This window comes from Leopardus geoffroyi, chromosome C1 (assembly GCF_018350155.1).
Source record: "Leopardus geoffroyi isolate Oge1 chromosome C1, O.geoffroyi_Oge1_pat1.0, whole genome shotgun sequence".
Classification (NCBI taxonomy): Eukaryota; Metazoa; Chordata; class Mammalia; order Carnivora; family Felidae; genus Leopardus; species Leopardus geoffroyi.
The window spans coordinates 55026773-55288719 of record NC_059328.1 but is presented as its reverse complement, the minus strand read 5'-3'; the positions used below and the strand labels follow the sequence as shown (position 1 = coordinate 55288719).

The 261947-nt window shown below is 38.9% G+C and overlaps 3 protein-coding genes across 38 annotated transcripts; 1 reads left to right on the top strand and 2 right to left on the bottom strand.

Moving 5' to 3' along the window:
- Window positions 1-9884: 9884 nt before the first annotated feature.
- INSL5 (insulin like 5) lies at window positions 9885-10970 on the top strand (the record flags this gene model as incomplete). Its single annotated transcript, XM_045475104.1, is given in 2 exon segments — window positions 9885-10072; window positions 10074-10970. Coding segments are annotated over 2 exon segments (300 nt in total), but the record flags the coding sequence as incomplete, so codon positions are not given.
- An 11483-nt stretch (window positions 10971-22453) lies between these two features.
- On the bottom strand, window positions 22454-53717 carry DYNLT5 (dynein light chain Tctex-type family member 5). The gene is made up of 5 exons (XM_045477766.1): window positions 52378-53717; window positions 50264-50385; window positions 32209-32300; window positions 24436-24560; window positions 22454-23554 (listed from the first exon to the last, which is right to left on the bottom strand). The coding sequence occupies exons 2-5, from the start codon at window positions 50380-50382 to the stop codon at window positions 23351-23353; spliced, it is 540 nt and encodes a 179-aa protein (XP_045333722.1). The 5' UTR covers window positions 50383-50385; window positions 52378-53717; the 3' UTR covers window positions 22454-23350.
- A 97-nt stretch (window positions 53718-53814) lies between these two features.
- On the bottom strand, window positions 53815-260152 carry SGIP1 (SH3GL interacting endocytic adaptor 1). 36 transcript variants are annotated; one of them, XM_045477730.1, is made up of 27 exons: window positions 259969-260152; window positions 259002-259128; window positions 174267-174330; window positions 169759-169783; window positions 168664-168747; window positions 166763-166834; window positions 163084-163140; window positions 157915-157969; window positions 157007-157182; window positions 143720-143731; window positions 138611-138622; window positions 135420-135444; window positions 134427-134478; window positions 133036-133121; window positions 129650-129742; window positions 126151-126225; window positions 123592-124092; window positions 116849-116976; window positions 115748-115874; window positions 110445-110510; window positions 81995-82106; window positions 73559-73714; window positions 69097-69229; window positions 64742-64944; window positions 63493-63557; window positions 62751-62915; window positions 53815-61719 (listed from the first exon to the last, which is right to left on the bottom strand). In XM_045477730.1, exons 2-27 carry the CDS (start codon window positions 259009-259011, stop codon window positions 61697-61699), a joined length of 2577 nt encoding a protein of 858 aa, XP_045333686.1. In that variant the 5' UTR covers window positions 259012-259128; window positions 259969-260152; the 3' UTR covers window positions 53815-61696. The 36 variants fall into 36 exon arrangements, with proteins under 36 accessions (XP_045333686.1, XP_045333685.1, XP_045333692.1 ...); XM_045477729.1 differs by lacking the exon at window positions 259969-260152 and adding an exon at window positions 259431-259551; XM_045477736.1 differs by lacking the exon at window positions 259969-260152 and having other exon boundaries at window positions 123610-124092; window positions 259002-259348.
- Window positions 260153-261947: the final 1795 nt, after the last annotated feature.

Genomic DNA, 261947 nt, shown 5'->3' with positions numbered 1-261947 from the left:
AGTATCCACTTCTTCGCACCTTCTATTTCTTTGGAGCCATCCTTTACATAAAAGCAAGGTAATTATTGGGTGGAGTGAGAGCTTAGGTCAGGTAATAACAATAATAAGTTTCCTGCTGATGTAAACCATTGTGGTTCTTCTCTTTGTCCTTCTGAAAAGTTGGACTTCCCATAACACAAAATAAAAACTTGATTCAACTGAAAAAATATGTTTCTTTGTGTTATGTATTTTTGACCTTTCAAACATTTTCGCATATTCTACCTTTGTTGCTCATCAAGCCTAAAAGAAAACTACTTTATTATCCTTAGACCCTGGGGAGCCAATCCGAAGCACTGAACCTATTTCATTCTACCCTTCTCATTCCTGAGCTTATAGACTCCCCCATACTTTTAGATTAGCAACCCAATTGACAGAGACTGATAATAACTTTATGTGTGTGTTGTTTGTTTCTGCCAGCTGGGTGGAATGATGACTTAGAGCTAGAAACTGAATTTCAGAATATACATTTCTTGGTCACTGAGTTTCTGAATTGAGTTTCAGACCTGCTGTGCTAAATATTGGTGTGATTATTTGCTTGGTCTCTGCCCACCCCCCGCCCCCCAGACTGTGAGCTCTTTGATGGTAGGGACTATGTGCTTTGTTCACCCCTGTATCTTGAACACCTTGAACACTACCTTCACAGAGGAGTTACTGCAACAAATATTTGCTGAGTGAATAAGTGATCAAGTTAATGGGAGAAATGTTGGCTTCATGCATACCCCATATTAAAACATGATCTAATATTTTAAGTGTGATTTCCTTAGTATCCTGCAAAATTATCTTAACATCACCAAGGGTAAAGTATTTTTAACAGTGGAAAACATAGAACACACAATCAAATGGAACATACAATCAGCTTCGCAAATCAGCTAAACATAGGTCATCATTTTCTTTGTTCTCTAACAATATAAAATCAATTTCCTCCCTCATGACAAAAAGTAAAAACAAATTTACGATCACTTTCTTTAAGTGAACATTGCTGCTGCTTTTGAGATTCTGTTCCACTGACTGGTGGAGTTTACCTCCGACGTAAAGCACTTAACACGATGCCTGGCACAAAGTAGGTAGTTCTCATTCTGATTATCCCAAACACATCCCTACTTCTTGGTCTGAGAACTTCTTTGCCCTTTGCAGCTGGCTAAGTCCTTGCCAAGGCCCCACTCCTCCAAAAGCTACACACTGCTAATGACCTCATTTGTTCCTTTATACATTTGGGCTTTGTGTCTGGTTTGTTCATGATTTACTACAATGTTCAAGTCTACCCTCAAATCCACAGAACATTTACTAGGCTATTAGCCTTCATTTGCTTAGGTTGGCATACTCAGTGGGTGATAAAACTAAAAGGCTAACAGTTTACATGAAACTAATTCCTGGGTTAAATAGAAAGCAGAACATGTCCATCACGTGGAACATATAAAACATGGTTATGAATCATCAAAATAAGCACTGCCTTTTCTAAAGTGATGAAATATTTGTGTAGCATCCAGAACAACTCATGAAAAAATGTACTCTCACCATGTCTGTATTTCTCTGAATACTCAACTATTGACAGAGTCCTATTATACCAGAAAGGAAAAAGTATTCCGGGATATTTTAGGGATCTTACATCATACCTCAGTGACAACTTTATTGAATTTTTCAAGTTGTTATATATATTTAAATTATTTATTGAGTTTTTAAAGTTTATTTATTTGTTTTGAAAGAGAGAGAAAGAGACAGAGTGCGCAAGCAGGGGAAGGGCAGAGAGAGAGTGAGAGAGAAAATCCTAAGCAAGCTCCGTGCTGCCAGCGTGGAGCCCAATGCGGGGCTGAAACTCATGAGCTGTGACATCATGACCTGAGCCGAGATCAAGAGTCAAACACTTAATTGACTGAGACACCCAGGCACCCCTATTTATTGAGTTTTTAAGTAAATTTCTAAAAGCTCCAAGTAACGACAAAAATATAAAAATAGCTTCTTTGTCCAAATAAAATTAAGCCTCAAATATCAATGTTTTCTAAGATTATTAAAAACATTTTTAGCTGCTCCTTTAAATTCCTACTGATAGAACACTTAAAAATTACTAAAGTGAGTAGTAAAGTTTTATCCATAAAGTTATGCAAAAATGTATCTAGATGAATGATATTTTAATACCCATTCTACAGATATTTGTGAGTAGAAATTAACTGGTTTTAAAGAGGGGGGAAAGGGGTTTCAGGTGAAGAAAACAGCAGATGCAAAGGCCTGGAGAGACAGAGCATGGACTTTCCACAAACGGTAAGGTTTTCAGTAGAACTGGACCTTTGAGGGATTGAGGGCCTGTAAAGGTAGACACTGGCCACCTCATAAAAGGCCTTGTAGGCTATGTTAAGAAAATTTGGACTTTTTAAAAAAAAAATTTTTTTTTAACATTTATTTATTTTTGAGACAGAGAGCATGAACAGGGGAGGGTCCGAGAAAGAGGGAGACACAGAATCTGAAACAGGCTCCAGGCTCTGAGCTGTCAGCACAGAGCCCGACGCGGGGCTCGAACCCACCGACCGCGAGATCATGACCTGAGCCGAAGTCGGACGCCCAACCAACTGAGCCACCCAGGCGCCCCAGAAAATTTGGATTTCTTTTTGAGGAAAATGGAAAGCCATTGAAGAGTTTTCAAAGTGGGTAAGAAAATAAGCACGTTTAGAAAGATCATTTTGGCAGCAGTGTAAACCATGGCTTGATGAAAGATACAGAGCCAATGGAAGACTGTTGCAGTCTCTAAATCAAAGTTGAGATCACGGCAGAGGGGATAAAGAGGAATCAGTGGATCACAGAGAAAGTCAGAAGTAGAATCTGTGAGACTTGATGACTTAATGGATGTGTATGCACAAAAGAGGTTTTAGGCAAGGAAGAGAGGGAGAATGAGGAGTTAGGAATGACTCCCAAGAATAGCTGGATAAACGTGGTGCCTCACAATGAAAACACCCTCTAGAAGCAAGAAGTATGAATAAAAATCAATCAGCATTTGCTAACAAATTTGTAGAGTGATTTTATAATCATCATTATCATAAAATAACTGTGTGTTACACTTTATAATTTATCAGTGCTATAATTAACATTGCTTCATTCGATCCTGTGATATTTTTCCATGTTACAAATTAGAAAATCAAATTACAGTTTAAATTACCTTCTCAAGCTCTCTTAGCTGGAAGCTACAGTGCCAGTATTAAAACTCTAGTATTCTAACATCAAGGCCACTATGACACAGTATAACATTTGGTAGAATTATGGTTCTTGTCATTACTATGAATGATCAATCTATTGAAAGTTCCTTTTGTGCTAGAGACTCTGACAGTACTCTGCATAATTTAATCCTGACAACCACCCTAATAAAGTCAGCATTATTATCTCTATTTTACAAGTGAAGAAACAGATTCAGAGACATTGAGTATTTAAGGTCACATAGATATTAAATGGCAGAACTGAAATCTGATTTTCCAAATCTGAATGCCACAGACAGTACTTACAACTCATGCCAACCTGCTCTAACACCATGTATTAGATGTTCTTGTGACCATAGTTCCTCGATAAGCAATTTATAGATGAAACATACGTTTACTCAATCCATTGGTTGTTAATTTGGATTTTTGGTTCATGTTAATTGTGGATCTTCATATTATCAATCATATTGAACACATGGTAATTAATTCCAGCTGTTAAGTCCAGATAACTGATCTTACTTTGCTTTGGTCTAAAAACTTGGATCATATAAACATTCTCTACATCTATAAGAATGTAAATAACTTTAAGATAATTATACCAGTGAGAATAAATCAGATTACGTTGCCACAGCCAATAATTGCCAAATCTCAGCGGCTTTAAATGGTGAGAATTTACTTCTCGTGTACATTACATGTTCATTACAGGTGAGCAGGTGGTCTCATTTTATATTTTTTTGACCAGAGACCAGGTTCCATCAAGAATGATGTCGGTCATCAAGGTGGAAGAGAGGGAGGACTGGGGAATCATGCACAAATCCTTAAATGCCAGGTAAAAGTGGCATATGTTACTTCCAATCACCTTTTATTTGCCAAAGTATGTCACATGGCCACATGCAACTTTAAAGAACAGGGAAATAGAATCCCACCATGTGCCTGAGAGGAAGAGAACTGGAAATATATCTCCCCTAGAAATTCACAACTATTCCAAATATTAGTCAACTTCATGGTGAAAGATGTTCTGGGGTTGAATAAGTTTGGGAAATATTGAATTCAACAAATTAAAGAAGTTTCCTAACTATAAGTCTTCCCTGAGCCCGTATATATAACATGCATCATTAATCTACAAAAAAAGGGACCATTACTATAGGATTTTTTTTTCCAAAGACCATCTTCAAAGACTCATGTCCTAAAGACAATACTTTCAGAAATAGTACTCTAAGGTTCTGCTTTTAGAATGTATTTGTGGAAAGAGGAGAGGAATGAAGAAGGAGAGGAAAGAATGAAGGAAGGAAAGAAAAAGACCAGAGCAGTGCAAATTTTTGGATAGTTTTGAGATTAAGAGTTATACATAAAAGCCTTCCTTAGTAGCTAGTTACAGCCAAAAAATGCATTTCTAATCTCTTGCATCATTTATTGAGCATCTGTTAAACATCATTTATTATCCTACATAAAGCATGTAATATAATGCAGATTAGTATCTCCTCACAGATGAAGAAACTAAACTCAGAGAAGACAATTACATATTTAAAGCCACACAGATAGTAAACTGAGCTGCAGACTAGATGAGAAGGAAAAGTCATGTCAACCTCCAAATAGAAAGGATTAAATGCTCTAGTCAGAGGTACAAGAAACAAACTCTTTTTGGTCAAAAGATGGAAAGATTCATTTTCATTTTGGTTATCTTCTCTGGTTGTACCTTGAGCTATGTGCAAGGAGTGATATTTGAAGGCCTGAATGAAGAGCTTTGAATGCCAGGCTGTTTGGATTTTATTCTCCAGGTAATGCTGAGCCATAGAAAGGTTTTGGGTCAGGAGTAAAGGAATCAGATAATCATAAGAAGACTTAGCATTTCAAGTTCAAGGGAGCCCTAGGTAATTCAGTCCAACTCTCTCGATTCACAAATCGCAAAAGTAAAGCCCTCAAAATGGAAACGCCACAACTAGGGCTTTCATTATTGGCATTAGCTTTTTATCTGGGAACGCGACCTGATTAGTTTGCCTCCCTTTGGTCTCAGGCTGAGCTCAGGTCCCACTGGCCTTGCATTTGCATCCCAAATTAACGTAAACCCTGATGAGGTCTTAACAGCTGGCAGAAGAGACTATTTTGAGCCCAGGGGGATAAAGTGGGAATGGTAGCAGAATTCAGAGGTACCTGAGTGCATCTGACATCCAGGATAGGGATCATCCCTTGGCTGAATATTTCTCTCCTGGGTTGTACAGAAGCCCAGCCCATAGCTACTGATCACAAGTTTATTGCAGAGCTATGTTACACCTGGCATTATCAAGATGGGCAGTATAAGTCTCCAAAGAAGGGAAGAAGTTGGTAATAAATGGCTAAATAATTGCTGATGTTGTGGGTGTGCTAGACTTGGTCATGCAGATGCCCCTCTGGAGTTGATAAATGGCAGATTCACCTGCCATATTGACCTATGAAAAGATAAGGTAGCTCTGATGTCAAAACCATTCCTGCACATTATGTGCCTTTCTTAGCAAAATGACTCTCCTCCTACCTCCCAGTTGTGTGAGCCAGAGACCTAAGTACCATTTTTGGCCTCCTTATCCCTGATATCTAATTTGTACCAAGCCCTCCTATTTTTTGAATACTGCCATCTGCCCCATCCTTTCCGCAATGACTTTAGTTGAGAGCACATCATATCTCATCTAAATTATTGCCAAAGCCTTTTTTGTTTGTTTCTCCTCCCTCAAATCTTGCTCCCCTTAATCCACTCTCCCTACTGCAGCCAGAGAGGTTGAGAATGCAACAATTCTTTGAAGTAATATATTTATTTTTCAGAGTCAGAAATGCTTTCAATCAGAGCATTGATTTTCTTATTCTGTTTTCTGGCTTCCCTGAAGAAAAATGGCAATGCCACAAGAAGTATGGGTGATATGATCTTGATCACTGGCTGAACGGATTTTTTTTCCAACCAGAGATCACACAAGAGGAATCAATTTAAAAGATTAGTTTTCAATTTGCTAAAAAGTGAGTCAACAACTCTTTAAGATCTCAAACGTCAGCTTTTCTAGTTTAGGTAAGAGCTTTGCCAGAATTAGCACTTTCAGAAAGTTTACAAGAGAAATTTCATTATTTAGCTCATTGGGAGTTTATGTATTCAGGTTTCTGTTATAAAAAATATGTATTGATTAATGCATGCCTAAGTCATGGGGTGAAGGATAACAAAGAAGATTCTAGTCAGAGAACTTCCCCTGTATTCTAAAGGAAAGTTATGTTTTCTAGTCCATCCCAACGGTGAGAGAAGAAGATAAATGTTTATATTGTCAAGCAGGACACGCGTTATCTCATTAGTTTTAAGAAGCAGTTATTGGGGCACCTGGGTGGCTCAGTAGATTAAGCGTCTGACTTCAGCTCAGGTCATGATCTCACAGTCCTTGAGTTCAAGCCCTGTGTTGGGCTCTGTGCTGACAGCTCAGAGCCTGGAGCCTGTTTCAGATTCTGTGTCTCCTTCTCTCTGACCCTCCCCTGTTCATGCTCTGTCTCTCTGTGTCTCAAAAATAAATAAATGTTAAAAAAAAGAAATTAAAAAAAAGAAGCAGTTACTATCACAATTTTACAGATTAGAATTCTTGGAGAGGTTAAATATTTTGGTTAAGATTCTAGATCATCTAAGTGGGATATGAAGATTCAAATTCAAAACACAAGAATGCAAATTTTTTTTTAATTTTTTTAAATGTTTATTTTTGAGAGACAGAGTGAGAGCGGAAGAGGGGCAGAGAGAGAGAGGGAGACAGAATCTGAATCAGGCTTCAGGTTCAGAGCTGTCAGCACGGAGCCCAATGCAGGGCTCGAACTCAGGAACTGTGAGATCATGACCTGAGCCAAAGTCAGAAGCTTACCTGGCTGACCCATCCAGGTGCCCCAAACACAAATTTTTAAGTTAGTTTTCTCATGGCTTTGAGAAAGTATTGCTTTCGATACTGAAAAACTCTTAACAAGATAGGTTTTCACACTCTAAAGATATGCTTATCAAAGTTTAAAGGGTTTAAAACTTGCCCCATGTCAGTAAGTGACAAGGCTGACATTGAAAGTCCTACTTGGCTACTTCCAAAGCTTGTGTTTTTCCAGATGTCTTCCAAGAGAGCATCCTGTTTATTGTCTCATGGATGCCGCTAATGGTAAGTGATGGTGTTCAGAAGTGACTGAATAACTAGCAATAATCATAAAGGCACATTATCAAAACTTCACGGTGTAACCTATGTGCTTTGCAAATATTGTTAAAACGAGATTCTGACCAATAAAATGTCAGGAAAGCTAGTATAAATTGGACAAGTGTGAAGGTAAGTTCAAAACTTGATTTGGCAATATTCACCACGTCAGATTCTTATTCAGCAAGACAAAGGGTTCCATTTTGACTTTTGTTTCTATTTTCTGTCCTTCTTGCCATCTCAGAAGTGAGGCTTGAGGAGTCTATAGAAGCTCTGTGGACTAGAGCACATAAAAGCAGTCATCTATACCTGTGCTGGCCCCAGGTAGAGAAGGCACCCGGAAGGAATCCCTCAAAGTCAAGGTAACATTAACTCATGTGACTTCTTCATTTATTTTTTTCCCCAGGCTTGTTTTAGTACGTCTCTACTGCTAAGCCACTTCTACATCAGTTTCAGGGGTTAATTATCAAAATAAATTGAATTTGGCTTGGGAAAGACGTGAGCTTGCTACCTTTCAGACAGTAAAGACCTTGTTTTCTTTAGTCTCCAGCTTGAAGTCATTTGATTGCATAACTACTTTGATGATCTCAACATCTATGGCAGGTGCTATGGGGAATAGAAGCATGTGATGCTAAGGGACAGGTTGAAGTAGCAGGGATAATTTCATACATGGACAATTACAGAATATAATAAGTTGGAATTAAGGCAGGTGCTAAATAAGGATGCAAGGAAGGAATCTGTTATTGAGCACTTACTAAGTGCCAGATAGTTTCATGTACAACATTTCATTCAGTCTGACGATAAGCATCCTGTGAAGTAATATTGCCACAATTTACCATTTTACTGGGAACAAAGTTGTTCACCCAGCTGGTAGGTAGTGTGGCTAGGGAGCAAACCAAGTCTATCTGGCTTCAAGAGCTGAGGTCTTTGTTTATACTGTGTCTCAGATGCGAAAAAGAAGATGGTGAACTGCTGTAATAAATGATAGAGGCAGTGGTGTTTGATGGAGGCCCTAAAGGATGTATAGGATTTGGGGAGTTATGGCAAGTGGGGTGAAGTGAAATTCTAGTGGGAATTCTAGTAGGAATTGTTTGCTTAGAATGTTGAGGTGGGAATGAACCTAACATGTTTCAGGAATACTGAGGGGACTGATTTCACTGCTTTTCTTCATTAAAAAAAATGTTTATTCATTTACTTTGAGAGAGAGAGAGCGCGCATCCATGCGCGCCCGTGCGAGTCGGAGAGGGGCTGAGATTGGGAGAGAGAGAATCCCAAGCAGGCTCTGCATTGTCAATGCAGAGCCCATGGTGAGGCTTGATCTCACCAACTGTGAGATTACGACCTGGGCTGAAATCCAGAGTCAGAAACTTAACGGATCAAGCCACCTAGGCACCCCTCTTTATTTTTCAATTCAAGATGTTTAACTGGAATTCTTTTTGCTAATCCCATATTAAAGTATGAGGTAGAATTTATTTAAGGTTCTATTTTAATAATTAACTGTGTTGGTTATGTCTTACAATAAAAAGTTAAAACAGGAAAATGTGATCACATAATAAATGTCATAACCACCTATATGAATGTAAAAGTTTCAATGCAGTTGCAAATAACTTTGGTAAACGAAAATATTTTAGAAAATATTTTTATATTTTGTTGGGCTAATTTCTTGAAAAATTATGAACTCATCACTCCCACATTGAGTGGGAGTTACATAGTTACTAGATGTTAGCAGATATAATAAGTGCTTTTAATCTCAAGAGAGTAAGCCTAATTGACCAGACTTAGCATAATTTATCCATCTCTGAATTAGCAAGCCAAAATGCACTAGAAAGAATGCATTTAGAATATCTATGAAACACATCGGGCAATTGAACGGATGTTTGTGCAAGGCTCTGTTTTAACACCGCTGACATCTGACATCAGAATACAGTTTATTTAATCTTTCACAGAGTACTTTTCAGAGTATTTTCTCATATATTATTTATTCAATCCATTACTGGCTTATTAATCAGCATTCATTCATGTAAGTTTTCTTGGAGCTTGCCAGTGTGCTAAGGTGCTGATAAATAAATTGGAATGTAGTTAAATTGAGGGAGGACTTTGGGAACAACACCCTAATAACAGTGGGAACCACTTTTGGTTTTCAGACATAGAGGTTTAAATCTCTCCACTTCCTTCCTTACTGATCAACTTTGCAGGGCATACACAAGGGTTATTTTTGTTTGTGTGTTTTTTATTTATAGCATGTAACGAATACCTTGGAGGCTGCTGGTCATGGAGCAGTGGTAGCCAGTACAACAGAAGGTGAACTTGGACTTGGCTCCTCATTGGCTGCAGGACACAGGTTGTTGCCACTCCTTCTCTCCGCTCTGATGTTTCCTCTCCTGCAGATCCAGGAAGGTGGAGATGACTAAATTCTCCCCAGAATGTCTAATCTTTCTGAAGCCAGACCAACATTAAAAGAAAATGATGTGCAGGACTCAATTTCCTTTAAAAACACCTCCAATGCACGTCTCCAAGTGCAGAACTTGGCTACAACCTTCCTTCTTTGTCGAGACTCTCTTCCGTACAGCTGAGAGAAGAAACTACTTCTAACTTCCAGATGAGCACGAATGAAGTTTTGGAGGAAAGCCTGGTGCAACACTTTCCGCAGGTGGATTCCTCAGGAGAGAAGAGACTTCAGGATGAACAGCTGGCCAAGGGCTTTGGGGCTCAAAGAAGCTTTGGGGCTCTTGTCAGGACAAGACTTACAGACATTGTGCTGCACTGATGGCTTTTCCGTGACTGATTTACGCGCTCTTTGTTAAGAGCAGATGCCCAATGAAGGTAGAGCTTTGAGCATGCGCTTAATCGTGGTGTTTTACTGCTCAGTACAACACTTGCATTGTGTTATGAAAATAATGGCTTTGGGCTAGGCAATCTTTCTTTCCTAAAAGTTGTGGATCAATAGTTAAAACCACAATGAAGTGTATTTTCTCTCTTTGCCAAAGTGAATGCACTGCTCTTTTCAAATTTTAACTAATCTTTTGAAATTTTAAATGCTGTGCAAAATTGCAGTTAAAATGCCATAAACCAAGCTCACTGTGATTTTCTTCTTGTAAAAAATTTTAAAATAACTTTAAAACAGTAAGCAGATTATGCTGATGGTAGGAAAATGTTAAAAAATAAGCATAAAAAGAAAATAAAAATCAACTCTTACCTCATCATCCAGAAATAACTATCCACTCTTAACTTTTGGGTTGCTGTATATTATTAACTGAGAATTTAAACATTGTTTCGTGGTCAAGTATAAGAATCTAAACAAAGTACTTCTTCTCAAAACATCTTTAAGTGCTCAATAAATGTTTCCTAATATGCAGCCCTTCTACTTGAGGATAGCTGGAGACATGTGTATCAGTTAGATCTCCCTAAAACCCAGAGAATATTTGAGTAATGAGCTCCTTCCTATAGTCTGGGCTGCTTTGGTTTTGCCTTCCTACTGCTGAGATAAAAGGACATTGTGTTGGGGCACCTGGGTGGCTCAGTCGGTTGAACCTGCGACTTCCGCCCAGGTCATCAGGTCATGATCTGACAGTCGGTGAGTTGGAGCCTTGCATCAGGCTCGCTGCTGTCAGCTCACAGCCTTGAACCTGCTTAGGATTCTGTGTGTGTCTCTCTCTCTGCCCCCCTCCTTGTGTTCTCTCTCTCTCTCTCTCAAAAGATAAATAAAAATAAACATTTTTTTTTAAAAAAGGACATTGCATTCTCCTTCTAGAAATTAAGAAACTGAGACCTGTATAGCCAAATCTCGTGACACAATTGGATGTTTTTACAGACAGACAAAGTAAGGAAATCACAAAACTATGTTTTCATTTCTAACTCTGACATTCAACTCCCCAGTGGTTTGTAACAATACACTCTCTGTTCATCTGTGGTGCTGGTCTTATTACTACTACAGTCTGTATTTGAAATCCATCTACTACATTCTGGGCACTTAAACTGTGTCAAAGCCTTGTGCATGGCATTTAAACATTTTAACACATTTGTTGCAGGAAACCTATGAGTGTGGACAGTACACTTCATCACCATTTTGCAGATAAAGAAACCAAAGCTCAGTGGAATCAGGTAAACATGTCCTAAGTCACAGACAGCTAAGGAGGGTGGTGTTACTGGATTCAAACTTAGGCTGCTTAGCATGAAGGCAGTCACATCAAACTGTACTGGTAGTCAATGTATTCTTCACCACCAGGAACTCCCCGGGTATTTTTGTTCGTTTGGTTTTTGGGTTTGCGATCTGTGCGTGTTTGTGTGCGTGCGTGTGTGTGTGTGTGTGTGTGTGTGTGTGTGTGTCACTGGAAGAATGTCCATTGATGAAGTGGTGAAAATCGTATTAAGTCTCAGTCTTTGAATACATGCCTTTTCAATACGGGTGGGTGTGAAATGGGGAGACTGCATGAAGTGCTTTTGCAGCATACTGGAGTGTGATGGTGATCTCACGGTAAAGCACTTACCTGATTGAATTGTGAACTTAAACTAGCTGCTATTCCCATGAAGCATCTTTTTTTTTTTTTTTTTAAGAAAGACTGAAAAACTGTAGTTATTCAGATATGGTATTTGAAATTAAACGAAAAAATGTGAAAATGAACAAAATGAGCCTCACTTCAAGAAAAACAATTGACAATATTTGTTGCTGATGATAAAATTCAAGCTTCCAAGCAATTTTAAAAACTTTTATCCTCTACCATGGGCACCAGTGGTGATATTAATGAATTTTACTTTTTGATATCGTGTAGTGAAATGCGTTAACATTTGGGAGATCTGCATAACTCAGTGAACCAATATATTCCAAATGATGGATGCATGATATTACAAAATCATGAGTAGGGAAAAGACCCATTTAATGTGCAAAATAAAGATTTTAATCTAACAGTACAAAAATTCATTGATGTGATTTCAGATTCTACATTGCAACTAACCTTTAATAAACAGCTACTTGTCAAGTTTTGGTATAATATTAAAAAAGAATATCAAAATGATCTAAAAAGATAATTTCATTAATTAAAATTGAAATAATCTTAAATTAATGAAACAAAATAGTCTTTTAAAATAACCTTCCCTTTTTCAACTAAATATCTGGATTTTCTGTGAGGCTGGACTTTTCTTTTCATATATTCAGTCAACATAACACACAGTAACAGACTGAATGCAGAAGCTGATAATGAGAATTGTGCTGTATTTTATAAAGGCAGTCCTTAGAGACTTGTAAAAATATAAAACAGGGTTATTCTTCAACATATGTATTTTGTTTTGTGAAAATAGATATTTTTCATAAAATGTTATTGTGTTAATATGTGGTAGGTTTATTATTTTTAAATGAGTTAATAAATATTTTTAAGTTTCTGTTTTAAATGCCAGTATGATAAACCTGGATAAATTCAACCCACATAAACAAAAGCCCTTTGAAGTTCTTAATAATTAAGAGTATAAAGAGTTCTGAGACCAAAAAGTTTGAGAGTTCCTATTCTAGAACATGTATGTTTTTAGATTTCATCAATAGATATTCAAGTTGTTTGCAGTAGTTGCCATTATAAATAAAGATGAAGTAAACAGCCTTGTTTATGTACCCTTACATATTGACACTTTTACTTTAATGGGATAGCTTATCAAGTTGCTAAGAAAAAAGGCATGTTTGTTTTTTCAGTATATTTGTAGTAGTTACTATTTGATATATACTTATAGTTATTTAAAATGTATCTATATAATTTAAGTACATGGAGAAACAAAAAAGAAAAATGAGACCTACTCTCTTCACTTAAATAAATCCCATAGTCAGGATGGGTGAAAAATATATGTATCAAGTTAGGAAATGCAAATAATCCAGAGAAGTGTGAAATAAAACAAAACTTCATTGTCTTCCATTTGGTTCTAAAGTAATAGTATAACCCTTATTAAGAGTTTCTTATAATTTCTGCCAGAAAAGAAATGTTTATATTGAATTTATATAGTATAGCTACAAATATAGTTAGATAGCTTGCTCTGTATCTGTGTCTATCTGTCATCTATCTACCTACCTATCTGCCTATTAATCTATCTATAGCAGAGATTTTTAGCTGTCCTCCAAAATTTCTCCTTTTCCTTTTGGTCACACAGCTAGACTACATCTCGGTCTCCTTTGCAGGTATATGTGGTCACGTGACTAATTTTGGCCAATTAAATGTGAGTAGTAGTGATATGTGCCACTCCAAGACTAGCCCTTAAAATCATTCATACTATTCCTCAACTTAGCAAGTAATAGCCTTGAGTTATTTTATGTATTTACATTTTAAAAAGTTTTCGTTTTATTTTTCATTTTTTTGAGAAAGTGTGCAAGCAGGGGAGAGGGAGAGAGAGAATCCACCCAGCATGGAGCCCCACATGGGGCCAATCTTGTAATCATGATCATGAGATCATGACCTAAGCTGAAATCAAGAGTCAGGTGCTTAACCAAATGAACCACCCAGGCACCCAGTTGTTTGATGTTTCTTTTTTTTTACAGGAATTAACCTACTCTAATACAATACCTATTGAGCTTATACTATTTAAAAAAGTTTTTTTAATGTTTATTTACTTTTGAGAGAGACACAGAGCGCAAGCAGGGGAGGGGCAGAGAGAGAGAGGGAGACACAGAATCTGAAGCAGGCTCCAGGCTCTGGGCTGTCAGCACAGAGCCCGACACAGAGCTAGAACCCACAAACCGTGAGATCATGACCTGACCCTTAACTAAGCCACCCAGGTGCCCCTATCATACTATTTTACACAGAAAGTGACTACCATACTACTTGCATCCTGTTGTTGTATGTAATATATCTTGGAGATATTTCAGTAACATTTTGGTATGTGTATTTTAAATTTAAAAACATATATGAAGAGGGCCACGTGGGTGGTTCAGTCAGTTAAGCGTCCAACTTTGGCTCAGGTCATGATCTCGCAGTTTGTGGGTTCCAGCCCCGCATCAGGCTCTGTGCTGACAGTTCAGAGCCTGGAGCCTACTTTGGATTCTGTGTCTCCCTCTCTCTCTCTCTGTTCCTCCCCCGCTCACACTCTGTCTCTATCTCTATTTCTCAAAAATAAATAAATATTAAAAAAATTAAAAAAAAACATATACCAAGAGATTACCATTTAAAAAGTTTGTATTAATCCATATTCCTACAAGAAATTCGTGTGAGTACATATTTCTCTATATCCTCACCTATTCATAGTGTTATTGCACTTGCTAAAAATTTGCAATTCTTAAAGGTGAAATACTGAATATAATTTTTTACTTTATTGGCATTATCATGGCTATGGTCACCTTTGGATTTATTAGACATTTGTATTTTCTCTTCTGTAAATTAGTCTGTTTCTGTGCTTTGCCCATTTTTAAATGTATTTATAATAGTTTTCTTGTTACTTTTCTAAGTTCTTTAATATTAAGGATATTTTCTGAATGTCATCTGAGAAAAATACGTTCCCCCTCTTTGGTATGTCTGGACTTCAGTTAGTCTTTTGTCAATATCTGTCTTTTATAGTTTCTGTATTTTTTGCTTTGCTTAGGAATATCCCCCTTAGTGCGAGGTTGTGAAAGAATTCTACTACGTTTTATTCTGATAATTTTGTTTTATATCTTTTGCATTTAAATTTAACCCACATTAGGGGTGCCTGGGTGGCTCAGTTGGTTAGGCGTCCTGCTTGTTGTAGGCTCAGGTCATGATCTCATGGTTGGTGAGTTTGAGCCCCTGGTTGGCTCCATGCTAATAGCACAGAGCTTGCTTGGGATTCTCTCTCTCTCTCTCTCTCTCTCTCTCTCTCTCTGCGCCCCTCCCTCGCAAACGCACAAGTGCTCTCTCTCTCAAAATAAATAAATACGTTTTAAAAAAGTAAATTTTACCCACATTACACTTGTTTTTGTATAGAGTGAAGTGTTTAATTTTCATTTTCTTCCAAAGGGACAGAACATTTTTCCTGCATTATTTATTAAATGAACCATCTTTTGCCCATGGAAATTTCATGTCACTTTAGTCATATGTTTTTTTCATTACATTTGGAACTATTATAGGGCCTTTATTGTGTTCACTTCTCTATTTATTGTGAACTAGCCACATACTACTTTGATTTCAGTAATTTTATGGGAAATTTTAATATCTTTTAAGAAAAGCCGTCCATCATTATAGATTCGGTTTCTGGGGGGAATTTTTATGGCTATTATGAAACATAGATTCTTCCATATGGATTGTATAATTATGTTATTTTGTTCCCCAAAAACTTTATTGGAATTACAATTTGAATTGCATTGCATTTATACTAATGAAGGAAATATCATATTCTATGATATTAAGAATTCCTATCCAAAATGTTTCTATAATAATATAGCATTTTATTCCTTTTAATAACTTTTTGTAATGTTAATTATGTACATCTTGCACCTTTTTATATTACCTTTTTATTTGCCACTTTTATTTGCCACTGTGAATGAAAAATTTCCCCCATGTTCGTTTCTAAATCTTACTGTGGTACAAAGAAAAATCTTGATTTTTGTACATTCATCTTTTCTCCAGAGCCTTGTCCAGTTATTTTATTAAATTTAATGGCTGCTTTGCTAGTTTATCTTGGGCTTTCTAGGTATACAATATTATCATCTGGTAATAAAAAGGTAATTTTATCTCTTCCAATATTTATTGCTTCATATTCTTCATGCAGCAATGCTTTATTGAGATTAATGCCAGGCATTGTTGTGGATTCTATGGATACAACTGTGAATAAAACGGATGAATAAAGTGTATATTCTAGTGGAAGGCAGACGTAAACAATAGAAATATTAAATAATGACTGATGCTGAGGAGAAAAGAAAGTATGGGAGGGGAATAGGAAGGTTTGGTGGTGGAGTGGATTTGAGACAAGGTGGCTAGGGAGAGCCTTACAGGGAGGGGAACCACTCAAGAATTCTCAACAACAGTGATGATAGTAAGCATCTCTTTCATGTTCCTAATTTTAATGGAAATGGCTTTAACATTTCAGTACTCAGTATGATGTTTGCTGTTTAAAATATTTTTAAAAATAAATAGTAAAATAAATAGTAAAGCAATATATACATTATATATGTATATATATTATTGGCCATCTTAAGAGTGTTATTCTATTATATATTGCTTAAGAATTTATTTTGTTATAAGCAGCTTCTCGATTTTATCAAATACCTATTTAACTTCATCATATATTTTTCTCTTTTGTTAAAATGAAGAATTACTTTGATAGCCTTCCTTATGTTGAGATTTCTCTGCATCCTCAGAATAAATCTGATTATGGTGTAATATTCTTTACTTTGATATGTTGTATATCAGAAGAACTGAATGTGTTTTTTTTTATTTATTTGTGGCTTTTATTTGTTAATTCAATCTGATAAGAAAATGAAGCAAATTCATGTTTAATGAGTGACATGATATACTTGATTATATTCTATATAATCTAGTATTTATTTTAATATTTTTGTTTGCATTTCTCACTTATTAATTTAGAAATGTTATTGTCTTTTTCTATGTCATTGCTGGTTACTTTCCACTTTCTGCTAGATATATTAAAATTTCAACTTCCTTATTATGATTCTAATTCTCTTCCTCCACTAAGATTAACCCTTTAGAACAAAGGTGGTCAAACTATGGCCCATGGGCCAAATATGCCCTATCATCTGATTTTGTATGGCTTACGTACTAGGAGGGTTTTTACTTTGAAAGTAGTTGGAAAAAAGTCAAGAGTAACTTCATGATACATGAGAAATATAGAAAATTAAACTTTCAGTTACACAAATAAAGTTTTATTGGAACACAGCACACTTACATGGTTATTTACTGTCCATGGCTGCGTTTGTGTTTCCATGGCAGAGTTAAGTAGTCAACTGGGAGACCATATGGTCTACAAAGCTTAAAATATTTACTATCTGGCCCCTTATTGTTTTCTGACCTATGCTTAAGGACATTTCCTAATTGTCTAATTTTCTCAGGTTGACCCAGCTCTCTAGAGTGACTCCTTAGAAGACTTTTATTTATGTTTATGAACAAGGATGCAAGTAAGCAATTTAGCTGTATTTTTAATTTTTTAGCTCTCCTACCAAAGTAAAGTTCTTGTTACAGAATAAATTTTCTTTAAAAAATATAAAGATAATGTATTTTTATAATTAACTACGAACATACAGTTTATTTTCTCTGAAATGAAATAACGGCTAAGCTTAATATTTCTCATATGAACTTTAAAAATGATTTCCAGCACCCCTTGCACAAATCAGGCTGGATATTCTGTTCTTTTGGTATTTAGATGATCCACCCTCATGGTTTGTGGGAAGCAACAATTTTCCTTTTATGACTACAAATGTAAAGTGAAACTTAGTGTTTCCCATACTGGTTATACTGGTTCCTTGCCTTGCTAAGTAGGGAAATAGCCTAGTGGGTGGGTGGAGAACCACAAGTTTCAAGTTGTGTCCTGCACTAGGGGGAAGAAAAAGTTGTGTACTGTAGTTAAACTGTGATGAAAGCTACCGAGGAGAAATTACAGGAAACTTTAATCAGATACTTAACATATTTAAGCCTCAATAAACCTTATAGTCGTGTTCTAGTATGTGTTCACGTATGTGTAGAAGGGAAGAGAACATATGAGATCAAATGGACATTAAGACAGGAAAAAACAAGTAGCAATAAGCAAAAACATTAAAAGAACCCAAGTAAGTACTGAAGTGGAGGCAAGACATCTGACTGGAAGCAGTATAAAAATAGGCAGAGATTAGCAAAAAGAGATTAATTTGGAGATAGAGTTTCATAATAAATGTGGACTTGAGGAAAAATTACTTGTCAAAGATCTAGCAGTAGATGATTAAAACTTTGAACAGAAAGAAAAAACATCAGGTAATCTACGGTATGACATTATGGGGTGAGCCGAAATTGCTAAAACATATGCGCAATTCTTTAGGAAAACAGGATCTGTAGGAAGAAATTGGATGTCCACAATAAAGGTCTATGATAGGCCAGACATTTTATGGATACTTTTCTTCTAAGTCTTCAAGGCAAGAACGTGAGCAGTGGTCATTGGCCACAAATCAATAATAAGTAGTGATCATTATTATAATCATTTCTACCTTTGAAAAAACTGAGGCTCAGGGCACTGGCCACTTTGCCCAAAGTCACACAAGCTAAAAAAGGCTGGAAGCAAAAATGACTATTTGTCAAGTCTGTGCTTAAATAACAAAATAACAAAAAAAAAAAAAAACCCCCAAGCCTCCAAACAAAAACAACTATACCACATTGCTGCTGAAAAGAAATGAATTCAGAACAGAGCTGAGGTGGAATGTGGCCAGAGTAATGTGTGGCCAATTTGGCCTGGAGAACTAGTTCCGCTGTTAGTGAAAGCATCATGGCGGTGAGGATGGGAACAGACTGCAGGAGGGAAAAGCGGAGTAGCAGAGAAAATCAGAAGTGGTGGGAGTATGCCACTTCCTTAAGAACTGAGAGAGCAAAAAAGCATAGTAAATTATCCGTAACTATTTAATATTGAGTTTTCTTAATGTGTTTTTTGATAATATCTAGAAAGACAGGGCAAGTAATGGTCCCAACAAGGCAAGTGTTCATTTTCTAAAATGCTAGATTTAAAAGTTCTAATTTCTCAACTGTTGTTTTTTAAATAACCCTCTATACTGGATAATTCCCAACAGTTTTAAAAAATCAGTGAGCTGGGTAGTGCTTAATTTCCCAGCACGTTATCTATTGGACTCTGTTGCAAGGGCCTCCTATTATATTTTCTTTAAAGTCATCCTATTAATGACAACAGACAACAGCACTGACACTTCCATTCAATATGCTGATGTATTTTTGAGAGAACCTTTTATTTTTTATGATGTCTGACAACAGAGATGGATCATTTAGATTTTTTTAAAAGTAGAAAAAGAAAGAAAGGCATCATTTAATTTTGGTGTTGGGGGAAATTTTCCCTGCTGATTCTGGGGGGAGGGTTTCCTGCTGACATTCCCAGAGTTAACTGAATTTTCAGTAATTTGCTATTAGTACTCACTATACTTGCTGCTGCTAATGAATATTTCATAAAGCAGGAGGAAGATGTTAGGTTTCAATCTGGATGACTGCCAAGTCTAAACCTCTCACCTTGATGTAGCTCAGCCCCGGTCCCACTTTTTCAGCTGCCTCAGGCTTTTTCCATCCGAACGTCCCATTATTAACTTAAATTCAACAAGTACAAAATCAAGGTTAGCATTTTAGTTCTCAAATTCTTCCTTGCTGACTTCTTTATTTTTGCTCACAGGACCATCGGTTTAGTTGCCCAGATTCAAACTTTCAACTCCAATCATCGGAGTTACTATTGATTGAGGACTTCCCATCTGTTACGCACTTAGCAAACATGTATTTTCGCTCGTTTTTAGCAAGCTAAAACAAGCTCGTTTTAGGCTGCACCTCCAAGCTTTTCCCTTAGAGTCAATGTTCAGCCTCCTGGGGCCGGCTCTTAGGCTGTCAGCTCCCCACCGCCTGCCTCACTCCAAACTCTGTGAGGCAGATCCTGACTGGTGTTATCACTGCTTTGCTTTAAGATGGGGAAGTTTCAGCTTAAGTCAGGTTAGTCATTTATTCAAGGTTACTTAACTAGTGACTAGAACAGCAGGACTCTGACCTGAGACTGCAAACGGCTAGAGCTGTTTTATTGTGTTGCCTTAGAACCACTTCTGACTCCTCTTTCCCCTTTGCCTGGTCATGAAGACTTTGCCCTCTGCCCCTCTGCCCTTTGTCCTTAAAAGGTTCCGGACAACTGTCCTCTCCTTTCCATTTCACCCTGTTCAGCCTCTCACTACCTCTCCCTTCTTCTAAGTAGTCTTCCTGCTCTTTACTGACACATTCGTCTTCCTAAAGAATCACTCCATATACACCATGAGCTGAATGAAAAGCCTTCGATGACTACCCATGGCCTGAGTGTGGCTTTCTTGCCCAGACATTAATGTTACTATCCATGGACCCTTCCAGTGTTAGTTATAACCACTTATCTTCATCAATACTGTGGGGTTTTTTTTTTTGTTTTGTTTTGTTTTTATCCAGTCTAGACTTCTTCCTGTATTCTGAACTCCTGTCTATTGAACTTCTACTTAGCAACTTCATAATCTAGGTAAGTGCTACTTCCTTTATGAAGCCTTCCCTGATACCCTTAAACAAAGATATTCTGGACTTTTCTTATGAAAACATATTCTAGCCTGTTCTGTGGTCACTTCCCAGTTCCTCTAGAGTCGAATTGTGTGTTACTATTATCTCTGTTGTTGGTGGTTAGGTGGCACAGTGCAATCAGTGCATGTGATTCCTGCTTGAAAAGTTAAGATGTGTTCAATTTTATTGATAGGTGCTGTCAGGATATGTGGTCCATAGACTCAAGATGTTTTCAGTCTAGTAAGGAAAACAAAACTATTATTCACAAATTAGCTAGAGAATAATCAGGAGCCCAACTATGAGAGATAAAAGAAGAGAGAGAACAGGAAGGAAGGAATGGATGGAGAAGGATTTAGAGAAAAGCCAAGACCCAAGTCTGATGCTGAAAAGTAAAGAGAGTTGCTTTAAGTGGGGGACAGGGCATTCTGGGTAGGGAAAAGCAGGAGTGAAGACTCCACGGTAGGGGTGGAGATCTGGGAAGAAGGATGTGACTTTCAGAACACCTATAGGAAAGGCAAAATACTAGGAAAGTTCAGGGTGTTTCAAAGTGAAACAATTTCCTCAAATTTACAGTGTCATTTCTTTAAAATAAAGTTTTAGGGGTGCCTGAATGGTTCAGTCAGCTGAACATCCCACTCTTGATTCAGCTCAGGCCATGATCCCAGGGTTCTGGGATGGAGCCCCATGTCAGGCTCCATTTTGAGCATGGAGCCTGCTTAAGATTCTCTCTCTCTGCCCCTCTCCCTGGCTCGTGCTGTCTCTCTCTCTAAAAAAAAAAAAAAAAAAAAAAAGGGTAAGGTATACAATGTGTTGACCTGATACATTTATATTTCACAATATGATTACCACCACGGTGTTAGCTAATACCTCCCTCAAAACTTTCTATCATAAAGCTTTCTATGATAACAAGTATTCCTCCAAGTTAGTTGCAATTAGCGAGTTTTTACTGTATATTCTTATGCTACCATATAATTGCTAGAATTCATCATTGACTGTCTGAATTACAGTACATGGCAGTATGCGGGTAAACTGCTTCCTTTTTTGCTTTTTAACTACCATCATGTTTTAAGGTTTTGATTCCTAACACAGCCTAGGACAGATGGTAAGAAATTATCTCATGGATGAGACTTCAGAACTCTAAAAAAAAATAAAGCCATTTTTGTAATGGACTTTCTATGTCCTAAAGAATTTTCTTCATTCCAATTTACTCATGCAAAATTGCAATATGATTGCCCCTGCTATCATTCCAAGAGGGGAGATGTTCACAAATGTGTAATGAAAATATTCAGTCCATTTACTTACTGTACTTATGATCTAATCCATATTCAAAACTGGCCTAGGGAGGTTGACAAATATTGGTTGTAGTGAATTATTACATAGTCCTATTCCCACTAAGGCCCTAACAGAAAAAATAATGAAAATTCACCAATTCATAATGAAAAGTTACCTTAAAAGCCAGAACAAGCAGAAGGAAAGGGGTTTCAAAAGTTACATTTTTTTCTTTTTTTTAGTACAGGTTGTTTTTGAGAAAAATAAGACATCAATACATTTTAAAAGTATAAAGCATTAACTGTTTTCTCATCTGTTAAATTCTTTTTGATATGAATTATACATCATTTTTTCCTTAGAACTACAGCGTTGCTAATTTTCTCCACATGTGTACAATTTGTCTTTGACCTTTAACAAATGTCCTCTGGGCAGTTCACTTACCATCCAGGAACAACGCCTCAGCATCATTTCATATGCACACAAAGGGTTGAAAGCTCCGTAAAAATAAATGATCCATGATACAAGCCACATTAACCAGCAGAATAATAAGCTATTTCAGCCCTGTAAATTTTAATACCATCCATTCAAACCTGCACTGGGTCACTTTAGCATTAAATTCATAGGAACAAAATAGTAAATACACATGTTTTATTTGTTAAGCTACCAGCTATATATTTTGTGTAAAAGTTTGTTAGTCCAGGAAAATCAATTCAAAGGCACATCAGGCAGTGTATATTTAAAAGCAGTGTCTCTTTCCAATACATGATTTTAAGTGTTACAGATACATTTACTATTAAACATCATGTATATTTAATACGACGAGGTCTACTTCAGTACCCTAAAAAGCCTTTGTTCACTTTACAGTTTCCATTATTGAAGAGCCAACATTCAGCTCTCCCACAATTTTGTAAAGTGCAGGCAACCCACAAGAGCTTCCAATTTTAGCGAGCAGCCCTGTGGGACAACAGTAATTGTTATGAAATCATTAATTCTACCTCAGCAGTTTCAACTGTCAGGTACATGTAACAATAATTGCAGTTAATGAATGCTGCTCAATTTATTAAGTACAAAATGAAAACCAGTATTCTTTTACATGCAGCATTGAGACACATTAACATTTATCATTTGTGTATACCATGTTGAATATTCTTCTGTCGTTTATTGGTCAGGGTATACAGCCATATTTTTTAGACTTGTCTTCATTAAAAAACAATGCAGGAAATTTTAACTGTCTATTTAAAGAGTAATTAAAGTAATTAGTACCAAAGTAATATTAAAAAAGAATCCACGTCTATGAAAAATGATCCAGTGGAACCAAAACTTAGTTCTTCTTTTGGATAAACAAGAGTTTTTCTTGCACCACACTTCCCTCCCTCAGTTCTTAGCAGAGCATGAAAAAGTCCAAAAATGCCAGTTGTTTGAAATATTACTGTTGTTTCTCAAACTTTTGAGCAGTGAAGCTTTTGTGTACATAGATACAGCTTATTTTGTGATTTAAAAAAGTAAGAACTACATTTCGTATTTTCAATCACTCAAAGTAAACAGCATAGACACTTGCAAGCGCAAAGAGAGAAGAATTTCTGAAAACATAAGATGAAAAGGTATCACTTTTAGGATCCCAGAGGCATCTGCTTCCAATAAAAATGTTCTGACTATTCAGTTGTCCAATGTGAACAATCACAATTAGCTTATACCGTGGAATCATCAGGTCCTTGACCTGGGCTTTAATAACCTAGAAATTAAAAGAACAACAACAAAAAAAAAGGTCCTCCCTTAGCCACATTGAAACTTAGAAGTCTTAATCTTTGTCAAAAATCTGGTGGATTTAAGAAAGTCACATGATGTATTGTAGATATTTTCAGTAATTGTTGTGGAAACTTAACTATGATTTTCTTCAAGCACTGTTCTCATGAGATAGGACATTTAGAGACAAAATTATAGCACCAGCAATATATCTACATTTTCTAAGTCTCATGGAAAAATTGTAATTCAGGGAACAGGATTTAAAGGATTTATTACATTCTTTGAAAATCTATGTTAAGATGGCTTCCTTTCAAAGAATATTGGCATTAGAGTTCTACCACCGTGTTTATGTCCAATTAAGGGATCATACATCTGGAGTCTCCTGTAATATGACTATTCATGGATGTTTATTAAAGAGTTTTTTTTAAAGAAGAAACTAAAGAAAACCTAATGGAGGGCAACCACTTTAGCTGATAAAAACAGAAATGTATTTAAAGGTTGCAGCATCTGTATTTGACGGCACTCAAAACAATTACCTTGAAGAAGAGTGAATGATCATTAAAATATTGTATCTTTGAAAAAAATGGTATCTTTGACAATAAAAATTTTAATAAATGGGGCAGCTGTATCCATTTTTTAAACAAAATACATGCAAAAATGATACACATAATGGTTGTTTTAAGGCAAAGGCTTTTTACACACAGATACACACACACACACATGGAATATAACCTAAGAAATATTTTCATAAGATATACATAAGCATTTTTACTGCTACTGCAAATTAATTGCCTTCATCAAAAAGTAGGGCGTTGTCCTTTTAGCAATATTCTAATTAAAGTTAACACTTCAGGCAAATCACATATATACCTCAGAAATTGTTTTAGTCATCTGTCTACAGAGCTCTGGCTCATACTGTTCTTCTTGTAGATACTTAGTTAACACATCTTTCAAAATGTGATTGACAATGACCACAGGAAAATGTTTGGTAGGACCTGAAAATACAGATGAAATTTCTTGAGTAATTTCAAATGACATCGTCCCCCCCCGCGCCCCCCGCCCCCAGTAGGCTAATCAAAAGAGTACTGGATCATGAGGAGACCTTTAATCTTCTGAGTGGCCTCTATTTAAGGAAAAAAGTGGTCCTAATTAGGTTTCCAGTCAGGTTCTCTGGCAGAGGACCAGAAGACAACACACTCTTACCAGAGTGTGTGCCACACATTTACCAGACTACCTGAAGAGTGTACTCAATACCACTGAGGTTTGATATTGAAACTATCCTCCTCGCCAGTGCCAGCTCCCACAATTAATGACTTATTTTAAAGTCTCAACATCTTTCTAACTGACCCCCACCCCCCAGCTCTTATATCTCCCCCTCCAATCTATGTATACCACACTACAACTGGAGGGGTCACTCTAAAACCCAGATCTGGCCATGATATTTCCCTTAGCAAAGTCTAAGGTCTAGCACCTACAGCCCCTTCATCCTCCATCACAGCTCTCTATGTCGATGCCTCCAGCCTCAAGGACTTCATCTGTCTTGTACGGGATGCTTGTGTACATTCTTAAAAAGAAGAGCATCTTCCTCATCTTGTTCATCTGAGAAATACCCACTCATGCTTCAAGGCCAGCTCAAGTGGTTTTCTTCTCCAGAAAGCCTTCCTCCCCTCCTCAGGTAAAAAAAATCATCCCTTTCTTCTCTGTACTCCCAATGCTCTGGGTCCCCACTGATCCTAATCTATCTGATAATAGCTCAAGCATTTCTGCCTTTCTCACCAGTGAAACGGTAAGCTAGATCATATGTTATCCTCCTCAGAGTCTAATACAATGCTAAAGGCATACAAAATGTTTAATGTATGATTTCTGAATTTAACTACAAGTAAACATTGTATAGGTAATAATCATAGTACAGATAATAACTACTTTCATTGAACTTTTTCTACATGTCATGTACTGTGATAATATATATTTATTACCTTATATAATCTTCCAATAAATCATTGAGGTGACCCCTACTGTTATCTCCATTTCACAGATGGTAATGCAGAGGTTTAAATACATTGAGTAACTTGCCCAGAATCACACAGTGGCAGAGCTGGGATGTACTTATTTTATCTGACTCGAGAGCTTATATTCTTTTGTTTAAGTTTCTTTTATTCATTTTGAGAGAGAGAGGGAATGGAGGAAGGGGAGAGAGAGAGGGAGAGAGAGGGAGAGAGAGAGAATCCCAAGCAAGCTCTGCACTGTCAGAGCACTGTCAGAGCAGAGCCCGACGCAGAGCTCAAACTCAGAAACTGCAAGATCATGACCTGAGCCGAAATTAAGAGTCAGACGCTTAACTGACTGAGCCACCCAGCCGCCCCTAGAGAGCTTATATTCTTTTTTTCTTTTTTTTTTTCAACGTTTATTTATTTTTGGGACAGAGAGAGACAGAGCATGAACGGGGGAGGGGCAGAGAGAGAGGGAGACACAGAATCGGAAACAGGCTCCAGGCTCTGAGCCATCAGCCCAGAGCCTGACGCGGGGCTCGAACTCACGGACCGCGAGATCGTGACCTGGCTGAAGTCGGACGCTTAACCGACTGCGCCACCCAGGCGCCCCGAGAGCTTATATTCTTAATGACATTTAGTCCACATTCAAAGCAAAGGCCTCGGACAGACTTTCTTTATCCTGTATCTCAGGAATCTTCCCTGTACGTCCTGGGAATATTAACCTCATCACCCCTCTGTCATTGTACAACATGTACATGTGCCCAGAGCTTGGTGTAGAGTGGCTCAATCATTATCTGCTGTACTGATATGGATAAAGGAATGAGGTCAATAATTAAATTCAGTTGTATTTTAACAGTCATCAATATGTCTTAAGTGTATTTATTTATTTATTTGGCTCCCACTTGGGGCCTGAACTCATGACCCTGAGATCAAGACCTGAGCTGAAATCAAGCATTGGATGCTTAACTGACTGAGCCACCGAGGTGCCCTGTAAGTGTTTATTTTTAATGACGTCATCAGGGTCTAAAGAAATATATAGCACACTAAAATAAGGACAATTCCAGGAGTATTTAATGAAGAGACTCCTTAGGAAATTCTGAGCAGGATGTCAGAACAAAGGACAGTGCAGTATCCCTTGCTAGTGAAACTGAGGGTATTATCCTCAACCCACCCCAGTCTTAGGAATCTGAGAAGGGAACTCTTGATCCCAGAAGAGGCACATGGAGAGGGCTCCCTGGAGAGCAGCTATGCCCTTCCATTGGTGGATACAAACAGCCTGAGATGAACTCACAGTAGGCCATGGGGAATTAAACATTCTAGCTCACACTCCTCCCTCCCTCCTACTTCCTGCTGAAGTTTCCCATTGGCCAAACTTAACTGGAAGGTTACAGCCCATGCCTATTGTTGAGTTAGGTCAGCCTCCTGGGGCTCAATAAGTTGTATTTTTATTCTGATGATTATATAGGAATTGTTCAATTAAATCAGCATGGAGAATGGATCTGGATAGGTAAAAGGGAGACACATCTGATATAATGAGTATAATTAACCCCAATATTTAGTCAGCAGGAATCTATCTTCTACAGGACAGAGACAAGCAGTTGTAAACACAGAGGCATATAAGTTTGTAACTTCAGGTTGGTCCTGAGTGTTCCTACTTCATGGGGTCAGAGATAGGGCACCAACCCCGGTAGGTAAGTTCCTAAATACCTACAAGCCTCTGGGTTGTCTTCCTGTGGATCTCTTTTTTTTTTTTAATTTAAAAAAAATTTTAATGTTTATTTACTTTTGAGAGAGAGAGAGAGAGACAGAGAGAACATGAGCAGGGGAGGGGCAGAGAGAGAGGGAGACACAGAATCTGAAGCAGGTTCCAGGCTCTGAGCTGTCAGCACAGAGCCCGATGCAGGTCTTGAACTCACAAATGGCGAGATCATGACCTGAGCCAAAGTCAGAGGCTTAACAACTGAGCCACCCAGGTGCCCCCTTCCTGTGGATCTTTTAGATTTCCACTTGCATTCTATAGAGAAATGAGTCTAAATTTGAGGGTAATTTCCCCTTTCTATTTAAGAAATTTTAAAAAATGATACTACTGGCTTGGACTAAATTAAATAGATTATGTACATTTGAGATATACCTTTCTGTTTTTCACTCCCTCCTACCAAGCACACCTATTGTATGTACCTTAACCTACATAATTCACACAGAACTTAATTTGGCTGCATATTACAGTAACTTGTACACATCGTTCCCTTCAGCAAATAGTAAATTCCCTCAATGCAGATATTTGTCTGTCTAGTACTCCTCCCTGTCATTTGGGAACAGCATCTCCCCTCCTGGGAAGATGAGAGCTTTCCAATTCTAACCAAGATGTTTCTTTAGGATCTACCATGACCTCCTTTGAGCTGAAGTTCAGGTTATGGTTGATTGGCTCAGGAGTGGCACTTGTCCTAAGCCAGGCCAATTAGAATCCTTTCTCAGAATTTTGATTTTAAACTTGAAATAGGGGGTAAAAAGTCAGCCTCTTTCTGGTGATAAAAGTTATGACATGTGATCCTTAGGTACTGTGGAAGGCCATGATTCTCATCATGGAGAAGAAGCCAGGCCATAGTGAGAGGAGGAGGCCCACACCTAGTTAGTTCTGGGAAGACAGAATCCTGGTAGCACTTGAGTCTCTGTTTCCGGCTCTTACTGTCCAACTGTACCAATGTCCCTTCTGCACTTGGCTTTGTTTTCCTTGTTTTAAAATCTCATTAACCAGATTCTATTTTGAAAATATTTGGAGATATCATCATGTACTTTTTTTCTCACTTGTTCTGTGACCTCTTCCTTCCTGTGCAGCCAGAATCATCTTTTGCCTTGCTTAGGCTGGGATGCTGAGATGCAAAGAGAGAAAGAGTGGATGTTTAATTTTTGACTTCCCAAATAAGCTCCTGAATCTACTTTCAGAGTCAACTAATGGGAATGGCAAAGCTTTTATTCTTTTTCTTTACTTTACTTTATTTTTCTTTCTTTTTTTTTGAGTGATTATTTTTTTAGGAGGAAAAAGCAAATGTTTTAATGTTTTTAAAAATAAAAAAGCAAAGACCTGAAGAAGGGTTGGGATGAAAAAAAAAGAAAGGAAAGGAAAAGGAAGAGGAAAAAGAAAAGGAAGAAAGGAAAGGAAGGAAGGAAAGAAAGAAAGAAAAAGAAAGAAAGAAAGAAAGAAAAAGAAAAAGAGAAAAAGAAAAAAAAAGACGTCACAAAAATAGAATTAAGATAGAATAGATACAAATTTGGTTATTTAATATGTGTGTCAGCTTCTCCAAGTTGAGATAATAAGAAGAATCACCACATACTGTTTTTTGTTATGATTAAATGAAGTAAAATATTTAAAATGCTTAGAAAAGTGCCTGCCATGCACAACCCCCCTCCCCACTATGTATTTATTATTGTTAGTGTGGTTGTTATGGTTGCTACCTCATTTTGAGGGAGGAGATGGGGATTGTTCTTGCTGAGAAGGCACCAAGATCAGCGAGGGTACAAGTAGGGAGGCAGTAAGACCTCCACAGTTAGGAAGGACCCTAAGGGGTGGAGTGAAGTCAGGGTGGAGAGCTTGACAGTTTCTGTCCATGAGAGCATCTGATTGATGACAGGGCCTGATTACCCCATGGATGCTCGGCTCCAGTGATGTCTCCCTCTCTCTCCATCTTCAGGTTCTACTTTTCATTATGTTAACTACCTTCTCAGGCAGGCTGTCTCAGTGTGGCAGCAAAGATAGCCACCCATAGGTCTTGTCTGACCTGCTTACAGTCAGTGTTTTTAATTTCTTTTTTAATGTTTATTTATTTTTGAGAGAGAGAGAGAGAGAGAGCTGGGGAGGGGCAGAGAGAGAGGGAGACACAGAATCCAAAGCAAGGTCCAGGCTCTGAGCTGTCAACACAGAGCCCAAATGCGGGGCTCGAATCCATGAGCTGTGAGATCGTGACCTGAGCGGAAGTTGGATGCTCAACTGACTGAGCCACCCAGGCACCCCTACAGTCAGTGTTTTTAAAGTATCAGATACTTCTTTAACCATTGCTCCAGAAAAAAGTCCTGTGAAGAACTCATTCCATAATTAATATGCAATTAGACTACAGGTCACAGAAGGCCTTTCTTCTTAGTGACTTAAGTAAAGCCCTAGGCTCAGTTGCTTTGAGAAACAAGAACACAATGAATAAAGAAGCAATTTAAATGCGTTCCTCCACTTAATTCTCACAACATCCCCATAAGGTGTGGACTATTATCCTTTTTTACAGGTAAAGAAACTAAGATTTTGAGGATGGTGAATTCCTTGCTCAAACATCATTTAGGAATTGGCAAGATTAGTATTCAAATTCAGACACAGTGGATCCACATCTTGTATTTTTTTCTATACTCATGTTTTATCAATTAATTAATGAGAAAATGTAAATGGTGTTTTATTACAAGAAATATATTTTGATTTTTCCATTCCCTTTTTGCTTTCATTAATTATACTTACATTTCATCTCATTCTGGCTATAATTACTCCCTCAAGGGAAGATAAACACACTAAACATTTAAAATATGTTTAGATAAGGGGCGCCTGGGTGGCTCAGTTGATTAAGCCTCTGACTTTAGCTCAGGTCATGATCTCACAGTTTGTGAGTTCAAGCCCTACATTGGGCTCTGTGCTGACAGCTCAGAGCTTGGAGTCTGCTTTGGATTCTGTTTCTGTCTCTCTGCCTCTCCCCCACTCACGTGTGTGTGCTCTCTCTTTCTCTCTAATATATAAATAAATATTTTTTAAAACTTATAAAAAAATAAAATAGATGATACAAATATTGTTGGATGGAATGAGAAAAATTAGATACAACAATGCTGGTGATTGACAGTTCCCCCCCACACACACACACTCTTTTGGGAAGTATTGCATTGTAGATATGAGGAAATCTTTACCAGAGGTCCAAAGAGTACCTTTCAGATGCAAAATAAACCCAGAAACAAGTAGAAGTGGAAATACATTTTTGTTTGAATATGAACAAGATGGTTAGTTGAATGCTTAAGAAATAGATTGTCAAACATAAAAGACTTTAATCACAAAGGAATAATTCACATGACTTTTTGTAAGAAAATATGGGAAATACTTTATACTAAGATATTTCTTTTCTTTTTCTTTTTTTAAATATACTAAGGTGTTTCTAATATTACTTTTCTAACTTGGTTCAACACTCAGTACATCTAAAATACATAAGATTATTTACTCTGTTTATTTGAGGATATAAGTTATGAAAACATATCCTTATGAAGAAGAAACAAAGGGCTTCATATTTTACCTCCTTTATCTTGTCAAAATCTGATTCAAAACCCTTTCAACATGCAGAACCCAAAGTGCTAGGCATTGAACAGTTAAGATCTCTTAGTTATAAGTGGAGGAAAGCCTGACCCAAACATAGTTCATTTAATGAAAAGTCTAAGAGCAGATAGCTGGATTTAGGACTCTAGTAATGACATTGGGATTTGATTCTCTCACGCTCTCAGGAGTCATATGTTGGAGACAAGATGGCCAAAGCTGCCATACCCCTACCTCTTTCGGGTTTCAGAATCTAATCTGCTTCTTCAACAGCCCAAACAATACTTTCTGAGCTGAATCCCAAAGGCTTAGATTGGCTTGACCAATCAAAGGGTCATATGCTATCTCAGAATCAGCCACTATTGTATCTCTAAAGCTAGTGTCAGCTTCAGCAGAATGTTACGGACCCAAAGTGTAATGATGGCAGTGGTAAGGCTTCCCCAAAGGAAACTGGGTAAGGTTACCAGAAGGGATGGCAGGAATATTAGTTGTCTACCCCAGGCACTGTGAAAATACCAGTAGACTGACTAATTATGGAGCCTTGTAATCCACGTAGTCTTGGGGATTACCCTAGAACACTGGCTACAAGGCCTAATGAAATGCACTGATGGTCTGTAATTTTCCTGAAGTTAACTGGCTGCAGATAGAACCGCTCTGGCCCAGAGAGTCCTTCTTTTGGTCATTGGTAAGTCTCTATGGAATCTCTATATAGCAGTAATTATATAAAGTGGGCAGATAATAGTGGGCAGGTACACATTTAGAGAAAACAAGCTGGTCTATGAGAAAACATGAATGAGAAAATGTATTCACTGTGGACTGCGTCTGGGAGTATGGGGGCAGGTGCAAAGATCTTTGTTTTCAAAGACCCAAAACCTCAGTGGAAAGGGATAAACACCTCTGTCAATGGGGGACCAGGAATCATTTGCTTCTGTTTTGAAGGCTTTTTTCTCCACTTATCAACAACATTGGTTGGGTTGCTGGATAAAACTTGAATGCATACCTCTTTCACTTAACTCAAGTATACATAAAATAACTCCACAGGATAACCCAGAAACGCCCAGAAATGAACTTCTTAATTCAGTAATACACAAGACACATCAGCGCTGCCCAGTGAATTGCTTGGTATTTAGGAAACACTGATAAAGAAAATTAAGCAATGGGTGTTGGTCCCATTTTGCAGAGGAAGAAATTACAACACATCAAATCACTTAATTAAGACCCCTTATATTGTGCTAATAATGAAGATGATGCCATGTTATCAGATATTATTTTAAGTAAATAATGAGATTATAAGTTTAAAATAGGAATGAGTGTAAAATAACACACCTAGTTGATAGGTGTTTTCCATCTGAACTGTAAGGCGAGAAGCATCATCCCGCTGGCTAGGTTCATCCATATAAGACACAGTACTCATGGAGCTAAAAGCAAGGAAGAAACCAAATTTCAATAGTTAATAATAATAATAATAACAACAACAAAACACATTGTTGCTTTCAGCAAAAATGTTACCAAGGTAAAGCTTCCCTAAGAACATTTCAAGCAAGTCACAGGCAAATATCCTGGTGACACATTTAAAGTCAAAAACATTTCAGAGATGGAAACATCAACGCATAGAGAAGTTACTTGGAGCAGGTCTCAATATAGCGGTTGAAGCCCAGTGCAGTCCAGTGAAGCCCAAGGCATCTGACTAATCACAAAGTATTCATGGATTGGTCTGTCTGTGTGGTAATGGAGTACCTGTTTCAAAAGCCATTTCAATGGCATGTCTACCACAATGCAGAGACTCTCTCCTCAAAGTGGCCAAAATTAACAAAAGGGACTGAGGAATACAGGAGGAAGCTTAAAATGTTGGGAAACAACTATATATATACATGGGATAATATACTTTATAAAAGTTTAGTAATACGTACCACACAAAATCCCTTTAGTAGAAAAAAGAAAAACAAGAAACTCACCCACATGGTGAGAGAAACCACAGTTCACCCAAACTATTGTAAATCATAAGCATCAACCACCCTTTTCAACATTAAGAAAGGGTTTTGGCTTGGTTACCAAGGCAATATAAGCTTATCCAGGTGCTGAACTGGAGACCCAAGCAAAGAGGAGTCCCTAATGTCCCTCCAGCACCACTTAATTCAGCTTAGTTCAGAGAAAATCCAGTTGTCACTAATGGCAGTCTCAGATCTACCCTCAATTCTCTCCACCTGTGAAAATGGAATTTAAAACAGATGTCTCTTCAAAGGAGATACTACAATAGTGTGTGTGTGTGTGTGTGTGTGTGTGTGTGTGTGTGCACGGTTATGTGTGTTTTCAGGGTGACCAGTTTTCTAAGCAGACTATGTTTTTGCCTTAATTAAATGACAGATATTTGTTTTTAATCTTTTGGGTTTTTTTTTTTTTCTCTGCAAGAAGACTAAAATACTTAGTTCTCAGCTGTTTGGAATTAGTAAACTCTTTGCAAATGGTATTTAAAAAATGTTTTTAATGTTTTTATTATTTATTTTTGAGACAGAGAGAGACAGAGCATGAGCAGGGGAGGGGCAGAGAGAGAGGGAGACACAGAATCCAAAGTAGGCTCCAGGCTCTGAGCCGTGAGCATGGACTGTGAGATCATGACCTGAGCTGAAGTCGGACACTCAACCGACTGAGCCACCCAGGCGCCCCCTTTTAAAAAAATTTTTTTAAATGTTTTTGTTATTTATTTTTGAGTCAGAGTACAAATGATATTTTAAGAAAATCACAGATAATCTATTTAAAAATCCTTTAATACAATTTATGCAATAAATTAAGGTTTACTCTCCCATCCCGAGAAAACAATGCAAGTAATTATGGCTGTGTTTTCATGATAGATTTCTGGATTAGCGATTTAGTCCTCATTCTTGTAACACCTGCTTTCCTCAGTTTTGTGCTGCCCTTTGAAGTAGCAACCAACCTGCTTGGCCACATTGTCTGCAGGTGTTGTGGGCAGTACCCACAGAAGCTGATTGCTTCTGCTCAGAAAACCCCATGTTGCAAAAGCCCCCTGATTCTAAGATAAAGCAGCCTGTCCCATTATTATATGTGCTAGTTTTCACTTTGCAAATCATTTTCCATCAATTATCTTGTTTTACCTTCACAACTGCCTTTAAGTTAGTCAAAGAGTTCTTATTCTACCCGTTTCAGAGATAAAGGGAACAAGGCAAAGGGCTTAATGCCATAGATACAGAAAAGGCAGACTTAGGTTTCAAATATCCTATTTGAGTCCCAGTGACAAAGTCTCACATATGATCATATCAGACAGAATGAAAATAGGGGGAGGGACTACTTGAAATAATTAATGACTGCATTTGAAACTTGCATAAATATACAGCAAGTGTTAATAAAAACCCAATTTCTTTTCTACTAACACCATATTAAAAACTCATAGAAAGAGAGGTAGTGTTGGTTCAAAATTTAAATTCACGTGTTAGAAGTCTCAGACAAAAAAAGCAAATAAGGATTTTTACAAAGAGTCTTCACTATTGCTTTGTTCCTAGTTATGGAAAAATTGACAATCAGTGCAATACTATTTATCAGTATGAAATTGGAAAGTGTCGTAAGGGCAGTTTAAAAAACCCACTGGCTGAAGATAGGTGTGCAAGCAGAAGGTTTTGGAGACTGGCTTTTTAAATCTTACCAAAGGTGATTTCATTTCGTGCCTTCTTCATTTCCACAGTAATCATGTAAATGGTAAAAAGTTCAAAACATAAAAAAGTATAAAGATTAAAGTAAAATTACACAAAAAATTACTAACCTCAGTGGTTCTCTAACAACTGTTAACATTACAAAAATCTCTTCCGACATGACTTTGCATATGGGAGCATATAATAGATGCTTGGCTTTTTTCTTTTTCCGCTCAAAATGTATCATGGATAACTTTCTATGCTGACAAATAGTAATATACATCAATATTTTAAATATCATGACAGTACTTAATATATGAACATGCTGCATCTTATTTACCCATTTGTTCTCCTGGCCATCTAGGCTGTTTCTACAAACATATTTGTTTTCTTTAAACCACTATTCTTTTGAAAAATTATTATTATAAGAAGCATTAGATATACTGATACAAATTGTTAAAAATTTTTTTAATGTTTATTCATTTTTGAGAGAGAGAGAGAGAGAGAGAGAGACAGAGCATAAGTGGGGGAGAGGCAGAGAGAGAGGGAGACACAGAATCTGAAGCAGGCTCCAGGCTCTGAGCTGTCAGCACAGAGCCCAACACACAGCTCGAACCCATGAACCGTGAGATCATGGCCAGAGCCGAAGTCTGATGCTTAATCAACTGAGCCACCCAGGAGCCCCTATACTGATATAAATTCTAACTGATATAGAGTTTGCTCCTTAAAAGTAGGATGTTGCAAGTACTGGAGGACCAAACTTGGAGTTAGTTTTGGGGAGGAGATAGGACTTTGGGGAGTGAGGTTTCAAATATTTTATTGTAACCTGGCATTCTTTCTCATGCAGAAGGAAAATATTTGGTTTGTTGGTTGCTTTTTGTACCTTGGAAGGTTGACCATGTATCCACTAAAATTGTAACTTCATGGAAAATTACAGAAAAATTTTACTTGTTACTTAAAAGAAGCCTCTGTATATGGTATTTTTTGAAACCGAGATCTGCTTGTTCCTACATTAAAATGAGATGAGTTGGAAAAAGGAAGAGAGAAAAGAAAAGAAGGAGCTGAACAGAAAAAAAAAACACTTATTCCTTGAAAAAAGACAGAAGGAAGAGATAAAATATATAAAATTCTTGCAATAGGGGTAACTAACACTAAACCAGAATGTGGGTTTAGTAAATTTTTGGAAATAAAAGAGATTCTATATTTGAGAATGGCAAATGACAAGTATCAGTTCAGAATACTGACTTGGAAAATATGTAGTACATATTTTCTATTGATAAACAGCTTTACTCAAGCCCTTTGAAATTTTTAAAGACAAAAATGTGAGGTGCTAAAAATTTTTTTAGAATTTTAATTGCCAGTGCTGTATACACAGCACATGACATTTATTTGGGTATATGTCACAATATTACAATCAGATGTGTTTCTGTTCTCCATGACCAGACTTTCCCTACTTTGTAATAATAATCCTTCCAGATAGATACATGATCTCATTGCAAAGGGAAGACTATAGTTGATTTTATTTTGTGAATGTGAAAAATGCTTTTGCTGTCTATGTGTTTCATCAGTTTGTTGCCATTTATGGAGGAAAAGGACTCAATTGGCAAAATGTATCCAATAGAGTTGTCAAGTTATAGGAAGGAAGGTAGATTAAAAGTAAATGCAGGAAAACTGAAAGTCTGGCAGAAACTACTGGTGAAAACATGGAACAAATCAAGTAATGTTATTCTAGGAGAAGAGTAACAATTTGTAAAGTTTCAGTAATACTTGGAATCATATATACTACTGCTGAGGACAGATGTGGCATTAACCTGGATGCAGAAATAGCTGCATGAAATTGGTCCACAAAAACAAAAGGAACCCTCCTATATTGTACTTGACTGACATTGGAAACATCCATGCCAAGCCAACAGTCTGTGTTCTGATTATGCAGAAAAGAGGCAAAAAGAAAATTAGCTAAGAAGTTGGAATATATTTACTGTTTCATGAAATTCAGTTTTCCTGAAAACATCTTACAAAGGTACTTGCTACTCACTCCTTGAATTACACAGAATAAATACAAAGCATGTATTGAAGAGACTGAAGTAATTTCAATTAAGTCTCATCAAAATCAATACTATGTAATTATTATTAAGAATTCATTTCCAGACATTTTCACTGCCATTGTTACTTAGATGTTTTGAAGCTGCAGGAAGAGATAATATGTGAATGTATAACTGGTCTTGGAGCCATTAATTTAGTAGATTAAAAATGTCAGAATATCATCTCTCTCTTCTATTTGTAACCGTGAAATAGCTGGAACTTCCATATTTTGAATGGTATTGTTTAGGCATGATTTTGTTTTTGTTGTTTTTCTCCCCCTAAACCTGTTATTAAAGTTATGTGCTGCCTCCCAGTGGAGATATTTCAGAACGCACAGAGAAAAAGAAGGCTTCCGGTATACATTATTTCAGGGTATACAATTTGGACATTTGTTCTTTTGTTTGTTTTTTTTTTTCCTCATTCTTTCAACAAATATTTATTACTCACAGTGGGCAGGCTGGCAACACAAAGAAAAATCCTATTCCCTGTGCTCAAGAAACAAGATATTGAAAACAAGATGAAATATGCATAAAGGCTCACTTGGTTGGGAACTTTCTGCCTCAAAATGTCTAAAGGATGTTTTTATGAATGTTATGTTTAAGAGAAAAAGCATACCAACTCTTCCCCTATCAGTAGAAGGTGGAAGTTGTCTGGTAAGGTAATTTAATTTTGTGGTCAGTTTATAGCAAGTTTGCTGGATTTTTATGTACCTTTGAGATATTTTATTCACATTGTTGGCCCCATCTTACTAGTGAAAGGAAGGTTATAATAGAAAGAAAGGTCAAGATTTTCATAATTTTGAAATTTTGAAATTTCATAATTTTCATACATTTTAATAAGTGAAAGAGGAGAGAAATGGTATGTGTTCTTGTAGGATACATTTTTTTAAGAGTAGGAATGATCCTGAAGGACAAAAAATAAACCACACAACCTGTGAAACGTCAAGCTCTGATGTGATTGAAGATAATCCGGAAAAGGTGTCTGACAAAATAGAATAATTTTGAGTGTGTGGACAGAAAATCAGAGTGTCTGAGGCCCACTAAACTAATGCTGACTCAAGAGAAGGTGAGGTTAAAGTCAAAGACAGCTGATGAAAATTCTGTTGCAGCTCCTGGATGAATGGATAGATTCAAAGTCACATTACCCTTGGCAATCATCACTCAGGTGAGGCTGAGGGTTTGGGTGCCATGGTTACTGCTACAGTACTATGGAGATCATGAAGGAGGACTGTGGTCTATCTCAACAGATTTTCAACACAAATTAAAGTATTATTTCTTTATTTTTCTCTTAAGGTTTGTTTGATTATTTATTTAGAGAGCATGAGTGGGAGTGGCAGAGAGTGAGGCAGACAGAGGATCTGAAGCGGGCTCCACACTGACAGCGGTGAGCACCATGTGGGGCTTGAACTCATGAACCTGTGAAATCATGACCTGAGCCAAAGTCAGCTGCTCAATCGACTAAGCCAACTAGGCACCCCTTTTCCTTCCTTCCTTCCTTCCTTCCTTCCTTCCTTCCTTCCTTCCTTCCTTCCTTCCTTCCTTCTTTCTTTTCTTTTCTTTTCTTTCTTTCTTTCTTTCTTTCTTTCTTTCTTTCTTTCTTTCTTTCTTTCTTTTTTTCTACAAATGCACAATGGAATGTTTCAGTAAGGAGGTAAATGCATGACTTGTTTTAAAATTTTGAAAATTTAAGAATTTTTATTTGCTGTAAATGTATCTTATGTCTACAAGATGAAAGTCCTTAGTCACCTAAACACATATGTGGATCTGTGAGCCTAACCTATCTGTGAGCAAAAGAACCTGCTTGTTCAGGAATGAGTATACTGCAACAATTGTTCATTCAAATGTTAAAAAAAATATTTATTGAGTTGGTGTTATGTTCCAGGCACTATTCTAGGTTCTTAGGATACAAAAATGAAACACATGAACAAGATCTCTGCCCTCATGGAACTTAGTGAGAAGGGACAGAGAGTAGACAATAAAATACAAAACTAGTAAATGATGGATTATGTTAGAAAGTGATAAAAGCTACAGGGGAACGAAAAAAAAAAATGCTTAGTTAAGGGGCCTTGAAAGTAGACGGAAGAGAGGGTGCTGTTTGCAATTTTAAATAGAACAGTCAAGATAGGCTTCCATTAGCAAAGGACTGAAGGAGGTGAGGAAAGGAGCCGGGTGGATATCTGGGGGAAGTGTGTCAGGGAGAGAGAAAAGTATATGCACAGGGTTTGAGACAGGAGGCTGCCTGGTATTTCTGAAGAAGTGCATAAAGGTCAGAGTAGCTGAAGTGGAGGGAGCAAGCAGGAGGGCAGAAAACGAGGTTACAAAGGTTTAGGCAGCTAGATCATGTAGAGCTTTGTGCATCATTGTAAAACCATGGCTTTTACTCTGATCAAGCGGGAGCCTATAGAGAGTTTTGAGCAGAGGAACAGCAAGATCCACTTTATATTTTACAATGATCACTCCAACTGCTATTTTGAGAATAGGCTGTAGGCTGGCACGTGTAAAAACAGGGAGGCCAGTCAGGAAGCTTGTATAGTAATCCAAGTGAGAGATGACTGTAATTTCTATGGACTAAACTGTGTCTCTCCAAAATTCATATGTGGAAGACTTAATAGCCCCCCGCCTCCCCATGTGCCTGTATTGGAGATACTGTCTTTAAGGAGGTTATTAAGGTTAAGTGAGGTCATAAGGGCTCTGGGTCAAAAATATTGGAGTTCTTACATAAGAGGAAGAGACACCAGGGTTCTCTCTCCACCATGTGAAGAAGCAGAGAAAAGGTATCCCTCTACTAGCCAGGAAGAGGTCAGTCACAAGAACCTGACCATGCTAGCATCCCAAGTTCAGACTTGCAGGCTCCAGAACTGTGAAAAAAAATCCTATTGTTTAAGCTGCCTGATCCATGGTATTTTGTTATGGCAGCTTGAGCCGACTAACACAGTGACTCAGACTGAGATGGTAGTGGTGGGGGGTAGTGGTCAGTAGTTGGGTTCTGTATATATCTTCAAAGTTGATTCAACAGAATTTCCTGTGAATGGGAAGGGGGACATTTAGATAAAGAATTAAGTTGTGAGGATGCTGAGTTTGAGGCGGTTACCATGTACTAACGTGAAAGGTCAATAGGCAGTTAGATATATGAGCCTGGGGTTTGGGAGACACGTTAAGGGCTGGAGATACAAATTCGGGCATATAGCACCATGTCTCAGTGACTATCCTGGAGGAGATTCCTGGGGGGATAACTGCAGAATAAGAGAAGAGGGCAAAGGACTGCTCTCTGAGGCATCCAACATTAAGAAACTTAGGAGAAGTGCAGGGAGCAGGAAGACTGACAAGGTGGCCCCATCAGGTAGAAAGAAAACAGGAGAGTGTGTGTTCTGAAGCCAAGTGAAGAAATTTTTCCAGGGGAAAGGAATGATCAGTGGACAGCCTCAAATACTGAGAGGTCAAGTAAGATGAGGACTGACCACTGACTGGATCAGTAATGTGAGAGTCATTATGATCTTGACAAAAGCACTACCACAAGCCCAGGGACAGCCTGTTTTGTTCACCGTGGTGTCTTTAGCACCTAGCACAATGCCATGACCCAGGTAACAAGAATGTGTTTAATGAATACACGAAATGACTCTGTGGTCATTATTATTCTCATTTTATAGGTGATATATCAAGACTCAAAGAATATTAAATAGTAGCTGGTTAAGCAGATCTGGGACTCAAACACAGGCCTCATTTGATTCCAAAGTTCTATGTGATAATAATAGTTAATACTCTCTCTGTTTTTAGATGTGCCAAGAACCATTCTAGGTGTTTCCATATATTGTTTTAAATTCTCACCACACCCCAAAGCAACAATTACCATTTTTAACCCATTTTATAGAAGAAGAAGCTGATGAAAAGAGGGTTTAATAACTTATGCAAGACCAGCACCTTAAGTGTTCAAGCTGGAACTTGACCCCAGCCAGTCTGTGTAGAACAGATCTCTGAGCCACTCCATTTTCCTCCGTGGTTATGCTGCTACTATTCCATTCACTCCTTTAGAAATACTGCACTAGTTAGCCAGGGATGCCATGACAAAGCCTCACAGAGTAGGTGCTTGAACCACAGGAATTTATCATCTCAGTTCTGGAGACTGGAGGTCTGAGAACAAGGCGTTAGCTGGACTGGTTCCTTCTACAGGCCATGGAAGGAAGGGTCTATTCCAGGCTTCTGTCCTTGGCTTGTAGATAGCCGTCTTCACATCCTCTCCCCCTACATGTATCTGTGTCCAAATTTTCTTTTCGTAGAAGGATACCAGTCATATTGGATTACAACATATCCTAATGAACACATTTAAATTTAACTACCTCTTTTGGGGCGTCTGGGTGGCTCAGTCAGTTAAGCATCCAACTTTGGTTCAGGTCATGATCTTGTGATTCATGAGTTTGAGCCCCGCATCGGGTTCTGCGCTGACAGCTCGGAGCCTGGAGCCTGCTTCAGATTCTGTGTCTCCCTCTCTCTCTGCCCCTCCCCTATTTGTGCTCCATCTCTCTCTCTCTCTCTCTCTCTCTCTCTCTCTCTCTCTCTCTCTCAAAAATAAACATTAAAAAAATAAATTTAACTACTTCTTTAAAGACGCAGTTACCAAATAAGGTCACATTTGAAGCACTGGAGATGAGGACTTCAACATATGTGTTCGGCAGGGATCGGGCAGTTGGTGTGGGGAGCACACAATTCAGCCCGTATAACAAATACAAACACTGTCATGTTGTCTCTAAATTCTAAGGTCACAGAACTACAGATTCTTTGCCCTGTCATCTGGGAGTTGTGATAATTTGGCAAGTCACTTTACCATGCCAAGTGTCGGTCTCCTCAAAGTATGGGAGAATAAGGTATGCACATACTTATTTTTTCTCAATACTGTTAGTTTCATTTGCTGAACGGATATTTGTTTTTATTCTTATTTGTCCAGCAAATACCAACATTTGGTTATCAGTCTCCCTTCTTATATTTTGCGATTCAGATGGATGCAAATGGTATCTTGTTTTAATTTGCATTTTTCTCATGCTAAGGGAGTTCGAGCATCTCTTTATATTCTGTTTTTTGAGTGTCTCTTCATATTCTGCTTAGCCATTTGGGCTTAGCTTCTGCAAACTGCTATTTATCTCCTCTATTTTTTTATTGTCAATGTGCATGATTTAAAAAAAAAAACACGTATCTTCTGCTGGCCTATTAACTATGTCTATTATATTTTTTATTGAACAGATATACTAAGTTTGATTGTAGTTATGTTTATCAAGTTGGTTTTTATAGTTTTGTTTTTTCATTTTGGAATCTTATTTAAGAAATCTTTTCCTACCCACAGAACACAAAGATATTCTCCTATACTTTCTTCTTTTCACTTTCTAGATTTCCACATTTCAGTCTTCCATGTAGAATCCACTATGTAAATGGTATAAGGGAAGAATCCACCTCATTTTCCTTCCTCTACTGAGCCAGTTTTCTCCCAACACAATCTATCAAAAAATCCATAATTTCCTCACTGCTCATACATGATGCTTCCATATATTCATGGGTCTATTTCTGAATTCTCTATGTGTTCCATTGGTCTGTTTCTCTGTTCATGCACCTATCTCTCTATTCCTGCATTTATTATCATTTTTACTTACTACAACTTTGTGGTGTATCTTAATACTGGATCACATTCCCAGGGCAGTTTTGACAAAGGTGCCAGTGAAGGATTATGTACAAAGATGTTCCACATGGCATGTGAAAGCCAACCTGGACGCTCATCCATAGAGGAATGGGTACAAACATATGTGATGGATACATATTAAGAACTACTATGCTGCAGTAAGAAGCAAAGAGCTACCACAGTTACATGAGTAAATTTAAAAAATAAAAGGTTGAATGACATATATGAAATTTAGAAAACAAAATGAGGCTTATAGCGCAACACCATTTATGTAAGTCAAAATCTTTGGTAAGTGCTTGTTTTGTATTCTTTTATAAGGTGGTCAGTCAGGTGTGGCACAAAAGGAGACAGAGGAAAACACAGTTTACTATACTCACAGGTCCTAGAGATCAGAGACATGCCGTGCCGTGCCACCAGAGTGTCAAGATGCAGAGGACAGAAGCAGGGAAGAGACAGGGCTAGAGCCTTTATTGGGGTTTCAGAGGCAAAGGCAAAACTGGGCATGGAAAGCAGTTCAAGACTGGCTAGTCTGAATAATTTCGATGGGCTCTAAGCTACAGAAGGATCCCTAGTTGCCTGGTACTTGGCTCTGGGCTGATTAAGGCAGAGGAATACTGAATGCTGGATGTCAGGGGTCAGATAGAGGGGAGCTGGCTCTGGGTTGAATAGTTTGCATGTATGTCTAAGGCATGTTCCCTGCTGAGACCTTGGCTATCTTTAAGAATTGGTTAGATCTGAGAAGGGCAGTGTCTCCCCAGTCAGAAAGGTTTTTTAAAATGTCAAAACATCATGGGGTGCCTGGGTGGCTCAGTCTGTTAAGCGTCCAACTCTTGATTTCTGCTCAGGTCATGATCTCACGGTTCGTGGGTTCAAGCCACTTGTTGGGCTCTAAACTGACAGTGCGAGCCTTCTTGGAGTTCTCTCTGTCTCCTTTCTCTCTCTCTGCCCTTTCCCTGCTCTCTCTCTCTTTCTCTCTCTCAAAATAAATATTTAAATGTCAAAACATCATAATACACAGAAATTAAATACATATATATATATAATACAATACTTAGATATGTATATTTTTGTAGCATATGTAGTGATGTGTGTACTATGGGTGCCTTTTGAGAGTTGAGAATGAAGTGTGGATGGGGAAGAAGGGGGACAATCAGGTAAACACCAAGGGTCTCGCCCACATTGGTGATGACAATGTGCTATGAAATGAGGAATATTTTCATCTCAACTCTGCTCCTGAGAGAAATAAGATAATAAATGAGATAACTGGAGATCATAAAAGTATCTTCTCTAGTTAACCCACAGGATTTTCATGAGAATCATATGGGTATTGTATATGAAGCAGTTTAATAATCTATCAAGTACAACGTAATATTAGTTTTTATTGTGGTTTAATTTAGGAATATGAACACTTCTGTTTTCTCAAGCTTCTCTCTCTTTGGAGGGGGAGAGCTATATCTCATCCAGGTCTTTTGGGGGGCTTTAACTTTATTTAGATGGCAACAGCATTTACCAAAATCAGGAAACAGGTCGGGCAACATCATTTTTAACTGCACATAAGCAACTCACAGTAGTATAGGTGGAAATTGTAGAATAAATTCATCACACTTAAAATTACTTGTTCACCACCTATCCCACCAGATTATAAACTCCACGAGAGCCAGGATTATTGCTGGCTCCAGGATTATTGGGCTCACTATGCTGGGTTCACCACCCAGCATAGGGCCTAGAATGTACTCATTTGTCAATAAATATTCATTTCCAGTGAAGTAATCAATGCAGTATTTTCCATTTTTTTCAGAAAAACAAATTACCTGGTGGCCTTTCAGTTTACTTGAAAAATGACCTTCTCCAGAGTAGAACCCTACAGTTGGTTACCGTTATATGCCTAACATGTGCCACAATAATTGGCACGGAGTAGAAGCCCAGTAAACCTTGAATAAATGAATAAGTGGAAGGACACAGTGTGGCTTAACCAGGGTGTTAGATGCCACCAGTGGGTTTAATCAGAGAGCTGTGAGAGCCATACTCAAAGTCCTTGTAACATGACATCACTGTAATTTTGGTTTGAGACAAAAGAAAGACTTTTTAGTCCCCAGCTTTAGGCTGACCTACTAGTCCAACTACCGGCCTCAGAGAAAATAATCCTGGCTATCATGTCACATTATCCTGGGAAAGTAACTTAACCTCAGGCTTCTGTTTCCATTTTAAGAACATGAGAGTTGCCCATCTGTTCAAATACTGTTTGAAGACTGCCAAAGGCTGAACTTCTAACAAGAAAGATGTCATTGTCAATACCTGCTCTTAACCACGGATGGGAAACAGAAGGTTCAGGTGAATGAATAGAAGAGTTTCATTAATGTAAGTTACACATAGATAGCCAATTTTCAGAGAATGAGAATACTTGCTTGTACACAAAAGCCCATTTTGCCACTTGCTAATTCCGTAGCTTTGGAACCTCAACCTTCCTAAGCACCTGTTGCTTCATTTGTAAAATGGCGATGATAATAACATTTATCTTATGAAGCAGGGTTGGCTAACAGTCCCGTAAAATGCCATTTAACAAATATTTTGGCTCCGTGGGTCTGAATGGTATCTATCACAACTACTCCACTCTATAGTGTGAAAGCAGCCAGAGACAACACCTACATGGAGAGGCATGGCTGCGTTCCAATAAAAGTTTATTTGCGGATACTGAAATTTGCACTTTTAATAATTTTCACATGATAAAAAATATTACTAATTTTTTTCAATCATGTAAAAACCATACTTCGCTGGGGAACCATACAAAACCAAGTGGTAGATTGGACCTGGTGCTTGGGTCATAGTTTGTCACCTACTGCTACAGAGCTTCTGTGAGACTTAAACATTAGCTATTTATCAGCCTCATTACTATTTATTATTTAAGTGAAAAAACAAACAAGATTCAAAATTACAGGTGCAGTATGTCAACTATATAGGTATACAAAGAAGTTGTGCCAACATGCTAGCTGTTATGATGTTGGGAGAGTAAGAGTCAGCTTAAGATGTTTCTTCTTTTAAAAATAAAACAGGGATGTTTGGGTGGCTCAGTTAGCTAAGCATCTATTGATTTAGGCTCAGGTCATGGTCTCGTGGTTCATGGGATTGAGGCCTGCACTGGGCTCTGTGCTGACAGTGCGAGGCCTGCTTGGAATTCTCTCCCTCTCTCTCTCTCTTTGCTCCTCCCCGGCTCTCTCTCGCTCTCTCTCTCTCAAAAATAAATAAACATTAGAAGAATAAAAATAAAACATAAAAATTGCATTACAAAGAAACATAATTTAAGTAAAAAGATCCAGCCCTAAAAACAGTTAACAATCCCCAAAGGCAAAGGAATTAAAAGCAAAAATGAACTACTGGGACCTTATGAAGATAAAAAGCTTCTGCACAGCAAAGGAAACAACCAACAAAACTAAAAGGCAACCAATGGAATGGGAAAAGATATTTGTAAATGACGTATCAGACAAAGGGCTAGTATCCAAAATCTATAAAGAGCTCACCAAACTCCACACCCAAAAAACAAATAACCCAGTGAAGAAATGGGCAGAAAACATGAATAGACACTTCTCTAAAGAAGACATCCGGATGGCCAACAGGCATATGAAAAGATGCTCAACGTCGCTCCTCATCAGGGAAATACATATCAAAACCACACTCAGATATCACCTCACGCCAGTCAGAGTGGCCAAAATGAACAAATCAGGAGACTATAGATGCTGGAGAGGATGCGGAGAAACAGGAACCCTCTTGCACTGTTGGTGGGAATGCAAACTGGTGCAGCCACTCTGGAAAACAGTGTGGAGGTTCCTCAAAAAATTAAAAATAGACCTACCCTATGACCCAGCATAGCACTGCTAGGAATTTACCCAAGGGATACAGGAGTACTGATGCATAGGGGCACTTGTACCCAATGTTTATAGCAGCACTTTCAACAATAGCCAAATTATGGAAAGAGCCTAAATGTCCATCAACTGATGAATGGATAAAGAAATTGTGGTTTATATACACAATGGAGTACTACGTGGTAATGAGAAAGAATGAAATATGGCGCTTTGTAGCAATGTGGATGGAACTGGAGAGTGTTATGCTAAGTGAAATAAGCCATACAGAGAAAGACAGATACCATATGTTTTCACTCTTATGTGGATTCTGAGAAACTTAACAGAAACCCATGGGGGAGGGGAAGGAAAAAAAAAAAAAAGAGGTTTGAGTGGGAGAGAGCCAAAGCATAAGAGACTGTTAAAAACTGAGAACAAACTGAGGGTTGATGGGGGGTGGGAGGGAGGGGAGGGTGGGTGATGGGTATTGAGGAGGGCACCTTTTGGGATGAGCACTGGGTGTTGTATGGAAACCAATTTGACAATAAATTTCATATATTGAAAAAAAAATAAAATAAATGGATTAAAAAAACCAAAAAACAATAATTATAGTGAATATAAATTCAATCTTCCTTTCACAATTCAGAAGGCACTTCAGATATCCATTATGCCCAAAGATCAATGGTAAGAATTAGTTACTACTGTAAAAGACTGTAGACAGAGAAACCAAGAATGGGAGGCTGAATCTATGCTGATCTTACATCACACCCAAGAAGCAGCTTTCCAAGTAGGTCTACTTCCTACTCTTCTTTGCCCTCCTTATCAGTGTGTTTACTGCTATAAAGGCAAATAAGTCCATAATCTAACAAGAGCAACAGACAAGAAAACAGCCAAATCCAGTAGCATGTAGAAGAGAAAAGCAACAGGAGCAGAAAGGAAGAACATCCAACTCAACCCAATCACTGGAAGTGGAAGTGGTTGTAGTTGAGGAGTTAGAGAGAGCTTCCTGGAAAGATGAAGGTGGAGCTAACTCCTCGAGGAGGAGGAGAAGGAAGCCAGAGTGTAAGAAGAGCATTTCAGACAAGGGCACCCCATAGGAAAGCAACATGTGGCAATGGCTGGAGGCAAGACAGAGCACTGAAGGATTATAAATGTGGAAGTTGAGTATGACTGGAGAGTAGGATGCAAGCAGGATAGTGGAGAACACAGTGCTAGACAAGCAGGCAAGGGTCTGTGGATCCTATATAACTTACTCATGATTTAGGACTGTACCCTAGTCATTAAATCATTTCTTGACCTGTAAGCCTCAGTTATTTGATGGTAAAATGGTGAGAATAAGATCTACCTGGGGGGATTAATGCTGGGGAGATTAAATGAGGTAATGTACATAAAAAATGAGCATATTTCAGGATAGGCTTTATACTATTGAAATCAGTTTAATCAAAAATTGTTTTTATTTTTTATTTTTTTTCAACATTTATTTATTTTTGGGACAGAGAGAGACAGAGCATGAACGGGGGAGGGGCAGAGAGAGAGAGGGAGACACAGAATCGGAAACAGGCTCCAGGCTCTGAGCCATCAGCCCAGAGCCTGACGCGGGGCTCGAACTCACGGACCGCGAGATCGTGACCTGGCTGAAGTCGGACGCTTAACCGACTGCGCCACCCAGGTGCCCCCAAAAATTGTTTTTAAATAACTTTCAAATGAAAGGTATGTGCTTTCCCATAAAACTGCAAATTCAAAACAATGTCTTCATTTGATAGCCACTGAGCTTTCGAATTTTTCTAGTTCGTGAAGACTCATTTTGTAAAGGAAAATCACTTGCAGTCTGGTCTCAGTGAGTAAATAGGAGTTAGAGCACAGGATGCAGCCTCCCAAATGGCCTCTGCATTTGCAAAGGTATTTGGAAGCTGGTCATTTGACTTTTAAGGAAAAAGTATTAAAGTAGAGGATCCTTCCTGAATGTTTTGAGGGTTTAAATTTCTAACTTTGAAATACATCAATAAAATTATCAATTAAATGATAACTAGTGAAAAATCTACCCTAATGTGTTGGTAATATGATTTTTGTATTTTTGTTACTTTTGATTTGTATTTATATTTCATCAATTAAAAAAGAATGCTCTCTCTCTAGGGGCACCTGGGTGGCTTGGTCAGTTAAGCAACGGGCTCTTGATTTTGACTCAGGTCATGATCTCAGTGTTTGTGAGCTCCAGCCCTTTGTGGGGCTCTGTGCTGACAGCTCGGAGTCTGGAGCCTGCTTGGAATTCTCTCACCTTCTCTCTCTCCCCCTCCCTCACTCATGTGCAGGTTTTTTTTCCCCCCTCTCTAAATAAATAAATAAACTTAGAAAAGAGCGCTCCCTAATTATTTAAATTTGGCCATGTTCTGATTGTATATGACTTTCTAATTTTCCTTGAAAGGGAAGATGTAAATGAAAAAGATGCAAATAGGAATGACAGTTTAGTCTTCAGATAAGAGCAGGTTTTTTTTTTAATTGCAGAAACATGATTTATGTTAGACTATTATAAATATTTTCTTTTTTTTAAAGGCTTATTTATTTTTGAGAGTGAGAGAGTGGGGTTGGAGCAGAGAGAGAGAGGGAGACACAGAATCCGAAGCGGGCTCCAGACTCTGAGCTGTCAGCACAGAGCCCGACGCAGGGCTTGACCTCACAAGCCATGAGATCATGACCTGAGCCAAAGTTGAATGTTCAACTGACTGAGCCACCCAGGTGCCCTATATTATAAATATTTTCTTGAAAAAAGTTGAATTTAAGCTAACAGTTATTTTAAAATAATTTTATAAAGAACTCTTACACTAACCATAAGAGATTCTTAAAGATAGAGAACAAACTGAGGGCTATGAAGGGAAGCGGGTGGGGGATGGGCTAGATGGGTGATGGCTAGATGGCATTAAGGAGGGCACTTGTTTATGATGAGCCCTGGGTGTTGTATGTAAGTGATGAATCACTGAATTCTATTTCTCAAACCAATATTGCACTCTATAGTAACTAACTAGAACGTAAATACAAATTTGAAAAGAACAAAACCTCTTACACTTAAATTGGGACTAGCAGCCAAAAGGGCTTAGGGTCAGAAGCAAAAGTTGTTGAAGTTAATTTTTCCCCTAGCTTTACTTCTGACATTAGGTGAGATTGCTACTCCATTACATCTCCTATCTGTGAAAAAGGCTGTATTTGTAATCCACAAACATCAGGGTTGGAAAGCGGACTTTTAAATAAGTACATTAATACACTTTGAAAGTGGAAAGATTTGATTTCAGAATTATAATGCAAATCTATTCCAGGTTTTCTGGTTTCTGCTCCACAGAACACACCAGCTCTTGCTGCCCAACCATGGGGATTTCTATACCACATCCTCCAATCCCACAGAAATCGTTAAGAAAGTCTATTATATAAATTCATTGACCTCTGCGTCATATAATTTGCTTTGTTTTCTTCCCAATGGCAGTCAAAAAGAAATGCCATGCAAGTATTAAAAATTAATTAATCTTTTTAAGAGAGCAAATGCAATATGCATCAAGAGCCAAAAAAATGTACTTATTACCCTTTGACCCACTAATCATACTTCTGGAAAGAAAACAAGCAGAAACTTATTATATAGTGAAAAAGAAAAAAAAGTGGAAACAGACTTAAAATGCCCAAGAATTGGGGCATGGCTAACTAGCCCAGAATTATAAACAAAGTATTATGCAGCCATTTAAAGGGAAACTATTGAAAATACATCACGAAATTTGTATAAAATAATGATAAATGCATTATATATATGTATATATACCCTATATAGAGAGAGATTGTAAAATGCAAAATCTATTCATTGATATGATATTGAGGAGAAGAATTTAAGAGACATGTAAGATGCAGCTTATCCACATCGCTTATGGCATTTCTTTTGAGTAGATGATTTTTTGGGGGTGCTCCTTGAAATAGTAAAAAGATGCTGCTGGAATCAACATATCACTTAGATTTTCTCACTCTTGTTTTCTTTCTTTTGTAAAATATAGCCCCAAAAGGTGACCCGAATGTTGTACTTGCCCATTTTCTCTCTTTTTATGTCCCAAAGGAATTTGTTTCTTCTGATAAGCATTATGAATCGGTTTACTCAATAATCAAATTTAGGTTATTAGACATTCAGTTACTCACTTTTTGGTGCACCTGTGAAGTTCTTTCTGCCAGAATTCTCGACCACTTAGAGAAGACATACTTCCCCTTTTCTTCACAGAATGAGCCATTCTGTCTTTAGCAATGTCTGACATCATCATAGCCTATGGAAAGCAACCTTTGTAAAATAGCAGATGGAAGATCTGAAAACATTTTAGTATAACACAGAGACTCATTCTAGATTAAAAAACACAGAATAGGGGCGCCTTGGTGGCTCAGTTGGTTAAGCATCCGACTTCGGCTCAGGTCATGATCTCGCGGTCCGTGAGTTCGAGCCCCGCGTCAGGCTCTGTGCTGACAGCTCAGAGCCCGGAACCTGTTTCAGATTCTGTGTCTCCCTCTCTCTCTGACCTTCCCCCATTCATGCTGTCTCTCCCTGTCTCAAAAATAAATAAACATTAAAAAAAATAAAAAAAAAACTACAAAAAACACAGAATAGTCTTCTACAATTTTTGAATGGGGATGTGCACTTTCCTTGAGAGTAATGAGTACATGTTGTTATTCTGATCAGTATAATTGGAAATATGATAACTCCTCTAACTTTTATCTATGCAATAGTATAATTCACATAAGCAGATATTAAGCTTCAGCTAAATGTTTAATAGCAGAAGAGGTTAAGTCACTGAGAAATGATAGCCTTGTGTGGAAGAAAGATATTCCACGTCAGAAAGCAATATTTTTTATTGCCTCCCCCCCAAATTAATCCTGATAAAAGTTGGCTAATTAATATGTGTTGCTGTTGCTAGTACTTTAAAAATTAAAATTGTCTTCCCCAAAGGGTATTTTTTTCAAGCCAAAGAGATTTACTTTGTAAACAGCACACAGAACTTAACCTTAAGCAAAGTATTTTATTAGAAAACCTACTTCCTTTTCTCAAATGCTTGTCAAAAAGCTGCCAGTAGGAATGAATTCCCAGAATTTAGACTGTAGGTCTACTGTTCTACTGCCTACATAGAAATTTAGATAGTCATTTAAATTATTTTATAATCTGTAAATCTGAGAGCCCTAATAAGGAGACACTGTCCTAGACACTAAAAAGAACTAAAACAGAATCCCTGCTTTCAAGGAGCTGGCAGTTGAGTGGGTAGGGCAGACAAGTATACAATCTAAAAACCTCAGTGTGATCAGTGGCAGAGTAGAGAGGCAAAGGGCACACAGATTTGGCAGAGGTATTGTGTGCTGGAAGGGAGGCAGTGAGGGGTGTGTGTGTGATTGTGTGCCTGTGTGAGTGTGTGCATGAGCGTGAGCATCCCTCTGTGAGTGTGTGCCTGTGCATGTGTCTGTGGGTATGTGCCTGTGTGGGCATGAGTGTGTGAGGCTGTGTGTATGAGTATCAGTGTACATGGGTGTAAGTGTGTGCCTGTGTGTACCCGTGTGTGCCCCCGTGTGTACCCGTGTGTGCCCCTGTGTGTATGAGCTATTGATTATCTGTGCACCCAAGTGAGTGTGTGCCTGTGTGTCTGTGTGTGAGCCTTTGTGTGCTCTGTGTCTGTGTACTGACTGTGGGTGTGCGTCTTGTGTGTGTGTGGTGTGTGAGTGTGGGCATCTGTGTATGCTTGTGTGTATAAGTGTCTGTGTGTATGTCTGTGTATATGAGTATGAGTGCCTACACGTGTCTATGCGTGTGGTAGGGCACACTCAACCTCATTAAGCGGGTCATTCAGGTTCTGATCCAAAGTGACACAGATAGACCTTGGTCTGCTCACTCGTTTCCAGAGTTGGGATCTAGAGGTCCCCAGAGGTGTGGCCGCCCAGTGTTGCCGGGCCTCAGGAAGACTGCAGAGGACTCATCGCTCTCAAGGAGCAGACCAAGCTGGCCAGCTCTGTACTAGTCATCACCCTAAAGCTCAGACATGCAGGAGGTCCGAAGGGGGAGGGGGGTGGATGGGGTGGGGACGAAAGGCCAAGACTTACTTCCAGTGATTTGGGGCCACTTTCTCCCATTTGTCGTGGGGAGGAGGGGTAGGCTTCAGGGAGGCCAAGGCCAGCGCAGACAGGCCATTTCTTACCACAGGGCCCTCCCTCCTCGGCAACCCTCCCACCTGCTGTATCTTCTCCTCTCCCACCCCCAGGCGCCGCGGAGAATGAGCGCTTACCCACAGCAGCGCTGGAGCCGCGGCTCCGCCAGGGGCCTCCTGGACCTCCCTCTCCTCCACTGCGGGAGCCTGCGGCGCACGGCGAGGCTGCCGCCGCCCGCGTCTCCCTCCGCCTGCGGCCGCCCGCGCACTCCCCGTGTGCTCCGCGCCTGGTCTCCAGGGTGACTTCCTCAAACAGATTCCTCTGCCCGCCCGGGGAGGGTCATAGTAGCTGCGTGGTCCTCTGAGCTGCCCTAAGGATTAAGGATCTCATCGTCTCTGCCCAGCGGAGGACGCCCTGAGCCCGTTTGTGTCCCGGGGTGGCTGTGAGCTGGAGGGAACCGGTTCATCCTACGGCGAGGTCCTCTGGGACCCAAGCAGCAGCCCACGGAGCCCTCATCCAGGTCCCTTTTCCCTGAACGCCAGGGGCAGGAGTGCGGTTTCCTGGGGCAGGAAATCTGAGGCACAGAGAGAAAGTAGAGCCCCCCCTTCGCTTTCCCAGATCCCTGAGGCTCCAAGGTACAGATATGCCATCAGAGGGATAATTTGTTGAGAGCTAATATTTACCAGATACTTGGAAAACAACTTCCGTTTTATTTAGTTGTCCCAACAACTCTGTCAAGGGAAGATTGTTAACCTTTTACAGATAGAGAAAATTGAGATTCTGAGATCTTAAATAACATGGTCAGGGCCGTGCAGCGTATGGATTTATCTCCTGTGCCTTGTAAATACGGCTCCTTCACTTTCCTTAACAGTTCTCTTCCCAACCTCTTAAAGTTTAAGAAGCTTTGAAATGGAGGCTGTTTGGGCTTGAGGACCCACCTGCCGTATCTAATAGGCCCTTCGTCCTTAATTTCCTTAATAATTAACTCCAAGCTCCTTCTCTCAACCCAAAGCAAACAAACCAAACCCTTGAAAGAACCTTACATAGTGCACAATCACTGGAGAGAGAAATAAAATAATGCCTCTAAGTCACTAGCTTGGCACATGTCCCTTGATTGAGTGCTCAGTGCAGTCAGCATTAGCTTACAATAGCAATACACTGGGATAACCGTAGAGCCAGAGAAAGATCAGTAAAGTGTTCTGGTTCCATCCCAATCCCTATTCATAGACAAATAAGAACAGGAAAGGATTGTTTATTGAGTGTCTACTATGTAGTAGGCAGGAACTATTAGGTGACTGATAAAGATTATCTCATTTAAACTGTTCGTTAGCCCCATGATAAAGGGACATTAACTCCATTTTTTTTTTTTTTTTTTTTTAAGATAAGAATGAAGAATCATTGAGTAGCATGCTCAAGCCTGTAGTTAAATCACGGAGCTGGATTTGTCCAACTCTAAAACTTTTGCACTGTGCCAAACCTTTCGCCCGCTTTGCCCACCCTAAACATGTGACAGCACTTTCCAGAAATATGATAAAATTTTAAGCGGCTGCTGATAAAAGAGGTTCACAACTCAATTTATTTTTAGAGTTTTCATTTATTTTTCAGAAAAAAAAATCACATGTAAATAACAACTTACTCAGATATTTCATCTTGATCTCATGTATAATTAAACTTTGTTCTGAAACGGGAACCCTTGTTGCAGTAATGTGTCATGATAAATAATTGCATATTCAGGATTTGTGAAATGGGTGATCGGGAAAATTATGACAGAAAAAACATTTGTAAAAATCATTATTTACAAAAAAAATGATATCCACACCTTTTCTAACTCATAAGGCAAGTAACGTTAAAATGTTCTCATGATTATCTTCAAGAAATCAGTACTACACATTCACGTCACCATTGCTCAACAGCGAGCTTTGCTGCAGCCAGCCCTTGCTTCTTTTGCTGTTTCTCTTCTTGAGCACAGCGCAGAAGCAGTAAAGCTTTCATCATAGACAAAGCAGTAACTGCTATGGGAATAAAAGTACTCTCTGTTGAATTACAACACGTAGGAAAAAGAGCCAGGCATCAACTTTTTAACAAGATTTTAAAAATATACTTGAGTATTTTAATCCACAATGTCTTTTATAAATATTTTATGCTCAAGGAATTTTGTGAAATTATATACTCCGTACAGGTCATAAAGAAATTCAGCTTACTGTTGCTATAAAGCTCATGGGGGGAATTCTAAATAAAGGCTACCACCAGCTGAAATTCAAGTATATACGAACAGCATTTTCCTTAAGAAAGACAACTGACTGAATTTTATTACATTTAGAAACACAGGAAAATTTCTCTGACATTCTTTTCCTAATCTCTCTTATTGTTAAAGTAAAAAAAAAATGGATGACACTTAGTAGACATGAACATTAAAATCTGATCATTTCATTCATAGATTTTTTTTTCCTACGGAAAGTGAAAAATTAAAAAAAATTGTATATTGAAACCCAACAATATTCAAACAGTTAAAAAAAAGCCAGCTCTATAAATGACTGCTTAGCCTGTAGTGAAGCTCTACTCATAGATAAGATTAGCATATCATCATACCAACACTTGGCTTTTTCCAGAAAATGTATTCAACAACAATTTTCCAACTCTCTTAAATTGAGAGAGAAACAGACAGATCAGACAGGAGCCAATCTCTTTCATGCACATCCATTTAACAAAGCAAGAATTCAATACTGACCTGCAAAACCAACACAGCTATAAGAATTATCATCCTATCACCTCTCACAAGGAAAAGAAAACAATCTGGCTTTGGACCTTGGGACAGTGATCCCAGCGATAGTTATTTGGTGTATTATTTAAAATAGTTTAAAGTAATGATGTATGTATGAATAACACTAAGCATTAGTTTTGCCAAAAAAAAGACAAAAGGTGGAGAAAATGTCAATGAAGTAATATACAGCTGAACAAATGAGATGGAATTAACATTCACATGATACACTCATTCGATGGAATATTTTAAAATGATAAATGGCTGGTCATCTATCAAGCTGATTCACAAACTCTGAATGAATTAAAAATTGAGCTATATTTAGAGAAGTGTAAAGTGATTTCAGCTCTATTCTGAATCAGTTTGTCCAGGAATTTTTTTAAAGGAATTTTGCTGATTTTGAGTAAAAACAATTGATTTGCAAAATAAAGCATAGCAAAAAAAGAACTGTAAAATGCTTATTAATAGAGTGTCCAGTTCTGCAAAATCCTTGCTAAATAATGTATCCCTCTCATTTAAAAAAATGTTTTTACATAGTTTCTAACAAGATTATGTAAAAATGCTGTCAGTGTTGAGATATCATGATTCAATTTCTTAAAGCTGTTTAATAAAATATTATCAAAGGTTGTCCATTAGCAGTAATTCCACTCTGTAAAGAATTTGGATTGTTTTCAACAGATGGCAGCCTGATGTGCTGGTCATTAGTACAGACCTTAAACATGATACTTAAAAAATTAATATACTAAAACAACTTCATTGTTTTATTTTGAATATTTTAGGGGATAAAGTTAAATTCACTAAGATATACTAATGAAACTTAAAATAAATACTAATTGATTTGAAATGGTAGGGATTTTTCAAAGACCCAGAAGCATCCTTTCAAAACATTCCTGGTTGTATTATTTGCAGTCCTTGAAGGATATGTTAGCTGGTGTTAAAAAGAAAACTTTTCTCAAGTTTCTTCAAGGTGTGTTTGGGAAAAAAAAAAGTGTTTTTGTGATTTAATAACTTTCTTAAGCTTCATTAAAACACTGACCTTTATTATCAATGTCCGAGGGGTGGGGACTATGGCATAGGATCATGTATTCGCAGGCCACTGTGAACATTTGTCAGAACCAGTAGACCGGGACACAATTTGGAAAATACTGGAATATAGGTGAATGCAGTAGAAGTTTCCATTACTTATTTTTCTTTCAGTTTCAAGTGACACATAAAAATATATTTGCTTCTCATTGAAACATCTGTTCTTATAAGCTTAAAGATGTATTTAGAACAAGCAATCTACTATCCTAGGGATAGAAGGAGACAATCGAAAATACTATAAGTCAAAGGAAAAATAACTTTAGAAGTTATACGTGGAGAATAAATTATTATACTTATGGTGAATGTCAATAAGGAGGTGCCTTTCTCTCACAAGAATACTCGTTGAAGATAGAAATCAGATATTAAACATGAGGGATAATGAAGAGGTATGACCATGATCACCTTAATAGACCCGAAAATTTGACATTCCTTCAAGAAGAATATTTCAGTTTGAATTAGATATTAAAATTGCAACTCTAGCCTACAGAAGACGACAGAACATCAAAGCAATGACATAAAGAAAAGCTAGTGGGTTTTCGTTTGTTGTTTGTTTTTTAATATTTGGAGATTTAAATATAGGACTCCTACCTCATTTTTCCTCCATACACTCCATGCACAAAATATAATGTAATGGCGTCCATGTTTAATTCATGAGTGAGGGAATGGCATTTAGATGCTGTTTGCTAAATGGGAAAAAAAAAAACCCCACAAAAGAAGCAGGAAAATCTAATAAAGCCTCAAGACAGAAGTGCACATAGTAAAAGGTAGTGGGGGGGGGGATCATCGGAACACTCTTTAATCAATGTAACATAGATTAATTTGTCCATTTGTATCAACAATTTAATTTGACTTATTTCAAGGAAACATCATTTTTACTTATATTAACTTTTGAAGCAATATTTAGAGATCACCCACCTTTTGATATCATAACAAAATTATACTTGCATTGAAAAAAATTGCTGGTCAAAAAACCATGTAGCAAAATGAATATATTTAAACTGAATGGGATTTTGCTGAATGCACAATCTAAGGAAAAAGAAGGCTTAAAAAAATAGCAAACTCCACAACTCGTCTTCTTAGTAGATATCTGCACATTTTACTGTGTCATTCAAATTTAATTGACAGCGTGGTTATTTCGGAAAAAAAAATAAAGGAAAAATAAAAATGACTGGTGCAACTCCTATAGAATGACACCAGTCCATGCTTATACAGCATCCAGTTCAAAGACCTACAAAATAAATAGGGTCAACTCACAAGTTACATATCTGTCTGAATGTCTCTTGCAAGGAGGAAGACATTTATTAGGACTCTGTATTTGCAATGAGTGAGAACTTGCAGTCTCCCTACAGTTTCTCTTACTCTTTTAAGACATTGATGAAAAGGACAGAAATATGAAAATGAGAGAATGAATTTCAAGCCACTTTGACACAGAGATAGCATAACAGGAGAACTCTAAGCAACTCTAGAAAAAGCCCTGAATCTTTTTTTTTTTTTTTAAGATTGGAGAAAGTTAAATGGACTGAGTGAAAAAATAAGCTCACTAGAAAAGTGATATTTGACTTACAGTTAATGCCTAAAATCTGATAAAATGTCATAACTAAGAAGGACCTCAGACATCTATTAGGGCAGTGATTCTCAAAATTTGGGTGCTTGTCAAAATACATATTACTAAATAGTATCCCTAGAGATTTATTCATTCAATGTAAACTTATTGATGTGCTACTATCTTCTAAGCTCTGGGGATGTGGTGGTGACTGAGCCCAAATCATTGTCCTTTAAATGAATGTTAATGCAAACAGTCCAAAAGTCATAATTTGAGAAACATACTCTTTTCCAACAATTTTGCTATTAGAATTACCCATATTTTGATACTAATTTTTCATAGCACCTTTTAACCTTGGGATTCAAATGGAATATGTAGAATTTATTTCCCAGAATGAACAAGCAAAACTGGCCAGCGGCTCCCTCTGCAGTCAAGATAACTGGGTTACTTCCAGCTTCTGTGTCACTTTGGGCAAATTAATTAATCTAAGCCTCAATGTCATCATTTGTAAAATAGGAATTAAAAAGAGTACTTACAACATTTGGGTTGATATAAGGATTAAATGAGCTAATATCTATATTGATTGGTATATGGTAAGCACTCCAGTAAGTATAAATTTTTATTATACATCAGTCAATCACTGTGATTGTACAAGTTTTCTTATGAACCCCCCCCAAGTGGATCCATCTGAGTCTAGTAGAATCATGGAACTTCAGAGGCGGGAAAAATTTTATAGATTGTTGATACGTTATGATGGTGTTTAAATAGTGTTGGTTGGGGGGGGGGCACAGATTTAAACTGCTGAAGGAACTCATTCATGGCTTTGAACTGTTTTGTCTAACAGAATTCCATGTGCAACTTTAGTAGAAAAAAGTCCTGCTGTTAAGAAAAGCTTGAAAATCACTGGCAATCCCAATCCTTCATTCTAAGGATGAGAAACTGAGAAGGGTAGTGATTTGTCCAACATCACACAGCAGGAGTTAGTGGTAGAGTTAATGTAGTTACCAGGCTTCTTTAAAGAAGATTTAGAAATGACAATGTGTAAAATTATTGCCTCAAACGCTTTGCAGATTAAGATTGAGTACAAATACATAAAAACAAAAATAAAGCATCTCTATTTACTGAAAACCATTTGAAATGTCGACATTCTTTCTCTATAGGTTAAATATGTTCCCAAATACCATACAGTGACTTTTCAGTTTGGCTGTAAGTGTAGAGAAGAACAGAGCTCTAAAAATAATTAAAAATTTAATTCTTAGGAATTATAAATTCCAACTATGGTAAAATTCAGACTAATTCTTAATAAGAATTTATTTTAAAAATATCAAGAAAATATGGAATTTATTTTAAAAAGAAAAACATACTTTCCATGTTGTCAAAATAAAGCAATATCATTCATACTTTCTATCTTGTTAGAACAGAAACTTTTAAAATCATAAATCTCAGGAAATGGTGTTCTGGTTATTGAGAACTCTTGCTTTTTATTTTAACCCCTGGTATTGAAAATATTACTATATACTTGCCCATTTTGTTTAATTTTAGGAATTGATAATGAACCTGACTTAATGTTGTTGTTGTTTTTTTTTCAATAGCAGAGACTCTTGCATTGTCTAGGATTATTTTTCCTAATGTGAATTCCTATTGTACAGTACTATAGACACAGGTATAACAGGTATAAATTATAAGTTTGAAAAAAAGCCCACCAGAATCTAAATCCCTGATATGAGTTTGTTGTGTTATTCTTTGACCTATTTTCTGAAAGGAGAAGGATGTATTCTCTAATGAGGTTCTGGTTATTGAAAGTTTAATAATTATGAAGCCAATGACTTCCATTCTGTTTCACAAAGCCTAATTAAGGGATCATAAGAGATCTCCATAGTTTCAAATTTAGTTCCTGGAAACATTTGAATAATGTTAGAAATTATTGTAATCTATGTTTTAAATTATATTTTTTACAATATCAACAAAATTACTCTGAAAAAAAACCCCTTGTGCTTAATTACTAATTCACGCTAGAACTATATAAAATAAAATATAAAGAGCAAGACATAAGAACCAGTAATATTTACACATTTTTAATATGCTTTGTACTAATAATATTCAATATGTTTTCTCATGAATTACTTAAAAACGCATTTTTATATTTGTATGTTGGATAATTCTCAATTATCTTACCTACAACTATCTGCTTATTCTCCATTGGTTTCAGTGTTCAAAGTTTTCCCTATGTTTTATGGGAGTGAAAAGTTTGCATTTTCTATTTTGGTTTCAAAATCAAATTGAGTATCTTTACTTAAAATGAGTATATTAATAATTTGTTCAAAAAACTTCAATACCAGACTATTTGGGGAGCCAACTGAGAGTGTTTGGATAGTAGGAATTCTTCTGAGGTGAAACAGACCTTTTTGAACATTCTCTTGGTAGCAAGCACTGATTGAGAAGTACAAATATTAATTTAAAAAGTTCCACTATAAACAATTGCCAGTCACAATCTCTTTTTAAAAGTAAGACTTACAAAATTTAATTTGATTCTAAAATTTAAAGGGCTAACGATTCTTTGTCAAATATAAGTGAATGTAAAACTTAACAACTAATGATAAATATAACAGCTTAATAATTAGTTATTTAACAGTGTAACTTAGAATAAGAATTGGTTCATGTGTAAAGAAAGCTCTATGACTTAAAGGGAGTTTTATATTTTCAGATGGTAGAGGAGGGAGGTTTTACAACTGTGACCCACCCCTGAGGAAGTGCTTCTCCATTCTGAATCCCCCCAGTGTGAGGACAGACTGAGTAATTACAGTTTTAATCACACCTTGCAACAATGAAATCATGACATAAATTTTTGATAACTTTCTTCCTGGTTCCCTAAGAGCGGCAACGATTTATAGTTAGTTACATATGATGAATCTTAGCCAAAAGGAAATTTATTGTACAATAATGTGGATAGAATCTCATAATCTCATTTATAAAGCTTGTTTTTTTTTCCTTCCCAAATGATATAAATGATGATGATTAAAATTTTCCTTCTGGACTTAAATAGGGAACTAAATTTTTTTTTTTTATGAGATTTCAATCTTAGTGTTTTGATTCCTGAAAGAGAAAGATATGTGACCATTCTCCATGCTAGATGGGAGAGACTCTGTTCATAGTAATTGTGCAAAAGCTGTTAACCAGTTCACCTATGGAAAGTTTTGAAATTTTAAAATCACAATTTTGGCTTTAGTCTGATATTATTCAGCAAATCTCCACATTTGCTAAACTGTAGAGAGAGGGGGGCAAGGTTAAGACTTGAACATCTTCTCTACTCTTGGTTAGAATTTCATACACTTAAACTTTAAATATGAATTGCTTTCCCTTTTTACACAAGTTATAAAAATAAGAGGTCCTGTTTACACAGTTTGCATTTTTATGAAATTTGCAGTTTGAAAAAAAAGCTTTTTAAAAAGTGGTAATTAATGCTTTTCTTGAATATGCTGTAACTTTAGAATTTTTTTTTCTGAAATAGTTTCTGAATTTAACCCACTAAATATTTGAAGATAGAATTTTTATTTAGCACTAGAGTAAAACATACTAAGGATTGAAGAAAAGAAGTTTTTTTTTTCCTGGTTCCACTTAATTTTCTTTGTATGTGGCACCCCCTTTATGACAGCTATCAATATTATATGTAAATTTTATATATTGACAAAATGCAATCTACCTCTGTAAGCATTGTGCCATTCAACAGTACTACTATTAAATTTACATACCACAGTTGAAATTACATCCATTTCAGGAATGGTAAAATGCTAAAACTCAAGTGTCTAACTGCCTTACTGGAATGAGTACAATTTACAAATACAATAATTACATTTTAAAACCATTAACAATATTACACCTAGAAGTAAATACTGTAAGACTGGTCACCATGGTATTGTGTGAGGGAAATCATTGCTGAAAGTCACTGACATTTCCAGCAGATATATCCCGAGTGCAGATTTTGGTTTGTTTTCATCAAACCAAAATTAAAACCTGTTTCTCATACAACAGTTCTCCATTATATGAATCCTCCAAATCCTTGCATATGATTTTATTAGTTATCTGCCAAGTATTTTCCTGCAAAACAAAACAACATATCAGCAGGTTACCTTCCATAATGTGATTATTATATGGGGGCAACATTTTTATTCTTCCTGCCCTACCACTAGAAGCTAATCGCTGCATCTTGAGGAGAGCAATACTAGTATCAAATATGTGCAATTTTTTAAGTTTTCAATTTCCCAGCCCAGCAAGTTGTCTTTTCACATTTCCGTGAATGAATCCTTTGCAGAGGTTTAGGTTTTAGGATAGGGTGGAGGATTTGTTCCCGGATGTGGGAACCCAACTTGTTACAGGAATAGTAACCATATAACCTGGGTCATTTTTGACAGTGAAAGGGCTATAACTGATAATTACACGAGTATAGCAGGCATAAAAACCAGCAAGTCATTGATATCTTGTTATCCCAGCAAGTCATTGATAAGTATAATCACCCTAGTATTGGGGACTCCTTTGCCAACCAACTATTATATATGCAAAAACCTGTCTCACGGCCATTGCAGCTCATGGGCAACCATTGCTGATACCTGGCCTAGATTCTTTAAGGGTACTTATATTAAAGTGAAAGATAGATCTTCTCAGATCTCAGCTATGCCTAACAAGTCTAAAACCTATGAAGTCCTGTTGGAGAAAAAGTTTTCAGTTAAGAGGTAAATTCAAAGGCAAATAGCATTTATTTTGTTTGCCTATATATATATATATATATATATATATATATATGTATATATATATGTAAAAGTAGGATTTACTCCATTAACCGTAGTGTATACATGTATATAATGGGAATGACTGGTCATCCCTGCATAAGAAACAGAACCAGAGGCATGATAAATAGTCAGGGCCTTTCTAATTTCTGATTTCCAGTTTATCATCCCATTTTTACCTCATTCTATAATTGGTTTGCTTTCTAACTGGGATGAGAAATGGGGATTGGGAGTGGGGAAGAGGAAAAGAAAGAAGATAAGCAAATCAGACACTATTCCTTCTTAAGAAAGAGTAGCTACAGCAACACTATTTTTGCAAATGAAACTCACAGGATACCCACTTACCTGCAGCAAATCTTTTCTTGATAAGTGAAAACCGATACCCTGCTCCAACAAGTTCAATGTCACAACCAGAAAGGGTGCTTCCTTCACTTGTGAACTGCACAACCAATGGGGAAGGTTTGCTTGGGCCTTCAGATAACTGAAATCTTGCCAATAAAGAACCCACCCCTAAGAAAAGAGTATCATTACAAGATAACAGTCAATACAACATGATGGATATAGTTTGGGAAATTGTATTCAAAAGTTAACATACACAATCTAACTTACTAGACAATAGTATATGTTTCAGTGACAAAATGGTAATGAATGAAATTTATCATGAAATATTATGAGGAACTCCTTTTTGCACACTGATGAAAGTGTAACTCAGCCAAACGGTACTCCAAAATTTGGGAGCATGATACTTGGAAGGCAATGTATTTTCCAAGCTATGATTAATATCACAAGAAAGTAAGAAATACCTAAACTAGCAGAGAGTTGAGATCTGATACAAAATGAAAACATGTCTCATGAAAAGCTCTTCTCTGAAGAATAGTCTGTTTGATGTGGGGGTGGACAGAAAAGGGGAAGTAGAGGATTCATGCAGGAATTATTTGCTTTTATTGGTTGAAATAAGTATATACCAAAGTGAAGTGAAATATTTTGCTTGTTTTCAATCTAAGTGTATTTTTGCTAATAGTTTGCTAACACCTGAAAGTTATTTCAGCCTTAAATATTAATTAAAATAAGCCTACAATGACATTACCTCCATTTTCTGACTTCTGAGAAATATCAGGAATCTTCCACAATATTCTCTGTTGTTCAGCATTCCTATAAATAAAATAGGTAAAAGGCTTTTGCATAGGCAAAGGTTTTTGTCTAATGGATGCCATATTTTTTCTAGATAGTGCTAACTTAAAAAAATGAATCTTGAAAATGTTAACTACAATTTATGCTTTATCTATCTACCTACGTACCTATCTATGCATCCATCCATCCATCCATGCATCCATCTATCCATCCATCTATAATTCTCTCTTTTTTCTGTTCCTTATTGTAACTAGCCACAACACTGTCAGATAGGAAAACATGTAGAAGACAGGCAGTTATTTGACACAGCTACTGAAAACACAGATGAGAAATGTTAACCAATTAATCCAGATAACTTAAGTTGGAGCTATCATATGGCTGACTTTCTTTTTAATGTTCTCCTTTTTGCTTCTAAGAATCACATGGAAAAACTAGAGTAATTTTTTTCTAAGAGAACAAGTTCTTTTTAACAACTGCTATCGGTACACAGTGTCTATTCAGTATCTGTTCCCATACCTTCTCTAGTGGTGTCTTTTTATAGCTCAGAAGGCTATAAAACAAAACCCTACATTTCTTCGACACCCCTGTAGTTAGGGTCCTAGATGCATGTTAGGGTCTACCAATTACATGCACTGCTTGAGATTTGGAGGATAGAAGGGAGGCAGAGGCCATTCTCCTGCCACTTTCGTGGCTGTTTTCTGCTGACCAGTAACCCAACTGAGATGTGGGGATCTTCTAACAAAGTGTTCCATACAGCCCAGGCTCCAGTTCTGTGAGTGTTGAGAAGTAGTTAAGGCAGTGCCGGTAGGAACTTTCTTATCCTTGGATCAACATGGCAGCAGTGAGTTCTTGAATTCAATGGCTCCATGGGCAGCTTCCTGGTATTTATGCTTCTTGGTTGTGGCCGAGGTAGCAGCTTCCCTAGCAGGCCAGTTCTGCAGTGTTCTGGGAAACATTCTTGGAGATCCAGCCTAAAGCTTATTCCTCTAGCACTTCCACCATCGTGTGAGCATCTGAATCCCTGTGTTAAATCATTTTCTGCTTAAAATAACAGAACAGAATGGTTGCTGTTTCCTGCTCTGAACCCTGACACATAGGCCTGCTGTGATCTCCTCCTGTAGGAAACACAAATGCTAAGAAGTCTGTGATCCCTTTGCCCAGAAAGAGCCCATTGATAAAGAGGAAGGGGACTGGGGTCTCCTTACCAGACTGCTGGTGGGAGAACGGCCTGGAGCTTGGTTACCCCTCCATCTATGGGGACCAGGAACTGCACGTTGTTGAGGGCCACCGCAGTTGTCATTGCATCCGTATTGTATTTGTAATCTATGCGCAGGTCAGTGCTTGCTGGCTCACACCGCCAGTTCACTGCCAGGTTCAGGGGTGTGGACTGAATGCCCTGGGCAGACACCTTGCCAAACGATAGCAAAGAGAATATTTAAGACTCGACCACTAATCTGAGACAAAGCTAGAAGCTCTGACTATCTCCCATGGGAATACTCTTAACTATAAAATGTCACAATGTTGTCAGTGCTGTTTACAAATGAGCCCTCAATAAATTATCACTGTGAAGGGTGCCCTGTGAAAGAGAGATGGGTGCTACAGGTAAATTGTTATAGGTTAAAAACATAAAATCTCCATAGCACTTTAGAGTTTACAATCACTTTAGGTCAGTTAGGGAGGTGTTTAGGAGCTGGTTAGGAGCTGAGGCCAAGGAGTCAAGTCTTGGATCTGAGTTCTGACTGTTACTTACAAGCAGATCTTGGACCAGTCACTAAACCTCTCTGAGCCTTAGTTATTTCTTCATCTGCCAAAGGGGAATTATAATAATAATATCCACCCCTAGAGTTGTCAGGAAAATCGAAGACATTTTACGTGAAACAGTCAGCATAGTGCCTAGCACTTAGTAAAAGCATTAGTGTTTTCACACAGATTACCTGCTGATACTCTCGTACTTTCTCTTCACAACATACCAGCGAGTTAGACAAAGCAGATTATTATTACTCCTTTGGGATCTGCCAGAGTGAGGACTTGAACCCAGGTCCTCTAATTAGAATGGGTACATTGTACCGTCTCCTGTCAATTCTAGCTAGAATCAACGATGAATTTGACCAAGGAAAAGCCACATTTGCAGAATCAAAAATATTGTCTTATCTAAAGACAAAAATACCAACTTGATTTCTGGGTCCACAGTGAGTTCACAATGTTACTACGTCTCGATTGTTCACTGTGATGGTACTCTAGGAGACTTCTTTAACCAGCACACATACATATACTGCAGGGTCTGTGTGCGTGACGTCTATGCCCTTGCAGTCATTTTTGTTTTTAAGTTTATTTAGAGAGAGAGAGTGTGCGTGTGTGAGCTGGTGTGGGGCAGAGAGAGGGAGGCAGAGAATCCCAAGCAGAGCCCAACATGGGGCTGTCTCACTAACAGTGAGATCATGACCTGAACCTAAATCAAAAATTGGACGCTAAACCAACTGAGCCACCCAGGCGTTCCATGCCCTTCCAGTTTTTTTGTGTGGAGTATGAGTTTTGCCAATTTTAAAGACTATAAACAGCTGGCTATTGGCCTAGCATTGCTCACACATAGGGACACCATGGGGAAGGGGCCTGAGGGCAGGTTGAGCTCAGAAGGCAGCAGTGGTTGCTACAGAAACAAGCCCAGATATGGGTTCTTTTATAGAATGACAGACATGGTTTTCAATGACAAATTTAGTTAGATAACTATTATAAGTTTTTATACTTGAAATATTTTTAGCGGCACAAGCCTCTGCAAATGAACTATGCTTTGAAAATGTGTTATATAAGGTAAATCAAAAGCACAGCAGACTGACCCTTCCCTGCCTGTTTCTGCCCTCTATCTCAGTGGTAGTTCTTGACTTCACAGTGGCTCTTCTACCCAGTGACAAGTGCTTTTTGAATTTGTACAGGTGTGTTTTTGATTGGATGCTCCTGGTGGCCAAAAAATAAACATGCTGAGATTTTAAGGCAATCCCACAACATGCTTGCTGTGATTCCCACCCAATTCCTTGGATGGTTGGAAAACAGTATGACCACAACTAAACAACAAATGGGATTCCTCAGAGCTCACTTTAAAACAAAACGGCAGGCCTAGGGCTACTTATATTTTACAAATACTTTGAAATATATTAGGCTATTAATCCCTCTCAACAACCTATAAAACATCTAGGTAGGACTGTTATTCAGCATAGTGTTGGAAGTCCTCAGAAATCAGACAACACAAAGAAATAAAAGGCATCCAAATCAGCAAGGAGGAAGTCAAATTCTCACTCTTCACAGATGACATGATACTCTATGTGGAAAACTCAAAGAGTCCATGAATAGCCTGCTAGAACTGATCCATGAATTCAGCAAAGTCGCAGAATATAAGATCAACATACAGAAACTGCATTTCTATACGCCAGTAATGAAGCAGCAGAAAGAAATCAATTTACAATTGCACCAAAAACCATAAAATACCTAGGAATACACCTAACCAAAGAGGTGAAAAGTCTATACACTGAAAACTATAGAAAGCTTATGAAAGAAAATGAAGAAGATGCACAAAAAAAGTGGAAAAACATTCCATGCTCATGGATTGGAAGAACAAATATTGTTAAAATGTCTACACCATCCAAAGCAATCTACATATTCAGTGAAATTCCTATCAAAATAACACTAGCATTCTTCACAGAAAAAACAACCCTAAAATTTGTATGGCACCAGAAAAGACCCCAAACAGCCAAAGCAATCCTGAAAAAGAAAACCAAAGCTGGAAGCATCACAGTTCTGGACCTCAAGCTGTATTACAAAGCTGTAATCATCAAGACAGTATGGTACTGGCACAAAAAACAGACACTCAGATCAATGGATCAGAATAGAGAACCCAGAAATGGACCCACAAACGTATGGCCAACTAATCTTTGACAAATCAGGAAAGAATATCCAATGGAATAAAGACAGTCCTCAGACTGGGACCTCATCAAAATAAAAAGCTTCTGCACAGCAAAGGAAACAATCAGCAAAACTAAAAGGCAACCGAGAGAATGGGAGAAGATATTTGCAAACGACATATCAGATAAAGGGTTAGTATCCAAAATCTTTAAAGAACTTACCAAACTCAACACCCAAAAAACAAATAATCCAGTGAAGAAATAGGCAAAAGACATGAATAGACACTTTTCCAAAGAAGACATCCAGATGACTAACAGACACATGAAAAGATGCTCAACATCACTCATCAGGGAAATACAAATCAAAACCACAATGAGATACCCCCTCACACCTGTCAAAATGACTAAAAGTAACAACTCAGGCAACAACAGATGTTGGCAAGGATGCAGAGAAAGAGGAACCCTTTTGCATTGCTGGTGGGAATGCAAACTGGTACAGCCACTCTGGAAAACAGTATGGAGGTTCCTCAAAAAATTAAACATAGAACTACCCTATGACCCAGCAATTGCACTACTAGGTATTACCCAAAAGATATAAGAGTGCTGTTTCAAAGGGGCACATGCACCCAGTGTTTATAACAGCGCTATCGGCAATAGCCAAATTATGGAAAGAGCCCAAATGTCCATTGATGGATGAATGGGTAAAGAAGATGTGGTATATATATATATATATATATATATATATATATATATATATATAATGGAATATTACTTGGTGATCAAAAAGAATGAAATCTTACCATTTGCAACAACGTGGATGGAACTAGAGGGTATTATGCTAAGCGAAATTAGTCAGTCAGAGAAAGACAAATATCATATGACTTCATTCATATGTGGAATTTAAGATACGAAACAGAGGAACATAAGGGAAGGGAAGGAAAAATAATATAAAAACAGGAAAGGAGATTAACCATAAAAGACTCTTAAATACAGAGAACAAACTGAGGTTTGCTGGAGGGGTTTTGGGTGGGGGGGATGGGTTAAATGGGTAAGGGGCATTTAATGACGACACTTGTTGGGATGAGCACTGGGTGTTAAGTGTAAGTGGTGAATCACTAAATTCTCCTCTTGAAATCATTGTCGCACCATATTTTAGCTAACTTAGATGTAAATAAAAATAAATAAATAAATTAATTAATTAATTAAAAAAAACATCTAGGTAGGAATCATTATTATCCTTATTTGCAGATGAGGAAACAGGGGTTCAGGGAGATTAAGTGTCTAAAGTCAGTGGCCAGTAGGAAGCTGACTTAATTCCAGAATTCAGTTTCTTGCCTACACTTTAATACTTTACACCCACCTCATGTTGCAGTAGGTGAATTCTGTCTGCTTTCTAGGTTCACTTAATGACAAATGGGATGGAGACTTAAAAGAAAAATCCCACAGGCTTTAAAATTCATAGGATTCAATCTCAATTATTGAAATTTCTTGCAACTTCATTTTTATAATCTCCAAGTAGCCTTTTAAGCTTCTATTTTCTTATAAATTATAGCTTTTAAGTTAGATTAAAAGGAATGTTATTTTCTTTTCTTTTATTTAATGTTAGGCATATTAGAATACACAATTATAATGTGGAAGAGACACCCTGACTGTATGAATAGGCTTACCTGATACTTGAGCATGTCCACGTTATAATATGTAGCCTGGGGTTTTTGTTCCGACACTTTCTTTAAGTGAGTCATCAAATTTGGCATGTTTACCCAGAATTCCTTGGTATTGGCATCATTTTGAGTGTTATCACTATTCAGTTGGGAAAAAAAATTGTTGAGTCGCATCTCGTGACAAATATTAACTACTCAAAGAAGCATCTTAGCAAAGTGTCATCTGATTTCTATATCCATCTATGACAATCTATAGAGATCATATTACTAACAGTACTATAGCTTTAGTACAACTGCAGTTCTGAATGGTATTATGTTAAGAGATTAATACACATAAGGAAGTATGATTGTATTGCTATGAATTTCAGTGAGTGCCCAATAATATCAACCAATCCTGTTGATAACTGGTTGCTTTAAAGAGTGAATTATTTATTAACCCAAACTTAATAGCTCTTTCTACATGACCACAGTTTCCTCTGAATTAGTCAGTTAATGCAATCAAGGAGCTGGGTACATTGATTTTTTTTTTAATTGACGTGAACAGTAGTTTCTCAGAAGTTACTGAGTTAAATATTTGGCCAAATGTAAACACAGTCTTTATCTCCAGCTGAGGAGAAAAGGGTGATCCTAAAACTACCATGGTATTTTATCTGAGAGCATCCAGATCAGAAAATAGTCACTGCACTTACAAGATGGTCTTGGAATTTAAATAATAATCATGGTAGTTACAACAAAGAAATGTAGTCGTGATGAATTCAGGAATTTGGTATTCTTTTTTTTTTTTTTTTTTAATGTTTATTCAGTTTTGAGAGACAGAGAGCAAGAAAGGGTGGGGCAGAGAGAGAGGGAGACACAGAATCCAAAGCAGGCTCCAGGCTCCGAGTTGTCAGCACAGAGCCCAACGCGGGGCCCGAACTCACAAGCTGTGAGATCATTACCTGAGCCAAAGTCAGTTGCCCGACTGACTGAGCCACCCAGGTGCCCCAGGAATTTGGTATTCTTAAAGATTTGTTAGCTTTGCTCAGGTGTCTCTCCATATGTCAGTCACCCAATGTATCTTGAAAATGCTTGTCTCAATGACAAATGGAATCAGTCAAGAGTATGAGCAGCCTCTGTTCACTTTCACATAATAAGGAAATGGAGGGCCCAAGTAATTCAGTAACCTGACATACAACTCACTTACTGAATGGAAATTAGAGGTTAAGAAGACAGAAGGATGACAGTAATAAAGTGATGAAGGCAGGCCAGAAGTAAGTTGGTATGATCCAGCCTCCAAAAGTCAAACAAATTAAGAGAATGAGTCAAAAACAAATCAGGGCTTTAAAACTGCTACTGATTTGTTAGGAGGGAGTGGCTGTGGGGGGCTCAGTCTCAGCATGACCCATGTGAATTCTGCTGGGCCCTGGTATAGGTTGTTGAGGACAAAACAAAGCTCTACAACTGTGGGCATGTGGGCATGTAGGATGTGGATGGAAAAGATTCCCGGCCCCTGAGACATTGCCCCTGGGTAAGCTGAGCTAAGGATGCTGATGAGGGCTGTCTAAACTTGTATTACCTAAGAGCATCCAAGTTACCCAGAGGCTGGAGATAAGAGTGATAGAGAGTCAGTGAAATTAAGTGATTTGCTTATGGGTAACAGCTAATAAGAACAGTCAGGATTCCAGCCCAGGTCAGTATACTGTAGGTCATACTTTCCCACTGTACCAAAATAGAGGTACAGAATGAATATCCAGTAACATGTCATTAATTTGTACTAAGCAGATCTGAATAGTTGGGAAAATTCCAATGACACTATTTTTTACAGAAATGTATTTTCTAAGTTTAATAACAAATTAAGCTAAGTCATATATCTACGATAATTCCTCAGAGAACTTGCTTTAATAAATATTCAAGAAAGCTTTATCAATCAGATAGAGATGCCAGTTACTTGGAGAGGCAATTCTTGAATGCTCAAGAAGTCTTGAGAATTCTTTAGTCTCATGACTGGCTTCACGATTGTTCCCGAATACTCTTTACAAGCAAACCCCTTTCATAATGGGAAAGTAGAAGTAAACTTCAATTTGGTCCCTGTCAATGGGTTGCAAACCCAAAGGTGTTCAGGTGCCGAGCTGCGAACCTAAATGAAGTCTTTCAGAACACATAAATGAGAGAATTGGCTGGTCTAAGGCAATAGATGTTAAAAGGCTTGTACTGTGATCGAGAAAAATACTCGCTAATGCTGCCTTTTAAAAACTAGGGCTGGTAGTAGTGATGTTAGAGCAGTCCCGCATAACAAACCCACATAAGCTACATGGCCATGAGTTACCAATCACAGCCCTGACACAATAATCAAATATTTAGAATTTATAAGGTCCAAATGAGTATTTTTTATTCTTGTTTTAGCAGATAATAATAGTAAGGTAAGGGTCTATATAATATTGTGCCAGGCAAAAACATACTCAGGGTGTTATTTAATTCAATTCCTAGGACTGATATATTAACATAAGTATAAAACTCTTGCATATATGATTAAAAACCTGGCCACATAATGGCCTAAAAATGCAACGAAAACTGTAACACCCACACTCGTCTTATTAACAAACAAACCAGTGAGATGATGGCACCTAACTCCTAATTTCAGACGGAGGAACCTTGACAAATAAAATTAACTGGCTCAATGTGAACGTCAAAAACAGAGAGGGAGAGTGAAATAACAAGCTTCTGATTCCCAGTCTTGATTGCTTTACGTTTATTTTTCATTTAATGCGTGACCATATATTTCCACACTTTTAAACCTGGAATCAAGTTTGCCAGTTAAACCATCACAAGGACCAAAGAGGAGGAGGTGATCTTGGTAGTCACCTGACAGATCTGTGACTGTTTTGTCACCACTGAGTGAACAAGTCTCAGTGAAGAAAGCAACGATGTTGGTCCTTAAATTCCAAATACCGACAACCTTTAGCTATTTCTACATAAATACCCAGCTTGACTAAATTCTTTAAATGATAGTTGAGTTGTTCATTCATTGAACAAATGTTAGTTAAGTCCTTACTAGATGCCATGTGTAGTGGAAGGTACTGACGATGTGGTGGTGAACTAAGAGATGTGTTCCGTTCTCTCATGGATTTTACAGTCTAGTGGGGGAGATGGATGAATGAAGAAACACAAACAGATATATAATTATTAATTCTAGCAAGAGAAACAAGGGAAAGAAAAGGATACCTTGAGAGGGAATAACAAGAGGGCATATTTGGTTTAAGAATGGGGGTTGGGGGTGGAAGAGGAGTGGAATGGTCCAGGGAGACAAGGCAGAGCTGAAATCTGAAGAGTGAGTCAGGGTCAGGTGAAGAGGGACAGAAATAGTATCAGAGGCGGAGGAAACAAGCACACAAATCCCAGCCTGTTCTTAAGCCTGGCAAGCCTGGCTGGAGCTACCAGGATTCTGAGGCAGGACGGTGGGAAATGGTAACAGAGAGGCAGGCAAGGGTAGACGACTCTAGGTCTCAAAGGCAGTGGTAACAAGTTTGCATTCAGGTACAGATGCAATGCAAAGCCACTTGAGGATTATACGTGAGGATGGCCTGGTTCACCTCACAGAAAGTGACTCAGCTGTTGTGTAAAAAATGCAGTAAGGGGGCAAGCTTGGATGCAGGAAGAGAAGAAGGAAAGCATTTTCAGTGGTCTAGGAAAATGACAGTGGTCACTTGGACAGGGAGGTCACAGTAAAGAGAAAAAAATGGCCACTTTAGAGAGAGATTTTTGAGTAAAATATCAGGACTTAATGATAAGAAGCTGTCAAGAATGACAGTTTTTTGTCTCATTCATTGCCAGTAATTAACTCGTATAGTTGATCATTTTTAATAGCTCCATACACATGTATGTTTGTGTGAATCCACATGCATGGAGGTATGATAGGTCCATGTTCAGATTTAACAGTTAGAAAATGTGAATAGTATATTTATATAAACAAATTCACATTAGCTTCTTTGAATACATGTACAGTTCCATTAAAACAATTACCATTACTGCAAAATTATGTATTTCACGAAAAAGACTTCAAGCTCATGTGAAGACGAGCTCACAGTTCAAATATCATTTGACTTTAAAAGATGCTAAGACAACAAATGGATTTTATTCCTTTTATTGGGCTTATTTCCCACTCTCCTCATCCATTGTTTACTGATGGCAAGTAAACAGGCAATGAATAAACAAACTGTCACTGATACAGATTTTACTACTCTAAATGTCTCTTCAGCCCCTTGAGATGGTTGGCCGTTAGAATACATATCTACACACGATTAAAGCATCTACACACGATTATACACAAAAGATTTTGACAGGTAGCAAACTTCTGGGTTGAATCTACAAACATATCTGAGTAGCGGTAATTTCTCTACCATGCTATTTTCTTGCTAAGGTATATCCTTCATCTAAGTATCCAGTGCTAAGCGACACACATCTCTAAAAAATTTGTGCAAAATATATTTACCAGCAGAGAAGTTGGGGATTTGGCAGGACGTGTTCTAACCTGCTGAAATTTATCACCCGAAAAGTCAGAGCAGCTGGCGATGGATTGTTGGCAAAGTGTCTGGTGATGCCGGCAGGAAAAGACAACACCATCTCTCCAGTAATCTTCACGATACATCTGGCATATCAAAACACATGAGAGGAAAGAGAGAGAGGAAGCCCAGGTCAATAAGCTGTGAATCAAAACAGTTGGGAAAAAGAAATGATTTATGTAACAATAGTACAATAGCAGGAGAGACACAAGGTAAGCTCTTAAACAATTCCGCTGTCAACTAGTAAATCATTTCCAAGACCTGAGAATGCAAGGTTTGTGTTAACACGTATCCCAAAAAGTCGCCATCTGTTGAATGTGCTTTTGAACTGTAAGAAAAATGCAGCTTTTCTCTTTCTGTAGAAATGTCTATCTGTTCACCTCACAATAGAATCACCTATTTTGGTGGTTATTTTGGTCTCTGATTTCTGAATCTTTGGCAACATATTTGAAGATAACAAAATCAAACGCACAACATTATCACACTATTGACTGGGTCTTATTTTAGTTCTCGGTAACATGATTGATGTCTTGAATATGTTCTTTTCTGTACTGAAGAGGTAAACTCCTTGCTTCCATTTAACTATATATTTATCCCATGTCTATTCAGTTGAAACTGTAAAAATCAGTCATACAAGTTAGCACCATAAGATAATAATTTGAAAGGAAGATTAACTGTTTTTTTTTAAAGTGCTTTGCTGAGGCACAATTGACATACAATAAATGGCACTCGTTTATAGTGTAAACTTCCATAATTTTTTATATATTTTATACCTGTGAAGCCCTCATGCAATCCAGTTAAGGAAAATACCCAGTACCCCTAAGAGTTGCCTCACACATTTCTGTGATCCCTCTCTGCTGCTTTTCTCCTTATCCCTAAGCAATTGCTAACATAGCTTTCTGACACTGCTATTAGTTTGCACATTCTAGAATTTCATGTAAACAGAATCATAAAGTATGTAATTTTTTCATCTGGCTTCTTCCACTCTGTAATTAGAGATTCATCTATGTAGTGTATGCATCAATAGTTCATGACTTTTTATTGCTGTGTAGCATATGGCTAGCCCACAGGGGTTTTGTTTTTTTTTTTAATCCATTAATTTGTTGAAAAACATTTGGACTCTTTCCAGTTTTTAAGTATTACAAATAAAGCTGTGGTGAATATGTTTGTACAAGTCTTTGTATGGGTATATGCTCTCATACCTCTTGGCAAATAAATGTAGGAGGAGAATCACTGGATCACACTGAAATCAAATAGCATTAATCCACCAACTTTGTTCTTTTTCAAAATTGTTTTCACTTCTGTAGTCCCTTTGCACTTCAATATGAAATTTAAAATCATGGTGTCAATTTCCATATGAAATCAATGTAGTTCCAATTCACCCTTTATTGCCTGCACTGAGAAAATTATTGAGCCCTTTGTATATACTTTTTCTTTGCCAGCAGGCACTATGTTAAATTTTGTCAGTAGAGGGCGCTAAAAAGACATTGCAGGAAAAAGAGATTTTTTCCTTCCCCGTTCCCGGGTACTTGCTAGGCTGGCTTCCACAGTACTTAGGGCATACCTGGTGCCAGGCTCTTGCGGTGCCGGAAGCTTGTGTGTGGGACCTCTGCAGAGCATGTGGCATCCCCAGTGTGTGGGTACTGCAGCCCATGTGGCTTTGATAGTGCCTGGTGGTACAGGCAGCTTCCCCAGCATCTGGCCCCTGTAGTGCATGTGTCTGGGCTGCCCCAATGCCCAGATCCTGCAATGTAGGTGGGTTCTCTGGCTCCGGTCTCCTGTCACGTGCACATCTTCCTTCTCCACAGCCAGCTTCTGCAGTGCATGGTGACCTGCAGTACCCACCACGTGGCCATTAGCTTCCTCTGCCACCCCCAGGTCAGTTTGCTGTGGAGTATGCCTCGGTGAGACACCTCCTCGTAAACAGCTGGGAGTGTGCTGGGCTTCCCCCGTATCATGTCTGAAAACACTTAAGGAAGAAAGCTAGGCATTCATATGGCACACCTCACCTCTCAGGGGTCACTGTCCTTTACCCCAGATCCAGGGTCTGGCAAATCATTGTTCACATGTTTTGTCCACTTTCAAGGCGTTTTGTCCACTTTCAAGAGATAAATCGGTCCCTGTTACGACACTTTGGCCAGAAGCAGAAACCTCAAAAGGATTATTCTTCTTTAGGAAACAGTAAATATTTAAAATGAGTGAACTTCTTTACGACTTCCCTTTACATCTGGATAACTTACCCTTGTACTAGTTCTATAACTTTAAGTTCAGGACTGTACTTTCTCGGGAAATTGAGATTAATAGATGGAAACTCTGCTCAACATCTGAGCACAGGGAACGCCATTTGCCCCGTAGTCATTTTGTATGCTGTGTAATTGTGATTGTTGAGACACATGTGTCTCAGGGGAGATGGCCTTTGGTGCATAGTTAAAATAGCTTATGGGAAGAACTGCTACAGACTCTTATGTATAAGGCCAGGTTGAGGTCAAGGGTGGAGGGCAGGAAAGCTTCCTAAGGTAGCCATGTTCCCCTTCTCTCCCCTCATTCAGATGTGGTCATCCATAACCCTGCATTGCTCTGGATGAAAATTTTGATTTCTGGCAGTTTGCACGTCCATCTCTTCTGGAGAGTACTGTCGATTCCCCACTTTGGATGCCAGTTCTGCTGTCTTCCTTTTCTGCATTTCAGCTACATAAACCTTGCATTAATTACTGGGGCTGAGCCCAGACTTCCCCTTAAGCTGAGTCTATTCTCAATGCTTTTCAACATGTGGATGTGCAGAATACTATTTCATGACTTCAGAAGAAAACAATAATTAGAGCATTTGTTAAATCAGAGTTCAGTACCTACTGTCCCTCAGTACATTGTTGTCAGCAGCAGTGGCTGAAATGTTTTTCAGTTGGTAAGGGATCTGCTCAGTGACTTTTCCAGGTCGCTCAAATGAGGTGTAAGTGGTGTCTTGGTGAGGGATAAAGTTTCTCTTTTGAAAGCCAGTCAGCGAGGGGAGGCAGTGGCATTATTTAGTCAATAAACATTTATTGACTCCTAATCATGTAATGTTTGTTTGTTTGTTTGTTTTGAGTGGGGAGGCCTTTTAAAAATCAGCAAAACAGCCCCGTCTTCAAAGGGCTCATGGTGTCGCGTGGCTGATGAAGGAAGTAGCGAATATAAACCAGTGTAAGAAGCACCAAGCTTCAAGGGGCGCCTGGGTGACTCAGTCGGTTGAGACCGACTTTGGCTCTTGTCATCATCTCGCAGTTCCTGAGCTTGAGCCCAGTGTTGGGTTCTGTGCTGACAGCTCAGAGCCTGGAGCCTGCTTGGGATTCTGTGTCTCCCTCTCTCTCTGACCCTTCCCCACTCATGCTCTGTCTCTCTCTCTCTGTCAAAAATAAATAAACATTAAAAAAAAAATTAAAAAAAAAAGAAGCACCAAGCTTCTTCATGTATATTACATTTCTGTACTGCATGTCAACTGTCACAGATTTATAATTTATTTGCTGATTTAGTGATTCATCCATTCAGAACTTTACTGACTTATTAATTCATCCAGTATCTATTTCCAGATCTGAAATTTTCTACACAAAATGAATATTTTCAACCCATACTCACTAAAGGAAAATATTTGTTTAACTTTAACGACTGTTCTTATCAGTATGCAATGTGGCAACATTGCACGTGAGCTTGAATTATGGAAATCGAAAATACTGCAATATGGAAATATTAACAAACTCATGTTATGAACAAAATTCGAAATCATAAGAATCCCCACAAATGAAACATTTGTCAAGAATGGCAAAATTTCAAGGTCACCTGGCTAAGTGACTTCTAAACTGGGTTCTCCCTATTGCCACAGGCAGTACCGTGTTAGCCATCCAAGAGAAATGCTGGCCAATTTTGGTTAGGAAGTGTGTGAGTTTGACATATGTGAGGTCATAAGAAGTACAAGGCTCACATAAACATGACTTTCATGCACTGCTTTGATAACCAAGCCCACAGTCTCCTCTGTGCATGTGCAGCTGTCCGCCCTTTCATTGGTTTGGGTACTAGGCAAACTCCTTTCCATGTTTCAAGACTCGGTTCAAAGGCAGACCTTTCTGAAGCCTTCCTTAATAGTTTGTTTATTCGGCCTTCCTTAGTTTTTCCTGTATAGGTTCCTTGGATAGATGTACGGATTTTTTTTTAAAACAGTTTTGTAGGTTTTTTTGCACATATCTTACCCATGATTATAAAGCGAGCGCTATGTCTTGGGGGCAAATTACACGGAATCTAGTGCAGAGTAAGAACTCAATAAAATGTTAAAATAAATTCATACACTTAACATTATCCATTATATAGAGAGTGTCTATGCAGTGTACCAGCTATTATGTAGTGCCCTAGAATGGGCAGGGAGAAACAGGACAGACGTGGTCTTCACCCAAACTTCCAGTTTAAGTGGGGAGGCAGACACTTAGATAAATAATTGAAATATGATGGTAAGAGAAGGAGAGCACATAACACAGAAACATGTTTATTTCCAAGGGAATAAAGACTTAACCCCTTGTGCCTGGGTTGTTCAAATAGGAGTGGATAATGGGAGATGTATTTCCCCAGCCAACAGCAGAAGTCAGGGAGTTCTCTGCCTGTGAGCAACCGAGAAAGACCCGGGTATCAAAATGCCTATTACAGGTGTTCTGAATACTCCAAGAAAGAGTATAACTATACTCAAATGGATCATATATCATACTATATAATAATTAAAGTGGTAGATTTCTGTTTCCAATATATGGTCTGAAAGCAAATGGGGAAGGCTTTGGGTCCAGGATGAGAAGGAACCACAGGCAAAAGCAAGTCCACATGCCTTTTCTGTATCATTTCTCTATGTGGTGCTGTGTTTGACTTCCTCCTCCTCCTCCCCTGCTCACCCCAGGATAGAAATTTTGAACTTGGGTTGTTTCTTTGAAAGTGAATAACAAAGGAGCAGCAATTAAAATGATTCACTGCCTGGAGCTGAAATTAAATTTAGAAGGATGTCACTTCATGATCTGTTCATAAATTTCGGATCTCATAATTTCAATGAAATTATTGAATCTCCCATCTATCAATAATGCAATATATACAGCAACTACTTATGGCAATATAATTGAAAACAGACTCAGTATATGCAATTGTTTAAGAGTCAAAGACTCAGTTAATTTGGAAGGACATAAGAAAAACACTAATATTGCTTTGGCTCAAGCGCCACATCACTGGAATGCCAAGGTCATGGATACCAGCATCACAGGTGCATACCTGCCCACATACGTGCTCTAGCGTGCTGGGCAAATTGAAACAGGATGAAGAATCCAGCTGGTATAGGCACAGACCTACAAAGTGACTGGTGGGTTACTACACCACTCCTTAGGATTTAAGGAAGATTATTAAAAGCTTCTTAGCCCCCCTTGCACCATAACTACACTTCTTCTACAGTGGACTTTGTATTATACGTATGCACAAGTCTTATTTTCCAAATCAACTGTCTTCATCACCAATATAACCCCTGTCTAGCACAATGGCAGGCACATAGCAGCCATTCTGTAAGTACTAGGGGAGTCATTCAACTCAACTTATTCAACAATTGTGCCAGATCCTGCTTTAGGTGTTGAGGATATAAGAATGAAGAAAATGCTCAAAGTCCCAGTTCTCATTCTGGTGGGGGAAGAGACAGACAGTGGACACTGAAAACATGCAGCACGTTAATTAGAGAGAAGGACAATGGGGGACGGGGGGAAGAAAGTGAGGTTGGTTGGGAGAAAGAGCTGACAGTGGAAGGTAGGAAGAAATGTTGCTATTTGCATAGGGTGGACAGAGAAGGGCTCTGATAAATCTGCTGAAGAATCCTGAAAGAGGTGTGGGGGCAATCACCCAGGTAGCTGGAGAAGATTTCACCCAGGCTGAAAGGGCAACAAATGCTGAGACCCTTAGATGCAGATGAGGTTGGCCAAATGGCAGAGAACAGCCATAAACCCAGTGTGATTGAGTGGAGTGAGTAAGAACGCCAGTGATGGAGACAAGATCAAAGAGGTGGTTGCTGAAATGGGGGAAGGGTCCCAAAGGACAGATAATGTAGAGCCTCATAGACTATTCTAAAGCATTAGGGTTTTGCTTTGAACAAGACAGGAGGGGTTTGAGCAGAGGAGTGATATTTTGACAACAGATTTTAGGGGGCAAAAATGGAAGTTCTCCTGCCACCAATTAGGTCTCTCTGAATAAATTAATGAATGAAAGCCAATGAATAAGCAGACAAAAGAGAATTCATTCTTGGGTGATTCCCAGTGTTTTTCATGCTGGTATAGACATCTCTCCTGACTACTTTTTACTCTTTCTTATTCTTTTAAAGGTATGTTTTTCCCACTCTTCTCAAGTCTGATGAGCCTGAGCTTTCTAAGGTATAGGTAGGTCAGTCAATAATAAGTATAATCCTTAGAACTGGTATTACAGAAAGTTATACAAATTGTTCAAAGAAGAGTCTACAGAAATACAAGTATGTGTATATGAAGTATGTATACAACTTAAGCACATGGCGCTTAAGTGCTCTAACAGTTCAAATGCATACTCTGTAAGAGTAGTTTTTAATTCCTATTGATATGTGGATGTGGCAAATTACCATCCTGCTTTGAAGATGAAGGAGAGAAGACATGGGGGAAACCAGAGTGCTACAGGCTGAATATTTGTGTTCTTCCAAAATGTATATACTGAAATCTGATCTCCAATATGACGGTGCTTGTTGGGAGGTGATTAGGTCACGAGGGTAGAGCCCTCATAAATGAGATCAGTGCCTTTATAAAAGCGACCCTGAAGAGCTCCCTAGCTTCCCTCCCCCACCCCCATTTAAGGTTACTATGAACCAGGACGCCGCTGGCTCTGGTCAGATACTGAATCTGTTAGAGCCTTGATCTTGGGAAGTCTTGGGGACTTCCCAGCCCCAAGAACTATGAGAAATAGGCTTCTGTGGTTCAGAAGCCGCTCAGTCCATGGTATTCTGTTATAGCATCCCAAATGGACTAAAACACCAGAGTCCATAGTGTTTGTTTTTCTACAATAGTCTGGGCCTAGAAGAAAATCTAAATGTTGTTGAAAAGGACATAACATTTAGGGAAGTTGATAGATCCCGCTGGCTAGATAGAACACCTAAGGTAGAGTCACTAATCATGTTGCCCAGCATCATATTGTTAGATTTAGACTTAAAAAAACTAGTGTTTCTGAAGTGTAAAGAGGAATCACAATTACTCATATAAATTCCCACTTAAAATATATGTGGAGATCCAAGTTTTCATTATACTTAATTATCGCTGTTTCAAAATTTTTCATAAATAGTCTAGGGTCCTGTGTTAACATTTATTATTTTTCTAATTCTTATTTCCGTGGATACTAAGGTTTTGTAAGTCCTGGTCCTTATAAGTAAAAAATAAAAAGCAATTCTTTCCTCACTTAGATTTATTTGCCCTTTGTTTACCCATCACATTCAGACCTGGAATTGTGTTAGTGATACATTTGAAAGCCAGTTTGACTTTGGTCTTTTGTTTTCAGTATAGACTAATAATCACTCTTAATTTTTTTTTTGGATCATAAACGTTTTTGTGAAATTGATGGATGCTGTAGATCCTCTCTATGAACAAACGCACTATGTACACACATAAGATAAATGGTTTAATTTTCAGGGAATCCATAAACTTCCTGAACTCTATCTATGGAACTCCTTATAGAAAGGCAAAATATTTAACCATATTATATATGCATTCGGGTCAAGTCCATCTTCAATATGTACTGAAATAAGTGAAATCAGGCTCATGGAATTACAGAGTAGAGTGCTGCATTTTTCTCAAGAGTTTACTTTGCCGTGATTATAATTTTTTTGGCCATTTTCTCCTTACTTCGTATAGATAACATATAACCTATCTTCTTACTAATCTCTGTGTTATGAATACAGCCATGTGTTTTGTTCCAGGTTCTCATTCCAATGCACCATGTTTCAGCTTATATGTGAATGATTCAGATCCATTACAAACTAAGACAATAAAGACATGATCTAGACATTTACTTTTGTGAGATAACAAGTGTTTTCACTGTCTACGTGGTTGGGTTAGGATGGTCTATAACTTGCATTCAAAACTGAACCAGAGATTTCTGGATAGTAAGATAATGGATTATTGGTCTTTTGGCACGTTTTTAAAAAAGCAATGAATTAATATTTCTAATTAAATTTTCTCCTCCATTCTAGGTATGCTGTTATTGTTAACCAATTTTTTTTTCTTGGTTTTAGGACAAGGAATGAAATAGTTATAACTAGGGTGTCCCCCACTGAATGGGATAGAGTTTGGAGAATCTAGTGGACCAAGCCCCAGGCTTACTTGCTTGGATCTGCTCCTTTGAAGTAGGCATTGACTGTTTCTGTAAATGCCGCTGCAACAGGGAGGGTGTCCTGGGCTCCCATGGTCAGGGGGCTGGGTCCCCTGGAAGAACCTGCATGAAATGGAAAACTTTCATTTATTATGGACATAGGAGACATATTAATACGTGTGGAACTAAAAGTCCATTAAAGGATAAAAGGATGAAATTTATTACTGAAAACACATAACGTGCTAAGAACCATGTGTGTATATTTAACACAGAGCTCAAGTATTTAAAAGGAAATATTTGGCTGGTTTACAAACAAACACACTTGAAATTAATTCAATTGTGAATTTTTCTACAGAAAAAAATCCAAGCAGAAAATAAAGTCAGAGGGGTTTTTCAGTGTTTTAAATAAAGCGTAAGGCAGTATTTGAATGACAGTTTGTACAGCAGGTTAGTTACTAAAGAAAACTTACTAGCTTCTTATTTGAGCATTTACCCTACACAAATGCCCACACACTCAAAACTTCTTGCGTTTCTTTATTTTAAAGAGACAAACGGCCATGGAGTATCATGTTACACATTGCCCTTTCCTGGGTTATTTCTGTTTTGAAATGCCCAATTAACTTCAGATCAAGTAGGCTCAAGTTTACATGTCCAAAAACATACATGCCATAAGGTACACCTTGACTTAACACAGACACACAAATGCATCAATTTGCACTATAAACAGTCACAGTGCTGCTCATGTTTATTGAGGACCTGCTATATACCATGTGCTGTGCTAGATACCTTACAAGAATCCCACAAAAGCCCTTTAGGATAACCATTATGATTTCCATTGTATAGAAGAGAAAACTAAAGCTCAAAGCGATAAGGGACTTGCCCAAGGTAACAGTTAAGTGGCAAAACTAAAATTCAAACCTAGATTTGCTGTCCTATAAAGCTCATGTTTTCCCCATTATACCATATAGTTTGTCTAAAGGAAGCATTTTCTTTTATGGTTTTGCTAGAACTTGAGGTTTCTGAAAGGAGCAAAATTTAACATTGTTGTTTTTGCTATTTGCTGTCTAGGCATGGTACTGAACAGTAAAGTTTTCGTAATGACAAAGTATTTAATTGTGTTGGCGATCATTGCTTCTCCTTCTTATCAAACAAAACACATTTATTCTTCCCCACCCTAAAGCAGATAACATAGTATGCTTTTTTTCTTTTACCTTCAGTAACTTCTGTAATCTTCTCTGGCTATTAAAAAATCTACCCTTTGGGGCACGTGGTTGAGCATCGGACTTCAGCTCAGGTCATGATCTCACAGTTCTTGAGTTCAAGCTCCACATCGGGCTGGCTGCTGTCCGTGCAGAGGCCACTTTGGATCCTCTGTCCCCTCTCTCTCTCTCCCCACCCCCTCTCATGCTGTCTCTAAAAAATAAATAAACGTTAAAAAAAACCCTACCCTTTGTGTATCTTCCTCCTCAATAAAGTTTTCTCTGGCAATTCTCATTCATGCAAGTCTCTTCTTGTGCTATCTTCCCTTGGCTTTCAGTATCTTGGACTTGGTAATCAATCAACAAACATGTGCGTACTATTTAGTATGTATGTAAATACATATGGTAGGTTCTGGGGATTCAAAGTCAAATTACATATAATCTTTGCCCTCAAGGAGTTACAGTTCAGTGGGCTAATATCATCAACAACATTCACTACCGGCATTACCTCCATCACCATTATTTGTTGCATACTTACAATGTGTTTTACATATATTCTCTAGGTAAATGTACAAAGCAAGTGGAAAGGTCAGGGAGGGTTTCATTGAAAAAGTGATGCTGGAACTGAAGTTTGACAGTGAATACGATCTCACGAGGGTGAGAAGGAAGAAGGCCCAGCATATACATATGTGTGGAACTGAGCAAACATATGGCATTTTGAGAAACCACAGGAAGTATGGCACTGTTTGCATGTGAGTGGGTGTGAATGCAGTGGGTATTGAAAGGGGAGACAAGGGAGGAAATGAGGTTTGGGCAGAGGTTAGAAATTAGGTCATGAAAAGCTTTGTTTATTTAGGAAAATTTGTTGATTTTATAGCTGATTTATAGGCATTGAAATCATAATCACTTTTTGAGAATTTAATACAAAACTATGGATGCTTCTCAAAGCAGAGTGCACCCATATACAGCATTTATATAATTTGAAATAGTCCTTAGGAGTCCTGAAATGGATGTTAAGAACACTGTCTCTAAAAGATGGGAGGCCTCTGAAGTATTTGAACTAGGAAAAAAAAAAAAAAGAAATAGGGGGGCTATGATGGGGCTTGAGTGTCCATTGCTCCAGTGATAGAGAGGCAGATAATTCAGGGACAGAAGCAAAAATGTAGGTGAAGAGACCTCTTAGAAAGAAAACGATAAAATTGGCAAGCAATGCAGATGTTAGCAGATAAAGGGAATGTCATAGACATAATGTTTTTCAGTTTTGCAAGGCATTTAATAGTTTTCCATGCTATTCTTGTGAATAAAATTGTGAAAGTTGGGTGGATAATACTCTTGCCAAGTGAACTGGTTAGTGGATGAGTCACAATATTCAGTGAGCATGAATCAGTGGTTTTATACCTGTTGCAAAGGAAATCTCTAGTGGAATATCCCAGAGTTCTCTCCTTAGTCTGGGCTCTTCAGTGCCTCTGATAAAACTGGGAGATGCTCAGAAATGACACAGTATAGTGCCTAAGAGCATGAGATTTGGCAATAGACATACTTGGGATTGAGTCTTATTTCTCATACTTGTTATTTATATGACCTTTGACAGGGATAATATAATGACACCCACTTTGTAAGCCCATCAGAGGATAAAATGAGGTAAAACATTTAACACAGTGCTTGGTACATAGTAAGCCCTCAAGAATGATTAGCAATTTTTATGATTATTAAAATTTAAGATAATACAGAGGTTGTCTTGAATAATGACAGTTGTTGAAGGTGCTAAAAATTATCTTTTGGAATATTGGGCTGAAACTGAGAAGAAAACTATCAGCAAAAACAAATGTGGAATTCTTATATATCAAGGTTAAAATTAATCAAACAATTATGGTTTGTGGAAAGACGATGTGAAAAAAATATTTGGGGGATGGAGTTGATCATCAATTGTCTATTGCTGGCTGGGCTCTAAACAGGTCACCGACTGGACTACATCAGTGGATGGGTTACAGATGGATCCCTAGAAAGGATGGCTTTACTGCTTTTTGTTTGAGTGCCTAGTTTTAAAGCTCACCAGATGGTAATCAGGTCACTTATCCACAAGCTGAAGACCAAGCTCTTCAGCATAATGGTGTACAATGCCATCTGGGGTACTATGGTCTGAATGTTTGCGTCCCGCCCCCCCCCCCCCCCCAAATTCATAAGTTGAAAATCTAATGTCCAACGTGATGGTATTAGGAGGTGGGGCAGGTGCTACAGTCATGAGGGCGGAGCACTAGTGATTGGGATTCATGCCCTTATAAAAGAGGCGCCAGAGTGCTAGCTTCTCCCTTCCACCACATGAGGACACAGCGAGACTGGAAATCTGCAACCCGGAAGAGGGCTCTCTAGAGGACCCAGCCACTGACACCCTGATCTTGAGCTTATAAACTTCCAGAATGCTGAGAAATAAATATATATTGTTTATAAGCCACCTGGTCTGTGATAATTTGTTACAGCAGTCAAAATATACTAAGACATGCAGTTTGACCCATGCCTATCCTTCATGACCCACCTACCCCCATTCCCTCTGGAAATCCTATATTCAAGCTATGTTTCCTATGGGCACTATAGCCCCTATTTATATTTAATCTATAAGGACATAAGAAAACATCAAAACTTTACAAAGAACCCTTTTACCTCAAAGGATCCACAGTTTATAATTCTAGGTTTTTCGCATCCTGACACATTGCGATTAATGCCATTTTTTGTTACTTTTTCCATTTATTTCATAATTTTTCCTTATTGCTATCTGTTCTCCACACCATTTTTGACAAGTTTGTATTATTCTATGGTCTCCAAATGTTGGGCCATTTCTAGGTAGCAGTTATTCTAAATCCATCTTTGTGTAAATTGGTCTTCTTTTCCTTTTTAATTATTTCCATAAGATATACAAGTTTTATTACCACAAGCTGGATGACCAAAACATAAGGCAGATAAATTTTTTATTCCTAACAATGTCAGATTATTGCACATAAAGTTTATACTCAATGAAAATGCTATTAATAAAGAACAAAAGTTTCTGTTCCCCTTCAGTAACTGTGACAGTATCTGTTAACATGATTATTGGAAAACTGGACTAAAGCAAGGAGAGTCTAAGATGGTGAGAAATTTAAGCCTCATGGCTTAAGAGGACTAAGACAGGCCTAGAAACTATTTTCAAAGATCTCACATAATATAATCAGACAGTGACTCAAGGGACCAGTGTTCATGGCCATGGTTCTACAACTTAACAGCTTTGTGGTCTTGGGCAAGTCAATTTACTTTTGGTTTTCTCAATCATAAAATGAAGGCAATAGACCAAAGAGTCTCTGTTTTCGGATTCTGTGATTTTAGGTTGTTTGTAGGCACTTAATTTTTTTAAACTGTAGGAACAATTTTTTAACACAAAGATAAGCTTCTTTGAAAACAGTATACCTTCACTGAAGGTTTGAACGGATCTGTGAAACATTTACCGACCCTCCACTACGTGCAAAATAGTGGTGGGAACGCAAATACGGAAACTTTCAGGAAATAAGATAAACATTTGGAAAATCGAATAACAGTAACATATGCAAGTGAGAGCTTAATAGTTCAGGTGATGGTACTATGAGATTACTTCACTGTGAAATTAATTGCTAAGTGAGCAGTACAGGGAGGCTGTTCTGCGATTTAACAAGAGGAAACTTCAGCTCTGGGGTCATGTACACTTGGGTGTGAATTCTGGCTGCTTCACTTACAATCTGTATGACTAGGGGCAAGCTATTTAATCTGTAACTCTGTTTCTCCTCTTTAAAAAAGAACAGATAATAGTAGTATCTATGTTGAAGGCTCATGGTGAACATCAAATGGAATATTTGTGGAGTCCTTAGCATAGCGTGCACTTGAAAAACATGCTATTGTTGTTATTGTTGTTTTTGTTGTTGTTATTTTGTCTGGGTGAACTTTCCAATGTTGTTGAATTAGAGTTGGTTCTTTGAAGCTGAGTAGTTATTTAGGCAGAAAACAGAGAAAGATGATATCACAAATGGTATTCTTCACTGAGCATGGAGATAGACTAGTAATTTTAGGTTTCTTCTATCACTAAGATTCTGTTTTCATAAGAACAATGAATTCTGGGCATGCATACTTAGTTTTCTTGCAGATCACACAGGTGGCTATTATATATGTGAAAGTTGCTTGATATGATGCTTGGACCATTAGGACATAAAAGCTGGTTGAATGCATGTTTTCTTTCATTCATTCAAATGTGAATCCCTGTAATAATTAAGCACCCTGCTAAGTGCTGAGTGTTATGACCCTCCCTTCATGGAGCTTATAGTATGGACATAAGTGAAAGATAAAAGGCACTATATGAAGTTAGAGAACAGTTTAATATTATAATTATTATGCTACTGTTAATGATTATTTTTAAAGAATTCAAGGTAAAAACAGTATTTATTATGTATATCTTTCAACATAATAAAATATCCAACACTAAGATGGCTTTTTTTTCTTCATACACTGAAGAGATGAACAAGTTCCATATAATTATCTCTGTTTCACTAGCTCAAGTCACCCTGCTAGAAGGCAGTACAGCTAAAATTCAATTCTAGGTCCTGACTCTAACAAAACCAGTCGTAGTAACAAAGAAAACGTCTGTACTTATTGCATACCAAGAACTATTCAAGGAGCTTTACTTATATTAACTCTTTATTTTGATAACATCCCCATAAGGCAACCATCATCATTGCCCTCGTTTTACAGAGGAGAATTTTGAGATTCTGAGCCACGCAGTAGCCTTGTCCACAGTTACCCAGTTAGTAAGCAGTATGAACAAAAGAGATGCAAACCTAGGATTGACTGACTCTGGATCCCACACTCTTACCTACTCTGTTCTGACAGCACAGAAGTCAGAACAAAATTATGTTAGGCACTTGATGGCGAATCTGTGGTTGTCCCCACTAGCTGTCCCACTAGCTGTGGACTTCTGACAGGATAGAAATTCTAGAGTCTCGGAAAGCAATTGGCATGCACACTTGGGGAGTTATGAGAACTGGAAAAAGGCACATAAGGGTCAGTATGTGGTAATATTTTCTCAAAGACAGTCTTCTATGACTCTCATTACCAAGCAACATCACACACACACACACACACACACACACACACAAAACCTAAGGCTAAAAAAGAATTAAATCCTCACAACAATATGATATCTTTAAAAGGTCATTAATTTGGGGAAGCATTTCCTGAACAGTCAATTGCAATATGAGTGTAAGTGTGGAGTACAGATTGTGTATGTAAACATATGAAAGGAGGAAGGGGGAGAGAGAGAGACAGATTTTTATGAAAGATACAAAAAAAAAAAAAGCGAGGAAAAGAGGAAGCAAACTACTCAGGTATAGAAATTGAGCACAAGAAGGCAAACTTTACAAATAAATGAATGCTTGCGTGCCGGGTTGACAGCTGTCTGGTCCCACACTGCCACCAGTCAGTCATTGGCGTGGAGGTGAGGCATGTATGTAATCAAGGTATGCCCAAAGCAAACCTGAGCAGGGGCTCACCTCCCTTTTCTGTACCCTCTTCTTCATTTTGTGTACAGTGTTTTCCACTTTGCAATATTGAACGAAGTTTTTTTCACATCAAAACCTGCTCATGGAGAGGACTTTATTTTCAGTTGTTTTAAATGTAATGTGAATTTATGTCAAAGTAGTGCTTCCCTGAGTGGTGTTTGTAGCATTTGTCTCTATGTGCTCAATAAATGGTAGTAACTACTGTTTACTGTGTCCTCACTTTGTGCCAAACTTGTGTGATGCTTCACTTGGACTATCTCCTTTCATTCACACAACTGCCTCAGCAGGTAGGGGCTATCTTTAACAACCCTTTCTTACCAAGGAAGAGTTGGGAGCTTAAGTAACTAGCTCAAATTCAGAGAGCAAGTAACCTATACTTTCAGTCCTGCTGCTTTGCTGTTACAGTGAACAATCTAGGACTGTCAGAGGGTGTGGCATTCAGTCCTGACTGTGCTGCTTAGTTCATATCTGACCTTGGGCAGGTCAGTTATTCCAGCTGAATCTCCATTAAACCAGGACACTGATATCGGTGCTAGCAACCTCATCCGACTGTAGAGAGGGCTTGCACTCGTAAAAGCCCAGGCATCAGAAGAACAACAAGCTTTACCTTCTGTTCATCTGGGGTAGGAAACAGTCACTCTGAAGGCACAACTTGAAGCATCAATAGCAGGAGAGGGCGGTCTTGTTTGTTTGAAGACCCTTCTACCCTTGCAGTCTAGCAACCCAAATAACTGCTCATTCCTCCAGGCCTGCTGTAGGCAGGAGGGAAATGAGCCTTATGTATGTCCACGAGCAGGAATGCTGGAGATGGAACCAACAGATGGAAGGAACAGAAAGTCTCAGAATGCATAAATGAAGATGGAAGAAATTCCAAGAGTTCTATAAAGTAGTGGGAGCTGGGTTAGCTTTTTTTTTTAAGTGGTTCATATTAATTAGCATTAATAAAAAGATAATTATATTTAATTCTATGATAATTTAATAAAAAGACAATTATATTCAATTCTATGATAATTTACAGATGATATCCAATGTGGTGTAGTCATAGAGACAAAGAATGTTGGAATCAGATTGAAATACATTTGAATCCCGACTTTACTGTGTGACCTTGAGCAAATTCCTTAACCTTTCTGACATCCAGCTTCATCATTTTGTGAAACGGAGATGGTACCTCCTACAGATGTTGCGATAATTTAATATGATGATATAGAATGTCCTTCTTATCTAAGGATAGTCAGTATCAGAAAAAAATCACTTAAAAATGAATGTATTTATGCGGTTCCTAAAATTTCATAGGGTGTAGTGATAAAAGGCTTGATTGGGACTCAAACTGTCATAGAGTAAATTTGTGAAAAAAATCTCTTAACACAGTACAATCAAATAATTACTGAGTTCTTAAAATGAACAAAAATTATTTGTTTTGGTATTTTAAGAAAACGGTTCACTTTTCTGATAAAATTGCATGAGAGATTTACATACCAATCTAGGTTCAGATTCAGCTTTGATTCACGATCATAAAGCGAGTTATTATTGCAGAGGTAATTGAGAGTTTTATAAAATTTCTAAGGGCCTCTCCATGTCTTGATTTTTTTTGAAGTGCGTATGATGTAAGCTTTCTTTTCTTCTTTACTTATTAATAGTTTTATTTTTGCTAAACCCTCAACTGACAATGACTTTGAGTATAACCTAAAGATCTTTACACCATTGCTTTCATTGACTTTATAGAATCCTGTATTTATCCTACGATCGGCAATCCCACTTTTCAACAAATGTGCACTGTATTTGCACTGGATGTCTACTGTTTGTAAGATCAGACATTTATGGAGAAACTGATTGACTGCATTTATGTAGTGAATAGGGATACATGCTATAGATGCTAGTGTTCATTTATGAAAAATGATGTTAGAATTTGGACTAATGTTATAAATAAATACTTTCATGTCATATTGGTCTTCACTTTCCTACAAAATCCAATAACTGCAAAGATGCCAATAATCACACTTTGGTGAAGAGTTTTCTGCACATAATGAATGCTCAGTAAATGATAGCCATTACCATGAACAACAAGGAACAATCTGCCTGGCAGTCACAATATATAATACATTGTTTCAGGCTCTCCTCAACACTGCATGCATGTAACACACCAGAGGTGATAAAGAGATTACAACTTCTTAGTCAGTAGAAAGAGTTGTATCCAGAGAGCTTAACTTGAGAAGGTAACTTGTGCTCTTGTGACCTTGTGAATCTTAGCTGAAGTGATGATTAACAAAGCAATGTTACTTTTTCAAAAAAATTTAGGATGGGTTTGTAAGAAAAGGAGTCAAAAGAAAGTTATTACATAAAAAATGTTCTAGTTTTTTCTTCTCTACATCTTTGAGTGTTACAATTTTACATAAAGTAGTTGGTTTAAATTATATGAAATAAATATGTGTATATTGTACATATGCATATATACATATACAAATATGCAAGTATATGCAAATAAATATTTGTATGTTGGTTTAAAGTATATGAACTATATATATGTATGTTATATATGTTTGTGTGTATGCTGCACTCTATACACTAATTATTTTGTATATTTTCGGTATATTTGTATGTTTTTGTCTATTTTAGAATTTTTGGTAGTCTAATAAATGCTCTAGCCTAATCTAATAAATAATAATGCTGGTCGGGGCACCTGGGTGGCGCAGTCGGTTAAGCGTCCGACTTCAGCCAGGTCACGATCTCGCGGTCCGTGAGTTCGAGCCCCGCGTCGGGCTCTGGGCTGATGGCTCAGAGCCTGGAGCCTGTTTCCGATTCTGTGTCTCCCTCTCTCTCTGCTCCTCCCCCATTCATGCTCTGTCTGTCTCTGTCCCCCAAAAAAATAAACGTTGAAAAAAAAAATTTTTAATAATAATGCTGGCATGAGAGCTAAACTGAGCATACACTTTTGTTCTAGGGACTTTGCTAAATGTTTTACATGTATTACCTTACACGAACCCTCACACCTTTAAGGGAAAAAAACACAGATTATTATCACTATTTTATAGATGATAAAACCAGAGGCTTCTAAAAGTTGTTTCCCCAGTTGCTACTTGGGTTTCTCATATCCCGAGATAAATAGCATCAACTTACTTGCTGCGTGCCAATAAAAACGAAAAAGGGCAAATCTTATAAAAAAGGCATCAGTATTACTGAGTACCTGCCCTGAGCTAAACATTGTCTTTTATGCTTTACACATAGCACATCATTTAATTACCACCAGAATCCTGTGCCAAATAGACATTACCACCTATTACAGATCAAGAAAGCGAGTCTGAAAAAAGAGTCATTTGCCCATATTCTCAGACAGTAGATGGGGGAGTCAGGATACAAGTGTAAGTCCACTTAACTTCATGCTTCTTCCATAGAAGGAGCCTCAGAGGCCTAGTCTTGCTTCACAGTGGCATTGTGTGAATTATATCTGTTACATGCTTTTCAGTGTGCAAGACATTTCCTTTATGAAAATGAGGAACACACTTAAGAAAGTCAGCTTGCACAGAGAAGTATTAAGGATACTGAATTCTGGGTGTGTAAATGGGATTAGAGTTATTTTCAGTCTTTCCCCTTGTAGGTCCCTGTTCACCTGCCCAGATATATAAATCAATGCTGAGGTGTATTTCCTACTTTTCAAATTCTACTCAGTCCAGAAACATGATCAGTTGACATTTTTGTCATGTTTTATAGAGAATGTTCTTCAAATTGGGTCTTTGCTTACAGTTCCCAAACCGTCATCCAACATTAATGCCGTCTTTCATTAACTTCCTAAAATAATATTTTTTACTCAGAAAATAAAAATATTATACTTTGTATTCATCATCAAAGTTACATCAACCATATTCAACACAAGGACTGTTGTTAAATATGGACATAAGGTGGGAGACAAAGCCATAATGAAAATGTTTTCAGTATGAGGACTCGCCTGACCAAATTCTAGACAATTCCATACAGACATTACTAAGATTTTGTTTGACCCCACATCTAAGGCTGAGCCAGCTACAGCATGGTATACAAAGAACATGAATAATGATATCAAGAGCTAATTTATATAGAGCACTTAAGTGTGATGGCCACTGTGCTGGATACTTTATATGCATTTTGTCTTCTAGCCTCAAACAGTTTTTTGAGGTACAATCCATCATTATGTACATTTTACCATTGAGGGAATCGAATCTCAGTAAAATTACATAATCTGCTCAAGGAACTTGCTCTACAGTAAGTAGAAGTGCTGGGACTGAAAATCAGATCTAACTTCAATTGCATTCTTTTTTTTCCCTAATTTTATTTTAGAGAGAGAGAGAAAGAGACAGAGAGAGAGAGCAGGGGAGAGGGGCAGAGGGAAAGAAAGAGAGAGAGAATCCTAAGCAGACTCTACGCTCAGCATGGTGCCTGACGTGGAGCTCAATCCCGCAACCTTGAGATCATGACCTGAGCCAAAATCAAGAGTCCGATGCTTAACCGATTGAGCCCCCCAGATGCCCCCAATTGCATTCTTAAACCCTACCTGATATTATCAATGTTTGCCCATTCATGTTAGTGAACTTTGCTCCAAGATCCAGCTGGGTGCACAGCATGCATCCTCAGTGGGGTAGTACCACCCCAAAGGGTATGGAAATTGGCTTTTAGGGGAGGACAAAAGAATCTTAACTTTTTATGTATAAAGCACATGGACATACATAGGGTACACATCCAGATGTATAGTACATCTGTGATATTAAAATTCTACTGAGGAGCAATTAGGGGAAAACAAAAACCTAACATGACTCCCTGGGTAAGAGGAGGGGATAATGAAAAGAAGCTTGAGCTCCACTGGTTTCCAGTTTTAAAAGAGCCATGGACGTGAATGTCCTTGTATACCTCATCATCTCTCTTGGGAAAAACTTAAAGCACCAGTTTTGCTAAACGATAATAGTTTCTTTCTTCAAACTTATGCTGAGTAAATAATATCTGCAGTGCCAGAATGATCGTGATTTAGTCAAGATACTTGGAAAAATATCTAGAAAGAACCATACATACAAAGGAAGAGTATACAGGAAAGAAAGGCTGGAGAGCTCGGTCAAGCCCGGAGAGGTATTCTTCCATGAACAACATGAGCAGTCCCTGAGCTGAGGCAGGGAGGAGGTGAATATAGTCAGCGGATTTGATATAGTCAGAGACGATGGAGCGAGCCTGGCTCAGGCTTCAAACCAAACAGGAGCAAGGCGAGAATACGATGGTAGGGGATGGCGACACAGGTCCAAGACACCAAGAGAATGAGCAAGGAGTCTATTAAGGAATGGGAAGAGTTAGAGGTTCCAAAAAAGACATTCGAGCACGTTTGGGTAGAGGGAGTACATTTTCCTGTGCAAAGTCCAGTGTGTCTTTTTAGAGAAGTGGTGGCTAGTGTATGGCTTGGGAGTTGACAACATGAGCGTTTAGCCTGCGAGAGTCTTTCTCAAGTACAAGCGGGAAACATGAAGATTTTTAAACAGGAACAGGACATTCATCAAAAAACCATAAGTGGCTAAAAAAAATACAAAAAGCTCAGCCTCACTAGTTACCAAAGAAATGCAACAGGAAGAGAGAAATTTTTACCCTTTCAGATTAGAAAAGATCTAAACCAACACTTGGTGAGATAGGCACTGCAAAATCATGTTAATGGAAGTAAAAATTGGCATAACCTTTCTAGAAAGCCACTTGGCAATATGTACCACGAGCTTTTAAAAGCTGCACAATTTTGGGGTGCCTGGGTAGCTCAGTCAGTTAAGTGTCCAACTTCAGCTCAGGTCACGATCTCATGGCTCATGAGTTTGGGCCCTGTGTCGGGCTCTGTGCTGACAGCTCAAAGCCTGGAGCCTGCTCCGGATTCTGCGTTGTGTGTCTCTCTCTCTGCCCTTTCCCTGCTCATGCTCTGTCTCTGTGTCTCAAAAATAAATAAACATTAAAAAAAAAAAGTTTAAAAGCTGAAAAATTTTAGCCCAAAATTCCAATTTTAAGAATCTATTCTAGGGGCGCCTGGGTGGCGCAGTGGGTTAAGCGTCCGACTTCAGCCAGGTCACGATCTCGCGGTCCGTGAGTTCGAGCCCCGCGTCGGGCTCTGGGCTGATGGCTCAGAGCCTGGAGCCTGTTTCCGATTCTGTGTCTCCCTCTCTCTCTGCCCCTCCCCCGTTCATGCTCTGTCTCTCTCTGTCCCAAAAATAAATAAACGTTGAAAAAAAAAAAAAAAAAAAAAAAAAAAAAAAGAATCTATACTAGAAGCGCCTGGGTAGCTCAGTTAGTTGGGCATCTGACTTCAGCTCAGGTCATGATCTCACAGTTGGTGAGTTTGAGCCCCGTGTCGGGCTCTGTGCTGACAGCTCGGAGCCTGGAGCCTGCTTCGGATTCTGTGCCTCCTCTCTCTGCCCCTCTCCTGTTCATGCTCTGTATCTCTCTGTCTCTCAATAATATATAAACGTTACAAAAAAAAAAAAAAAAAAAAGAATCTATCCTAAGAAAATATCTTCAGGCCAAAGAATTATATGCAAAGATGTCATTGCATATGGGAAAACTTGGAGCAATTTAAACGCCTAATAATTGAAGTGTAATAAATCGTGATTCATGACAATGAAATGTTACGCAGATGTTAACAAGTTTTCAGTAATTAAAATGGAGCGGAAAACAGTCACATATCACATTTTCCCAATTAGGCTGGAAAAAGGGAAAATATTGATATAACTGTGTTGATAAGGGCATGGAAAAATTGTTAATCATAATGGTGGTATGAATTTTTGGAGACACATTTGGCAGTAATGTAGTAAATATGTTTAAAATGTGCATACCCTTTAACATAGCAATTCCATTTTTAGCAATTTATCTTTAGGATAAATTAAGACAAGTAATGAGGATATAGGTTTAAGGCGGCTCATTGCACCATTTTACATAATAGCAATAAAAAGGTAAAAATCTAAATATCCCTTCACAGAAGATAAGTACACGTATATAATACTATGGAACAATTAGCATGGTTATACAGATGTATATGTACATATACATGTATATATATGCGCACATGCATGTATATACACACACACACACATTCTGCATATGGTAAAACGCAACTGAAATGGCTACCATTGAGGCGCCTGGGTGGCTCGGTCGGTTAAGTGTCTTGACTTTGGCTCAGGTCACCATCTTGCGGTTCATGATTTTTATAGTTCTAGGATCTTTTTTCCCCTTCAGCTTTATTGAAGTATAATTGAGAAATAAAATTATAATAAATTTAAAGTGTGCATCATGATGATTTGATACACATATATATTGTGAAGGGATTCCTTCCATCTGGTTAATTAACACATCCATTGCCTTACATTTTTGTGTGTGTGAGAACATTTAAGTTCTTTTATAAAATTTTTTTTTAAATATTTATTTTTGAGAGAGAGAAAGAGAAAGAGAGAGAATGAGCAGGGGAGGGGCAGAGAGAGAGGGAAACACAGAATCCGAAGCAGGCTCCAGGCTCTGAGCTGTCAGCACGGAACCTAATGCAGGGCTCAAACCCACCTGCTGCGAGATCAGGACTCGAGCCAAAGTCAGACACGTAACTGAGTGGCCCAGCTGCCCCACTATGAGCTGTTTTAAAATACATATTAAGAGGAGCTCCTGGGTGGGTCAGTCAGTTAAATGTCTGACTTTGGCTCTCTCAGGTCATGATCTCATGGTTCGTGAGTTCAAACTCCACATCAGATTCTTTGCTGTCAGAGCAGAGTCTGCTTTGGATCCTCTGCTTGCTGTCTCTCAAAAATAAACATTAAAATAATAAAATACATTTTAATAGCATGGTGGACATTATCATATACTAAAATAAAAGGATGCATAATTATGAAAATATACACTATACATGCAGACACACACACACACACACACAGTCACATCACATGAAAAACTTTGGAAATGAAATACACCAATGGTAACAAGGATTACCTATGATTATTAGACTTATTTTCTTTATATTTTTCTGATTTTCTAAATTTTCTAAAAAGAGGCTGCATTACTTTGATATTGTGGCAAAAAATATGAACAGAAATTGGAAGTTAGATCTCAAATATCACTGGGGTTTCTACATTTCTCCGTTATTTATTTCTTGAATAGTTCTTGTTCTTACACTCTGAAAATGGATGCTGGTAATTTTGAACACTACTAAAAGTTATTCCCCTAGAAGGCTGATATTTATGAATGGAGAGGCATGAAAAATATTATTGTAATCTGACTGTCTGAAAGCCTGTAATTTGAACTGCCAGTATCATGGGGAATGGGCCGTGAGCAGAGTCCAAAAAAGGCAAAATCTAAGGAAAGGAGTAATCAACATTAAATAACTCATGATTCCTCTTCCCAGGCTCATGCTTAACAATGACAATGGCAGCTCTTGAAAGTCACCAACACATCCTTGAAAAATTAATGTCACCCTTGCTCCTTTGTGACACTTCTCTAGAATAACCTTTTGTGTTCTCAGAGGCATATTTCAAGCCTCTAAATCAGATTGTACGAGAAGGCATGCAGTAATTATTTTGAATATGAAACCAAGAAACACAATTGTAAATAGCACACACTGTGTGAATGTGTGCCAGCAGGAAAAGAAACCCAAGGCCAAATTTACTCATGTCCTGGTGACTTAATACAGCATAGCCAGAACAAGTGGAACAAGTCCATGAAAACTCCTGTCTGCTAACAGTGCATGCTCTAGCAGAAATTATTACCACATGCATGTTGCAAAATAGCTGAAGACAAAAAAGGGTGGAAATCTTAAGGGCAACAGCTTCTCTTAAAGCTTTGCCTTAAATGCCTTATCTTGATGAGTCCAAATCAATCTCTGAGTTAATAAACGCAGTAATGAGTGCAAAATTCTTAGCACATGTTAAATATTCATTAATGCCAATTATTATCTTAGGAAATGATTACATATGTATAGTACTTTATAGTTTACAAAGGCCTTTCACAAATAACTAAAATCTCTTATGGCTATTTGTGGTGCTTATTAAATATATTCATTCCACACACATGAAATAGCTTAGAAATAGGAGATTCTCTTGGGGCACCTGGGTGACTCATTTAGTTGGGTGTCCGACTCTTGATCTGGGCTCAGGTCATGATCCCAGGAATGTGGGATTGAGCCCCGCGTTGGGCTCCATGCTAAGCATGGGGCCTGCTTGAGATTCTCTCTCTCTCTCTCTCTCTCTCTCTCTCTTTCTCTCTCCACCACCCCCCGCCCCCCACCTTTTGCCCCTCTCCCCGCTTGTACTTGCTCTCCTAAAAAAAAAAAAAGAAAAAGAAGAAATGGGAGATTCTCTGGAGTCTTGACATGACCTCTTTGAACCACTTCTTCATTCAATATGCCAGCTTTCCTCTCTGAAAGGGTGGTCAGGGGTTATCCTCTGTCTGGGGTAGCCAGAGTCCAGAGTACAATGGTATGGGCAGCCTTAATTTATGGATAGCTCTTCTTATAGGACACATAATAATGAAAAGAAAGCTCTGCAACTCTGCAAAGGTAAAGCAGTCCCCCTGGCGATTCTTAGCTTCTCCATTCTCTTCTCAGGGAATTTGAAATTCCTTGTCAAATATGCTGAAATGCCATGATTTACAAATCCTTTAATAAAAGAGACGGTAACAGATTTTCTTCCCGCATCTCCCATCAGCATTAACATAGCACCCTGAGGAGTGTATCACCAGGCAGATCATTAGTCTCAACAAGTCAGCTTTAATGATAGGCTCTGGAGGAAGCAGGGGGTGTATAGCAGGGAGGATGATGCATTCTGCTTCCAAATCATTCTCTTCCTCCATAAGCAGTGGGGGAAAGATTGCTCCTTGTCCCTGCTGACAAGGAGGGAGGCCATGTCAAGTTGCCACATGTTTTGTGTGGAAGAAGACTGGAGTGCTACAACCCAATCTTCTCCAAAGCAGACAAAAACTAAACAAAACACATCCATGTTACAAGCAAGGGAAGTATGAAGTTGGAGAATAGTGCTAATAGCTAATGGTTATTGAGTGCTTCGCATGCACTGACCTCAGTACTTGACAATTTAATCTTGACAACAACCTTATGCACTAGATGCCATTGTTACTCCAATTTCCATAGGAGGAAACTTGAGACTTAGAGGGGTTAAGTAAGTTACCTATAGCTGAGGCTAATGCCAGAGCCAATGTGGGGATGTGCATATGTGCACACACACATTTGCCTCTCTCTCCATATATATGTGTATATACATTCTCTCTCTCTCTCTTTATATATATATATATATATATATATATATATATACATATATATACATGTATATGTATATATACATATACATGTATATATATACATATACATGTATATATGTACATATATATATATAACATATTTTCTTTATTTGTGTGCGTGTGTGTGTACGTGTGTGTGTGTACATGTGTATGTGCTGAAAGCAAATGGATATAAGTCAATTGGAGACTTTTTTACTATTCTCAATATCTAGAATAATACCCAATATACCTTTAGGTTAACATTTTTACATTACCTAAGATTTTATATCAGAACTCTAACTCAGCAACATTTTATATCTCTTCAAAGCAGACTCTATGTAGACTTTCATCTTTTCTTTTGGAAGCTCTCCCTAACTTCTAGGCCAGGTTAGGTCTCCATCGGGTGCCTCCAAAATACCTATCTCCCAGATATAACAATCTCTGCACATTATTGTAGCTACTTGTTTAATGTCTGACTTCCATGCTCCATGAAGATAGAAACCTGTCTTTCTTGTTCACTACTGTAAACCTAATGCCTTTCATGGTACCACGTACATAGTAGGGACTCAGTAAACACTTGCTGATTGAATAAACATAGTCATAACAATATCTGTTCCTCTAGCAATATTATCAAGGCCTTATTCCACAAATCTGTTCACTTTTTTCCCTATCACATACCTACCTATTGCAGAATTAGTACATAGAGAAAACCATAGCATTTTGCTCTCCATCCATCATGGTCAATTTTGTATATATAGGTGTATGTAAACATCTGAAGACAGTCCTGACTCTGCTAAAGAGTATTAACTATGAGCACATCTAGGCATGTACATATTGGAGCTACCATGAAGAGTATTTCGAGTCAAACTCACATGACAGACATGTCTACATGTGTATTATGGGCATAGGTAGGGAACATTACACTATTTTGCAAGAGTTCCTACTATAGAGTTCCTACTATATGGAAGAAGAAAAATGAAGTATCCTACAAAAAAAATTCTCTTTCTATTCAAAAACAAAGAAATTCAAAATTTATTATTCAATTATTTTTAAGGCTTATACAAGTCATTACATTGTTTTTGATGTATACAACAAATACTGAAAGTATCCTTCATCTCATATTATGTTCACTTTTGAGTGTTCACATCTGTGTGTCAGAAGGAAGAAAAAGGATGTAAGATAAAAGATTGTAAGACAGATGAGAAGGAGACACACCCAAAGAGGACAAAGGCTTTGAAGGGAAGCAGTTAGGGAAAGGAGGCAGTGCATCAGCTCTATGTTGACTTGTATTTGCAACAACAGCTATCTGAAAGTTGGTATTTTCCCTCTAGGCTTGATGTCTGCAATTTTCCTATCTGATACTTAGGTTAACAGTCATGAGTGCAACTGGGTCAGCCAGTTAGGCATTCTCTTGAGCGTGAACAACTGAGAGACAAAAGATAAGCAAAAGATCTAGGCATGTAATATATTCTACAAAAATATATCCACTGAATACCATGCATTAAAAATTAATGGAGCACCTGGGTGGCTCAGTCAGCTAACCACATGACTTCAGCTCAGGTCATGATCTCACAGTCTGTGAGTTCGAGCCCCATGTTGGGCTCTGTGCTGACAGCTTGGAGCCTGGAGCCTGCTTTGGATTCTGTGTCTTCCTCTCTCTCTACCCCTCCCCTGCTCACACTCCTTCTCTCTCTCTCTCTCTCTCAAAAATAGATATTATAAAAAATTAAAATATAGGGTTTGAGTGGCTATTTAAAGAAAGAATACAACAGAGAAAGTTCTAAATCACTATGCATTCTTTTTCCAATATGGCTTCTGAATGCAGGCGTGCCCCAAGGTTAAACCCTTACCTCCATGGATTCAGCCCTTATCTCTAAGCAAATGACTCCCAAAGTTCCACAGTCTGTTTACTCCTTAACTCATCTACATGGAACATGTGGGCCTTAAAGTTGAGAAGTCCCAAAAGCAACTCATTTTTTTTAACCAAATCCTAGTACTCTTGGAGACCCCTTTCTCCTGGCTTACAATAGCACCCCTCTCTCCGTGTCTCAGGATGGAAGTTTTCACTCCTTTCCACAACCTAGTAGATTTCAAATGATTTACTTTAATTGAAGTAATTCAATTGACAGACAGTTCTGTCTGTCCCTACTACTTCTCTTGAACTACTTCAGTAAATCCCCAAATTTCTCCCTGCCTCTAATCCTAAAAGTCAAAGATGATCATACCACGTCCTCTCCCATAAAATTCTCAAAAGTTTCACCTTGCATAGGGATTGTATTCAAATTTTTCTCAGTATATAAAGTCTTTTAGAATATGATCTCTACCTATTTTTCAAGATATTTTTAAAAACATTCCTCTCCTCTCCCAGTGTTTACCAGTTCTGAATATAATCTAGACATCACTCACCCGAATGTCTTTGCTCAAATCACTTCTTCAAGTTGGGACACTCTTAGCTGTCTGAAGCTCTTTCCCTTAACATCAGCCAGCTCAAGTCTCTCTGCTTCCAGAAGTTATCCCAGATTCTTCCTGATTAGAAGTCTATCCATTATTCATACATTTCCAGCACTTTTTTACATACTATTACAGCATTTGCTGTAGTATGCCTTTTATAAAGAAGTGCCTTGTTCCTCTATTTCTTGTGAATTTCTAGAAGGCAGAAACCATATAGCTTTACCTCCATCACTCCTGCATAGGGGTTTGGAGTTATGAGGAACTCATGGAAAGCTCATTAACCACTGAAGGAGGAATGCATGAGTGAATATTCTTTACCTTTTCTATTCTATTCGTCGTTGACCTTAGTTCCTTTTTCGTGCTCAAGGGAACAATTTAACTTATGCTTTAGGTTTGAAAATTGTCTACATAGGGCAACTCTTCTTTCTGCAGCTTTGTGCTGACCTCATTAGTTCTCTATTTGGTAACCCCAGTCAGATGGGAAATGCCATCATACAATCTACTTCTGTGCCCAGGCATGTGTAATTCAAACTCTGGGTTCATCTCCTTTGCTGGGGAGTAAAAAATCTTCAGGCTTGAGCAAATCAAGGCAATCTAACATTTACGCATTTTAAAGTTATTGAATTATCCATTTTCTTTTGGGTGAGGGACATTTTCAGAAACATCTATGTATTTAGGACTGTTATGGCCATAAGAGAAGAAAATACACCATCAGTGAGTCTGATGGAGATACAAGAGAAACCTCCCAGACTTGGTCACACCACACACCCACAGGGTTACTTTGGAGAGCGGAAGAATAGTAGACACAAGAAACGAAGTCATCCTGGGTACAGAACTTTTTTGGCCACTTTCCTTAATTCTCCTCATTCAGTTTGAATGCAAACTCAAAGTATGAATAATAAGAACTTTACAGAGCTATCAAACCATAAGAAGATATGGAGGAACCTTACATACATACTACTAAGTGAAAGAAGTCAATCTGAAAAGGCTACATATCATATAATTCCAATTATATAGCATTCTGGAAAAGCAAAAACTGTAGAGACAGCAAAAAGATCAGTGGTTGCCAAGGGTTGAGGGCCAGGGGAGAGATGAACAGAGGATTTTTAGGGTAGTGAAAATACTCTGAATGATATTATAATGGTGGATATATCATTATACAATTGTCCAAATCCATAGGACATAAAATACCAAGAATGAATCCTAATGTAAACTATGGTCTTTGAATGATTATGATGTATGATGTATGGAATGTAGGTTCATCAGGTGTAAAAAATGAACCACTTTGGTGGAGGATGTTGATAATGGGAAGCTGTGCATGATGGGGGCAGGGTGCATATGGAAAATTTCTATACTTTCCTCTAAATTTTACTGTGAATCTAAAACTGCTCTAAAACATAAACTCTTAATAAAAACAAAATAAACCAAAAACCTTTCACATTATATAGTACATTCAAACAAAAAAAATCTATCTTACTTGATTTTCCTGTCTTGCAAAGTGGTTATTATAAAACAGAGGCTCAGAGACATTAAATTCTCAAGGTTACATGGTTATTGGTCAGTCAAGATTTGAAAATTATAGTAGTTGGGAACATTGGTTTTGTAACTCAATACTTAACTCGCTCTGAACCAATTCACTCACTTACTAGCTGTGTTATCTTGTGAAAGTGACCTAAAATCTTAGAGGCTCTGTTTACTCATCTGTAAAGTGTGAGTACAATGGTGCCCACATCACACAGTTACTGTGTGGGTTTACATGAGTGTATGGATACTGAGTAATTAGCACAAGATGTGGTCCATGATAAGGCCTTATCAGTGATACAGCATCAGAAGTATTGGCATCAGCAACAGCACCCTGGATATGCTGAATCCAAATAAAATGATCTTTTCACTAGCTAGGTACCCCTTGCTTGGTGACTCAAAATAGAAGATACCACCTACTCTTATGCTGTCTCACAACTATTTAAATGGATGGAATTCTGATATAATTCTGTACATTCATGTCCTCCCTAACAACCTGTTCAATTTGGCCTAGACATCAGGGCAAAAACAGGGAACATTTCACTGACCACGATATTAAGAAATACATATTTGGTCTTTTGTTCCAGTTCCTGGCAATAGAGCTCCTAAACTCCCCGTAATTTCTTGAGTAATAAGGGTGAGAGGGGGAGTCTTTTGTTATTCCAAATAAGCCTCCTTCACCCATACTTGAGTTTATACTAATGAGGAGACTCTTGGAGGATGGGGCTCCTTGCCAGAGAGGAACAATCACGTAATTAGATGATTGGAACTTTCTGTCCCATCCCCCAACCTCTGGAGAGAGGAGAGAGCCTGGAGATAGACTTACTCACCAATGATCAATCATGCCTATGCAAACAGCCTCCATCAAACTCCTAAACAATGAGGTTTGGAGATCTTCCAGTTGGATAAACACATCAAGGTACTAGAAGGATGGCATACTCAGAGAGGGCCTGGAAGCTCCATGCCCCTTCCCAAACCTTGCCTTATCTATGTCTTTCATCTGGCTGTTCCTGAGTCGCATCCTTTATAATAAACTGGTAATAGAATGTAAAGCTCAGCTCTGTGAGCTGTTCTGACAAATTACTAAACCCAAGTTGGAGGTTTGTAAGAGCCTTCAATTTATAGCTGGGCAGTCAGAAGCACAGGTGACAACCTGGGACTTGAGATTGGCATCTGAAGTCAGAAGCGGGCAACTCATTTTTTATGAAGAAGCAACGTGAATTCTGAAACCCTCAGCAGATCTGCCGGGTGGAACATTTTTATGGTTCAGCTTTACTTGGATGTTAACAAGTTAGGCTATTTAAAAAAGCTCTCTGTGTCCTTCAGTTATTAATTGAAAGGATTTCACATTTTTTATTTACCATAGAGTTTACATACAGACATTAAGAATAGCTAGGAAGTGTGATTGTAATATTTTTCATGAAGATGGTCTTGCATCACTGCTTCTCGTGTTTCTATGTATTTTCTCTTAACCTGGTTGTACTTAACACTGTGGTTTGCAGAATTGGATGTTCAATAACTTCACCACGTTGTTGACTGAAAAGGGCCTACACGGAGGTAGGGACAATTAGTGGCCACTTCCCACTTGGAGAATATTGTAAATTTAGCAAAACAGTTGCTTCCCAGAAAACTGGTCACACCTTCCAATTTTCCTTTCCCTAGTGACTCTCAGATGAATAAATTAATATCCTTCTGGCCACACGTGAAACATGTGGCATGTTTGCTTCTTGTAGGATGTTACTTCCTTACCTATGTCAGGGTAAGGAAAGTTTGAGTGGTCCATCTCTATGACTGCATCATAGCAATGATCAAGTAGGGATATTTAAGACCCTACTGAAGGAAGTCAGAAGTTTAAAATGTCCAAAAGTTTATTCTTTTCACATAGACAACATAATTCCAAAGAGGGAGGTGTAGCTGCTGTTGGATTATTGGAACCATTCCAGAAACTTATTTTTCCTCCATGGGGTCTAGAAAAGAACTTCAATGTAGGCTAGTGCTAGTGCACTATGAATGGGGTGGACACGAGACCAGGAGTCTCAGTGAAGTCAAAGATAAGGTATAGTCAGGAGACTGGAGAGCTGGAAGGTTAGGAGATTTGGGGAAACCCACCAGAACCACTGACCTCAAGGGACTGTTGTTTATAAGACTGAATGAAGTCATGTGTGCAGAGCATCATCCTAGGTCTCCAGCTAGGCCACCTGGGTTTAAATTCCTACTGTGCCTCTTTCTGGCTGAGTGATCCTGTGAAAGTTATTTATATTCTCTGAATCTTAATTTCTTCATCAGTGAAGGGTACAGATGAAGTCACATAATAGTGGGACATACTTTGCACATGGTGAGCACTGAGATATTATTTATTATTACTCATTACTTTTATTACTTCAGGTTCCCCTATTTTATTTTTCTCCGTAGAACTTACTACCATCTCCGTGGTACATATTTTCCTTGCTTATCTTTTTATTTTGGACTCTCCACATCAGAATGTAAGCTCCATGGTGACAGGGATATTTTTCTGTTTTGCTTCCTACTGGGGAGTGCTTACACAGTACTAGCACACAGCACTACTCAATACATATTTGTCAAATGAAAAAAAAATCACTGCCTCCGTGCAGTACTTGGTGTACAGAAAGGGTGACTAACTGTTGGTAATTATGAGGTATACAACGTGATACTTGCCAGTGGGGACCATTGACAAGATGTAGCCAGAGGTGTGGATTACTGAGTGGTGTGAAGAGAAAGTCTGTTGGAGCTGCAGAAGTCAAAGAGACCCTAAAGCCAGGGTCTTGGATGGGTCACACACATCAATCTTTGTCACAGGATAAAGTTAGTGAGCAAGGTGAAGAAGAGGGTGAAAAGGAGCTCCAGCATCTCTAAGCCTGCAGTTAAGGAATATTCTGCAGCTAGTGGACAGCAGTAAGGAGCAGTAGGAGGTGGAATTATCAGGTGGCTCTGGAAGTGGCAAGAAGGTATTGAGACAATTGAAACACCGCCTCTAGTCCCATGACATATGGCCCACAGAAGACTGGAGTACTTTCTGTGAAGAGTGCTACAGAAGTGATGGTCCCTGGAGAGAGCTGGGATTCAGTTAAGGAAACAGGTGGGCGAAGTTGGCAGACAGCCTGCGAATGTAGAGGAGGGTGTTGCTAAGGATGTGACATTCCCGAAGGCGTGATAGGGGTAAGAGCAATAATGGGAGAACAGAACTTTCTAGAGATGAGTGTGCAAGAGCCTCCATGCACAGAGGATGGAGATGATATTCAGACACAAGGACACTTGAGAATGGTTGCAAGGGTTTTTTGTTTCTTTTTTTTTTCATGACCAGATACAAGATGATTTTGTAGTTAAGTAAACTAATCAAGGAAAGGGACAGCACATTTCTGGAAACATCTTGATGTTAAAATGCTCTAGGGAATTGTTCAAATACCTAATAGTCACATCTTCTACTTGTCATGAAAATATCTTTCCCTTCCTTCCGTCTCAGAAGAATACTTGAAAACTTCAATAGGATATACTCTTGGATGAATTAATTTAAAAAGTCACTACCTTTTGTATGCTTTACTTTTTTTTTAAAGCCCAACTTTAATAGGTTAAGATTTTAGTGAAATTGTTTGTAAAAGTGAAACACTAAGAAAAGCTTTGGAACTCTTGTGAGTTAGAACCATTGTTTTAACACTTTTCTATATTTCTTGTTAAATCAAATTTGGAAGTATGAAGCATAGCATGTTTACCCCCAAATAAATTCATAAGCCAATGCTCATTAGTTGGTTGGTTGGTCAGTGGCTCAAACACTTACTAAGTACAATGCCTAGAGCACTATAAGAACAAATTAATGAATGAGACCAGCTAAGGTTTTGAACACTATAAAAACACTATTTAGATGCCAATAAATAATAATTTGAAAGCTAATTAGAACAGATGGATATTTTGAGCTGGGAATCTTTTTTCTTCTTCTGTATTCCCTGAATGAAGAATTGAAGAAAATGATAATATGAATAAAAAAATATGGGTAAAAATCAGGGTGCCCTAGAAGAAAATGCTAGAAGTGCTACTCAATAAAACATGTTGAATGACAGTCCGTTGGGGTAGGGGCACTATTCTCAATGCAATTTAACATGTCATCATTTCTGTGTTATTTATCATCACAGCGGAAAATTTAAAAAATCCTTCCACGTTGCACTAGCTAAAAATACCTGAGACTACTGTGCATGAATAGTGAAAACAAACCTTCTCCATTCTTAAGACATGGCCATTCTTGCTCAGGTGGTAAAGTGTCATGTTTAGTTTCTCCTAAGTCCCGAAGTTCATTTTAATGTACTTTGTCTGCATAAACATTTCTTAATGAGATAAGTAGGGACATATATTTGTGATAAGGCTGCTCCTATAGTCCCTTGGGAAGCCTTTTCTATACTTCCTTGACTTGAGCAAAGTCCAGCATGAAGGTAACACAGCACTAGAGATTCTGATTTATTTCTATTTAAACTCCTTGTGGGGTACCTGGGTGGCTCAGTTGGTTAAGTGTCTGACTTTGGTTCAGGTCATGAGCTCACTGTTCATGGGTTCAAACCCTGCATCAGGCTCTGTGCTGACACACAGAGTCTGGAGCCTGCTTTGGATTATCTCCCACTCTTTCTGTTCCCCCAATCATGCTGTTCTCCCTTTGTCTCTGAAAAATGAATAAACGTTTAAGAAAAAAAAAAAAAAAAAACTTCTTGCATGACTCTCTTGGTCCAAATTAAGATGCTTAAGAAATTCAGATCTTACTAATAAGAATGGCAATGTTACCAACTTTAGATACCTAATATTATATTTTATCTTATACTACATATTATTATTATATTTTCCTGAAATGGAAAAAAGATGTAGTTCACATTATGTTATTCTACACAGTTATTAATACTTATATTTATCTGATAATACATATTTTAAAAACAAACCAACAGCCTAAAATTGTCTTTAGATGGGTATCTCCAAAGAAGTCTCTTTCTCTTTCTATTTAAAGAAACCCAAACTTAAACACAAACAAATGAGCCAATAGATACTTTAAAACCAAAATAAATGGAAACAACAAACACCGTCCACATTGTTTTTTACTGAGCCCCAAATACTTGAGGGTAGGCAGTAGTGTATTGTTTAGTTTCTTGGTTAAAACAGGGTAAACTACAGTTTCTGCTGTGGCCAAACTGAACCAGAGATAGGCCTTTTAATATGCAGGTATTTGCTGTACTTTGGGATTACCAACCTATTCAACTGTAGCTTTTCCTTTTGAGATGTGTTGATCAGTAAAAAGACACCTGGGCACGTTTTAGTTCCATCTAACCCAAAGAGAAAGTTTAGAAGGTCCTAAGTTGTGGATTTTGCATTATTACAAAAGTAATACCTGCGGAGATGAAGGCTTCTGACATCATGTGGGAAACATGAATCATCCCGGAAAACAACCTTTGCTTGACAATAGCTAGGCCTCTGGTATCTTCTGAGTCCTCTTTAGCATATGAAAGTCCTTTGGGAAGCCTCCATTTTGTCTTTACCTCCCTTAACTCACTCATCACAGCCCCAGTACAGCTCTTTCCGGCCACAGGTCCTGTCCCTGTGCTTTAATAAAATCACCTTTTGCAATCAATCAATCAATCAATCAATCAATCAAATGGTAGAAAGTAGGGGTTTAAGTGATAAATATTTATGGGTAAGAGGGCCCACAAATTAAATTACTTAAACTTTCCCCACAATTAGCTTAAGTAGGACTTTTTATCAAATGCTTGGCCTGTTAAAATGATTCAGAATTTAAATATAAAACAGAAGATTGCTCATCCTTAATTCAGAATATAAAAGTATCCAACATGGAGGTTAAATATCTGACATTATATTTATATATATTCTCCTTAAACTTCTAAAATGGCGGGTCCAGTGACAGTTATCCATCTTACTGCAGCCATGTCCGGTGCAATTTCAAAAGATGCAAACAGAACTTACGAAGACAACCCTTTTTGTTCTTTTCCTCATTTTTCTGATCTCCCATGCAGCATTCCTTGTCATAAGAACATGTATACGTACTTATGTTTTACATTAATGGATATTGCATCGGAAACGTTAATTGTCCAAAACAAAATTAAAAGCCAATTCCAACCCAAAATATCCTTACATTTGTTGTATTGCATTTGCAAAAGAGTAAGGAAAGGGCCCTGGTTGACAGAGTTAAGTTCCTTGTCCAAAAAAGGTGTTGTTTTTTGTTTTGTTTTGTTTTGTTTTGTTTTTTAATTTAACACAAGTAACCAATATTAACTGCAAATCAGCTTGCTTTTTTTAATGTGTTTTTTTTTAGTATGAAAAATGGAAGATCCCATACAAACCAAATTCATGTTGTATTTTCTTTAGTGTTTAATAGTTTCCAAGTAGCCATAGCATTTGTACACAGAAAGTGGGACCAGGTCTTTTGAAGAGAACTGGGATTTGGAAATGCAGGTGGGAAAAAAGGATGAGGGGTATAAATTAGAATCTGGTATGCTATGTACTACTTACCTTCAAAAGTCAAATAAAACTTTCCTCTGTCAAACCAAACGAGGGAAGGCTGTTCATTCTCTGTATGGCCAGGAGTTGAAGCGGGATGGGAAAGGTTAAGGAGAGGGAGAGAGAAGGACACAGTATGAGTTACAGGTCATTAATCTCACTATGGGGGAGGGCAGAGGCACTGCATGCCATTAGCGTGCAGGAAAAAGGGAAGGCTGGCAATCTATGTTTCGTTTTGTTTTTAGTTCAGGAAACAGAAAGCAAAAGCAAAGCTATGGAGGCCTAAAGGGATGGGCATGTGTTGTTGGTAGCTTGATACTTGGTGCTTGAGCGCATGGAGCAGAAGTCTTCCTGGCCATGCAGGGGTGTCAGCATATTTTAACTGCACTAGTTTGGGCAAACTGTCATTCAGCAATTGCTGTATCCATTTCATCTTCAATGTCATCCCCTTCTATATTTGCAAAAAGATAAACTCGGAGTTATGGGTTATATCAAACTTAGCTTAGGTTTTAAATGACAACAGCATTGCATATCAATTTAAAGTTCATGGAAGAAGTCACATATCTTCCGTCCCCTCCCCTGGAATCACCTTAGGCATCCAGACACAAAACACCCTTTACCTATGTACCAAAGAGAAAACAGGATTACTAACGATGCTCTATTATATTTTAAATTAAAAAGCAGTCACTGGACATGTAATTCTGAGCAGTTAAATTATTCCTTCCTTTGTAAATTCACAAAGCAATAGCATCTCACCTTTTTCAAACCTTTTGAGAAACTGTCATGCAACCTGCTGCTTTTTAATACGTTCACTCAAAAAAAAAATTTCGGTGGCATGATTTCCATGATGAACAATAAATAGGGTGCATCTGAGAGGCACCAGACACTCATGAGGTGAGTAGCATGTCCATGAAGTTTATAGCAGTCAGATGGTACAATGGCTTGGATTTTTAAAGTCTAGATATCTAGAGATCACTTGGCTAGCACCATACCTGCCAGCGTTTCACAGCGCCTTTCAAACGAGGGCAGTTTGTCATAAAAAACATCATCTTCTGACACTACGAACCAAAGAAATATAAAGGAATGGAAAACAAAAACACAAATACAAATCCCAAATGAAATCAAGCAGTACACTTCACGGATTGAAACAAGAATGATATTAATGGAAAAAGGAAACAAAACCTAATATACTGGGATAATGATAGGGTATAAAAAGGTGATGTGTCTATTTCATGATGGCTCTATGAGAAAAAATTAAAATTTTGAAAATGACAGATTTCAGCATCTGTGAGTTTGGCTGAAGTCAGCTCTGTGGAAGAAATCACGTCCCCACCTTTTCAGGGAGTTGTTAAAGGCACTATCATTAATAATTGACTCGTGTAAGTGTATTTCACTCAGGCACAGTTCTCAAGTGGCCAGACATATGTCCATCAACAGAACCGCTTGGCAGAGTGCGGACAGCTCAACAAGATCACTCGGGATATGCCTTCCCCCTGCCCCAGTGGGAAAGAGTAAGCTTTCAATGAGACCATAAAAAAGGCAACAGTATAAATCTGAGGTTGCTGAATGAAGTATCCCATTTCAAACTCATTGGTATCCAAATTCAGTTTGCCTTGAACCTGTCTTTAGTAGTTATGGCCTGTTAATTTTGGACAACATTACTGTAATTCCGTCTTTGGCTATGGTATCCAGTTATGGCCAAATGTCTTTGTGAATTGATCACAACAGTTGCTCTGAACCCCAAATCGTTCCAGATCTTTGCACATAATCTCCTTTCTCCCCAACTAACAAATGCAGGTAATTGGAGTTCTACGCTATGTGATCAAAAAAAAAGCACTCAGTTCCACAGTTCTTAAGAGAATTATTACAATTTCAATAAAAAATTGAATAAAATCTGTACAAAGACCAATAAGGGAGAATCCCCCCTATAATGTAGGGAAGATAAGGTCTATAAACAATGTTTCTTGGAAAAATATTCTACTGGCTTGCCTTCCAGACTTAGGAAGTAAAGTGGGGAAAATATTTCTTTGGCATTTTTTAAGGTTCTAGGATATCACCTGCCAATCAGTTTTTAATTATAGAGGTGGCTTCCTTGGTGGGTAGAACAAGTTAATGCAATGTCTGTAACATCTGTAGGAGAGGAGAGGAACAGGACAAATGGAACTGGCACCAAGAAGGACCCTCCATAATCTGTCCAGAAACTAGGAAGCAAAACAGTTACGCTGGCAGTAACTGAACGTTACAATACTCTTTCATACCTGTTAGTGCGAAATGATGGAGGATATTGTTTTCTTTGAAGAACTATTTTCGTATTTACAATCTCCTCAAAATGAGGAGCCTGCATCATGATGGGCACTGAGTAATGTATAGAATCGTTGAATCAGTATATTATACACCTGCCACTAATGTAACACTGTAGGTTAACTAGACTAGAATTAAAATAAAAAACTTAAAAAAAAATAATAGAAGGCAAACTTCACACACTAAAACAAACAAACAAACAAGCAAACAAAAAACCAAAAAACACCACTGCAAACACCAAAATGAGGAGCCTCAAATACTGCCATTTGTTTTTTCAGCTGAAGTTACGAAACAGCGTTGAATAACACGCTCACAATTTTTTTTTATGGTGGTTGGACATTGAGGGCTTAGAAGAAAACTTCATAACTAAATTGGGGAACTTAAAAGATGGGTTATTGGATAGTTCTGTGCTTGCCTTAAATACTTCAAGTGAAGTATAGAAGGAAAAATTTCCTTAAGAACTAGCCATGGAAATTGCCTCAAATTGATCTGGGATGGGGAAGCCAGATGTGCAGGTTTTTCCAAAACAAATAGTAGAAAGAAAAAAAAAGACTAAAATTAAATGTGGAAATTTTTAATTGAGATCAGGAATATCCATCTCCAAAGGATTTTCTGTGCAATACAAGCATTTTTAGAAGAATGTTTATCCAATTCAGAATTGCCACCCAGCTTGGAGACAAAGGCTTACAGGAAATACTGTATGATTTAGATGCTATGACTAATATTTCAGTACTGAATACAAATCACTTTTGCTCAAAGTTCTTCACCAAATGAGATATCAAAATCTACCTGATACTTCCTTTGGTGCCTGTAAACGGTTATTTTTCATTCATTCAGATGTGGGGGGTGGGGTTAGAGATGCACTTGAAAATGCATAATTAACAGCGAAGGAATATAATTAAGAGTGAATTTAACAATGAAAAATTTGTCTTTATGGTAGTCTTATTGTATTGGGGTACCAAAGAAATATTTTGCAAACATATAAACAAACAAACAAACAAACAAACCCTTATCACCCATAGAAAAAAGAAAAAAGTAATAAAAATGGATATTTAAATTAGAGATAGCTGTGTTTATCTTTAAATGTCTAGGAGTTTGTTTCTTAGAACAATTTTAAACATTTTCTCTATTCCCATAATATTAGTAGGATTTTCCCCCAAAATCATATAGTGAAGGGGTATGAGTTTTCCTTGTGCGAAAGGGGTTTCTTATATATTTCATTGATTCTGGTATGTGCACTTTTCACATTTTAACATTTCCAAAATTGGGATGGGTCTTAAAATTAACGTGGTAAGAAGGCATTGCATCTTAGCTCACTTGACAGTTTTCCCTTCCTTTTCAGTCATATACAAAATAACAGTGCATCTTCTGATAGAAAGTGTCTTAAAGTCAGTGATATACAGTTCCAGAAAGGTTCTTCGTTATTTGAGTGTGGCAGTGCACACAAAGTCCTATTTTCAGGTGTGGCATCGGATTTACGACTTTGTAATCACAACTTTCATGAAAGATTTTATGTCTAAAGTCTTTGGGGGCTGCATTTGTACAGGAATTGTGTGGGAAGATTAGGTTGGTCTTAAAAATTTAGTCCTTGAATTACGTTAAACTTTGCCATAAGCAACTACAAATAAATATGCACAAAGTTTCCACCACACTTGCCCCAGTTTGGGCTCAAATATCATAGGAAATGTCAAAAAAGTATTATGTGGTAGGAGGGAAATGTTGAGCCACCAATCTCAAAAATTTGCTGCTGAAATTCTTTATTCCCCCCAATGCCATTTGGCTACCTAAAGTTGACATTCCAAGTCAGTCATGAATAGTCGGCCCTTTTGTGCTGAACGACCAAAGCACATTCTCTCCAGAAAGAGATAAACAGCAATACACAGAAGCTGTCGGTTAGTCATTTGACAACGTGTTTACTTCAGAGAGAAGTGGCTGTCAGGTGACCCACAGCAACAGGAAGTAAAGAATAGGAGAGTGAGGAAGACGAAAACCAAATAAAAATAACAGAACCAAATGAATTAAATCAGAATGCTCCTCAGCAATGAAGCAATATGAGTATCCTCTCAGGTGGCTTAATTTTTTTTTTTTAACCCCTGTGTCATTCATATTGAAAGAATGCATACTAGATGTGCTAAGAATCAAAGTCACTGGCCAGGATTTGAGATTTCCACAGCAGGGTGTATAAAAACACATGGTGTAAAACATGGGCACAGTTCAAATTCTCTGTGTGTAATTTTCTCTATGAATCTCAGTGAGTTTAAAGAGTATGTTAATCGTCCATCTGAGGTCACTTCAGGTCAGCTTTCTGAGTGACGGTTTCTTCTTCTTACTTTCTTCTCTGACCAACCAGGAAAATCACATGGGGTAGGTGGAAGAAATGATCTTGAGAAAAAACCAAAACAACGCCCCAAATAAAACAAAAACAAAAACCAGAGAAGCAGTGGTGAAATGGCTGTAGCAATCAAGAATATTAGAGAGTGTTCAAAAACAATGTGCCTGGGTGGCTCAGTCGATTAAACGTTGGGCTCTTGATTTCTGCTCAGGTCATGATCTCAGGGTTTGTGAGACTGAGCCCATGTCAGGCTCCTCACTGACAGGGTGGAGCCTGCTTGGGATTCTCTCTCTCTCTCTCTCTGCCCCTCCCTCTCTAGTGCTCATGCTCTCTCTCTCTCTCAAAATAAGTAAATAAGCATTAAAAAAAAATAAGATTGAGACATTACAGAAAAAACGAACAAAAGCCCTAGAGAGAACTGACCTACTGGGCATCTTAAAATAGGAAGTCCCAAATTACCTCATTTGATGATGCAGAGAAAGAATAGACTAGGCTATGTAAATAATGTTAAGTATCTGTCTATTAATGAATCTTACAAAATTGGATAGCTGGCTATATTTTTACCAAATTTGAAGGCTTCTTTTGGGGTGGCACGATTGAAAATATAGAACAAATGATATAGTTGAAATTCTCTTTGGAGACCCTACGAGGCACACACCCTGTGAAAACAGATTCTCCAGAAGAGCTTCAGGCTTTGATCCAACTACTTCTCACATGGGCAGCTCTGTAGCGTGTTCCTCTTTGGTAAATAATAGCAGGAATTCATTTAGCTTTGGGTTAATGATTCTCCCAAGCAATGCAGGATGGGCTGGCTGGTTTATGATATGGAAGGCTTGGAGGGGAGTTCAGACAATAAAGGAAGACAATGGGAAAAAATGGAACGGGAGAGCCCCAGGTCGAGACACCATGCGAACATGAGACAGCAGCAGCTTATGGAAGATGGGTAATGAGGTATAGAAAGAGATCAGCATTGGGATGAGGGAAGATGCTCCAGGCAAAATGAGGCATTTAAACCTGGGAAAACCATCCAGCTGAGCAGCCATTCTCAACTCTTGACTTTCATCACACCATAAGGAAAGAGGCACAAAGGCATTTACTGAAAATGCCAGCAATGACTTATTTCTCGGGGAAAATTGACCACACCTCACTGAAAAGCACTAGAAAAAAATGTCAAAAAGTCTGTTCAAGTCACACAATGCCAACACTTAAACCATCTGTCAACAAAAGGACAACGAAAAATGATCAAGAAATGAAAGTTTCAAGAAAATAGAATATCTAAATTTTTGTGATTTCTGATGTGGTACACGATTGGCACTTAAATATTCCTCCTCAAAGGAGAATGTTTTCATTATAAGAAATAATATATCAATTACAGGACCTTATTTGACGATTTCTTCTTTATTTTTATGAATAACTCTGTATGGAATGGCATAAGAGAATTCCTGCAAAATATAGGTGTTAATGTTCTTTTATTTGTTCATCTGCTTAAAGCATTTTGCCTCCTTTGCTGAGAAGGTGCTTTTAAAAGAAGAGTCAGCTGATAGTAGCACAACACAGAGCAAAATAATTTCAACCAGAAATATAGGGCCTTGAGGTTTTCAGATCATAAAAAAGAGCCAGTCAAAACAACAAACGGATTAAAAGAGAGGAGATAATTTTTACCAACTGTGGGAGTGGTGGCTGCACTCAGGGAATTGGTGGACGATATTGAAGAAGTACTTTCAGCTCGGGCAAGGGGTGCTATCGGAGGAGGACTGGAAGAATGTATGGGAGGGCTAAAAGGTCTGGGCTGCAGGAAAAAGAAAAGAGATGGAAAATTAGATACACAGGTGGTAGCACTTTTGTTCCATGTTTTTGACATCTCCCAGCACCAGATACGATAACTCAGGTTCTTACAAGAGTACAGGTGACACCATTTTTGTCTTGAAATTGATTATATCCATACAAGAGCTTATGGATGGAGCTGGAGGAACCGTGAGACATGGTGTGCTATACTCAGCAGGTATATCAGGCTTAGAGAAGCTGCAAACTGTGATGTGGTCAGTGATGTTTCAGGACTGTGAACATACATGCCCTCAGGGACTAAGCAGGTAACCTCATGTGAGAGCTTATACCCATTTAAGCATATTTACATACAATGTACTAAACTATGCTAGCTAAACCAAATATTGTGGACATCACCAGTTTGTGACTCCTGTGTGTGTGGATATCAAAGAAATTGACCTCTTCCAGAAGTCTCTTAATCATTCACACAGAATGTTTTCTACCTCTTCAGCCTTAAAACACAATGCAAGAAACACCTGGAACAAATTTATCAGGCTACCGCCCTCCTATGTATTCACATGGTGTGCCTAACACCAGTAAGTTCTCTTAGTCTAGGGATGGAAACCAGGACCTACCTACCCTCTCTTAGAGTCTTCTGAAAACAGATAAGTAGGGTGAAAGGAAACACCTCCCTTTTTAAAGGATTTAGCACAATTGAGCATTCCTATCTTAATTTGCATCAAACCCACTGTAGCAAAACTGACAGCCCCAGCTTCCAATTCCTACCGTTTTAGACCTTGACGTGAAAGATGGTAGTGATTTGGGGAGGGTTGAAATGTACACCCATCCTACAGTGGCTGCCTTTCAGACGCCATCTGTCAGGGCCATTTGTACCAGTGATCTTGCGGCCGTTGAGATGGCCTGTGTTGAGGGATTTTGGCTTCTGTTTGTCATTCTCACCCTGAGTCTCTGAGCAAGCCAGGGCAGAAGGGAACATACCACATCTCCAACTCCAGGTTTTCCTGGAGGTAGCTTTGGCCGAGATGGAGGCCGGGGAGGAGGCGGTGGAGGGGTGGTGCTACTGCAAGGAACCAAGGGAGTGGCTGGTCGAGCAGGGGATGATGCACCTGAAAGACAAACAGGTATTACAAATGGCTGGAAACACACATGGCCAAGAGCTGTCATCATGTGACTCCCCTTCCCCATCCCCACAATGCCAGTCCCAGATACTTTTCTTCACCTTACCAGTTAGTACACCCAACACTCTAGCGTCTAGTGGTGTTTTTTTTTTTTAACAAAGAAAAAAAAAATCACTCAGAACTATAATTGATGGTAGAAGCTGAAGCTTATTGCTTTTTGTTGTCATGTGACACCCAGTGAAAGGTAAATCCTTTTATTACTCTCTGTGATGGAAAATATGCTTTAAGACCCTTTTAGTTGGGTGGTGAGTACCTTTTATTTTGACCACATGCACACTGAACTTAGAATAAATTCTCTTGTTTTTGCATATTCAGGATTTATGTCCAAGGTGAAAATGGAGGTTAGACCTTGAAGGAAGGTGATCGATTTTTTTACATTATATATATATATATATATATATATATATATATACATGCATATATATTTTTTAAAAACATGTATAAGAGAATTCTCCTTTTTACTGTGCATCAAAATATGAGTGCTAGCTTTAATAAATGTAAGTAAACCCTTGATGGCGAGCAAAGGACAGCATAGAAGAAAGTAAATGAGATGTGGCACAAGTATGTGCATTTAGCATCTTAATAACAGAAACACATTGAATTTAGAGGATTGCGGTTTTTAAAGGAGGCTATTTTGGAATCTGTTCTATGTAGAGTTTGCCCGTGATGATTTTTGTGGTGATTTTTAAAAGGGCCTCTTGGATTTACTTTTCTGGCTGTCAATGACAAGCAAGAGAAACGCAGAAGACACACAGAGGCATGCACACTAATCAGCACACCGGTAGGGTCTCTAGATTCAGGGCTCTGTCTATCTTTAGCCAGATGTCTGGGATATGTGGATAGACTATTTGGCTAAACACCTTAAGAAATTCAGATCAATATTCCAAATAGTTCTTATTCAGAAAAGTTCCAACTACTCCAGAGGGTTGTCACTTTGGTTGGAAGCACAGATATCAGCTGGTTCCAATAAACTTCTAAGAAACCCTGCCTCGGGAAAGTAACCGCACAGGGGTGCCTGGGTGGCTCAATCAGTTAAGCATCAGACCGGCTCAGATCATGATTTCGTGAGTTCGAGCCCCACGTCGTGCTCTGCGCTGACAGCTCGGAGGCTGAAGCCTGCTTCCAATTCTGTGTCTCCATCTCTCCCTGCTCCTCCTCTGCTCACACACACACACGCTCTCAAAAATAAGTAAACATTTTTTTAAAAAGGAAAATAGCTGCTTACTCCTATCCTCCCGTCCTACATGCCACAAAACGATGCTCTCTGGAGAATCCTAGATCAGCAAGATGCTGATCTCCATCTACAGATTTTGAGATTGTCAGAGAACTTTGACATTGAACAGCAGAGTGTGTTGTGTTTCTTTCTATTTTATAACGTTCTTATTCTTAGTGTGAAACCCTACTAAAATTATTGCCACCTCCATCCCTACTTCTACTGACTCTCCACCTTTACCACTTTTTACTGTATTCTTACTTCTTATTTTATGAGGCCAAGATCTATGCTAGATATTTTACATGCATTGTCTTATCCCCATACTAAGTTTTGCAGGAAGGCATTGTAGTTATCCTAATCAGAGCTAAAGCTCAGAGATATTCAGTAACTCGCTCAGTCACACAGCTCAGATGGTCTACTTAACTCCAAAGCCCAAGCTCTTAAATGCAGTGTCTTGTAGCCTGAGGTGGTTTGTGGAATCCCATATTTTGCATAAAGCCTGCTCTTATGTTTGCATCGACAGATTGCACACATCTCTCTCAACACAAATATTTTTAGTCTTTGGCTAATCTGTTTTTGAATAAAAAAAATAAGATGTGCTCTGACAGGTTCCACTACAAACTTTTCTTTTAACTTAATAGATTCACACCCAGGATGTTTTCAGGAAACAGAAGTGACAGCAAAGAGATGAAAAGTAAACCATTAAACAACAAAGTCTTTGTGAGGAAGTTTCATGGGGCTTTTTCTAGGTTCTGTTTCACTGGAAAACCATGCCATAGGAATGGTTGAAAATATCTATCCATGGTCTATCTATTCTGTTTCCAAGTAATAGTCTTCTGAATCCAGCTCAGGAAAAAGTCAGCTGCTTATCCTTCTTCTACATGTTCCAGGAGGGAAAGTTTTAAAAACCACTATCACTACTGCTTGGGAAAGTAATATGGGTGCTGTCATCAAGGCAGTGTGGAATAATGAAAAAAAAAAAAAAAAAAAAAAACAACTGGACAAACTCAGTTGCTCCGAGTTCTGGCCCTGTCTGCCTCTTATCAGCTGTGGGATATTAACTTCTCTGACCCTCAGCTTCCTATCTAAAAAAAATTATATGCCTCTACCATACAAGGTAATTGTAACAAACAAAATAGAAAACGCATGTAAGTGTTTAGTAAACTGTAAAATGCTACACAAATAAATGGGACTAGATCATACAGATACAACTAAAAGCCAAGAAAAAAGTGGCTAGTAGTTAACTGTTCTCCTTTTCCTTTCACTTTTTCCTAACTGAATTGACTTGATTGGCTTGTTATGCATTTGGATAGACACTGAGGCAGTGTTTATGAAGCAAAATCCTCTGGACAGAACCCTGAGGTTCAGCACAGGGTATTCAGCACTTGAGGGGTATTTCATAAGTGAACTAAGGCTTCCCATGCTTTTGTGAGGTTGCACAACTGTTCATATTCTAAGAATGTAGAAGGCTGTACATCTCTATTCTTAGCCTATGATCTGGAATTATATTTTCATTCATTCTTCAAGCAGTTATTCATTCCCAACAGTAGCACTGGAAAAAACTGGGTATCACGATTTTAAGTTTAACTTTAAAAATCACGTGTATGTTATTTGAGTTTTGTGAGTTCAAAAAAGTTAGCAACCAATGACTTGCTCTGAATCCATTGCTGCTTCAACTTGAAGTTCTAGCATAGTGTCTTTGGTAGCCCCTTGGAAACCACATAACTATTGATTCAACTTTCATCTCTCTTTGTTGGCTAGCGGCTTCCCTATTTAGACTCTGCCACTCTAAAAAGACTTGTAGTTAGGAAATATATTTGTTCAATTCAACCCCAGGTAGCTCACACTCATTTGTTTATGTGTATGTGTGTGTGTGTGTGTGTGTGTGTAAACATCTTTTAATATTGTCTTCGTTTCTCAAGTTGGAGAATGTTGCACTGAACATTCTATCTTTACTAACATCTCTCTTTCCCTAGTCTCTAAACTTGCTGCAGGCCAATAAAACTCTTTCTCCCTCCTATCTCCTGGCACATAACCCACAAGAAACCAGAAATGGCCTTTGCCAAGAGAATCATCATCTCCATTCCAATAAAGCAAAGTTCTGGCCAAACTAGGTATTTATAACTTTGCCATAAGGAAATTGGACTTCTTAAAGCAAATTCTTAACTTCAAACAGTTTTTCAACATCAGGTAAAGCAACTGATTGACAAGGCTGTGAGTACTGTCTAACTTGGTCAGTGACCAAGTGAATAAAATTTCAAAAGTGAGCATAATGACACCCAGTTAAATATAGTTTGAGACATACAGGAAAAGCTAGTCTCATCAGGCTAAGTATTATAAAAAGGAGGTCTTGAGAAGCATTGCTAATCTTTAAAACATGTGGCCCTCTCTCATTGTGTTCATCTCTCATTGTGTTCATCGTAAAATTACATTTCTGCTAGTCTGTGTATATTCCATCAATAAAACATTACATGGCAAATAAACTAGGAATTAATTATGGAGATAATGGTGCAAAGTTTTATTTATTATGAGCTTCATTGATCGAGTTCAATCTTCCACTTAAAAATTCAATCTTTTAATACCAGCAAAGTATAGTTTTTTTCCAGTTCAATCATTAAGAATCAATAGTCTTTGGGGCACCTGGGTGGCTCAGTCAGTTAAGGGTCTGACTCTTGATTTTGGCTCAGGTCATGAACTCATGGTTTGTGAATCTGAGCCTCATGTCGGGCTCTACATTAACAGCACAGAGCCTGGTTGGGATTCTCTCCCTGCCTCCCCCGCCATGGACTCTCTCTCTCTCTGTCTCAAAATAAATAAATAAACATTTAAAAAAAGAATCAATAGTCTTTACTGGTAACACCTGAAAATAATTTCAAATAAGGGTATGGCAGCTAAACATAAAGATGACAACCAAATTCTCAAAGATTTCAGAAAGAAAGCTAAGGCTCCCTTCTGCAGTCATTAGGTCAGTGGTCAATTCAATTAAACATCTTCCAGAGTCTTGTGGAAGGGGATGGAAGAAGCAGATGAACAACAAAACTGCCTTGACCTCCCTTTCCCCAACTAAACATGACCATTTTGAGGACAGCACAGTGGCCTACCACTGGAATGAGGGGGTTATTCCTCTAGAAGTCTTTTCCGAAGACTGAGAGCCTCACCCTGGAAAGAGAGTACCATAGAAGACCCTGGAAACACACCCCTCTTTGACATTAGGCAGCCAGCTTCTTTGGGTTTGAAATCTGAGCTGAAGGCTTTACCTAGGGTCTCTTTATTACCTTTACAGATAAGCAAGGAGGCTTATATCCCAAAAATGGTCTAAAAAAGCATCAGAGGATGGAAGCGGGTACTGTAACAATCTGGAAACGTAGAGGGGAGAACAGACAAGTGGGTTTTGGAAGAAAACTTTTGGTAATCTTGTTGATGACACAGTGCAGTATAGGTGGGTGTCAGTGGTCAAGTAAATTTGGGATATTTTGTAACTAAACCCTAAAAGAGTGCCCGGAGAGCACAGTGATTAAGAACACAGGTTCAGAATCAGACAGACCTGAGCATGACTGAATATCCCAAGTCTATCACCTGTAGCTGTGTAAACCTGGGAAAACGACTTGACATCTCTGAGCCTCAGTTTTCCCATCTGTAAAATAGGGGAAATAAGAGCATTTATCACATGGGGTTGTATGGATGAAATGATGTGCATAAAGCATTAAGATGATACCCAGGAGAAGAAACTATAGCTGTTATTATTGGCAAAATAAAGGCTATCAGAAGTCCTATAGTAAATAAAACTCTGCTGATTTTGTTTTAACATAATGTTCCTGAAACTTGTTTGTGTACCGAATCGTTTTCCTTTTTTATTGGAGGAAGGCACATGGGCACACGTAATGATATAAAACATCGATATAAAACCTGTACTACCTGTGTGTGGTACAGGTGAATCTCCAGCCCTCTCCTTGATCAGCTTGGATGCTTAAAGCACAGGAATTTTCACACATAAAGCAAGCACTGAACTACTCCATGAAAAGAGGCAGCGGTGACTACTGATTTTTAGAATAGAGACAAATGCCTCTCCTTCCTGTCTCTTACTAGATCTAAACAGCATAAACTTGGTCACCTCTTCTAGAGAAAATGTAAAACAAAAAGCACACCCCCGAGAAGGTGCCCAAACTGAACCCACAGGCACAGAAGGGAAGCACCAAAGGGTCTTGCCGGACAAATGTGAGCACCAGTAGAATAAAAACTATGGAAAAAGATACATTAGAAAATCTTGATCTTTCTTCGGTTTGCATGGCAGGCGTTCCCATCCTATGAAGCTTCAAATAAAGAAATCCAAAATATCAGATTCAATATCAACATTCGCATATAGAGTCCCAAGTGTACATTTCTGATAGACTTTTCCATCACCTGTCATGATACTTAAAGTTGACTTCATAGGCTGATGAGCTTCTCAAAATCAAATCAGAGAATAGTTTGTCTTCAGTGGCAGCTTGATTAACTTGTGGATGCAGTAAGGTATATTCTTTTTGCTGTCCCCTAAAATCTCCTTTTCAAACCCTACTTCTTTTTTTCTGAAGTAATTAGAAGGATTACTCTAATTGCTAATGGCTCTCCCCTACAAAAAAAGAAAGAAGGGAAAAAGAAAAAAAGTAGAAGAAGAAAGAATACATTCACCTACCAAAATTAGGACCCTTGGGGGAAAAAGTATAAATTTTCAGTTATAAGATGAATAAAGTCTGAAGATCTAATGTATACCCACCTAACCCCTAAAAAGGTAAATATGTGACATGTGATGTGTTAGTTAAGTTGATGGGAGGAAGCCTTTCTATATATATATATATATATATATATATATATATATAGTCACATTGTACACTTTAAGTATCTTACAATTTTGTCAATTATACTCAATAAAGCTGAAAACAAAGCAAAACAAACTAAAAAAATGAAACCCTTCATACAGGCATCTGACAAGGAAATTATACACTTAACATGAAACACACTGGCTATGAAATCTGTCTTTCTAGAACTTTCCTGAATCCCAAATGATGGCACAGCAGCTTCCCTTACAAAACATACACTTTCTATCTGCAGGGTGGAAAGCAGGACACTCCTAAGGGCTAGGAGCGCAGGGCAGAACACATCCACAGACTCGTACTATGACAGTTAGCATTCAATGCACTAGGACATGCCATGGGGCCACAGAACACCCACACCAAAGGAGGGATGGCTGAAGCTCTAAAGCCAACTGCCAGGCAGGAGGAGGGTGTTGCTCACACTGCAGCAGCCATGGCCATTCCCGGTCACATGAAGCACACTCAAACAGTAAGACATACCACTGGTGGTCCCCGTACCACTGCCCGAGCCAGGTCCAGGGGATGAAACCACAGTCCTGTAGGTGGGTGGTGGTGGGGGAGGTGGGGTTGCTCTCTGTCCCAACCCAAAATCTTTGGGAGATGAGATTGTTTCTAAGTAATCATCTTTAATGAAGGTCTGCTCAGCGATTTTCTTCTGGACTTCTTCTAAATTGAGCGGCGATGGTACATTGCGAGGAGGACCAGGGGGTCCTGAGGGGCCTGGGGGGCCCGGAGGGCCCGGGGGGCCTGGAGCTGGGGAGTCAGATGGGTTGTCTGATGCAGCTGGTGGGGACACCACCTTTTCCCTTGGAGTCAACTCTGGAGTAACATGTTCCGGGGACGTATCAGAAAAATGGACCCACTTTTCTTCAGCATTAACAGCAACAGACTTGGGGGACAACACTGGGCCAAAAATGCTGTCCAAGTCATTGATTGATGGTAGTTTTTCAATTTTGACCTCTGTGGCTGACTGGTCATTTCCTGTGGTTAAAGTAGTTGATTTTTAACTTTAATTAACTTTGTGAATATTATTTGTATGGGGTGGGGGTGGGAGGGGTGAGGCAAAGAATAGTAAATAGATTGCCTTGTGAGGTTAAAAATAACTAGACCAGAGCTGAAGGGGAGGAGAGAGTTCCCTGTCTCCATAATGTGAGAATTATCATTTTATGTTGTTATTTTACCCTTTTTGCTGGGTGACCCCAGTTAGCTATTTTTACCACCATTGAAAGCGTTGAGCATACTCCTGCTCTCAAAGGCTGCTCACAAGAGTGCAAAGTGTGATCATTTTGAAAAGACTGCACTTTGAGAAGGTTCACAGAGTACAGCCTCTGAAACTGCATTCCAAAAGGGAGGTCCCTTCTGAAAGTCTGGCCTACTGAAATATAGACAACACAGTAGAAAAATAATTGATAGCTGAAAATCACCTTCATATTTGACAAAGACTGTCTACTTGAGCATATTAAAATGTTTAGTGAAACTAATAATATCTGTTAGTTTAAAAAATATCATAATTAGCTAAATACACCAGAAACAGTACTACGATTATTTAAAGGACTATCCCCACATATATATTTACAAACACACACATATACACCCCACATACAACACACACAGGTTATTGAGAAGACATTTACTACTTAGTAGAACTATCACATATATACTTATTTAATAGGGAGGAAAATTGCAAAAACATCTTTATAATTTCTTTTCTCATCAAGTTCAACCTGTTAACTTCGTAGGCATAACTGTGAAGTACATGAACCAGAAAAGTCTCTGGCCTAAACATTAGCATCAGCTATTCTTTTTAATTCTTACCAGTAATAAAAGGAAAAAAAATGAAAACTATCTTCTGCAGCCTGACAAGGAATGCTTGGTCAAAACAGCAATGTGAGGAAGTGCACTTTTTAAAAACTATTGAAATTAGAAACTGTTCCCTGAATAATTGTGGGGCATGAGCAGAAGCAACTTAACCTTTAAAGAACACTTTGGCTCTACGAACTGGCTTAGTACTTCCATATTTCGTGTTTGAAAAGAATTAACCTTCAAGGTCCCCAGGCCACAGATAAATGGGGTAGCAGTTTGCATATCCCACAATATTTATAATTTTGTCGCTGGTAGAGTTATTTGCCTCTAATATATTTATGGTAATACAAGGAATCAAAATGATTTGAACTTGGAAACACCCTTACCTATGATACTCTGGATGACTTTTTGTTGGATTTTAATCAGTATAAATTTCAAAAATGACTATGCCTTGCACTTGGTCTTATTGATGAATACCTACTCTGTAGCTCTCAAGCTCACCAGGCTGCATATATAGCGAAGGATGAAACTTCAATAGAATTCCAAAGGTGATAAAAACCATATTCTAAGGGTCCAGACACATAAAATAGCAATGACTGCTTTGGACTTGCTAGTCCAATAATGGATTATAAGTAGTATTGATTTTAATAGAAGGTAAAATGTGCCTTAGAAATATCTGTCTAAAGGCATGTGGCAATTCCTTGCCATATTTCATTATCCTTACACATCTCTTTGCCATGGGATAATATGGATTACTGGGAAAAAAATTCCCCACCTCCCAAGCTTACCCATATGCTGCACATCCTGGGAGCCATCCTATGTCTTTGTAGACTAGACATAGTTTTAATTTGTAGTTTTAATTCTAGGAAAAAAATGATCAGTTCTTGGGACAATGAGAATTGTGCCTTGAGATTTTGAATCTGTAAATCATTAAAATGAGATCCAATGAAGTGAAATGCCAATTAAACAAGGACGTTTGCTATTGAGATTGTTTTCTTTCACTTCACACGTAAACGTGGCTCTCATTCAACAAAATGACACAGAGGGAAAATCAGTTGAGAAAGAGAACCGTTTTGTGAAACCTGAGAGTGATACTTTAAGTAAGTGGGAATGGAAGGAACACTGAATGCGAACATTTTCACGCTTTGTGTCTACAGCTTCTGACACATCCATGTTGAGGTCCGGGGCCACCTCTGGTGCCAGTATCACCCCAGAACAGGAAAAACGGAAGCTCACCTGGTGCAACTGTTAGCGGGGAACCTGTTCGGGGCGGGGTGGCCGGTACATTTTTGGGAGGCAGTGGTGGAGGTGCTGCAAAGACACAGGAAGTCAGGCGTTATTGATGATTTTCTCCCTAAATTACACAGTATTCTGCAGGTCAGCAGGATGTGCACTTTCATTCACATTCTTGCTGTTGGAAATGTTACCACCATTAATGGTCTACAGATTTCTAAGTTCAGAGCTAAGAAACTGAAGCAGGACCCCTTCATATTCTTCCATTTTATGCTAATAAGAATTTGTCAAAAGAATGTCAGATAATGATAATGTCTTCATTTTATTTATTCATTCCTTTCTTGGAGGAACTTCACGCACCAACAAAGTTCTATATCCTATACTAGGAACTAGGGGCAAAGGGCTAAATAAAAGAAGCCTCTGTCCTCAAGGAATTTATGAATGAATGGATGAATATCATGTTAACAGATGATTACAATCCAGGGGTGGTCAAGGAAATGAGAATTATCTTGGTGGAAGCTCAGATGAGGGGGTTTTTAATGTAGTCAAGATAGTATTGCCTAGGTTGAGTCTGGAAAGATTTCTCAAAGTCATATATCTTAGGGGCGCCTCGGTGGCTCAGTTGGTTAAGTGCCCAACTCTTGATTTTGGCTCAGGTCATGATCTCACAGTTGTGAGATCAGACTCTACTGTTTATTTATTTTTTATTTTTATTTTTATTTTTATTTTTTTAACGTTTATTTATTTTTGAGACAGAGAGAGACAGAGCATGAATGGGGGAGGGGCAGAGAGAGAGGGAGACACAGAATCGGAAGCAGGCTCCAGGCTCTGAGCCATCAGCCCAGAGCCCGACGCGGGGCTCGAACCCACGGACAGCGAGATCGTGACCTGAGCTGAAGTCGGACGCTTAACCGACTGAGCCACCCAGGCGCCCCCAGACTCTACTGTTTAACATTCTCTCTCTTCTCCCTCTTCCTCTGCCCCTCTCTCCCCTCAAAAAAAAGTCACACATCTTAAATTTTAGTATATTTTTGAATGTCTGAAGCAATATGATTTGGAGCAAGGAAGAATACGTAGATTCCCTTGGTAAAAATTATGGCTAAACAAAACCCTTCAGATAGAAAAAGTATTGTATTACTGCCCCAACCCAGAGATTCAACCTTCTGAACTAGACTTGTCATTTTGCGGGCAAAGTTAGGGATTACTATTTCAACAGGTACATTTTTTTGTCTTATTCTTTCTTTCTTTTTAAAAAATGTTTGTTTATTTTTGGAAGAAAGAGAATGCAAGCAGGGGAGGGGCAAAGATCGGGGGCGGGGGGGGGGGTAGGGGGAGGATGGGTTACAGAGAATCGCTGACAGCTTTGATGCTGAAAAAGCATACCCGAACTCACAAGTCCTGAAATCACGACCTGAGTCAAAGTCTGACGCTCAAGCGACTGAGCCACCCAGGAGCTCCTTATTCTTTCTTTAAATGTATGGTTTCCTGTCACCTGCTACATTTAGTAGATTCAATGAGTTCACACTAATCTCATAAACCAGTGAATCTGAATGTGGCCCAATCTTTCATAACCTAAAAGCAGAGTGGGTCAGCTGGGCCCTGGCTGGAGAGCTCTTACAGTATCCTCTCCCTGCCTGCATTAAAAAGAGCCCCTCTGTGTCACTCCACCCTCACTTGACTTCATTTAATTTCAGAAAGCATCCCATCTTTCTATACACCAGGCATGGCTGACAGCTACCATCCTAAAGCCCAGAAATACCTGGTTCCTAATCTTAGTTATGAGCTTCTGAAAACTACACCTCAAACGGATCGTGTTTTTCTACAGAAGCTGAGAGTCAATCAGGGGCTCTGTTTTTGATTAAGGTTCTCCGCAAAAATTGAGATCATCATCAATAAAAATACACAAAATACCATAAGAGTCTAATAATGTAAAATAGCAAATTTATGCTGCAACCATGAAATGAGCAAACTTATGCAATACATCTCGATTATACAATAGCCTTTGCTGTGCTAAGTGTAACCACAGCACATAAAACTCATAAAACTCTAAAATGTCAATAGTTGGTCTTAAAATCAATACATTATCTACATAAACATTTCATTTATGGACTTTCTTGGCATCTAGGAAAGGTTTTCTAGGAATAATCTGGATGGCTCAGTTTCTAAAGAAAGCTTTTCAAGGAAGTTAGAGCTTTTTCACTGGCTTTGTTTCCCAGTAGCAGAGAGAAACATTCAAAATCACACCACTGGGGTTCAAATTCTCTCAAAAACACATCTTTGAAAGTTTAGACGTTTAAAATAGTTATTGGTGATGCTGTTTTTCCTATCCTGTTTTATGAGGGAAATACCTTTGGAAGGACTGGATCACCTGGTTTCATAGCACTAATCCCAGTAAACAACCTCTGGGACTTTGATCAGGAATCTCCTCGGTTAATTCCTACGATTATTTTTAAGACCCATAATGCAGAGCCCTGGGAAGGCTGAACTGGTAAAGTATTAATTGGTGTGTATATATAGTATTAATTTCCCACAAAGGAAAAATATTCTCTGCATCCCATCTCACCACCAAACATCTTTTTCTGAGACCCAATTTTCTTCCTACAGTCATTTTAAGGAGTACTTTCCACAAGCACATATGCTATGGGAAGTTTACTGAAATGAGAACTCAAGAAATCCATCAAGTGGGTGGCTTGACCGAATGAACAATCCATTCAGGCCAAATAGCTCAACCCACCACAGGTGAAGGGCTATCAGCATCTTCAGGAGAGGGTGGGGGGTAGGGGGCGTGCTGAGATAGCATCGCTGATGGCCCTGCTTTACGACAAGTTTGCCCTGACCTCCTATCTCAGCTTCCCACCAAATAGCATCATTTCTCTTGCTCTCCACTATCCCTCTTTCTTCTCAATGTGTCCTTTCTGTTCTATGCATCCTCCTTGTCCTGTAGGACTAGCAGAGACCATCTGACTTGTTCACTTCTGTGTTGTGTGATAGTCCAGTACCTGGAGCATGGTAGATTCTCTAGCTTACTTGCTTCTCTCTCTTCTGTATGCATGGTGAATGAATGAATGAACAAGCCTATAGGATGTCAGAAGAGGCTGTGATTCAAAGTTAATAATTTTATTATATTATTCCTGCCTTGACAAACTGCCCTAGACCCCTTTACCTCTAAAGCCTATTAGAATAACCTCTTTTCTAGGGCGCCTGGGTGGCTCAGTTAAGCATCTGACTCTTGATATTGGCTCAGGTCATGATCTCGAAGTCGTGGAATTGAGCCCCATGTCAGTTTGCACTGAGCATGGAGCCTGCTTGGGATTCTTCCCCGCTCCCCCCCTCCCCAACTCATTCTCTCTCTCTCAAAATAAACTTAAAAAAAGAATAACATCTTTTCTTAATATTATACAATCCAAGTGTTGCTTATGTACTTTCTAAGAGTTGCTTAATTTCACTATGCAGACAGTAAAATGAGTCACTTATTTTTCCAGACAGAGCAGACACAACTTACTTCCAGTGGGAAAAGGCCTTGTTAACTTTGGCGACTCGATGCTTGGATTAATTGGTTGGCCTGAACCCCATATCTCAGGCTGATCTAAAAGAACTGGAAACATAAAAAGAAAATTTCCCAGGGTGAGTCCAAAAAAGAAACATTCCTGGATTTTAGAACTTAAAATGTCAGTTTAAAGATAAGCTTCACAAAATTATCTCCCTCTTGTCTTAGTCCTAGCAAAGTAATTTAGAAGTGTGCTGGTTCTCATTCTTTTCAAGCAAAGAATGGAAATGGCAGTGGTGTGTGTGTGTGTGTGTGTGTGTGTGTGTGTGTGTCTGTGTGTGTGTGTGTCTGGGTCTGAGTGTGGTGATGGTGAGGGTGTCTGTGTGTGCACACATAGCTAAATAAAATCTTTCAAAATACAGTATCTGCATTTTCTTCCTGGTTGGTCACTTAAGGACATTCTGAATGTTAGTACATGTACTGGCTGTGTTTTGGGCACACATTTGAAGATCCAGGCATTAATCCCATCCATGCATGTTCATTTCAAGTTGGTTTATTTAAAGTTTGGTATGAATATGCTTCAAAAATGAAAATGCCTGGGTTCTGTAGAGTGGTTCATATCTTTAAAGGATAGTACAGGGTCTTTAAATAAACCTTTTACGGCATCCTAAAGAGAAATGAAATTACCCTAAAAATGTTTGGTAAATATCTTAAGAGAACCAACAAAATAAAGAGGGGCTTCAACACCTAAAGTAAACTAGGGAAATTAGGTATTGGGCCTAATGACACTGAACCTAACGTAGCTTCCATTTCTTCTATCTTCTTGTTTTGATTTTTTTTTATTGCTATGGTAACGATGTAAACAACTAGGTTTTCTCCATACATATCATTTGCCAGGATCTATGGAAGTACTGCTTGTAATTCATTATGTGGTAAAACACAGGCTGGGTGGTTAGTGGGCTATGAATTTGAATCTAGCCTCTAAGACTGTAGGAACGTGGGCCAGTCATTTCACCTCTGAGCTTCCCTTCCTTCTGTGTAGAGATAGTAAGAGCAATCCAAGAGTTACTAAAAGGATCACAAGAGATAATACATACAAATAAAACGTACACAAAATGCATGTAGCACACTTATCCCAAGGCCAGAATATTATTAAATATTCTAATCCTTACAACACCAGCCTGTGGTTGATTAGTGCCATTTTCAGTAGAAGAAGTAAAGACTAAAGGGATTAAATAATGTGCCCAAGAGCTACCTATTGGTAGCTGAGAGGGGCTGAGATCTGATCCTGGGCATGCATACATGACTCCAAAATACAAATTTTGCCCCCAGGCCTTATAAGTTAGTGACGGAAGAATCAATGAAATGCAGTGAGAGTGCATAGATATGAAAGGTTAAGTGCAAATATTGGAAGAGCAAGTGTGCGTGGGCAAATGCTGGAATTTTATAGAACTTTGGGGGGTGAAGCCACCTCAAGAAAAAGCAAGCCAGGCTCATGGACAAGGTCAGGTGTGTCTCTCCTCTCCACCACAAACACAAAGATGGTCTTGGTTATATTTTGCTTTAATATGAAAGCAAGCATTCCCCAAAGATGTGGAGTAGCATTTTTTCCCCATGGATGTGATGGGGGACACCACCTCAATTTTCAAAGAACTGTTTTCTAGGGGCGCCTGGGAGGCTCAGTCAGTTCAGCATCAGACTCTTGATTTCAGCTCGGGTCATGATCTCACGGTTCATGAGATCAAGCTCCATGCTGGGCTCTGCACTGACAGCACAGAGTCTGCTTGGGATTTTCTCTTTCCCTCTCTCTCTACTCCTTCCCCACACTCTCTCTCTCAAAATAAATAAACTTTTTTAAAAAAAGAACTGCTTTCTATTTTGTAAATCAAGTTTCCATACAGTTAGGGGATTCCTTTAATAGGTAGATTCAGATGCAACAAATCAAATCCCACCTTTAGTCACTATACAATTATGTCATTAAAAGGAAAAGTGATCATAGCTGAGTTAATAAGACAACTGATAACCCATCACAAAGCCACCTTTATTTAGGGATTTTAAGTTGTAGACATTTAAATCCCTAAAGGCGTATTTAGGGATGTTCCTTATACATTTTCCTAACTGTATCATTGAAAAATATTTTGATGTGGTTGACTGCTAGCGGTCTTCCAGTATCTATTCTCCATTTCTTCTATGGTTAAGAAGTTCTAGCTGGCCGTATGGCACTAAATTCTTTCTGATTGGCTCTAGTTAAAGTGATGCCTGTCTCTTCTAGATTTTGCTTTCACGAGGATTGGCAGCGAATTCCACTGGTCCTCCCTGTCCCCCGCCCCCTCTCCACTTTACTCTCACTGGGGGATGATGAGAGCTGGAGCAGCTCCCGTGGACCCAGACATGAAGACCATGTACTGAGAACAGCAGACCCACCCTACCATCCCTGTCTTGTTTACTTTGAGATTGTTAACATAAGACAGAAATAAAATTCTATATTGTTTAGCTCCCTGTAATTTGGAGTCTCTTTGTTACTATAGTTTAGTTTACTTATTATGCTTTCAAGTCCTGTTGTCCTCAACAGTTAAATTTTATTTCTTTGCCCAACGGTATAAAAAATAACATTTTATTATACATATACAACAGTGTTTTTAAATCAAATGATGTTTTTTAATAAAAACATCCCATATTACCAAACACAGGCACTGGAGATACATGCATTGTACGTAAATACATTTCAGGAATAGATTAGATCCCTTTAATAAAGAGTTTCATTTACGTCAGCAAGGTATACATTATTTATAGCCATCCAAAAAAGATGGTTAATTTTAAAGAGTTAAATATTTAATTCTAGGAATAAATGTTTAATGGGTAAACCCAATAAAAATGGCTGAGTTGATAATTTTTTCCACAACATTTTGCTTGTAAGTTGCTCAATGAATCGAGGTCATTCCTGGGTCTTGAGCCTGCAAACAAGTCTGGTGAGCAGTCCAACTGACACCTCCAGTGACAAGGTGGAGAAGAGAGTAAATGTGGTCAGAGAGGCTAGATCACAGTGACAGTGACTGTGACAGGGAGTTTAAGGTCTCGGTCCACAATGATAACTCTTTGGACCCCAGGGCACTTATTCCCTGACTCATTCCCAGTGATTTGTATAGATGTGCAGTAATTCTTACTGACCACTTTTGAGGAGTGAACTTGTTAACTATTTGATATTTCTGGAAGCAAGGTTTCAAATCCTAAAATACTAGAGGTTTGCAAATGAAACTCTTATCCCCATAGCACACCTGGATCAGAACTCTTTCACATGAGGATCTGATGGCACATGGCTCAAGACATGCCTTTCCTCTAGGTAAGTTCATTGAAGTTGCTTCAATGAAAAGAAAAATCTAAGAGACACACGTCTTGCCTACCTTCTGTCTTCTGTTCATCAAAAGCTGATTCTAATGGAGGACCAAAGAGGGGAGCAAGGGCCGTAGTGTCATCTGGAGGCTTTTTGCTAAATTACACCCATTAAAACAAAACATAGAGAAAGGGGATATTAATGCTAAAAATATATACAAGCTTTCAAATATTTTTCATGGCAAGGCAGATATATGTGTGCGTATTTGGGTACATACATATGCATGTACGCAAGCTCCCATGGGGCCAGAAAGTATATGTAAGAATGTCAGATGTACTATGGACGAGAGGATTGGTAGGAGATAAGATCCCTAGTTCTCATTGAGGGACCAACATAATGGTCCATTAGAAATAAGTTGAGAAACTCTTTCAAGTCATCAAGATTCTCTATACTTAGAAGAGATAGTACGAGAGATAACAGTTTATTGCAAAGCATTTAGTTTCTTCAGATCTCAAATACCATTTATATTTGTCTGCATCACATCCCTGTATTGTAGCTAACGCAGTTTGTGATTAGTGAAAGTCAGTCATAGGTAGGTTAAATGAAAGGCACCCAGGAAGTTTGTGTTTGAAGAAGAAACTAGGTCTACTATTTTCTAATTTCCATACTCTCTCTCCAATCAACACTCACAAAGACTAGTTATAACCTCCTAATACCTTAAATAGAGCACATCTCAGAAAAAGAAGGACATTGAGAACTCAAGGGGAAGGGTGGAAATACGTTAAATTGTTACCCTTTCTCCTAATTATTACTTAAAATAATTATTAACAAGAGGCTGCAAAATCTTCATTTCTTCCCAGACTCTATTTCCCTCACTGATCCTGATGAGTTCTGTGTGTGCAATGGGAGTGAGAGGGGACGGGGTAGGGGGTCAGGAGGAGGGAAAATGAAAAGAATCCAGCTTTTAAATAGAAATAGTAGTCTTTTTGGAAAACAATGCCCATTTGTACAATACTTAACTCAAAGAATAGACAATGCAAAATACAGCATTTTGCCAAAAACAAAAAGGCAGAATAGATTCTTTTGGTATATGACAGGTGGAATGTATCATGAAATTGAAGCCAACTAAACAGGCTCTTCTTCATAGGGAGATATAATCATATGTCAGATCAGCATTCCAAACATCAAAAGATCTGTTCATACAGACTTTCACTTTTGCATTAGTGAGGGGTCTGCGCATTCTGATAGTCACTTTGGATGACTATACAGTTCTTCTGTAAGTGTCTGCCTCAGGCTGCACTTGTGAGAAACGATAATACCCTTGAATCATGCTATGGACTCACACATAAAAGCAGGCCCTTTATTAATACAAGTTGAAAGCTGAGCCTAAAGGAGATCTGCTTGATTGTTAACAATGTGTGATACCTTATATAAAACACAACTAATGTCTTCCATGCTCACCTTGTAAGTTCTGGAGTTGGTGTGGAACGCCTGGGTCTTGCCACTTCTTCACCTGATGTACAGGACAAAGAAACTTGGTAGGCATATTTTTACTATTCCTTTCTTATACATCTTATGAGCTATGTTTGGAAACACTTAGAGATTTACGTCCCACCAATAAGCAACTCAATATGAAAATTTTGCAAAACAAACCCTCTACCCAGGCAATGCAACAGCCACATATCAGACATATGTAGTAGCATTTTATCTGGCATTTGCAAAACCTAATTAACCAAGGAATTACCATGATAAGCTGTCAAACAGAAGAGCTGTATACTGCAGAGTTTAGCTGAGTAGCCTACCATTCTTCAAATGTCTGCCGCCTTGAGCAGTCCTGCTTCCCAATTACCGTAAGAGGATACTAAGCCAGGCCATATGTACATAGTACAGGAATCCAGCATTCTTTGCCTGTTCTTTTCTTGAAATGCCAAGAAAATGTTGTATCTTTAACTAGCAGCCCTGAATTTAGAATTCCCTAGAATATGCTATATGCCGCAGAGGAAAATCATGCCCTGCATATATTATAACCTGTATCATATCACTTTGGGTGACTAAAATTTTTATATCAGATAACATTATGAATGGGTAAGTTGCATCTGCCTTCGATTCCTTCCGTCCCTCTCCTCTCCCCACCCCCACCAACAAACACACACTTAATTAAATCCATTTCTAAAGTCAGATGATACAGCAAGAGTTGACAAATATCGGAAGAAGGTAGCAATGCTTTTCCCAAACCATATTCATTTTCAGAATTTAAATATTAATTATTCAGGACCCACCAGGCCCCTTTATCATTACAAGATTTCTTTGCTGCAAAAGTAAAACATTTGTAAACCTTAAAAATCAAGCCCAAGAGTGTATAATTGAAATGTATACATATTTATGCTCCAAGATCCAAGGAACTATTTCTTCTTTTAAATTTTACTCTATTTCTGGTAGCTAGGATATACTTACTGGATAAGTTCCTTTTAATTGCACCCTAGAATTAGAAATAGACACTATAAGGTTTAAGACCACATATATGTTATGTACAATATGTATATTTCTGTCATTGCAATTAAACTGAATTCAGAAATGCAGATGGGGAAAAATGAAATTTTTCTCAGAATTGCATTCAAGTTGGAAATTGTAGACACACACATATAAATCAGTTTTTAATTTTACTCAAGGTTTATAGAGAGAAAGGAAGGGTAAATCATAAGTCTTCTGAACCAGAAAAACCCCTTACCTGGGTAGACTTGGTAAATTAAGCAAATATTGAATAGCTCAATTAAAAAAACAACCTTGAAGCCTATCAGACAAATAAATCCAAGTTTCACATATGTTTGGTGTTTGAAAATTATAGAATGTATTGGGAGTATTGTCTGCTTTTATTAAGGTGGGGGAGGTCCATAAGTTGTTAGTAAAAAGTCATTAGTTTACTAATGTAATTTTTAAAGATATAAGTGGCAAATGTTATAGGGAAGGAAAACTTGGAGGCATTGCCACTGAATGGGCTGTTTTCATCAGGGAGCCAAGGAATTTCATTCTCCTCAACCGCCCTTCCCACCTCAATTTCTTTCACTTGTCTGCCATAGGGCCCACCAATCCACCAACTGAAAGTCATTCCTTTAGCTCCAGGCATTGTGGTATAATAGGAATGCAAACAGCCCTGGTAAGAATTATTGGAGAAGGTATGGTCTAGTTTTTATAATACCCTAGCAGAAACTTATAACAGAAACATTGATTACATAAAAAGTTTTGATTCAAAACTGCTGTGAAAGATTCTTAGCCTGAGGTGCTACCAGAAAAGTAGAGCCCTGGAAAGGTGGTATCATGGGCTTGGAAGGGCCTGCCTTAGGAGAATGAGGGGGACACAGTGGGGGTAGGAAAGTGCAAGTATAGGAAAGTATTCCAAAGGGTATGACCATGTGTTTGGTGGCTGGTCACAGATACGTTCTCTTCTCTCAAATGGTAACATGAACAACTCAGGATCAGATGTAGGGCCTTTATAACAGATCCAGAAGAAACTTCTTACCTTCTTTCCTAAGGATTTCTCAGAATTTTCTGTCTCATTTTGAACTCATTTATGATACAGGAGCGGTTTCAATCTGAGCAAGATTTTACTAGATGTTTTCTAACGAATGGCTCAATCTTTCACTCTGCATTTCCTGGCTTGTCTTGCCTAATAATACAATCTGTGTGTATGTGCCATTATAGAGAACTATTCCATCGTTAGTAAAGATTTTTGAAATAGAGATTAACTTTATTTACTTTAGTAAATGAGCATTTTAAGTTAATATGTCTGATTAAGTTAATGTTTTTTTTTAATTAATAAACATTTAAATTAAATACGGTCATTTAAATCAGCTACAGTCATTATGGGAGTTTGGATACAAATTGGTTTTTGGAAAATAAGACTCTGTAGACAAAAACAATAAGAGAACAAATTGTTTAAACGGAATTAAAATGTTGTTCTAGGTTTTGGAGCCTCAGAGAGTCGGGTTTTTATGGGTCTGAAGTAAAGATACCCAGGCTCTACTTCCTAGTAGTCAATCACGAGGTTGGCATTGAAGGAACAGAATTCTCCTAGAATTGTGAGACCTGAAACCCAAGAGACAGGGGACTCCTGAGGCTGTATTGAGGACCTTTTGGTCTCTCTATCCTACTTCTTCCATTAAAAATGTAATACTCATGAAACCAAACAAGGTACAAAGCTTCTTTTGTATTCGTTGGTTCTCGGTGTATCAATTCGTTACTAGACGTTCATTGTTGAGAGGCAGTAAACAAGAAGCCCCTTTAACATTTTTATTAAATACTTCTTATAAGTGAACCATCACCAGTTAAGTGCAAGCAAGATACGGCAGAGATGGGCAAGAAGACTCTGTTGTATAGAAATTAGGAAGAATAATATCAATTTAGAAAGGAACAGATATTCGAATGATCAGCAGCAACAGAAAAGAAAGTCCCATTGTCAGCTGGATCCCGCATACAGCTCTTTGATGGCCTTGAAGTTGCAGCATGGCAATCTAGAGCAAGGTTAAGGCTATGTCAACCACACAAACCACATTCAGGAGAAAGCCCATTGCGTTAAAAACTCTTCTCCTTCCCAAGTGACCACATTTTCCTCTTTTTAACGATTGTCCTTACATGTAGACTGTGAATAAATCACCTTCATTTTTAATTAGTTAATTCCCTCTTTTTCCTTAAAAAAAAAAAGAGTAACTTGTCATAATCTCAGATGTCATCTAACTGCTGGGTAGGAATCAGCCACACCTGAATAGCAGTCCCTGGAGGTGTTATCTTTGATCATCGGCCATGTGATTTAAACAGAGAACCACCAGCTTGTCAGCTGAGCCAGAGGATTGGCCCCAAATAATAACCAATTGATCAAATTGGCATGTGCTCACAGAGGGGATTTCAGAGGGCACTGTTTTCAGTTCCATTTCCTTTCTCAAGGCAGATGGGGGTCATTTCAAACAAAACAAGGACCCTACTTTTTACTTTAAATTCATCATCCATTTCAATCTGAGAAAAATGACTGATTTTTCACTTTGAGCAACTCAAACTAATACTGATTTGTCTTCAGTGATGAAATACAGACTTATGTGATAACCTAGGAGTATTGACCTGAAAACATGTCTCTTCCTCCCAAGATGGAAATTATGATTATATATTATTAGGTATCAGTGTATACTGACCAACATAGATTATAGACCAGGAACTTACTTCAAATTCAGGGTTAAAAACAATGTGGCTTAAAAATTGTTTCCTTACTTCCTTCATAGCTTTCTTATTCTTTATTACCACTTTGCTGTAAACTTCTATGGTGCTTTTTGGCCAGTCTCCAAGCCTTGCATACACACACATCCATACCCACGCCTGCACACACACACACACACACACACGCACACACACATTTTTCAAATTTAGCACTAGGGTTGGGATACTTATGTATTAATTTAGTTTGTTATGGAAAAGTGCTCCGATAATCTTAAAATATCTTGACACTTATATGATCAGTGGCTTCCAACCAATAAATATAATTCATCTGCTTCATTCGTTTTGGGTCATCATAAATTTAATGGGAAGCCAAACCTGGCCACCTGGCCTTGGCAACAATTTTCTCTATACATGTTTAAGGTAAAAATGTTGAGAGTTCTTACCGGGCTGCGCCTCTGTGATCAGCAAAAAGGAAGAGAGAACAGATACCTAGTCAGAGAATGATGGATCAGTCAACAGGCTTGGGTAACAGAAGATTTCATAAACAGCCAACCAAACATACACTCCAAGTAATCAGGCCAAAGAAAGACAGGCAGTCATCATGCCTGTGGCTTATTTAAACCATGAAGAGGTTTTGGAGAACCTTACAGAGAAGCTATCTGTGATACAACATAGCTTTGTTAATGGGGTGTACTATTTCAGTGACGTGTACAAAAGAAAAAAGACAGAAACATACAAGACAATTTCACTGACAGCTTTTAATGTTTTGTCATAAGGAGTTTCTCTCCAGGTTATTTGGGGAGGAGGTTTTAGAGACTAGGTACTATAGAGAAAAGTGTTTCCCACACAACAAGGTGTTAGCAAACACCATAGATGTAATGTATTTCCCATGTGATTTGCACTAAATTGGAGCATCCCCACATCAGACAGTAGGATTAGAAAGACCTCTTGTTTGCCTGGCTCTTCTCTTTGATATCCTATGGAATGAGTGTTGGTGAGGACTTTTTTTTTTGAAATGTCCGTTCTTGGCCTAGTGATTTGGGCAGTCTCTACCAATGGAAAAGACGACAAGCACAGATGGCAGTAAGGAAAACTGTCCAGCATCAGTAGAACAATGGTGGACCAGATGTTGTCTGTAAGAACACAACCAGCAGATATACGTCTTCTCTCCTTCACTTCTCAAACCTGGTTTATGGCTGCTATCAATTTACCCCAACAAACTCTGATTACTCTCCCTCTTTAGGGTTTTTCCACAGTAACAATAGTGACTGTGATGTGAGTAGGGAAAGAGGTTTTTCTCAGAGTTTTGGTTTCAAAATATGGGCTACCCCATGAAGCTACTAGAGGTTATCTGTGACCTAGTATTGCCCAAATCCCCAAATCCAGGCCGGAAGTGCAAATACGTAAGTCTCCAGAAGGTTGCTCAGATGAAGAGGATGGTTCTACTCTCTGGAGGGTGGACAGGAAACAAGCCTCTAGTGTTTTATACCTGGGAGGCCTCCATGGATCTCTGGTCCAACTGCCTTTTTGAAAAAGAGGGGAAAGTGAGGCTCTGAGACACACAGCTAGTAAATGGGTAGAGCCGGAGACAGAGTTTAGGTCTCTGGTCTCATTCTTACTTTACATCGTCGGAGGGCTCCTGAAGCAGAGGACCATGAATGCTTACTTCCTGTCTTGAATGTTTTGTGACAAAACTCATCACTTTGAACATGGTTACTCTAGTCAATTTTACTTACAATATTTGAGACTTTCTCATATGCCTTACGTTCCAGGTTCTGCTCCACATTTTTCTCACTTTTCTTATAAATTTGTCTATTTGTGTGTACATAATTTACATAAAATCAAAAAGTCCCCTTATGAATATGTATTTCTAGGCTTAAATTCTTTTATTGACTAATTCATACTGTGTTTTGAGAGGAATTCACTAATGAAAATTTAGATTTTATAATTCTTTTAATGACCAGACTAAAATTCTTCTCTAAGAAAAAATGTGGGAATATATGATTTTAGCTTCAATTTCATGGCAAACAATTCACTTTTAAAGGTAGCATAAACTACAGCAAAGAGGAGATTAAAAGTGACACAAATTTCCCTAAGATGAAATTATGAAAAGTAATGTAAAAATAAAATGCAGATTGTACCCATACAGAGGCAGAGACTTACATACAAAGAAACTTTATTCATTTAAGATTATAGAGAACACTTTTCAAAATAATTTCGATTACATTAATCTCCCCAAATTAAGTCATATCTTAATTTCCAATGAGTGAAAAACCTGTATTTTTAATCAACAGTTCCTGCTCGTATTTTTTTTTTCTAGCGAAAGACCACATCATAAGATAGCATTTCAGAAGGTCCGCTTGCAAAATGCCTTCATCTGGGAAAAGCTGTTCAAGTTCATGCAGTCACAAGATTATCATCCAGAAGTGAGAAGACCCAGCTAGAAACTGTGGAGAGGTCAGACCCAGAAAGCCTCACAGTCCATACTTAAGAGCTATTTGAAACCTTCAAAAGAAAAATATTCTACACGTCAGATTGAAGGGCTTCATATATGTTAATTGTCACCATTAGGGTGCATAACGCAGCTGTATATTGGTTCTGCTGAACAACAATTCTGACAGCAAAATGTGTATGAGCCAGGAGAGAAGGGCCTCTGTTAAAAGTTTTATTTTACTCTTCCTCATTTCCCAAGAACGTTGAAGCCTTTAGCCTTCTACCTTTGCTCTACCAATATATGGAATTAGCTTCAAAGGTGGAAGGAAACTCATTCGTGTCTGGTCTCGATAGATTCTATAAGCTGAACACTATGCGTTGAGCGGCAAACTCAGATGGGTGCAGGGCAAGGAGCGGGGTGCTGTCTGTAAGGGCACGTGTCTTTCACAAAGCTTTGGTGAACTCGCCACCAATGGGGTGCACCCACGCCTGCCCTGCAAAAATGTGGGCCTACTGCTGTCAGATCTTCAGAGAAGCGGCACATCCGGATGTTTTTTTTTTTTTAATTTCAAACATCCTGGCTTTTAAATGTGAGCTAAAGTTGTTTTTAACTACACAAGCAAACAAAACACTTATTCCGTTGTTCAGAACCTGCAGGTGGCCAATTTGTCACTGATTGCAGGCTTCGGAGTCTCAAATAATAAGCTCTCCGTAGATTTTATCTACTGTTCTTATTACTTCACCTGATAACTCAAACAGGGACTTTGCAATTGGTCTGTTCATTTTCTGAACGGTTTTCCTTTGTTCCTATTTAAATGTTAATTACTCAATTCCTAGATTTCTCTTGATCTTCTGACACATTCTGGAGAAGGTTTTGGAAACATTTTATTATTCCCTCTACTTTTCTGAAAAGAGATAGTTCTGACTTTGTACTTGAGGCTATTTTCAAAGTGGGCATACACTAATAATTTGTGATTTGGTCACTAGAATGAAGACTTTGGTTAGAACATGTTGTATTTCTAAAATGCATATAGTTTGCAACATGAATATGCTCTCCTAAAATAATGTTTCAGCCTGTGTCCTCACAGTTTCCACAGTGTCCTTATTCCACACTAGCTGTGCTTTGTTATTTTTTGCACAAAAGGATTAATTTAAATGCAGCCTACTAGGATACCTTAGTTGTAGCCAATGCGAGTGTTTTAAGATATTTATAAAAAGAAGTAACCAAACACAATATGTCTTGCTCATCAAAATCACTAAATCAGCCTCAGTTTTTGAAGCTTTACAACGTCCTCATTTGCTAAATTCAGTGCTCTGTGGAACCAGAGGAAAAATGCGTGAAAAGCTACAAAACACCAAACAAATATTTTTATACAGGCTAGTCACAGCAAATTCAGTGATTCATGTTAGAGCATTTTCTAGGAAAGAATTAGAATATGTGATCATTATGCTTATTATTTTGATTCCAGCCAATATTCTTACTTGCTTTTAAATGCTTATGGTGAAGGCCAGCTATCGGGCAAACGCTTCTCCCCCACCCCCACCCCTTGTAGGTGTTTGTGTATATTTAAATTTGTTCCACTGAATACCTATCATATCCAATAGGACTTGGTTGAGATGATGTTCTGAATCTCCATTTGGGAAGAGAAACAAACAGCCTGCTGGATGTCATTAAGACTCGACCAGATTGAGCAATCCATAAGATGGGCATTTCCAAAGGAAAATGAGGCAAGGAAATGGGAGGGGGGTTCACCCTTAGAAACAAACAGCTCACAATGAAAAGGGTTACTTGGCTGTGAGGGTTAATGGCTATGAAGACAATAGGATGGAAACCACTGAGGAACAGGGCATTTTTAAGACACCGCAGGTCAACTTCAGGCCACATGATTCAGTAACATTTGAAGTGGCCAAATTTAGATAATTCAGAGAAAGACTCAAGGTCAAGAATAAGCACAACCGACAAAATGTAAAGAAAGGCTACTAAAGCATACCAACAAAATTGTATGCCACAAAGGATGTGATACATACTTGACTCTCAGTTACTCAGAGGTGGGCCATTCATCTTAGTATGAGCCATAGTGATAATAACAAGTGCTTATTTTATTTTTAGAAACGAGAAGACATTGGGTTCATATTTTGATAAATTGCAATATTTTGATCTCCTTTTTTGTTCTTCTGTGTCTTCCACTTCTCCTGCTCCTATCACCCGGACCTCCCACAAGTGTGGTACCCTGCAGGTGGTACGGAGACTGCCAGGATGGGGGCAAAGGACAGGATGACACGTTACAGCACTTATTGCAGTGTCCACTTAGGTGAGGTAAGTACAACCAACCACCAGCCCCTTCTCGGTGCTCATTAACATGGAAACAGCATTTCCATATTTTCTAGTCAGCCATGTATCGGCATCCTGGGAACGTGTTCCCAATACACCAGGCAACTGAGAAGAGAACGGCGAATTTTTTTTTTTTTTTTTTTTAGTGGCTCTGTTTCATTGTTGTCCTAAAATAAACAATGATGTAGGTACATCATAGCAGACTTTTGCTGCCACTAAAAATCACCCACTGATACTAAAAAGGACTGTGGAAGAGTTGTTTTGCACTTTATAAAAGATCCTCTTTTTTCATTTCTGACAACTCCAGAAGGGGACATTTTTCTGATTAGATGAAAAATAAAATAAAAAAGACCCTTTCCTAGGCCAGCTTCAGAAGCCTTCATTCACGGATGCTATCATGTTGTGCATTAAACAAGAAATTAACTTAACAAAGTGTTTGCCTAGCTTATGGTATGTATGCGTAGCCTGACTAATCCAAGCAGAAGCTGCAATAAATAACACTTAATACCTAAAATATTTGATCACATGCCTGTTTTTGAGGCAGACATAGATTTTTACAAAATTACCCTGTGGCCCTTAATAACAGGCTTGTAAAATCACTTAGCAACCAACTTCCTTTATTCTGCACGGGGCATAATTAAGCCTTGTCCTCGTTCACAAAGGTTTGTTTTTAAAATTCAAAACCTTGTTTAGGTGTTAAACACAGTCAATCATTGGATATGCAGATGACGAAAGTGAACAGAATAAATAACGTTTGGCCAAACTGTGGAAAGGACTTATTCCTTACCGGACTTTTCCTCTAAAAAGCGTAGCATGAGGAGGAAAAAGAAGAGAAAAATGAGAGAAGTGAAAAGTATTTTCAAGAAGAAGCAGGTCAAGCCTCAGAACAACCTCACTTAAAGCAGCTCTCAAGGAATTGCTCTTCTAATGGTTTCCCCTGGGTGTGTGACACAGTCATTCCTATGCCACTGGCTCTGGCTTGAAGAACGGCAGAATGTGGCACCCCAAAATATGCTACTTTGGTATATTGATCACTGTGAACTGCAAGCATTTGAAAACGGTAAATGCAGGGAGATGCTTTCTCTGAACAACCCTCATCTGTCTAAAGATAAAGCCTCCAAAAGAATTGTCATCAATCCCCTTCCCAGGGGTGTTATCAATCAGGAAGGATTGACTCATACCATAGAGAGGAAACCAGAGGTGGATCCCACGCCCTGACAACTTTGTCACAAACTATTCTTTCCGTCTATTCTTGTAAGAGCTCTTTTACCTTTCCTAAAGATCAGACACTCTCCCTTCAGAGGCCTACATCCCCTCCCTTAATTCAGAATTCTAAAGCCACCTCTTTGACTTACTTATTTTTCCTGGGTGTCTCCCATGTATACACTTGTTAATAGACTTTGTTTTTCTCTTATTAACCTGTCTTTTTGTTAGAGTCCCAGCTGAAAGCCTATGTGGGTAGAGAGAAAGTTTTGCCTTCCCTGTAAGTTCCAGCTGTAGAGGGCATTGGTGTGGCCTTCATTTGAGCACATTGTAACCTCTCTTTTGAATGCTTTTATCAAATAGCTTTTATCAAATAGATGTGTGCCTTGAAGATAGAAAATTATGCTTTGTGATTTGGAAGATGACATAATTGCAATGCAGCTGAGCATGGTCATAAAACTAATACATGAGATTATCCAGAAACTCCAGTTTTGTCAGGAAACCCGGTACCCATCATCTTCTCTCAAGATACCCTGGCTAGAATCACCAATTCTTTCATCCCCTATTTCATGTCTCCCCACTCCCCACGGACATTAGCAAATTACTTTCCTGGTGAGTGGTTGCTGGCCCCTCAGAATGCTCTTTTATTTCCTGGGCAACTGTCTTGGTGAGGGCCTCATGTCTGGCTGACGGTAGAGCTCCACTGGCCTTGTATACGCACTTCCTGGCTGATGGTCCTATTTCCAGTTTTATCTCCTAAATTCATCCCCTGCTCTACCTCCAGAATTATTTTTCAAAATAGTGAAGTGAATATATTACTCTGCCCTTCAAAAACCTCCCAATCATACAAAAATTAGAACGCATGCTCCATTCTATGTCAGTTAGGCCTTCACGATGGGCTCCAATTTACCCTCACATCTTCACCTTCCACCGCTGTTCTGCATGAAGCTCACACTTAACCTTGGAGGCTCCACTCACACACTTCCCTGCCTTCTGCTCAGGCTGCCTCTGTAGACTTCGAGGCCTTCTCCTTCTCCCTCAATTACAATTTTACTTATTCTTTAAGGTCAGGACCTTTTCTTCCATTGAGGCCTTCTCCAATGTTCCCTGTCAAAATCAGTTGTTCCCTTCTCTGGTTTGATCACAACACATTCCTTTTGTGCAAAAGAACAAACTCACGTTGAAGGTTTTTCTGCTTGCCTGGCATTTATTAGCCTCAGAAAAACCAAGGTACGCATTGCTAGCATATTTTTTGCAGTTCTTATTTTGTCCTGTTTTATTTAGGGGTCTCCACTCGATTATTAACTCACAGTAATGGTCATGAGTGGACTCTCTCTGGTCCCAAACATAGTGCTAGGCACACAGGAGGCATTCACACATGTTTAGGAATTCCCTTTCTAGGGGCCATTAAAACACTATAAAATGCATAGTATCTTTTAAAATACAGAAAGATGAACTGGTCTCTGAAATAAAGCTGAATTGTATATGCCCCAAGGGATGTGACCCTCTTTGTAATGGTTCCTTCACCAGCTCCTATAAATGTTTCACTTAGCTCCTACTTAACTCTTGGTCTCTCTGCTATTAGTGACCCCAGGGTCGAATACATATTACAAAGGCTCCCAGGAAGTAGCACAGCTTTGTACAAACATTAGTGTAGAGCTGTGTGATCAGATCTTGGGGCAGGAGTGGAGAATGTTCTCTCACAGCCAAAAACTAATGCTGCAGAATAACTGAGGGTCAAGATAGGTGCTGACATTCTTGGTGCTTTTGGTCCCAGACCCTTGGTAAGTAGCACAAAGAAATGAAAGTTATTAAGGTCCATGTTCTCAACCTACAGATAAAAAGAAATTCTTGGGTTAAAATCAAATAGCTTTAAAGGAGTTGTCATGGAAGGAGGAGCAGGAGCTTTTGTATATTTAAATCAGCCTAACCCCTTATTCTCTGGATGCTTTTGAGCAGGCTGTACTGCATCTCAATTCCGTAAGGCAGGGATATAGATTTGTTGCGGAATTGTAGGAATTTGTTGTGGAATAGTTGTAGGAACGTTATGAGAATTAAAAGATGTGGATGATATTGAGCTAATGTTTACTGAGAACCTTTACCTTTACCTTGGTGTCCTTGTTATTTCTAATTTAGCAGTGAGGACAAGGAGCCTTAGATAAATTCCAAGGCCACACAGTTACTAAGGAGCAGAGCTGGGTCTGGTTCCGAGCTTACCTACCTCCCCAGACCCTGGTTGGGGTGGGTCTATGGCACAGACCAAGTCCCCTAAACTGATTAACCCATTCTCAGGACCTTATCAGCATTGGGATCTAGAAACAATACAGGTAAAGGCTCACAGATCGAACATCCTGGAAAATAATCTTGGGTCTTTCCAAGACCCAAAGAAAACTTTCCAAAGAAAACAGTTAAATAATACACCAGGGCTATCTATCAGAGCAGGTCTCAGGGAATGAGCTTTTCAGAACGTGAACTTGTGTTTCTAGGTATGGTTTCAGATCTTGGAATTAAACTGATTGTAAGGTAAATTTCTCAGCCTTTTCCTAGAATTAAATGTATTGAATTAGAATCACAAATGATAAGGACTCCCCCCACCCCACCCCAGCCCCACCACCACACACCTTCCCAATCCAGACTTCATGATGATTAAACCATTTTTATTCAATATGTTGTTTGTTTTAATTGTTAGCAGTTCCAACACCTAGGCTATGAGCTCTGGCTTAAGGACTTCTTCAGAATGTCACACGAATGAACAAAGGGAAAAAAAAACCCTATAAGACAATTCTTTTCTGGGGAAAACAAAGATATTAATGAGCTCACAGCATCAGAGTTGATTTTTCATTGTAGAAAAGCTACGAAGAGAACTGGAAAAGAGATGTATACCCCTGGGTGCACTTGTACAGAGAAACTGAATGAGTGAATTTTTGGACTGGACAAAACATATACCTAAAATATAATCAATGAATCATCTCTCATGCAGGGATTGTCCTGTGCTGTGGCTTGAGAAAGAACAATTCTCCGATTTGCAAGCCTTGTTGAAAGGCAGCTCACCCTTACCCTAAACCACTTTCTAGTGCAAGGAGTCATTCAAGTTAGGTCTTGTTGAGGCCTACATTCTGTGCAAGGGGCTCAAAAGCAACAACATTTACAACTGAACTTAGTTTAAGACCCAGAGCTGAAGCGAACAGAGGTGAATGAAGAAAGTACACAGCAGAGTTTAGTGATCCTCACACAGAGGTTTTGTGCTCTAAATACATCCTTGCACTCTTAACAAGGAACCAGCTGCCATGGGAATTTGGGGCACCAAGTTTCATAAGAGTGGAACCAAGACATGAAAAAACCAAGTCTAACCTATAAGCTTCTTCAGTCTGCAGCCGTTTAACCTTAAAAATAAGATGGCTGTATTTTGGATCTTTATATTTAACAAATGAGATTTGATTATAAATATAACCAGTTCTTATCAGTTATGTATGACAGAAATTGAAAAAAGATAATTCATTTAGATATTTATTGGGTTCCTAATAAAGACAAGACACTACTCTAGGTATACTGCTGAACAAAACAATAGGAACAATAGACAAAATGCTCCAATAAGCTTATTCTGGGGGCCAGAGGAAGGAGATAGGCAATAAATAATAAACATAATAAAGAAGCAAACTGTCTTGGACTTCAGGAGATGCTAAATGCAATTTTTAAAAGCAGAGCAAATAAAGAGGTTTGGGAATGCCAGGGTAGAGAGTTTTGTAATTTTTCAATAAGGTAGTCAGGGTAGGCCATTGAGAATGTGACTCTAACAAACTCCTGAGCCTGAGAGGGACGTCACACTGTGGCCATTTGGAGGAAGGAGACTCAGCCAGGGAACCAGGTTAGAGTGGAATGAAAAGGAAGAGTGGCAGGTGGTACCCTGCAGGTTGGGGGTGTCCCCACCATGATGGTCTTGAAGGCCACTGCAGAGATTTTGGATTTGTTCTGTTCCAATGCAGCGTATGGCCGTTACTTAGCAGGAATTCTCTGGTGTGGGGGTTTAGTAACTGTTGGTTGCCGAGAAGAGCCATAGCTGAGACAGATGAAGCAATCTCAGAAAATGCCTGGATGTGACATATACTGTCATTTTCATTACTCTTTGGAAGCTGATTTTGATTCCCTAAGTATCAAGTTAAAAAAATAAAACAGAGATGGGTTTCAAATAGGTTAGGAAGTGGAAAGGAGTTTGTACTGGGCAAAACAGAGTGAGGCCAGTGCATCTTGCCTTCCCTGTCTGTTGGCTGCTTCAGGATAAGAGTTCAGATGGGCTCACTGGCCCTGTACCACTGCTGTGCTGGTAGCCGATTCCAGTGATGGTTCCTACCTTCCATGGGCAGTGAGGGGCTGTGTGTTAGACAGAAAGAAATCTCACCTATACTATATTCTGTTCATTATGAAATTTCTCCCAGGCGCCGAAGAAACATTTTCTGACATAATGAATTTGAGTGATTCATACTCTAAGAGTTTTTTTTTCCTAAAACAATTAAAAAGTACATCTATTGCTGTAGATTATTTCAGGCACTAAAAAAAATTCTCCTTCAAGAGACTTTTTTCTTATATTGTTATACTTATTTTTATACTGTGATTCGTACACTTACAGAAACTTCTTAGTACAAAAATAAATATAATAGTATAAAAAAGATAAGACAGTATGTACCACTAGGTGACTGAAACCTGAGGCTTTAGTTTGGAGAACAAGGGTGCCTGGGTGGCTCAGTTGGTTAAGGGTCCAACTTCGGCTCAGGTCCCGATTTCACAGTTCATGAGTTCGAGCCCTGTGTCAGGCTCTGTGCTGACGGCTCCAAGTCTAGAGCCTTCTCAGAATCTGTGTCTCCCTCTCTTTCCCTGCCCCTCCCCCCTCACACTCTGTCCCTCTCTCAAAAATAAATAAACATTAAAAAAAATAGGTAAGAGACAGACATCTCACTGGATATGCGGGTTCAGGGGAAGAGAATTATGACAAAACACTGGCACTCAGAAAAGAAGAACATGTTAAGTTAAACTTTAAAAAAAGAACTTGCACACTGTAAGAGAAGAAAGAGAGTTATTGTTCGTGTTATTCATCCATCCAATATTGCAGGAAAATGGGTGAATTGCAAGGGGAAAGATCAAAGAAATGGAGAGCCATAAATCTGCTCTCCTTCTAAAATGTGAGGGATGTACATTGCATTTTGTCATAGCAAAATACCAAGCTCCATTTCATTTCCCACAGTGAAGAACATCCATCCATCCACCCAAGTATTTTCTAAGTACCTCCTACGTGTCACTCAATGTTGTAGGTCTTGAGGGAAAATGTTGTAGGTCTTGAGGGAAGGCTCCACCCATGGGCTAAAAACCTGAGGGTCTGGGTTCTTACTGAATCAATCATAAAATATACTGTTACAAACTTATTTTCCAAATCGATTGCTTCATTACAGAGCCTGATCTACTCCCTTTAGGTCCATCAGGTAATAAAAATAGTTTTACATTCAAACTGTATACCAGAAGGACGAACATAACCAAGGCAGAAGAACATAATGATATAAAAATTAGCCTTTTTGATGATAATTAGCACTGCAATTAAAAGCATGCAATTCAGGAATTTCCTGCCTCTGGTTGAGGACATATTAATATTTTTATGTGTCAAAATTGTGGCTATATTGTCTCCCTTAGATTTTAAGCTGGTAACAGAAATTGAGGATGTTAGGCCTCTAATCCTGGTGATCATGTTTCTGAAACTGCCCTCCCCAATCAGATCTAGTTGTCTGAGATAGAACAAGCTGGAAGAATCTGGAGTTATGCAAGGAAATTCTAATTCTTACCCTCACAACATGGAGCAAAAGACCATGTGCTCACAGGGCCCAACCAACATCAATTGGCAAAATAATGACAAAGGCAATCCAGATTGAATTCATATTCTTCCCATTTTCTAGAAGATAAAAATATCCAACACACAGATTTCTTCTTACCAGCACAGGATGGGCATGAAAAGTATGGAAAAATGATATTTTTTTTCCTAAAAAAAATTAGTAATAAAGAACAATAAATCTCAGGTATGAAACTAATTCTTCTGCAGTCCATGGCTTATTAGAGTGTAGGAAAGAGAACAATATGTTTTGAAACAGGAAGGTCGTACCCATTTCATCATCTATCCTTCTCTGTAAGGCCAGAAAAAAAAAAAAAAAGTGACATCCTATGTGTCAACTGGATGATTTTGGTCAGGGTGCCTGCAGCTCTGTCTGGAGGGGGCTTCTCAGAATGCATCAGGGATATGGGATCTGGTCACAGTGTTTGCTCAGTATTTGCAGTGGGGTGTGGTAGCTTATATATCTGGTCTAGATCCAACTGATCATGCGTGCCCTGTGAAGCTCTCCTTAAAGAGTAGAACCCAAGCTCACCCTCTTCCCTTCTACCAGCTGCACTTGAGGTCTGTGCTGAGCACTTAGCATCAGAATGCACTCCTTAGCCTCCCCTTGCACCCTGCAGCAATCTTACTGGGAGCGAATGGCAGTGTGTAGGAGACTGGAGCTCTCCTCCCCCACTGATGACTCTTTGTTTTTACTGAACTCGATGGGGTGCTGAACCTTCTGCCAAAGTGAGGACAGGAAAGGGGGTGGTGTTACCAAGCAGCGGCAAATTCATGGATTTCACTCACTGGCAGGCTAATTTGGGGGTGGCAGGGTGGGTGGGCCACCTGGAATAGGCAAACAGCACCAGACTTTCTCCAGTTCAAAGCTATCGCCCTCTTCCCATATTTTTTGATTAAATAACTCTGTTATGGATTGCAAAGCACCAGGAATAAGCTTAAACTAATAACTCCTTCTGAATACCATGCCATATTCTTTCATTCCTTATAGCACCGAATCTTATAGGGGAAGGGGAGAAGGCACCAACATATATGCCAGGTGAGGTCAACACCTGCTCTTACATCATTTTGCATGCCTGTGTTGGGTTAACAATTGGTTTGACATTTGGATATCAGCCCTCTTCTCCTTGACTTTGCTCAAGTCCTCCCTCTCTATTTTTATATTCTTTCTCACTCTTGCAAATGTCTTAAAGAAAAGTGGAGATGAAAGGGGAACTGATACCTATAGACCCCCTCCTGGGAGGGGAGGTACCTAACTGGGCATAATCAGTTAGGCACCTAACTGGGCATAATCTCTTGTTCTCTTCACATTAGTCCTGCAAGAGGATGGATATTCTTGTTCCCATCTTACAGATTTGGGGTCTGAAGCTCCATGTTAAGCAACTTGCCCATGGACACAGATAATAAGATATAGACTCAAAAGCCTGTGTTCTTCCTACTCAACCAATGTGCTTTAAGGAAATGTTCTCTTTCTTGGTCTCCTTGCTATAACCCCAAACTGCCCCTAAAACAGAAAGCTTTCCACAGAGGCTCTTGAGTCAGAATACACAGTAGAGTATTCACCCTTAGAGGGATTTAAAGATAATGGAATTATAGACCCTTACTCTGTAGATGAAAATAAACTACTGTGTTTTTAACTTGGCAGAAAGGAGGCAGACGCTGAAGGTCAAGTTCTGGTCCTCAGACTTTCAGCAGCGTCTCTATCTTTCTGAGTTAATTTCTTCTGTAAAATGTGATGATCACCACCTCTCTGCCTGCTTAGTACTGTGGCTGCTCATTCCATCTTTCTGATTATGACAGCATATATAAACTGTAAACTATTATTATTATAAACCTTCAACATAAAAAATGCTGACTGATTATGAGAACTGAAAAATGTGAGCCATATAAAAACGAGGTGTCATTCCTTAACATTTAAAACAAAGGTGCCTGAAGTCTTCATATAAAATGAGAGACTTTTAATAAACTAGAAATCACACATGACACAGCAGTAAGGCTGCCTGAATTGTCAGCTCAGCCTTGCTCTCTTGTCACACGGAATGGCCAGGAGGTACTGTAGAAGGTATGTCCATGGATCGAGGGGGAAGAAAGCTTGGGAGGTGGGCTTCTGAGTTGGGATCAAGAGCCCTGAAGGGCTTATCAAAGTGATAGCCTTCAGAGTGATGGTTTGTGGGTACTCAGAAGTTGTATGCAAAATGTTTTCGATGAGCTAATGAACTTTGAATTTTTCCCCTGGAAAGAGAGCCAATAGCTTTCATCAAAAGTAGTATAACATAGTGGGTAAGAGTTCTGAATCAGAATCAGATCTTCTGGGTTTAAATCCCAGGAACTTTGCTTATTAGCTGTGACATTGTGGGTGAACTTAATTAATACTTCCATGCCTCAATTTTCTCATCTGTAAAATGTGGGTAGTAATAGTACTTAGTTCATAGAGTTGCTATGAGGATAAATGAATTAATATGTGTGAAGCATCTGACACACAGCACTCAAATTTTCACAGCTGCCACCACCACCACCATCAGCATCATGACTTTTCAAAGTGGTCTTAGAGGATGTTGACAGGTATTCGCCATGAATACTCTTGTTGTTCTGATTAATAATAGGTATGATTTACTAAGGTTCTTAGCTTGCACCTATCAGAGAACTGACTGATGTAGCAGTATAAAGATTATTCACCTCAATCAAACTCAGGACAACTCTGAAGGGACAGCCTAGCTCTAGAGTTCCCATAGAGTCAGCTCAGGGTGCTGTTGGGCATGCAATACAGCTTAACTTCCCCTTCTACCCACCTTACCCCATAGGAGTTGAGCCCAAGGTCACTCCTTAATAAATAAGTTGCACAGTAAACTTGGAGTTGGAAAAGGAGATGGTTTGTCCTTTGTTAATCCTCTAAACAGCACAGCTACAATCAAGGACAAAAGTTACACAGAGATAGCATTCGGGCTTACTAATTTCTTTCAATAATGAAACAGCCTGCCTCAAAAAAGCAGTGTACTTTGCAAGACAGAAGAAGCACTATTACTATTGAAAGGGTCAGTATCAACCAAACAAGTTGGTATTTTAGTGAAATTTGTTTCTGTTTATCTGCTCCTGGCTAGCATGTTGCATAGCATCACTCATATTTAGAATTTAGTGATTAGAAATTTTTATAAGGAAACTTCCTGGGTTCAGTAGAATCTGGGAATAATTTGAAGGTAAATGGGGAAAAAATCCATTTCCTAATGAACTCTCAGAAGTAATCTGAGATTATTTAAGAGACAATGGCAGAAATTGTCAATGCCCACCACTGTCCATTTACTCCTTTGTCTTTACCTAACAGAACCCTGCCAAAGACTACATTTCCCAGACTCCCTTTTAGCTAATGAGGCCATGGGACTAAATTATGGCTAGTGGTAGTGATGTTTGCAGACTCTGAGTGAAATCTTTAAAGGAAACCACGTGCCTTTTACTTTCTCTTTCCTTCATCCCAAGGTGGGAACATGGAGACGATTGATGGTGGGTGGTAAGGCAGCAGTAGCCTCAGAAAGGTGAACAATAGTTTCTGGGTTCTTGAATAACCTCTGGACTCGGACTCAATTACCCATCTGAGGTGCCTACCAGTTTTGACTTTTACATGGGAGAAAAGTAAACCACTTATTTTGTTTAAGCCATTACTATTTTGGTCTGTGTTAAAGCAGCTGTACCAATATTCTAACTTGTACAGATACCAAATCAACAACTAAAATCTAAGTGCTGTTCATTCTTTGCCCAATCAGCATAGTATCAGGAGACTACACTATGAAAAGAATAGAAATGAACATACTTGCCTGTGAGTTAACACTTACATCACCCCCCTCCTTTTTTGGTGCTCTGCCTTATCCTGGCCCACATTATATTTTACTTCTGTATAAAAATCAAGGGCCAAGGCAAGATCTGGACTGAAATTATGTTTATTTGTCTATATAGTAGGATTTTTGCCAGCAATTAATACCCCAATTTTCTATGCTGCTGATGCTTTGTTTTGGGGATGAGTAATTTTCAGATAGGTTTATATTATATATATACATAGATGTATGCATTCATTCATTCAACCATCCATCCATCCATCCATTCATTCATTTATTGAGTAATCTGACCATGTAGTGTGTACAGGGAGCTATTCAAATAAAATGAGAAGCAATTCATGATAAGAGATATCAAATGGGTTAAAATTCATTGATACATATTCACAGATGGTTGAGCAGAACAAGTGAAACATAACTTAATCTTAAAATTCTTTAAAAGAAATAGAAATGAGAAATCCAACATAAGCCATTGTTAGGAATCACTTGCCATTTAGAATTTCCTCTATTTCTATTAGAGTAATGATTGATGCTTTTGTAGCATAAGAACCATAACCAATGTGAAATATACTGATATATTATTAACTAGTGTAGACTCTATTTCTCTTTTTGCACCTGAATTAAGTGTAGACATATAAATGTCTGATTGCTTGGTTGGAAACATCTAAAGTTGCAAAAGGATCTGCCATTTTTATCATGGCACTAACTGGATTTCAAAAGTTTTTTCTAGTTATCTTGTACCGGAGATAATATACTGCATATGTCATTTATGAAATAAATGGGGTACACGTGGGTTATCTAGAAGAGGTTACGGATTCTAAAACCAAGAATATATTCTCAGTTACAATCTCTCTTTTTACTTATGTATATCCAGAAACACGCTTACCTTTCCCTAAAGTAGCAACAACAGCTCATTCCCCTACATTAAATATCAAAAATCACAAATATTGGGGAATCCTCATAATGGGCAGAGACAAGTTCCCACATCAGAAGGAACCTGGGGGTCCGGGGGATGGTGGTGGTAGGGGGATCTGAGAGTCCCTTAATTCATGGTGTTGCTGGTATGCAGAAACAGCCTAACCTTGTAATTACTTTCTCTGAGTGCCCCCATCTACATTTCCCACTACCTTCACTAACCAGAGTTTTAACCACATCATGTCAAGATATTACCATGAAAATACGTGTTGAGAAGAGCTCAGAATAAACCACTCTTCTTGCTGCACCATCAGTAACACAGCTAGTTGGAGGAATATCTGCTAGATGACCCGGCAAACATATTCTTTTTGATAGAGGGGATTTCATCTTTCCTAAATGCAACTAGCTTTTGGCCAAATATATGCTGTATGTCTGCAACAGTTTTAGTAAGTTCTCTTTTCTTTCTTTTTCCTTTTTTTTTTTTTTTTTAAGTTTCTTTCACACAAATCTGTTCATTTAATCCCATGATCTTGTCTTCTTACACTTACCCCTAGGTAGCTTCCAAATGCCCTCTAAGTGTGTTAGACCCTATGGAAAGGTGGATATAAACTGGTTTCAGGAGCTTAGGTAAATTTTAAGTTAATTTAAAACAACAGTTCAGTAAGTGAAAAATGATTTGAAAGATGTCAACTGAAAAGTCAAAATGTATGCATTTAAAATGCCCCTCTTACTAGAAATCACTGGTATTGCAGCCCTAATTGTGGGTTTTAAATCTGTACTTTCCATTGCAGAGGGAAAGAAAGCATATATATTTCATGGCTCCTGTTTTCAGGGAGACATCTTAAAATAGCAAGTGCGTATATGATTAAAAATCACCTGAAATATCATTTCCTGTGGTTGATTATTATTAACAATCATTTTATTTATCACTAACAGCAGTGATAAAGGCCATTATAAGCACTAAGCACTAAGGAAGCCATCATTATAGATTTTATTCATCCCAGGCAGGCAAGTACTTATTCTCAGAAGATAGATGATTACAACTTCTTTAGAAAGTTTTGCTGAGTTTTTAAAAGCACCTCAAAAATGGTTCAGAATTTATTAACTACCTCTGTCAGGGGGTTGCTGTAGGAAGATCAGATCTTTCTGAAGAAGATGCCAAGAACATATTAGCTGCTAGTTTGAGAACCTTCATCTGTTCCTTACATCTATTTTTAGAAAACAGTTGTAGCGTTTAGCAAACACCACTGAGAAAATACTGTACATGTTGGAACCCAGAATTCAGCAACTATAGAAATCTAGTAGGTGGGAACTGGGGGAAAGGAGAACAAATTGTAGAAAAATGCCAATTTGAATAATGTAAGTAAGGTCTGCCTATATTTTAGGTGCCTGAAAGATGAGAGTATTTAAAACATTTTGATAATAAAATATAAGGAAGATTATGGGCTTTAATATATTTATTTTTTATTTTATTTTTTTTTCAATATATGAAATTTATTGTCAAATTGGATTCCATACAACACCCAGTGCTCATCCCAAAAGGGGTTTTAACTTTAGATTATGATCTGTGACATTAGATTAATGTTTCTTTGGGAGCAGAGCAATGAAAATGTTGTTGTTGTTGTTTTTAAAGAAAAATAATTTCCTTAGTTTTCTTCCCATGAGTTTCTAGGTGTTATATCATAAAAAAAAAGACACTATGATGTGTTTTTAAAAATCACTGTTAGTAGGGGCACCTGGGTGGCTCAGTCGTTTAAGCGTCTGACTCTAGATTTCCGTTCAGGTCATGATCTCACAGTTTGTGAGTTTGAGTCCTGCATCTGGCTCCAAACTGGCAGTGTGGAGGCTGCTTGGGATTCTCTCTCTCTTCCTCTTTCTGCCCCTCCCCAGCTCTCTAAGTAAATAAACTTAAAAAAAAAATCACTGTTAGTAAATATGTAAACCTCGTATTACTCTTAATTGCTTCAGAAGTAACTCTGAATAATCTTTTTGTTATTTTTCCTTCTTTTTCAAATGCTTGCAGGAATGTAAGCCAAAAAGAAATGTGGTCCCATGTATTTTTGCCATTTTGCAAAGCACAAAAACAATTATAAAATGAGCATAGCTTTCTAAAACAGAAGGAGCTGTTTAAGGTTTACATAAAATTCATAAAAGGGTGACCACATGCCAGCCTCCAGTTTAAGGGGTTTCTGATCTATTTAGCACGTATGGGCGGAACACAGCTCTCTGTCCAACCTCATCAAAACTTGGCATAAACACCACTCACCACTGGTGATGGGGAAAGTGCAATGTTGCCTATCGATGCCTTCAGCTCATCCACGGTCACAGCACTCTTAAGAATGTCTTTAGATTGTAATGGCTTAATCTTGATATTAAATTTCTTGTGTGATTCTTCTTCCTCTTCCGATTCACTCGAAGAATAAAAGTGCTTTCCTTTGGTAGGTAGAACACAGTTAAAGATACAGAACTCTTTTTTCTACTGGGAGGCAATGATAAGTATAAGACAAGAGTGACTGCATATAGAGGCAGCAAAGGTATCCTTAGATGGCAGGAAATCAAAGCAAAATACACAGACAAATAAAAGAGCAGATTAGGAAAGGGTTCAAATTTATTTACCTTTCCTTGGAACATGATTAAGAATGGTGAATTTCTAGGAGCAGTAGTATAAGGTCCTACATTTTTGCTGCAGGTGACCATTTGTTATGTCCCACTCAGTACAAACACGGACAGGCCCACGGGAGCTTTCCTGTCTAAGGAGAAAGGAAGGCCACTCTTGGGATGATTTGTGATGAGTTTCCAGTACTTTAGGGACGCTCTGCCCAGAGATGGTTTGTGGGGAGAGCACAGGTAAGAGCTATTTTCTAGTCACGATAAATGACATGGTCATATCAGGTTTTAGCAGACAACCCGGTACCCAGAATTTACACAATCTTTCCTCAGCACATTTTTCTCCTTCTCCTCTCTCTCTTTTCTATGAATAGATCAAGGCAAAATGCCTGCTTGTTAGTGATCAGGCTGTTCTCTGCTGTTTATTCATTTCTAATATTAGGGACAATGGGACTCAGGAAGTTTGGACTATTTCTTATTTCAGCACCTTTTCAAAAATCTGAATTTATATACAGTCTTCTTACAGAAAATAAAGATTAAAATAAAAATAAAATAAAGAAAGGATATAGCCGGGTTCCTCGGGTCTGATGCTATAGCCTTCTTCATCCAGCTCAGGGGAGTTCTATAAAATACAAGCGCACATTAAGCATTTATTATCCTGACAAAAATCAAGGAATTATTAATTTTCCTTCTAGAGCTTTCTACTTAAAGATATAGACAGATCTTTTATTTTAACCTTTGGAAGTGAATGCCAAGCAGCGTATGCTTAGATATTTATTCAAGGATACTTGGAGAGTCTTTCTATCAGAAAAATAAACTAGGAATCAACTGTCAATGAAAGGAAACATTCAAAGAGCATTTATCATGCATTTCTTACAGGCCAAGGACTGTGCTAAGCAATATAGGGGAATACAAAATGCAAATTATTTTTCCTCTGGAAAATTGAAAAGTATTTTGGTAGGCAAAACATTTTAAAAAGATATAAAATACAAAACATCAGGGCGCCTGGGAGGCTCAGTTGGTTGAGTGTCTGACTTTAGCTCAGGTCATGATCTCACGGTTCGTGGGTTCAAGCCCCACATTGCACTCTGTGCTGATAGTCTGGAGCCTTCTTCAGATTCTGTGTCTCCCTCTCTTTCTGCCCCTCCCCCACTCATGCTCTGTCTCTCTCTCTCTCTCTTAAAAATTTTTAAAAAATTTAAAAAAAATCATTGATAGGGGTTTGAAGGAAAAGGAAATTAGTGAAGTCCTGCCTTTCAGGAGAGATGGAGAGGGTGAAGGGGGGGCGGTGGCGGTGGTAAGGGAGAAGCTGTAAGGAAGAGACACCAAGGCAGGAATGGATAGTATGGTTCAGATGGGGAAAGAGAGAGGCAACAACAAAGATGACTGACTGCAAAGGAAGCTGCACAGTGGGAGAACACAGGAAATAAGACCATGGATGGCCAACGTTCTGGAGGAAGAGTTCAAACTTCATATGGTTGCTGCAGCTTCTCAGGGTAGAAAGTAGCATCTTGGGGTGCCTGGGTGGCGCAGTCGGTTAAGCGTCCGACTTCAGCCAGGTCACGATCTCGCGGTCCGTGAGTTCGAGCCCCGCGTCAGGCTCTGGGCTGATGGCTCAGAGCCTGGAGCCTGTTTCCGATTCTGTGTCTCCCTCTCTCTCTGCCCCTCCCCTGTTCATGCTCTGACTCTCTCTGTCCCAAAAATAAATAAACGTTGGAAAAAAAAAATTAAAAAAAAAAATAAATAAATAAATAAAAAAAAAAAGAAAGTAGCATCTTAAGGTGTTTTGGAAGCATGCTTCAGGAATAGACTGTGGGCAGAAGAGACTGGAGAAAGGAAAGCTCATTCAAAAACTTGTATCAATCAGGGAAGATGTGCTAAGAATATGGACCAAGTTGTTGTTGGTGGGAAGTGATGAATCTTAGTTCTTTGTAACATCTGGCATAGGAAAAAAAAGGAGAGGGAAGGTTCAAGGAGACTCCAAGATTTCTACTGTCAAATCCTCAGGGACTGCTGGTATTTCTGACTGAACTAATTGTAACAGGAGGCAACTAACATTTTTTTTTTTAATTTTTTTAACATTTATTTATTTTTGAGACAGAGAGAGACAGAGCATGAACAGGGGAGGGGCAGAGAGAGAGGGAGACACAGAATCAGAAGCAGGCTCCAGGCTCTGAGCCATCAGCCCAGAGCCCGATGCGGGGCTTGAACTCACGGACCGCGAGATCGTGATCTGGCTGAAGTCGGACGCTTAACCGACTGCGCCACCCAGGCGCCCCAGGAGGCAACTAACATTTTTAAAGAAAGGAAAGGTAAAAGGGAATTTGCATGATTGGAATTAGTATTATTACCTTTGGGTTCCTATTATATGGTAAGTACTGTGACTCCCATTTTATTTCATTAAACCTTCATTAACAATCCTATGTGGAAAGAATTATCCCATTCACTGAGGAGGAAACCAAGAGAAATGAGACGCCATTTTGCAAGAAAACACACCCCAGCGAATGGCAGACCTTTGCCTGGACTCCAGATATATGAGACTATACCCTTATGCCCTAGAGATGAGGGTGAAGCCATTCAAGGGTGGCTCTTTTAAAGTTGTGGTTAGAGGCCTGGATGTAAAGAAAGGACAGAGTTGGAGAGAGAGATTTTGGAGTCACTGAAGTGATAAAAGTGCCATGACCATAGAGAGAAAGAAAGCCTGAATGCTATGGAAAAAAGCCACCATTTAAAAAAAAAAAAATTTTTTTTAACGTTTATTTATTTTTGAGACAGAGAGAGACAGAGCATGAACGGGGGAGGGTCAGAGAAGGGAGACACAGAATCCGAAACAGGCTCCAGGCTCTGAGCTGTCAGCACAGAACCCAATACAGGGCTCAAACTCACGGACTGCGAGATCATGACCTGAGCCGAAGTCAGCTGCTTAACCGACTGAGCCACCCAGGCGCCCCAAAAAGCCACCATTTATTGAGCATTTATTGTTTCTCTCTTGCCCTTCTGCAGTACCTGAGGTTATTTATTTTTTTTTAATTCAAGTGTACTGAGGTCACTTCCCTGATAAAAACCTGACCCTGGCTTCTCACTGCACTTGGAATGAAAGCCCAGGGCCACTGTGCAGCTCACAGCCCTGTCTGACCTGGCTCCAGGTCTGAGATTCCCTTCCCGGATCCTCCTCAGCTGCAAGGCCTTCATTCTATTGTTAACTTTTATGGTTTGAATACGTAAGCTCTTTCCCATTTCAGGGTCCTCATAAATGCCATTCTCTCTGCTTGGAATTCTCTTCTCTTCAATGTTCAGTCAGTTAACCCCTACTATACTTAAGGGCTCTGCTTAAGGGTCACATCCTCCATGGGGCCTTCCTTACTCTCCCCTCTCTCTGCCCAAAGCAAGATGACCTAATCTCTTAAGCATAAAACCTTTCTTATTACTTCGAGAAAGTGATGTCTAATGTATAATCACAATGACAATTCCTATGTGACCCGATTAGTTTTCAGGACTAAACAAATTTGAGGGAAATTATGCTCCATTTAAGCATTCACAATGTTGACCAGGGATAGCACTAGAGTGTAGGGTTTAGAGGGGGTAATATTACTTTGATGAGTAATTTGGTATTTTTACTGTCATACTTCTTGTTTGCTTACAACATCCCATTTTTGTGTATTAAAGAATCCTACAAAATATAATAGAGGTCTTTCTCGGTAAAGAAGAATTAACTCTGGGAAAAGAAAGCATATTTTCTTAATATTTAGTAGCTTCCTTTATAACATTATTTGTGAACAATTTGGATTTAGGGTAACAGAGGGATCGGCATAGATTTTAGGGACTTGAACTGCTAAAAATATCTAAAAGATCCCAATCCCGGGAAACAGATATGAGAGAACCAGGTGATGAGGTTGGCAGAGTGACACGTTTTAGAGTGGAGGAGTGGGAAACATCAAGAATGTAACCTGCTGGGGCAGCTGGGTGGCTCAGTCGGTTGGGCATCTGAATCTTGATTTCGGCTCAAGTCATGATCTCACAGTTCCTGAGATCGAGCCCTGATTCGATTCTCTCTCTCCCCCCCTCTCTTTGCCCCTCTCCCACTCTCTCTCTCTCTCTCTTTCTCTCTCTCTCAAGATAAAGTAATAAACCTGAAAAAATAATTTAACCTGCTGAGCTTTAGTTTTCTTTTCTATAAAAGGCAAATAATATAATGCAAAAAGCATTTGCTTTTTAAGGCTGTGAGGATTCCACGGCATTTAATATTATGATTGACAAATAGGGAATATTCAATAAGTTGTGGTATTATTTACTGTACAAATAAAGTTATTATCAACAAATGTGCAAAAGCTTTAACATTAAAATTAGCTTTTATGCAAGGGGAGGTTTGGTCAAGACAGTCATCTAAAGAACATACATGCAAAAGCATTTTGTAGGGGGGGCGCCTGGGTGGCGCAGTCGGTTAAGCATCCGACTTCAGCCAGGTCACAATCTCGCGGTCTGTGAGTTCGAGCCCCGCATCAGGCTCTGGGCTGATGGCTCAGAGCCTGGAGCCTGTTTCCGATTCTGTGTCTCCCTCTCTCTCTGCCCCTCCCCCGTTCATGCTCTGTCTCTCTCTGTCCCAAAAATTAAACGTTGAAAAAAAAAATTAAAAAAAAAAAAAAGCATTTTGTAGGGATTGTGAATTTAGGTACCTACTGTATAATAGAAATGATCTTTGATGTGCATATGATTTACATGTTTTATATGATTAGAAATCCAAGAATCACTGTGGCTGTCCTGTTGTGGTTGGTGAAGTGGGTGTTGATGTAAATCAGTTTCCAGGGGAATCAGGTGGAGAGTTTAGGTGTCAGCTGAGAGTCAACCTCACTCATTGAAAAGCAACAAGTAATTGTCACTTGACCTGGGAAAAGTCTGTACCACGAGGTTCTGTGAATTGTTTTGTGCTATGGTCTGAATGTTTGTGCTCCCCTCAAATTTGTATGTTGAAATCTTAACCCCAAAATGATGGTGTTAGGAAGCGGGGCTTTCTAGAGGTGATTGGGTCCTGAGGGAGGAGCCATCATCATTGGGATTAGTGCCCTTACAAAGGAGATCCCAGGAGGTTACAGCTAGAAGGTGCCATGTACAAAGCAGAAAATGGGCCCTCGACCAGACACACCAGACACCGAATCTGCCGGCACTATGACCGTGAACTTCTCAGCCTACACAACTGTTAGAAATAAATTTTTGTTGTTTACAAGTCACTAAGTTTATGGTATTTTTGTTATAGCAGCCTGAATGGACTAAGACACTATGAGACCAAACCCCAGAGGTTAACTGATTGGCTTGATTCTCAAAGCTGCTTAGAAATAGAACCAGGACTGCAACATTTGGACTTAATATTTAAAAAGGCATTTTTTTAAAACACATATCATAGGCTAGGCAGGAACTAAAATAATCTGCAAATAATGAGCTCATTGAATCCTTTCAACGATGTTATAACGTAACTACTGACTTCATTTCTGTTGGTCAGGAAATAACCATCCCAAAAGCCACACACAGAGGATCAATCTGTGGAGGGGCTAGGTCATGAACCCAGTCTAACAGACCCTAGGGCTCTGAAACTCTGTAACCACCCTAAGCATGCCAGGCACTGCCTAATGAGATGGAGAATGTTTCACTTATTTCTGTGTCTTATTATAAACATAAGAATGCCTCAACTCATTTTCAAATTGTGAAATACTTAATAAAGAAAAGCAATGTTCTGATACTCACGTATCTTTCCCAATCAATTTCTGCATAAAATCCATTTGGTGCCCCGTTACTTTTCTTCTGCAATAAATTTGAAAATAAATTTAGAAGAGAAACATTTGAATAAGAGACAAAGAACAAAGAACACTTAACTCTTATCTGTATTTAGCAAGAGCTATCAAAATCCAGCACTGGAAAGACAAATTAGAGCAGCCTATTAAGCAACCACACTGGTGTAACTGAATGGTAAATTGAGCTGCCATGACACTGCATAAAAGAGCTTACATACTTATTTCACAAAAGACTGTAAGATACCTAAGCATAGGAATGGTAACAGCTAGCTGTTCAAATTTTATTGGTTACTAAAAAATCAGAAGCACCTACAGTATAATTTAATCCTCTATACCTTCAGGGGATATAATCAGATATATATATGGAAACATTCTGACTGCCATGTTGTTCTCATATACAATTAGTTCCAACATACCTAAAGAGTATCTCTCCAAGTCATTAACTAATCTTCCTTTAGCTTTTCTAACACTGACTCAACTTTTCCCTAACCACCCCCTTGATAGAATGTAAGGGGAATCAACTCCAAGTTAATTCAGTTCCTAGGTATTAAAAATAGTTTTGTTATTCTTTCCAAGTGGCTTTTCTTATCAAATTATTAAAATAGAATCCAAGGATTGATTGTGGATTTCTGTCATCCGTGTGTTCTACGGCCTCATGAGCATACGTCATTGCAAGATGACTGGATATCAGCCATTACTCTTTGGATTCTTTTCAAGTTATATTTTAGCACCTAAACAATCATGACATATGGCCACAAGCATTTGAGTAAGGCTGTGGCATCATACAAACAGAAATTTCTAAGATTCCCTACTTTCTGGGAGCAAAGGACAAAAACACAAATCACGTTGGTAAGGGAGGGTCCATTCAACAACATTCCTGTGTTTAGCACATAAAACAATGGTATGTCACGGAGAACTAGCAGAACTCAGAACAGCACATATCAAATAGTGAAGCATGCGGCTTGAGGACAGGACTTCTAATTTTACAATCACAGATAAAATCCACTTGAACTACAACATTGAACAGCTAACATCTAATTTGAGAAATAGGTAGGAGAAGGAAGTTTTCATGTATGCATATCACTAGAAAAGCAAATTAAAGGTAACCTAGTAACCATTGTCATTGATTACTGAATGCTGGACTGGGCATTCTAAGAACTAGCCTAGTTTATAGCTAGAGTGAATAGCGGGTAAGGCATAATAGATAGTGTCCATGCCCTCTTTCTTCCTCTTCTTATACACTACCACTGCACTAGAATGCACAAATACAAGAACTCTGCCATGCTTCCAGCACCCAGGAACATTGACTCCGTGACCCTCTTTTTCTTTGTTTTGCTCCTGACAAAGATTATATACTTTGTCAGACTACACCATTTTAACCTTTTCACAGAATTGCCTTCATTGAATTAGTGCTTCAGCAATACTCTCCCTACTTTGAACAAAGGGCATTTTTAAAACCTGCCACATCATCCTTGTACCTGTATGAGTTATGGAGTTAAGGACAAGGTCCATTACATAATGTGCCATCTAATAATAAAAAAAAACCTCTCCCATGGAGAATGGATATGGTTCCTATTTTCTTTTTGTCAGATTTACTCTCTTTTGTAATTCATACTTTACCAATCTATTTCCATATGAATTCTTTGCAAAATTCTCCAAATTCCTTTTAACAAACATCGTAATAAATTCAATATACAGATTTAGTTTATAATAATGAGAAATCAAATGAACTATGTTGTTCCAAAGAATTAAACTCATGAATTTTGTGATCACTATAGTATTACTATTAATATAAAGTTTGCTTCTGAAACAATTCTTAAATACAAAAGATTGTTATCTAAAAATCAAAAAGGTTAGGTAAATTACTGAGTTCAAACTTCTAGCTTGCTTCCATAGTAGTCTCATCTCCATACTCAAAGCCCTTTACAACCAAGATAGCTTATGTGTTCAGCTAAATAAATAAATGTGTGTGTGTGTGTGTGTCTTTCTTGAGAACATATATTCAACATTATGGATAAAAAGTTTCTGATTTTTCGGGATCTGGGCTGAGTGAAAAAATTCCCAGTTTCCATGGAAACCAATATAGGAGACTAAAAGGAGAGAAAGCAAAATCTATAAAAAGAAAATGTCTCTTAAACTAGGAATCTTTTTAACACAAATACCAAACACAAACAACAAATCATAAACAGTACACTTAGAGGCAGCTCTTCAGCACACAAGCACACACAAACATGGCTTTATCAGAGGAATTGGCAATTTGGCCTCACTCATGCTAGCGGATTATTATGAACATATTTGGCTTCACAAGTGGAAATGATCGAGTTTAAGTTTGGCTGGAGCCTGGCTGAATTGTTTTTGGCCAAACCCCAAGAAAAAAGCAATTCTCCTGGTTATACCACCAAAGCAAGGTACAGCTCATAGTAGTAATAGGGAAGGTAATTGGCTCTTTTGATTTTTGATCGGAAACCATTGAAGAAGCAAGAAAGAATATAAGTAGGAAGATATCATTTAAAAACTAGGCCTCATAGTAAAAGCAATATCAGATATTGGCTAACATATAAATAGTGATTTTTCTCTTGGAGTTGGAGTTATGTATTCTTTTACTTCTTTCTTTTCTAAAATTCTACAATTAGCATAAGTCAACTTTTCTCACTTGAATATATGACTGTTGCTTAAAGATAATTGAGGCTCATATTAATATTAGTCATGCTTTAATAGGTATTTTACTTTGGTCAGGCTTATTATCTGCTCTCAGATACTGTGATGGGCTAAATCAATAAATGCAGTAACAGTTGTGTTCAATCATACATTCATCAAATTTCTCAATTTCTACTGTGAATGCTTCTCTTTTCCAAGGTCAGCTCATGGCCATGTAGTGTTCCTTAGACATGAAGTATTAAAGATACATGGTATTCTACTTAAAAATTATCTTCTTGCCACCGAGGCAAGACTTGACTCACTTTGTAAATAATCCCATAGAACAGTACTGTTCAATAGAATTATCGGTGAAGATGAAAATATTCTATATGTGGACTGTCCAATACGGTAGCCACCAGCCACAATTAGCTATGGAGTACCTGAAATGTGGCAGGTGCTACTGAGGAACTGAATTTTGAATAAGCATATGTAGCTACTGTACTGGACAAGACGGTAGTAGTTGCTGTATAGTCTGGGCCTGGATCAGCATCCCTGACTCACCATCGTTTGGCCAAGTATATTCGTTGCCACAGGCCAAGGCCCTGCTGAATTCATGATGTTACTAAGATAGTGTTTATCCTAACAAATGACTACTCAAGTTGTATGGTGACGTTTATATTATAGCCAAAGCTTTCTTATAGACAGCATATTATTTTACACGTTTGAATCCCTGTCCTTTGTCTAAGACAAAGGAAACACATGTCCTTTAAACCCGATTACTCTTTAAAAAGTATATTCAGACGTCAGTATATCAGGTCTATATGGTTGATTTAAAAATTGGCCTTGGATATTCAAGAATAATTTAGAAATAGCTAAGAAAGTTTTTCTTCGATTGGTTAAATAAATGCCACTGTTTTTTCCAAGTTTCAAATTGGGATTTTACTCACTGTTTCTACAACCCCTTGGAAATTTTAAACTAAAATCTGTTTCCTTACCGAAACTTTTTTTCCTCCTTCACGCGCACACTCTGCTTTGTTATTGTAGGGTGGTTCATGTGGGCTGGGCTGCTGGAATTGATTGTTTTCATGTAGAAAAAAGTTGTTAAAGGATCTGTTTGTTCTTTAAGACACATATAAAGAATCACATGGAGTCAGCAAACATACCATAGAAGAAACAATTTCTAGGCCAAATCATAGGGCCTACCAATCTCGGCAGGGTTCCTTAAGCAAGGAGTGGACTTTGGGGCCCATAATGAGGCTCTATTCAGCAGGCCAGTGTAGCTAGGCCAGGAGAAGAAGGGGGAAGGAGGAAGACGCATCCCAGGCACTAGGGATTACGTGGATCTGGGCCTCATTCAGCCAGAACTTAATTTACAGGTAGAGAACAGACACTGGGACACACCAAAGAGACTAAATAAAAATGGTTATATTTCCAATAGGAGTCCAGTAAGTCGAGCTCTACCGTATATCCCTCCTTTTCAAAGCTTTCCTGAAGGTTGTCAATACGTACAGCATGAACTGCTGACAGCTTCAAATCTGGGCCCTTTCCTGCACATGCGCTCAGGATGAGCAGAGATCTCCTCACAGCAATGGCTGTGATTCCCTGTGCCCCCGGCCTGTGTGGATGGAAATCTAAACTGCTCGGGAAAATGTTTTGAGTGCACCCTGCACAAAGGTGAGTTGGTCTCTGGGTTAGAATGCATTGTCACTCGCAGCTGCCTGAAGTCTCAGACATCATGCCAGACAGCTCTGCTGGAGGGACATTCACTAGTGGGGAGCGAGGCAAGCCCACCTTCACACCTGCAGCCTTGCCATGAAGCCTCTGTAGACTAACCCTCAAAAGTGCGGTCACCAGAGATGGGCCTCATTAAGTTTTGAGAAACTGAAATTAAATAGGCATCAGTACATCGAACTTCTCGCATAGCCATTTATAAGCATTAAGGGGGTGCACCACCACCTGTGGTTTGCAGAACCATATTAGTGAAACCATGCAGTTCAACTTCAGATACCCAGGAGACAATAATTTGGAAGCTAAATCAGCCAGGTAAAAGATAAAAGTGCGCCTGGGTCCACAGACACAAGGGATTAAAGAAATCAGCCTGGGTCTGAAAGAAAATTGAGATCGCTAAGGACTGAATGCAGGCAGAAACTTGACTTCCTACAGCATTGATATGATAAGGAGTTCTCAAAATTTGGTGACCACAGTGAGTGAGGAATATCTGGGGAGTCCTTCCAAACGGTAAAACTAGCAGCTGGCTAATAAATGCCAATTACCTAGGAAGCTGCATTTACTTAGAATGTGGCCTTTTTCAAACAGGTCTGCCTTACTTCCTGAGAAGTCAAAATTAAACAATTCCTCTTTCCTAAAATCACGACCAGTGATATTTATGGCATTTCCAATTAGGGAACAAGGAGGGTGCCACTGCCGATAGATAAATATATGACTTGGATTGGTGGCAGAGAGAGAGATCTCAGGGAGCTCAGCTATGAAGCCCTGACTTAGGGTACACGAATCCACAGAATCACGGCTGGGCTCTTTAATGCAGCACATGCTCGTCATTGCCAGCTGCATGCCAGGGCTGCACCGACATGCCAGGGCTGCGGTTCTACCAGAGATTTAAACTGGTGGTCCCTAGAAGAGCAGAGAACACTGAGGTAGCAATGGGGTAGGGAGTGAGGAGGTGGCGGAGGGCAGGAGGAGCAGGGCGTTAGAGAAAAAGGGACAAGACTGAGGTAGAGGGAGAGAAGCAGGAAACAGCAGTCTAGCCTAAGAGCAGCAGGGACAGAAAGCAGAGAATAGCTAACAGAGCCTTGCCGAGGTCAGAATGAAGGAGACAAGAGAACCCAGGGAGGGGACCAAGACAGAAGCAGAGAGAAGACACAGAAGCAGAGAGTACCTGAGACAGAGTTAACGAGAGGGCTCTGAGCCAGAAGCAAGAGGTGAGGAGAAGCTGAGTCTTCTGGGTCTTTTTTTTCCCCTGCTGAATAGAGCCTTGATTATAGTGTTACCCAATGTCTGGTCAATTTATGTCTATTTTCTTAACATTTCATGGCGAGAACTACATGAATGCAAAAGGGACCCCAAAGCTAAGAACCTTGAGTCAAGTATGGAAGAAAAAACGTCTGCTATAGCTGCAATTAACACCTCAATTTGAGTATAATATTATGAAGGGTGATTTTTTAAAAAATATTTTTAACCACCAGATTTATTTTAGTTCCCTCTCCAGCCCAATGAGCCTAATGTGAGTCCATTTTTTTTTTCAGTAACAGCTGTTCTTTTGAACCTTCTGAATAGGCGTCTGATTTAGATTCAAAGGAAGTCATTTTAGAAGTTGGTACAGACTCCCATAAGCTCAACTCAGATAAATCCAAGCCCATGTGCCATAGACTTCTTTAAAAAAGCAAGAAATCTGGTGGCCAGCAAGAAGTCAGAGTTACTGTTAAACCTAAACCCAGTGGACACATTTTCCTCCTTCAGGCTGTAAATTCAGGCATAAGTGGTTTCAAGACCATTCCCTACTTAGGAATTTAATATAGAAAATGTATCTGCAACTCAACTAAAGGGGAAAACCTTCTTTCAATTTTATTGGATCTGAGCTCCATTATGACTTTGTGGCCTCTGTTGGAGAAAAACATTCTCACATAATGAGCTATTATATCATTAAATTGGAAATGAAATAACAGTTAATGGTAGCAGCCCCTGCAGGAACTGTCTGGCTTTTGACCCACCATATTGTTGAGGTTTGCTCGCCTACTCTGGGGCAGGATTTTAGGTGAATGCAATAAATAAGTTTAACTTGACCAAGACTGCATTTATATGTCCCATGCAATTACTACAGAAAATTACAACAGTGAGAGGTCTGAAAAGTCATTTAAGCTATTTTTTCCCTACAGGAAAAAAAAAAAAAAAAAGAAATGGGGCTTTAAGAAATTCAAACATTGTATATATATTGAAATGCAAACCTACTGAAAATGGTCATTTAAATACTTACAATTCCATCTCTATCTGGTGAACCTCTGTAACAAAAAGAAATGGGTAGCTATTAGGAAAATGAATCATTCTTGCTACATAGACTAACATACAACAATAAGAATTGCAGACCACCTCTCTCCCCCTTTCCTGTGTTCCCACCCCAGTGAACCTGGCTAATGAAAACGAAATCAAAACAAATTAGTCGAATGATATTTGAGCGTGGGATGTGTGCCTGTGTGTGGGGGAGGAGGCAGATTCTCGTTAAAAGCTGTTGTCCAAAAGGTACATGTTGCTATCGCGGTGTCTTGGTTCACTTTTGAGAGGGGAGTTTATTAGGAGTCTGTCCCACTCAGCTGGCTCCATTTAAACTACCACAAGGAATGTAAACTGACTTGCCCTCTCTCATCTTTTCCCCTGTGACTGGTCTTGAATCTCTCCCTATAGAAAGGAACTCCTATGGTATTTCTCTCTTTACTTTGAGAATCTGTATTTTCTTCTATATTTATATACCTACTGCTCCTTTGATTTCAAGAGAGCAGGAAATGGAGGACAATGTTTGCTAAATTGCCAAGAGAGTTCATCATCCAGGGTGACACTGTGTTGCAGTACCTAGCAGTAAAGGTTCCAGAGTAGGATGAACCTGGGTGTCCAGACTCCACCACTCATTAGTTCTGTGACCTTGAATACATTACTTAATCTCTCAAAGTCTGTTTAAATAAAATAAAGTATATAAAGAACTTGTAATTAGTTCCTGGCCCATACTAACTAGTCAAAACTGTTCATTTGTTATGTTTTTTTTTTTTTCTCTTTCATGGTGTCTCATCACTGAGGACACAAAACTGACCATTTGCAGCCATGTTAGACTTCAAAGCAAGTAATATTATTGTTCCTTTGGGAAACTGAACTGGAGGAGCCAGAGGAAGGGAGAAATAAAAGGGTAGTCACTGTGACTTTATAACTTCCTATTTTAGTTCACTCTGTAAAGAGCTAGAAAAATGTTATTCTATTAACACGGAGGCCAGAGTTATGCTTAGATGAGGACCTGCGTTGTTTGGAAGGTAAACTTAATAAGTGCTTGAGGTGGACTCTGAAGTCTTATGGAGTTTGGTGTGGTTGGAACTGTTCTTTAGGAGGTGGGACCAAGTAACAACATTCCTTATTGATTCATGGGGTGGGGAGGAGGAGAGAGGAGAGGAAGGAAGGGAGAGAGGGGGAGAGAAATGCAGAGAGTTAGGAGCACATCTTCTGGGCTCCGTGATGGGATTTCCTTTTCCTACTAACACCCCCTTCAAATTCAGCAAGATATTCCATTTGGATTATAAAACACTTGATGGGAGCACATCATTTTTCATAAGCAGTTCTGTGTCTGTGGGGATGCAGAGGTAAATCAGAGATACATGGACTAGATGCAGAAAGGACCCAGATATTGAAAGACCCATGGGAGTTGACAGAAATCTTGGGGTCTTTGAACCTGGCTATGGGAATTAGTTGGTTCAAAGAAATTTCATGTAAAACAAAGTGTAGGAAGATAAAAGTTGATAAAAGTTATAATTCACTGAATGAATACTGAGTGTTTATAGCCAGGCACTAGGCTAGAATCAGAGGATAGAAATAATGAAGAAGTCATGCTCATGGTAAAAAGAACGAGACAGGCGAGTAAATCCAGGGGTTTACCAAGGTTACCAATAAGCCAAGGTTGGACAGAAAGCACAGAGGAAAGGTACTGCCCTACATTCATCAAAGCAAACTTCCTTTTTCAGATTTATATACCGCAAAACATAAGCATTTCTTACCAGGATAGCAAACCTGTACTGAAGGAACTGAGAGAGAGATGATTGTGTCACCTTTAGGGTAGGATATATCCAAAGATACTGATCCTCACGGGGATGTCTTTGGGGCAGCACATTATAGATATGAAGACAAGGCTCTGCAGATAGGCCTGGCTGTGGCATTGCCCACTATTGGTCCAGGTACAAGGGTATATCAATAGGCCATCTAAATGAGAGGCTGCTTGATCTCATGAATATTGCAGCTATAGGGGTGGTATTTCCCTGTAATTGGACATAGCGGCATAGTGTCCTATCCTGCCTCTGTCTTAACCATTGACGGAATGGAGCCTGTGTCTCCTAGTCTGGTGTCTGTAAGCATGGCAGTGAAGACCACTGGCTGTAGTGCCAGACTGCCTGGATTCAGTCAACATAGATTCCTAACTGCATAACCTTGGGCAAGTTCTTTGAGCCTTTTGTGTCTCAGTTTCCTCATTTACTAAATAGCTATGAAAATGGCATATACCCCATAGGCCTATTAAAGGATTCAATGAAGTGAAGAAAGTGAAGAGCCTGGAATAGTGTCTCGAGTATAGTAAATACTCATGAAATGTTATCTAGAATAAAGTTTTTATACAATCTGACCTAGGATGGGGAGTGGAGAGATGTTTGCTAACATCTCAGTCTCAGATGCTAGAGCATGTGTTATCAATGCATTTTCTAACCCCCTCTTATGAAGTTTTATACATATATTTTTAGTAATTTTATTTTCTTTTTAGCAGAGAACCCATTATATTTACTGACTTCTATTTGAAAACTAATCATCTACCATGGGCCTTTGTCTCTATTTTAAGAAGTGTCAGTTCCCTTTTGCAGCTACTGCCTTTTCTCTTACTCCGCTACAGGTCTTGATTAAAATTTTGCCCACCTAGTCTTTTTCTTCTGGGTGACAGAGGATGGGCACTTGATTTGGACTAGAATTCTGGCTCCAACTCTTATTTCCAGATAGCCTTCAGAGAGTTACTTAATCCCTTTTGGCACTGATTTCTCATTTCTAAAATTGAGATATTATTTCTAACCTTATTGAATCGCCGTGAGGATTAAAAAGGATATCAGTGCATACAAAAATACCCTGCACAGGGCCTGCCACTTAGCACAGGCTCTCTCTTTTCCTCTATCAGCCACTGTAATGATGATCAAATCAGGAAGCTCTGGTCCCGACCCCACTCTCTGTCTAAGGAGGTTCAATCAGCTATAGTTGGAGCTGGTCGGCTACTGGAGCAGGTTGCTTGGCAACACTCACAGAGTTGTGACAGTCCTGAAAACAGTTTGCATCAACAAGGTTTCAATGATTGCAGACGAACATAAGCACTGAAGGGACAGTAAATTGCCAGAACAACTTCCCAGCCTTTTGCAAGAATGATGCATGACCCAATTCGAGAGCAGGGGTTCATGAAAAGCAAAGGTTTATACTAAACAGCATGTCCTTCAACTATCATTGCTGGTAGAATAAGTTTATGGCTGGGGTGCCTGTGTGGCTCAGTCGTTTAAGCCTCCGACTTTGGCTCAGGTCATGATCTCATGGTTCAAGCCCTGTGTCGGGTTCTGTGCAACAGCTCAGAGCCTGGAGACTGCTTCGGATTCTGCGTCTCCCTCTCTGTCTCTGCCCCTCCCCTACTCATGCTCTGTCTCTCTCTCTCTCTCTCTCTCTCTCTCTCTCTCAAAAAAAAAAAATAAAACATTAAAAAAATTTAAAAAAAGAAAAACTTGCAAGACTAGAGTGAATGTCATTTCCCTGAAATAATTATTTACCAAAAGAAAACGCATGCAGAGATTTTAACAAGTGATACCTACGCACACACACACACACACACACACACACACACACACACAAATTGCTTCCTCCCCTTAGAAAACTTTTTTACACTATCTGGTTTAAAAGGCTTCAAGGCTTCAAGGTTGCCCATTCCTAAGGAAGGAAGCCCAGACACCTCACCCTAGCCCTTAAAGCCCTTCCTATCTGGGCCTGGTCTCCTTTCCAGTCTTGCCTCCCATTACCACCTTTACCTGCAGCCGTCATGTAGACAAACTGTCCTAGCTATCTTGTCCTGAATGCTTACTGGACTTTTCCATCTCTCTCCCTTGGCTGTCATTGTTCCCTAGGCATGAGATGCATGTCCTCACCTACTTGAAGTCCAAACTCAAGGTTCCTCCCTCTCTGAGGCTTCACTGATCATCTGTCCAAACATGAGTTTTCCCACCCTCAAATTTCCATGAAATTTCATTTTTAACTGCTCATAAGGAACTGACCACATATTAATTTGTATTAGTAAGAGTAAGAGTAGCATCCACTGACATTTACTGAGCATTTACTAAGCACTAGCTACCATAGGAGGCATTTCAACTATGTTATCTCATTTTGTTATATAGAAGATATTTCTTTGGTATGGTAGATATTTTATCCCATGATTTACACATTCTTGGAGGACAAGGACACAGTGCAGTGCTCATACTGTGCTAAAATTTATGCATGATAAAAATATATGGGATGAAAAGCTAAAGGTGAGCAGTAAATGTAGCCCTCTTTGGTTTCACCTGTATCCAAACAACTGTTGATTTTCCCATTTTGTAACTTTCGGGGATTCTAGCCAAATAAAGGGTTTAACGGGTGCTTCATTCTGCCGTGCAGCTGACCACACCACATGGCCACATGTGGTCCCTCAGCTGCAGCTGAGCCGCTGTGCTGTCCCAAAGTACATACGTCGAGTCAGTGTCCTTTTCTTTCTTCCGTATTCCAAAGGCCTTCCTTGTACGTTTTTTCAATCCTGTGGAAAAAACAACAAAGGGTCAAGGAGATCAAATTTCTCTTTGAACACTCCTAGCAACATTCAAGTACATGGTATCAGGGCTCCAACTCATGAACTGTGAGATCATTACCTGAGCCAAAGTCAGAAGCTTAACTGACTGAGCTACCTGGGTGCCCCCAAGTGAACGAAATTTTTGAAGTTGCAACACACCAGTTAACTTTGAACATTTAAAAAGCAGTGAAAGTGTATGTAAGTATCTGTGTGTGCACGTGGACATGATTCATTATTATTTTCAACAGATGTTTATCAAAGACCCAGCACTGTAAGTTCTTAGCTCTCTGAACAATCTAAGAATATAAAGAATGCAAAGGAGATCAGGGCTAGATATAGAAAAGATTGCAAGCTTCTCTTAGATTATTGTTATTCATCACTAAATAGGTCCTTGGTCAAGAAACCATATCACAGATTTATATAAACAGCAATTTTTGGGTGAGATATATCCTGAGAGTAGGACCATTCCAAGGCACAGATTACATGAACAAGAGAGCTACACTGACAGAACACATCTTTGTCTCCCATAGTCCCATCTCATCTTTTTCTAATTCTTCAATTCTGTGGATTATTAACCATTCTCTGAACATACCCCAATATCTGTACTCAAGTATCTCTTTCTTCTATAAGGGGTTCTTACCTCTGGTTGAGGTGCTTTTCCTAGTCGGATATTTAGAATTTCAACCATCTATCAAGGCCCAGACAAATGCCACCTTCTCTGTGAGGGCTTCTCAGCCCTAGAGGTATAAGAAACTGACTATTCTGTGCCCCCTCGACCCCTAATGTTGCTCGTAGGTATATTTTTATTTATCAAATTGTTTCACTTAGTTCCTATGTCAGTTTCCCTCACAGGCTGTGAGCTTTTCTACGACACAGGCCAAGGATTCCTTCTGTATGTTCCCTACACCTGGTATAGGTACCAGATAACATTTGTTGATTTAAAATATCTTCCAGGAAGCATCATTCAGGAAGTATTGGGGTAAGAAGGCTCCTTTCTTCCATCCTGGAGAAACCAAGCCCAATCTTGGTTCTTCCATTCCTATCCTGTCAAGGCTCTGTCTGGGATTCCTATCTCCTACATGTTCCATAGTTACATATATGGCTCATGTTTCTTAGTGAGTATTATTCAGATATACTAGATGCCTATATATTTCAAAGTCTTAGACTTGTTATTGGTGGTTTGGAAAGTCTTCTTGACAAATTGGAGCTGGAAAAGTCACTGAATTTCAGGATTTGTTTGGCACTAACAGGTGGAACAAAGGGAAAAACATTGACAGAATCAGAGATTCGATGACACCTTCTTCCAAAACATGTGAGTCAGCCCAAACCGCTCAGCTTACGTGAGTCATTCATTATCTGGCTCTTAGGATTCTACTCATATGTGATCCCCAAAATGTCTCTGTTCAGTCTAATTTTGCATTTTAATAGTCATTCCATTTAAGGTGTTTAGGTCTTTAAAATGTCAATGTTTGTTTAAAAAAAAATCTCTTCCCACATTAAGCTCTTCATTACTCTTCACATGAGTTTATAGGAAAACTCACTGACATTTAAAACTACCCACCCATAATATTTAGGAACGCCTTCCCCCATTAATTTTTATTTATTAATTTTTTTTTTAATTTTAAAGAGAGAGAGAGAGTGCGTGTCAGTGGGGAGAGGGGAAGAGGGTGAGAGAGATTCTCCACACTTTGTATGGAGCTTGACATGGGGCTCCATCCCATGACGCTGAAATCATGACCCAAGCTGAAATCAACAGTGGGATGCTCAACTGACTGAGCCACCCAGGCACCCTCATTTTTAATTTTAATTGTTAAAAACCTTCTTGCTTCTTACCCCTAATTGCCTTATCCTTTTATAGGGAAAAAATATCATAATGACAATCATCATTTTCTTCTTGGGTCCAGGCCTCTTAATTGGCTTTTCCATGCTTCTAATTCAGGTTTGGGGTCATAGTAAATGCTATATTTTACCAATCACTGCTGTTTTTATAGGACTTTGAAATAAATGCTATTATTATTTTATGTTTTCAAATCATTTTATTTTCTATAACTTGACTATAAGAGACAGCATGTTCCACCAAACAGATCAGAAAATACACATAAATTCCAGTAATTCTTGTATTAAATTGGTAAGAGAACAGGCAATAGTAGTTTTCCATAGATTCTGTCCTGTTACGACCACCAAATTTGGACAATAGCCAATATGAACTAAGTCACAAACACCATGAATTGTCCATCTTCCAGTGAAAAGTGCAAAGGATCAGGATTCAGGGGACAGAGTTCATTTCCAGCATCATTTTAAATTGTGTAGCTTAATACAAGTTCTATCTCTTTGTGTCTCAATCTCTGTCTATAACAAATAAGCCAATAATAAGGGAAGAAAGAATTTGCACACATTCACAAAATGCTATGCCAATCTGTAATTTTAATTTCACTGAAAGTTGCATTCCCAGATTTAGAATACTTTTGTATATATGGAACACATACGGGAATACACCAAATATGTGACATTCCAGAAAAACAGAACTAACCAAATTGTCAAATAAGAGAAAGCATTGGAAACATTTTTCCCCCTCGAGAAGTGGAAAGGTTGGAGAAATTTAGGAAAGTAGGAAGACAACTCTGAAAGACTAAAGCAAACAGTTATGAAACGTAGAAGTTATTTGTATCTTAACAGCTCTTTGAGAAGATCCAGGAAGAAACAATCATACCAACTGTGTTAAAAGTGAATGTACAGGTGTGGTCATACGTTTCAGAGTTCATTAAAAAAATATTCAAATAAGCTTTTTGAAAGGGAGTAATGATTTTCCACTTCTGACTCCAGAACTTCATGACAATTTTAAAGTCAATTTCTGTAACTGTTTTTAGGTTGGGTCATGAATATTTGTCAACTATTCTTTACCAGAAATGGGAGGGAAAAACATCACTTGTTTTTTAAGAAATGAAGTAACTATTCCTTTGTCAATATCCAAACAAAGAGATATTAAGGGAAAGAATTTTGTTGTCTTGATGATCTTGGGCTAGAACGATTCTCCTCCAAGCTGTGGAGGTGAGAACATCCTCCAGTATGCATCCAGAACTGCAGCCTTGGGTCAGCCACACAGGAAGTCTGGCCTGTGCCTCTAGCTCCTCTCCACTTAATTTAGATTCTTTTAGTTTCCTTTGGTACTACCAGAGGAGCTAGTCAAGTCTGGGAATAACAATGAAATTAAAAATAGACTGATTTTTTAAGAGGGTGGGAAAGCTCATTTTAAAATAGGTGATCCTGGATATGATGTTACAAGGTAATAACATAAAGCAAAGAGTACAGAAATTGACAACAGTGATAACATAAGAAAAATATAGAATAAGAAGTTTCATCAGTGTAATATTTTTAGTTATTGTTACTGAGGCCTTACCTATAAGCCAGGCACCAGTTGCTTTACATCTGTTGTCTCATGTATGTGAAAAAGTAGGAGGTGTTTTCTTCTCAAATAACTACCTAAGTTAGGTTTTATTATCATCATTTCCAGGGAGGAAATTGGAGGCTCCCTTACCTCTATTGCTCCCCAAATGTTGAAGTTCTTCAGGATTTTGTCCTAGGGTCCTCTATACCCTCTCCCTGGGGCAAACCCACATGGTTTCACTTGCCATCTGTACATAGATGAACCCTGAATCTATAGGTCAGGCCCAGTAATATCTCACGAGCTTCTAAATATAAAGTACTTCTCATAGTCAGGCTTTTCTTTTTTTTTTTTTTTTTTTTTTTTTTTTTTTTAAATTTTTTTTTTCAACGTTTATTTATTTTTGGGACAGAGAGAGACAGAGCATGAACGGGGGAGGGGCAGAGAGAGAGGGAGACACAGAATCGGAAACAGGCTCCAGGCTCTGAGCCATCAGCCCAGAGCCCGACGCGGGGCTCGAACTCACGGACCGCGAGATCGGGACCTGGCTGAAGTCGGACGCTTAACCGACTGCGCCACCCAGGCGCCCCATAGTCAGGCTTTTCTAAATTGACAAGAGATTTCTTCAAAAGCCTTTAAGCTCCACTTATTTTTTTTTTTAACGTTTATTTATTTTTGAGACAGAGAGAGACAAAGCATGAACGGGGGAGGGTCAGGGAGAGGGAGACACAGAATCTGAAACAGGCCCCAGGCTCTGAGCGGTCAGCACAGAGCCTGACGCGGGGCTCGAACTCACAGACCGCGAGATCATGACCTGAGTTGAAGTCGGACACTTAACCGACTGAGCCACCCAGGCGCCCCTAAGCTCCACTTATTATATATATGCAACTAAACCTATAAAGGTACGCCTGATCATTTAGTTACAATTATTTTCTGAATAAAATTCTCCTCAAAATGAAATAGTTCTCATGGTGACAGATGGTAACTATACTTATTGAGGTAAACATTGCATAATATATAGAATTGTCAAATCATTATGTTTGTACCTGAAACTAACATAACACTTTATATCAACTATACTTCAATAATAAAAATTTTTATAATGAAATTGTTCTCTATCAATAGATAAATGGATAAACAACATTTAGTATACTCATATGTAAAATATATTTCTTGTGAAAGGTCCAAAAAGTTGGAGAGTCTTTTTTTTTAACTTAAGAAAATATCTTTTAAGTTTAAAACACAAATTGTGTTTACTAGTGTTGTTCTCTGAAACTTCCCTGAGATAATTTAAAAAAAAACGTCAAATTACCTTGGAACTTCCTGGTTTTAAGAGTATACAACTCTGCAGGTGAAGAAGAAATAGTAGAGCAGAACATAATGACCTTTATCCATTTTTTTTCTCCTGAGTACAACTGTTCTATAAAAACTCATTAAACAAATGCTAAATTCTGAATATGAGCCTTTAAATGTTACACTGAAAACAGAATTGTTCGGAGGGAAATTCCAAAAAGAAAAATTTGGACTCTATATTAATTTTAGATCAAACATCAAAATCTGATACTCAAAAGAACCTACAGGGTTTTTGCTTGGTTTTATGTCTTCTGTTTTATTTTTAAAAATCCCATTTGAAATTTTGTTCTCCTTAGAAATGAAGACTGATTCTGTAGATGGACAAGTTGAGGTAACCGTCCTGGAATTGAGTCCAGAAAAAGAGAAACTGAGGTGTGAACATCCTCTAGGCAGGAGCTGAGACCCAGACACGCAGAAGACACTGCTGGCCTTAACCAGAGATGCCGTCCTCCCATAAAGGAGTCTAAGTGGAGAGTCCTGCCAGTTACATCCTCCTTTCTGTCCTTGTCCAGAATTCCTGCCATTCCACTGCTAGCTGTGGGACAACAAGGAGAATCCAAATGTAAAATGGTCACTGTCCTATTAGCACATTGGCAGCAACTGGTTTATCACATGAGCTAATGTAAAGGGGCTGAGATGGGGAGACATGTAGGGATGCAGTAGAGAGTAGAAGAGCCAAAGACAAAGCCAGGTTCTAATGCTGGGGGAGAGAGGGCCCTGCTGGGGTTGGGTGGGGGGTATATTCTGTGTATTTGATTGTTGAGAGACAGAGCTCCTTTGAAGGTATTGTTTTTTGATTACTTTCTTTACTCATTTCACCATCTTGCTTACACATTGCTTTCACTAATAGCTCTTCATTGTGGTGTTAAAGCCTTCGTATAAGCATATTGCCTATGAAATTGTTGAAAAGGCACTACTTTTGGAGATCATCTTCCTGGGGTATATTTGGTTCTTCCACTTCCTATCTTTCCCAAAACAGTGCTTTGGAGCAGAGCTTGGACAATGCAAGGCCAGGGCACAAAGCTGGCTCTAGAGTGACCTACTGGTGTGGGAAAAAAAAAAAAAAAAAAGGAGCATGAGGAGGACGGATGGCAGTGAGCTGTTTAGGGTCAGTCAGTATGCAAAACGCAGTTCTTAGAGGGACACAAATCATTCCCTCATGTATCTCGCCCAAAGCATGAAGATACCAGTTCCCAGAAACACAAGCAGGAGACCTGGTGGGAAGGAGCAGAATGCATGGCCCTCTTTGGAATCCAAAGATTTGGGATCAAATCCCAGTTTGACCCATTGGTGGCTGTCATTTGCAGCAAAGAGAATCTAAGAGGCGTTATGTTACTTTTAATATAAGATTAATGTCCTCACAGGGCATGAGGTTTGGAGGGATAATCCCAGTTTTTCTCTTTGCAATCACTAAGAGCAAAGGGAGGTACCTCTTATTCACTGAGTACCTCGTATGTGCCAGGCATTGTGCTAAGCACTTCACACAGACTAACCCTTTCAATGAGCTCAGAAGGTATCACCAACCCCCTATCTTATGAATTAAGAAACAAACTCCAAGGGATTAAGTTCTTCTAAGATCACTAAGCAAACAAGCGATAAGACCAAGATTTGAGCCAGTTCTGTCTGACTCCAAAACCAAGCAACTTTTTAGAGTAGTCATGATGCTTCTTGTAGTACCCAGAGCAATGCATGGGACATGGTGGACACACCATCCATATCTGTTTAACAAGTAAAAAAAAAAAAAAAAAAAAAAAAAAAAAAAAAAAATGGCCAAAGTTGTTATAATGGTTAAAACAAAAACTAATGACTTTTTCTGATCTTTGCAATCTACAATTCCATGGATGTTCAGATTTTTTATATGCATTTGTGCAAACGGAAGTATTAGGGAAGAAGGAGCCCCGAACAGCACAGGATGGAACTATCTGAATGAATGCACAGGCGTTAGGGCAGAGAATGGAAATGCAGGGTGAGCGGTGTGCTAAGGCCTCACCACATTTTTAGGTGAATAATGTGTATAAGAGCACATCAAAAAGCTCAAGTTAGCCCAAAACACATATCATAGTGAAAAACGAACGGAAGTAAATTATTAAGTACTTACGATGGTTTAGGGAATGTATCAGGAAGTTCTCTATCGTACCCCAGTACAACCCCATATGATGGGAGCTATTATCGTATTGATTCTATACCGTGGAGTATGAGGAGTAACTGGTACCAGAACACACAGCTAGTAGCTGACAGACCACATTTCAGAGTTCCTTCTGCCTGACTCCAGAGTCCATGTTCCTCACGTGTCTGGATATCTCTTTGTCAGTCATCACAATTCATTTTGCTTTCTTATTAAAAAACAAACAGGGGCGCCTGGGTGGCGCAGTCGGTTAAGCGTCCGACTTCAGCCAGGTCACGATCTCGCGGTCCGTGAGTTCGAGCCCCGCGTCGGGCTCTGGGCTGATGGCTCAGAGCCCGGAGCCTGTTTCCGATTCTGTGTCTCCCTCTCTCTCTGCCCCTCCCCCGTTCATGCTCTGTCTCTCTCTGTCCCAAAATAAATAAATAAACGTTGAAAAAAAAAACAAAAAAAACAAACAAACAAAAACCAACTAGATTTTTTTTAATTGAAAGACCTTTTTAGGAAAATTAAGATGCGCATTTCTTACATATGAAGACTGTATTTTGCATGTTTAAATCTTTGTATGCTGCCCAGGGAACATAAGGACACCTAATAAATGTTTGCAAAATCTATTCTTTGTGTAATAATGTAAATTTTCAGCTTGAGCCTTCAGCTTGGAGGGTTACTCAAAGGTGAATCACATGTAATGGAATTATTTATTTTCTGCAGGAACCCAGGCCAAGCACTTGGTCTCAGTAATATAAAACAGACAAATTTAATTGTCCTGGGCATAATGCCTCATATTGACAGTAACTCTAGACTGTCAATATCTATTCATTATGATGGTCGCTGTATTTCTGTCAGGAAAGATTAAGATTCTTTGCATATCAGCTCTTCCTCTAAGTTTTAAATATAGGTACTATAATCCAATTCAGATTCTTTGTCAGAGGGTCTTACAGAACAATGTAAGATAGGTTAAGACAGAGTTCAGCCCTTCCCATGGTTTTTTATGTTTATGATTTTCAGTACTTAGACTACTGCATAAGATACGGGAACTGCTTAATAAAGGAAAGTTCAGTGTCAGGCAGTACTTGGTACATGGTAGTCACTCAGCAAATGTTTGCTGGTTGCTCTATATATTTGCAATTCTCATCAAAATTGTCCAAAATTGATGGGCATGTGCCCTTTGGTCTGAAAGTTTTATCTTCATTCTTATGTGACTCAAAGGAAATTCAGTTGTTCTTTGTACTTAGCACAAAGATGGTACCCGATCGTTCTGAGGGGAGCCTACGGGGAGAAATGTGCATCCTGATGATGTCCTCCATTAGTTTTGGACTGCGAAAGGATGTGAGATGGATGGCACCTTGACATTCAGATTTGATACGTGAGAGTTCATGTTCATGCACTAAAATGGAGATTGCTAGAAGGCAGTTCAGAACTTCAAGGAGTTAAAAACAGTGATGACTTTTTTTTTTTTAAAAAGAAATATTTGACATTTGGTGACACGGAAGAAAATGTTAAAGAGAAGATGGTCATGGAACGGATTTGCCACAAAAGGACTTAGTGTCTGCTATGCTATTATTAATGTAATGAAGGAGCTGAGTAGAATTAGGAGGAATTTTAAGCAGATGAACAACTTCTATTAAGATTTAAGCAGAAAGATCCTTGGGAAGAGTATGCAGTTGGAACGAAAGTTAGGAGGGTTGAGCTCTGAAAGACTTGGATTCGAATGTCGTCTATTCTATCTCCTGGGGCAAGTAACTTAACCTCTGAGTTTCAGTTTTCTCAGCTGTCCATCATAAAAGCTTTGGGTAAAGTTTAAATGGGTATAAAAGTCCTGTATAACACCTACATTATATTGTGCACCACTATATGCAGATTTCTCTTGCTTTTCTTGCAGTTTTGATAGTTACAAAGCATTTGGGAACCAGTTATTTCAGCTGATTACATAAAAGCAACTAAATGCCTGATTTGTAGATCTATTCTTCTAGAAATAAAAATACATCAAAAATCGGTAATAATCAAATTTTCAAAATCTTGAGCTTTCTTGGATTACAGTTTTAACAGCGAAACCAAACTTGGTCTCAATAAATTTAATCTGGTAACATCTATCACAACAGATAAGTGGGGATTAGAAGATTCACAGTCTTTTCAGGAAATATAACTATCTCCTGTAGCATAAAAATACAGCATTGATGAAGCCTTTACTCTGTGCAAGTCTATTACGAACTTAATCAGCTGGTCTTCCCAGTGTGATTTGAGAATAAGCCAATGTCACCTCTACTTGGATTAGTGGTATATTGAATTTGGAGTTTCTTGCTTCCATTGTGATGAGGAGACACACATGCTTTGCTTGGAAAATAACACTTCAAACACAAAATTAATTTGACCTGTTCAATGAGAACCTTGTTCTATAAAATGGCTTTCCTCTTATTCTCCCTTCCTCTCTCTCATTCTCTCTTCCCACATACACTGACTCTCTTCTCTCCCCTCCATCTCCAGTCCCTCCCCTGCCTGACACTGACATGTAAGATTAAATTAAAGTTAATGATCCTGTTCAGATGGACTCTGGTTTTGAGGCATAAACAGAAAAATTCACTGAATCACAATTCACCAAATTTCATTTCCAAAACACTCCATTTTCAACAAGGGAATACATCCCAAAGAAAGCAAACTGGACAGTAACAAAAATCCTTTTCATGTGTCCTTGTCTTTTTATATTTCATCCAGAGAGGAAAGAGCAAGTACTTTGGTAAAACCTCTAACTTGTTACTACATGTGCCATTTAGCGCTCTGAGTTAAATTTGTCAAAGGTGAATTGAAAAAGAAAGCTGGAACACATTCTGCATAGAATTCTCGTGGTTTAATTCTAACCTACTAGGTAGAGGCACAGAGGTGGACAAGGGGAAAGGAGATTTACGTGGCACTGCGGAGCCAACCCATCACAGGCCATTAGCCAACTTCACTTACCAAGAGCCCATGAAGCCTACTTCCAAAATAGAATAGAAATGGTCTGAAAACTTAAAAATATATACAGAAGGAGATATTTTTAAAAAATAAGATCAGTCATCAGATAAACATGCACAAAAAATACAAGTCTCAAAAGGGAACTAAATAGAGAATTTAGCTCTAAGTTCTTTTGAGAGGTCTTAAAGGCCTCTGGGATGTATGTAGATGGATCCCACTTACAAGGGTCATAAAGATAATGATTATCCATGTATTTATTCACCTGCCCTCCATCCATCCATCCTTCTGTCGTCCCACCATCCATCCTTTGGCTATAAATCCTAACAGATAACAAAATTCATTGACATGAAATTATTCCTGTGGGATAATATAAATCTATCAAATTGCAATGAAAACCTGATCCCCTTTTGTCTATTCTCATTGGAGGCAGAAAATATCAAGTTAATGCTCTTGGGAAATTAACCCTTGGTAGGCTTGCAGAATTATCAAGCAATCCCCTCTGCATGGCTAAATGGTCATACTTATAAATCTTATATGCTAAACATTCAAATTGATGTTTGTTATTCTACTAATGATTCTTTGGTTCTAGATCCTCATTCTTACCTAGCAAGGTCAGAATGGCAATTTTTCCATATTGGTCAGTATTCTCTTCACCAATATCCCAGTAATGGCCAGGGATACAACCCTAGCCTTTTATTCAGTGCTTAGAGTCGTGCTTAGAGTTGTGCAAGTTCCAGACTATTTGTGATCACTATCAGAAGACCTCCTCATCTTCTCACTTAGTGGTTGATAGAATAGGAACCTGCTGAATATCTGTCATGTGCCAGAGATTCTTCTGGTCTAGGGATACTGTATCTAATATTACCCTTGGATAATGTGAGATCACAGATCAGTTACTAAGTAACCCTAAAACACCCACCTCCAATTAAGTAGCTGCCACCCACTTTAACTGTTTATCTCTTCATCAGTATGACATGTATGCATAATTTTGTGGTGTTTGGAGTGAAGAGTGACGTAAGATGAGGAAGTGCAAGGCCATATCATTCAAGTTCTTGAAGGTCAAGTTAGAGACTTTAGATTTTAAGAGCAACAGGCAGTCATTGAAAGTGTTTGAGGGGCGCCTGGGTGGCTCAGTCGGTGAAGCGTCTGACTTCGGCTCAGGTCATGATCTCACAGCTCATGAGCTTGAGCCCTGCGTCTGACTCTGTGCTGATGGCTCAGAGTCTGGAGCCTGTTTTGAATTCTGTGCCCCCCTCTCTCTCTGCCCCTCCCCACTCTCACTCTATCTCGCTCTCAAAAATAATATTTAAAGAATTAAAAAAAAGAAAGTATTCAAGAAGGAAAGTAACATCATCTATTACCTTGTTCCAGAAAGCTCCAAAAGTAATTAAATTGCTTAATGTCACTATGATATGCTAAATAAATGAAATGAGTCTCTTCTAGGTCATCAAGAGATAAAATTACACTGTTCTTTTGCCAAAAGTACTATGCTACACTAGTTATTTGAAAACTAACATTTGAGTTAGGTTCTGTATAGAAACTCTAACCAAAGTATTTAAATTGCCTGAATTCCTGAACATTTCTTACCACTTAAGAGTTTACCATTTGTGACAGTATATAAATATATCACTTTTGATAATCCTAATTGAGATTCAACCTAATTAAGAGCCTTCTGTTGAAACCTCCATACTTCCTGAACTCAAACCCCTCACAGAGTTGTGCTACATTTGCAGTCAGTCCCGAAACCAGACTGTAGATTTACCACTAACCAGATATGTGTTGTTGAAAAAAAGATCAATCTCTCCAGAATTCAGCTTCCTGACCTGTAAACTACCTGCTTCCCATGATTATTGTCTTAAATGAGAAAATGGATTTGGATATGTAAATTAAATGCTACCCAAGCAGAAAGCAATATCATTATTTATTTGTGTGATTATTTTTATCATCTTAATTGGGGTTGAAAAACAGTAAACTGTGGTAGTATATATCATCTAAAAGTAAAGTATCCAATCCAATGAAAATAGTAAGGTTCTTCTCTTTCCTTGTTAATATGAAAAGGGAAGGAAAATGCATTTCCCCTCACAAACCTTCTAGTATATTTTCTGGTTTCTTCTGTTGGATATGTTAACTGTAAGATTCTATAAAATCTTGCCTACTTTTCACCAGTCTAACAAGATAATGACAAATGTTCACATGAAGCATGGGTAATCGAAAGCTGATCTTCCTCCCAAGCCGGTTTCTTTTTCAGGGGGTTTCTCTCCAAGTAAAATGGTACCATCATCCCCCAAGATGCTTCATCTAGAAACCTAAGAAGCACCTTGCACTCCTCCTTTCCCTTGTTCTCCATAGCCAATCCATCAGGGAGTGCTGTTAGCTCAATTTCATATATATGAATCCTTCTTGATATATATCAAATATGTGTCTATCTATATCTATATCTATATCTATATCTATATCTATATCTATATATCTCCAATCTGTTCACCTAGGCTCCTTCCATCTCATAAAGCTGTAACCTTTAAGACATGGTCTCTAAGATTGCTGTGGAAGAATATGAGAAAGGTATCTCAGATATTTTACCACCTCAGCCAGGAAAGAGATAGTCCTGCTTATATGCCACTGGCCAGAATAGCATGGCTTGTATACCAAATAGTCTCACCTAGATGTAAGAGATGCTGAAAAACAGTCCGAGTCTGTGAAGCCACGCCCCAGCAAAAGCTTTGCACTCTGGCAAGGGAACTTGGTTCTTTGGAAGTCAGCTGTCTCTTTCAATCCCTGCATGGATGTAAGATGCTATCACTTCTCTGCAGCTCTAGTCCTGCATAACTAACCGGTTCTGCCACTAGCTACTTGTGCTAATTTGAATAAATTTACACCTCTCTTAACCTCAATATGCTCATCCATAAAATGGATCTTATGTCATAGGATTGCTATGAAACCCAAATAAATCATGCTTAACAAATAATGTTCTTACAAAATCAATGGCTTGTCACATCATTATTTTCTAAAAATTGAGTCTGAACATAAAACTGATCGCAGGTTAAATTCTTAAAATTTTTTGGATTAATAAAAATCTATGGTATGGTTTGCTGAATTACTTTTTCCCCCCTAAAGGTAATGGTTGAAGAAGGCTTTGAGGTTTTTAACCAACTTCCAAATCCTAATTTAAGCCAATTTTTATTTTTGTTTGTTCTTGGAAGGGGGTTTTAATCAGCTTCGGTTAAAGGACAAAAAAGAGGAAATAACACAGCACAACTGACAGGTAATTAAGTCACAGAATAGCAGAGTGGACGTCAACATTTGGTTTGGTACTGGATCAGCAAAACTAAAGCCCTGAGAGTTTAAAGCAATAGGCCCACAGCCACACAGAGAATTATAGAGGGGACTGGACTCCAACTTTCATGCTTTACTTCAGCTCAAATATGTGTGTATGATATATAGACCAATATAAAAATATAAATATGTGTACCTATATATGTAGAGAGAGAGAACACAAAACTACATAACCATCTTCTCTAGTACTCTAAATTACCATGCAGCTTTATGTTTGAATATGTTTTTTTTCCACTTCTATGATAAATATAACTCATTACTTTCTAAATGTCTAGAATAGTGTCATGAACCCCTATTTGGCTGAACGGCACTGCCCTAGCAATCTGAATCACATTTCCAATGACACCAATACTTTTTTAGCTGAGATCTGGCTTAGCATTTTGATTAAATTTTCTGTTAAGTACTCTAAAAAGACTTTTCACTTTATGAGAGTATAACCTCAAAGACAAGGAAAGTAAAAGGTGACTTTAATAATAGAAAACACAACAAAACAGAAAAAAAAAAGTCATTAGAAATGGTATCTGTAGAAATGCCAAGATACAAATGCTGAATCTGAATTAAGCTAATTATGTGGTACCTTTCACAAATGTATTTTGTTCTTCCTGGAACAGTCACATTTATAACAGAATCTACACGCTTAATTTAAAATTTTGCCAGCACACTAGTCAGGCTGCCCCAGATATTTCTCCTTTGAAACTCCCTTGAAAACCAAGGCTAGGGGCGCCGGGGTGGCTCAGTCGGTCAAGCGTCCGACTTCAGCTCAGGTCATGATCTCACGGTCCATGAGTTCAAGCCCCGCATCGGGCTCTGTGCTGACCGCTCAGAGCCTGGAGCCTGTTTCGGATTCTGTGTCTCCCTCTCTCTCTGCCCCTCCCCCACTCATGCTCTGTCTCTCTCTGTCTCAAAAATAAATAAATGTTAAAAAAAATTTTTTTTTAAAGAAAACCAAGGCTAGCTCTCGTTTTTTTTCTTTCTTTTTTATGGCCACGTAAACACATGCACACACCTTCTCACCTCAGCCACTTGGTCTAAGTACAGCCCACCTCAGTGATTTCAGTGGAATTCAATCTGCTCTGAAGTCATCAGAAGACAGAACTCCCTACTTCGTGTGGCATTTAGGACCAGGTCTTTCATAGTTCTCCAGTTTTATCTGTCATCATTACTCTTTGAACACTGTGCTCTGCAACCAAACATTCTCCTCATTCCCTAAACAAGTATATTCATGACCTACGTGTTAGCCTCTGTTTGGAGGTCTATCTCTTTGGACGACCGTTTCTTCAAACTATACCCACAGAAACCCACCCATCCTCAGGCTGGCTCAGAAGTGCCCACCTATGTCTGTACCAAGTTTTCCTACAGAACTGAATTTTTCCCCCCTTGGGTTCTTCCAAACTTCACTTACGACTTCATTATAGAACTTACCAAAATTTTGCCTCCTATTACAGTTTACATTATCTTTGTTCTCTTAGACTTTAAACTGCTTGAGAACGGGACCCACTTCTTATTCATCTTGTGCCCCATCTGTGAACCTAATTCAGTGCCACATACACAGCAGATAGTCAGTGAACATTCACTGAATTGAAAAAAAAGGTTCCAAGCCAGGCAAAGACTTGAGTGCTAAAAATGACCTTCTCCATCATTATTTGGTATAAGCAACTGAACAAGGAGTTTTCAGGTTAAGACTTTTTCCATCACCGAGAAAAGAACCTCCACTAAATACTCACTTGCAAATCTTTACTTATCTAAGGGCATGAATCATAGATACAGCCAAAGTCCTAAAAATGCAGCAAAGTAAATGAAAAGTAGAAGGAAAGGTGAAAGAAGGTGTCACACTCGGATATGTATGCACAAATAAAGTGTACTCACACTTGTGTATATAACACAGAAGAGACCCTCAGACTCTCCCTCAGTGCCTGTTCCCTCTTGTTTTAAGGACAGATAGAACATCCTTCTTGATCTCCTTTTCCAGACCAGAAGGGCAGCAGCCAAATAGATGAGTCAAAGAGGCAAAGTTAAAGATAGGTAGGGCAACTGCCAAAGACGAAAAGATGCATCACACTGTCTGGAGAAGGAAAGGGCTTTTATCTTGGGGCCACCGGCCCAATGAACAGTGCCTGATGGCTTTGTTGAAGTAGAGCATGGGGCATTAATTGGGATTCTAAAAATGATACATATAAAAAGCACTTTTAAAGTTGTCTCAAGTCAATGCAAGAATGTTACCTTCACCATCAAAAAATAGATTCAGTTATGTTTGGTCTTTGCGTAAGAAACAGAAGCAATGTAAGAATATTGATTTTTAAGAATATATTTTACATATATATTAAAGACATATATTAAATATATTAATATATATCTATAATCTACATTAACAGAATAGATTAAAACCTAACTTTTTATATTTCCAAAATGTAATATACATTACATTTTACATATATTATACATAAAAATACATTCTTTTTTTAGAAAATTAAATTCTGTGGAAGAAGGCTAGCTAGAATTTGTTAAATGCCATCATGTAATTTTCATGGATTATCTCATTAGAACTCACAGCCCCACACTGTTATGTGGGTATAACCATCCCTGCTTTGCAGATGAGGCACACCTCTCAGAGAAGCACCACAGATTTCCAACATGGTAGAGATAGTAAATGATGGGTCAGGGGTCAAATTCAGGCTTGTCGGGACCCAAGGCCCAGGCTCTCGACCCATGTACACATGTCTGCTGGGAGGCTGAGTGGAGAGCAGTTGGTGCACACTGTGCCCCGACCATGCACTTGCTAAACTAGCTCATGAGACCCAGTGATCTTGTGCTTCCCTAGTCTCCTCTCCCAGCGCTCCTGGGAGTATCTGTTCTATATGGTCTGCTCCATTCTATCGCTATCAGTATTACAGAAAAATAAGTTTGTAGTCAGGAAAGCAAAGAGCAATATACAACTAAGTCAGTGGTTTGCATGCGGGATGAGATACTCCCTTTGCCAAACAAGTCCTAACCTTTTGAGTTGGCCTCATCTCTGAAGAAATTAAAGAGGTGGATCAGGCATCTTTATGACAGAGTGTCCCCTGGTTAGGAGGGGGTGGGGTGCTGGGGGCTTCACTTTAGGCCTTTTAGGGCTCCCCTGTGATAGAATAGAGTCAGCCACACAATCAAAAGGCAAGAGGGGAATGAATACCATTTCTATCTCTGAATTACTGGTTTTCATTTTAGCACTAGAGACAGTGACTTCAGCTTCTTTGCTTCAAATACTCTCAACCATCAATCACTAGCAAACTCCCTCCCTCCCACCACTACCACTGTGGTGCATCGTCTATCACTCAGCTATGCCCAATGGTAGGTCATGCCTGAAACAGCTTGCTGCTTCACAGCTGCCTAAGGGTGCTCTCCAGTATAGAGCAGGTTTTATTTATAAGTAATGCATTGAGATTGCTGGGCTAAAAGCATAAGAGACTGTTAAAAACTGAGAACAAACTGAGGGTTGATGGGGGGTGGGAGGGAGGAGAGGGTGGGTGATGGGTATTGAGGAGGGCACCTTTTGGGATGAGCACTGGGTGTGGTATGGAAACCAATTTGACAATAAATTTCATATATTAAAAAAAAAAAAAAAAAAAAAAAAGAGATTGCTGGGCTACCTGGCCTTTGGGTGTGATAAAACTCCAAGCCTTGGTTCCTTATCCTCAAGGAACTCATTGTTTGAGATGACCAGTAGATATTTTGTCTTTTGAAATACGAGAGAATGATGGAGAAAGTTCGTGGTTAGGAGAAGAGTGTTATAAATTCAAGCATGTTTTATCATCAATTGAAACTCTGGAATATGTTTGAGTTCTGTTGAGAAACTGATGTAGTAAAAGTCCCATTACAAGATAGTATAGGCCATAGAAATAATGCATAGAAACAATGCGTGAAAAACAATCTTGTTTTCATCAGGGTGAATGTTTTAGGATTCCAGGAAAAACATACTCATGAAAATGTCCTAACTATAACAAGAAACGTCTGTTAGTATGTAGCAGTAGCTCTTAACTTCTTTTTGATCACAGACTTCATTGAGAATCTAATCAAAGCTATGGATCCTCTCCCCATAAAATACTGGCATGCACATATATCTACCAACCTGTGTGTAGGGAATTTATAGACTGCCTAAATGTATCACAGACCCAAGTTAAGTCCCTTACTATGTAGTAACTCAATTATTTTTTTGCATTAATGTGTAACGATAGTGTATAATAAATGATCTTGGCTGAGACAACCCAGCTATGCCAAGCATTGTGGTGAATCTTCGTCAGATATTAAATGAGTTATTTAACACTTTAGAAGGAATCAGAGCCTGAGTCAGGCTTAGAATTCATAGTGTTTGTCCTTGGACCTATGATGATGGATGTCCTAAATTACAGTCAATCAGCCGAGCCCTCTGTTATGTCTCCCTGATGGAGCCTCCCTATTTTTCTTTTGGCTGCTCTAGTCATCCATCTGTTTCTGTTACAAACAGCTCCAGTACTTTTTTAGACCCACAGCTTTTAAAACTGGGTAGAGGAGGAAAATAAAAACCCATTTGCTTCAGGAGCAGAAATAGAAGCTAAAGAACTTGGTCATTAGCAGTAATAAGCAAAGAAAAAACAGAGTTCCTACTGTGTGCTAATTACAATGGTAAGCCCTCTCACATGTCTCATGTCACTGAATCCATAAATTCATCCTGCTGGGTAGATGTCATTCATTATTTTACGGGTAGCCAGAGGCTCGAAGAGATTATATGACTTGTGTAGGACCCCCTGGTTAATAAATTACACTAATATTTAAACATATTTGTGTCTGGGGCGCCTGGGTGGCTCAGTTGGTTAAGCGTCCGACTACAGCTCAGGCCATGATCTCACGGCTCGTGAGTTCAAGCCCTGCGTCGGGCTCTGTGCTGACGGCTCAGAGCCTGGAGCCTGTTTCATATTCTGTGTCTCCCTCTCTCTCTCTGACCCTCCCCTGTTCATGCTCTGTCTCTCTCTGTCTCAAAAGTAAATAAACGTTAAAAAAAAACTTTTTTTTAATTAAAATAAATAAATAAATAAATAAATAAATAAATAAATAAATAAATTTGTGTCTGACTCCAAGTCTAGTATTTTTTTCCTACTGTATAATGCTTTTAAAAGTACTTATTTAAAAATGAGATCTAACTCCACGCTTCCAGTCTCTTAAAATTCCCTATGTCTGAGAGACTTCAAAGCTTCCCCAGATGAAAAGATATGCATGGAGGAGAAAAGATGCCCTGCACCTCCTAGAATACTCAGGTGGATTCCAACACTAAGGTCACATGGTCTTGGCTGAGCCACAAAGCAATTGAAACCTTACCTGGAGAACTGGGCTTCCTTCCAGGAGCATTCAGACTCATGCTGCCTTTCCTTTCAAGATGTGGCTAATTGAGCCATAGAGACAATCAGTGGTATCAGGCAGTAACGAGGAAACTTCATATCCTGTTTCCATTCACCCTTAGACACCAAATTAGCTTTCACCTATATTTTCTTCTAGATCGAAAATAAAAGCCCTAATGAACTATCATGGCAAGAATATCAGCTTGTGTTGGCCCATACAGGGGTCATGAATTATTGCTTGGCTGTATTTGTTAAGAGCTCTGCGACACACTCACATAGTAGTTTTGTGGTCTCTAGACTGATTGCCTCCCCACACATCTCAATAAGACACAGTCTGTTATAACGACCATGGTACCAGCCTCCTGAAATGAATTTCAAGCATCCAGGTTGAAAACAAAGCCACATGACAATCCGTTAGGGACATTTTTAGAAGCATCACATCTCTTCAGCCTTCTTTGACTTTCCATTTCCCTTCTTTGCGTCTTCAGCTTCCCATTTCTGTGTCTTCTTTCATTTCTCTACCTCTTGGGCAAGGTAACTGAGCAGCCAGTCCAAGGACCTGTGTATCCAGAAAAGCCTGCCCACGGGGCTCTCTCCACCTGGGGAGCCACTGCCATAGAGCAATTGCCTAGTCAGGTAAGAAAGCCTTTAATATGTGCCCACACGACGAATTCCAAAGTCATGCTCAGAACTGACCCTGGCTTCTCCCTTAGTAACTGCCTCCAGCAACCTGAAAACTTTTGGCAGATGTTTACTGGTCACCCACTACATGCTGTAAATTTTTCTATGTATTGGGGTACAGAATTAATAAGATAGAGCTTCTGCCTTTGGGGAGCACTGCTGAGTGGTATGAGAGATTCACAAATATATGATTTCAGCATAGCATGATATTAGGGTCCACTTATGTGCAGCAGTTAGAGTCCACTAGAGCACAGAGGAAAGGCACCCACCCTAACCTGGGGATTCGGAGAGGAGTCTCATCGGACATGCATAATCTGAGTCCCAAAAGATAAGTAAGAGTCTGGTGAGAGCCAAAAAAGTGAGATTAACATTCCAGACCAAGGAAACCACACAAACATGGTCACAAAAGCATGAAATGGATGATATGTATGGAGAAATAAAAGCTACTTGCTATTTGTTAGTCACACTAAGTAAGAAGGAGACGATGATAGGAGATGGGGCTAAAAAGGTAGGTAAGGATCAGGTCATAGAGTGCCCACATGTTACACTAAGTGACTTGGACTTTGTTCTGTAGGTTATTAGGAAGCAAATGTAGGCTTCTAGCAAAGTATTTACATGGTTAGATTTGCACGCAGTGGGGAAGATGGGTTAAGTGGCGAAGACTAGAAGCAGGAGACCAGTTTAGAGACCATCATAACAATGTAGCCAAGACAGATAATGGGGGCCTAAAACTGGCAATAGAAACAGAGAGTGGACCAAAAGTTATTTAGGAGACAGAGTAGGGAAAGTTTAGTGAATGATAGATGTTGGATTGAGTAGTGGGAAGAACTCAAGATGACTCATCGCTAGAAGTAAGGGGCTACAGGTTGACCAGGGAAGACTCGACTGTCTCAGATTACACAAACCAGCTAACCCTTTGCTAATCCAATGCAATAATTCACATCTTTTATAGTTACAGAGTAGTGACAGTTTTATGAATTAGATATTCATCACAATACATATTTTGCCAAGTGTCCTATGAAGAAAATATTTTGTCACAGCTGAGGAGATGGGTCTAGGGAAAGTTAAATGGACTTGGTCACAATCACATAACAAAGCAGACTCAGGTTTACGTCAAAAACCTAGAAAATGATCTTTCTTTTTAAGGCATACTGTACAAAATTATCCATATTTCACGCTTTTGACTGTTTTGGAAATTTCACATGGTTCTTCCGTGGAGAAATCTCATTGTCTGAGACCTCCATGACAGAAATGCAGCCTTCCACTTGACTCTTCGTGTCAGAATCTTTGTTTCTGTATTCTAGTGGTTTTCCTACACAGACCTTTCTGCCATATTATGAGCTAAAATTCAGATCTGGCTAATTAATTCAAGGAGTAAGCTTTATAGTCTTGGTAACTTTGATGTGTGGAAAAGCGGCTTCTTTTTTTTCCTAGAACTTTTTCTTCTCAGACATTTCATTGTACTTAGCTAACCTTAGAGATATTTTCCCAGGGACAGATTCTAGCTATCTCACTAGGTTCCTATGAAGGTCAGATAAGATAATACATGTAAAGGGGACTCATAAACTATAGACTGCTGTCTGACACATATTACTGCATTGTTATTTTCTGGTCAGTAATGTAATAAAAAGGAGGAGGATGAAAAACTTTAATTTCCTTCAGACTCCTTTCAGATTCTTAGTATATTCCCCACATCAGCACATTCCAGCATTCATCTGTGGTTCACGCAGCTTGGTGTTAATTATATCTAGTTACAGAAAAGTTTTAAAAAAATACTCCAGAACCACTTTTCTTATCAGGTATTGGGGGACAGCTGGGAAGCAACGGCTCAGATATAGGTCTATCAGAAGTAATGTCAGCCATCCTGAGTACTGTTCTCTCTCTATTTCATTTTTCTGTCCTTCCTCGATCGTACCTTAAATATTTAACCTAAAAAGATTAGGCTTTCCTACCCTGAAAATTTATATCAAGCATTTAATAAAGGGTCTCTCAATGTGTTCTGCAGCCCAATTGGTGTGGCCTGCGTGATTAGTTCTTCTCATTCTTTTTCCAGCTCAGCTTTACACTTCAGATGCTCTAACAGAAGCCAGACAAGCAAATATTCTAATTCTAGTCCTTTAGTTTCAGTTCTAAAGTTGTCCTAATGGTATCTCAAACCACTGAGAAAGCATTGATTGCTTATTTTTAAAATGGAATTTAACTCTTCTGGGCCTCTAACCAAGACAGTCTCCGAATTCACTGACCCATAAAAGTGTGGGGTTTGATATATAAATGCTACACGAATGTAATTTAAAAGAATTTTCTTAATGTTTATTTATTTTTGAGACAGAGAGAGACAGAGCATGAGGGGGGAGGGGCAGAGAGAGAGGGAGACACAGAATCCGAAGCAGGCCCCAGGCTCTCAGCTGGCAGCACAGAGCCCGATGCGGGGCTCAAACTCACGGACTGTGAGATCATGACCTGAGCTGAAGTCAGACACTTAACCGACTGAGCCACCCAGGCACCCCTCGAATGCAATTTTATATATAAATCCCACTATATGTCCTATATTAGGAAATAAAGATCTATACTTGAGAAACACCATGAAAGATCTAAAAGAAAGCAGTTTGTTGTTGTTGTTGTTCACAAATAGACTGCATAACCTTTAATATCCTCTTCTCAAAGACTGAACACTTCCAGTCCCTTCTCTTTTTCCAAGACTAACCACTGTCAAATAGCATTAGCTTGATATTTTTCATGTATTTTAAGACTGATTCATTTAGGCTTCACTTATAAAATAGAAGATGAGGGGTGCCTGGGTCGCTTAGTCGTTTGAGCATCTGACTTCAGCTCAGGTCATGATCTCACTGTTGGTAAGTTTGAGCCCCGCATCAGGCTCCGTGCTGACAGCTCAGCACACTTCTAAATTTTTAACACTTCTAAAATTTTAGGTGAAACATTTTTTTTAAGTTCTAGAAAATTTCTGCTGTTATCACAAACAAAATATTTAAAGTTAGTTTTTTAATGTTTATTTATTTTTGAAAGAGAGAGAGAGACAGAGTGTGAGTGGGAGAGAGGTAGAAAGAGAGGGAGACACAGAATCCAAAGCAGGCTCCAGGCTCCGAGCTGTCAGCACAGAGCCTCATGCAGGACTCGAACTCACGAACCACAAGATTGTGACCTGAGACAAAGTCAGACCCTTCACTAACTGAGCTACCCAGGCGCCCCTAAAATTATTTTAAAAATAAGAATCTTTTTACATACTCAGTTATAATTAATAATTTTCAAGGTAAGCATAGAAAAACATGCAATTAGGAAAATAACTTTAAGCTACTTGCTTTCTGTTGTTCTACACTTGGAAATTTGGGTATATCTATTATTCTCAGCCTAAACATTGCAATTGAATCTGGAATTTCAAAATTCATAAAAGCATTGTTAATTTGCCCAGACTAGTAGGAAAAGCTAGAAGACCTTCATATTGGTACCGTGCACCTGTAAGGCTTTGACTGTTTTGGGGGCTTTTACACACACTATTTCATTTATTCCCCATAACAACCATTGCAGAAAGATAGACTATGTGATTGTTCTCTGGAGGAAGAATGCAGGGTTCATAAAGCCCAAATCAGAGGTTTCCTGTCATGGTCACACATGTGGATCATGCAGGGAGCTTTTAAAATGTTCACATTCCCACGCTTCACTCATGACAGTACTCATAACTCTGGGGTTGAGACCCAAGAATTTATACAAACGTTTCCTAGGTGGTTCTGATGCAGCCAGTATCTTACTCGGGCACTGAGTAGCTTGGGTCACATGAACAAAATCTAGGGATGCTGAAATCCTATGGCAAGTTTCTTTCTAGTACCCCAATCTTACACCCTTCCTATTTATTTGGACTCATAAGTGTACCCTCTAGGAGAAAATCCATGCAGTCTAGGATGCTAAGAGTCTGGCTTCTCCAGACCATGGGTTCTCAGCTCAATCATATCCTCTCTGTTCCCCTGACACCAGGAGTGTCTGTGCGTAGCAAAGGAATTATACAGAGGCGCTTGAGACACTGCATTTCTACAGAGAAAGGGTCTATGCACTGATTAAATACAATGCTTTATTATCTGACTATTATAAAGAAAGGATTTCTACCTCAGAATGGAAGCTGAACTAGATCAGGATTTTTCAAACTGCATGTAATCACTCATTAGTGGGTCAGGAAATCAATTTATTGGGTTTTGACAAGCATTTTAAAAATGAAATGGAATAGAAAATAGGGTGCTACTCCTATAGGAAGGATAGGTTATTATTTTTTTTGTAAAATACTTTCCTTTAAACTGTGTATGTATGTGTGTATGCCCAGATCCAATGTAACATTTTTTGCTAACTAGGGGGTCAGTATAAAAAATTTTTTTTAAAACACTGGATTAGATCATTTAGTTTCCTTTCAATTATAGACTTTAGAAGTCTATTTTCATACATACATACATGATCAAAAAATAATCCCCGCCAAAAACTGGCAAAAGCAGTGGAAAGAAAAATACATATGAGTTTTATTAAAGAAGTACAAAGTTGCTTTTAGTAGAATCTTTATATTTCTTTTGAGCAGGACCAACATTTGTATTCGTGAAAGTCAAGCATTCCCTTTATGTTCATACTGAGGAGACTTGCACTGGTAGGCAAAGGTTGGAGCCCTAAATCATAACAAATTGTCAATGATGAGAGTCTAAGTGAATAAGCTTTTACCATACAAATAGTGTTTGCTATATTCTCTCCCAGGAGGTCAGGTACTATAGAGGAGGTTTAGAAAGTCATACCATGTAAATAATTCCTGCTTAGAAGAAGAAGGAGGGAGAGGAGGAGGAGGAGAGGAAGGAGAAGAGGAAGAGGGAGGTGAGTTGAGGAGGAGAAGGAGAAGGAGAAGAAAGAGAAGAAGGAGGAGGAGGAAGGGGGAGGAGGAGGAGGAGAAGAAGAAGAAGAAGAAAGAAAAGAAATGGAAAAGGAAAAGAAATGAAAACAACAAATACCAGAAAATGTCAGTGGTATTAACAATTAATATGACAGTTCAGTTCAGTTCAGTTCAGGAAGCATTTAGTGAGGACCAGTCCTTATTTCCTGGGCTTGGCAAGGCAAAGAGAGACATGCAAGGACATACTGACATTTCTCCCACTGAACTGTATTTAGAGGTGTCCCTCCAGCATCTCCCCCCGTACCCAGGTTTTCCAGGGTTGGGGTGGTGGTAGTGGTAGATTCAGTACAAGTTACTGAGGGGAAAAACACGCGGGAAGGGGGAGACATACAGGCAGAGCTGGACAGCGCGAAGACGGCAGTGAGAAATGGCATGGTGCATGTGGGAGCCTAAAAGCAATGCAGAGCAACTGGAATACCAAATAAATCAGGAAAATGAGGCTGAAAGAAATGGCTAAGGTTATGACAAGTTTTATATCATTTATTAAATAGTTCAGACTTCATACAGGAGGCAATGGGAAACCACCAAAGGGTTTTAAGCAGGTATTGACATCATCAGAGGTGTTGCTTGGTAGAAAACTCTAGTGACCATGTAGGCAAGACTAAAGGCCTGACAACTAAATGGAAAGGACTTTACAGTGATCCAAGTGAGAGATGATGATGCCCATGATAGTTGAAATGGAGAAGAAGGGATAAAATAAAAATGAAAAATTAGGAGCTAAAATTAGCAGGACCTTATCATTGAACAGAGGCAGAGGATGGACTTATATTCTATTTTAACTAATTAGGATACATAATGATGCCATGTATTGTGCTGTGGATACAGATAAACAGGAGAATAAGTAAGCGTAATGGGGAGTTCATAAACACGTTAACTTTAAGATGCCAGAGACTGATGCAAATAGGAACATCCAGTTGGCATTTGGGTAAACTGCTCTGAAATTCAGGGATATGAAGTGCTCCAACCCTCAGGGTGGATCAGAGCTCATCCTCAAATGAGTAGCTGTTAGTCCTGTTAGTAGCTGTTAGTCCTGAGCTGTTAGTCTCATAACAACCCTATGAGATAAACAATACAGCCCTTATTTAAGAAGGGGAAAAGCTGAGACCCAGAGAGGTTAAAAAAACCTGTCCAAGTTCTCACAGTAAGTGGCAGAGCAGAGTTCCAACCGAAGTCTGACTTCCAAACCTATACTCTTTCCTCTATGCTATGATGCTTCTTGAGAATGGAGTCAATGTAAAATCTGAACCCTGGGGAGAAATTGATATTTGGAATGTTGGAAATGTGGCAGTGGCCAGCTGGATTTCTTAATATGACACGTGAAACATTTTCTGCAATAAGGTGCAAGAAGGGAGCTAGCTCTTAGAGACCACATACTCTATGTCGGGTATTGTACTCTATATAAGATTAAATAATCTCAGATAATCCTGACCACTACCAAATAGTTAATTATTATCGGCCTTTTACAGACGAAAAAATTTAGAAGAATTAAAAAGCTCAATGAAAGAAGAAAGACATGGATAGGTGATACTTGCACTTTCCACTTTCTGCCTTACCTTGTGGCCTTCTAGCAGAGACATCAGTGAAGGTACCAGAACCAGTCATGTAGAGTGGTCACTATATCTAACAAGACATAGCCTTGAGCAAGTTCACGGTGAATTTGATTCATATGGCTTTTTAAAAAATACTTTCAATAACATTTAAATTTTCTCACAGATTTACTCTAAAATGCAACTTCCGGTAAGACCCTGGTATAAATCCAGTCCAGTTATTCCTGTTCTTTTCAGTGACAGGAGGACTTCATAGTTATCTCCATAAGGGGCAGCAGGATCCTGGAGTAGGTCTTCCTGTTTTGGGTTTCTTACCTATTCCAAGCTATTCTCCACACTTTTGGCAGAGTGGTTCTTCATTTCTGCAAATCTGATCATGCCATGCCCCTGCCTACACCCTGTCAGTTCTTTTCCTCATAAACCCATATTCCTGAATGGTGTACAAGACTATTCATCATGACAATCTCCTCTACTCACTAGCTCTACCTCCTGATGCCCTCCTGTGACATTCCACAGCCCACTTACACTCAAGTACTCACATCTCCTAATGACATGCCATTTCAGCCTCTGGTTGCTGAGCACACTCTTCTTTCTGCTTTGACTTCCTTTTCCCAACATGCTCATCCAGCAAAACGCCTCCTCCAGCTTCTGCATAAAACTCAGCCATCACCTTCTCTGTAAAGGTTGCCTTGCAAGCATCACCTAGACAGAACTGGTTGCTCTTTTCCTTGCCACAGCCATCAGAACTTGTGAATGCCTTATTATTACAACTGTCTTATCAATAAAGCTTTATCATTACAACTACTTCATGACTATGACTTCATTTTCATGACTTCCATTTATAAGGGGGGGTGCTCTGTGCTTGCTCCCCTTTGCATCTCCAGTTTCTAGCAGAATGATTGGCAAATAATATACATTCAAGAAATATCTGAACAAATGAAGACGATTCAAATAAAAAAAAGATGAAGTCTTAGATGCAAAGTTTTGTCTGGATGTGAGTCATAATCACACATCTTTGTAATAAATCTTTTTAGACAATTAAATTTCTAAAAGTTTATTGAAATAAACCCAAAGGTATAAAGAACTGAATGTTTATCATGCTGTTCATAAAGCTGCATGTTAAATGCCACTGAACAAAAACAAAGCAAAAGCTCACCAAAGCTCTGGGAAGCTGTGTTTTAAAATACCCATTACATGGGCGCCTGGGTGTTTCAGTTGGTTAAGCGTCTGACTCAATTTTGACTCAGATCATGATCTCATGGTTTGTGGGATCAGCTCCATGTGGGTTGGGATTCTCTCTCTCCCCTTCTCTCTGCCTCTCCCCTGCACATGCACATGTGCTCCCTCTCTCTCTCAAAATAAATAAATAAATAAATAAATAAATAAATAAATAAATAAAAAGTAAAATACCCACAATAATAGAGGCCAATGTGTCACATCTTATAAAGGTTCTATCAGCATTCGTTGGGGCTTGGATTTTAATATTGGCTGCCCCTCTGGCTTAACAAGATGGTATCAGGGATTGTTTCTGTGAGGACTGATGGGAAAATCCAGACTCTCTTCAGTGTTAAATTGGAGCTCACCAGGCTGAAAATAGATCCCAAGTGTCCAATTCCCTGAAACACAGGATCAGCCATTTAGCTACAGGAAACCCGAGGAGAGGACAATGCCTTCTGAAAGGCCTCAAGGTCTCCTTGGTTACAGGAGCTGAAAGTTGTTTTAATATTATTTTAGCATTTATTCAAACTGAACAAAAATCCTCACCCCACAATATGTACATTTTGCTCACAAACTCAAAAATCAAGAGGGGGTAGCAATTAAAACAGCACAAATACTCTTGTAATTAAATAAGATACGTAGAATGGAAGCCCACCTCTTTATATAGTAAATTTAAACGTGGAAGAAAGAAGACAAATGAGGATTTGGAAAGAAAGCATGGCTTTGTAAAAAATGTCCCAGGAGGGGAATCAGGACACCAGGATTTTTTTTCAGGTCTGCCTCCAATTTGCTACGCATTTTTAGGCAGGTCACTAAGACCCTGCAGCCCCAGTCACTTACCAGCGGTTTAGACTCGGACAGGTCACCAAAACTCTGTACGTCTCAATTTCTTCTGGCTTAAAATTAAGCTGACTATACCTACCTTATGGGATTTCATGAGGAATAAATGAGGTAGCATGAATGAAACATGGTCCTCAGTGCCCCAAAGCACAGGTTCCCAAACTCAACTTGATGTCTAAGTAATATTTGCACACAATGGAAATATCTAACAGCTCCATTCATTAAGTTGTTAGGTACAAATAACTTAATGAGTATTTTCTTGTCCTTAACAATTGAGTAATTTTATGAAAAAAAACACACATAAATTGAAATTAAAAAATAACAATTTTATTGTATTTGTGAATAACTACAATTACTTCCTAATGAGATGCGTGTGTTGGGATCTGCACAGAATACTGCCTCCATCATTTCCTCTTCCACAATGATTTACATGCTATACTTGCTTTTCATCAGTTACCATCTAAAACCAGGTCTCCAAAGATAGTCATCCGAAGGAACACAGCATGGTATAAGGTTAAAAGTGTGAGATACGTTAAGTTCGTTCAGTGTCTGACATATATTACTGTCTTTCCCATGAAAATTTAAAGTGTATCTAGTACCCTGGGGCATCTTGGCACACAGTTTGGAAACTACGACCCTAGCACATAGTAGGTGCTCAGGAGGGATCTCAACTAGATAAATTATCTCTTTCTAAACAGTTCTACAAATAGGTTTTTTTTTTTTTTATTGCTTTTCTTGTACTAGTCTGGACATAGTTTATGTAAAGAAAATAAATTTAAATCACCTATTTTCTCCTTTCTTCTGAATTGAAAGGCATCTTTATTATCAAAAGTCACTGGTGTCAGTATCTAGATACTAATAATCTTTGGCACTGAAGGTTGCCAATATGTATTAATCATTGCAAAAAGGGGCAAATGTATTTAAAAATATGTACATGCCCAAGAGAATTTACTTTCCCCTACACTGGCCAGTTGTGATCTTTTTCTGCTTGAACTGTAAAGGAATTAAAATCTGTTCACAATTTGCCAGCTGCATATGGCACTACTTTTTAAGGAATGTTGTATTTAAATACAAAAACACTCAATTGGGGGAATTTTTATTTATGAAAGACAAAAGGCATTTGAGCAAGTATGTGAATCACATTGGGAGGAGGTGACGCTAGGGGAGGAAAAAATGGTAATGTGTATATATATACATATATATATATATATATACATATATACATACACATATGTATACATATGTATATACATACATATATATACATACATATATACATATACATATATTTGGCATGGACAGGGAATAGAGTACACTAGAAAAATCCCATATGCCAGAAAAATCCCATATTCTGGGAAGGAGAATTAGGACCTAAATGTTGACTCTGGGGCTCCATCTTGTGTCACTGGCAACTTACTGTTAATGGCTGTCTGAAGTGTTGTGTTAAGAAGGATTCTGAGGAAAAATTCAAGCTCTTCAAAAAGCAAAGTGCCACGATCCACTAGTGACGTATGCCATCGACTTAGGAGCAGAGACTGTCAGTCTACATGCTGCATGTTTGTCACTTGTGGCCAAAATATACAGAACTCCAGAACATTCTCCCTCTCCCATTTTTATGGAAAAAGAGCCAGATTGCATTTTTGCTTATTTATTTTACTGTTTTGTATTAAAAATAGAAAATAAAACAAATAACTATAAACTAATATCCTCTCAAGTTTTAAATAAAGTTCTCAGGCTAACAGAATGTTAGACTAACAACTTTCTGCTATAGTATCAGTGATTCAGGTCAAGTAAGGGAGCAAATACATCTTTGAGAATAGTTCCCAAAGTAGCAATATTAGGAAATAGTAAGAACACAGCCACGTTAGGTGGCTGAAACACCTGAGCATCATTCTCTTCTACTATTTTAAAGAAACAATTCTTGGGGCACCTGGGTGGCTCAGTTAGTTGAGCATCCAACTCTTGATTTCCGCTCAGGTCATGATCCTGGAGTTGTGGGATCAAGTCCTGTGTCTGCTTCTGGGCTGAGCATGGAGCCTGCTTAAGATTCTCTCTCTCTCCCTCTCCCCTGCCCGATCTCTCTCTCTCTCTCTCTCTCTCTCTCTCTGTCTGTCTCTCAAATAAAAAAAGAAAAGAAACAATTCTCTTTATCTGATACCTAATTCCTATAAGATGCAGTTGCAATTCCCAAAATCTCATTTCAGATCTTTAAAAAATCTTTTGAGATAATTGAAGATTCACATGTAGTTGTAAGAAATAATAAAGAACCATTTCTCATCCCATTGGCAAATCTTGTATGACTATAGTCCAAGATCACAACCAGGAAATTGGCATGGATATAATTCACCCAACCATTCAGATTTCACTAGATTTACATGCATTGTGTGTGTGTGTGTGTGTGTGTGTGTGTGTGTGTGTGTTGTGTATGTATGTATTTTTAAATACAGTTTTATAACGTATGTAGCTTCTTGTGACTGCCAAAACTAAACTACAGAACAGTTCTATTACAAGGACTCCTTGTACTACTTTTTTTTTTTTTTGGCTTAAATAACAGAAATTTATTTTCTCACAGTTCTGGAAGCTAGAAGTCCAAGATTAAGGCTTAGGCAGGGTTGATTTCTTCTGAAACCTCCCTTCTTGTGCTATTCTTTAGCAGACACAACCACCTCCTTCTCTGTCCTCTTCCTAACTTCTGATAACCATCGATCTCTTTTCCACTCTATAATTTTTTCATTTTAAAAATGTGATATAAATGCAACTGTACAGTATGTAACCTTTTGAGACTGGCTTTTGCAATATAATATAATTCCTCTGAGACCCATCCTGTTTGTTGTATGTATCACTAGTTCATTCTTTTTTTTAAATGTTTATTTATTTATTTTGAGAGAGAGAGGGAGGGATAGAAAGAGAAAGAGAGAAGGAGAGAGAGAATCCCAAGCAGGTTTCACACTGCCATCACAGAGCCCGACGTGGGGCTTGAACTCACAAAACCATGAGACCATGACCTGAGCCGAAACCGAGAGTTCACACTTAACCGACCAGGTCACCCAGGTGCCCCTCTAGTTCATTCTTTTTTTATTGAGTCATAATATGGATTCCATGGAGTGGTTTAACCATTCACCCCTATAGTAAATTTCATGACTAGTTCAAGAAATCCAATGACTGAAAATGCCAACGTACAAACCCTGACATGCATAATACCTGACAGTGGAACTCAGGAGCTCACCAAACTTTTATCTTTATCCTCTCATGTTTTTTGAGATTATGGAAGGTATCTGGGAGGCACCATAAGATGTCTTAGCAAGGTGAAGATCTGATTAATGGAAACAGCACACAGTGATGAGAAATAATGTGTTTTAAGCTAAAAGTGGGGTCAGGTGACTTCATTGTGGCTTATTCCCAGGATGGCATTTCACTTCCAGTAAAAATTATGAGCTATCAGAAGTGGCTGCCTGGAGGGCTGTGATGATGATTCAGAGGATGAATCCAGGCTCAGCAGAAGCAGAAACCCGCTGGTTCCTGCCGTCTGCCCCAGATATTGGTGGTGGTATTGCCACATCTGTGCCAGTTGTTTGTCCATAGTGGTGTTAGAGTTTAAAGAAAGATCAACAACCCTCATGAAATAAGTAAAAACAATGTTTAGAAAATCAAATCTGTTTAGTATGTCTCTGGCATTGTTCAGGGAAGAAGCTCCCAGCAAACAGGGCGTCACTGGAAAATTTATCTCTGTAGTTGGAAAGGATGGCTCAAGCCAGAAATCCCTTCATTACAGTCTCCTGCCTCCTTTTTATTCCAACTCTACCCACATCAATAAAGTAGTTCATTCTGAGAGAGAAAACAGTGACAAAAGGAGCTAAAAGTTCTCTCTTCCCCTACTATTTGAGTGTTTGGTAAGTGACAAGCAGGGTGCTAATACATTTTATATACACTATCTCATTAATTCTCACCCAATCTTATGAAGTTGGGTCCTATTATTATCTCCATTCACAGATGAGACCTGAGGTTAAAGGCTAGGAAAAGGAAGCCCTTGGTGTCTGCCTCCACTGCCTTTCCTTCCCTTTAGCCTTTCTTTCTCATTATAAATTAATAAACTGGAGTTACGTTTAATACACAAATCTCTTGTGAGTCTGGGCTGCATGATCATTCCCACATTCCTGGGGCTTGCTCACCTGTGGGCACTGGCAAAATCAAGTGCCTATATCCCCAAAGGTTGAAGACTAGATCTGGGAAATGGAGACAGACTTGTGTTTTTTGAAGCCACTTTGTTTAGTCTTGAGCAAGCCTTCCTAAGCCACATCCTTCTTTATCATGCTAACAAACCACAACACAGATCTCATCATAAATGATAGGAATCTGAAAAAAAAATGGCTGTGATTATATTTCAGCACCTGCAAGGTGAGAAATTATGTTAATAATAACAGGTCTGGGGCGCCTGGCTGACTCAATTAATTAAGCGTCTGACTCTTGGTTTTGGCTCAGGTTTTGACCTCACACGGTTCGTGAGTTCAAGCCCCACATCGGGCTCCACATTGATAGTGGGGAGCCTGCTTGGGATTCTCTCTCCCTATCTCTCTGCCCCTTCCCCACTCGCACTCTCTCTCAAAATAAATAAATAAACTTAAAAAATAATAATAATAACAGGCCTAATAGATTGGGACACATTTCCCCATGAAACCTACAAGGAAGTAGAAGGAAATAATTTTTAGGACTAAATAAGTATTAGGGATTTAACGGGTAAAACCGTTACATTAAAAAAAACAAAAAGTGTTTCTATTTTTTTCTTTCACATATGTTATTTATTCCCACTAGAGCATCCCATGAATACCCTTCATTCTCACTTCTACATTTGGTAGATATAGCAGTATTTTAAATTTCTAAATTTATACTCACATTGCACTTTATAATGTTAAGTTGTGAAGAAGAAAAACACATTCTTGTTATTAGGTAATCATGAATGCAATTCTTTTATTTCCCCTCCCATGATATCATTCATGAGGAAACTTATAAAGCTTATCAGAATATTTGTTTTATTCTCTAATTTTAGAATATTATTAGTGGGACACCTGGGTGGCTCAGTCAGTTGAGCGTCCGACTTTGGCTCAGGTCATGATCTCACGACTTGTGAATTCAAGCCCCACATCGGGCTCTGTGCTGACAACTCAGAGCCTGGAGCTTGCTTCAGATTCTGTGTCTCCCTCTCTCTCTGCCCCTCCCCTCACTCATGCGCTATCTCTCGGAAATAAATAAACACTAAAAAAACTTTAAGAATATTATTAGATACTCTTTAAATTATGTGGGTATCTCTTAACTTTATTTAGAAGACAAGGAAACAAAAGCATATGAGATTTAAAAAATAATTGGCAAGTTATATGGCAAATGAGGAGCAGAACTGAGTCCTATTTGTGATCTCAAGTGAAGTTAACTGAGTCTTATAACTCACACCAATATTCTGTTTTCCTAAATAACTAGAAGACAATCTTATAAGGGAACCATGGACCTAATCAGTCACACATAGTAGTAAGTGCTGTGAGCCAATAGACTCCTCCAACCCATGTTAAAAATGAACAGGACTGTGGAACAAGAGAAACTCTTATCCAGTGCTGGTGGCAATGCAAAATGGTACAGCCAATAGAGCAGTTTCCTACAAAGACACTCTTACCTAGCAATTGAGCTCGTTGGTATTTGCCCAAAGGAGGAGAAAACTTAATGTTCACACAAAAACCTATACATGGATGTTTATAGCAGCTTTACTCATAATTGCCAAAACCTGGAGACAACCAAGATGTCTTCAGTAGGTGAATGGATAAATAAACCAGGACACCTCCAGATAATGGAATATTACTCAGTGCTAAAAATAAATGAGCTATCCAACTATGAAGATATGGAGGAAATTCAAATGCATATTACTAAACGAAAGAAGCCAACCTGAAAAGGCTGCACACTGTATGATCCCAAATACATGACATTTTGGAAAAGGCAAAACTATGGAGACAGTACAAAGATCAGTGGTTGCCAGGGTTAAGCGGAAAGGGACAGATGAATAGGTGGAACACAAAAGATTTTTAGGGCGATGGAACTATTCTGTATGATACCATAATGGTGGATACATGTCATTAAATATTTGTCCAAACCCATAGAATGTACAACACAAAGAGTGAACCCCAGTGTCAAGTATGGAATTTGGCTGATAATGATGTGTCAATGTAGGTTCATCAATTGTAACAAATGTACCACTAGATAATGGAGGTCGTTGATAGTGGAAGAGGCTATCTGTGTGGGGGGGCAGGGAGGATACAAGACTCTCTGTGCTTTCCACTCAATTTTGGGGCAAACCTAAAATATGCCCTATTAAGAGAAAAAAAAGTAAACAGACTGGCAAAAGAGGCTTTATCAAAATGGGGGTCAAGAAGAATGTGTCCATCACCTAGACATGATCATTCTTACAGACTTATGCTGAGCCTAAGAATCATATTCTTGGCCAAAATGAGGTACAATTATCGAGACAACCGTATTGTTTAGCAATTGGGTGAAGATTTCTGGTAAGGAGGAATCTGGCATTGTTTGGAAATGGCTTGATAATATGCTTTAGGATTTTGGTACCAAATCCAAAAGGTAGAGAGGGACTGTAGGATAGACAGAAGTGTCAAAGACTCCTTTCCTCTGCCTCTGAAATGGTATGGTCCATGCTCAACTTTAGACAAAAACCAACAAACACAGAAGACTTCAAGTTTATTGTGAGTGCATCATATTAAAATATCTCCATCTCCCCTAAAAAATATTTAGGGGAGGGAAATGCTTCACTAACGCAGAAGCATTGATGAGAGTGGACTTTCTGTTGGGGCAGACCAAAAAGGAGGACAAGGGGGGGCATTGACAGAAATAGAATGTCTTTCTTATTTTAAAAAACTCAGACATACAGAAAACATACTTAAAACCTAGTAATTCAGAAGAAAATTACTTTCTAATGTGTCTTCCCACTTTACAGAGATTTACTCCAGGACACTGTTAATCCAACAGATGTTGATAGAGTCCAATTATTCCGGAACACACAAGGAGGATAATATTTGTTTTTTATCTTCAGACAGATCGGGATTACCCAAAAGTCCACCTATATATTTGCTTAGGGCACCAAAATGAGAAAAAAAAATTTAAAGAATGTCATTTCCCAGAATGAGTACAGAGATTTTTGAAATTTTCTAGACTTTCCTATGCTTATTTGACTAATAAGGTCATTTTTATTTTGAGTTAGACGTTCTTGTGGAGAGGATGCCAAAATCTTTTAGTACCTAGGGTCTCTTGAAACTTAATCCAATTTCTGTTCTCAAGGAATTAAAAAACTTGATGGGGAGGTAAAAACACACCCATAATAAAAAGAGAATACACAGCATTCTATCATGTGGCAAACTGTGTGTTTCTGTCTACAAACAGAATCCAAATTTTATGAGACCTTAGACAATACTTTTATAGAAGAGACAAGACTTAAGCAAGGTCAATAGAACTGGGTAGGACCTTGATATTCAGAAGGAGGTGTGCAATTTTATAGCCATGGCAAGTTTAAACATCCAGCCATTCCCATGATTTCTGAAGATGATTCCTTTTAAAAGTCTTTACTAAAAGATAATGTTTTCAAAATATGTGGTCAAACACCTCACTTGTTGAGTCTTCAGGGCTTAGGAGCATTAGACATAAAGGGATGGAGCATCAGGAGTGTGTTTTTTGGGTTTTCACCACAGGTACCCTTTGGAAGCTCAATGATGGGGAGGCAAAAGGTCCCATCATAAGCTCAGAGGTCCTGGGAAAACCCGTCTTCATGGAATTCATGGACTGGAAAGGCTGACAGTTTGAATTTGCTTTTAGGACTCGTGACCTTCTAGTCCAGTGTTTAGGGAATTTGTTTTGTTTTGTTTTAAAAAAAGAAGAGACATGGGGGTTGATGACTGGGGAAATTTTTGTGCCCAGATGATTTAAGGAAACAAAGTCTAAAATAGGCAGGTCTTAGCTCCTTCAGCAAACATTAAATTAATTTATTCCATTTCCTTCCAGTCATGAGAAATCCCTGAGCCTTTCACCTTTTCTTTATTCTCACTCCCATAAAAAAAAAGTTACTGTGTACATATTAGGAAACTAAGTGAAGAAAATTAATGATGACATATTTAGATGCTAAACAGAACATAAGGTGTGATTTCATATTGATTAAAGCAGGCCTGTGTTTTATTGTTGGGGAAAAAATTAATAAGGTAAGGGTTCTGCTGCTGTTTCTTGTGTTAGGTAGAAGGATTTTTCTTTTCTTACCACATTTTTATCAAATTTTACTCTTTTAAGGGCCAGAATCAGAGAGGTAGTATATTCCTCTTATTTTAAAAACTCAGAGGACACTTAATAATAAAGGTGTTTTGGTTAGTTTTAAGAAAATGTTCAACTCAGAATCTATTGCTAATGGTCTACAAAGACTAAAACACAAATTAAATGTGAAATCAAAAGGGAGGTAAGAATGAAAAATGAGAATGGGACATTGTGAATGTTAACTGCACCGTCAACTTCATGCAGAGCTTTCTAGAGATCATAGGCTTAAAATGAAATGTGAAATACAGGAAGGAAGATCCACTAGAAACGGTGAAAAAGTAACTCTCTTCAATTAATTCTTATTTCTTTTCTATTACAGTAAAAATCAAATTACCATATATTATTAGACCGAACATATCTCTGCCTTGGATCCCTTGGCCTCAGATATTGAGAAATCCTGCATATTAATGAATCTGTCCTTCACAGTACATCAAAACACCATTGCCTCACTTCCTCTCCAACAGTTCAGTGAAGGAGGGGAGGTTCTAAAATTTTCACCTTTTACAGTTGAAGACATTGAGGGTGAGAGAGGGCATGTATCTTCTAAGAGACCGACAGTGAGTCAGGGGCAACTTGGGGTATAAATAAACAACAGTCTTTGCCTATTATTTATTTATTTTTATTTATTTTGAGAGAGCGAGCGAGCACAGGGGAGGGGTAGCGAGAGAGGAAGAGAGAGAATCCCAAGCAGACTCCATGCTGACAGTGCAGAGCCTGATGTGGGGCTTGAACCCACAAACTGCAAGATCATGACCAGAGCTGATACCAAGAATCAGACGCTTAACCAACTGAGCCACCCAAGTGCGCCTCCTTCCCTATTATTTTAATATTGCTCTCTAATGCTTCAAGGGGAAGACACCACTAATCTCTGCTTGGTGGGAAATAAAAGGCCTTAACCAAGATGTAAACAAAATGCAGTGAGACAGTATAAGGGTGCACCTAATGAATGGGCATTTAGGCTCAGAGAATTATGATTATATGTGTTTTTTTTTAATTTGTATTTACATTGAGAGAGATATAGAGAGCAAGTGGGGAGAGGTAGAGAGAGAGACGGAATACCAAGCAGACTCCGTGCTATCAGAGTAGAGCTTGATGTGGAGCTCGAACTCATGAACTGTGAGATCATGATCTGAGCCAAAATCAAGAGTCGGATGCTTAACTGACTGAGCCACCCTGGCGCCCTGCTTCACAAACTCAGGAACTCGGATTTTTATTTATTAAAATAGAAGCACCATCAACTTTTGCAAAGGTGAAACTCAGCCTCTAGGCAAATAGTCCTAATGGTTGACAAACTGTAGGATGCACATGAACAAACAAAGGAGCTTACTCAATACTGTTACTAGGGCCCATTCCACGACATGCAGCAGAAGGGGTTTAATCAGAATTTATAATTCCCACTTCAGGGGATTCCAGTGCAAGTAATTCAGGGACCACACTTTGAGAATATTCCCAACTTTCCTACTGCTGTCTGGAGCTGGCGGCTCATTTCCTGTTCAAATCCAGCTTTGTCAGAATTGCTCGGACTTTTCTGACATACCATTATAGCTGGGTGTCTTATTTGAGAAGTCATGTATAATTTGAGGTGCTTATAGGCATATCTGTGTCACCTTCTTCTTGATACATAATTTTAAGGCAAAATGTAAAAAGCCATGTGTAATTCACATATTTACAACTCAATTGATGTGAAACACATAACAGACTTAATGTGTTATTTTATAAATATGTATAAGATAAAATCACTCCTTAATCTATATATTTTTCACAAATCTGAATTTAAATTTCCTTTGGTTTAAAGTAACATGTACTCATAGGTTAATAGTTCTTTCTAGCATAGTACAAATGATTGTCACTTTGTTAAAGTAAACAAAGTCCCAAGGATTTACGAATGAAATGTGGGGGTTAACTTATCTTACCATAATCTTAGATTATTCAAGGTGGGTCATCTTTTTGGCTTATTTTATGCATGGATAGCTCTATTGCTTCCTATGTCTTTGGCTAGAAAGAGTTAACTGCTTTTCCACTGACATAAATTAGCAAAGCCCTTTACAAAAAAGAAAAAAATCATGTTCAGTCTGTGAAGTGTGTTTTCTCCTCGTTTAATCAAAACCAGAGGTAAATGTCTTTCCCCAGATCTTCCAGAGAACAATGACTCTCCATTCATATTTGTAGTCATGGGACCTGACCCGTTTTCATACAGAGTATCCCTGGAAGGGATGCTGAACAGTAAAGTCCTTCTATCTTCACTTGCCAGTTCATTTGACCACTTCCCCTGAGAAAAAATACCTCAGAGCAAAGCCATTCGTTTTCAAAGGCAACATTACACAATAAGTGATGTTTTATATTACCCATCCTGTTACTATTTTAGTCCATTTATTCTCATTCAGAATTTATGAGCCTTTTTCAAATCAAGATGACTTTCCCCAGATTTCTAGATGACCCACAACCTCCTTTACCAGCCCCATGAACAGGCAGTGTGGAAGGAGAGCTGAGCAGACTTGGGGAGACACAGATTCCAATCCTGTCTTCACTACTAACATGACAGGCTCTTTCCTTTCTGGGAAGTGAGAGATTCAGAAGTCATCATTTTCCTCTCTGAACCATGGTTCAATGTTTCTCCTTCTCTTTTTGTATAATTCTGATGCTATAGTAGTGACCTAATCTTATTTCTAATAAGATACCCATCAGTGGAAATTAGTGGAAATGCCGCAGCTCTTTAAGGTACACATTGGTCACCAGGTCCCACATCAACTGTTACAAGTATGCCACACACAGAATGAGAAGTTGTCCCTTGTGAGCTCATGCAGACCCTCAAGTGGGATGTGGGCAGCTGACACTTTGTAAGGTAAATTAGATGACGGTACAGAAGCATTAGCCGGATTATAATCTACTTGCTTGTTTCTAATTAATGTCCTGTGCCTCTCTTCATTTGCTGAAGTAAGATTTGATAAAAGTCTCCAGTCTTCTTTTTTAAATAATAAAATGTTAATTGTGTCAGTACCAAACTTACATTTCATGCCATGTATTATTCTTTAGTTTTCAGCAGGGAACACAAAACTCCACTATTATACATTTTAAATTTAAAAGAATTCATGGACCCTAACACATGAATTATTTTTATAGAAATCAATGTTAATCATAGTTTTTAATCTATTCTTTGAATCAAGAACAGCAGGACCTACTGGAAAATACCTTATTGAAAGCTATTATGTGCAACTAAAAAGCAATAAAAACTATACATATATATTTTAATGTTTATTTATTTTTGAGCGAGAGAGAGAGAGAGGGAGAGACAGAGTGTGAGCGGAAGAGGGGTAGAGAGAGACGGAGACACAGAATCCGAAGCAGGCTCCAGGCTCTGAGCTGTCAGCACAGGGCCTGACGTGGGACTCAAACCCAGGAACTGCGAGATCACGACCTGAGACAAAGTCCTACACTTAACCAACTGAGCCACCCAGGCTCCCCTAAAAACTGTATTTTATAATAATAACCATAACAATAGCTAACATTAAGCTTTTACTATTTACAAGGCAGTATTTTAAGTGTTTTATGGATATATATGATTAAATCCTCTCATTGACATGAGGAAGTAACATATTATCATCCTCATTTATAAACAAGAAATAGAAATGTTAAGAACTTTTCCAAGGACACACAACTAGTGACTGTTGAAGCTAGAATTGAAAAATACACAGTCTGATTCTAGAGCCTTGACCATTATATTACCTGGCCTTAAATGAATGAATTGGTAATTTAAACAGAGTGGGCTTTATTAGTCTAAAATAGTGAGCCTTTATCATTTACTCTCATATCTCAGAGTATTTCAGTACAGTGAGAAAGTCTCAAGTTTTGCCATCAATAGAACAAGTAACTATGGCAAGAAAACCTTAAAGAATAAAATTCCTCCATTTTTCATATTTATATAATATTTCATATATATAATATAAAATATAAAATATACTTTATATATTTTTCATATATATATATTTTTAGACTTTGGTATCTATGCTAGCTTTTTTATAGGTCACAGCCAGAAGATCACAAAAAATGTACCAAGTACTATACTGGTATTGAAGACATAGTAAAAAAAAAAAATCTTGCTGTATATGGAGAGATAGATGATGGACAAATAAATAATACATCTTGGGGCGCCTGGGTGGCGCAGTCGGTTAAGCGTCCGACTTCAGCCAGGTCACGATCTCGCGGTCCGTGAGTTCGAGCCCCGCGTCAGGCTCTGGGCTGATGGCTCAGAGCCTGGAGCCTGTTTCCGATTCTGTGTCTCCCTCTCTCTCTGCCCCTCCCCCGTTCATGCTCTGTCTCTCTCTGTCCCAAAAATAAATAAACGTTGAAAAAAAAAATAATAATACATCTTGTGCCCAGTGGAGAGAAGTAGTCTTGATAGGAAAAAGCAGATTCAGGTGGTAGGTATTTGAGACAGCGTTTGCAACCTCAAATGTGGTATGCTCAAATTATGCGGTATGCTCAAGAAAGGCATCTCTGGTTAGGCGATATCTGAGCAGAGACCTAAAGGAAGTAAGGGAATGTACCATGTGGTTATCAGAGAAGGAGGGTTCCAGACTGGAGAAAAGCAAGGGCAAAGATCCAGGGGCAGCTAAAGACTTGAAGGTATAGGAAACAGTAAGGATCTTAATGTGGAAGAGAAGGGCAGAAGAGGAAGTGAGAGAGATAGTGGGACTCTAGGTTACATAGGGGCTCAGGAACAATTGTTCATGTTTGGGTCTTTTGTTGAGCGAGATGGAGAGCCATTCAATTGTCCTAAAGAACTGTGGCATGATCTGCTTTACATTGTAAAGAGATTGCCCTCACTGTCATGTAGATAATAGATAGAAATGGGGCTAAGATGAAAATGGAGAAGATAATTAAGAGGCTATTAAAATAAGCCATCTGAGAGTAGACCAGCGCTTATACCAGGGTAAAAGGTTTGGAAATGGTAAGAAGTGATTGTATTGGGGATATATTCGAACAGGAGAAACAGGATAGTTGGTTAATTGGATGCGGTGTGTGAGAAACAAAGAAGAATCAGGAGGACTCAAACTTTTTGGTTAAAGCAACTTCAAGAACAAGATTGGTATTTATTTACTAAGGTATTTATTTACTAAGATTGGTATTGGGAAGAAGGGAGAATGGTGGGTTGTATTTTGGTGGGGCTGTCACCAAGAAAGAAAAAAAAAAGGTTTTGAAGGAAAACAACACTTGAACAGAATCTTGAGTAGATATTATAAAATTAGGGGAGGTCCTCCAGGGATCATGGACAAGGATGATTCTTATTTTCATCAAAATGGGTAACATGAGGGGCACCTGGGTGGCTCAGTTGGTTGAGCGTCCGACTTCAGCTCAGGTCATGTTCTCGCAGTGTGTGAGTTCAAGCCCCGCGTCGGGCTCTGTGCTGACAGCTCAGAGCCTGGAGCCTGCTTCAGATTCTGTGTCTCCCTCTCTCTCTGCCCCTTCTCTGCTCATGCTCTGTCTCTCTCTGTCTCAAAAATAAATAAAAACATTAAAAAAAATGGATAACATGAGCCAAGGCAAAAGTAGATAAGAAAGTAAGAATGTTGTGAGAACCACAAGTGATCTGTTTGGACCAGAACAGGGAGCATAAGACTAGGGAAGCCGGCAGGGCCCAAATAATAAAGAGCCTTCCACATGTGCTCTTTGTTCTACAGCTACTTTGCTACATGGGCAGAATCGAGAACCATGGTCTCAGTGGATATCTTTAAATTTCTTGTCCTATGAAGTCAGCCTTCTTCCATAATTCCAAATAGAATTCATTTTCTAATCCTATATAGCTGCCCTAATCCCATATATGTCTTTCTCTATTCTGTGAAATGTCTACATCTGTCCCTATCGTTTTACAGAACCTTACACAGACGTCTGATATTGGGCATCCCTATGTCCACCACCTTATGCCAATTATCTTCCTGGGTGTCTTCAGAGACACTAACATAAAGGGCTGGGCTAAGTGAAAAATGGCTAAAGCTGAGTACATCTAGCCTTGACAAAGAGGATGTTGGGTACTGACATAGTGGGAAAACAGGACAGAAATGGTTTCTCCTCACTTTAATTTCTTGAAAGAGAGTAAAAACAAATGACAAAAATGAAACTTGGTTCATCCTGACAGTAAGGATGGAACCCCAAGATGGACAAAAGTGAGACCACACTCTGGAATACTTAAACAGGAAAGGAAAAAGTTTTGCTCTTTTTCTTTCAGCAGATTTTTATCCAGATAACCTGAAAAACAAATGGTTACCGATGTGTCCTTGGAATATCAGTGGTATTTTACTTGTAGATGACTTTAAAGTCCTCTCCTCTTGCTCTTCTAGATATTTGTTTCACCATGATCAGATTCCTCAGACCACTGAGTAAGTTTGTGGAGTAAAGGGAAGGGGAAATTTGAATCTGGGCTTGCTCAGGACTTTGGGTTTCTAGGCAATTGAGTTAATGTCTTTGCCTCAGTACCTATTAAAAAATAGAATAAAAATAATGGCTTTACCTACTTTATAGAAAGAATAGGGTATATGAGAGCACTTTATAAAATGCTTCACCAATGGTAAAGTACTTTAAACATGTAAATTACATATTTCATAACATAATTAAAGTTTCTGAGTTATTTTTTCCTATGTCTAATCTTCCTGAGCAGCTTACAAACTCACAATGGGCAGGACCCAATCTTTTCACCCCAGTGGTTCCCATGTCAGTTGTTCATTAGTCCCATTTGGGAAAGTTTTTTTTTTTTCTTTTTCAGAGAGAGAATGAGAGAGAGAGAGAGAGAGAGCATGTGAAAGTGGGGAGAGGGCCAGAGGGAGGGATGGCGAGAATCCCAAGTAGTCTCCAAGCTCAGCGTGGAGAACAACACAGGATTCAATCCTACAACTCTGGGATCATGACCTGAGCTGAAATCAAGAGTTGAATGCTCAACTGACTGAGTCACTCACACAGGTGCCTTTTGGGAAGCTTTTTAAAGGTATACATTTCCAGCACCTGACCCACCCCAGATATCCTGACTCAGAATCTCCAGGGTTGAGTTCAGGCATAAAAGCTCCCATGTGACTCAGGCTAGGTGCCAGACTGGGGAACTATTCTTACATGGCACTGGATATTCCCCATCCCCAGTAATGCCCAGTTTCAAAACATAGTAGGAACTTATATTTGATAATAGAGAAAGATTAAAATAAAATGTCTCTGCAAGAGGTAAGGTTTTGAAAATGTCACACTAATTTATAAATGACAATGTGGTATTTTGATTAGAACATGTGTTAATAGGAGAATGATTCCAAGAAACCAATCTTGAAGCTAAAAATGATCATCTGGTTTTGAATCTTGACTTCACATAAGAAGGAAAAATGCAAAAGTTATAAAGAAAATAAAAATGTAACCTAGGATCGAGCCTCCTGCCATGGTGTCCTTCTTATTCCTCTTTTTCTCTCTGGGTATACAACATGCATACACACACACACACACACACACACACACACGCACGGCTGGATTAGTATCACTTTTCTAGGCTGCTAAGTAAATTAGCTCATCAGATTCAAATTATTCATCATTTGAGTACTTGCTATGTTCAAAGCCTCATTTTATGTAGAAAAACAAGTCTCTGGAATCTTGCTTTGAGACAGAAATAAGACAAGTACACCTGTCACTGTAATACAAATAAATGAAGGTAACACCTCTAGTTAAGATAGCCCCATGACCTCTCTCTGTGTACTTCACTTGTGACCATTGTCCCATGTAGTCAGAATCAGAAGCCAGGAGGGATAAAGTTAATTAATTGACTTAAGCATCAGAGTTAGAATGGATTAAAAGTAGAGAATGGTTATCAAATCAAAAAACAAGTATATTAAAAGAAATTGTTCAGGGTTAGTCTATGAATGGCAAACGTTCTTCAAGGGGTCCCTTTACATGAAGAGGCCCTTCAATACTTCACCAGATTACTCAAGGAGACTTACAGGTATGATTCTCTGCTATAAGCACATGCTATGCACTGAGAGGAGAAGGAAGTCCAGAAGAGAGACCAAGAAGGGCCTTCATGGAGGAATTCATATTTGGAATGGACTTTGAAAAATGGCAAAACACATTTGATTAGCAGAGATGGGAGAAGGGCAGTTCCAGTGACAGCTTGGGCTTTCTGTGGGAGAAAACCCCTAGAGTATAGCAGTTCGGTAGTTATTTAAGACACTTGAGTGTGACCCAAGTAACTGGCAGTTGCCCTTCTCAAAAAAGAAAATGGAGCTCTCTCAGCTCTGACGGCTGCAGCTGCACTCCAAGCACCAGGCAGAACCCAGCTGATGCTGCAGCCTGAGCAGGCAGTAGCTCGGCCTGGGGAGGAGGTGGGAGGGAAAATAAAACAATCACTCTTTCTGTCTAGTTTGCAATCGCTGAAGAATAATTCCCAGATCCTGAACTTCAGATGACACAAGGCTAATGTGAAGGCATATTCTTTCAAGAACAGTTTGGCATATGGCCACTACCCATTCCTACCTACTCTGAGAAGAGGGCTGAGAAAAAAGGAAAGGACAGGAAGAGGGGAAGAAAAGAAAACCACAAATAGTTTCAAAAAATTTGAATAGATGGATTTTTTGGAGCAAAACTGGTGAAGATAGAAGAGGCTAGTCCAGGAGATCTCAGGGTGTATAATAGAGGTTGGTGTGGAAATAGATATAGCTCTCAATTCTTGAGTGCTTACCATTCTATTGGGTTCACGATCCCTTCAGATCCTTTCCACTACCTATACTCTCATCTCCATCTTGTAGATGAAGACACAGACTTGGCGAAAGTAAATAACTTGCACAGATTCATAAAGCTTTTTAGTGGCTGAATCTAAAAAAGCAGGAACCCAGGTTACTGACTCCAGAAACCCAGGCTCCGAACCCCACATTGTAACGAGATTAACCACCTCGGTTCAGCAACGGGAAGCTACTTGGTTACAATTATTTCAGTTTGCCTAACTTACACAGGTTTTCTCATTCTTCCTCATCTTTAGTGATTTGAAAATTGATACATACTTCATCAGCACCTTCTTTTCAAGAAAATGCTAATGCTAACACAGTAACTCTTTCCTTGTTAACAATAACTTAAAATATATTCATCTTTATGACTCCAGAAGGACCCAATCCCCGGTCCTATTCTCCATATTGTTACTATCAATTCTCTTATTATTTATTTATTTATTTATTTATTTATTTATTTCCAGTATAATTAATGCACAGTGTTATATTAGTTTCAAGTGTATGTCATTTCTCATTTTTTGACCACTTGCAGTAATATAAAAATAAATATTGGCCCACTTTGGATCTCTGCACCTTCATTTCGGCTCCAGTGCCCACATGTTCCTAGGAAGAAAAGTCCTAGAAACAAAACGAATTGCACATTGCTCCTGGTGTGATGCTAAAACTGTCACTGGCAAGGGAAGCGTGGATCTGTTTGGAGCATGAGTAACCGATAACAAAGGCAAACTCTGTCTCTAGTTGTCTTTCCAAGACGCCCAGCTGACGAGTGGTTTCTATTTAAACTTTAAATATACAAAATGTATTTTATTTACTTTGAAGTTTATCCGAATCTAACCATGTATAGAACATAAAGCCCCTGATGCGATTGTACCATGGAGTACATATGCACAGGCATGAAGAATCCCATTTATACAGTGTCAGAAATGAAGAGACACTGGCTCAGTCTTCCATTTTTAATTGCTGAAAACTGAAGCCTGAAGTGTTGGCATGACTTACGTAACGACCCACATTGAGACAAGTGCAGGATGTCGACACACATGGGTTTGATAGAATAGACATTTACTAAATTTGTGCTATTGCTACTTGGGTCCAGTTTTAAGGCTTTTTGACTGTTATTTTTAAGTGGCTCTATTCTAAAACCACAGCAAGTAGAGAAAATTTTGAGGCGTGTCTACAAGTAAATGTAAGACCAACTTGAATACAGGAATGAGAAAGTTGGCCAAATGACATAGGATGGGTTTTTTTAATTCTTAAAAAATAACTTTGTTTTTTTAATTTTACTTATTTATTTTCTTAAGCAGGCTCTATGCCCAATGTGGGGCTTGAACTCATGACCCTGAGATCAAGAGTCACATGCTCTACTGACTGAGCCTGCCAGGTGCCCGCAAGAACATGCCACCCCAAAATATTTGGCATATTGATTAGGTTAAGCTGAAGGTACTTGAGGAACAGTAGATGCGAGAAGGGCTCTCTGAACTCTCCCTTTCTACCTAAAAGTAAGTCATAAAATTTCCCATGAGAAAGGGGCCCTCCCTTTACTAGGAAGAGAAGAATGTTCTTATCACCAGAGAATGACAGTCAATGCCAAAATGGACCTGTGCAAACAAACCTACTCAGATAACCCTGATCCTCCATTAGTTGCCCCATATATTTCCTAGTCACTTTCCCACAATTTACTGCCCCAGCTCAAGCTGCTTTGTCTGGTCACATGCCCACAGTCTATTCACCTTTTTGTGTAAAAAGACATATAAGCTATTGGGCCTAACAGCTTCTTCGGGTCTCCATTTTCCTTCTGAAGACTCCTGTGTGCATATAAAAATATTAAACAAATTTGCTTGCTGTTTTCCTATTAATCTCTCTGATGTCAGTTTAATTCTTAGGCCAACCACAGAACCTAGGGGATAGAAAGAAGTTTTTCCTCCTCTACAGACTATAGTTAGGACCGTAGGCTGTTGTATCACTATCAATCTTATGGGAAACTCACACATGAACTAGTATAAGCCCTCTCATCTTCTTTACAAGATTACCTAAATTTCTGGAATATCCTTCAATTTTATCACCATGAATCCCAGATAGACACAAGCTTTCTAAGCAGAAGGTGAAAAAATCACACATCATGTGGTCAGTGTGTCTCATCCATATTTTGACAAAGTATAAGGTTAAATGTATTTTAGAATGGAAGGGCATTTAAAAATATTCAAGTAGCACCATAGCTTCATGAAAGAAAATAATATTTTAATACCCAAAAGATCAGAATGACATAATCTTCAGCTAAACTTATTGAACAAGAAGGTTGGCAACCTTAAATAAAACACACACACAACACTGCTTAATTTTTTTTTTTAGTTTTTTTAATGTTTATTTATTTCTGAGACAGAGAGAGAGAGAGAGAGACAGATCATGAGTGGGGGAGGGGCAGAGATAGAGAAGGAGACACAGAATCTGAAAGAGGCTCCAGGCTCTGAGCTCTGAGCACAGAGCCTGATGCAGGGCTCAAACTTGGGAACCAGGAATAGTGAGAACATGACTTGAGCTGAAGTCAGACACTTAACTGACTGAGCTACCCAGGCGCCCCACCACATTGCTTAATTTTGATCACTCCATTACGACCAAGAGCAGTCAACATACTGGCATTTGAAAACCATAGCTATATTCAATGGAGAGTCACTGCATGTTCTAAAAAGGGGAGTAACAAGAATAGATTTGATAAAGACTATGGATTAAGGAGCAACGGGACAGATTGAAAACTCTCCATGTGCTGCATATAGAGCAAACCACACTCTCCTTCGCTTTAAGGGATTAAAAACAATCTAATTATTCTCATAGATATATACTATATGTGCCTAGTTAAGGATTGACAATGTATAGGATAGCAAATTATATTAGGTGATGAGTAAAACGTGACGAACAAGGAGAAAGAAGAGGATGGATAGGACTGTGAAGGGTGGGGAAACCACAGCAGAAACTGAATAGATATTTGTCAAACCAGTTTCCTCTTCTTCCTGGACACATAACTATGGTACATTTTCAAGAATACATTTACAGTTAGGTGTGCCATTCAATACAATGGAACTTAAGTGCAAGTGATACTGGCACTCACAAGCTGAGAGAGCAAAGAAATGGATGTGCTTCTTTCCATTCCCTTTCCCTATTGAATGCAGAGGACTCTGAGGCATAGCGATGGGCAGAGATAGAAGGTGGAAAAAACCCGGGTCTCTGAGTGAACGCATGGGAGGCTCCTCACCTATCAGGAATACTTGAATTGGACTGTTACGTAAATGAGAAGGCAAACAAATTTGCTGGTGTGAAACCACAATAATGCTTGAGTTTATTTGTTACATCAGTCAGCATTACCCTAAACATATGACACCCAAATCTCATGCCTAAGCTTTAAAGACAAATAACAGCTTTATTGAGATTCATTTTATATACCCTACCTTTACAAGTCAATGGTTTTTAGTACGTTCACTGAGTTGCAGCCATCACTGGCATTGAATTCTGGAACATTCTGATCACTCCACAAAGAAACCCATTTGCAGTCTCTCCCCATTTCTTAACACCGCCCCCCCTCCCCATCCCGGCCACCAGCCATAGACAACTACTCATCCTTTTTTACATTTTTATAGATTTGCCTATTTTGGATATTTCCTATTAATGGAATAACATAATATATGATCTTTTGTGACTAGCTCCTTTCACATGGCACATCATTTTTAAGGTTCATTCGTGTAGTATGTACCAGTACTCCATTCCTTTTGTCACCGAATAGCATTCTATTGTATGGATATACCATATTGTACTTGTCAATGACTCATGACCAATCTTTTATTACCTCTGCTGTAGGCTCTTTAAACCCTATCACACCATAATAAGGAGAAGATTCAGGGGTGCCTGGGTGGCTAAGTTGGTTGAGCATCCTTTGACTCTTGACTTTTGGCTCAGGTCATGATCCCTGGGTTGTAGGACTGAGCCACGTGTAGGGCTTTGTGGTGAGTGTGGAGTCTGCTTGGAATTCTCTCTCTCTCTCTCTCTCTCTCTCTCTCTCTCTCTCTCTCTCTCTTTCTCTCTCTCTCTGTGCCTCATTCCCTTGCTCATGCTCTCTCTCTCTCTTTCTAAAATAAAAAAATTAATTTTAAAAAAGTGGAGATTCATTTATCTAGAGAATGTACACACACATTCAAACTCTGGTAGGTAGATTACAACTATCAACATTTTACCAAAAAAATGATTATTTGATTTAAAATCACTCAGAAAATTGGAAACTCCTTTCAGAGTAATAACATACCAAGTCCTCAAGAGTAAGAAAAAAAAAAAAAAGAAAAAAGAAAAACAAGAGGAAAGCACATAGTTTCTCAAGAGTTTTAAGGAATCTCTTTTTAACTCAAGAGTTTTAAGGAAAAAATACTGCACTGTAACCAAACAGCCTGGCAGCAGCCTCCATCAGGATATATCTTGAGGAGGAACCCAAAGAACTAAACCTAATGTCAACACAAAGCAATTAAGTAGAAATGAAGTATTGCTGGGTCAGGGGAAAAAGTTCATTAAAGGAATCAAGTCTCAGTGTTTTTCTAAAGATAAATCCCAGCTAGTCTAAAAATCATTAAATCTTAATGACAGAATCAATTTGTTGGTGGTGTTTACAAATGAAATATTAACATATTTCTGTAGCCTGGAAATTGAGAACTGTGATTGCCTTTCCATATTAGAGAAGTTAAATTTCTGAGGAGATTTACAAGGCTGCAAGAAAGAAAAGTGCTCTTTCTATATTTGCTCTCTTCAGGCCATCAGGAGGACATTCACAAAGAAAGGACTGACTTTGCGTGAGTTGCATTTGTTTGATAGACACTTGTCAAGCATCCCTTGTTTCCTGGACACAGTGGTGGAACCAAGGATATAGAGATACAGAGACACTGGTTTGGTGATTACAACAGAACATAGTAAGACCTGTAAGAGAGCCATGGGTAAAGGGGAAGCTTGGAGAGAATGGCTAATTCTAACTAAACTCCTTGTCTCAATGGAAAATATATTGTGATGGGTCTTGAGGGATTAGCACATTTGCTCTGTGAGAAGGAGAGCAAGGAAATTCTGGACAGTGGTAATGGGAGGCACAAAGATTTGGGAGTCATGAAAGGGTGTGGCAGATTTAGGAAAAAGGGATTTATTCAAGGTAGAATTATGGAGAATGGAAAAGTAGCTTAGAAACTAGTTTAGGGTCAGTCTATAAAGGGACATATATGGCAAGCTCACGTGTTTAGGTTTTGTTCTTTAGCCAGCAGGGGATTAGCTTTTTTTTTTTTTTAATAAAGAGGTACATGATTGGGCTAGTTTAAAATTTTTACTATAAAAACAAATATACACAAAAGAATAATATAAAAATAACCATATATATATATATCAGCCGCTCAACAATTATCAACATTTTACCACTTTTTCCTCATTTTATTTAAATGAAGGATTTTAAAGCAAACCTCTCACCTGATTTCATTCTACCCCTGAAACTCTACATATGGATATGTTCTTATCTAACCATGATGCATTTCACACCTAACTAAATTAATAACATTGTATTGACATCACTTAACCACTTGTGGACTGAAATGTCCTCAATTATTTCATAAATACCTTTTTTACTGTAGGTTTGCTCAAATGAAGATCCCAATTAATTTCCCATGTTGCACTGAGTTGTAATGATTCTTAAAAATCTTAACTTACAGCTCTTCCTATTCATCCCACCCTCTTATTATTCCCATCCTATTGACTTACTAAAGAAACTTGGTATAATGTCTTCGAGTCCAATCCACATATTTCATTTATTATTTGCTTCTTTGTTGGTATAATTTAACTTTTATTTTTTACTTTTTTTAATGTTTATTTTATTTTGGAGAAGGACAGAGTATGAGCAGGGGAGGGGCAGAGAGAGAGGGAGGCACAGAAGCAGGCTCCAGGCCCTGAGCTGTCAGCACAGAGCCCGACATGGGGGCTCGAACTCACGAACTGTGAGATCACGCACGACCTGAGCTGAAGTTGGATGCTCCACCAGCTGAGCCACCTGGTTGTCCCTAATTTAACTTTTTCTTATATTTTTCCCACTTCATACAACTGGTAGTTTAAAAAGCCTAAAGATTCAGCTTCAATTTTTCTAAGGCAAGACTACTTCACAGGTTGTATTGTACACTTTACATTGCATCCCATTGAGAGGCACTTAATATCTGGTTGCTGCACTCACAGGGATGCTAGGAAAATCAGGCATCACAGCACTACAGGAACAATGAAGTGGGTGTGACCTAAGTCAGGAACAATAGATAAACAGAGACGATACCACATTCAAGGAATAATTCTGGAGTGGAATTATTGGAAGATCGGAAATTTACTCCAAGTTTAAATGGGGGTAAGAGATGGAGCAGGTGAGCAAATGGTGGGGACAAAAGAACATAAGTTCCATGACAGCAAACAATTACAAATGTTGCCTAATTCTTAGCACCATGCTTGAATAGTTATTTGAAAAATATTTGTTAAATACAAGTATGAATGGATGGGTGGATAGATGGGTAGAGAGATAGTGTGGAAACTTCCAAAATAGAAGCTAATTAGATGTTCACACTATTACCGATAGCTGGGGAGAAAATTTGAAACATCCTTCAAATTTGACTTTACTTCAAGATATTTCTCTATTGATCATTAATACCTCTGGAAAATGCTTAACGTTGTAAAGTATATTTCAAATTATATAGCCCAGGGATGTAAAGAAATACCTAAATAAATATAAATATATTTCTCAGAATATATATAGGGATTATAGAAATATAGGGATGAATTTTGGGTTTTTTTTAGCCTCAAATTACATAGAAGTTTCAGAAAGTTTCTAGGATGCTGATAATGTAAGAATTCAGCCATATCCACTGAGCAGCATTTCACATGGTAAAGTCAGGAGCATTAAAAGTAATAACAAATTATCAAAGCCAAAATCTTTTTTTTTTTTTAAAGATCAATAAAATCAATAAGCCTCTAGCCAGGCTAACTAAGGAAAAAAAAAGAGATGATACAAAATTACATACATCAAAAATGAAAGAGGGGATGTTATCACAGATCCCATTGACATTAAAAGGGTAATAAAGAAACATTAGGCCAACAAATTTGATAATATATATAAAATGTACCAATTCTTTAAAAGGCATAATCTACCTAACTTCATACCAAAATGAATAGGAAATCTGAAAAGACCTATATCTATTAAAGAACTTGAGGGGCGCCTGGGTGGCGCAGTCGGTTAAGCGTCCGACTTCAGCCAGGTCACGATCTCGCGGTCCGTGAGTTCGAGCCCCGCGTCGGGCTCTGGGCTGATGGCTCAGAGCCTGGAGCCTGTTTCCGATTCTGTGTCTCCCTCTCTCTCTGCCCCTCCCCCGTTCATGCTCTGTCTCTCTCTGTCCCAAAAAAAAATAAATAAACGTTGGAAAAAAAAAATTGTTAAAAAAAAAAAAAGAACTTGAATAAATAATTAGTAACCTCTCAAAACAGCATCAGGCTCAGATGTGTATACTGGCAAATTCCACTAAACCTTCAAGGAAGAAATTATACCAATTCTGTAAAATTCTTCCAGAAGAAAGACATAGAGGGAATACTTCCTAACTCAGTCTATAAGGCCAGCATTACCCTACTGCCAAAACCAGACAAAGATATTACATGGAAAGAAAACTAAAGATCAGTATCTCTTATGAACACAGACACAACAATCCTTAACAAAATACTAACAAACTGAGCCGCACAATATATACAAAGGATTAAACACCACAACCAAGTAGTGTTTAATGCCAGGATTTATCCCAGGCATGCGAGGCTGGTTCAACGTTCAAAAACCAATTAACGTAATCACACCAACGGGTAAAGAAGAAATATCCCATGATCATATAAGCGGATGAAGAAAAATATTTGACAAAAGTCAATAGCCATTTATGTATGATAAAACTTAGCAAACTAAGACTAGAGGGGAAATTCCTCAACTTGATAAGACACATCACGAAAACCCTACAACTCATTTTACATTTATTGATGAGAAACTCAAAGCTTTCCCACTAAGATCAGGAACAAGACAAGAGTGCCTTCTGCCACTACTGCTTTTGCATCCTGATTCGGCCAGCTTGGATAATTTGTCCATCCCTGATGCAATCGCTGTAGTTATTTTATCTTCTGATTGGCTAGGTCTGTGCCACATGCACTCATCCATATAGAGGGGTGGCTGGATCCCAAAGGAAATTTTGGATACCGCTACCATAAAAAGAGGAAATGCATTCTCGGAAGGTAAAAACAATAAAATATTCTCTGGTTTGTACTACGCTTTCATAGTCATCCTGATTTCATTACTATCCCCGCTTCATAGATAAAAAAACTAAAACCCACTGAGGGGCACCTGTGTGGCTCAGTTGGTTGAGCGTCCACTTTGGCTCAGGTCGTGATCTCACGGTTTGTGGGTTCGAGTCCCACATGTGGCTCTGTGTTGACAGGTCAGAGCCTGGAGGTATTTTGGATTCTGTGTGTCCCTATCTCTCTGCCCCTCTCCAGCTCTCTCTCTCTCTCTCTCAATCTCTCTCTCAAAAATATAAAAACATTAAAAAAAAAATTTTTTTTAAGCCCACTGAGTAGTGGTCAGGACTAAAACTTGGTTCTCCTCTTTCTCAGCCTGGTGTTATTCCACTGGACTAGACTGCTCTGCATAGTAGGAAATCCATTATTCCAAAAATGAATAAAAGAACACTTCCCCAGAAACAGTGTGTTTTTTTTTTCTTGCTGGCTAAAATAAAAGATTTTGGAATAAAATATAAAAGTTCCTCTTTGCAAATTATCAGTTGTTAGTCCAAATGTCTCTGAAATCAAAGTGATGAATGGAATAAGAGTCAGCTCCTAGGAAAGTTGATGGCCCAAAAGGACAAAACTTGCTTGTTAGTCACATTGATCTTAAAAAGATTCCACGATTCAAATAGCAAAGTAGCTGGCAGAGTGTGCTGAGGTGCGTTGCTTACCATAAGGAAAATCACCCTAGTGCCCTTCCCATTATAAGATTTACATAGTTACTGGTTTAAATTTCAATATATTCTAGCTGAATGGTTAATTTCCCCCAATAAAAGGAAGACATTAAAATGAATACATCTTTCACTCGGTGTAATGAGTGGTCTGTGTTGAACTTAACTGAAACCATAACAACCTAGAAAAATTTACTTGAATAAAATTTGCTTTTTAAGAAAATCAGCTGGCAAATGGGAATGAGATGAATATTTAAAATTCAGACTAGACGGTTCCATTTTGGTACCTCTTGCTCTTTGCCTTCTCTTAGAAGCACCACACGGTATAACTAACAACGTTTTTCTTAACAGACTAGATTTTATAATCCACAGGGGGGAAGACCATTCCCGTTGTGCTCACGGGCTGGCATGCACACAAAGGTTAGCAGAGGGGAGGTAAATAAAGTGTGTTGAATAAATGAGTAAGCAAATGATTTATGTAGCTTTCTTAGAGGAATGAGTCTTCCAGTTTTTGGATTCCACCATGACATACTTTGTTTTGTAGAACTCTAAGCCCAAATTTCAGAGAGTCCTTTCTACTGTAACCCCCATTTCAAAAAGATCTCCCTTTCTTTAGAGCTGTCTTACATTTTCTGCTCATGCCCCCTCACTTGGAATTTATTTACTGCCTTGTCATTTTCATGTATATATTTTATTTTCCTCAGACTGCAAGTTTCTTAATGTCAGAAACCTAGGTTTATCCTCTTTAAATCCCTCACAACCTAATACAGCCCTTAAATTCCTAAGTTTGAATTTCCACTTGTTTCTGATAACCTAAACAGTTTTTGGAAAGATATACCCAAGGGAAATATAGTCCAATGTTTAAACATAAAATAAATAAAAACCAGGCCACTGAAAATAAGTCCATGTAAATAGAAGGAAAGGATAAATTCTTTTGGAGTTAATGAGATAATTACACTTGGGCAAGAAATTTGGTTCCAGTGTTCTAGCACAAAAGAAAAAGGGAAACACTCTAATTACATGCCAATGGCTATGCAGTGGCCGAAAGCTTTCCCCCTTGAAATTAAATGACTATAGAAATTTGTCAGGGGCCATTGCAAAAGAAAGCAAATGTGCATTGGAGTCAGGTGGTCCTGGTTTTATACCTCATTTTCTGCCCTTTCCTAATTGTGTGGCTTGGGGCAAGGCATTTCACCTCTCCAGCTCTGTTTCTTCATTTTGGAAAATGAGGACTTCGGTAACTACAAACCCCACAGAACTATTGTAAGGAGTATTGCAGTTAAGCCAGTTTCTTCTTCTCCTTCTCCTTCTCCTTCTTCTCCTTCTCCCTCTCCCTCCCCTCCTCCTCCCCCTCCTCCCCCTCCTCCTCCTCCTCCTCCTCCTCCTCCTCATCGTAGCAGTAGTAGTAATAGTCAATACTATTGCATGCTTACTGTACCAGGCCCTATGTCAAGGGCTCCATGTGTCACATCTCATTTCCCTTTCATTCTCTCCTTCTGAGGGAGGTGACTAAAGTATCAGGATGAAGTAACTGACCCAAGGTCCCACAGCTAGCAGACTGTGTGACACTCCTGTGGGCCTTCAATCAAAGTTAATCCCCTTTTCCTTGCCTGGCCTGGTGAAGATCTCCCACCATCAACACTTTCACAAAAAGAATAACTGGTGGCATGATTTCTCACATATATCATTTCCTCAAGACTACAGGGCATCTTTGGACCATGTTTGGACCAATGTAAAGAGGAAATGGCGGATGACATAGAAATCTCAAATCTCTCAAGAATTCCACTGAATAATCTTTTGTGTGTTTCTGTGCATTATTTCAGATCAGTCAAGTCAAACCACAGCTTCCTCTGTCTCACTGAATTTTCCCTGGTTATTGCACACAGCGACATATTGCCCATCCAGCCTCATCCCTTTACTCTCCAGCAGAAGTCAAGAGCATTTACCATGCAAGTGAGATACAGGGAGTCAATGAACTGAGATTGAAGAGGCCTGAGTTCAAGTTCAGACATATCACTCACTAGCCACAGGACCTCGGGAGGGTTACTCTAACACCTAACTTGTCACTGGACAAGCTTAGTAGTTACCTAATTGCTTCTTTGGAGACCTGTCTCAGGGAATGTGACTCCAGGGTAAGGAGGAGATTAGAATGTTCTCAGCCCCTAACTTAAATCTGGGTGGCTCCAGTTTTGTTGAGTTTTATTTACTGGGTGTTGACTTTAATTTGGTTTTAAAAAGAGCTTCTGACCAATTGAAGTAGATGATTGTTAATGGTCCTGGCTTAACAATCTGTGAATGCACGTCCATCCCAGGATGTACTGACTGCCTTAGGTGGGAGCTTTGTTTTACAGTTTATTTCTAGTCAGAGGTATAGCAGGTTTACTAAGAGAAGTTAATGGAGAGACTTTCCTCCTTCTCTTGGCTAACTTCTGAGAAGTAAAATATTTCAAATGATATTCATTCTCTGAAACCAGCCAATAAATGGCCACAGGAAGGCCCTGGTTGCAAGTGAGACCAGATGAACTGGGAAATTATTTACTGTTTCCAGCAAATTAGCTGGAGGAAAAAAAAGAACGCTTTTTCCCCTTTAGCACTGTGGGGAGGAAGTAAACAAAACATTCCATCCGATGTGATTCAGAATTTCCCAGATGCTAAGCCAGTCGGCCCACTGGAGAGTTCTAAATCACTAGGACTTTCCCAAAGCATCCTCAAAGTACAGAATCATCTCGTGTGAAAGAGACAGGGACAGAGTGAACTGCCCTCCAGGCTTGCAGTCAGAGGATCTGGTTGTGGTCTTTTCTATGCCCCTCTTTGTTTAGAACTGAGCACGTCACTTTCCTAGCTGGACTTGGGGTTCCAAATCTGTTAAAGGAAGATTCTAGACTAGATATGTGTTACTAAAGTCCATTCTTGCTACATCATACCGTGTTCCTTCAAATAACCTAGGAGTCAGTAAAATGAACAACCGTGAGTCCTCTGGCCTATGTAACACCTCTCAGGATTGAACAGAAATGCCTCAAGCCCTAACTCCGTAGACCATGATATAACCACTTACCCCCTATCAGTACCTCCAAGGTTTACTGAGTGGGTCACATTCCTCTCAGGCATATCTTGTTCTGGATGGTCTTTTTACACTGAATTCTTGATGTTGTATTTTTCCTTTCATGGCTGATTTTTATATTTCTCTGTACTTTATACTGATACCTCAGGACAACGCCTCCCCCCAACTTTTTTTTTTTCCAATTTCCTCTAAGTATCACATATTAGAGAGGAGTGGGTAATAGACTTTAACAACAACAACAATGAATAGGGAATAACAAAGAAAGGGTTACAGAAAGCAGGTCACTTAAAACTGAATTTTAAATATTTCTATTCTTAAAAGTCACACGTCATGACTGTCACAGAGAACCCTACACCTGCCAAATCTCCTTATCTCCCTCAGCCCCTCACACCTTGTTCCTTTCCATGTCCCCTCCAGGGAAATTCCTAGATACTTCAGATTTGTCCAACTTCATTTTGTAGAGCAGTTCAGTTCTCTCTCTTTTCTATTGATGCTCCTCTGCCATGCCCTGGGACTAGTCTTGCACATCTACAAAGAGGAAACATATATCTTTCCAATTGATCTCTGTACTTCAAGTTTCCTCATCTGGAAAATGAGAAAAATCATATTTATATGGGTTACTGTGAGACTTTAACGAGATGATGCCTACTTGGTACCCAAAATAGTGCCTGGTACATGGTAGGTCCTCAATTAATGTTAACTATTATTAGTTATTGGTGTTTACAGTATTACATAATCTTGTAGGTCTGTTTTGAGGATTAGAGACAAAGCGTGGAATACGGGGCCTGTCTCACGGAAGGCATGTAAAAACACCAAAATGTGTTAATACTTACAGAGCGCTTACTCTATGCCAAGCACTCTTCTATTTATGCACATTTAATAATCACGACAACCGAGAGAGAGCTGCTTTTCTTATCCTCACTTCACAGATGAGGAACCTAAAGCATAAAGAGGTTAAGTAACTTGTCTCAGGTCACACAGTTACTTAGTGACTCAAGCAATTGGGTTTCAGAGTCTGTATTTTTACCCAGCACGTTGCTCTGCCCTTTTTTTTTTTATTAGCAGCATTCATTAATAAATGAGGACCCAAGGTTCACTCAATGCATTCTCTAACCATAGCAATTCATATCAAGAAACAAATTCTTCTAACATACTTTTAAAAGTAGTTTTTGAGGGTGCCTGGGTGGCTCAGTCATTAAATGTCTGACACTTGGTTTTGGCTCAGGTCATGATCTCACAATTTGTGAGATTGAGCCCCACGTCAGGCTCTGTGCTGACAGTTCAGAGCCTGCTTGGGATTCTCTCTCACCCTCTCTCTCTGCCCCTCCCCAGCTCTGTTCTCTCTCTCAAAATAAATAAACTTTTTAAAAAAGTAGTTTTTGGTAGTTCACTACATTCAAGAAGTGTGGTTGCTTTTTAATTGCTCACTGTAAAATTCATAGTGTCTGGACAGAGTAACTATGCTGCACAATGCTGGTAAAACCATGAGCTTATTTGAAATGCAGAATCTCAAGCCCCCACCCTGACCTACTGCATCAGAACATGCATTTTTGACAAGATTGGTAGGTGTTTCCTGTCCACATTAAAGTTGGAGAAGCATTATCCCATGATATTTGAGTTCTGGAAGAGAAGCAGGACAAAAGGGCCCATAAATATGGTTCCCCAGGCATTTCTTGAGGAGCTTTCCAGGGTCAGCTTGCCTCCCCTTTCCCTTGTTTCTAGCTGGAGGGAAGGGTCATTTACATGTGCCAGCCCCTCTCCCAGTTGCTTTCTCTAAAGATTCTTTTCTTTGACTCTTTTTTTTTTTTAATTTTTTTTTTTAACGTTTATTTATTTTTGAGACAGAGAGAGACAGAGCATGAGCGGGGGAGGGGCAGAGAGAGAGGGAGACACAGAATCGGAAACAGGCTCCAGGCTCTGAGCCATCACCCAGAGCCCGACGCAGGGCTCGAACTCAAGAACCGCGAGATCGTGACCTGAGCTGAAGTCGGACGCTTAACCGACTGCGCCACCCAGGCGCCTCTCTTTGACTCTTTGAAACTAAACCGCGACGCTTACATCGAGGATTCTAGGACTATTCCCCTGAAGCCCAGGTGACACGGGATGCTTCTCCCTGATACTGTCTGCCCTAGAGGGCTTTGTATTAAACAACTGGAGCCACACTTCACTAACAACCATTGCTTGTGATTTCCACTTGGGGCAAGGAAAGCGGAATTGGAAAGGTAGACCAACCTGTAGCTGCCATGATAACATACTGTGTATACTAGGTATTCAGGCAGAACCTGGGACTCGATGCAAAATGAGAATGCAAGGTCCCTAACTCAAGAATTATTAAGAATTATAAGAATTCCATTTAGAATGTTTTTCATTTGTGAGAGAGAGAGAGAAAGAGAGGCACAGAGAGAGGGAGACAGAGGATCCAAAGCTCACTCTGAGCTGATGGTAGCAAGCCTGATGTGGGGCTCGAACTCACGAACTGTGCGATCATGACCTGAGCCATGATCCAGGTGCCCCAAGAATTTTTTTTTAAATGTTTAATGTTTATTTACTTTTGAGAGAGACACAGATCATGAGCAGGGGAGGGGCAGAGAGAGAAGGGGAGACACAGAATCTGAAACAGGCTCTAGGCTCTGAGCTGACAGCAGAGAGCCCAATGTGGGGCTCGAACTCATGAGCTGTGAGTTCATGACCTGAGTCAAAGTCAGATGCTCAACCGACTGAGCCACCCAGGCACCCCAATGGCATCCCAAGAATTATTCAGAATTTTAAGAAAGTGATAGTAGCACGCTACACCAAGGGCAGGGCCCTTTTAAGCCTTATGCAACCGTACACATGAAGCCAGCCCTGCTCTCAGGATAAAAATGAACAGAAGAGAAATGGATGCAATTGTCTCTACTTTCAGAAAACTTTTTCCATTGAAGAGAAATTGTCATTGCAACAGGTCCAAGATTCGTTCATGGTGAGTAAGACTTGAGAAAAACATTCCGACTAAATATCATTTATTCATTTCTTAATTCAAATCAAGACACATTGCTAGTTTCCTTGGATACAAATTTAAAAAAGAAAAGACATCCTCCCTTCCTAATGGGTCTCACACTTTAGTGGGAAAACTAACATGAAAATGGGCCTATAATCTGGTTGTTAGAATAGAATACTCCAAAAATATTAAGTATTTGAAACTGAATGACAAATCCATAAAATCTGGTTTTTACAGACTAGTAAAGTTCTCCTCTTAGCAAAAGTTATTTTTGTGTGTGGCAAACTTTTTAGATGAAGCCAAGAAGAAGCAGGTTGTTCTAAGGTATAACAAGTAGAGGTCCCTTCTGGTTGAGGGATGAGGCACATCATTGTGCCTACAGGGGAATATTGTCTATTGTGTACGTACCTATTTTCCTCATGCATGAAATCTGGCCCCGATTCGTTTTTTCTTCTCTATATCCTCCCAAAATATCTGTTCCAGTCTCACTGCCAGAAGTGGGGAGACCAAATAAAGTGACGCATTTTCCTGATGTGTTTGGAGAATGCTTGGCAATGTCTAAGAGACTCAAACTTGTGCATAGCAGGGAATGGAGAAATCTGTATTTTTTTTTTTTTTTTTTTTTAATTTTTTTTTTTTCAACGTTTATTTATTTTTGGGACAGAGAGAGACAGATCATGAACGGGGGAGGGGCAGAGAGAGAGGGAGACACAGAATCGGAAACAGGCTCCAGGCTCTGAGCCATCAGCCCAGAGCCTGATGCGGGGCTCGAACTCACGGACCGTGAGATCGTGACCTGGCTGAAGTCGGACGCTTAACCGACTGCGCCACCCAGGCGCCCCGAGAAATCTGTATTTAAAATCAAGCTCAAATGAAAGACAGAAAAAAGACAGAGGCAACTTATTTTAGACCTTTCAAATCCCAGTAAGTAAGCAATTTTCGCATCTTTGAATACCAAATCCAATTAACCTTTTGTAGATGATTCCCATGCAGGCTGAATTTGGCCAGGGCAGTTGATTGATTAGCAATGTTGGCCACGAGTTTTGAGTGGGAAAATTCCAAAATCCTTATGTTACAACCATTTTTACAAAAAATTAAAGCTATTTCACTGATTCAGATGTAGAGTTTACCCTTGACACTTGGAAGAGAATTGCCAAATTTTAATTCTTACCTGAGAGAATAACAAATCACACTGAGATGTCAATGTTGGACCCACAATTAGGTCTACTCTCTAATTGACCCCCACCTAAACCCCTGAATCTCTAAGTGGGTGATTCATATTCACACCTTAGGAAACCTACAAATCACTCCTTATTATGAACCTAAGATGCTTTATATGAATAATGGAAACCTGAATGTTAAACTTGTAAATATCAAGATACTACTCTAATATTTTGTCAAGCATGGACCCAGAAAACGTAATTTAACCAAGTTGACATTCTCTTAAATAACTGGAATTCACATGATCAAGATTAGGCTTTTCTGAGAAAAGGCTTTCAAGTATAGCACAAATACTAAGCTTTAAAGACGAATGGGGAACAGTTTGAGACATCTTGTGTTGCAGATCATTTTATCCATGATGGATGCACTCACCCTCTAAAAACACTTTCTGATCTGCACGCTCATTTGAACAGGGTCCAGTTGGCATCAGAAGTAGGGCATCTTGAACAAATCATCCCATGACTTCTGGGTGGGTGAGGGGGAGTTCTGGAGCCTTGGTTTCAAAGGGTACCAGTGACACATATCCAATGCCATGCTTTGCAAGGAAGCTGGGCACACAGCCTGCCTTCCTCCATCTCCATTGCAAGCCTGGAAGCAAGCCTGTCTATGCTTTTGTGAATCTGAACCTACATCAGGTTGAGCCAACTCAATCAGTGGGGAAATACAAATGCCCACTTCATTTTTATTCAGCTGATTAGAGGCTTGCAGCGCAGAGCTTCCTAGGACAGCATGCCAGAGAAGCTCCAGGAAGTAGAGCTTCCTTAAAGAAGGCATATTCTGTCGTTAGCCATGTGGCATTTCAGAGAGCCCAAGAAGACCCCTCAGAGGAAAAAGAGGACCTCCAGCTAGGACAAGGTTGTTATCATTTATATTTAATGCCAAAATACTAGAATATATCTATTTATAAACAGCTAGGAAAGCATCTTACTGGGAATTATGAATAAATGAGAGCTAAATCTAAAGGGCTACCCATTCCTAGTAAAGTAACACCCACTGTGTTCCATTGACTATAAAGTCTGATTTAAGAGGTTTTTTTTTTTTTCATTCTTGAGGTTAGCCTAATAATATGTTCAATATTTTCCTATGATTTGCAGTGGTGTGAGAGGTAGCACAAGGTATAATGCTGACAATTATACACCCTGTAGCCAGAATCCTTGAATCTGAAACCTGATTTAACCATGTTCTAGCTTTATCTTAGGTAAGTTACTTAACCTCTCTGGACGTCAGTTTTCTTATCAGTAAAATAGGGATAATGTAGCACCTACCTCACAATGCTGTTGTAATGGTTCAGTGAGTAAAGCACCGACAGATAGATTGATAGAAAGATAGACAGGACAGGGCCTGACAGTGACACATAGGAAGAACTTCCTACTCCTCCAGTCCATAAGAGAAATGGCTAAGGCCAGGATTTGGTCAATTCAAAAATCTTCTTTGATTTCTTCATTTTATTCTTCCTTTAGTATGAAACAATGCAACTCTGAAACTATAACACTCCAGAGATGCTAAATTAGTATCACTGGGTCTTTAAAAATCCTGACATAAATGTAAGAAGAAGCAATCAAGGATACCTTTATGAGAGGGAATCATACATTAATTCAGCAAATATTTACTACTTGCTCATTATGTGCCTGGCATCAAGCTTATGCTCAGAGTATGTTCTTGATGAACAAGAGTGACAGGGCCCTTTTTTGTACTTGGGCTGGACTTTGAAGGACTTCAAAGAATTCAGTGAAGAGAGTTGCAGAAAACAGCCTTGGCAAAGGTTCAGAGACAAGATAAAGATGGTGGACACGGAAGAACAGAAAGTTGATTTTGTGCAGTTTCTGCTTACGGAGGCCTAGAGAACCTGATGCTGCAAACAACAGAGAAGGAACAATTGAGGTTTTGGACAAGAGCAAACAGTGAACAAGCATATATACATAAGGAGGACATATATGAAGGACTGGGAGAGAAATTGGGTACGGCCTGGGAATGTGGACAACTTGAAATCTATTTCAGGATTCCAGAAGTGAAATAAGTTCCAGATTCACCATAGCGGATGGTGGAAATAGGAAAGATGAACACAGAGAGTCATTTTAGAATCAGAACTGACATTGGGGTGCCTGGATGGCTCAGTTGGCTAAGCATCCAACTTCAGCTCAGGTCACAGTCTCACAGTTAGTGGGTTTGAGCCCCACATCAGGCTCTGGGCTGACAGTGCAGAGCCTGCTTTGGATCCTCTCTCTCCCAATCTCTCTGCCCCTCCTGCACTCGCTCACTCTCTCTCTCTCCAAAAATAAATAAACATTAAAAAATAAAATCAGAACTGATAGGACTTGATGACTGAAAGTAGGAGATAAAGCACAAAAAGGAAAGAAGAGTGATCTCATGTCCTCCCAAGCAGCTGAGATAATTAAACCATTAACACAGCTCAAGACATAGAGTCCCTAAGATTACTTGGTTTAAAGATAATCAATTTTATAGACTGATTTGATTGATGAAGAGTATCTTAATCAAAATAGCACATTAAAAATTAGTAGCAAAAGTGGAATGAAATTTCTAATCTAGTGCCTCTTTCTACTATACACCAAGGTAAAGGTCACAGCCTCATATATGAAATATAGGCAGACTCAAATTTGAATTCTCTGCACAAGTTATAGGGCCTTCTTCTGTATGAGCGCTGAAGAAAGTATCTAATCTCACAAGATTGTAAAAAGCAAAGCAAAAGATATTTAACTCAGTGGAGCTCAATTGCTGTTGGGTTCCCTCTCCTCTCCCCTCAACTCCAACCTGTTAAGATTCTGCAGAGCATTTTTCCTTCTGAAATTGCATAAACTTATGGATCAAGGCAACACACATTCAACAACCACCAGAAGGGAATTCCTGAAGCTCTTGGATTCTGTAGAGGATTTGCTCAGGAGTAATAGAACAAAGTGTGTTTGGTCAATACGGGAGACACGGTAATGGGAGCTGGAATGCAGTAAGAGACAGTCTCAGACAGTTGCAGCCTAAACCAAGCAGCAGTGAGCAAATGACGCCAGTTCATTTGGATGGACACTCAGAGGGTGTCTAAGCTCAGAGGTTGATCCAGAGTGTCAGAATGTCAGAGCTGAAAGGGAACTCCAAATCATCCTGCAGAATCCTCTTGGTTTACAGATAAGGACACTGAGGTCAGAAGAAGGTAGTACAGGAAAGAAGGTCTACAACAAAGTGAAGGGAGCAGGATGGTGGGTGGTGAAAAGCACATACAGTAGAACCAGGTAGATCTTAGTCAAATTACTTAACTTCTCTCGGCCTCATTGTTGATGACCTTATTTTTAAAATGGAAAAAATAATACCATCTAAGAGGAGCCAGTGATTATCAAATGAAACGCTTTACGAAAAGCGCTGGGCACAGCTGGCTCTGAGGGTCATTTGGAATTCATCTTTACAGGCACTCCTCCCCACCTGCACACGAAGTTGTCATATGTGCTCTGGTGCACATCTGTTGTGGGGCAAGTGATCAGAAAGCCATTATCCCCCAGCTTTCTGCCCAACCCCTAAGACCACAAGGCCAGGTCAACCGCGACCCAAACCCCAAATGTGAAGCTATTGCCCACATCCTCCTGCGTTGTAAATACGGGTGGCAGGGACCTGGAGAGACAGGAATTGCAAGAGTTAAAAGTAAAACAAAACTTGGCTGATGTTTTGGTCTCTGAGGCCCCAGTGGCAGTTGGCCAACTTGTGTTGTGGCCAAAGAGAACTTGAAAATGAAGGAATGGGAAGCATCTTAAAGGGAGAACTCATTTTGTTTTCTTCCTGGGGGGAAGGGTTTTCCTTGTGTGGTTGAAGGCACTTCTCCCTCCAACAAATGGCGGGATTTCCTCACATAAATTACCTGTCAGCATGCAAATGTAAAAACAGCCCCCACCCCCCAAAAAAAGGTTAGATGAGCAATTGCTATGTGCCAGGCACTAAGCTAAGCACTTCATATGTGACCGCTTATTCATTCCTCATAATAAATCTGAGATAGGTATTATTATTAGAATATTGATTTTAAAACTGAGAAGGACCTGAGCCAAGACTGCACAGCTAGTAAGTGAGGGGGTCAGGACTTGACCCAAGTGGTCTGGGGCTCAAGAGGCTGCCTGCCACCTCATTGATGGCTACTCTACTGCGACCTAATCTGACTGAATGAGGGGAGCATGAGGAACAGAGACCACAGAACAGGAACACAGAAAGCGGCGGCACAGCGCAAACCACACGAGAGAACACAAGGAGAAACGAGGAAAGAGAGAAGAGGAGGCAGTGTCACGGTGCAAAATCGCACACCGCGCAGAAAAGGACACAGCGGAGGCTCCCAGAGTAGGACAGCCCTGAAGGCTATGTTGCTAAGTGAGTTCACCAAAGTCAGTAAAGGCTCTTAACAAGACAGAGCCAGTCAAAAAGGCGTACTCGAGAGCTCAGACGGGGTGAGGAGTGGTGATAAAGAGGTCCCATGTGAAGTCTCTGGCTTCTCCTGACAATGGACAAGAGCCTCACCAGCCCAGCTGCCCCGGACAGGCCCACAATGGTGACTGGCAGTCACTAAACACAGTGGTTCAGAGATTATAGGATTGGGGCTCGGTGGTTCCACCCTGTTCTGTCACTTCCTCCTTGTGCACGTAACCTTGGGCCTCATTTTCCTTATTTATCAAATGGGACCAAGAATAACCTTCACAGGGTTATGGTGAGACATAAGTGGTATGCCATTCTATACAGCCCCTCACTCAGAGCCTGGCATACTCTTCTGTTATACATAGTAATAATAATGACTACGATTACTACCCCCTCAGGTGACCGTGGCCCACTTTTCTATGAGCCCGTTTTGCCCTCAGAGAATCTACAGAGTCGTGGACTTTTGTACACGTTGGATACATGTGCCTCATATAGAGAGTTCATCTGTACTGTTGGTTTGCCTGCTTTGACGAAAGTACTTGGGATGAAAACAAGAAACACAAGGTGCAGGTAAAAAGGCAATACCTAAGGGCTGTGCTTGTATTTCCTGCAAAATAAATAGTATAAAGGCTCTATTTCAAGTTTATAAATAAACTTGGAGAGGATCTGCATATTTTCACACGTTTCTAAAATATGCATTTTCTTATAGTTATTGAGGCCTGAGCAGCTGTTAGTAATATTACAATCAAAAGCAGTGTTATGTCTGAACTACAACGAAGCCATTAATATGGAACCACACAGTCAAAATGACTTTATTTCTCATATGAAACAAAGGTCAGCTGATGACTGAATTGCCTCTGAAATGCTATAAAATAAAAATTCTGTGATAACTGAAACTAGGAGGTGTGCTCAATAGATTGTTAAGCAAGAAGAGGAAATAGATTTCTCAGTCTAGCATGGGAGAAGTGCATTAAGTGCTGAAGAGAGCATTGCAAGTTTCTCTGAAATATACGACACAGTTTATTAAAGTTTGCTTTAACATACAACACCATAGAAACCTATAAAGAGTGAGAAACTGTAAGCCAATTGGATTACAAAATAATCCAAACAAAGGCATTCTGGATAATAGTTTTATTACTTCTATAATTATCTACTCATGTTCTTTACTAGCTGGAACTTTATACGTGAGGTATTACAGATGTTTGATAGTATTACAAGAACTGGACAGGCATCTCCTCAAATTTAGTATTTGTATGGTGAGAAGAGATAGGTGAGCATGCCATCACAGTATTACTTATTGCAAACTTTCAATTGTTGTGGTGCAGGTGACGTCACTGTTTTGCCCCTACCTGGGAATATCTTCAATCTAATTTCTCAAAGGTAAAATTTGAGACAGTATTATTTAGTGGTTCACAAGTTTGAGAGTCAGAGAGATCAGTGCACAAGTCCTAAATATTTGGGCAAGTCATAAACTCTCCGATTCTCCGTTCTCTCATTGACATAATGGAGATAATGACCATGCTAGTAACCTCATAGAATTATTGCAAATGAGACAAACGCCTACGGAGAATTTAAGAACAGTTTCCAGCACATAGCAGGAGTTCAAGAAATGGTAGCTGTTTTTACGTTAATAAATCTGAGCCCTCCTTGAACATTTCTTCCTCCTGGGGAGGGAAGTAGTTACACCTACTTGTTAAGTGAAATTATTTTGGCGTGGGGCACCTGACTTGCTCAGTCAGTTGAGTGTCTCACTTCGGCTCAGGTGATGATCTCATGGTTCGTGAATTCAAACCCCGCACTGGGCTCACTGCTGTCAGCACAGAGGCTGCTTTAGATTCTCTAGCCCCCCCTCCTTCTGTCCCTCCCCCACTCATGCTCTCTCTCTCTCTCTCTCTCTCTCTCTCTCTCAAAAATAAATAAAACTTTAAAAAAATAAATAAATAAACCTTTAAAAAAAAGAGAGAAATTATGGTACATTTCAGGGAGAATGTTATTCTCAGAATTTCTTATTATACAACATCCAGAGACCTAGGGTTGATCTGGGGCAGCCATCTTTTGGTAAGTTCTAGGGCAGCCACCTGGAGAACAGGAAGAACTAAACTCAGTTATGAGAAACTCCAGTTGAAGAGGCGATTTAGAGATAATGACCCTGAAGAGCTATTCCTCTCACCAATCAGCTGGGAAAATCAAGAGTTTACCATGAACAGATGTTTGTATCACATATGCACCCGCAACATCAAAATTTAAAAAGCATATTTTCACAAGCTTTGGTATGGAGAAATGGAAAAGTCTGAAGATTATTATGGTCTTGCCTCTAGGTCAATGATGAATAAAAAAGACTGGAAAACTGGGGTGTCTGGGTGGCTCAGTCAGTTAAGCGTCTGACTTCGGCTCAGGTCATGATCTTGCAGTTTGTGAGTTCGAGCCCCACTTTGGGCTCTGTGCTGACAGCCTCCCTCTCTCTGCCCCTCCCCCACTCACGCACACTTTCTCTCTCTCTCTCTCAAAAATAAACATTAAAAATTAAAAAAAAAAGACTGTAGGGGTGGCTGGGTAGCTCGGTTGCTTACACGTCCAACTTCCATTCAGGTCATGATCTCATGGTTCGTGGGTTCGAGCCCCATGTCGGGCTCTGTGCTGACAGCTCACAGCCTGGAGCCTGCTTTGAATTCTGTGTATGTGTGTCTCTCTCTCTGCCCCCCTCTCTCTCTCAAAAATAAATAAGCATTAAAAAAAAATTTTTTTTAAAAAGACTGTAAAACTAACAGGAAGAAAAATCCTTCAGGGTCATAATTCAACCAGAACAGGTGCTTATACTGCAGAGTGGTTGTAGCAATGGGCTCTTTAAAGGGCTTCAAGAGAAAGGGAGGCACTCTCTTTTCTTTCAGAAAGTTTTCTTACAGAGTCCTCCTTCAGAAGCATAACATAACAACATAGCAGTTGCCACATTGGGATTTGGTTGGTATTCATGTAGGAGATAGAGCAGCAAGATTAGGAGCTTTCTAAGGAATCTGGGAGAGTCAAGGATGGATGGTATCCAAGATATGAGTGGCCAGCCCCAGAAACTACTCAGATACCAGGTCAAAAACGAAGTAAGCTGGCAGGAGGCAGGGAGTACAGATGTAGAACAGTTCTAGGCAACTAACCAAGAACACAGTCAACAGACATTTTTGGAGCACCATGTAACAAGTTCTGGGAAAGCTCACTGCATCCAATATATACAAGCATGGGGTGTGTGTAATATCAACAGTGGCCACAGTAATGATAACGATAACGATAACAATAGCTATGATCAACTGAACACAAAGGACATACAGTAGTCCGCTCTCATCCATGGGGCATACCTCCCCAAACCCCCAAGTGGATGCCTGAAACTACAGATAGTACCAAAGAAACCTGTAATTACTGTTTTCCATACATATACATACCTATGATAAATTTTAATTTATAAAGTAGGCACAGTAAGAGATTGGCAACAATAAAAATAGAGCAATTGTAAGAACATGCTATAATAAAAGCCACGTGAATGTGGTCTCTCTCTCAAAATATCTTACTGCACAATACTCACTCTTCTTGTGATGATGTGAGATGATAAAACGTCTACGTGATGATGAAGCGAGGTGAGTGACGTAGGCTCTGTAGGCTCTGTAACGTAGTGTTAGGCTACTACTGACATTCTGAAGGTCAGAAGGCAGATCATCTGTTGACTGTTTGACCGTGGGTAACTAAAACCACCAAAAGCAAACCCACAGCAAAGGGGGAACTGCCATATGTTAAAAGCAAAGTGTCGTATGATGCTTACTACAATTCTAACTTACCCTCACCTTATCAGGTTAGGTCCCATATTTAAAAAGCTCTTTGAGAATCTGATTCAGTGCTTCCTTTACAGCATTTTGCTCATTTATAATCATTTATTTATCTGTATTAATTTAATGTCTTTGTCACTATTCTGTAGGGTCCACAAGACCTGTGTTCATGTTTACTTACCATATGCACTGAACACCTAACACCTAGCACAATGTTTGGAGCCTTAATAAATACTTGCTGAAAATCTTGTAAATTCATGATAGATTAAAAAGCTAAGAATGAAAGAAACAATCAACAAACACAACCTGAAACTCAGGTTTGCCCAAACGCAAACAGCCAGTAAGTTGCAGAGGCAGGACTTGAACCCATGTCTGTTTTGACTTCTAAGCCTGAGCACTTATCTCCTATATCGTAGAGGTAATTAGAAAAGAAAAACAGAGTCTTTAGTATAAAGAAGAATGGAACAGGAACAAGTCCCACCTACAGGAAGCTTCATATATTTTCCTCTGGGTTACAAATACATTTCAGAGAATAGATTGAGCCCCTGGAGGTAGGAGGAGGGGAGCTTCGTTATGAGAGACAGTAGGGGTCTCTTTCAATGGAATTTAGCGAGGACACAGGTTTTAATCGAAAAATTTGTGGAGAAAAATGGAACACGGAGAGGTCAACCTCTGTCAACAGCAAGATCTCTTACGTACTTCTATCTTTTCCATCTGGCTTAGAGGGAAAGAGCTTCAGTGATGAAAGCCAGCCTAATAAACTGGCTGATTCAGTATCAAAATGACTATCAAATAATTGAAGCGCTTCAAAGCCATTTAAAAACAAGAACATGAGAAAAAAAGCACATGATATATTCTAAGATTTTCATCATTTTTACCTGTCATCATGCCTCTGAAAAAAATCTAACATCAGAACCATTTGGGTTAGAAAAAGAGTTCATTCAATAGCTCAATTAAACCATCCCCTGAGCCCTCAGACCTCAGCAGTGACAGTGCTGAGTGGCTTAGGGGAAGGGCACCACAATCCCTTTCAATCTCTCTTAGCTTTCCAGAAAATTAACATAACAATTAAATAAAGTCAGAGTAGTTATTACTCAAACACAGATTCAAGACAATCTCCTCTCAAAACAACAACATTAAAAAAAAAAAAAAAAAACAGAAGGCCATCTGTAGCTATTCAAGTCCATCCAACATCCAAAGTAATTGTTTAAAGATGCAAATGGAAATATGACTTCTCCTTAAACCCCTCCAGTGGCTTTCCATTGCCTCCCAACCAATTCCAGATCCATCTCCATTGCCCACACAGCCCTGCTTGATCTGAATCTTGCCTTCCTTCTCTCCTGCTTCCCTCCCCTCCCTTCACTGGTCTCCAGCCACATTAGCTTTTCTTTTGTTCCTTGAGCTTTACCAAGTTCCAGGCAGTTTTTTGGCCCCAACAGTTCTCACTCCTGAAATACTCTGCTCCCAGATCTTCTCACGTCACCTCGTGAAGAAGGGTTAGCTTACATGCCTTCCCTGACCACCTAAAACAGCTTTCACCACGACTCCCACTCTTTTCATGATTCTGTCTTTTTTTTTTTTTTCATTGATTTTACCACCATCTGAAATTATCTTGTTTATTCATTTGGTTTGTGAGTCTTGTTTCCTCAGAGTCGGATGCAATCTCCAGGAGAGCAAGGGTTCTAGGTGTTTTGCTCACTTGTATCTCACATCTAGAACCATGGCTAGCTCACAGCATTTCACTGCCACTGAAAAACTTCCTCTGTATCTTAGCCAAAATTCATCAAGGCAGCAAAAATCTCTACTCTTCAATCTGCCAGCGTGAAGTGGGTTGCCACAAAGATAGAAGATGGCGGAAAACACAAGAGAAGAAATCCAGATTACATAATTTGATCTGGCAATTAGATTGCACGGATTAGACCTTACTGAGATTATATACAGAACTATATTTGGTTTTGCAACTAGGCCAAGATAGATTTCATTCGAACACACTTTAAAATGCATTTTAAATTGTTCCACTGCATATTCATTATTAGAAACATTATTTTTACCCAGTTTCACAAAATTCTATGTAGCTTTTCCCATTCAAATAAATAATTCATCAAATGAGGAAAGGTGTGCATTCCTAGTATCCAGGAATGATGAAAATCATTTGTATGCGTGAAGGGTGGAAGTTACTGAGAGAACAGTTAACTGTAGTGGGGATACATCCAGAAAGCCTTGTAATAAGAACTGGGCATTTGAAAACTGGTTAGCACCTTCAAACTTATTTAACCTAATGTGAATTTGAAAACAGTTTCCAAGATACTCAACATAACAACAGCCCTAATATTACTTTATATTTACATGTAAATTTACTGCTTTTAAAAGTACTTTCACATATATTTTGTGCTTTGATATTTACAACCAAGTGAGAAAGGCAGGGAAACTCATTTGCGATCCCACAGATGGGAAAATAGAAGAGATGGGGACTTGCCTGAAATATACAGCCAGGACTTTCAAAGAGGACATAAAAAATCAATTCCTACCCACCTGGTAAATTTTTGGCCTCATCCTCATAGCTAATAAAGAACGGTGCCAGGAGATGTTAGAATTTTTTGAATTAAAATCAATTTCTCTTTCTACTACTTTGCTTTCTCTCCCCAGTGTTAAATGACTTGTCCAAAGTCACTCAGTTGGCTGGAGCAGTGTCAGGACTAGAACCTAATGCAGAACTCCTACCACCTCACAGGGCTATCTTATTAAATGAAAATGAAGAATTCACGACACACCACATGACTCATTAATATGAGCCATTCTAGCTCAATATACACATCAAGCTCCAGCTAACAGTCTAAATGTCTGACAACAGGGAAACCATAACATAAATTGTGATGCAATGGCATAATCCACGACCGGTAAAAATAATGCTTTTGGAGACTACTTCAGGGGGATGATAATGATAGCTAACGTTTCTTGACTGAGTGTTTACTCCATACCAAATACTGTTCTTTATGTATATTATATACTACATATATATGTTATAAAAATAATAACTATGTACAATATATTAAGTTCATCTAATCTTTATCATAGCCTTTCCAGATAGGGATTATCTCATACAGAAGAAGAAACTGAAGCACAAAACGTGTAAATGAGATGCCTAAACTGACACAGTTGGCAAGCGTACAGAGGTCAAGGGTTGCAGCCGGGAAGTATGCTTCCAGATCCTACACTCTTAACAAATATACACACTGCCTAGGATAGTGGTTATAATCTAATGTCAATTGTGAAAGCTGTGTCTCTGTGTGTATACACACACATGTATGCATATACATGTACAGGTCAAATTGGGTTCTATGACATAAATATTGGTTTTGCATGTAAAGCTATTAAGAGCTAGCATTCATTGAGTGCTTACTTAATAAGCCAGGTAAATGCCAAGTGAAGTCCATATGTTATCTTATTTAATTTCCCCACGTCTTATGAGGAAGGTGTTATTTCACCCTCTTGACTGCTAATATCGCTAAGGCTTGAAGAGCCTCAGATTGTCCCCAAAGTCCATGTTCTACACTCGCCAAACTGCGGTTCATTATTCCATAATAATGTGATAATCGGTGATTTCAATTTCTTCTTTGTTATCTTCCTATTTTCTGAGTTTTCTACAATGAAACCTGGTCTCTCTCAAAATGAAAGCAAAACAATTAAAGCAGTCAGGCAGATTGTGTGAGATACTAGATCAACTGCATGCTCCTGAACCAGAATGTGGCTCTCCGCCAGAGTGACCCTACACAGCAGATGGGTGCTCTGGGGAGAGGTGGGGGCGCACAGTCCTGGGGACTGCCTGGCATCCAGGAACCATACTGGTGCCTTCAATGTTCCCAACCGAGTAACATTTCATACATCTTTACTATGGGCCAAATATTGCGTATTTCCCCCCAAAATGTGATCCCTCAATAGCATTCATGCATTCACTGGATTTTTATTGAGCACTTACACATGCCACACATTAAGAATACAAAATTGAATGAGACACAGTCCTTGCTCTGGAGGAGTCCTTGGCTCTTGGGGGAGGAACAAACAAGGTAGGTATATAACAGAAAATAGCAGCTAAGATTTATTGAGAGCTTAACACTTTACCTCAAGACTGCAGCATCAACCCCTACCTGCCAGTCTGATCTATGGATTCTAGACTTGCAATGTCAGTCCCCACAATCAAGTGAACCAGTTCCTTAAAAAATATCTTTCTCCCTCTGTCTCTGTCTCTCTCTTTCCTTCTCCCTCTCCCTCTCCCTCTCCCTCACCCTTTACGTTTCTCCTTCTGACTCTTTCTTGCTCTCCCTCTCCCTCTTAACCTATTGGTCCTGTATCTCTGGAGAACTCACTGGCTATAAGTGCCCTTTCTGGTTTAATCCTTGTGACCTCACGTGCTCAAATTACCCGTCAGAAAGTTAACTGTTATTATCACTTCCATTTTCTAGATGAGGAAGCAGGTGCATTAGCTTCCCAAGGTCACATACATGAGGTTTCACCTAGGTCATTCTGACTCCAAAGCCAGTGCTCTTAAACCTTCTGATATGTGGCTTGGGGGGGGCAAGAACCAAGAGCTAACTGAGCTCAGGGAGCACCTCACTCTCAATGTGGGGGAATGTGGGAGGCTTCATTGAAGAGGGGCACTTCTGTCTGACCTTGAGTGATCAGAACAGACTGCGACCTTGCAGAAAAGGGAAAGAAGAGCATACACAAGGGAAAGAGAAGGACAAGGAGCTCCCCGTCTGGCTGGCACAGCAGGATATGAGCAGATAAGGCAGCCTGTGTATGAAAGTGTTATGCCCCACACCAGGGCATTTGCACTTCGTCTTAGAAGCATGGGAATAATCAAAGGCAAGTGGCGGAAAGTGATGTCTTTGATGGCTGTGAGAAGCATGGATTGGAAGCACCAAAGTCTGATCAGGGGTGGTAGCAGAGGATGAAAGGGAGAGAGCCAAGATTTTTAGGAAGGATAATCCACAGCTCTAAAGGGCCTACTGTTGTGAGGCAAGCAGGAAGGAGAAATCAGGAGTGAATCCAAACACTGTGGCTTAGCTACCTGGTAGTCACAGTTCTTTGAATTGGAGGAACAAAGAGGCTAAGGAAAACTTGCTGATTAGAGTCTATAGAACAGGAGTAGGGTCCTACCTGTTATACGGCTTGCAGACCATTTTCTACCACTGCTACCATACCTAGTGCTATGAGCAATTTTTCATATGTCATTTTTCAGTGATACACTAAGGGCATCTGTAAAGGCTGACTGCACAGCGAGACCACCTACATTCCTGTTTTAGTCGTTGTTTTTCAACTTTGGGAAATTGCCCGTGGTAGGGAAAGCAATGTGATATCATCTCATGTGCCAATTCCAAACAACTGGCAGGGGCAGCCCAGTATATGATGTTGAGATAGACACTGAGATAGATGTTGAGATAGAAAAAAATGGATGAGGGGCGCCTGGGTGGCTCAGTCGGTTAAGCGTCTGACTTCGGCTCAGGTCATGATCTCGCGGTTCGTGAGTTCAAGCCCCGCGTCAGGCTCTGTGCTGATGGCTCAGAGCCTGGAGCCTGTTTCAGATTCTGTGTCTCCCTCTCTCTCTGACCCTCCCCCGTTCATGCTCTGTCTCTGTCTCAAAAATAAATAAACGTTAAAAAAAATTTTTTTTTAAAAAGAAAAAAATGGATGAGATTGGTTGTGATGTCTTCCATGGTCAAGAAAGGGGTAGTGTAGCCCGTGGACATCGAGAATCGAGGATGATATAGAATATGCTAGTAATTAACAGTATGGTGAAGAGAGGAGAGAAATCTGTAGGCCTATCTGCAAAAGAGGGTGCAGCGATAATCTACTTGAGAAGTAAAACAGCAAGCAGGAATACCTAGCCCCTGAATGCTAAGAAACCACATGTAATAATCAATCTGAGAGAGAATGATCTGGGAAAATAACTGGCATATGCACCACACTTCTGCAGATGTTTTCATATTTATTATCTCATTTGATCTTCACAATGACCCTACGAGGTAGGGAGCCGGCATTATTCCCACCTTACAAATGGGGATGCAGAGGCCAAAGCAGTTCCAGAACTCACTCAAGGTCATAGAACTAGTCAGGAGATCCAGCCCCTTCAAGTCCTGGTTCTTCCCTCTACACAGCGCTGACTCATTGACATCAGATGCGTGAGACATGGAAGAACAGGAGAGAGCTATAAATGGCCACATTGTGTGTGTACTCAGGAGAGCGGTGGACCCTGGGGACACATTCATTTGTGTGTCTTTGGGCAGTCACCCAACCAGTCTCAGCACCTTTGAATGTGAAAGACACCATGGGTTCCAAGTCTTTGTCTATTCACATTTTTGGAATCATTACTTAAAAAAAAAAAAAAAATCAACTTTGACGTGTCCTCTTACAGAGAGAATAAAAATCCTTGGGTAAGTTATTTCATTTGGTTTTGGTTTCCTCAGCTGTAAAATGAGGTTGGACTAGATTGGTTAATCTTCAATGGCAGCACACACCATCATGTTTTCCTGATAACGGTCAAGGCTTTCACAGAATGTCAGTGAACACCGAACTGTCCTTCTCAGGGAGAAAGGGCTTTTGTTCATAGCGGGAGCCAAGCTTTTTGATAAAACGTTGTGTAGAAGGTAAGCTGTGAAAGTTTAGAGTCTGCTGGCTGGTTGATATCACATTTCCCTCCTCATCATAAAATTCTGGAAAACCAGTGAGGGTCACTGAAAGGAGCCCACTGGGATGAAACAATTCTGTGTTAGGTGACCTTCTTCAAGCTGATGGCTGATCTGAATGATCATAACCTGCTGATAAAATTACTCTGCTTAGTACTGAAGAAGGCTTTTGAAATACTGTGTCCAATCTAGTCAATCTGTTGTTTGCTTGTCAGCCAGAGACCCAGGCCAAACAATTTCAGGTGTGAGCAGGTAAGAGTGAAGCATAGTAAATAAATGCTGGTTCTGCCACTTGGTAAGATGGTCACCTTAAGCAAGTCACTTAATATCATTGGGCTCTACTTTCTTCCTATTTGAAATAAGGGTGGTAATACCTATTCTTCCTACCACACAGGGATGATGTGAGAATAAAAAGCATATGTACAACAGTGTGTGACAACATTGTACTGGACCCTAAGCTTCTGAGGACAGAGACGACAGCTGCCTTTTTTTCACCTGTCATATTCATAGTGCCTAGAATACCTGAAACTAAGAAAAAAGCTCCTGATTTATCTGTTGAATAAATGAAGCATTTTGGAAAGTTTGAAGTGTATGCAAATGTCATATAATCTTATGACAATGTCTTAAGTGAGCACAATATTTTACTCATTATACTGTTTGTTAAAGATATGTACCATGAGTCACTCTGCATGGTTCTTTTTAAAAATCCTAAAATACTAGTCTCGATTAAAAGAAGGAGTTGATATGAACAAAAAATACAAATGATGGTCTTTTGTATATAGTCAAACATTTCTGAACTGATATGTGATTTTGATTCCGGGGTCACCCTTGTCATGGGACCATTTCTCTTGTGTGGAAACGTTCAAGCCTAAAGTTGGAGCTGAACACTCAGCTCTAACTCTGGGCTTGGAACCATGAGCCAAAGTAAGAGCATGATATTCACCCATTTACTTTAATATGTGGAAAGAATGAGTCCAAGAAGCACCACAAAACCAGTGTCAGAATGCCAGGCTTCTGAATTCCTACCTGTCACTAGACACATGGATAACACAGGCTCATGGTGACTAACGCAAAAGGAAGCAGGCCTTACTACCACTGAAGATTCACGAGTGTCTACTTATATATATTACCCCTAAGTCCCTCTCTTGAACATCTCCCCCCCCATCCTTGCTGGTCTGCCCATATTCTGAGGCCTTTGCACATGCTCTTCCTCCTTCCACATTGCATTGCTCCTCCGAGTAATTAAATGGCTGCTCACTGCCTCTGCTCCTTCAAGTCTGTGCTTATATGGCTTCTCAGTGAGGCCATCCATTACCACCTTATTTATGATAGCAACCCTCTCCACCCCACTCCTTCCACTACTTCCTCCATCCCCTTTCTCCACTCCATTCTTCTCCAAAGTTCTTATCCCCATCAAATGTACTTTGTGTTTCATTTTATTTCCTATCTCTCCCGCACTAAAAGGAAGGTCCACATAGGCAGGACTTTGTATCTGTTGTTCACTATTGAACCTCTAGCATGTGGAACAGGGCCGAACACCTAGTATGCATTCATATAATTCACGCAATTTCTGATCAGTACACGGCGAGTAGTTCTATGCTAGGGGCTATAGAAAAGGGTTGCATAACTGCACTTTTGTCTTCCAGTACCTTAAAGGTGCAAGACCAACTTGTGGCATATGTGCAAGGAGCAGCATCCAACAAAGGAGGAGGAGTATCCAACAAAAGGAAGATAGTAATACATTTCAATTACTTTTGTGTTAGGGACAAGTATATTTTGAGATGGGAGGAAAAGGGGTCAATCATTCAGTGTAAACCTTGGAGACAGTAAGAATGGAGACTCCAAACCATTCAATGAATGCCAGAAACTCTTAGAGCTAGAAGTTCTAGAGGTAGGCAGATCAATTCTCTTATTTTGTTTGTAAGCAAACAGAACCCCAGGAAGTTACGGTAACCTTTTCAAGGCACACAGCCAAGCAGTCACAACACTTAAGACTCAAACCCATGTCTGACTTCTGGGTCCATGCTCTTTCTACAAAAAAAATCCACTGCACAAATTCAACGACCATAATGAGTTTCCAAGAGTAATGAATTCTCTGATCAGGAATAATTTGGCATTTGAAAAACCTCATATACCATAAGACACTGCCACTGCTTGCACAAATATATCATACAACATTACACTCATTTATATTCATTTATTTATTTAAAAATACTTTGCCAAATTCCAAGTCAAACTCTAGCTCCAGGAGCCAGAATTTTCAGAATTGGTCATAAACCAGAGAAAAGCAAAGACTGCCCAGGAAGAGAAAGATGGGGTGGAAGAATGAAAGAGGAGAACGAAAAGGCAGAAACAAAGGAGAGCAGAAGGGAGAGAGAGAAGGAAAAATATGTACAGCATATTGACAACAGTGATCCTGGGAACTTCTTTGAATGACTGTGCTATAACTTGCCTCTTTGTATTATAAAATCATTTCTTTGGAGCTAATCACCAAAATAATTCAAGCTCATGCATATATTGTCAAATGGACTATTTCTTTTCTTTTGCTTCTCAAAATGTATTATCTGTATCTCACAATATCCCACTTCATAATACATTGCTTTTTCTCATTTCATGTTGCTTCTCCAGCAAGAAAACAAGTTTGAGCATTTATTTTTCTTACATCCACTATAATGTACCAAATAATACCTTACAATGTAACATATGAAGTCACTGGAGTCATTTATATCTGGTTTTACTCATTTATCCAATAAATAAACACACCAAGTGTCCACTGTGTGTCAAGAACCAAAGATAAGGAGGTGAATATGATAGACCAGATTCCTGCCCTTGCGGAGCTTAGCTCTGAGAAATTCAGCCCATACACCATTAAATAATGATGAACCATAAATACATCTCTGAGGAGAGAGGGTAGACTGGGATGTACTCAGTGGCCCAGGTTGTGTGTTTGAGAGCTTGGGATGACAAGATGGTAGGGAAGCCCTCCTGAGAAGGCGGCAGTTTTGCTAGGACCACAAGAAAATCGGTCACTCCATGAACTGGCAAAATAGTGTCCTAGGCAGAGCAAAAGCCCTGAGGCAGGAAAGCATTTTTTCTAAACACTCCGAGAGTGGCAGTAAGGCATGCAATGAGCTTGGAGAGGCACAGTGGGCCAGAGTGTGCAGTCTCCAGTATGCAATGAATTTTAACAGAAATGAGAAGATAGAGGAGTTTTTCTCAGCAAGGAAGTGACGTAATATACGATATTTAAATAAAGATTCTAAGTATCTTTGTGACATTCTGTGGATACACTTAAATGGCATATATGTTCCGAGAAAGGGGACTGACCCCTCTCCAAGTCTACAGCTCCATCCCCAGGAGCCCTGTCCCTCTAAGCAAACCATTCTGTGCCCGCAGAAATATTTGGTAGTCAGCAGAGAAATCGGTTAGACCCAGCCCCTCTGCCACACACCCACTTTCTCCTTAAGGGGATCCTGCCCCCAGTTCCTGTCTATCTCCTTATTCAGTTTATTATCCTCAGGGACTTTTTCAGACACATGAGCCCAAATCCGTTATAATCCCTTAAGCGTTTTCTCCCTTTCAACTCCTGTACCATCATCTCAGTAAATTCTCTCTCCCTTTATTAACTCCATTTGTGAGTTTCCATAATGAAATTAATCACAGTTCAACAGCAGTATATATGATAAAGTTGAATTGAGAAAAAGTAAACCACAAGTATGGAAGTAAAATTGAACATAATTGAAAATCCAGTTTCATAAGTCTCTAAAACTTCTGAAAATATACCTAAAAACTACCTTCAAATTCTCTCTCCATCTCATTGTCCTCTAATTAGACCTTCCTTTTTACAAATAGCAACATTTAAAATTGAAAACACATTTAATTCCATGGTTCTCTTCTGGCTACTTACTGCAGTATCAGTACTCTTCTTCACACATTTCATTGCAAATATTTAGTATTTCAACTAGATAATGGGTCAATAGCCTTCGAAGGACCAGTGTGGGAATCTAATCATCATATATATCATTATCCCTATGGGAAAATTTGTTTCAAGTGAGCAATTCATAAACAAACTTTCAGGAACATAAAAGCTGTGAGCTGGTGACTTCCTGCAATTTGTTTATTTGAAACATGGATAACATATGGGTCAAATCCAACAGAAAGATTTACCCAGTCTTCTAGAATGGTGTAGCTAAGATAATTGTTTTAAAGCTGCATATTCTTTGTAGAGATTTAAAGTTGATCCCTGGAGTTGTATGGGAACTTATGCATATAAGAAGGCCCTTTCTAACACTGAACCTTGAGGAAGGAGAGAAATTACATGAACGATAGTCCATGTATTAGAATTTCATATGCATGCTTAAGATTTTCCAAAATAACTTCACTATTTCTGGGAAATTAAGAGAATTCCCTTTAAAACTTCTTAGCTAACTAGAAAATGAATAGTTCCAGCTTGAAAATGTTTTGTTCCTTTTTGATCACATCAAAGAATTTTCCAAATAAATAAAACTCTATTTCTAGACGGAGAAAAAAAAAAAATCTTTACTATTATAAGGTTCATTGCAACAACAGAAGCTCAATTAATCTACAATTGTTCAAAATTGTCTAAACAATAATTTTGGAGATAAAAGGCAATAATGAGGAATTAAAAGGCATGGTCCTGTGAGTATTCATATTTAAAAAAAAGAGAGACAGAATATGCCACAAAAGAAATCAAGTCCTAATTTTCAATTAGGTTACGATGCCCATCTTGATACAAATTTTAAAATGGTTCCTATTGAAATGTTATGAGGGGTCAAAAATATGAGCTTTGTTGTTAAATGAACTTGGGTCCAGAAAACTCTCATCTTTATTTATGAGAATTCAGGAAAAATGTGTATTATGTTTTCTGAGGTAAACACGCTGGGGGCAAAACAGCCAGGTGATGATGCTGGTTCATTGTTTTTCCTCTACAATTCAAAGAGGCAATATATATATATATATATATATATATATATATATATATATATACACACACACACACACACACATATATATATATGACATAATAAAGGAATCTGATTCATTTTATACCATCTATTAGGCCTTGAATTGATTTAAAAAACACAAACTTGGGTTCAAATTCCATTCTGCCATTTTTCTGCCTCAAAATATTATTTTTTATTTTTCCAATTTAGAAAAAGAACACCAAAACTACTGCATGCAGAATACACTTATTCACAGGTTATTGTGAATAGCAAATATAATAAAATTTATTAAATCAATTATATCCAGTAAGCCATTAACAATATGCTTGTTAATCTCAAAAATTGTTATACAGGATGAAACCACTGGTGCCCAAACATTTATCCTTCCAGTACAGTACCTAAGAACCTGACCATGGAACTAAAAACAAGTACTTTTGGTGTAGTTCTTCAAGACAAGGGACAACTTCCCAGGCTGCCCTACAAGTAAACAGACTTCCTAAGAAACCCTGACTTAGCTTCACTTATCTTGGAAGGGTAGCTAAAATGGCATTTTCAAACTTTAATAATAATATGTGAAAACAAGAGAATCCTTGATGAGCTGCCCAAACCACATAGACCGCATTGTAAGCTTAACCCATGCATGTGCCTTTAAGCAAATAACTCCCTTTGCTCACCCTCCTTCCCTTCACATTCATACCATGGAAGGCTCCATATCACGTGGCATACTTTAGGAAAGACACAACTCAGTACCAACCACTGCTGAAAAATAAAGACTGCAGGAATCAATGAATCAAATATAAAATTAAAATGCATGTTTTTAAATAAAAATATTTGAAAGGAATCATGGGGCCACAAACTACTGGTAACATGTTGGAGGCCCCTGCAGAATTATTTCACTACCTTATATGACATTAGTATCACTGTGGAGGTAGTAATGTTCCTCATCTATGACCAGAATTTCTAATAGGCATTGGATGAATGGAGCTCATATCTTGTTCCATCAAAACAAGAACACAAACCTAAACTATGAGCCATTCTGAAGACTATTTGTTTACTCTTGTTTTACACAAAGTAGAGAAGTGGCTTTGAAAAGTTGCCATGGCCATGCTTTCCTGAGCAGCAGACTAACAGACTCTGGTGAATATAGAAATATATATACATACACAATGTAAATGTAGGGTCTCTCCCTTTCTTAATAATTAGTGTTGATAATGTAGTGTTAATGTAGTGTTGACAACTACATGTGTGTAACTGTGTGTGTGTGTGTGTGTGTGTGTGTGTGTGTGTGTGTGTGTGTGACATGTACTAGTTGAGGAGAGACACAATTTTAACTACCTTAATGTTGGGTGACACATTCTCAGAGCCCACTGATGTTTCAGCAGAGGGCTTCCATGACAGGATTTAGGGTGACTTTTAGGGGGTTCCTTATCTTTCCAAGGTTATTGTGATAGATGGAACAACCTAACTTCCTCTAGGGGTGAATTAATGGATATGGTAACTGCTATGCCACATCTTCAGAATAAGAGCTATTTGGAGGTGAAATTCTGGGATGCAGTATCAAAAACATGCATATATTGCCAAAAAGACTGGCAACTAAGTGGAAATGCTATTGCAGGGCAAATTGATTTCTGGTTAAGATTCCTACCTGCCTTTCTAAGGTCAGGAACCATTAAGATAATAAGTCTTGAAAAGCATTTAAGTAGGAACCGTGGGTAGATACAAATTATTAGTTTCATGTAAATTTTGAAGCCAATGGGAACACTTGTCCATTTCCTTTTGCAGGGATCTGATGGAGGGGATCCATAGTGTCACCTCTAATTCACAACAGTGCTAAGATAACATCCTTCATTAGATCAATCTGGCAAACCCAGAGCAATAGTGCTAATTCAGCTCCTACACACATCTTTGTTACAGTTCTCATTTCAGTTTAGGCAGCTCAGATAAGCTTATCATAGGGCTTTGAACTGACATTCTGGGATGGCACAATAGACAATATTTCCAGGAGAGTCATTAACGAGCATCAATAAATACGACTTCCTTCAAAAAGGACGCTTGAACTCCATAGTTTGCAAAGCAAGAAGTAAAAATGAATGATCTTCCACTCTCATGTGTAAGATTCAAATCTAATCAGAATGTATGCAGATTCCTTTTTAAGAGATACTGCAACTTAAATTTAGCTGGAGAAATACAGTACCTCTGTAGACAAGATTTGTTTTTGTTTTTGTTTTTTTTCTGAAGAGGGTAATCCACCTGAGTTTAAATTGAAAAGTGTATCAGTAATACACTTTCTGTTCGTCTTGTCTTGTTATTCAAAGATTAAATTCATTTTGAATTAATGAAAATGATTTAATCTTAGAGCATTAGTAATCACAGTTTATTTAGACCAGTATTTTAAAGAACTAGCTTGAGACCAGGCTCCATAATAAAACGATACCCAATCTCTCTTTTAAAGCTATTTTCTAAAATCTGTGGGCCATGACTGTAGAATTCTTCACTCCCCAAAATTACATTAACAATTTTTGACATGATAACAGAGAGAGCAAAAAGAATTCATTTCTGCCAAATTAGTGCAGGCTACACGACTGCTTTTTGAAACCATCCTCCTCTTATTCCATTTTGGTAAATTTCTAAGGAATGTTTAAAATCTGTAGGACAGACCTTGGCTTTAAGAGGTGGCCTCTCTGCCATTTTCATGGCTGATTTGAGACCCATTATGCACTCGATTCTGCATTGTGAAATCCAGGCTGGGGACAAATTTCTGCCTGTCATCTTAGGAAAGGCCAGGAGTTTTGCACCATCCTGTAGTGTGAAAACAAAATCAAAGCCGGGGTAGGGCTGCCTGCTTCTTTCTTAATCAGCTTGGTGCTTTTTTGAGGCAATCGTGGCTGTCACTATCTCAGGCTTGGAAGGGTAATTTAGCAGAACAAAATATAGTTTAAACAACATCTCCCCAGGGAAAGTTCCTTCTTATACTCAATATTGAACGCAGAAAGGTAATCAGTAAGTAATCATTTGGAGCTTGGCTAAGAATCATTGCATGGAATGCATTTAGGAAGCACAAAATTCGTTTTTTTAACCTGATAACACCCTGGACCCAGGGCTAAGAGGCGCAGATACTTTCCTCATATTGCTCATTCTGTTGCAATGGCATCCCCATATAACTATAGTTTATGGACCAAATTTGCTGCACCTCTCACCCCAACAATAAGATGTAAATTGCAGAGATAAAAATATCTTACAAAAATTAAGAAAAAAATTTTAAACAGTTCACTGAAAATGACAGCATGGATAACTCAGTCAATGACCTCTCCTATCTAATGTCAATTTCAGAAAACAAGTTTCCATTGTAAATGTTTAATCAGTGTAGTCCCAGGAACCCAGAGCAGAAAACCTTATCTTCTCTCCCAACTTATTTGCTCTGCAAGCTCTTTCTTAGCTCTATCTCAGCTCCCTGGATGCACTTTAGTTTTTTTGTTTTGTTTTGTTTTGTTTTGTTTCCTCTCAAAAGAGCTCGGAGCTCTGTAGGTTCTGAGCTAAACAGAAGCCTTGTGGTTTGATTCCATTAGTCTGAGCCCTGGTCCGCTGCAAGCAAACTGCAGCATTTCTGCTTGCAAATCCTGGCAACCAGGTTCTAGACCAGCCACCGACACAGGCTGCACGCATTCTTCAACGCTGTTCTGCCCAAACCTTGCCTGAAGCCAGTCAACCACAGCAGAAAGCATCCTACCTTCCATCATGGTGGCAGAATTGCATTCCTTAATTTCCAAGGAGTCTGAAAAACACAGGAGGATACGATTCCAGGTCCCAGCTAAGTCCTCACGACGCTGCTGCCGAGAGGTCTGCTCCGTCCACTGCTGAAGCCAAATGTGACAAATGTTAACCCCAAAGATAGGCCATGGATGCTGCTGGTGCTGCTTCACCTACAGGCTCCCAGGAAGATGCTGCGAGAGAAAGGGAGAGGAACAGCAAGCCGGCCGAGCTGCACCGCCTGCGCTGCCTCGGCCAATCCCTTCAGCTCTGGTCCGCGTCACATGGTAGCCAGCCTGCATCTCCTGACACAATACCCCGGGAGAGCACACAGAACCTATTTTCCGTCCCTATTCCCCTCCACCCCCACCCCTCCCGCTTGGCACCCAACGCACAGCCCCTTCCCCACCTGGTGACGCACTTCCCCGCCCCTCCTCTTCGTCTTCTTAAGCCTATTGCAGCGGCTGGGTACCCGAGATTAATTATCAGACGCTGCCACCTTAACGGGGACTCGGGCATGAAAGGAGCACCTAAGTGGCTCTCTGCGGAGGGGATTTTTTTTTTTTTTTTTAAGAAAAACTTAATTCCCTGCAGTCTGATGTCTTAGCTGCACACTTTTAAGCTTCCATCCCCGTCTCCTTTTGCCCTGAAGGAATTCCACATTTTCAAATGTTAATGTCTGTGGCCTCCGCACACGTCCGTGAGTCAGTCAGTCTCTCTCTCTCTCTCTCTCTCTCTCTCTCTCTCTCTCTCCAACCCCCGCCTCTCTCTCTTTCAAGAGAGAAAAATCAATCCGGCTGACGTCACATTATAAGCAATTATCCCCAAAAGGATGATGCAGAAGAAATTTCATCCCAGCTGCCTTCAACAGAGCCAGGGAATTAATCGCGCATGACATGCCCAAGGGCTGGGAACTGTCATTAAAACAAAGAAACAAAAGAACCCACCCGAGTGGGGCTCTGGAATCAAACTGGCAACGCTTGAGATAATTTCTGGGGCGGGAGGCGGGAGAGAGGGCAGCAGGCCGGGCGGCCGGGCCCGCGCCCGACGGAAGACAGCTGTGCACGCCGCTTGTTCCAGAGGCAACCGGGGCGCGCCGCCGGCCGGGACCCGACCCCGCGGCGCCGCCGCTCGGCTTTCCAGTCCCCGCTCCGGGCCCGCCGCGCGCCTCCACGAGGCCCCGCGCGCGGGCGCCGCCTCCTTCCCCAGGTGGAGCGGGGCCGTGCCGCCAACTGCAGGCCCAGTAATAAGCCAACTTTCTTCTAAAGGACACCGTTTTTCGCCCCGCGCCTCCGGCATCTGTAACCGCCTTCAAGCCCATTCGTTTGCCCCGTGGAAATCCGGAGGGACGCAGTGGTTGCCGGCTTCTGGCCGGATGGGTGGGTGGAGCCCAGGGTTTTGCAGCTTCCAGGGATGGGATCTGGGTGCCTGCGGGCTGCTGCCTAAGTGGGAAGGGTTATGGCACCCGGGCTGCTTTGGCTGAGAATCTGTCACCTGACTAGTCCCCAGGGACCCCGGGAGCCTTTCCGAAGGCCTCGGGCCCTGGGGGCCGGCGATCTTCGTTCCCTTCTGGTAGGCTCTGACAGCTAAGGAAGAAGCAGGCGGCGGCACGTGGGAGGGAGGAGTAGGAGGAGGGGAGTTCAGAAGAAAGGGAAAATCGTCTGTAGAACTCTAGGGGACAACAGCAGAAGTGGTCATTTCTCCAATCTAGCACCAGGATTGGGAGAAAAGCCATAACATCACAGAGCAATGTGCATCAGATGAAATAACTTTAAGAAGTAAGATCACCACATGATCAATGTTGAGCCTCTGATGCTACTGTTAATCATTTATGTCATAAACATACCCATGAACTTTTAATATTGCTTAGCCCTTGACATAGTGTAGTTCTTTCTACCAGAGCAAATACGAGGTATTGCTGGCTAAGAACTACAAAAAGAAATATAACTCAAAAAGCTGAGTGGAAGGCATATGAACAGTTAAAACAAACAAACAAAAAACCAAAAATTCAATTCCATAGCAACTTAGAAGTTTTTAAAAACTCATTATTCTCCCTAAGAACAGATATTTCAATGGCCTTGAAATTTCAGAATGACTCTCCAGGGAGGTACAAATACTTGTACCCTTTTCATTATATCTATGCGGCCATCGAATTTTGAAAGGGAAAAGAATTACGCAGTAAAACCTGTATTGAGGAAAACTTACACTGTTCTGAAAACTACAGGAAAAAGATTCATTAGTGTAGGTGCATTTAGCCAACTTTTTTTGTGGTGGTTAAGAACATGGATAAATACTGCCATCAAACAGACTAGGATCAAGTTCTGTCTCAGCCACTCAATGAGCTCTGTGACCCTGTACAAGTTATGTAACTGTCTGTGCCTCACAGTTTCCTTATCTGTGAAGTGGAGATAAAAATAACACCAAGTTCATAAGGTTATAAATAGCAGTAATAACAAACCTTTATTAATTGCTTACTATGTGCAAACACTATTCTAAATACCTTGCCAGTAAATTACTTAGCATTGTGTCTGGAGTAAAATAAACCCCTCATGTTAGCGTTTTGATATTTAGTGTTACTACCACCAAAGGGCTGCCAGAGGCATCAGAGAAGTTTGTAGCTGAGAGTTACGCTACATGCACAGAGAACAACTTAGTGGTAGACCGGGTGACGCATCCAGGCGTGTAACGTTGGAGCGTTCTGAGGTTCCGAGGGACAGGTGAGTAGAAGAGAGATTTAAATCAAAGGAGGTTAGGGAAGGTCCACTTACAGAGGTGGAAGTTTAGAGTTCAGAAAAAAAATGGACTGGACTTGGCATGGCAATTCTAAATAAAATAGGGAGTTCTAAATAAGAAAAATGGCTTAGATAAAATTTGGAGGTAAGCGCAAGCACTGAGGTGTGCAGATTATTGTCAGAGAAATAAGGGA

Bases quoted from the DNA above. Each gene is read 5' to 3' on its own strand.
- DYNLT5 (XM_045477766.1), bottom strand. From the start codon at position 50,382: ATGATGATGTCAGACATTGCTAAAGACAGAATGGCTCATTCTGTGAAG. The intron at 24,561-32,208 runs GTGTGTTATTTT...CTGTATTTTCAG, and splicing joins GGAAAACACCTATCAACTAG to GTCCTACCAAACATTTTCCT. The intron at 23,555-24,435 runs GTATATATGTGA...TTTAATTTCTAG, and splicing joins TGACTAAAACAATTTCTGAG to GTTATTAAAGCCCAGGTCAA.
- SGIP1 (XM_045477730.1), bottom strand. The intron at 133,122-134,426 runs GTGAGCATGGAA...GGTGTAATTTAG, and splicing joins CCAACTCCAGAACTTACAAG to CAAAAAGCCTCCAGATGACA. The intron at 64,945-69,096 runs GTAAGCCTATTC...TCGTTTGGCAAG, and splicing joins TGGACATGCTCAAGTATCAG to GTGTCTGCCCAGGGCATTCA.